We start from the raw sequence: 260,577 nt of genomic DNA on the forward strand, positions 1-260,577 counted from the left end.
TGTGTAATTTTGTGCCTTCTGTAGTTGAGTCATGTCCAAGCCTGAATCTCCATGAGGTAAGTCTTAAGTATTCACGCTCCAAATTTGAGTCTGAGGAACCTGTGTTCTTCATGTGAACCTCGTTCAATGATAACGTCTGCCTTGCTTCTCTATGAAGACCGTACCACTGAGTTAGCAAGTTCTGACCTTACTAAACACAATTTTAATGTTAATGCCGAACATTTTTCAAAGCATAACATGTTGCTTTGGGTTTCTGAATGTGTCTCTCCTGTTGACAAGGAAACCATGTGTTTTCATTCAGTTACAGCTTGAAAGTCCACTTGAACAGCCTTGAAACCTCCTTCAACTTATTCATCACTGAATGTATGTGTTGCCTCATCAGCATGTGGTAATTCATTTTGAATCACTGGCATGTGATTCAAAAATGCTCTGAGAACCCAGGTATGAGGACAGCATTGCATTTGTTTTGAGTAGCTTTCAGCAGCTTGCTCTCCTGTCCTCAGTATGTGTGTGAACGGGTGACTATAATCAAGAGTGTCAGATAATATACATTTTAACCTCACTTTAACTGAAAACATTTGTATGATGACGGGTGGTGTCGATGAAGGAGCTCATCAGACTAAAAGATTGGGAAGGACTAATTTATGCCATCTGCAGTGGCACATTACCTGCATTGCTCTGATATGTGTTCTAGATCATGCAATCAAAATCAGCCCCATAAACTCATCAGTTAGCTTCTGCTGCTCCTCAACAGTTCTCCTGAATGTCTAATGAGCAGCAAACGTGAAGCTGAGAATAGCATGTGTGATCAACTGTCCTGTCAGTAGTCAGAAAAGAGGGCTTTACATTGGCACAATTGGCTCCCCTTACCACTGAAAAATGTGCCTTTACTGCTGTAGCCTTGCAGAAACTCTTCACTGATACAAATTGGAGCTAAATACTCTACCCTGAAATATGACAAAAGACCAAAGATCAAACATTAAGGAAAAACATTTGCCGGCGAGATTATACTCATAAGGTTTTCCATCACCTCCACATTATATTCAATGGTTTTTTTTTTCCTCTTTGTCTAAGGGGAGTCAACTTACATCAAATGAAAGGTAAGGACCTCAGTGGTTTCTTCATTTCCTCCGTCCCATATTTTCCATTTTTCTGTTGTTCTATTTGAAGTTTTGATATCCATGAGAAGATATACTTTTTTAAGTACTGAAAACCATCTCAATGTAGTTTTACATCCCCAGGCCAACAACAGATAACAGATGCAGCCTCCTGTAGCTTGGTAAAACGCGCTGGTGAATGGAAATGCCAATGGCCACTGCTGAGGAAAATATTACATTTGAGCCGGAGCCAACTGAAGGTGGCGACTTTATAGTTGTGACATCAGAACCTCATGGAAATCCTGATGGCTCGTTTAACAGACCCAGTTTCTGAATACAGGCTGTGGATTGAACGTTTTGACACTTCCACAGTAGTTATATAGCACCTACACCTGTTCCGCAATCAAAAAAAGACATGAAAATCTCACTTACTACAGTATGGGACCTTAGATGACATCTCAAAATCTTTCTGTTTTGCTTCTTTGCAAAGTCATGGTGGATAATCTTACAGGGTATGAATGGTGATCTATCTTAGGAACTCCTTGAGGGTTTCTCCTCCTCCTAAGAGGATGAAAGATTATTGTAAGATTCTTGCCGTAGTCAAGAGAGAGCTTATGCAGTCGACATCATTAGTGTAAAGAATGAACAACATCTACGTCAGAATGTCACGTCTGATGAGCCTTTGCTTTCCTCTGCTATCACTGAGGTCTCTAAGCCCTCTCTCCTGCCAAACACTCTGAACAATGCAGCAAAAATGCTGGTCATCCATTTGGCTGTAATCCTTTCAGGGAAGAAACTGAGCTCCTTGGGTTGCATGTGCCCAAACTACTACACACTGTGTTCATTTACCAACATCTGTTGTGCAAATGAGGTGGTTGCAGTTGTGATGCTCTCCCAGGCTGGATTGCGATTAGATCACCTTCTCATTTTCTTTTCCGCATGTCTATTTTATCTAACAAATGAATGTATTTTCATGTCCTAGTACACGTATGTCTTTTACATATACTTTTACAGATACTGAGGTGGATGATGACATTAAAAATGCATTAATTCTGAATGAAAATAAACATTTACCAGCTGCCTGTTCTGAAGCAAAAGCACAACTATATACAGGTTATATCAGCCAAAGAAAGTGGATTCATAGCAGCCTCTCTGCCGCCATTGTAATGTTTACTTCACTGCCGCTAATCTGATTTAACCTGAGGGCCAGGCAGTAAATTACCTGGTGTCTCATGGACTCACTATTATGGAAATGAGTATGTAGTTATAAGTTCAGCTCTTCCACTAGGCCAGCTGAATTTGTGATGGGTATAAATCTTTGTAACCTTGAATTGTAGTTTCATTTGAGGAAGTGTGTGTCCACCATTACTAATTGAGCAGCTGCTAAGAATGTACAGCTGCAGAGTGCTTGACTGCGTCAACATGAATATGTGGGGAGTTTCTTTAGGCAGAGACTTTATGATCAAATATATGAAAATACTAAATCAAAAATGAGCAATAAAGTCTAGCGAGTATGATTTCTGTGCATGCATGGACCAGATGTGTAAAAGCTGCAACCTATCGCTCACTTATTGATGAGACTTGGGTGAACTGTGAGAGTAGCTGCTTAATGTTGCATTTGTAAAACTAGTACATATTGTATCCTCCATTAACACAGCCTAGCTTCTCAGACCTGCAGCCTGTCGAAAGTGCTTCACTATAGACAGACAGCTTCACTGATTGTGCATGAAAGGAATAGCAAAACATATTTTACTCAATGTATCTCTTTCTGTTCCTCCTTCACTCTTCTCCTCTGTCTCCTCTGGCTGAGGTAGTCTTCTCAGTGCACAGGACATGTTTAAAACATTATGGGAGTAAGCTAGTCTGTGCTGACACACTTTGAGACTCAAATTTTCATTGCTCCAGGATTAAATGTTTATGGTTTGCATCCCTGCTGTCATTTTCATTTATGTGACTTACCTATCTTTCATGAACGTGTGTAGCAGCAAGAAATATGAATTTGGAAACGATTATCCTGCCTGATAAAAGTGCCATAAAAATAGTTTTATGCTTGTTTGGGTTAGAGTCCAAACAAACATGTCTTTGTGTAGTTTGTAGCTCAAGCTTTAAGCATTTATAACAAGCATGGGATCTGAGAGGGAAAACGCTTCTTTGAAATTTGATTGTTCAGGTGGCTGAAACCTAAAAATGCTTCACATAGTTCTTTCATCTGAATGTTTAATTTTTGGGAGGCAAAGTAGAGGGTGTGGATTTTAAAGTCATCCATTAAATTTGGCAGCTTTGGGATATATGGTCTCTGAGCTTTTTTTTTTTTTTCCTTTTTTTCTTTTTGGTATAAGAGTGACTCTTCAAAAAGCCTAATAGATTGTGTAGATTGAACAGAAAAACCATAATATTACAACACATGATCAACTACATCAGAACAACACAACCAACTGCAGTGAAGCTTTACCTGAACTTCTGACATGTCATACCTTTTAGAGCTGTGGACACCACTGTCTAGTCTGAAACCAAGCTTTATTTTTTTTTGCATCTAAGCCTCCTTTAGAGTCATTCATGACACTTCATAAGATTTCGACAGCAATCAGTCAGCAGTTGGCCTGAGCACCGGTCACCACCAACATGATCAGCAGCTATTGTCAAAAGAGACGTGTATAATCACAAAAGACCAGAATTTGGCCTTTGTGTGTGTGTGTGTGTGTGTGTGTGTGTGTGTGTGTGTGTGTGTGTGTGTGTGTGTGTGTGTGTGTGTGTGTGTGTGTGTGTGTGTGTGTGTGTGTGTGTGTGTGTGTGTGTGTATGTGTTACAAATTTAGACTGTGGAAAAAAGGGATCGCTTACAACAGATCTGATGTTGAATATAATAAATATATTGGAATGCATGCTGACAGCATCATCTACCTGAATGGGCTCCATCACATGAACACACTGTCAGTATGCAGGGAAAACCTCATACACCTGTGATATTTCTGTGTGTAGATGCATTAATCCCTGTGTACTCTGCATCTTGAGACCAGCGGATAATATTTCAAGTTTCCTCTGCCCAAATCAACTTTTTTTTTCCCCACCAGCCAAAAGTTTAGAGAGATTTCATTGATTACACACCTGATTGGCCATGATGAGCAAGACAGCTGAAAAGTCGTAATGTCTAATCATTTGTTGAATCGTTTTGGTACCGTTCTGATGCTCTCTCTGCATCTTTGATTTAAAGTGTACAATCCTCTTCCTGTGATTCTCTAATCGAGTTATATGGAGAGCGATTCGAGAAGCTTTAAAAGTCTCCTGTGGGTTAAATGTTTAATTATAATCTTCACAACACACATTCCAGTATGAAAATTTCCTGACACATCTTGCAGAAAAAGTGAAAAGCTGAAAAGGTGAAGAAACTGCTTAAGGAGTTGTTAGTTGTTGGTTGGCAGAACAGCACTTGAGAGTTTTACATTCTCCCACAGAACATGCTGTTAAATTGCACCTAACTACACAGTGCACCATTGTTATCTCTGATGCAGTACAAAAAAAAAAAAAGCAGTATTAAATCCTGAGAAAGGTAAGGTTCCTTTTATCATTAGCACTCCTACCAGGATCTACTACCACCTCAAGTCACCAATGGCCTATTTTTCATCAGTGGCGTGTTTCTGAATCCTGTGTTCCTTCAGCATCAATTTTAAATTCCTATTTGTTGATACTGAACTTTCTCAGGATGTAAAAAGATCATCTGAAAGATTAACACCACTGGGTTGCTGAGAGCAGTTCTGTTGTGGGCAAAAAAAAAAAAAATCTGGTATTTTTGAGATTGATGGACTAGATTTCATCCAGCAAATTGGTTAATGTTTCTTGTCTCATATTCGACGCCTCATTCCAGCCAGGGTGGAAATAACAGAGAGAGAAAGGAGGTCACTGCCATCATGATTACTGAACTGTTACAGTTTCTTTTAAATACTGAACATATTTTTAATGGGCAGCTAGGGCAGCTAGCACAGGCAACTAGGGTTCCACAGGCAACTAGGGTTCCCACAAGAACTGTCCAGCAGTTTTTTTTGTTCCTTACATTGGGTTTACTGTCAAGAAGTGATCTCGTCTAATAGCAAATGAAAGAGTGCAGACACTCTTTCACACAATATTACGCACAATATTTTCTGTACAATGTTATCTAACTGAACAAGTTGTACTTCAAAGTACCAAGCCTAAACTAACCACATTTTCTCATTGTGTTTATTAAAAACATAATCCGGGCACGATTACATTTCCTTCAGAACATTGTTACTGTTGCAAATTGATTATATATGAACATATAGAGACAGGATTGTTCCCAGGTGCCTTGAAAAGTCAACTGTCTCTTCCTCTTAAAATGAAATGATAATAAATCAGTAATCATCTTACTCTATTTGTTGTGTTGTAGCTCAGTAACGGTTTTACATCTAAAATTAAGTCATTTAATCACTAGACTGGTCCTTTATCCATCACGAACAATCTCATTTGTTATATCTTGCTGAATGTCTTGTTACAAATTAATTTCTGCTTGCCTTCTTTAAATTGATTACTTTGCCATACTCTGAGAGAAGGAAATCCTAGTATAATGGGACATATACTATACAATACAGTCCGTTAAGTTGCAGGGCAGTGAACCATTATACACTGTTTCTGTTAGCCGGAGCCAAGCACATTTCATTTGAAATAAAATAATGACTATGAGGTCACAGGGACAATTTTTATGCTCAGGCAATTTTCAACTTTAAAGCAGTGTTAATCAATATCTTAAATGAACAATGGATTACATGACTCTCTCCAAAGAGAATCATCACCTGAGCGCTTTGCCTCAGCTCCAAGATTTTTAGCATCTTTAATGTTTATTGTTGGTAAAATGTGGAGTGATTCATGTCGTGATTGTGACCTTTACTTATACCTGTTATTCCTTTGCTGCTCCTTGCCTTATTTGTATGCCTTCTCTGACTGCTGCCTGCTACCAACCCTGCCTAATCTAGGTAAAGAGCTTTGTGACCTGCCCATGAGTGTGCCCAGAACCACATGACAGACAGACAAGATATCAATATGTCATTGTTACGTGTACATGTTGTTTTTGCTGCCCCCCATGCAAACAAACCAAAAAAAAGCAAACCCCCCAAACTCCAAAACAAAAGTTATTTCAAATTTAAGCTCGTTTCAAAACGACAATGTGTTTTATTTGCTAAAGACAGGAAGAAGAATGTCAAAAGGCGGGCACTGATTTCCTCAAGTAAAGCTCTGTTCAATCAAATCAAATCAAACAAGCAGTGCAGTGGCTCCAAATTGATGAATACTGAACATGTCACGTCATTCTCAAATTCCTCAACAACTTTATCTAAAGACACAGCTCTACGGTTGTACCACCAAGAGGCGCTATCTCAGTGCAGCCTTTAATCATTAATACCCATGAGTGGTCACTGGCGTGTGGGAAACCATGCATTCACCTGCAGAGAACTCCAAATAGAGGCAGACGTGTCAGCTCCTTTATATAGGGGATTCTCACTACCAGCTCCTCTTTCATCGTGTCATCCCTCCTGCCCAGATTTCTGCCCTACCTTGGCAGACATTTTCTAAGTCTGGAGGAAATTCTGTGTGAAAAATGACCAGCAAGAGGAAATTAAAGAGAAAAAGAAATGACAGAAAGAGGTGATACAAATGCCTGAGGGGAGCAGATTCATTTGAATTGAAGTTTAAGCTGACCAGAGTTTAAACAAGCAAAGCACACCTGAACTGTGAAGCAGGCATTCTGTTCAAGTACCTATGCACACAGGCACACCACACACCACACACCACACCCACACCCACACCCACACCCACACCCACACCCACACCCACACCCACACCCACACCCACACCCACACCCACACCCACACACACACACACACACACACACACACACCCACACCCCCACCCACACACCACACACCACACACACACCCACACACACACACACCCACACCCACACCCACACCCCCACCCACACCCACACACCCCCACACACACACCCCCACACACACACCCACCCACACCCTCATACCCACACACCCATACCCACACCCACACACCCATACACCCACCCACCAACACCCCCATACCCACCCACCCTCACCCCCATTAACCCCATCCTCACCCACATACCCACCCACCCTCACCCACATACCCACCCTCACCCACATACCCACCCACCCACAACCCCCTTACCCATCCACCCACAACCCCCTTACCCACCCACACCCACATACCCACCCACACACACACACACGCACACACACACACGCACACACACATGCTATTCAACCCCAAGCCTTGCTGTCTTTCGTGACAATTTTCTACTTAAGTACCTTCCTATCTGAACATTTTCTCCTTTTATATCTAAGATGAAAAGATTTTTACATTTCCCTTTGGACATTTTCATAAACCATTCAATCATGCAATGGAATAATTTCTATGAGCACGGTTAAAAGAACAGGGAGCTAATGTTAGAGAAAACACACAAACGGAAAAATGCACAGTCCTAGATTTTTATGGTGTGTCTGTGCAGTGGAGTGTAGTGGAGTGTTCTTCAGCCTTGAATCACCTGTACAGTAAGTATAGCACTCACACTAAAGCCAGAACTCAGCAGAGTTCCTGTGCTGCCCTTCAAGACATTTTCTTTCCGCCGTCCTTCCACAGGTGACTTTCCTCACATCAGCCCCCAGCAGAGTTGACAGGAAGCGGACAATGTCATTAAAAACACACTGCATCTGCCGAGGGGTGGTGGGGAGGAATGTTAAGTGTCCTGAGATCTGCCACTTAATGTGACAAGGGCATTTCAACACCTGACACAGAAAAGAGACTTCTTCCTAAATAGAGATACTGCACTATGGGCCATGCTGTGAGCTTTACCTCTAAATGCTCTTTAGTCTTTTCATTTTTTTCTCAAACCTTTTTTATTGAGGCAGATGAATTAAAAACCACATTTTTAGTACCCTTGCAGATCTTCATTATGCATAATGCCAGTATAACCACAAAATCATGACCTGTATTTGTAAAGAATACAAAAAACCCCCCCCAAAAACATCATTGCCACTTCTTTTAAGGTTACCTGCCTCTTGAAAAATTCTCTAGTGATAAAACAAATTCTCTTGGGCCTCTGTCCTTAAATCTCCTTACACATGCCTGAAAATAGGGTGTCATTTTTTATTTGACAAATTAATTCTGTCCTTAGTAGCTGCCTTTCCCTCATTTGGCCGATATTGAAAGACAAAAGTCTCTATCTTTCGGAGAACTGGAGACCATCTTACATTCTTTTATACCTTCACTTCTTGACCACAGTGACTGCTTTCATGTGGGAGTGAGTCTGTGTTCCCAAGCCTACAACTCAACATGCAGCAACAAGACTCTCTGACCTCTGTTTCCAAGAAGAGAGACCATATCTCCCATCTCTGAAAACTGACCACTTCCAGAGTATGAAGTATTGACAAATGAAAGTGTAAGCAGCATTTTAATGTTGTAGCTGGTCTGCATGCAGATACACATTACTATTGCACATATAGCAATGAAGTTTTATGACAAAATCATTTCTTATGTAAAATGTAATGGAATCAAGCCTACTTTAAATGGTACTTTATGCATCTTTAATCTTAATCATGGATGTAAAGTAGTTAAATGTGTCCACATTTGGAGAGAACTGCTAAAACACACCCACAGAAGCTGCTCCAGCTTTTCTATTTTTCCAGGCATGTCTGCCATGTGGCCTTGCTGCTATTTCAAATGTAAGCCATGCATGGAGGATACAGCAAGGTCACTCTAACATCACATGGAATTTTCTATGTGTGTGCCATCATGTGGCCATTCCCCTGTGTCCATTAAGTGCAACATACTATCTATTTGTGGCCATTCCTCTGATAAGAGGTGTCTTGACGGATACAATATACATGTTTATGTTGCACCGCAGTCCACAGCAGCAGGAAGAAAAGCAAAGCAGATCACCTTTCAAAATGTGAGCGTGAAGGCCTCTTTAATTGACCGCCAAATCACGCTACCTAAGTGAAACATAGCATTGGCAGTCATTTTGCATACCACACATGCTTTGATGCCCTTCTCATCTGAATCGCTGCAGGACAGGAATTGAGTTTCCTCTGGAAAATAGACACATGCTGCTCGCTTTCATGTTTGTCAACAGCTCCTACGGATACCGCGGTGGCAGGATACTGCTAGTTTTAGGCAGAATACTTGGGAAAAGGATTTTGTGCCTGAATACTAAAGACTTCCTTCGAAATTTAATCAGTAACTTACTCCATCACAAAACTCAAAAAAGTAACATATTCAGAACACATTTAGATCATCCTCAACAGGGGTGGATTGATGCATTTGCAAAGAGATTAAAAACTGGCCAAATTTCAATATTTGAACACTTGCGTATGAATAAAAATTCACAAATAGAAAAGATCTGTTAAAAGTATTATGTACATATCATCTTTGTCATACATGTCTACCCTCTTTTGCTTATTCTTTTGACAGTGTTCAAATTATGTTTAAATTTTTAAAATCGTTTCAGTTCACCTCTTGTGTTTTTCACTGAAAGAATTATGAAAAAATGAATGGCCAAGTTTCTCATGTCATGTGTCTCCACAATGACTAAACAGACTTTAAAGCTGTAATTCTGACTCTGTTAACCAGGAATTGATTCTAAGGGAATATCTTTAAAAGTTTCTTTTTTCCCCTGTGTTATCCATTTATTTATTTCAAAGTCTGAGCCAGTAACCAGACAACTTCAAAGACAGCAGAAGGTCTCTTGTGAATTCACTTTATCCAGAACATAAAATGTGAATCTTACTGGGGTGCATTTCCTGCTGCATCATCACTCTGCTAGAATAAAACACACAGCCCTGTTTCTAATTACTGAATGATGTGAATACTCTACATTTGTTTCAGTATTTTTGTTCTTGGGCAAAGCTGCTGTGTAGGAAAAGAAGTTTTCTTCTGCATCTAATCTGATTTCATGTGTGATCTGCACTTCTCAGTTAGAGTTCAGAGAGAAAGCTGGACTGAATCAGTTTTGGGTTTGTGGATAAAACTGGATAAATCTTTGGCTGCATTATTCAAAGTTTTGGTCAAAGTCATCAACTGGGAGTCAGTGGATGGCTGGCAAAAGATCAAGGAGGCCATTCATTTCTGACGTCACCATGTTTGAGCAGAGACAGGGGTCACAGTCTCCACATCACGTCACCTACACCATCTCCATGACAACCGAGCAACTCCATCTGCTGAGGACAGTCACGACATGTGGCTGAAAACTACAGAAACACCATGTATAATTATAGGAATAGTTATGCTAAAAAACATCAAAATGTACTCACTGTAAAATACCAGAAGTACCTATTATGCAGAAATGACCCATTTCTGTACAATGTATATCAAATTGGTGGATTATGATAGTTGGTGCATCATTTTAATATTGCAGCTGGTCAGAGTGGGGCTAATTGTAGTTACTTTTCCTGAGTAGCTTGCAGGTTTCCCCCTGGGGATCAACAAAGTCTTAAGCTTGCCTTAGGTCACAACAGTTATTTATTTATATATCATATTTTGTATTTTTAACCTGAATCTGCAAAGTAACTTGTAACTTAAGTACAATATGTGCCTCTGAACTTGTGGAGTGGAAGTATAAAGTAGCAGGAAATGGAAATACTCAAGTGAAGTACAAGTATGTCAGAACCGTAATTAAGTACATTTCTTGAGTAAATCTACTTAGTTACTTTCCACCACTGGTCATGTGCTTGTCTCTTGATGTGTACCGAATACACTCCCTTTTCTATGGCAATGATAATGACAACTCTAATGCTTGAGCGACATTTTTTTTAATGACAAAGATCCTGTGTGCCATCTCAAAACTTTAAAAACCAATAGGAATTATGAATATGCCACATCTCCTTGAAATTCTCAACCTGTGTTAATATTCCCTTTGATCTCATTTCACATATTCAAAGGGGTTGATTCTTGTCCCATCCTAACATGGGACATTTTTGGGGGAATATGTTAAGATTTGCAGTCAGAATCTCTCTCTGCAGACTCCACACACTGTTCACCCTGAACATCTGTTCATTTGTGCCTGAAGGACTGTCTGTGTTTGAATATTCTCAAGTCTCACTGTTCAGCCAATTGTTTTACATCATTTGTCTTCACTTTGATGCTTTAGCTTGTTCTGTATTGAGATATACAGCAACGTATTCTTCAGAGAGTTCACTGAAGGGAGTCGAGGCATTTACAGACCCATCAGGATGTTGTTCGGCCATATATGTACAGGCTCTGCAGCTCTGCTTGCACATCAGCTCTTACAGGGCTCAGATTGCACTGGTGGCAGAACTTATCAGGTTTCAGCAGAAAAGCAGGATCCCACCTGAGGTGACTGTTGAGGATATGACAGACATGCTGGCGGAGCAGAGAAAAAGCACTCTGAGAGTGCAGCTCTGGGAGTTTGAACTTGAAGACTTTGATGATGGAGATGCCGAGCCTCTTCTCATGCTGGTGTGGGAGGTGAACACCAGCATGAAGATGAGAGATATTGGATTTGAAGCCAAGAGGTTGCGCAACTCACCAGAGGCCAGCCCTCCTTGTTTTCAACATCCAAAGATCATTAATGGGGCTCAGAAATATGACAGGAGCCTGATAGAGCAGCAGCAGGAGGCACCCAGCTACAAGGTACTTGGCCTGCGGGAGGTGATGATGAAGGTGGTTCCCAAAGTCGTGCAGGGCTGCTGGGTGCCTCTTCCAAGCACCACAACAACATGGTCCAGCCCATCAATGCAGAGGTTAGACAGGGTTACAGTGAAGATGAAGAAATTGGAATGCTTTGCAGCAGATGTGCTGACCCACATTGCTGGTGTTGCAGCAGGGGAAATCTGTGTGTGCTGTTTCAGCCCCAGTGTCAGACTCATGCTGCAGTGCCTGCTAATCTAAACACCAGAGAGGTGGAACAAGATGATTACACCCAGCCAACAGATGTGGTAGATGGTGCAGAGACTGAGACCAGCCCACTTGAAAGTTTGAATGAGGTGTCTGGTCTGGAAGAAGACACAGAACCAATCAGAGAACTAGACTCCGCTGTTGTTGTTTCTCTTCCACTGGCTCTGGCCAACACTTCCATCCAATATGGCATGAACTGTAGTCTCTACGAAGCAGAGGAAGAGGTGGAATAGAGGTCAAAAAAAGGAGAAGAATCCAGTTCTCCGGTCTGCAAGGGGAGGACCTCAAATCCAGACTGATATTCCTTTTGATTCTTACTAATCTCTAATTTGTTTATTTCCATCCTTGAAAAAGTAATTAATTCATTGTTGCATTGCAAAAAGATTTGAATTGTGTTGCATGATTGTTCATCTAAAATTAGTAAAGTGAATTTACCAGCATGGTTCACCAGCAAGGGCTGAAGTTCAGAAGTGTTACTAAACTGTTCTTTCCATTTTTTTTTTAATTTTTTGCATCAGTGGTGACTTGTTGCACACTTTAAAAAATAAAGCAACAAAAGAAGGGAGCAAAGAGAGAAGAGACAGGCTTCAAGCAGATTTGCCGTGGCAGTGAAGGTTAAAGGTTGAATAAAACACAGACACAAACGGTACATGTAGATAATAAAATGGAGAGGGCAAAATTACTGGAAAACACTCAAGTATTTAACACTGCCAAATCCATGTGTCTCAGTTACAAAAACTATTTCAGTTTTTTCTTTTAGCACAACTGGAAAATTGAACCACTTTCTGACTGCAGGTAAGACAGTTAAGTTTTTTTCAGATTGTCTTGGAAATTATAAATCACATTAAACGTTCCAAGATCAACTGGGTAATGGGTCTTTAAGCTGCTTGATCTTTGGTTGTGGTTGCAAAGGTTGTGTATGTCATACTATCAACCAAACAAAAGGGCGTGACTTGTGCCGCTGTGTCGCAGGGTGTGAGACTCATTGCACTGTAAACCAGGGGACTCCATGGGAGACAAAGCTGCAGCTTGTATTCCATTGTGCCACTGGATTATATCTGATTGCCCTCACTTCATGCACAGTGGTATCCCCTGTTCCCTCTCCTGGACTGATTGATTTGCCGTGGCAGTGACTTTGTGAGTCTTGGAAAAAAAAAAAAAAAAAAAAAAAAAAGAGAACAGCTCAGGTAGTTCACACAACAGGGTTCGAGTTTGGCTCCAGCTTTATTTATGAAGACAACATCTCCAGCTGGGTACGTGAACATCCTGATTTCTCATCTTCCTCTCATGGGGTCACACTCCATCTGCATTTCACTTTTACCCAAGTGCTTTTTGGCTATTTAAAGACTTGATGGTCCAGATGACACAGTCTTTTAATAAATGAGGGACACAGGCAGTAATTTTTCATGCTCCTTCTGAGTCATACATGTAACGTCACTGTCAACATGGAAAGCCTTTGCTTTTTACATATGCATGTATATTAACTATGGTGCGGGCTGGAGTCCAGGGAATGCAGCAGGCTTTTACATCCATCAATATGACGGCTCACTTAATCACTTCTCCTGATTTCTGTATTCTTCCATTGTACTTTGTAATTATTCTTTCCAGTGGAAGTGATCCTACCATTCATCCTCACTAATATTACCTCCTCTAAAGGAGCAACATCTCATATTGATCCTTCTGAAGAGGATTGAGTGAGAGGCTCATCTGGTGGAGTTCTTTCACAAATAGCTAACAGGAAGGAGTTTTAACGTTGGCATACACTCACAGAACTCATCAAGACAGTTGAAAAGTGGCCCTAAGAACGGAGAGCTCTCAATACTTCTGGAGCCTTTTTCCAAACGGATCCTGCATGATTTTCCTTCTCAGCTTTCTTGGGCCTGGTACAGTAGTGAGACTCAGGTCACTCCGCCAAGCCAAAAGATGACAGAGACAAGTTCTTGCACAAACTCTTTTTTAATTTTTTTTTTTCCTTTTTCAAGTTCCATGTAGTGGGAATGAGACAGTCCCTCTCTAGACCTTTGTCTGACCTACATGAAGCATCATGAGTGTAATCGACCACCGGGCCACATAAAACCCATTTTCAGCCGAGAGCTTATTTTTCTAAAAGTGCTTGAAAATCCAGTCATCACTGCTGAATTCAGTGCAGGATCTTTTTTTTCAGCATAGGCAAAGCCTCATTCAAAAGTGCATTTAGTGTGATAATGGTCTAATGCAATAAACTGTAACACTCCGAAACACTATGTTTTCCTTATTTCTGCGCACTTGTATTTTATCTACATGCAACACATATATAAATGTATATGTGATGTTGCCTTTGAAACAGTATCATATTTATAGAACATTCTAGATGAGTAAGGCAAGGCTGACAGAATTTTTTAATTATTAAATTAAAAAAAAGTCTATCTACACCAGCGACTGATACGATCAAACTATCATTCTTAAAGTTAGCCAAGTTTGATCAGAAGAGGGAGGAGTAACAGCGGCCATTGAAGTCTACCACAGTGTTTTGACAACACTACAAGTTGTCAAAGTCAGAAATGTTCCATGTCCTACACATGCAGGCTTTAAGGTAGATAAGCATGCTAGAAAATTTAAGATTGGTAGGCAGTTGAGGGCAGTGGATGAAAGAGACTGGATAACTAGTCAACTGCAGATGAGAACTGAGGGAAACAGAAGATCTTAACTGGGAATGGGAGAAAACTGGCTGAAAGTAGTGGCAAGATTGGGCACTTGATTGGGGCTAGGTTGCAGGCTGGTTATGAAAAACAGAGCAGGGGAGACTTGCTTGAAAGCCCCCAGTTAGAATGACAGGGAGGCTTGACAAGCTGACAAGAGCAGTGGGAGAGTCTGCCTTAAATAAAGCTCAGCAATTTGGAGCAGCTGGTGGGTAATCAGGACAATGCAGGGCAGGTGAGGTGAAGGTAATCCAGGTAGACTCTGGGTGGAGAACCCAGCTGCGATGCATTGTTAATCAAAGCAAGACTCTTTTATCAGATATAGTGTGCAAACCTCACTAAAATGTTTGATTTAGATAATAATGATGATGATAACTTTATTTGTATTGCACTTTTCAAAACAGAGTTACAAAGTGCAAACATAAAACAGAACAGAGCAATGAAAGCTATGGGGAAAAGAGACAAAGAATCAATTGGCAAGGGAAGTATAACAGGAAAAAATAAAAATATGTACATAAAACAATAAAATCAACAAAACAGACAAAAGAATGTAAGTAAAAACAAAATCAGGCAAGGCTGACTGATTTTTTTAATTAGTAAATAAAAAAAAAGTCTGTCCACACCAGCGACTGATAAGATCAAACTAGATCAGCTGAAGATGACACCATATTTATATTTTAAGTAAGTTCTATTAAGTTTCAAAGTGTGGATAAAACTGCAATGGGACACATGAATGCAATGACCCAGCTTCCCTTCTGTTCAGAACAAAACTTTCAACCAGAGCCATCTGCAGTGTTAGGACCAGAACACAATACTGACAAGGTTTTAAAATGAGAAGACTTAAATCTGTGTGACTGTGATTAATGTAGGATTGTGGATAATTATTTGTCATGTCAAACTGTGGAGATGTTTTATGAATTTTATCATTTTATATGAGGTTAGAGTTAGGGCTAACCCACTAACCCCTAATCCTATTCTCCTATGATTTGTCTCTTTATAGTTTTATATGAGTTTAGGGCGAGGGTTAGAGTTAGAGTTAGAGTTAGGGCTAACCCGCTAAGCCCTAATCCTATTTTCTGTCTCTTTATAGTTTTGCATCCTTTTGTGGTCTTTCCCCCAATCATACTTTTATCACTTTTTGTTTTTTTTGACATTTTACCCATATTTTTGCACATTTTGTGAGTCTTTGTTGTACTTTTGTGTCAAGTCATGCTCTTTAGGTGTGTCTTTGCATCTCTTTGTTGTTTTGTCTCGATTTTTGCTCTTTTGTCTCTTTGTAGTTTTATTGATTTTCCAACAAGATATATTAGGAGCAACTTCATACAGTGGCTCTGGTACAGGGGCCCAGGGGCTTGTGCCCACAGTGACTACACATGCAGGCTTTAAGGTAGATAAGCATGCTAGAAAATTTAAGATTGGTAGGCAGTTGAGGGCGGTGGACTAAAGAGACTGGATAACTGGTTAACTGCAGATGAGAACTGAGGGAAACAGAAGATCTTAACTGGGAATGGGAGAAAACTGGCTGAAAGTAGTGGCAAGATTGGGCTCTTGATAGGGGCTAGGTTGCAGGCTGGTTATGAAAAACAGAGCAGGAGAGACTTGCTTGAAAGCCCCCAGTTAGAATGACAGGGAGACTTGACAAGCTGACAAGAGCAGTGGGAGAGTCTGCCTTAAATAAAGCTCAGCAATTTGGAGCAGCTGGTGGGTAATCAGGACAATGCAGGGCAGGTGAGGTGAAGGTAATCCAGGTAGACTCTGGGTGGAGAACCCAGCTGCGATGCATTGTTAATCAAAGTAAGACTCTTTCATCAGATATAGTGTGCAAAACTCACTAAAATGTTTGATTAAGATAATAATGATGATGATAACTTTATTTGTATTTCACTTTTCAAAACAGAGTTACAAAGTGCAAACATAAAACAGAACAGAGCAATGAAAGCTATGGGGAAAAGAGACAAAGAATCAATTGGCAAGGGAAGTATAACAGGAAAAAATAAAAATATGTACATAAAACAATAAAGTCAACAAAACAGACAAAAGAAAGTAAGTAAAAACAAAAACAACAACAATTGGAATCATTGGAATCAAGAATTAAAAGCAGTTTTACACAAGTATGTTTTGAGCAGTGATTTAAACTAGGTCAGCAATTCAACATGCCTGATCTCCTCCAGCAGGGCTTTCTAGCAGAGATTTTTGGGAGGGACATGTGTACAGGGAGTTGCAGTAGTCAAGACGTGATGAGATGATGTGTGAACAACCTTCCCCAGATCAGTGATTGACACTCATGATTTGATTTTGGTGACATTACATAGCTAATAAAAAGATGATTGGACAATCTTTATTACATGAAGGTTCAGTTTAAAATCAGAGTCAAATATTACACCAAGATTTGTGGCATTCAGGTGGCGTCAAGGTCATCATTTGAAGAAACACCTGTGAGGAGAGGAGATCATCATGCATATCCATAATTTTTAGTATGACAGGTTTAGTGTATTCAAATAAATGTCCTAAAATAAATTATTTAGAGAAAAAAAATAGAAATTTGAAGCAAAATTTCTTTGCTTTTCTCTCATTCGTGATCTGAATTTATCCCACAGTCTCTTTGAACTCAACTGAATACCAAAGTGTGCATCTTGACAGCCTGTGCATAGGGAAGATCCTGTTTATTGCAGAGACTAGAACAGAGTCTGAGGTCAGGACCACAATCTGTCTTGCAGTCTGACTTGGGAGTCCCAGAGGCTCTGGGGGCCTTGGCCTGTGGATGCCCCGGCAATCATAACCACCCTTAAGGTTTATACAGTATGTGTTGTGCGATATTCTTATAAAAACATGCAGCAGCGTGCCTGTCATTCCCACATGTCAGCAGTTTAGGAGAATTTAGAGGATTGTTCTGTGAGGAAAGAAGATTTTGCCTGGACTCCTGAAGGATTTGAGTAGACAGTTTTTTCTTCACCATACAGAAGACTGGTTGTTGGTGTGTTTCACAGAGTGTACTTACTTATGGCAAGCACATGTAGTCTAAACTCAGCTATTATTTTATTCGGAAGATATAAAAGTTTGCACTTTATTTTAAGTATGGCCATAAATACTTATAACCTCTCCTTCTGTGATGATCACCTTGGTGTTTATTGAGACCTTACCTAATAACCACTAGAAATGTGTGGAAAAAAAAGGGTCTCCTATAAATCCTTCAAATCTTATATGTTTAATTTTCCATTTCAGGCAGGAATGGAATGAAATGATGTTTAAATTAACCAAAATACGTTCATTATCCCCATTGTCAAACATCTAAAATGTTGCACACTGGTTCCATCGATGTAACAACACTAATTAGGATCCATTGTATCTTCAAAGTCAGAGCCGACCTACAGATCAAAAGCACATGATCTGAAGTCTTTCTACATTATGCCTCTTTTCCTACACCTTTGACCCCTTTGACCCACTTTGCACCTATTTGTCCACCAACAGACTGTATCAGAATTATTACTCTACAGCAGACAGGGACCTTTTGACATCAATTCTTGCAAGGCACCTGATCCTCATTATACTGTATGTCTTTGGCCTGTTGGGTCAAAGATGACACGTAACTGAATGCCATTAAACTACACAAACTACAGCAATGGCAACATTGTTATTCCACAGAACATGTCAGCGTGGTTGCCCCTTTGACAGTTTTTGACCCTTTACATGTAAACAATCACAGTGATGATCGTGAGAAACCTGCATTAGTTGTATTTTTCATTGACATCAATATAGTGTGTTTCCTTTGCTGTTTTTTCTTTGTTTTTCTTGCTTGGGACAAATTTAGCCACAAGCCAAGCAGTTACATAACTTAAGAACTTTTGAGGTTTTGTGTTTTACTACTGTGCAACCAGGAAATTGGAGCTGTCAACTACAGGGAAGTAGCACTATCCAGCCAAAAAAAAAAAAAAAATTACAGTGTACTTTTGGATGTTTTAATTAGTTCTCCCACGTCCATATGTCTGGGCTGGTCATTAAGTCTGATGTCAAAAATATGGAGATTTGATTCCCAATGGTGTGCTTAATGACCTGAGTATGTTTCAAGATGCATAGGGCTTTTGAGCAGTGGTCTTCAGAAACCTCATGATAAACAGGCCTGCTGGTTCTTTATGGACACTCCAGAGATCATGACAAATTTGAGTCACCACTGGATGCCAATAGTGCTAGTATTAAGCCTGAAGTCATACATTTCTGAGACATGCAGAGCATTTCTGCGTAGATGCCTAATGTTGCAATAACACTGCTCCACTGATAAACTGCATGCTAACGACTGTACATTGTTCTACCAATACATCTAAATGTGAATACAACACTATATATTGTAAGCATTCCAAATGGAAAAAAGGAGAGCATGTCTTATTCACATAGATAACTGACTGTAAGTATGATGGGACGTCACCATGAGATATTTCCAGAACAGCTACATTAGAGTTTAATAAGGAAAAAAAATTAGCTGTCAGAAATATCATTGGTAAATGTCAGGTTTTGTCAGTTTCTCAGACTCACAAAGGAAGGTCTCCTTTTTGCTCTCCATTTTGCACAATTGTTCAAAAGTCACACAAAGAGGAGCCTCTTATGTTAAAAGCATAATCAAAAAAAGACTGGACAATGCAGACATAAAATTGATTAAGTTCTGTCACCCTCCCTTGACCAGCCTGATAGCTGTTTCTATCGTCTGCTCTCACTTACGTAAAAAAATACTAAGACTACTAAAACTCTTACTGACAGGTGGCACAGTGGTGAAGGTTAGTATTGTTGCCTCACACCAAGAGGGTTCCATGATACTGAGATTTGGAGTATATAAGGTACACTTTTCCCACACAATGTGAGATGAAATGAACATGAATAAACATTTAATTTAATCTCATCCATAGTCAAGTTACTATGCAAGCTCAGTATTTTTAGCTAAATGCTAATGTCAGCATGCTCACAATGACAATAATACTGTAGCATGCTGGTGCTTAGTAGGATTCAAAAGTTGCCAAGACACAAAAAACTAAAATGTGAGCCTCATGTTGTTGCTAAAGTCAGGGGCTCACCAAAGTCAGTAAGCTTCATCTTCTGGGGACCATTAACACATTTCAGGACAATCCACACAAGGACTTAAGATATTTCAGTCGAGACCAAATGGGTAGACTGCTGGTCAAATTACACTGCCAGACACATGCCACTAGGATGGATAAAAACATTAAACCCACTGCTTTCATGCATTTAAAATATTTGCATTTTAGATGGCTTTGTGAGAAATAAATGTACGCATATTCAGTACAGTACATTCCCACAGAATTACACTTCTACTCCCACTCTGGACAGTGCAGCTGGTAGAGTTGGTGCAACTTTCTATTTTTGATATATATATATTTTTTTTATTAAAGATGAGGCATATGGCAGACAAGGCAGATGGCAAGAAAAACAAAGTAACAAACTTTATTATTTCTGCCACATTAAACATTCATCTGTGTTACTAAGAACCCACAACAAACTCTGTGTATAGAGTTTTTTTAGTGTGTTTGTTGTGGTCTGGTTGTATAACAGGGGATCCTGCTTGAAGTAACGTGCTGCTGACATTTCTTTCTAAAATCATATTTAATTTCAGGAAAGAAACTTGTATCAACACAGCCACTGGATATGTTAAATATTACCTGATATCCCATGGTAGAGCTTGGTGAGAGATGATAGCAGACATCCACACTGGTAGTGCTGCATTACACATGCCAGCCTGCTGTCCTCATAATCTCCATGCCATCTGGTGGGGAACCTCACCGCCCCCCCTGCACCTCTGGCGCATTAGCATTCCTCTCACACTGAGCGAGGGAGGCCAGTGTGTGTGACACTCCTCAGAAACATAAAAGAGTCAACACCAGTGAGGATTAATCGAATGGCTACAGGGCCCACCCCCAACAAACCTGGCTCATTTTAGGTAATGAGAACACTTACTTTTTAATCGTCCTTCTTGTTGTCCTTGCTTGTGTGCGTTGCAGTCCCCTTCACAAAGTCAGCATCCTCTTGTGCTGTCCACAAAGAGACCCAAGAATTTTGACACATGCTTTTGTAAAAGTGTGGGCTACGATGTTCTATTGACATGGGCGAAAGCGTAATTTCTTTGATGTTCATGAAAAAATGTAATCTTTTGTAAAATGCCTAATCTAATCCCTAATAAAGGCTTCAATGATGTGAAATAATGTGACATCAAAGTCATGACTTTTTTCCATTGAATGAAACTAACAGCTACAGTTCACCAAGTCACGGAGCTTCAGGCGGGTCTTCCCTGGTTCCTTGGCTCATATTTTTTTAGTAGGAGAACCCAGTCAGCAAACAGTGAGATTGGGACTCTTGACTGGTGCTTCAAAGTGTTTCCAGTGTTCAGTGCGAGTCCTGATCAAAGAATCCTTTTCAAATCCGCATGGCCTCTCATTAGTGCCACACCGGGAGGAGACTTCTCTGACAGGAATCGATTGTAGTTTCATTATTTCCAGTTTTAAGTTTGTCTACCATTCTGAGCTTTTTAGGTGTTACACTGTATGGTGTGCTTTCCCATTGTTAGTTATGTGAATTTGGCTATTGAAGTAAGAAGATCAATTAAGAAGACTAGTCAAGGAGAGCAATGACGTAAGGTTTGGATCTTTTAGTTGTCAAGTTGGAGCTGTGCTGGTGTAAAAAACTGCTGTCTTAATAATAAACTACTGGTCATAGACATGATGATGATGATGTTGCATTTGTAGTAGTTGTTACTGTAAAAGTCAGTGTTGATTTCTGAGCCAGCCTCTGCATCTGAATCATGATAAACATGAAACTGTGAATAGACAGTGATGCATAGAGATGGGTGTCTCAGTAAGGTGTTGGGCTACCACGAGTCTCCAGAACAGCGTCAGTGCTCCTTGTAATAGATTCTACATCAGAAACTTTACTGGAGGGATGACAATGATTCTTTCTAAACATATTCCTTTATTGCTGTTTAGTGCTGTTGGTCCAAAATGTCCCATTAGTGTCCAATTAGGTTAAGACCTGGTCATTATGAAGGGTATAGCATTTCCATATTCATAAAACCATTCATTGAGCCCTTGTGCCCTTTATGAAACCATCTACATTCATTATGTTTCTCCACTCATTTATTCAGGTTTTTCTTTTATATTTGCACACCTTCCCTTTGTGTTCTTGCACCGCAGGATAAATAGAGTATGTAAATCCGTAAACATTTGAAAATTCAGTGAAATGTGCGGTGAGATCTGTCTAGCCAACAGTCACTGTATGTATTTAGAATCCTAAATATTTTCTGTTTATGGTAATTTTATCTTTCCTTTGCAGCTGCCTTGGCTCAATTTCCCCTCAGGGGATCAATGAAGTTCATTTTAATCTTCATAAATACCTTCTTATACACTCAAGATAGTTTTATTCTGGAGAGCAGGGATGAAAAAATCTCAATAATACCCATTTGGAGGTCCTGTACAACTTACCTTTCTGGAATCATTGCAAACCTGAAGGGGCAGAGACTCAGATATACTGAATTTGACGTAAATGAGGCATAAATAAAGAATTGTACTTGGCTTGTATCCTACTGTGCTTCATTTCCAGCCTTAAACCTCGTGGCCATTGATGTAATTCAAAACACTGAAGTGGTTCTTCTTTCGTGTTTGTAGCCTATGGGTACGGTATAAAGTGCAGCATGGGAAATAACAAATATAGACTGTGATGCTGCCTCAGTCAGAACATGGAAAATCTCAGAAGCACTCTAATCAATCACAGCATTTGAACCCCCCCCCCCCCTCCTTTTTCCCACATTCCCAGTGTTACTGCTCCACCACTAAACCTTTAACCACCATCCTCTGCTCATTTTGTACTGTCATTTTAAGATGCTTGTTTTTTTTTTTTCTAAACTCGAGAATAACAGAGAGAAGATAATTTCAGGGGAGTACTCGCTCCTTCCTGTTGTACCTTCTTTACCCTCATTAATTCCAGTGGACCTCCTGCCAACATATACACACAAACACAACACACACACATACACCTGAAGATCAGCTACCAAAAGACATCTGGTAAATATCTGAAGCAAAAAATAATGAGCTATACTTAATTAGTGTGGCTGGATTAGGGTTGGGGTACGGGGGATAGCTAACCAGGTGCTTGATTAAATCCACTCTGAAAAAGGAAGTGAATTTTACAGGTGTCTGTTGCCATGGAGATAAAAGGGTAACTCAAATGAAATTTGTCCCAGTACTGGCACATTGGATGTTAGATCTAATCTGACTGTCATTGGTATTTATATTGATTATTTTATACAGTATATTATAGACAACAATTTGTAAACACAAGCACAGGTTTTCTTCTGATCATGTACTGGGAAGAGACTGAGATAAACAAAGCCCTTAATTAACACTGTTATCTTAGTCTTTATTTTGTCACAATTGTATGTCAAATATATATACGTCTATATGACATATATTATATGACATATATAATTTCATTTCTTTACATTAGAGAAACAACATAGAGATGACACTATTTTGGTTTCTAAGTAGAAGCTCCTTTTAAATAGTGGCATTTTTTTTTCAATACACTGTTTAAGTCAAGCTCCCACTCAAGTCACGGTTTGTTTTCCTTATTGAGTCACATTTATTCACAACTTGTGTTTGTTTGTCTCTTTTCCTTAATAATTTGATGTCTTTTGTTGTGTCTGTGTTTTTTTTTCCCTCTGCAGTTCAATCTGCTCATGTTCCTTCAAAATCGACGGCCATCTGTTATTGGTCCATGTGGCCACCCAGATGGTCCCACCTGCCAACCATCCTGTGCCACCAGCAAAGGTATACAGTTATTGGTAACAGTGTCTTTGAAGCTTTACAGAGTTAATCCAATCAGCTTGCAGAGGGCTTGGCATAAGCGTTTCCAGTTCCTCTGCAGCTGGATCCTTTGGTGGCCAAGGAGCAGTTTGCGCCTCCGTGCATGAGGGATGTCTGACCTTGGCACTGTCCCTGGGCTTCTCTTTGGCCTACTGCCTTCAAACCTCTGGTCCCACTGCCTGTGTGCAGAACTCTGGCTGAATATTGGACACTTTTCCGTTCTGACTCCTGCACAGTCCCAGTCTCGAGAGTGTGTGTGCCACCGCGGTGGATCTCGCTGTGAGACTCAAACATTTTCATGGAGCTGGAAAGGCTTTTCTGTTTTAATTCCTGTGCGAGTTCCACTGTAATTTCAATGGAGCAGGGTGTTTGTGTGGAGCTGGGATTCTTCTCCGACCCCAGTGGAGCAGTGGCGGTGGCAGGAGGGCTAACACTGCTGGGCATAACACCAGGCGCCAGCACTACAGTCTCAGAAGGTGGAGAGGGAGAATTGCTAATGGGCTTCGCTGTCTTCCCAGCCAGCACAGGGTGCCATTTGAGGAGCCCCCCTTGGTTCCGCTCATTCATGTCCGCATGCCCGGCTTCGAGGTCACTTGCTTGGAGTGAGGGGATGATGGGCACAGAACGGGTGCGCAGGGAGGGTGGAAGGAAGGTTGTTCCCTTATCCAAGCGGGTGCAGGGGACCTCAGTCCATCCTTTTCTGGCTGCGAAATGAGAGAGTGACGTCCTGCTAAGGAGGGCGCCGACCCTTCCGCTGGCAGACTCACACCTTTAGGCAGAAGAAAGAACAGAAATGGTGGGGTGAGAATGAGAGACCAAGTGATTTATATAGTGACCTTTTCGTCCTAGACACTCATGTCCTAAGAGGAATAAAAGAGAGTGAGTAATATCGCATATGGAGATAAAGCTGCCATTCTCTTGTAATTTTCACCATTTCATTTCAATCCTACAAAAAAAATCATCTCACTCGAAAAAAAATTATTATTATTTAGGTATTGTTCTTTCATAATCTTTGTGTAATTATTTATAATCCTCAGTATGAGCTGCCTGTATTGTTGCTGCTGGAATGTTTAACTAAAAAATCCCTTCTCTCATGACTGCCTTATCAGAGATTTAAGGCTTTAGCTACACAGCTGCTGGATCCCTGACCCTGGCCCGGGCGAGTATGTGGAAAAATTATATATTGCCTCCTTGGACACGTGTAAAACATGTTCTAATTTTGGCTTTTTAAACAAGACTCATTATACAGTCTCACACAGCACATCTTGTCTGGCAGGCTTATGATGTGACATTTGGGGTGAATGTAGGTGTGTTTGTGGGTGTGAGAATCTCAGCATGTATGTTTGCATGATAATGCATCCTGCAATCGTGTATCTCAAAAGGGCGAAGTATCAAGAAACACTGTCGAAAGCTTGAAAAGCATCATGTTCCTTTTGAAAATAATACAGCAGAGTGGGAAACTTATTCAGAGTCAAGCGGTTAAGTTTATATATATATGTTGGATGTGCACAAGAGTTAATATTGTTACTGAAGACTCAATTCACATTTAGAATCACCCCAGCACAGCCTTAGGAGACAGCCAGTGTTATTGTCGGCTTTCAGAGACTGTTTGTAGCATAACCAAGTTTAAATAATTGAATTACTTTCCCACTCCTCCCTCGGTATTAGAAGGGCGAAAGCAAGCTGGAGGTAAATCCGGCAGATCAAAACATATCTAAAAATAACTCCCATAGCAAATTTGCCTTCAATTCTGTCCTTATCTGCGATGGGTAAATATATGTTTTGACACTGGATAATTAAACTGACAATGCTCTGCAGGGATTTGTTGTCACAAAATGGAAAACATGGAAGAGTATTCTTGTATTTGTTTGCTGTCCTCCTTTAAACACTCTACCACACTACACTCTGTGCCTCTATCTTTCCTTCGTTGCACTCTCATCATCTCTGCACAATCTTCCTTCTTTCCTCACTTTCTGTCTCGCGTTCTCTCACTCTCCTTTCCACCTCCCATTTCTCATTTCCAGAGACGAGAGGGTGTATCCATGGCAACAAGGGAAAGGTGGGGGCTTGAAGAGGAGGAGGAGGAGGAGGGAGCTGTAAGCTTGGTAGCTTGGTGTTGCATGGCTGGTAAGTCAAGAAATAGGTCATTTAAACCTCCTGAAGGCCAGCAAAAGCCATATTCGACTGATGGATCTGCAAGGGAATCATCAATGGCTAATAAGATCTACACTGTTTAACTGTACAAATGCAACCTTATCCCCAAGAAGATGAGAAGCCCTCTCATTTCAGCTCTTCTCCTAAACACTTGAAAAAGCTGTGTTAGATTTAATTGCCTATAGTTTACAGATTTTGCCTCTGTGATTTAAAAAAAGAATTCTCATTAGTTTCTTTATTAGTTTGTTTGTTATTCTGCGTGTGTGCTTGTGCACGTGTGTGTGTGTGTGTGTGTGTGTTAAGAGGGAAAGTGTTATGGTCCTGGAGGATCTCGTTGCACAACCATTGGAAAGAACTGCTGAGCTCCATGGAGCTTTGTTCAAAAATGTAAATTATGGAAATAGGTCACATAAAGAGTTTGGCAGCATGCAGTGCATCTTACAAGTCACTGTAACACTCAATCAGGTTGGCATGCTAATAGGAACAGTGCCAGGCACTTTTAAGTGTGTGGAATGCACGAGGGACACTACTGCTTTAATGACAGACGTTTCTGATAACAGTGCCATCGCTCAAGTTGCACACACTGACAGCAAATTAGGCTGTTTCTGAGTCATATGCTAAATAGCAGTGCCTTACTCAGGCTTAAAGACGCTCTCTTCTGCATCTGTAAATAAAACCTAAAATAATTCAGTGTTTTCAGTGTTACTTGTTTAAGAGGAAATGCCAGTGGAGCTGCTTGACATTACGCATTATTCTACTGAGGAAAACAAGCACCTCAATGAACAGTGCAAGATAAATATTTTCCAGCTCTGGTAGCTGTTATGCAACAATCAATCTTATTTATAATCTACAAATCTTTGAGAAAAGTTTTAACTGATGTGAAATAATGGGAAACTTTGTCTCTTCATGGATAATCTTTACCCTACAGAAAAAAACAAACAAAAAAACCCCACATCTCCTCTTTGATAAACATGTCAGAGAGGATTTCTCATCAGGCTACCTTTTTTGAACCCATGCCAGAAGGGATCATCAGACTGTACTTTTAAAATGTAAGTTATTTTAAGCCTCCAGATAGCCAATTTGGTGAGAGGTGGCTCTGCCAAAAGTCCTTCCTGCTTTTAAAGCCTCCTGAAACAGCGCCAGTAGCTGTGCTTCACTTATGATAGCCATGAAAATAGGGCAACTTTGTGTCCTTACTCGACATCGGGATGAGCATGTGGAGAATTTGAGATGTGTGAATGCCTGAAATTAATCCTTTGCAATTTGTCGTCTTGTTCTAGAGTGCTGCAGTCACCCAGTATGGCTCTACATTCAGCTTGTAAATGAAAGAAAATTTAATTATTTCATTGATATGTGGACCATGAAGCTTTCACATAATGCTCGAGCATTTGCCAAAATCAAACCATTCTGGAAATCTTGAAATTCACGCAAACTTGTGTATCATCTAGTAATTAGCTTTGGCACAGTTGTTGTATTTTTAACCACGATAAAATCCACACACATAAAACACATTTTCATTCACAGCAGCAGCCCGGTGGCAAGTGTAGGGAAGATTACACACAGACTCATATCTTGGACTTCCCCAGCACCATGATACTGTTGAGCGGTTGGGATCAAGTGCGTTCTCCAAATTAATTGTGACAGTCCCAGTTGAAGGGGGGCACAGCAGATCTCATTTATTTCCCTGGATCAAATTTCATAAGCTAGTTCACATATTTGAACTGAGAGCATTTCAGTCATAAACTCATTTCTCCCAAAATTATCCTTCTGCCACTCCAACTTAACCTCAGTTAGTCCAGGGGTCTGCATCACTGAACCAGATATTTGACCTCAGTGTGGAGGGAGGCAAAGGAAATTTCCTCTTTGAGGATCCAACAAACATGATGAAACTAACAAAAAGGAAAAAAAAAAAAAAAAAAAAAATGGTTTCACCTTCTTATGGACTCCATGTCTGTTGACTCATCCTCCTGCAAGTGTTTGTAGACATGTCCGGCCACTCTGGATCCATCGATGAGATTTGTTGATAGTTTGTGTTTCCCTCTGGAAATGGGCGGAGTCCTGAAACAGCTAGTCTCCCTCCGTTGTTGGGCAGGACTAAGTGAAAGGGAACTACTTCTGCAATCAGATGGAAAACAGATACAGGGGATAAATGCAACTGATTTAACACACTCTTTCCACAAAAGCAGCATCAATTGAAACAGCGCTCACTAATTCATTTATTGTATCAAATTTATCTCATCTTCTGTGTTCACTGATGTAAAACGGACTAGAATGGACTGACCTTTCTGTTTGATGTTTGAGTGGAAAAAACCCATCACGTTTCACATTCAGTTGGCTGTCAGCCAAAGCATCAGAATGGGGTATCAGATACACGAGTATATGAACAGTAATTTACCACTGAGCCATACCGTTTTTATAAACAATAAATAATTTGTCATGGTTCAATCAAAGAGAGGAGACAGAGAATTGTTGTAGAACGAGACTTGATCTAGAGTCATGCCGGCAGCTCTGTGAGGTTGTCCTGGTGGTAATGCTGGGTTTAAAAAAAAAAATTAAAAAAATTCAGGGGATCAAAACTGTCATATTTTCTTTGGGCACATTCAACTCAGAGCACTAATTCACAGAATCCTCTAAGAGAGAATTAACCATTTTCCGTTTGTTTGTTTGTTTGTTTTTTCGTGTAGCAATCGATCCATTAGATATGGACCAAAGTGGTGGACTGACCAACTAACATTGCCATGTTACCATTGGGCATACAAGTAATTCAATTTAAGTACAGTATGCAAAACATTAAATGTACTAGCTATGTGCTCAACTGTACATATATTTCATATACCTAGATCAAAATGACCAGTATGTATTGAAATCCTGCTGCTGTTAATGATCAAAGAGGCAGTCTGCAGAAACCATGCTTTCCGCCTAGGCAGACTGTTTTTAAATTGTTCTGTGGGCAGTAGGTGGTCGATTTCAAAGCAGATCCCTTCACGTCTGCAGCAATAAAGCAATGACATAAAATGTGAATCAAAGTTATACTGCACTATATTGCAAGCTGTTGTGTGAGTATATCATGCAAGAACAAACAGTTCCCACAGCACGCATGAAATAGAGATCTAAAATATTCTCAGTTTATTCGAAAATATTTTTGAGGCTGAGGCCCTGTTGATCATCTGCTTCTGTTTCTTCTGTGAGCAACAGGTCACTTGATTGTGTTAGTTAAACAGAAACTTATGACATATTATTACTGCCGGGAGAAAAATGTGTTTGTATCGAAGCACAAAACACAAATCAGTGACAAAACATTCTCCCAGCTTGATTTTGGCTCTTGGCTCTGCATATATAAAATGCTGGGCTGTTTGATTCTTTTTGCTGTTTCAGTAGTAATCAAGATGTCCAAACTTTAAGATTGTTTTTAGCTTGTCCTTAAACTGAACTCTGAACTGAACTTATTTATTTAAATTCATGCAGTAAACTCAATAGTCCAGTAGACATCTGGTTATTAATTGATAGCTGACTGGAACACTGTGCAAAAAACATTCAGCTATAATCATTTCCAAATGTCTATGGCTGTGGAACAATAAGCATGGCTAATGCTGGCTCTAGTGTTTGCCAGCATTAGCTTTTGTATCATATGATGATGTAAAATGTTGATATGAATAAAGCTGAATGATTTCACTTTTGTTGCCTATTAGCATGCTGATTTTTTAATTAGGATTAACTGAAAGCTGTGAAAATTAAAATTTGTTTCTGTGGACAAAATCGCCAGGCTATTGTATGAATTGACTGTTAAAGGTCTAAAACTGAATGGCAGCTGCTTATCTCTACAGATCACCATAAACGTACAGCTTCCTGATGTTAAATGGGAAGGCTTGGCCGGGAGAGTAATCCAGCATGTAATCAGTTCCCCTCTTTTGATGCTTTTATTTGTCGTAGTAGAGAGAGACAGAAAAGACTACGAAATTGAGGGGGGTGACATGACAGTTTGTTCTTCTCCCCAGAACAAACAGGATGCACCCACATAAGCACTCCTGACGTTCACATTGGATACCGAGTATGTTTCCTGTTCAGCAAAAAACCCATGCTCACTGACTCGACTCGGCAGTGTGATGATTATACTGTGACTTGGGAGGTGTTATTTCCATCCAGTTTTGTCAGGTGCATGAGTATTTGGACAATGACACAGTTTTTGTAATTTTGCCTCCCTGCTCCACCACAATGGATCTGAAACAAAGCCCTCAAGATGTGATTGTGTGAAGTGTAGACTTTCAGCTTTGAGTCAAGGGGTTTAACAAAAATATCACATTGATCGTTTAACTATTGCAGCCATTTGTACACATAGTCCCTCTATTTTCTGTTTTTTTTTTTAGATGTGCTCTGGCAAAGTCTAATCTGGCCTTTCTGTTCTGGAGTGTTACCAGGGGTTTGCACCATGTGGTAAACCCTCTGTTTTTACATTCATGAAGGTGTCTCTTGATTGTAGACTGATAATGATACGCTTACCTCCTCAGGAGTGCTCTTGAGGTGGCTTGATGTTGTGAAGAGGTTTTTCTTCACCAAGGAAAGACTTCTGCAATCATCCACTTTAGTTGTCTCCCGTGGTCTTTTGGTATTGCTGAGCTCCCCGGTGCATTCCTAAAGTTTCTGCTTTCTGTCTGAGGGGTTTGTTTTGTTCTTTCAGCCAAACAATGGCCTCCTTCACTTGCATCAACACCTATTTAGACCATATTTCGAGAATCCCCATGAACAGCTATCAAATTCAACACTTGGAATGAGCTCCAAACCTTTTTTCTGCTTAATTTGTCGAGATAACGAGGGAACAGGCCACACCTGGCCATGAAACTGATTGTCAGTCAATTGTCCAATTACTTTTTACTCCTGAAAATGGAGGGACCATCTACACCTATCAGCCCCAACATTAAAACTGGTAACTGGTTTTAATGTTGTGGTTGTTGTTAAACCCCTTGAATTAAAGCTGAATCACATCAGTTACATCTTGATGGCTTTGTTTCAAAACCACTGTGGTTTCTAGAGGCAAAATTATGAAAATAGTGTTGCTGTCCAAATACTTATGGACCTGACTGTATGTCGGAGAACAGGCAGAACAGAGTGAGCTGTGCTGGTCAGGATTCAGAATGTATCAGAATTGGAAATGATTGGTTTTAAATTATTGATTTGTTTATTTTCCCACGCAGACGCGTGTACAAGTACTATGAAACAGAGTAGGTGTTAGTTTGACTATTTAAAGTGCAAATTTAATACAATATTTTTAGCGACTCTAGCCACATGGCTCTACTGATGTACACACTGCTAGTGTGGCTGCAGACTGTTGATCTTGCTGGTTAAAGTGCAGGCTACATGGCTGTCAGTCTTGTTATGTCTGTATTTTCAGTGATTTATGTGACGCCTGCACTGTCCTCAAAAATTCCAGTTCAACAGACACAGTCTGCATTCAACAGGTGAATCAATCTGCACATGCTCATTCCCAGTGATGAAGCCTATGATGCACAGGTAACCTTTCTCAGCAATATTGATGGGCCATATTGACATGTTTTTATGGGGCATTTCTCCTGATAGCTCACAATGTGGTCTAGTTTCTCAGGTCAATAGCTGAAAGCATCTCAACATCATCCATCACAGTCTAGTTCTCCCCTGCCTCCCCCTACTCCCAGAACAAGCTGAACAGATGATTGACTGTCAGCTGCCCTCCATGAGGCACCTGCATGACACTGTGGAGAATAAAAAGCTCGGACAAGCTGGCACCATCCCCACAACCACACATGACAACCTTTTGGAAAAACTTTCCTCTGTGTCACAGCACTGGTCCATTAAAACAGAGACCTGCTGCCTCAGTGGGGTTTTCACTGAAGTTGTCATCATAGTCAACCAGACATCTAAAAACTCCCCCTGTCTGTATATACACAACCTCTGAGTTCTCCATTATCTCTCCAAACATAGCTGCCTCCGATCACCACTGTACATCCTGTACCGTATATTTCGCCACATAACGCTGAAAGTTTGTCTAATGCACACAGCAATATAATGAGAGTTTAGATGAATACGTGGAGCCTCATGCAGAGTCTGTTCTCATACATTTAAAACACTCCAGAGTGGCTTCCAGTGCAGCTCAGCACCATCGCATCAGGCAAAATGTCGACATTTACTAGAAATCAAACATTTTTTTTTTTTTTACCAACAACAAATGTAACAGGTGCTAAGGGAAATAAAATTTGGTGAAATTAGTTCTTGCATGTTGTGTGACTGAATGTCATTATTTGTCAAAGTGTGCCTGCACCCGTTTCATCAAAGCAACTGAAGCCTCTCTCTGTAAACATCCCAGACAGAGCCACTGCAGCAGACTTTATACCCACATCCCTATGTTCTTCTGAGGATTAGAAATGGCAGCATTTGATACTGACTGCTGTGATCACAAAGTACAACTGCTTCTGAGATCCCTTGTAGCAAAATGTTGTAAATTTTGTTGAATCTTCAGTCATTTGAAGGATGGAATAAAAACGAATTTGCTTGAATCAATGTTTAACTCTGCACATTAAAATTTGCCGCTCCTCAGAGGATGTCTCTTCTTCCCTGTGTGCTCTTCCCTATCAGTGTGCAAGCAGTCATTTCAGAATCTGCCTGAGTACACATTTAATCACTTTGCACAATTTACTGGACATGCCATGTAAATAAAGACATCTACTTCCCCAACTATTTTGAAAGACTCTAATTTTCATTTCATGAAACTAGATAAACCAATAATCCTCCTATAAAAGGCCTGAATATGACTAAGGATGTGCACACAGGCAAAGCTTATGGTGTTGTCAGTATATCCAAGACATATATTAACATAGCTGCTCCCACTTATAATCACCGTAAATCTTTAAATTTTTTTTTTTTTTTACAAATGATCTGTTTATTATTTGGAGGTCTCTATTTTCTGCCATACTGCAGGATGATTACATTTCTCACTTGACTGCCTCTTATCTCTGAATATAGACTGACTGAGCGAGAGATGCTGTATGAAACGAGGCTTGAAATAAGAGGACATCACATATTCACCTGAAGCGTTTCCCTTTAGACAGCGCTCTGCTGAGAATAGGTGCGGCTACCGTTGAAGCTCCTGGTGCCACGCTGCCACCCTTAAAAGACGATCCTTGAGAACTGCAGCTCTGCAAAAATGAAGAAGAGTGGAGCATTCAGTAAATGGTAAAACACGGCAATTGTAGCTTCAGGATGAATCATCATTCTCCTCATGCTGTGTAAAAGACCCAAAAATTTAGTTTCTTTATTACAGCTTAGCTTGGATTCATCTGTTATAATGATAAAAAAAAAAAAAAAATAAGACGTTCATGCACAAGTGATTATTTAAGTCAAGCCAGGAAATAAACTCAGTGTATAAAGTGTAACGCTGGTGATACTTTATGTGGCTTAGTAGCAAGTTAATAATAAGAATAAGAATAAGAATAAGAATTATAATGATCTGTTTTATCTTTAGAACACTTCTAAAACCTATGGTATAAAGTGCTTGACATGAGGTAACAACTTCAAAACAAGCAGATAATGAAAACAATTTCTGATAAAGTAATAAGCAAACAGTCAGGCTTAGTGTCTCAGGCAGAGTGTCTTTAATTACACTTTTCGTTTTAAACTGCAGATTAGGAGGGGACACTTTGTGAATAAACTCCACACTGGCCCTCACAGCACTCCTGATGCTCTCAAGAATTAATCCCACACAAGATTACATTAATGGTTTCCTGAAGTATTTCCCCCCTCGATTCTTTCTCTTTATTCTTATCAAAATTACCAGCATTATCTTACAACAGGCCCCAGACAGAGCTCTGGCACAGCGACCATGAATGCTCCCGGAACCCCCCCCCCCCCCATGAAACACTAAGTCAGGAGATAATTCTGTTATTCCAGTTACAGTACTTCCTGTGCTGCCCTTTCTCTCTGTCTGATTGTACATCATTAAAGCAATTGCATGTGACTTTGAGCTGGTTCAGGGTTCTCATGCCTGATAAGCCTCTTTTTCTCCCTTACACCCCTGACTCCCAGTGGGAGCTGTTACTGCTGTTCACGAGTTGTGCAAGAAAATTGGATCATTTTGGCCACCCTCTCATACACCCTGCGGGTGGAGAACGCCACACTTTCTGGAACAATTGCTGTGGCAAACTTTCCTGGCGGATGATATCTCTGTCAGCGGATAAAATAAATAGTTTGTGGCAAACAATGGCAGACCTGCATGCCGTAACCCATTTCACTTGTTCCCTCCTATCTCACTTTTGCCTTGTTTTATGCCACTTGTGAAAGCCTTGGATAAACACAAAGCAAAGTAGATTTATTTCAAGGGAAGGCAAAGGGGAAAATACAGGAGCCTGAAAGAACAACAGAAAAATCTATCAATCTGTTGGCTATCAACTACATAATAAGGAGTAAAGCAAACCTATGCATTCAGAGGAGCAGCATTAATCTGCCTTTGATTACCATCAAATCACAGGTCCTGAACTGTGCATAATGGGATATTTGACCATTTTTCAACAAGGACAGTCCTTTGGCCTGAAGCACAAAACACCGCCAGATGCAGTTTACCACTAAAACTGAGCAATGTCTCAACTCTCTGAGTCAAGACGTGACAACTACTGATAGCACACACAATTTTGGCTCTACTTCATATCAAAATGTTAATCAGCTGTTTTAGAATTATGCACTGGCATGCATATTGCCACAGAGTTTGTAACTGTTGACAACATAATTAATTTTCAAACTGCACTGGCCTGTCATTTTATTAATCATGGCGATACCTACAGGAGCTTTAATATCATTCCAACTGCTGTCAGCACTTGCTGAACGAGTGGCTAACATTCTCCCACCACTGGTTATTTCTGCTATTGCATTGTGCCTTCGGTTTTTGTCCTACGCCCCCCCCCATGACTAAAAATCACAATTTCAAGAGACATACAGCACTTTCACACATTCATTTTACATTTTATAGTTTCATTTTACATTTGCAAAAGAATGTATAGTGCTGTTTCCTCTTTCAAGAGTTACATAATGTCACTTTACACCTTTTCAGTAGATGTTTCAGATATTTTAATTCTCACACTCAGAAATGGTCTGCTTTCGGCTTCTGATGCTACTCTTTTTCTTCTCTGACAACATACTTTGAAGATTACTTTGGTATTCCAAAATTGCTGCAGTATTGACTCATAGGAAGAAGACACTGACTTATGACCTCAGACTTTTAGAAAACTGACGGAACACAGTCTTGTGGCACATTAGAGGTTTTCTTGTTTTTTTGGCCTCAATGCGCAGTGTGTGGCCCTACTTATTCTCTATCCCCATGCAGTATTCATACAGTATGCTCACTCATAGCTTTGCGTTGTTCTTGAGGGTGACTCTGTTTCTTCTTAGAAGCTAGAATAAAGCTAAAATAGTTCGTTACCACCGCTCAAGCTTCCGGCCTTTGGGAATTAGTTTTTGTGTCTTGTCTTCCTGGCCTGGGTGCCCCTATTCCTTCATGTCAGTGCATGTCTGTTTCAGTGGAGAGTGTTTTGTGGGTGTATACCCTACTGCTTTTTGTTTGAGACACAGTTTTATTGCCACTGAGGTGTTGATTAAAATCTCAGATGAGGTGGGAGGTGTTTAAATATGCAATTACATTTCCATTTCTGTTTTAATTTCCTTTTGAAAGGAGTCATACTATCATACAGTGTATGAATCAACTGTTTTTTTTTTTACAGTGATGTGTATGAGCATATGCAATTCACATGGATATTTAAATTCAGAATTACAGATGGAGGGAGCATATGTCCAGTAATGTTTCCAGATGTACAAATACGTATATGTATCTGCAACCACAGATGGAATAGAGACAGAAATACCTACAAATGCTGCATGTGCGAGAGCTGATGCACAAAGAAGTCAGATATAGGAGTTCAGGGCTGTACAGTACACATAGAGCTGAGGCAGTGCAGGAGCCCAGGTGCCTATTTTAAAAAGATGCCAAGGGTTTAGTAATCTCATAGCTGGCTCAGACCTGAAGCACTGCTGCAGAAATCACTGTATAACAATGATGTCTGCATATACTTGTATAAGTTTTTGATTTCTAAGCCACACACCTTGAGAAAAATGTCTTGGGAGTTCAGGAAGTTGACATACTGTACTTCTGGGAAGGTTAAAAACACTGCAGAAGTGAATCACTTTATCACAGAGATGGTATGGAAGACACTGAGAAAAATGGACCTCGCCTTCATCCTCCCCTCTGCACCTGCCTCGACAGAGCATTTGTTTCCGGCTCATTGTGCTCATCCTCCACCTCGCTGTCTCAAACGCACACAGAAGAAACCCCTGTGTTCTGAGATGCTGAGTGGTTATGCAGCAAGCAGCAAATGTTTTGAGCCTCCTTCAGAACTCTCACCTCCGTTCTCCCTTCAGGAATATCTCCATTCTCAGTCGGTTTAACTTTAAAGAAAACTCAGAGAACTGCAGGGCTGTAGGACTGCACCACCCACAGCACATATCCTCACCCTAAACGGCTGCAAGCTGAGGGAGTGGGTGGACAGAAGCAGTGGTCTGGGGTCGCTGTGTCAAATATGTGGGAAAAATAGGTTTCACTTGTTAATCTTTCTTTGGTCTGTTCAGCTCATGCCCCCTCCTGGGTGCTTATAGCCAGTGATCTTTCACATCCCACCTTAAGCTTCCCTCACACTGTTCTATTATAGCTTGTGTTTCTGTGTTGTTGTGTTATTACTATCTTTTATTTTTGTCTTTGCCTTGCTCCTTGTTTCCTTCCTGTGTCCAGCTCTAAAAGCATTTTGTGGTGAGATACGAGGCTTCACTCAATGCTGAGACCTCATACAATCCTGTCACCACATTCTCACAGTGATAGTGTTAATATAATAGCCTGCTATTGTGCTATGGGACAATAGGCCCACATCTGACTGAAATACATTAAACTGGGCCCCAGTATGCTGAGAATGGTTTGGTATCAGTGATTTTGGGACTCTTTACAGTTAAAAACAAGGTTTTTCTGCAGAGCATCTGTGCAGTAGTGAAATAACATGCTGTGCTCTGGCTTATTTGAAATTCTTTTTTTTTTTTTTTTTTAATTTCACTTAAACACAGCTACTTAACAGCTACAACATTTACATCAAATGTTGTACCACTTCTCAGCTGTCAACCGCTCAGAGCCATAATTTCGAATGACACCCTCAAAAAGCTTTCAGACAGTGCCAACTGCAGTTCCGTGGGTGGGGCTAGCTTGAGGGGTGTTTGTTTCAGTGGGTGACACTAGACTCTGTTGCATTATTAAAGAGCCTCAGAACAGGCAACATTTGGCAAACACAGAAATGACAGAACAAGGCTGAACCTGAATGAGGAATTTCAGGCAACTACAAATACAGCTGCGCCTTAAACAAATGTGTTGGAAGGTAAATTTTCATGTCATCTCAGGCGCAGCTTGTTTGTAATCAGTAAAGTGCCTACCTTAATACGCACATATTGTGATAAACGCATAAACATTGACATTGAGAGTCATGCAAACTGTAGAGGAAGTGAAAGATTTATGTTCTTGCAGTCTGTGAGGCTCAGTAGCACCAAGAAATTTACACCTTTATAAAGAGCAGGTGCACATTAGCAGAGGTAAATGACAGGTAGTAAGTAGTAAGTAGTGATGGATATAACTTCCTCAAACATTTAAAGAAACCTGCACACTGAAGTTTTGACTGAAGTCAAAAACAAAAAATAAAATCTAGGAAAAAAAGATAAGGGGAAAATAATAAATGAACACAACGTGAACAAACAAAGAAGGTGCATTCAGGGAAGTGCTAATGCGTTATGGCGATTGCGCTCTTGATGAGACCTTTACAAGTGTGCATTAGGCTGCAATTATCTCAGGAGTCAGTGGAGACATCAGTCTCATCAGTGCCAGATACATCCACCTGCTCTGCTATGAATGTCTGGGTCAGATCTCACTCCTGTCATTTTTCTTTACTTAACCAGGAGTTAATTATCTTTTTTTTTTTTAATCTTATTTTGTTATCGTGAGAAATAGCTGCTGCCTGTAATTTTTCTCTTCAAAATGTTGCAAATGTCGTTTCTCATGTGGAATTAATAATTTGATCACATAATTTTCAGGGTTGGGATTTTTTTTTTTGCACAAACGTCTCCATCCTGTTGCATATTTGTTAGCTCTGCTCCAAAAATGCAAAGAGACATTACTAGAAGGCAGTCCGATTTACAAAATCAAAATTTTCATTGCAGCTAGTGAAAGCAGCTGCACAATACAGCCCTGGCATTCTCTGTGAGTAAAATACCACTACCACAAAAAGTGCCATTTAACACTATTTGTCTACTATACAGTATTGTTGCTGTGCTTGCATGCTGAATTCAAGGTCCCTGACACATCACCGATTAGAATTTCCAATCTGCAGTTTGTCACAGGAATCTGTCATTGTGAATATGACAAGCAGATTTTTCCTGTATAACACACGAGGCATTTATTTTAAACTATAATTCCCCACTGTCTCTCAGCTCATGTCAGATATGAGTGTGAACAAAAGGCTTCAGCCAGTAGAGATTATTAAGACATATATCATACATCATCCTGTCAAGCACTCTATAAAAACTGCTTTCTTTGTTTTTACAGAAATACTATACATACATGCATACAAAGATGAAAACGATTTATAATTACGATTAAGATATGAATAGAAATATATTAATGTTGCGTAAAGGCTTACCTTTTGGAGTTGAAGGCTGTATTGAAGCCTGGGAACAGATTTTGACATGAGGCCAGAGGCGTTGACACCGCAGTCCCTCAGGCTGCGACTATCAGGGAAATGAGCTTGGAGTTTTTCCCTTTGTCTCCTGTGGAGGGAAGCAGGTGTGGAGAGAAAGACAGATTGCAATACTGTGACTAAAATAAAGAGTTAATCGAGAACAAGAGAGGGTTTCTTGACAAAGATGACCACAGTGGTACATCTCACTGTAAAATATCCATCTGCTCTTTGGATGTTTACCTTTTATATACACACTTTACTGTGTGTGTGTGTGTGTGCGTGCGTGCGTGCGTCTGTGTGCAAAAACAAACATATATGCATATATTGTACATGAGTCTTGAGATAAGATTCATATCAGATCAACTCAGATTCACATTCACCTGTCCAGGGAAGGATTTCATTTCATAATTATTCATTCTAGACTGGCCTGTATGTTAGAAATGTGACAGTGAATATATATACATTTTCATTACTTCCTTTAAAAAAAAAAAACTTTGACAGTTAAGGACTTTTAAATTGTCTTACAGTGAAACTACACGATCTGACAAACGTCTGTCAAAAGCTATGAATGTATGAGCGCTTTGAAAGGTAAAAGTGACAAAATGAGCACCAGTCAATTTGCAACTCACACGCAGGCATTTTTTCCAGAGCTGTAACTGAAGGTTTGATGGTAGTGAAAGTGCACTCAAAAAGGCTACAAAAATAGCATTAAGAGAGAAGATATCTTGCACAAGTGAAAATTTAATCAAGGCAATGTACCGTGAAACGTCCATTTCATGCCTTTGTGATAATATTCTGGCAACAGAAAGTAAGAAAGACAAAGGCTTTCCAGAAATACCATCAGAGACACCAGAATTTGGATTCTTACATTACAGACCGAGACTATGAGGGAAAATGTCTGGTTGATAACATGTTTTAATGTATGGATAATACAGTATGTAAAATCTCTGATGGTGATGTAAACATGTCACATTCATGGTGCTGGGGACAGTGGATTTTAATTTATTTGTGCATTTGGTGACTTAAGCAGACTTTCTAGTTTTTCTGCACCATAAATGGTTTCTTTTTTTTCACCTACTCAGTATAATTGCCTCCAATCTTTTTCCCATAATCATAAAAAAAAGCACTTATGAACAAACAAAGTGTGTGAAAGAAAAGTGAAATGCCATCTTTTAGCTATGCTAAACATAAAATTTGAGAATGTGCCTTAATTTTGGATTAAACTTTGATTGGATTAAAAATTAATTGATGCTTAAGACTTTTGGATTAAATGTTAATTCACCATTAAATGTTCATTTTAAAATACTAGGTTTTTAAACACTCCCTATGCAGCTGAGGCCTGTTACACGTTTCCAGAGTAAAGGAAGAGGAAAGAAGTTCAGATTTAGGAAGCAAACGTCTGAACTGTTTAAAAAGAACAAGCTAAACTGTGACTAACTGATGGGCTGTGGGAACTCACTCTTAAAAAATAATTAACCAAATCACTACTTAACAGAGACAGTATGTAACAGTGGAAACAGTAAAATGTGTATTCACTGGCTGTTTTAATTCATCCATGCACAATTATTATAGATAAACCTACTATATCATATAGACTAGTATAGTATAATATATTACATAACTTAATGAAGTTCCTTTCATAGCCCATGATAACCAGCGACTGATGGTGGGTATTTGACAAGCATCAGCATTATTGTGATATGAATTCCCACTTCCACGTCCTTTCTAATTACTAAACTTTATAACCACATATAATTAACTTGGCTGTGATTTTAATTTCTTGGGGTCTTTAAAAATGTAGAAGTACCGCTCTTATCTCTAACTCCTCTGTGTAGTCTTCAAACAAAAGCAAGAACGCAACTATGCTAATCTTCTCTGTGAAGTACTGATATACAAACAGAATTTTCAGTCTTCAGCTGAAGAGTAGAATGAACTTAAGTATGAGCGAGAGAGGCTATCTATCTGAGCTGCTGATGTCAAACAACATTTGGGGAAAAGAGATTGAATTTAACAAGGTTTCTGGGTTTGGATGATTTCCGGTACATTAACTCTACCGCTGAGCCAGGGCTCTCTAGTCACGCTGACCAACAGGCGCTGCACTATTTAGAGTGCTACAGTACTGAAAATAAAACCCATTTTTGTTTATCAAGCCCAATTCAATCAGCTCAACCAGCATTAACACCCCCCTTTACTCTCTGTCATTACTTTCCTTTGTCTACATTCAGTTTCTTTCTTTTCCCCTGCAGTGAGTAACTGATTTGGGCGGGCTGCTTTCATGCTGCCTGGCACCCTCTTATCCAGTCACACACATGCACACACACACACTTAGGGTCTAATGTTTTTGAACTTGCTCTAGCACTTGCCTTGTCTGTGTATTTTGTTTTTGTGTGAGGCATTTTGTGACACACCTGCTTGCTAAAACCACTTTACAAATAAATCTTACATGAGTATCTGTCCCAGATGTATCCTACACAATTTAGATTCGATGCCCTGCTAAAACATGCTCTAGCTGACTCACACTTAGAATTTCATTGGGCTCCATGCCATGATAGTAAAGTGCTCTTTCTGCACAGCCGGGGGCATACTCTACTAATGTGGTGCTGGCTGGCATCACTCACTTGTTGCGGCGGTAGAGAGCCATACATGCCACTCCAAGAAGACAGATCCCTGAGGCAATGCTGAAGATGGACAGCACCTGCCTCTGGTAGGTGTCACCGCTCTCTGCAGAGGAGAGAATACAGTTCAGGCCATTGAATTTCCACCGTGACACAGAGGATATGGGCTGTGGCTGTGATTGAGCAAGGAGGAAGTGAAGTACCATAAATTAACATACCAAACACACACCAATGATGGGTGAAGGTGCACACACAGCCACACACAGACATCCACCCACAATCTGCATTAGCATAAAGCAACCAGTGCTGCTGTCAGTAAATGTCAGTGTTTGAGCATGGGATAGGGACATGGCAGACACAGGCAGGGCTCAGTGACATGTGCTAACTGAAGTGTGATAATCATTTCGTTCAGACAAACCCAGCAGGCAACACCGATGGACTCTCTCTCCACAGAGGGGGCCACACCGAGTGTGTGTGCGTGCGTGCATGCAAGTTCTTTGTGTGTCAGCATTTAGGGACTGATGGCGTCAGGGCATTAGCAGCAAATGAATGCTCCTGGAGCTTCATGTCAGACCCCTGCACATCAGTAACACAGGCTTAAGGTCACGAGCAACTGGGACAAGTAACAGTTGATCCCGGCAGATATCTGTCTGACTGAACAGCTGGACTTGGGACCTGTACTACTATCCATAGTGCATGGCGCAGGGGTGAAGGCGGTGAATGCTTATCAAAAAACTCTCACGACAAATTATCTAGCGGTTGAAATGAGCACAGTAAAACTGTCCATCTAAAACCAGCTACTTGGTTTGCACCTAATCCACTCACATCCACTGCTAAGAGTTGGAGAGACTTCTCTGTCCCATTGTCAGACTCGCGACTTGCGACCTTGAACACAACCTCCTGTGGCATCCCTCAGTCACTCAAAGACAATAAATCCCCCTGTGTCTGATTTCACCACCTTGACAACTGCAGGAAAAAGTGCAAGAAAACATCACTGTAACCTGTTCATGACCTTTTAGGGCTTGTCTGTGGCTTTTGATGCTGTCAACAAAGAACTGTCCTGGGAGGTCTTCTTCATCCGAGCTTGTCTGCCCAGGTTTATCAGCTTCCTCTAACTCTTGTTTTAAGAGCATAGTGACTGTCGGAGAGCTTCCTGTGTTCAAAGTTCACACTGGAGTGCAGCTAAGCACTCCCTTTTATTTTTTCAGTTTTCCCCCTCTGCATTACATGAGTGCTGCATCAACATATTTAAGGGGTAGTACAGTGTAACTGAGGTCAAACTGGAGGAAAACCTTTTTTAATATTAGAATGCTTCTGGCAAAAGATAAATATAACATCTGAACACATCCTGGAGTTACAAAACGTGAATATATATTTATATATACATGAGAGGTCCAAACTTCCCACTCAGCTCTTGAGAAAGGAAGTAGGAACGGTTTGAATTAAAATAGAGCCAGAGAGTCCAGAGAAATGCTGCAGGGGTGGCCAGATGTGATACACTATTGCTTATTTAATACTGACAAATTGCTACATGGATAATTTTGGTAGGAATGAAAAAATGGCTGTGATACAATATGAGCATTTGATTATATTTTGGGCTTTGCCCATTTTGCTGGCATAGAATCACAGAACAACAGTATTGATATTTGAGGATAATATAATCTGCATAATATCTAACTATATGCACATACTGTATATGTCTAACTATAATAATCCAAAATGACTCATAATATTAGATCTAACTGTCAGGCTCTATGGTGCATAGTAGTGCACTGTATGGCACTAGTATGATAATAATTCTGAGTGGTGGAGCTGCCAGCAAGTTCATGACTCGCAGATCCTTGACCCATCCTGCAATTTGTCAAGAACACAGCAGTGAATGTCTTCAAGCTACACTTCACAAATGAACAACAGAAGTTGTCTCTGTTCTTTGTTTATAACTGATGTCACTTCTGTGTGATGGTCGCATGTTTGAAATATATGGCAAATGTTTCTCCCCGCCGCCACATCATCAGTGCTCATGTGGAGCACCACCTGAGACAGGCCTCTGCCTCTTTTGGATAGATGAAATAGGCTTCTCCAAAAATCTGAACATAAAAACAGCTGTCTACAAAGCTCTGCTGAATGGCTGCAAGGAAAAACCAACATGCAGTCTGTACATAAAACCATTACAGGCCCTTCATGCCTGATGCCTACAAGGCATTCTTGAAATTAGATGCAAGAGCATGTTGGGAAAAGGGAACAAACTGAACAGCCTCAGCTATCCTGGCTAAGCCATGTCATATTGACACAAGGACAAGACAATCCCATATGGCCAACTATGCCATAGCATCCACTTTATAGAAAAAAATGCTATAATGAAGACCATGCTAAAGTATCCATGACAAAATGAGGTATTCAGCCAGAAATCCATGAGAGCAAACTAGTGAGACACACAGAGCTGCAGCTCCTGGGCAACAAAATGCAAGAAAATAAAAGACAAGATCATATTTAGAGCCTTCAGTCCTACTTCAAACAGAGCTTTGCTGTATTCTGACTGACTGTCTCAATCTCCGACTGTCACATGTTGGACTTATATAATAACTACCAAAAGATTCATTGCCAAAGCAGAAGAGGAAGTCATAATGGAACACAATGAATAAGCAAGTGAGCCTGCACAGTGCTTACCTCAAAGCCTAAAACAAAAAACAAAAACTGTCTGTCATCTGTCCAGCTATCAATCGATCAATTCTGTTCTCATTTTCTCTACTGCATCCGCCCACCTGCAGTAGCATTCTGAACTAATTTAGTCCCAGATTAAAATCACTGAACTGAGGAATGTTGTGTGTAGGGGCAGGCTTCTCTTTCAGAGCGTCTTTTCTTTCCCTCTATTTCCTGGAGCAAATGTGTGATGTGACGGCAGTGTATGAAGCCATGCTAATGGAAAACTTCACAGCATGCAATGTTGGTTTTTATGTATGCACAAAAGGCAGTCAGAGAGCGGGGAAAAGATGGCAAAAGGGAAAATGGAAAACAGTATGAGTGTGGTAGAGCGTGTGTGTGTGAGGGGTGAGATTGTATATTCCCTCTGGATGAAGAGCACTGGCTCATTATTAAAGAAAGAAGGCTAGATAACTTGGTTTTTAAGGATTTGTTAACCACCTGCAAGGTGCAAAAGGTACCTTAAGTAATATCAATGAAATTCCAGAGGGGTTTAAATTGTATCTCTGTTGCCTCTTATTCCAGTGTTTGACTTTTTTTTGTATTTGTCCAGACTTTTAGATGAATTCTTTTGCAAATCAAGATAAAGCACATGTAACTCAAAACACAGGCAAATATTTTTTCACACCATGTATAATGTGACACTTTCAGAAATTGCTGCTAAACTGACTATACATGCATGTAACAGAGAAGCAGACACATTCATACATGAATGTGTCTGCGGCCTGACTTCATTGCTTTATACTCATTACACAACTCCTCTCTAACAGTACTGTTCCTCATGCAGACAGAATACACCTAATTCACCACCACGGTGTTTCCATGGAGACTGGCCCACATTAATTTTCCAAGGTGAGCGGTCTTGTTGTGCTGAATTGTGTGGTTTATATGTGGTATTTCGCAGACATAATGCACATGAAAAACTGAGCACTCCACACAGTCAATGAAAAGTTGTCTTACCCATGAACTCGATCCCAAGTTCATCTGCTGTTCCATTCAAGGCCAGACAGCATGAGAGAGGGGAGGGAAAGGATAAATAGAGAAAGGCAGAGGGGGAGAGAAAGAGAGAAGTATAAAACAATTACAACATGATGTGCCTCTGTCTTACTAAGAAATCACCTTAGAGAGACACATGCTGCAACTAGACCACAAAGTTGGCTTGACAGCTTTCTCTGACATGGCTCTCCCTTGTGCACCAGGTAATGAGCCAGCCAGTTCCCAGATGCTTGGTATGCTTTTCCATGACACACTCTGAATTCACACAGCCTGCAGGAGCTTTGAATGAAGAAGGAAAACAAAGATATGGGGGCTGAGAGGATTAGAGGAAGGATCATGAAAATAAAAGTTGAAAATGACATATCATATAGCTTTATGTCACTGACGTTGCTTTGCACAGGCCTTTTATATTGACTTGAGCCTGAGGCACTGCAGTAATTGTTCTCCTCTGTCTCCCAGCATAGCTTTTCAATATTCACACGCTGGTCGCGTTAAGATGCACCACACTAACGCACACGTTCACATGCATGCACGCCCATAGGCATACACTATATCACACATTTGTCTGTATTTCTTTGTCTCTCGCGCACACACTCTTTGACATACATCCTCTCTCTTACACACACAGTCTTTCTTCATGCAGTTAAGTCTTTCCCCCCAATGCCAGTGCTGGGGAAACAGATAAAAAGGAGCACTCGTGTTCTTTCCATCCTGACAGTGCCCCCTTTTCATGTCACTGTAATGTAATCTCATTTAAATTAAAATGAAACCCTCACTAGTAATTGCTTTTCTGACAGAGGTGGTCTGAGTTTTAAATAGAATGCGGCTTGCCAAGCCCCTGAAAGATTATATGGTGGGCACTCTCCAAAAAAATGTCTAACTATAAAAATAAAATAGAAAAAAACAAAAAAACAAAAAACATCTGTTCCCAGATGCATTTTGATTGTACCATGGGGAAATCTGTCAGTGCGGTGGCTTTCTAAGTCTGAGTGAGGAAAAATAAAAACCAGAGAATTGGAGTGAGATTCAGAAGGGCAAAAGACAAATGAAAATTTGGATGAATGGATTATAATAATTGCACAGGGTTATCTCCCTCCATTAAGGGGTATGATTTTTTTTTATTATTGTGAAATTTGAAATCGTTAGCAAACTTGTGACATTTAGAGAAAGTTTCAGAGAGCATTTAGACCTGCAAATGTTATTATTAAACACAAATCCTAGTTTGTCATTTCCTCTAAGACTGTCTGACAGATTCTTAACGAGGCCAGAGGATTTCCATGATTCCAGTGATGACAGGAGAGAAATGAGAAAAAAAAGCCTGAAAAGCAGAATCTGATTTTCCCAAATTAATCAATCAGTTAACATTTATTTATGTTTGTATATAACAGGAAGCTGGTGTCATCAAGTTTTTACTGAACACAATGCAAGTTCATTATTTTCAGATTTATCTCCTGTAGCCTTGAGGATCGTGCATTTATCATACACTCCTACTGAATCATAGTCAGTCTCATAGCTACTCACTAACTAATGATTAAAATAGTTAAGAGCCAATCAATTCTGGCTGGTGGACATTATGTTATTATGAGGAGCTTTGAGATATAACTGCGATGGTCCACACTTTTGTTACTAGGCGCTTACTGTCACTGTGGCACAAACACTTGGCAAGGCCAGAGAAGTGAATGCAGCATCTTACTGATGTTGCCTGATCTGTATTATCCATTCAAGCCTTTCCCTATGATTGCCCATGGCAACAGCGAACACTTTTCTACTCTAAATCGCCCCGACTGTCACAGCCTGTGCAGATGATGTCATTACAACACTGATACACATCCCTTCCTCTGGCACTGCCTTGTCTGGAAACATTCACCAATCATAATATGTGCAGGCTCCCAATCCTTCACACTGGCAACTCAAAGCACCCCGGGGAATCATTTACGGCGTCTTGTGGGAGCCTTGAGCTAGCTTGGAGAATACCTGAGCATCGTGTCAGGTGCTTTTGGCCCGATTAAGAAGCAGGAATCTGGCAGGTGGGAGAGACAATGGCAGGAGTGAATCAAATCCTTAATCCCCTCCTTCACTTGGGTGTGCAGGGAACTGGGGAGCCAGTGTGAGTGTGTGTGTGTATGTTTGTGTGCCTGGTTGCGTATTATTGAACCCAGTATCCAGTATAGCTACTTACACCAGGCCTAGTATCAACGGGAGATTCAAATCAGCTGGGTAAAACCAAAAGCTGAGTCACCTCGTCTTCAATCTTCCACCAAACATCACCTATGTAGTCTCCAAGGTGCAACTGGCCCAACTGAACATCATTAGTGGTATGCCCTAAACTCTCTCACAGTTGAGGGAGCAACTCATTGCGCTTCTTCATCAGGTACAAACTAAATTGCAGCCTTCCAACAATCCCATGCCTCCAATTAAAGACCCCGCCACTTCCCCACTGTGAACCAATATGTAAGGCCCCACCACCTTCTCCCTTCCTCATTTCCAAAGCTGAGCGCACAGCAGTGTAGCTGGAGTACCTGGCAGGGAGCCTCTTTTTCCTTTTGTCCCTGGGCTTTTGAGATGTGCACGACAGTCTGAGCTACTCTTTCTACCTCTGTAAAGATGTGTGTGTGACGGAGTGGCACTGTGTGCAAGCCAATCCAAACTGCTCTTCTGAATGGCTGTTTTGTGGCCAGTCGATACCAAGACAAGGGATGAGGGACGATGGATGATTTGTGACTGTAAGGTGCACAGAGATTGACTTCAAAAAAGAATAACAAAATGGTGAAAGGAGAAAATGTATGCTGCCAGGTCAATGAATGAAGATGTAAAATTAAACTCCGCATGCAAACATGAATGTGAAAACAAACACAAACTCACTCATACCCACACACATACACACAATAAATCGAATTTCACTCGACCCACTTGTAGCTGTTGTTAGTGTGTGCATGCATGTGTGTATGTTATTACATGACTTGGCTTTTGAAAGCAGGATAATCCGAAAAACCCTTGGTAATCTGGGTAAATTTTAGATTACTCTGTATCAACAGAGATCAAAATAGGCTTCGTTCCTCACTAAAATCTTCCAGGGTATCTCTTTTGCTGTGAAAACACAGCAAAAGAACAAAATGAACTCTTAACACAAGTGAAAAGTGGGTAACTAAATCACCTTCCTCCTGTAGCACCTAAGCAACTTTTCCACCTATAGCAAATAGTCTCTCCCTCAAAATAGTACTGGAATATTGAGTACATGCGTACACTCAGTAATGACTGTGACATGTGGAAATTACTCCTCACAATTATTTTGGACTCTAAATACATCCATATTTTTTATTTTTACCTAGAGAAAATGATTCAGATGAAAAGGATTCCATCTTTTTTTCTTTCATCCTCATTTTCTCTCATTTGATACATAAAATATAAGAAGATAAAAATTGCTCAACATTTTTTTTTTCCAGAACTTGCTCTAATCTTGGGATAATTTTACTTCTACAGGCCTCTAGAAATGATTTGAAATAAATCAATTTGAGAAGCAAAAATTACTCTCTGGCTCATCATTCACGCCTTGTAGAGTCTGTGACAAGGGGCATCTAATAGATGTAACTTTGTTTTAAGGTGTCACAAGAAAAATCCAATGCTTCAATCCTGCTATATTTTGAAATGACATATTCATTGTGATTTCCGGACACTGCAGGAAATCTAATTTTTAAAGTTGTCAATAGCATGCACTGGCAATAACACATGCATATCCAGTGTGTTTTACCGCAAAGCCTTAAAAAAGTATAAAAGTGCAACATAAAATGCATATAACACATTACAAAACCCTCTTTATATTTTGCCATCTGAAGCTTATTGTTTCATACCTTTTTTCTAAATTAAAATGTAGTATAAATATACTGTAAACTGTTTGTTTCTTCACGTGTTCATTTTTGTTTGAAACACAATTCAAGATTCAGTTTATCTCAAAGAACACCTCTCCTGATCTGGACACACGGGAAAACTGATGTCTGCCTATAGATGATAAAATAAATCCTGTTGTGAACACTGGGTGTCACAAGGGAGCGTGAAACATGCTTCATGACACCGGCTTGCGACCCCTTTAATGGACTCTCAGTGGGCCTGGTGGCAACAAACAGAAGGGCAATAGGAGTTAAGTTTTCTCTGTGACTCTTGGTGCAGAGGAGCCAAGTCAGTCCATAAAACCGTTTGAATTTGTAAAGCCACATCCTCATGGGAAAGGCTCGGGGCCTCCAATTTCTCTTCCTTGTACCTCTGACTTTTGCTTTATTTTTTAACTACACTACACAGCTGTCATGGGGATTCAAAGACTTCAGGGGAATTGTTTTTCATGAACAATAGGAAACTGAAGACTTTCCTTACTTTTAGCTTGACTAAAGCAAAGCAAGATTAAAGACCATAATAAAAGATACAGGAGGTTTTATGCACAGGGTTTAATTCTAAAATCTGCACTGTAGCACCGATGGTGTGTAGGCCTATAAAGAACACAGTCTCATGATGCTCATTTTCACTGTGGCTAGTAACTAAATAATCTTTTTTATAGTGTTAATAATTTCTCATATTCAAATAAAAAATCTGCACATTATTACACTACTGCATTAAAGTATGGCCAATTGTTATAAAAAAAAAAGTCTAAAGAGAACACTACAGCTACTGAAAACATCTAAATTCTTATTAATTAAATACTGTAACGTGTATTGTAAAATTACCTCTTGGACTATTTACTGTAGCTATGTAGAGTAGTTCTTTGTACTAATTTTAGAATAGAGAAATCAGTTTATTTTTAACTTCTACGCCAAAGCAAAGGTAGCTGTCTGGGAGTATAGAGGTACTTTTTTGTATTTATTTACTGGATGGAGTTTTAACCAATATGTCTGACTATATAAAGGCTTTTAATATAACATCTCCTCTTGCTTTGCCCAAGAGTGCCAGAATGTTTTCTTTCCAGTGACCATTTTTTGTTTTATCTTCAAGAACACCTTGAGGTTCCTTGGACTTACTTCATGTGAAGCTGACTAAGCACTTGGCTTCTTCGTTATGCTTGTTGTGCTCAAAGAATGAGAAATGCATTGGGATTATACAAAAAAAATTGCCCAATGACGATTCTGATTTCTCTTTCCTAGAAATTAGTTCTTATGCAGTGTTATGTGCTGCAAGAGTTAATTTAAGGCTGATCTTAATTGATTTATATTTATCTTACAGTCAGAGATTCACTCAAGGCCATGTGACAGAATTTGTTTTCATGTTGCAGATCAATACACCAATTCTATAGGATAAAAAAAATAGAAAAGAGGGCGTACTTGGGTCTGACAAGATGGCATCTGTCTTGGGTACAAACTGGTCACAGCGTAATCCATGGTAGCCTTCCTTACACCTGCAAGCGAGAGAGAGAAAAAAAGAGACAAGAAGAAAGGATTGAGATTAGAAGTAAGACAAACCAAGCAAAAAGTACTGAGGTACAACATGAACTATCAGGTGGAGAGGGTTTCTGATAAGGGATGTTGAGAACAGGAAACCTAGACAGAGAAGTGTATGGACGGTAAAAAGCAGAGTGCTCACTGAGGACTGAGGTGGTGGAGGGAGATACACAGAAACTGTCGAGAGGGGTGGGGTGAGAAGAAAGAGAGGAAGGGGAAGATAGTTGGGCAGGCCTAAGCAGTGCCTGCAGTCTCACTGATAGCACATGACTGACAGGAATGCCAGGTCCCAGTGGAAGAAATGGGGTACTGGGATGGAGAGTACTTGGCGTGATGCACACGATGCAAGATCTACAGCGGAAGGGAAGCTGCCATAGCTGGAACACTCATATAAACAAAGTCCTGGCAGAGTCCAGATATTTGCCTTCATCACCAAATAAAAGTCCCTACACTGTTGACGCCTGCAGATCCCTCAGCAACTGTCATGAATATAGCTATTGAAATTCTGACATTTGAAGTCTGGGCTGTATATGTTGCAATATTTCAGAAATATTATTTACCATATAAGAATTCTGCATGGTTGGTGTACATGGTGATGCATTTGTTAATTTTGTTAATGATTAGCTGTATTTTACAGTCCTTTGCTGATAATTTAATAAAAGAAAAAAAAATGAAATGTGTACTTTCAGAATTAAGACAAAAAGTTACAAAAACTTGAAGTCACACAAAATTACAGAAAAGAAAATCCGAGCATTTGGAGCTGTTCCTCGGGACTCAGCTCTATTTTGGCACAATCCGCATTTTTTATTCCTATCTTCAACAGTGGCCATACTGTGAGAGCAGTCAGTAGGCTGATCCATCCCTCTGCTCTTTCACGGCTTAGGGGAGACAATTGGGGGATTTGCTTTGATGTGCCTGTTTCAACATAAACTTGTACATGAGTGAGCGATGTGTCAGAATTGTCTATATTTTCTTTATTCCATCAGTCAATGACTTATTGTTGGTAAACGTGTGGGATTTACACTTACACGTTGTCCATCAATATCTGTCCACCACATTTCCACCTGTGTCACAGATCACACATACAGTTTAATGTATCGGATGAGTGACAGGCAAGAAGTGGACCATTCAGTCTTACTCAGCTCGGCTTGGACCTGATAGCTTGAAGAAAAATGAAGAAAAGAACAACACCGCCAATGACAAGTGGGCTATGTAAAATGAACTGAGCAGCAATGGAGATCACAAGTTGTTGGTTAAGGCTGGGATCAGAGTGAAAACTGTGATAGATTGTCATCTTTCTTTGTTTTTACATCTCAAGCTGCAGTTTCAGCTCCAATTGTTCTGTGTGTCTCAGCTCAATATGAGCAGTTTATCTCTTCTGTTTACTCTGGAACTGCACAATTGATGAAAATATATAGAATACATAGTCCTCTAATTTCATGCCGACTCAAAGCTGATGGTAGTGCTAATGCAGCTGCATCACCATTTTCATCGGTTGTCCGTTTTTTTTTTTTTTTTCAGTTTGCACCTGTTTGGTGATTTGTTTTTAATGCTCCAACAGAACCAGCTCCTACCATGGTGGGTGGAGTAGCATAGGTGAGGTTGTGCCTTGCATATTAGGTGATGCGGAGCAATTTTCAGCACAATACTTTCACAGGTGGGTGTCATGGACAGTGAAAGTGGAGGGCTTTTAAAATCTCAGTGCCATTCATAGCGATCAGCACCCCTGTCAAGCTGCAGGGCGTGATCGTTGAAACGGTCATTTTATGTTATGTATATATATTTCTGTTTTGTTTCAAGGTCTATGTGTTGAATAAATTGACGCCTGATGCCACCGATACTGACTCTCCCTCAGTTCTTTGGTTGCTTGCTGTTACATACCTAAAACCCCTAGCTTCCACCGATTAAGGTTGTAACAGGCAGTAAAAATCTCTCTAACTGCACCTTTAAATAGTGGAACTCATTACTGTTCTACTCATGTGTGAAAAATATCCTTGTATTAAACCCTAAATCTTAAATCTCAAACTCTTTGTGTCATTTCATTTCCAAAGTAATAAGCAAAACACACAAAGCCTCTATAGTTCTCTGTTCAGGCAAACGAGGGGATAAAGAACTTGATTCTCTGTGTGTCATCATCTCTCCTACAGCCAGACTTCTACTTCTTAATCAACCTGAAAAAATGACTAATGCAAATACCCCGGTATTCTCCCAGCTCTCATGCTAGCCCATGATATTTTGGGTAAATGATGACCAAACAGATCACAAAAAGTCACAAAATCTTATGATGTTTGATGCACATGTAAGCCAGGGTGATATAATTAATTATAATGAATAATATCAATCAATAACAGCTTCTGTTCTGAATAGCATCAGTTGTATTCTTATGGTCCTTGTTCATGATTTAAGATGAGTCAACATGATTTAAGGGATCTGAAATAGATGCATTGATGAAAATCTGAAACAGAATATCCATTTAAAAGATTTCATTAATCACCACAGAGATAGACCATTAAATCAGACTGAACATTTTACAGTGAAATGGAATATGCGAGAGAACATGCCATGTGATGCATAAAGCACCAGTCCAAATGACTAATGCAAAGATATCAGATTAATTACCAAATTAAAACTGCTTTTGTATGGGAGAAATTAAGTCGGGGCCACAGCGGGAGAGGGGTGCTGACACACACATTCATCTTACATCCAGTGTTAAAACTGCATGTTTGATCTGACTAATGTTCTTGTTGCAGATGCTGAGACTTTGTGGGTGGTCTAATATAAAGTTTGGGTATCCCTCTGTTCTTCAGCTGAGAAGCCTTGATTAGGTACAAAACACATACACTGTCTCTTTTTTTTGTCAGCGTGCCAATCTCAGTCAAACAGCCAATGATGTACGGCACAATTCAGGGAGTCGCCGTAGGCAGCCAGTCAGATTTCAAGGGTAAATTGTTCCTCCCCTCCCGTCACTTGGCTCTGCCCTACCTCACACCTTCTATCCCTGGGTGTGAGCTGAGACGCCTTGTTAGTATTCTGAATCACAAACCCAAAGGCAGAAAGCCTGTCTGGCTATCTGTTTACGTCTGGGCTTTCTTTCTGTTTGTCTATGTCTCCATCTCTCCCCTCCTACCATCTCTGTAGTACTGTGAAACAAGCTCAGCCGTCCCTCAATGAGATGCAAACAATGCTTTGTAAATGTGTTTGTGTGAACATGGCGTCAAATGCCTGAATGGATGATAAACAATATGAGATAATGACGTGCTTTGAGTATGTGCTGGGGTGTGTATCTCCAGTGAGGGAAAATGGGAGAACAAGAGCTTGTATTTATGTATCTGTGCGTTGGTGTGTTTCAAAAGGGGGAAATATCTCATAGTGAACCCAGATGTGTGCTGTGTGTGTGTGGACTGGGGCACATATGACAGCTTTGTGTGTATATCTTTGTGCGTATAACTAATGTGTGTATGAACAGCAGCTATAGACTCAGAGCATGTTTTCCCCCACTGCTCCAGAGCTGTCTGTGACTCCCCAGCTGCTTTTAACACATGTTCCAGTCACAGAGAAAACACACCTCTAAATCTGGAGGATGACGGAGGGGTGGGGAGCACTGCCTCATGACTAATCACCATCCTGCCTGTTAATTAGCGTGAAGAAAAATAAAGGATAGTCTGAGTGCAAGGGGAGGGAAAAGAGGTTCAAGGAGGAGAGAAGGGATGGGAATGTGATAAAGTCAACCAAACTTTTCATTTAGCCTCGAACGCCCATCCATATTTCCAATCTTTATGCTAAGCTAAGCTAACGCCCATCCATATTTCCAGTCTCTAGCAAGCACAGTCAAGCACAGCTTTACTGTATAAATATGAAAAGCTCTCTCGCAACATGTCTTGATTTATCTGGACAACAGATGTACAGCTAAACTGGCTTCCTCTGAGCTGGAGCACTTTACTGTCACCAGCTTTTACATGTTTGTTGTTTGTGCCAAAATGAAATGAAAACAGCATCTTATACTTGCATAAATGCATGACATAGTAATACTAGTAAACCGAAGAGGAAGAGACACTGCATGCTACTAAAACCTGGAACTTGATCTAATCTCTGCACGATGATGAATGGGAAGTTCACAGAAAGTATCTACAAATAATCTGAAACACAGATCATGTTGGACTGAATCTGTTTTCCCTTAATTACCTGACTTCTTGGAAATGACTTTCTTCTGTCTCACTATCAAAGGCAATCATTATTTGGCAGCAGGGGTTCTGGCCACATTCAATAGACACATTTATCACACTGCACCAAGTCTTTTGACTCACTGCCACATTTCATATGGCACACCAACTGGCGCAGTTGATGTTGTTAAGTATTACTGAATTGGGCGTTACCCCTAATTTCCATAACTTGACCTACAAGTCATGCATAATAAAATGATGATTTGCATATGCATGGAAAGCACAGATGCAATATGGCATTATGTTAATTGCTAAATACTGAAATAAATTATTTAAATTCCATTCACTGTGTGAGGTTGGTGAATACTGTGGTATTTTAATTTGCTCATTTTTGAGATATAGCACCTGCCACGGTCCATGATACATACCTATTTTATCAAGTGTATAAATACAGCATAGGAGGAGGCAGAGGGCACGCGGCTGATTTAAGCTACATTTGCTTTCCTCTGCAGCCTAATTTTTACCACTGGGAAGGTTGAGATGACTGACTAAAATCCATTTTTTATAAGAAGAAAAAAGCAGACCCCCAGTGATCTAATTTCTTTTATAATAAGAAACACACACGTACACATATCACAGCCCATCACACACACACACACACACAGCCATGCCCGCTTCACTCTCAATATCAAAGCCTAATCAGTGACTGACACTTCTCTCATTGTTATTGATGGGCTACGAGGGAAGAATAGGCCATGAGGTGGCTGCAATCTGCCCAGATTTTTCAATGGTTGGAAAAAAAAAAAACACAAATCAAGGCCAAAATGCTTCCAATAAAGACAGTCTTCTTCCTTTATCACATAAGCCATACATATTCCTATCTGTCTCCTGCAGCAGTGCAGCAGGGAATGTAGGTTGGACATGATTTATACCTTGAGCGAATTTGATGGATGTCTATTACTATGTGTGAGCTGTTTACATACAAGAGTGATACACGGCTGCCAGGATGTGACTGTTTCAAAACTCTAATGCCATACCAAGAAGAGGCCAAAATGAGGTAAAGCTAGAAGGACGGCTGTCACAGAGGAACTTTACGTTCTATTACAATAACTGAGAACGTAGATATAAACATTATGCGGTCACAGCGGTTAAATAATTGGCATCGTAAATTTAAGTACACTTAATGACTTTGACAATTACTATGACAAAACAGTGCATTAACAAAGCTGCTTCATTTGCTAAGGACACGAAAAGTATGATGTATGATATAAAGCTATATAATACTGTGATTAAAATCTGGACTGTCAGTCAAACAACTCTAATCTCAGATATTGTGCATGCAAACACAACTAGAGTTAATTCAAGCTTCATTAGGGCTCTTACTAATGAGCCTCTTTACTGTTGTAATAAATGCATGATGAGTAAACTTAAGTAAGGCTATACTGTCCTCATTCCTTTTATCAGGTTTCACTGCTTTTTGGATCTTATTCCCAACACATTTAGAGACCCTGGTAAATAGTGTTTACTGTATATTGCATTTTCTTGAGCTGTACCCTGGGATAATTGCTGCTGCAATGTCCCCATTTTGCTGCAGGGATCATTACATTTTCATCAGCCAAGACAGTAAACAAGGCTGCTGCAGCCATTTCATTCATCAAGATAAACACACACTTACACAATCTCACTATCAAATGTCATCTGAACTAACTAGCAAAATTAGACATTTCAACTGGCGCATGGAACAAAGAGCAACACAGCACATGATGTTCTGGTCTGGTGTGTTCTATCTGCAATGCTCCAAGAAGTCATTAAGCTCGTGGAGGATGGAAACGTCCTGGCTTGTTTGCCTTGCACATCAGCGGGCCTGAACGTGAAACTGGGAGCTGGCACTGTATCACGCAGGAGTGCACACTACATCATGACAGAGCTCCCAAGCTGCGAGTCTGTAACAGGTGCTGTTTCAAAGGACTAGAGATAACAGAGGGGAAGAAAAGGGTGAGGGGAGACGGACACAGTCAGAGAGGGGGGATGCTGCTGAAGGGGATGTATTCCTCTTCATCTTCAGAGATTTCTTTTTCCTTTCTCTCCCTGGGTGTGTGTGTATGTGCATGCACGTATGCATGCACACACAATAGCAGAAACATACTGACAGACTGGGAAACTCTATTCTGTTTTTGAAGAGAATAATACTTTAAGCTCCGCTCTTGAAGAATAAAGATGAATTTTACAAGCAGTCCACACAGGTTAAATATTCATAAGATTTGCACTTCTAACACAGTATAATACCGAATGTATGCGTTGTATACCATTAACCCCTTCACGTAACCTCCTACTGACTTATTTTATTATTTACCCTTTCTAATACTATACATAATTTAGAGCCTTACTGGAAAATCTGCTTGTGTACTTCTATACTGGACTAAAAGAAAACAAACAAAAAGAGCCTCTCGTTGCAGTTGGGAACAAAAGAGCTTTTCTGACGTATATTCTAATGTCTTTTGTCTTCCTAGCTGCACAGAGCAAGCCGAACACAGCACATAGGGGGGAGATAACGTTATCATCCATCAAGTCTATTTAAGATGATCATCTGGTGTGTTTGCAGAAGACTTGCTAAACATCATCAATTAATATAGTCTGTTTAGAGGCGACAAAGCAAAAGAATCAACAGCTCATATTCCATAGAGTAAAAGCCACATAGATAACCAGCTATTGCCATGTTTCACGCCGTGACTAATATGTTAAGTGCTACTGTAGGTTTCAGCCATACTCACTCTAATCGAAGTAATTGACTTAAAAGATGATTTAAGTCTTTTTATTTGCCAACACAGAGGATTTTAACTGTATCTGTCAGAGTGGTAATTTGGGATTTCTAAAATTGTAAGAGAACTAACTGCCTTAATATTTTGACTGAGATCATCCCGATTATTTTAAAGACACTGAAGAGGTTTTGAGAGCCATCAAAACAATATCCTCCTGAATCACCAGAGGCATTTCTGTGACTTTTATTATTCATTAGACTTCCCCTTCTGCAAACGGCTGCCACTGCCAGAAGAGCCACCGCACAAACATAGCTGCCTCCGCTATGATGCAGAACATTACGAATTTAGCAGGGGTGTTTGAACTGTACCTTGAGAGGACATAATGTGATTATTAAACAGTAATAAAGAAAGACGGCGAGAGAGAAGGAAAACCCCACTAGAGCCCCCACACCAACGAGGTGTGTAAAAGCTTAACCTCTTCGGTATCATTTACATTCCCCTTTAGGACTCGTGCCAATGAAAAAGTAATTAAGTTCAAATGTGTTGTTTGGATCTGTGACAACAGATATAGAAAAAACAGGCCTGAGATAACTCATTACTTTTGAGTGATTGAGTTTTGTTTCTATCTGTGAACATCCAGTTTGACTCATCTTTAACAAAGGTGCCAAGAACTGTAGTAGGTGCAGCAGATTACATCACCACAGCGAGAGCAAGCGTGACCTGAATAATTCACCTCGTTCTGGCAATGGGTAAGTGAAGATGTATGTAACATCATAGCCTTGTCTGGACATATTGTATAAAAGGGGGCTTTTGTCTTTGAACTGGTGATCCCCTCAGAATAATGGAGATCACTCGCATGTTCTATAGAGGAAACATGACTTGAGTTGATTTAAATCTTGAATGGAATTAAAACGTGTAATGTCTTACAGAGCTGAAAGGACACTCATGTACATTTTACATGCATTTGCTTTCCAAGCTTTCAAAAATATATGAGGAAAGTCGCAGCTCTAGAAAGTAATGTTAAATCATTTCAGAAAGTATTTTGTAAAAGTAAAATAGACACCTGTTTTTTTTTTTTTTTGCATAAGCACGTAATGGTTCTCATTATACCAGCCTTTATTAATCTCGATTTCCCTGCATTTTCTTTTAATAAGAACAGTAATGGTACCACACACAAATAACTGTCAAGATATGACTATTATCTGAAGAAGTGCTTCGGTTTGTAAATAAGTGCAGCCTTAAATGCAGAGATCTGTCGATTATCATGGGGTGAGAGGGGTGTTTTGCTGTAGACTAGCAATTTAGTCTTAAAGGAGAAGGCATTGCCATTAAAACATGATTATACAGTGATTATAGGATGGGAAGCTGTGGGGTGGGAAACTGAGATCTTTTGACACAAAATATCAACATTTCTTGGAACACGTTTATTATCTGTCTCCTCAGTGCAAAAACATAAACCTCCTGCATTTCACCTCATTCTGGAGTTTACTTTTGCGTTATATGTGACCTGCAGTAACCTACGACTGGTTCATTTATCTCATCCCACTTTATTTTCCACATGTATGAGGAGTGTTGTCTCTCTCTGTGATTCTGTTTCTGTGTAAATTACAGGAAATATCTTTGGGTTTTCCAATGTTGGTTGGACAAAACAAACAGTCTGAAAACATTTCACTGGACTCTGACAAACTGTAGTGGGCATTTGCCACTATTTTCTGACATTTTATAGACAAAAGAACTGTGAACAAATAATCGAGGAGGTTATCAGCAGATTAACTAATACTGGAAACAGCTGCAGCTCGGGCGGAAACAATCATATCAATGATAGCAACAAGAATTTTTCACTATTATTATACACTCACTAAGCAATAACAAACACCATACTAATACTGGGTAGTTCCTCCCTTTGCTCTCATTACACCACCACCACCAGCCTGGACTGTTGAGACAAGGCAGGTTGGGTCCATGGATTCATGCTGTTAACTTCAAATTCTGACCTCACCACCTGCAGCCTGTGCAGAAATCCAGATTCGTCAGACCAGGCCACGTTTTTCCAGTCTTCAGCTGTCCAGTTTTGGGGAGTCTATGCCCACTGCAGCCTCAGATTTCTGTTCTTGGCTGACAGAAGTGGAACCCTAGGTGATATTGTGATATTGTGCTGTTCATCCACCTCAAGGTTTGACAAGTTGTACATCCTGAAATGACTTTCCGCTCACCACGGTTGTAAAGAGTGGTTATCTGAGTTACTGTAGCCTTTCTGTCAGTTCCAACCAGTCTGGCCATTCTCCTCTACCCCCTCTTATCAACAAGGTGTTTTCCATCTGCAGAGCTGCTGCTCACTGAATGTTTTGTTTGTCGCACCATTCTGAGTGAACTCCAGAAACTGTTGCATGTGAAAATCCCAGGAGATCAGCAGTTTCAGACATTGGTGCCATACAGCTTGTCTGGCACCAACAATCACGCCACAGTCAAAGTCACTGAGATCCCATTTTTTTCCCCCATTCTGATATTTGATGTTAATATTTTTAAGGATGCCACTATAATACTATTACAAAAACACACTTGATTGTATTGGGCGGTGAAAAGTACTGGCTGACAGTAAAATCAGATTTCAATCTAGCATTGTCAATATGCCACTTTATAACTTTTCTGTTTGTGGTTAACCACTACATCCCACGAATGTTCACACTAATGTTCACACTTTTAATCAATAAAGACAAGGACTGGCCATCGTAGAGCCCTATTCAATGACTTTTACATCAGAAATGGGTGAAAAACACTGACACTGTGAATGCCCCCAAGAGCTGCGAGTAAATACTGCTATCATGTGCGCAGGATTATGTTGTGGTTTTCTCCACAAACATCAATAATATTAGTTATGCCCATTTCCCTGCTTCTCGTCTTGCCCTACATAGCACAAATACGGCTCTGGATTTTATGTATCTGGGGGATCATTCTGCTCTATGATGCATAACAGAGTGCAAAAGCCACGATGCCACGTGTCTCCAGGTGTTTTCTCTGATCTGCATTCATATCAGGGGCTCATCAAAGAGGTCGAGCTGAGTTAACTTCCTGTCTGCCAATTTCTGAGCTGTTTTTCCTTTTTTTTCCATCCACTGTTGAATGGTGTCACTGCAGTTTTTTTTGTTTGTTTGGGGTTTTTTTTATAGCTTTTTGAAAATTATTTCCTGTAAATAAAGAGGACAGTGCTGTCTTTTGTACCCAGTGTTTTGGATGCTGCTGACATCTGCCTCTACAACCTTAATCCTGTCGGCTACATTCAGCATGATTGAGTTCAAATCGCTGCAAATGCTAATGGGCTCCAAAGAACCTATACATACACACTCCAAAAAAAACAAACAAACACACATAAACACACAATTACAAATACCCAAACACATACAAAAAGTGTACAACACAGTCAAGGCACAGCTTTGTCTGTAGATGAACTGACTTGAAGCCAAACCCTTTGGCTCAGCTACAGTATCAGCTGTAAAAGATGGATTAGGGTCCTCTACAACTACTCTCACACCGAAGCACAATGTAATAAGTTGTGTGTGTGTGTGTCTGTGTGTGGGTGTGTTAGAGAGGAGAGGGTACGTCTTAAAGTGACTGGCTGCACACCCTGCCTCCTGTGCGTCGAATGTGGTATGTTTACTTCTGCAAGCTGCCTACAAGTATGAGAGGTTTAGAGGCGTGTGCTCTGATAGAGACGACTGAAACAGCTTACAATGCTCTCTAACAAAACCCAAACAAGTGTCTGGGGGAAAGAAGAGATTGCTCCCATTGTGATCAATCTGACTGCCTTAGCCAACCAGCCTTGAATAGATGGTCACATTTCTTTACCCTGCAGACAGACACTGCCAAAATACAATACACCGTCACACACAATGAATGACATCTTAGCCCGGCTTAAAATCTGTCATTAAACTTATTGTTCTTGGTGTCTTTATAATTATGTCTATACAATATTTCATAGTATAATACTGGCTGAAAGCATCTCCAGTCATAAATCTGCGGGAATAAAAAACACACTGTTTATAAGACCTGGATTTTGTTAGTTTGTCTGTCACACCTATGGTTACTTAAATAATGTTCATACTGATGCATGCAGATGGATAATACTGTCAACCTCACAGAAGCTCTAGGAGCATCAGCAACAGAAACATTATTGACAGTGTGAAACAGCCACAGGAATGTATCAGACAAACAAGGCAAAGGTGGTACGTTTGTATGTTTTAACCTGTTAGTCATCTGTTGTATGTATTTTACTTTACCATCACCAACAATAATTCTGATTGCAGATTAGATGTCCATAAATTTCTGTATTTTATCATTTAATTTTTGTATCAAACAAAAAGGCAAATATCCAAATGAGCTTACTGTATTCATGGCCACATCACTGGGTAATATCCTTACTCACTGATGATTTTCCAAATTATACCACAGCTCTGTAGATAGATTGATTGCTTTAAAGAAGCTATTTGTCTTATTTCATCCGAGTAAGAACCTGCAATTAAGTCGCATAAATGTCATCATAAATACAACTGTGCACAAGAAAGCAAATAGTTGAAGAAACACGGCAGACTTCCAATGTCCTACTTGAACAATCTGAATGTGCTAATCATGTAATAGACATTAAACATTTAAAAATTGTGCTATGACTTCTTTTAGCATTCTGATCTCCTATTTTTAATACCAGATCCAAGATAAAGAGTTTATAGCTGTAATGTTAATAGTTAAAATTCACTATTCTAAGCAGGTCAATGCTTTGACACAGCACAAATCTGAGCCCTGGGATCCAGCTGGAACACAAAACAAATATAGTCCTTAGGCAGTGCGAAAACAAAATCCCCCCCTAAAAGATTTAAGGAATGGATTTCACATTTAGAAATGAAAAATGAGGCAGCGGGGCAAAGTTATAGCTGCAATGCTAATTGGGAGAGAATTGAGCCGGAGAAATAACCTCACAGTCTCACTGCAGATGTCAACCATATAGATTTTCTGTGTGGACAGTGATCTATATTTACTATACACTCTGTAAATACACCAATATTTTATGATTTACCTATTGGTGAGTTTTTCATGTGAGCAAAGGCTATTTTTTAACTTGTGGACAGCTATGAATTGGTATTGATTAAATTCTTATTCAATTCCCCCCGTTTTGCTGTTATTGCTGGCAGAAGCTGAGATGGACTGCCTGTCTAGGCAAATGTAGCTCGAGCACAGAAATAGATGACCTCTGTTGCTTTAATTACCCTTGATCCCATGCAGCTTGGTACGTGTGATCTTTTTAACTTGCTGGACTATATTAGTTACATTCATTAGTATACAGTAAGGAGAAAAGACATATTCAACAGGAAAATTATCTTCAGAGGAAATACAGATGCCCCATGTGGAAGTTTCACAGCTGATTTGGGGCCAGTTTTCAGTGAGATGACAACAGTTTAAAGGAGTGCAAAATACTGCAAAGAGATCCAGATGATTCTTATGACAATTGCTTCACTGTCCAAAACAAAATAAACCCAAATCATGCATCCGTCTGAGGCAAGCAGAGCTCCAACTGTGCAACTGTCAGCAGATATGCTCCCACTTTGCTTAAATTCAGTACAATTCAGTTCAATACATTTTGCAACTCAATAGCCAGCTGACATACACTGATAGCATTGTCAACAGAGTGAGCTGTTCTGCCTGCTAACATGGTTCGAGAGGAGAATTATGGTTGATATTACAGATGCATATTCTCTTTACATGCATTGACAGGTACTGTGGAGGAGAAAATGAAAAGAATGAAAGAAGAAATGAATGACTGACCTCAAAATAAATGTTAGAAATAATTGCAGAGAAATCCCGAAATAAATAAACACGCCACGATACTGTATTGTATGTAGACAGTTGATTATTTCTCTATTTACGTATTTTTTGTTTTCTCTTAAATCAAACACACACATATAGATGCAGATTAGCTACCAATGTATGAAGGACTTACAGGAATGGTAACAGTCACACTCTTTCCACTGTCTGCTGTTGCTGAGTTATACTGAGTTAACACTAAAGCAAACTGAACATTTCCTACTGTTGCTGTTTCACATAAAAAGCGTTCAACTGGTGAAACATGGGGCGGCTTTTACTGTGACCGCAATCGTGAATCAGATATTCGTCTACAAAAGAGCTCCTTCAACTCCTCAGCATGGTAATAAACTGTGCCCTGTTACGTGAAACCTACTACTGATTTTGTTTGGCTGAACTGTAAACAGACGCACTAGGTGTTGTAAAATCAACAAGAACTAAAAATAGGCCTTTCACATTCAGTAATTTGTTACTTGATTGTTTTATTTGACTGATTGCCAAATTTCTAACAACAAACTTCAAATCCAGCAGAATCACACTGCAAAGCACAACAATGCTTCCCCTGATTACCTGCTTTTCAGTGCAGAGTGTGTGAGCTCCTGGTTTGATTGCTGTGCCTGTGTGAGTGTCAGACACAACACCCACCAAAAAAGAAATTATTTAGCATTTCGTGCAGCAGCAAATACAGATACGTGTGGAAATAAACCATTTAGGGAAACTTTATTTTATCTATCTATCATTTCCAAGTCCTCACTAATGACATCCTTGTTTGATCTTGATGTTGCAGACAGTGTTTTAAATGTTTTAACGAAATTTAGCTAAAAATGAGCTCCAAGCCTTTAATAATCTGTCAAGCTTGATGCCCTACATGCTGTTGCTCAGAGCCTCTCTCACAGTCTTCCAACCAGTCACTAGTGCTGCATTGTGGAGTGGTAAAAATCTTCAATTATAGTCGGCTTGGCATAGACAGAATTCTCAGTTGGAATCCAAGATGCAGCAATTCACAGCAGTTACTTGGCTTGCTCTTTATAGTTACATTAATGAGGACAAATAAAAATAACAAAGACATTGAAATGGTAAAATTCAAACAAGCCAAATGAAGAGGAAATTATGGAAGGATGATATCCTCTATGTACAGCACATTCAAAGAGATATTTGTTTGAAGGCTGATGCTATTTTACAGTATATTACAGTTTGCAAAAACAATGTATTTTTTATTTTCTTAACTTGTATCTGTCAATATTATGCACACATTTTCCCCTCCAACTGGTTCATTTTGCATGTGAGGTGCTGCTGTAGCTACTAATTACTTTCTCATGCACTGTTGATTAGCTTTGCCTGAAGCCCCAGGCGCCTAGTGTGTGCGTGGGTTTGCATGTGTGTACATATGCAAGGATACTAATCACTTCTGTTGCCACTAAAATAACAACACATCTGCAAAATCAATTTCATTGCACCCAGTAAGTAACCATTTTTCATGAAGATGAAGAAAAATCAAGGTTTTTCTGCGGTAAAACCAGCAATCCTCGATGCATGGGCGTGTGTGATTTCGGGATAACTGATCCCACATCTGCTGAATTAGCAAGAGGTTACTCAAGATCCTTCACTCTATCATTTCACTTTGAAATGGCAGTGATGATGAGATTACATCATGGAGAAGGATAACCTTCAGTGTTTTATCTCTACAGATCAACCCGTTCGTCCACATCTCTGGCACTGACATACTCACCTGGAACATGGCACTGCCAGATGTCTAAGCTTATTAGCACTCAAACCATTTCAAGTGAGGAGTCCTCTCTGTTGTTTGGTTTGCGTTAGATGTTTATTTTTCTCAGATATTTCTAGGTAAAGCATGTTCTCTGCCACGATGAGGCTTAAATTTAAGAGAAAAATCAAGCCGATTACGGTGCCCTTGTAGGCTAACATGCTGACTTGGAGGACGGCCAAATAATACTTCTGGTGAAGTAAAATCATTGACATATTTGCTGTAAAATCAAAACCTGATCAAATCACAGAAAGGATAACTTCATTTCAGATCTGCAGAGGTTTGAGTGCCAGCTGCTGCAGTTCTGTCAACTAAATGGGCACAACATGAAGAGACCAGCGTCTCTCCTTTTCATTTGTGCTTTCATATTTATGCTTTCATGTGTACACCTAGATGAAAACAGTGCAACCACTAGGATGTAAACCCTCTGATATGTTGACACTGGCTTTTCTTCCACCACGGCTCCACTTCTTCACTGCTGATCATTGTTATTACACCAAACAGGGGAATATTTAAAGCTGTATTTGTGGTATTGGTGCAATTAGACCTCTTACAAATTATATAATTCCATTATATCTAACCATGATGTACAGCAACTGTTTTCTATAATCATCATAATCATCATGCAATCATGTTTATGAGCAAATCTCATAAGATTAGGGAAAGTCATGAATCAAGCATCGTAAAATAATGTTAAGTATGTTTTTTAGTTAAAGAAAGCTTGGGTCCACAGGGTACCACACAGAAAATTTGATTTGAAGTATCAAAGTATTAGTGTGGAAAGTATTCAAAACAAGGCCTACGAAAATCTCCATCGCTGGAACGCATGATTATCTCTGAGAGTATCCAACCATGTTATTCCTTGCATGACAGCCTCAGTTAAACAGGTAAGCAAAATAACAAAGAATGAGTTTTATCAAGGCAATTATCTGAGTAGAACTGCACCGGTGAATGTATTCCACTCTTGACTTCCCTTTGATGAAAGCAGCAGGAGCCTTCTCACTCCCTCCTTCTTATCGCACTGTCAAGCCAGCTTGCCTGCTCCCACACTGCGCTTGCCAGCAGAAAGGGCACTGCTCGTTAATGCCACTGAGCTGGAAATGAGTCACAGCACCTTGTCACGTGACTGATCTTTACCCCGACGGCGCCCTCTGCTCAGGAACTAAAGAACATGGTTTTCCCCACTCGTTGACATTCAGTGCTGCTATCATGACTGCTGTTCTCATCAAATTGAGGGAAAAGAGCAAATGCGCAGATTGAGTAAGATGTGGCGAATTGAACTGCAGGCCTTGCCTTGTGGATACTAGCTCCTCTGCTGGTTGTGGGGTTTGATGTTTATTTTACATATTATATTCTCCTCTGTGGATGTACAGAACTTTAAGCTCATGGCAGATTTCAAATGACTATAATTAACAATAGAGCCATGAAAACTAGAATTACCGCCTCGCAGTTGTATGTTTCTGCCAACCAGTCAAGATGCAGGAAATATATTCACATTCTCCCCTTCTGTTCTTCAGTTATGGTGTTGAATAATGGCCAGAAAAAAAAAGTTTTTGCAGAACATTATGATGTCAAAGTGCAGTTAACCTTTGACCTTTTGGATAAAAAATATTAGCACTCAATCATTTTATCCTATCAGACATTTGGGTGAAATTTGGTCTCAATTAGAGTATGACCACCAAAATCTAATCACTTTATTCTTGAGTCCAAATGAATGTTTGTGCCAAATTTGAAGAAATTCCCTCAAGGCGTTCCTGAGTTATAGCGTTAACGCAAATGGGATGGCCAGATGGACAGACGGACGGATATACAGACGTATGAACGGATGGACGAACACCCTGACAACATAACGCCTCCAGGCCACGGCTGTTAGTGGCATGGAGGCGTAATAAAAAGAATATTTTGTTGTATTCTGTTGTGAAATGATCTTTAGCAACTGTGGTCTTCAAAGATACAGTAAGCCCTATAAGATGATAAAAAAATGATTTCTCCTCCATTGCAAACATATCTACTATGAATTGCTATTGTTTAAGTTACACTGTTTTACAATGTGTGACAATCGTGTGCTAAAGATGCAAAAAACAAAATAGTTTTTCTAGTACATCCACGCTTGTGCACACACCTGGGAGTGATGCAACACAACTTTGGTTGTGGTGCGTTGGTGTGCTGAGATTATATAAACAAGCATTCTCTCACATGCATCTCATTCTCTCTGTTTTCATGTGGGGAATTGGGAAATATTTGATATAATGAGGTTAGATTCCACAGTTTTCCACTGATCTGTGTGGAAGATTAAGATAGTTTTCTAAGTGACTTCAAACTGTCACATTAGCATTACAGAAAGGTCAGACCCTGAGAAAAACTAGAATTACTGCCTCATGGTTGTATGCCTCCGCCAACCAGTAAAGTTGTAATTTAAATGTCTGTCCAAACTCTTTTAACATATGTAGTGAAGACTTTTAAGGACTTTAATAAAAGGCATTAAGTGCATTTTGTTATTATTAGCACACAAATTCTTGACTTATGTTTTCTGACCAAAATCTAATCAGTTCATCCCTGACTCCTAGTGAACATTTGCGCTAAATTTAAAGAAATTCCCGCAAGGTGTTCCAGAGATATCGCATTCATGAGAATAGGACGGATGAATGGACAACCCAAAAACATAAAGCCTATGGCCATGGCTCTCGCTGGCACAGAGGCATAAAAGTGCCTGGATTCTCTTGGATACTGCGAGATAATTAGTTGGATAATAGATGCTAATTAATAAATGGCTACTTACACTGTTATACACTGTATCACCACTTTGTGTTCACTGTTTAGTGATTTAGGCTTTTGGTGAACCCACTTGCCATCAGTCTGATCTCTGTCTACTTCATTAGGTTTGTATTCAGAACTGAGATAAGCACTTAACTTCAGCTGAGTCAATACACCAAAGCTGTTAAGAACTGACTCGAGAAGATATGTATATGGGTGGAGATTACCCAAAGGAGCTGACGCCATTGAGGTTCAGACCTCAACCAAATGTCTTTTCTGCTGTGCAGTATCTGCTTTAGGGACTAGGTGGCCTAAATATAAAATGACAGTGCCATATGCAGCTGAGTAGAAAGTCTTTTTGTTAATCTGATATTATTATGTAATTATTAAGAGAACATAAGCATAGCCAGAGCAATCTGGTGAGTGATCTGTGGTCAGTCCTGCCAGCAGGATCATGGAAGATTTATAAGACTAGCACACTGATATTATATTTGTTTAACATGTAGTACTACAGTATTTACATATTTTCTCTGTTAGAGTTTCACTCATATGCCGGAAGATAAAATACACATATACACATATACAATAATCAAATGTATGCTGTATGTGTTAGAATTTAGATCCAATAAATCATGTTCGAGTGTGTTGATGCAAACAAATGCATGCCTGCTCCATCAGCGGTGGAAGACTAAGTAATGTGGGAAAAGACCATTAGATCTGATATTCGCAAGAGGGACAGTGGAGGGTCAGCTGAATGCTTCATTGTACAGAGGAAGGCACTCCAACACAGGAAATGTGAGATACATGGTTACACCATAAAATGCATCTATGTAGCAGTCATTTACCACCAGATGTCCCTGATTGTCTAGTGTAATGAGGTTAGCAGCGGATGCCTCTCTTTATGCTGCTTACATGAATGAACTGTATATACGGGAAGACACTCCCAATCCAAAGGCCGTCCTCGGAGGACAACTAAGATTGCTGTTGCATCCATCTGTCCATGCTGCCTGAATCAAAACGGAGATGATCCATCGCACCATGTTTTCGATTCTTCAGATAAGCCAGCAACTCCAAAACACACGAGAAGAATTTCCACAACAATCACCAATCACCTGAGACCTCAAAACCTCTAAACAGGATGAGTGAAAGGTTTGACTGTCGGTTGACTGTAGAGCAAAAGTCACAGGCTCACCAACATCATTAGGATTCATCCTCTTGGGGCCATGAATGTTTGTACAAAATTTCATCTTAAACCATTAAGTAGTTGATAAGTGTTGGACTGACCAACTGACATCAGCTCACTGATGACACCTGTGTGAAGGCGCAAGTCTATATAAGTGGCTTCCTACTCTGCCTGCTCTCTCTCTCTCTCTCTTTGGCATAAGACCCAGCTTTTTCTTCTTTTTTTCTTGTTCACCGCCTCCATCTTACGACTCCTCTTCTATAACCACTGCATCAACTGCTTTGCTTTTCTCCACCTCTGTGAGGCTCCCATCATCAACAGTACACTTATTGTTTTCAGGCGTAGACACTCATCCTTTCTTGTGTTTCCTCTCCTTCTTTATGTGATTTTCCTCACTCTCACCTGCCTCCATCATCTTCATTTTCTCTGGCTTGTCAAGGGTTTGACTTGCTGCCTGGGCAGGGACTCACAATCAATATCTCTTTGCAGGGCTAGTCGCTTCGCCTGGTCAACACTAATCCCTTGGGACTTTGGTGCAGACTTTTCGGAAACAAAGATCACATTCTCCGAATCTGTTTTGTACACTTCGATAATCAAGTGGATACTAAGCAGGAGATGCATCATTTTCTTGGCTCAGCTGGTTACTACTGAGGGTTTTGCCATAACTCTACTTCCTTTGACACACCCATTAGCCCCATTAAGAGTTTGGTTTGGGGAGCAAGGTGTGAGTGTGAAAACTCATCTCTGTAGCTCCCCAGTGCTGTCAGCTCCAGACTTTGCAGTACCATTCAAGGTAGAGGCTGACACGAGTGGTACTAGAGCTGGGGCTGTATTGCTACAGGAACATTCCTTCTGCATTGATCACCTGGTGTGTTACTTCTCTAAGAATGTCTCTGCAGCTCAGTAAGTTTAGCACAATCAGAAAAGAAGCCCTAGCAATTCTCCACACTCTCCTACATTTCAAGGTTTACGTCGCCTAAACGCCAATAGTTTTTACATATCACTAACCCCTCTTGTGTTTCTGACTCGGGTGTATAACAGCGATCTACAGCTCATGTGTTGGGCCATTATGGCCCCAGAATTTCAATGTAGAAATCCATCACAAAAAGGGGTGTGACAAAGCTGTGGCGAGTGCTCTCTCACGTGTACCTCAGGATGACACCAGTATGGCTGTCATCTTAAGGAAGGGGGTGTTACATGTCACTCTGTGTCCTGTTATTGTCTCACTGATGACTGACTGATGACACCCGTGTGAAGGTGTGAGCTGGGTCTGTGTAAGTGGCTTCTTTCTCTGCCTGTGTGCTCTCTCTCTCTCTCTCTCACTTCCTGGCACAAGACCCAATCTTTTTCATTTGTTTTCTTATTTCAACCTTTTGTCTTTTTGTAAATAAATGTCCTAATCTTTTGCATACTGCCCGGGGACATGTCCCCCGTTAGGCTGCCACTATCAATCCTGTCGTAATTAATTATTTGTCTAGGTCAGGAAATATCATTTAAAAAAAAAATACAGAGTAATCCTCTGGTAATGAACAATTTGAGATATTCATGTTAATATAATTTTAACCTGTGTGAATGTAAAAATTCACACCATGAACTGCATGATCCTCTAAGACATTACATACTGGAGCTGAATCATAATCAATCTGGAAGCTCTTCTGAAATCTTTAATCTGTTTTCTTTATGTCCAGTTCAAATAACACCAAGCATTGTTTAAAGGATAAGCCAAAAAGGGGTCATTTGGAATGCCTTGTCTTCCAGATTGATTTTACGTGGTGGCATTACTCAAAGTAGCAGCCCTAATGAAGTTGTGTGTCCTCAACTGGGTCTAATGGAATGACTGAAGGAGGAAGACTTTGAAATCTGAAAGGGCTGTTTGTTGGAAACAAATTCACGGTCAAAGTGAGATACTTGGCTAAATTCATTAGCACTTAAAAAACATACCAGTGTCGGAATACTGGCATGCACTACAAGCTCAGGAAGTGTTCTGTGATTGGTTGCATTCAAACTCACAGGCAGTGACAACTATTATGTTCAATCCCACGGCTTTCAGGAAAATTAAAGCTATCCCATTTGCAGTAGTGCCTGGTAGTCTGAGCCTTTTCAGTGATTCATTCATTTTACGTCAGAACCTCTAAGTGAGTCAACCTTTTCCTGTTTTTGAGTTTTGCCTTCAAATGAGATCTCTGTGTGCTGTCCTTGTATGCTTTAGCCATTCTTTCTTATAAAGCACTGTACACCTTTGAAGTGGCTACTTTTTTATTTTATATGCTATATGTCTATTATATGACTTGAAATGTGGGTAGTATGCTTTGATCCATTTGGATTTTAACCTGCATACAAGCAGTAATACACGTATGTGTGAACAGCACAACCACATCCACAGTCTTCCACTGATACCGCTGACCAGTCTACAGTGACTGCAGCAGATGCGGCTAAATGCTTTACTCGTGCTGGTTTTTGAGGCACAAAAGAAACCTCACATATTCACTTCTCCCACCTACAGTACATTTTCCAACCTGTATAGCTGGAGCCTGCTGCTTCATAGCTTCTTTAATCATTGTGTTTCCAGCCAAGAGGTCAGGAAACTGAGAAGGGAGAGGAAAGCTGAAATACAGGAACATGTAATCACATTGTTATTGCAAAGCAAACAGAAGAACACTCAGTATGCACGTCTATCTTTCACTGCTCACTGCGACCATAGTATACTAACCAAACAAACGAGAAAACTGAGTTAACTCACTTAACATGTACTGTACATGCTCCTCCGCATGAAAATTACGCTCTGGGTTATACTGAAATTATTTATTGAACACTGAAATAACTAACATGGACATGTCTCACCTTGCTGCTTTGGTGTAATCCAACAAAGTTACCAACAATGCACACACGCCACACACATCATTAACACTGCTACGCTGCTAACAGATAGCCTGCTACACTGTTTACACAGCTAATACGTAAATCCCTCAGGCAGCTAAACCTACCTTCACTGTGAAACTGTTTCAAAGCCTAATTGCTCATTGAACAAAAATAGATCAGTGCTGACTAATGAAAGCTGGTAACCTTTTACTGCACCACTGGAGTAAATATAGACAGGTTAATTAATACAGTTTTAGCCTTTACGTTGTAGGAAAAAAAAAGATGAACTGCAATGACAATCTAAAGATGCAATAGCATAACTAATAATGGATGGTAATTAAATGGGTCAGTGGTAATTGCATGGTGATTACTGATGATTAAATTAATCAATGATTCAATTTCATTCTGTTTTCCTTGACTTAATTATACGATTTATTCAACAATTAGCTAAACTTATTGTAAAAAAGGATTCAGCATCACCATGTATTTCCAGTTGCCAATGGAACGGTATTTCAAATGTGTATTTACAAGCCTGTAGGGCCATGTTTGATATGAACAATGCCCTAGAAAGACCATATTTTTTGTGCTAATATTCGTTACGGATTATTTTGCTCTTGTAACATGTCAACAATGTATATCTAGATGCTGAAAGTCAACTTGAAATGCACAGTAATTATATCAGATTTATATCAGAGACACATCAGAGATTATGAGCAGGTTAGCCATGGGAAAGAGTTAAGTGCTTGATCAACATCACATGTCAGTAAATGGAAATGAGCTTTGTGCAAATTAGCGATGTTAAGTTTTCGGAGCTGCTAATGATCAGATTAATAGATGCAAACTGGGGATCCCTCTGGCATGGTTTGAAACCTCGGGATTGGCGACGTGAAAGTAGATTAAACCTCATTTAAGCAGTGAGGTGATTATTCATGGGTTAACTTAGCTTAATGTAATCCAAACAAATAATGTTTATACTTTCAGTGAAACCAGGCGACCCAAAATATCCTCCCATACACAGGAGAATAACATAGTTCAGACACACTGGGTTAACACTACACTGCCAAAAAAGAAAGAAGAAACAAGATGTCACTACAGCTGCCTTTTATTGTGTGTATCAAGGCTACACACAAACTTTCACAGAAACATAGCTAGTCTTTTATCTTGGCACTTCATTTGTATTAGTTGGAGAACTTATTTAGGTCTGCATATTTATTACAGGAAAGTGTTTCACTCAGAACCTCAGGAATCTCACTCTAACTCCATCAAAAACCTGAATAAAGTGCAGGTTAATTTTGTTGATATTCATCACTGATTTTAATTATGAAAGAAAATGAGAATTTGGAGATATAAGCAGTACAAATTTTGCCATCTAAACTTCACATAGGTTATTTCAAATGGAATAATCAGCCTGCAGACTTAATTTTTGTTATATTGGATGAGACTGCAGTGAGAAGTAGTCTGATTGATGACATTCCTCCTGTGTTTAATGAACCTGTAAGGCAACACAGACATCGCCTATGAATCAGTTACTAAGAATACTGGGCAGCCTAGTGTATTAGGTGTGTGTGTGCTGACTGAAAATAGCAGAACGCACCTTACTCAGTCCCTTTACAGAAATTCTCAAATCACCATTCAACCAACTGGATTGACTTTTTGGGTAATTTCTTTTCTTGTTTTTTGTTTTTTTTATTTTTTAGCTATACTAATTACTGAGTGTAATGTGAAAGGGGTTGCTTTCACATTACACTTTCACAGAGAAATATCACCTAACTCTATGGAGAGTTTTAGCATCTTTTTAGCAACTTTTTGTTTTGATTTACTCTGAGAGTTCTTATTAACCCCATAATGCCAAATGCAGCAGTTTTTAGTGAGAAATCTGATCTGATAAACCCACTGTATGCTACCAGCTCAAAAGGCAGGCAGATTAAGTTAGACACTAGCTCGTGAACATAGTGAAGCATACCAAGCATGTTCGCTGGGTCATAAGAAATGTCTGCCAGATGTGTACATGCAACAGTTTATATATGTATGCAAAGTCAACTATATATGGCCATTATATGAGCAAAGCATTTTTAGCTTGTTGTGGAGTTCTGCCAAAAAGTGAAAAAAACAAAAAACAGATTAATGCAGCTTTTCTGAATACATTAGCTTTGATTCCTAATGTCTCTCCCAGTGTTTGTCACATCCTTTGAAACACAACATGCCTTTAAAGAAAATATCCATGTCTCTTGCCCGAATGAGTCTGTGGTAGAGTTTTAATTATTATTATTATTTTTTTTAATGTTTGAAGTGCAAAACCAAAAAACGGCTTCCTTGTGCTTGAGACATGACCATTATGTTGATGACAAGGAAGGGATTCATAAAACACAACTATAACAGCGTCCCATCTTGCAAAATCTGTGACCTATTAATTAGTACTGATGTCTCAAGTTGCCATGGCAACTCTGTGAGCCACATCAGGTATCTCTATTCAGGGGCACAACACAGGTGATAGCCTATGAAATAATTATGCAAATTCAGAGCTGCATATTTAACACCCAGTCAACTGATTGCCGATGCACCTGACTAAGTCAAGCGAACTGCATTCTGGCCCCTGAGAGACCAGTAGAGAAAAAAAAAAAGAACAGGTGCTAGAAAATGGCATGGCAATTGAAATGAGCATAACCGGCTGTATTGCTCCAATGCAAAAAAAAAAAACAACTACAACTAAAATACGAATTGAAACACAAAAACAAATAGTTGACCAGTGTCCGTTTTGGCAGGCAGACGAAGAAAGCAGAGAAAAAAGCTTCCAACTACAATCAGGACTTCCTCCACATATAAGCTGGAGGATGTGAAGGGGAATTAATGAGATAAGAAGAAACCTTATTAAGTGCAACACCAGTGGACAGTGTCAAGGGATTGCATGATATCTTTGCAAAATATTTGTTCCATGTCTTCAGGTCAAAGCTTGTTTAATTTTATCCTGACAGAGTTATAACACTAATAGTATGTCCATAATTTGGAACACCAGTTTATCTTACTAATTTTGTCCTGCTGTGAAAGCACAAGCAAGCCCAGAGATAACTTCTCTTATCCTGCAGGCAACACAGATGCCCCCTCCATCAACTCAGTGTGCAGAGGGTGTCCCAGGTAGCTCTTATCAGCACTCTAACACATCCTCTAGCCAGCTTGCACTATGGATGCAACCCCCTCAGTCACTTCAACTCATGGCACACTGCCTACAGTGTCAGCGAGCAACCTGAGGAGCATTCAGCCCAGAGAGTAAACCAACAGGGAGATGCCAAGGAACAATCATTTGCCCAACTGACTGACTAAAAGATGGAAAGATTTCAGATTGTAAAATGAACAATTTGTGGACAAACTGTGATAATCCTTTGCAACATATGCACCGCTGGCAGCTGAAAACAGACAGAATAGTGCATAGCTCAAACAAGAAGTGAGAGAAGTTTGTTGTTGTTTGTTTTTGAAGCCACTAATTATTTGTTGGAGTAAACAATGCTGAATAAACCATAAATGTGGGACTTACTGAAAAATCAAAAACACAGTGCAACATCAAGCTTGTCCTTTAAGCCTCGATATTATAAAAATGAAATTAATAAATCATATTGACATGAGAAGAATGATTATAATAAACTGCATTAAGCAAATTAGTTATTCATAGCACAAGCAGCAAAAAAATAAATAATTCTTAAGCCCATGATTGACTGATAGATTGATTTATAATTCATTAATCCCAACATGTTCAAGCAAACCACATGAAATACACACATCAAAAATCATCCAAACATTTCTGGCCAGATAATTACACCATGCGATTTATGTTGCATCTCTGAATTCTAGATTTGACGTTGACCTGGTTCTGCTTGCCTTAAATTGTATGCATACAAGTTACTTTCTGCATGTTTATTACTATGAGCTAATGTGCTCATGCCCATCATGACTGATCTCTTCCTTTTTCACAACCTCCCTTTCACTGGCAGACAACCTGCTAATGAATAATTTAGGCTGCTGCTAACGTCCTCAGATTAGACAGAGAAAATTGTTTCGGGAACACATGAATGTTTAAAGACGAGTCACTGAACCTCTGTGGCGTCTGAAGGGGCCTCACTGGTGTCATTAATTTGTGCCCAAACTGCTATCAGAGGTTTGAAGCAACAGCATGAGGCTCCATGCAAATTCAGCAGAAAAAAAAAAGAAAAAAACCCCTGTGATTTGTTGGGGGGGAATCATTTGTTTCTGTGCTGATACCTTTCCAGACTCATACAAATGAGTGAGAAGCTTTACATTTCAGTGCAAAATGCCAGGCTGCTGTCATCATTAGGGGGGTTGGGGGGTGGGTAGGCGGGTGAATTTTAAGCCACCTCTTAGCATTGTTGGCAGTGTATCTGCATGTTTTGGCAATACTCCCTGTAAGCTCTGCATACAAGGATTCACTGTGCATGTCCACACACTGTGCAAGTGCACACCAAACACAAACTCTTATCTCTGTCCCAGTCCTGTGCAGGGTATTTGTGTCAAAATTAAATGAAATGAGAAATGAAATTAGAAAATAACTGTCTCTCGGAATGTTTTCATCCCTCGTGTGCTGACATACTGCATGAGATTCCCACAAGATGAATCACAACATTTTTCACGCTTGATGCATTTTGTCTGTTTTCATACAAAGGGTTGGTTGCCTTTTATAGCAAAATGAAGTTCTGTACAAATCAGATGTTTCATTTTAGATGGGAAACTTTTAGTTGTGTATTTCTCAGAAGAGACGAACAGCCATTTAAATGCTTAACTATTGCTCTTACAGCTCCATCAAACACCACCACTGAATCATTTTACACTTACGCTAGGTCTGTATTTCTCTAACAACATGTGTAAACATGCTATTTAAAATCCATGAAAATCATTTAATAGGAGTACTTTGGTGTAGTGTAGCAAAGCAGTTATCCAAATGGGGCCATGGGGTTTTAAGTAACATGTTTCAATCTCTGGAAAAGCTTTAGTCTCATTCGCCTTCTTCTTTCCAAATATTTGAATTCAGAATTTCAGAGGAATTTTATGCAATTTTCAAAAAGTACACCACAGTTGCATTTCTTGAAAGCATCTTAAAGCTAAGATGATTGTAAATCTGTGCACATCTTCTTAGATTTAAGAAGAAGGGTGTTTCATCTCAAAACTTTGTGTTATTTTCATTGCATATTTTAGCCTATACTATATAGATGACCAATGGCTTTCTCTGTCAATAAAACTGGTGTTTGAGGGAATTTTAGTCATGATGCCAAAGTAATAAGATATGTCTTACATAACGCAACCCCCCCCCCCCAAAAAACAACAAAACAAATAGTCCTGGAGAAGCAAAAACAGGGAGAAGACAAACACACAAAATAAAAAGATTATGATTCCTAGAAAAAAAAAAAAATCTGTCACCATCCTGTTTTTCCTCTTCTCTATCATGTGAAGGTGCTACAGGAAGTAATGATGTGCAGCAGAGCCATCACAGAAATGACAGCACAGCACTTTGATGGAAAGAGCAATAAGATACTGGATTTTTGGCAAAGTTGTACACTTTCATTTTATATTTATAAATGTAGCCTTTAATTAAAGGCTTTCTATCTATACCTCAAATATTGAGTCCCCTGGCTCCTGAAATACTGCATCTCCTGATCTTTTGTTTGTGATTTTGCATCTTCTTCATTTTATTCTTGTGTCTGTTAGGCACTGGTTTTCCCACTAAATATAATCCTAACCCAGCTAAAGAGCGTTCATAGAAAAGCTCTTAGGAAACATTCTTGCTATCTAAACATTCTTAACCTCACAGATCAACCTTTGTTGGTCTCATATAAATGTTACAGGCCACTGCTGCCCAGGTGGGTTTCTCCGTCCTCATCATCTCATCCACACAGTGTTTTTCCTTTGAGTGAGTGCAAATGAAACTCTGGTGGAAATTCATTTCAAATGCACGACTACTGGCATGCCTACTGAGCAGCATTAATTGTACGGTTTCTCTCTGAGCTCCTGTATTTTCACACCATGTCAAGAAGCCTCTACTGAGAGAAACTCTATGACCTTACAGTCATGTGTGACTGTGGGTCAGAGGAAGAAGAGGCGAGACGAGAGATGAGTGCGACTGAGTTCATTTAAGCTCATTTTCAAGTAATTCGCATTCATACTGGTATTATTTAATATCATACAATATTGCAAGATGCAAGAGGAAATGTAAAATGAGTGCTTGAATAACATTACGAGAATCCGTGGACTATATTCATTATGATTATAAATATCTATGTAATATCCATGTACCAGAAATTTCAGATACAGTCTAATGGATACACCTCCACTTTTCTGTTTATTTATATTTTAAAAGTAAATATATAGACGATGATTTAGTTGTGCAGTTATTATTCCAAAGACAGAGTTTTTCCCTTTTTGTACAAAAGATTATTAAATTCTCGGCTGTAACGTTGTGTGCTGTGTTGTTGTCTAGTCCAGACAATAATGGAAAGTAATTCCATCTGACCATGGTCGCCTTCTAACAACTAATTTATTCTTGATATTCCATTTGGTTTCAGTTAAAATATTCATCATGAGTGAACATTCCAATAATATTTTTCAGGCTTTGATTTTGCAGTGACAGTCAACTGTAATAAATCAATGAAATAGCGGCATTGTCCGTAAAATGCAGAATTATTTGGTACGCTATGCATACATATGAAATCATTGTTGTTGTTGATTACATTTCAGCCTCATGTGTAAGATATTTAATGAGTCAATATGACCTTTGAGGTAGCTTTTCAAAGCATGGCTAGCAGAACTAGTATGGACACAGATGGGGGACTCATTGATGATATGGTGTTAGTATACTGTAAGATAAGGAAGAAAATATTCTCACTAGCAACCATTCTTGCTTCTTGGTGCTAAAGCCAGGTCAAGGATAATGATTTGGGCCGTCTATTCAGGTACTTTCAATCAGAAACACTTTCAATTTAGATAAACTAGATAGGGGTAAAAGCCTTTGAGCAAACTACTTAGAGCAAACTGATATATGATTACAGTACCTACTACTTTTAAAGGCTGGATTCAGAAAAATCCAAAATAGCACATAAGTAAAGTGATTCATCTGAGTGGGTCACAATTCAGGACCCCATTATTCAAAAAGCATGGGGATTTGTAAAACTGAGAATTTATTTTCAAGAAAATCTGTATTTAACTGATTAGTTTCTGGAAAAGGCTTTTATACAATAGGAGCTTTGATGTTTAGTATAATAGGACCTCTATAAATCTACCATTTACACAAACTCAGTGATTTCACATTTAAAAGCCATTCAGAAAATAAACAGATGAGCCTAACGCTTAAAGTGATACTTGTATCTGCAACTATCATATCAGTACAGTTAGTTTACTCATGTGTGGTGTGGTCAAAAGTTATTTAAGCTTTTTTGTTCTTAATCTCCATCATTCTGGTCTTGGTTGCATTCAACTATTGCACTGCAGATGACTTTGAAGAAGGCGGTTAGCTACAGTAAAAAACAGAAGTTTCCAGCTTTCAAAAAATTAGCTTTGCAAATCTTTTCTGAGAAATGAAGAGTATTTAACATATTTGTTAGGTTTTCTTAATACACCTTTGAATTAAAATTAAGTATAAATCAGCCTCCATTCAACAGGGTATATCTCATCTCACGCATATTTAGTAGGCTGTATAGTGAAGAGGTGACCATCTGCTTTCCACTAGATAGTCCATAAACAGATTTGGTGGTCTCAGAGAAGGCCAACAAACTGTCAACTGGAGGGGGTAAGTATAATTAGAAGCACTATTTACTTGTGTCATTTTGAAAAACTGGCGACTCTGGTTTCTACAGAAAGTGGGTCAAAGAAAAACTCATGAAGGGACATTTTGAAAGATGAGACATTTCATAAAATCCTAACAGTCATTAGGTGGATGTGGCTTGTGGCCTCTAGTTAGACAAAAAAAAGAAAAAGAAAAGGACAAATTACACAGTACTACCACTAAATTAAGGTCTATATTGTCCCCATTTTGAAGATAGACTTACAACGCTAATTAAACAAACAGAGCACAATCAAATTTCACTGAATTATTTCAAATGAATCATTGTAGTGCCAAGCTGACAGCAATAATTAGCCTATTGTGTGATAATATTTCCAAGAGATACTCCCTCTGAAAGAAAAACAGAGGAATAAGATACCTCACTGAAACTTGACAAATCTTTCAGGTGACACATACAGAAGACTCTTCCACCTGAATATAGCACTTCCAGCTGCAGTCTGAACTCCATGGTACATTAACAGCAGAGTGTCCTGTCAGTCCCATTCCCAGGCAGAGGCTCAGAGAGGCAGACTACAGGACAAGGATAAGTGGGTTCCGAGAGGTGGGTAGGCTCCTGCCCGATTACATAACAACGGAGGATGAACTCTGGCAAGGATGTCATGTAAGGAATATTTTCTCCTACACGTGTGGAAGAGTCCTTGTCTTTTTAAGTTCACCCTCAAGCACAACTTGGTGGTGTCTTAGTCCCTGTGAACCATCTCCCGTCATTACCAGTCATGGGAAATAAGCAGAGCATCACTGTTGCACTGATGTGTCACGGAGTAATTCTGCTCAGTTTTACTACAAAGGGATCCTGTCACAAATGTGACTTTGGAGCTATAGATTTTTGGGTCAATTTCCAATGCACTAAGAAACTCTGCTCTACTTTAATATTTCCTGAGAGCAGATTAAGATAAGCATCTCCCTTCCTGTCCTAAATTCAATGAAATGACAACCCCTAGTGTGCCCCTGATTCTGACAAGAAAAAAAGGAGGGCGGGGGTGGGGGGGCTAGGAGTTGTGATATGTCTTGCTTAACCGAACTGGCACTGAATTTTCAATAAGTTTGACCTGGGTCAGACTTAGCTGAGCCTAAACTCAATCCCAGACTTTCCAGCACATAGATGAAAACTCGGCTGAATAACCTCACAAAGGGTGAGGATAATTAGGATGACTGGAAGTGTTTTCAAAAGGCTGTGGTTACCCTGCGGTTCTCTTCAATATGACTTTTCTCTCACGGTCGGGCCAAGATACGTTCACTTACAAATCAAGACACATGAAAATCTGATTTTGCTTGCAGTTTTACCGCACTGTCAATACCAGAAATGAATGTGGCCAAGCTGGCTTTGTGATCGGGATTCTGTATTGTCTGCTTCAGTCCAGGAAAGAATACAGATTTATGTATGATATGTGTCAAGATATTGATATGTCGAGATACTATGAGGGACAGCAGGAAAATAAAATAATACAGGCATAGATCTAAAGTCACGCAGCCAATTGCAGATGTAATGTACAATGTGAATTCACAGTATCTCATTTCCAGGATCAGTTATCCAAAATCACAAATGAATGAGAAGATTAATAGTAGCCTGAATGGCATTCAGTAGGAAAAAAAAATAGTCTCATGTGATCCAAATTATATATATTTTTTTTACAACATCTATTGTGAGCACAAATGGTCAGCAGGTACCCCACTGAGATTACTGCTTGGTTGCTCATTTTGAGGTGGCCTCAGTGAACAGTGTCAACCTCTCCACGTCACACAAATTTTATAGCAAGAATCAAGGAGCTATCTGTGGCCAATTCAAACTCCCCCTGCATCGTATTGATCTGTCACTGACATGGCTGTAATGCAGGACACTGCTGCTAATGGAGGGCGATAAAGCAACTATAAACCTGCTGGAACTCGCTAGTGCATCACTATAAAGACTGATAGCAGCAAACAAGAGCTGCAGTGGCAAGAAGACTAACAAATAAGATTCAAAAATGATTTTTTTTTTATATTCCCTCCATAAACACAAAGACACTTTTTATGGATTCTTTGTGAGGATGACAATAAGAAAGCATTTCACCATAGAGAGCAACAAATGTAAAGTGTACAATTTGGGGGTCTTTTACGGCCTTCTGAGACTGTAAGCTCAATGCAGTGGTTGCTTTCCACTTGAGCCTTAAATATGCATGTGCTGAGAGCTTGGTGGGGAAAAATAGTTGGCCTTTTTGTTTGTTTACCATGTCTCAGGGGAATTTTTGTAAAATGGCTGAAGAAAGCTAATTGCCTTTTTTGTTACTCCTAACCTTTCACATTTGGATGCATGTAACTTCCTGCAATTACACTGTGTGCCACAGGATATGTGATTTTCCCATTAGATTTCAGTAATCTGTTCCCTTTGGAGTTAACCAATAGTTATGTGCGGTACACAGGCTCAGCAGTTTTAAACAACCCTCTAATCTGAAAAGTTATTACCAAATTTTAGGGCTCTCTCAGGGCTCGGTTCTGTCACCCATCAAACATGTCACCTGCAAAATAGTAGTGTGATAATTACTGATTGCCAGGGAGGAGATCACATTTACTCTCTTGCTGCAGAATCACACTGAATGATGCCTCAGCTCAGGTTTGTCCAGTTGAACAATCAACTTTCTAACCCTCTGGCTATCCTGTATAAATGTAACCCGTATATTTACTGCTTATAATTATGACAGTAGGAAAGAGCATGTGAGAAGAAAAACAACACAAAATAACTATTGGGATTAAGAGAGGAATAGTCAAATTTGCAGCAGCAGTGACGAAAATATGCTGAGTTTTAGTCCTGGGTATGGGCCAAGCTCCAAAAACATTGGATCCTACATTTCCCATTAAGTAACCTGACAGCAGCTTTCATCAGACCCTCTCTGCCCGGCTTTTTGCTAAATATTTCACGTCTCCAGTCTAAGCCATAACCCTGATAACATCATTAGCATTATGTTTTATTAACTTTTGAAAGCACCCTTTAGAGTAAAAGAAGACATTGTTAAACGGTTTTCACAGGCTAAATAGTACTCCTCATGATGAATTACCTGAACTTCATGTGTTCAATTGGTGGAATTCCTCTTAAAACCTAAAAAAAATGTATTGAAAGATGGTCCTTACAGAGCTACACAACCCAAAAAAGGGTTATTTCTCAAGCATAATTATACCACATCAGCAGGTACACATTATGTGTTAGGAGACTCATTACAAAAAGTCTAATCACAGCTACAGATTTTTTTTTAGAAAGACTAGAAAGTGATCTTTTTGGGAGGGGTGAAAATGCATCAGCTCTTTCAGTGATGCAGAGTAAGCTCTGAATATAACAGATATTTCTGGAGAAAGAGCAAATGCATAATCAAGTAATTATTCCAAACAGAAAGTAGTGAGTATCATCAGTATGCATCAAAAGAAGCTGAAATTGAAGGAAATTACTAGATTTCTAAACTGCTTTTTACCCTTGAGGTGAGCAGAATTTCCCTTTACAAGAGCTTTGATTTGTTTGAAGTTACGTCAAATTATTCAAAGGTTATAGCCATACATATCATATTTATGCAACAAAAACCAATGATGTCCTTGAAATTTAGCTCTTAACAGAAAGGGTCCTGTGTAACAAGCATTTCATCATATTGAGTGACAGCTGAGTTTGAATTAGTGCTGTCATTGGTTGGATAGAGTCACAGTGGATGCTACAGAGCCTTGAAAACAAGTCTCATACATTTGCAGCAGCTCACAGTGAGAAGACAACAGCTGATTGAAACATATGTTCGGGATGCATAATGCACATATGTTATAAATAAACAGTGCATGGGTGTGTAAAGTAAGCCTGTCCACGAAGCACTGGAGTGAAAAAGAAAGATTTGATTGATGAACATTTTTAAATCAATTGAAATTCAAACCATCAAGGAAATCAAAAGTAATTTATAGTTTTATTTAAACCCCAAATCATTGGTCAGATTTTACTGTAATCACAAATCTGTTTAACAATGGACAATCAACTGTTAAAGAGAAATATATTTACAGTTCCAGGGCAAACAATCTCCATATTTAACCACATTTTTTGCACAAGTAAATCCCAGTTTCCTCAGTTTCAGGATCTATTAACACGGCAGATATTGTGGCCTGAAAAGGCTTTTGAAACTCAAACATTAATTGAGCTGTGCTTGAGCATAAAAGTAACATACAAATCCTTAAATTGACTGCCACTGCCCCCTTTTCTGAAGTGCTATCGATAGCTCTCATTTCTCATAGACTTTCAGCAGTGTTAAATGGATGGCTGATATAGATTTCTATTAAGATGGTGAAGCAAATTTTATTTTTCCTCTAAACTGTTCTGTCAGACTCTTTCACAGCACAGTAACATTCGATATAGTGTCTATTTTTTTGCTCCATTTAACTCCCAAGATGCCTAGGTTCAATATACATCATGCTTCACACTATCACCACCTGGCAAAATAGCCAGTGGCATCTTTCTATCCTTCTTGTACACCCTAATCTCACTTCCTCCACTTGACACCCTGTCTCTGTGAACTGACTTCACTAAACCCATATTTCTATCAGCCCGTCCACCTCCTTTGACCTTCTCTGTTCACTTTCTTCTAGACTCCCCTGTCAATCCGACTGCCTCTTTGCTGTCTAAAGCCTTGCAAATTGAGCGAACACGAGTTCAGGTTGCTGAAAGAAAGTGGCTCAAATCTGGCTTGTCTGATGACCTCTCTCACTTTCAGTTGCTACTCACCTTCTTATCGACATTTATTTCAGCTGCTACCTCAACCCTCTTCGTCTAATTCCAATCCTGTGCGTCTAACCTCAGCAAATAATTCTCTGTATATCTCTCTTCACTCCCATCGTCTCATGCCTGCCTACCCTCCTCCCTCTGAGGGTTCTGTTACCTTCCTTGACGTGAAGTTAGACGATGTTCGAAGCTCTTTCTCTTAACTACCCAATGGCCCTGTCCTCAATTCCCCCCACTGCTTCCTCTGCTGACCTTACTGACTTTGGTTTAAATTATCTATCTCCTTTCTCCACAGATGAGGTCCTGAAACTGATCCACAGTCTTGCCACTTTTCCTGATTGCTATCATCAGCACCTATCTGTCGGCAGAGCGATTACAATCTGTCTTCAAGTCAGGCGAAGTGCCACTATGGGAACACTTCACAATGATGGAACTTTACAAGCTTTAAGAAAGTTACTCAGTACCAATAATATGACACTTATAACACTGTAACATTTGTAGTAGGGCATAATCAATATGCATTATCAAATTGACAGTTTATATGTGTCATAAAAGAGGAAAACCATCAACTGTACATCATTTACTATACTGTATATATACTGTATGGAATCTACTACTCATGTTATGAAATTAGGCCTATATTCTTTTCTTTAGGAACACAGCCAGTTTGAAATATCTTACCAGTATTTCAGGCTCAGAAATCAACACAGAGATCACAACTTTTGAACATCTTAATCTTCGTATAAGTGGTATTGCATAGCTGTTGCATTAGATTGCATTATACAGCATGTTTTAGGTGTTTATGTTCTTCTGTCCACCGTGTCATTCAATGTTAATGGACTCCCTTTGTGAAAGACTCATGAAAGAAATAATTCATCACCTTAGATCAAATTTATCAGACATGATTTTAGTGTTTGAAAAGGGCAGGATAATAATAACCGTTTGTACAATCATTTCTATGATCATAACAAAGGATGAAATATTTAGAAAACAATCTTGTAAATGCAACTTCATTTTCAAAACGACACAGCGCTCTAGAAATTGACTTGATTTTGCAGAGCAGCTTAAAAAGATATCAGGAAACACACACAGGGACCAAAGGCAGATTAAGGTGGAATGTTCCCATCAGTTCTTCTCAAAAATAAACAGCCAATTTCGGTGGATCACAACTTTAACAGGGCATCTTCTGATTTTTCTCAGGAAACCAAATATCAGTTCAAACACCCCTCTAGATCACAGCCTGTATTATGTATGTACTACCCGGTGCTCAAAATCTGTGCCTTTGGTCTAGCAGTGAATGCACTGAAACAAAAAGTATGTAAATCCTTTCATGCAATTAGAAATAAAATTATCTGACCGTCCACTCAGTCATCAGGACTTCACTAGATGGCATAAGAATCCCATAGAGGCCCTGAATTCAGAATTCTGTAGGTCCATATTAAACAGCCAAAGAAAAACATAAATTTATGCATGAAGGCCAGAATTAGGTCATTACTCGATCAAAAAAAGAACACTTAAATTTTGGCTTACATCTCAAATTGGACCCCCAAGACACATAGATTTCAGGCACTACAAACCCAAGAACCGAACCCCCAGAAGAGTCCCTTCTGTCAGCTGGTTGTGAGACTTCCCGATCAAATAACACCCAGTACTGTTTAACGTCAGACCAGCACTGCTTTCCAACCACTAATCAGAGTAAACTAAATTATTAAATTAACAAAAGATGCCTATCTGGAACACTGGACGAATTGAACCAAAATTCAAAACAAACTTAATTGCTATCTGGCCCTAAACCATGAATATAAATTGTCAGAGTGTCTCTTTACTATAGGAGACACAAAGCAGAGACAGATTATGACCAAACACAGACTTAGTGACTACAGTCTAACCATAGAGAAAGGACAACATGAGAAGCCCTGGCTACCAACAGAAAAAAGTCTGCAACCACTGCACGACAGGTGAGGTAGAGACAGAGCTGTACTTCCTCTTACAATGTGACAAATATGACAATATCAGAGTGGAACACTTTGAGAAATTTGATTTGTTAATCCCAAACTTCACAGAGCCAGAGGACAGCAAAAAACAACTGTTTCTATTAGGGGAGGGACATGCAGCAAACTCAGCTGCACAATATGTGTAAGTCACAAACTGAGGGAGAAATAATTAAAACAACACTGACAAATAATTATCTTTACATTGTCATTATAAATATGGAAAACACATATATACACAGACACACACACACAAAACATTTGCTTACTGTTTTCTGCCATTTTATTGTTCTTTTTTTATCTATTTATTTTATTTTACTAAATTAATTGTATTTTTTTTCCCCTGATCTCATTATTGAACTGTATTATCCCTGACACTTTGGCAATATTGTTCACCTGACATTCCTGCAATAAAGCTTACTGAAATTGAAAATTGGAAGGCCTTGGAGAGAACGGGGAGAGAGAGAAACACTGCTTATATAAGACATGGTAAGCAAATCATACACCCATCCAAGCAGAAGTCTACAGGGAATGTCAGTGGCCTACGGTTGCCATGAACCAAACCATAACCAACCAGCTCTAACAGTGAATAACAGAAGCAACTGGTACCAGCTTGTCTGGCTCGGGGGGAACCCAAGCCTGTATCCACACCGCACAAAAAAACACCATATTCTCCATCTTTAAGACAAGAATAAATACCTAAACACAAAGTTTTAAAAACCATCCAGCCCATTGAACAAATGCCTCTGAGCTGTGTTCAGCTTCACAGATCTTACAAATCATTTAGATATACTTGCACATTCACGCAACTGGCTATAGACCCACTCACACAACAATACAAAACAGTTGCAGAGTGCACATGACTAAGTTCAATACAACAAATCTTTTTCATAACACTAGGGGGTTTTATAAGGTGAAATACCAAATAACAGTTAAACTATAAATATATAAGATGCTCTACTCTGAAAGGATTCCCATACACTCCAATGTACTGTTTGATGAAATTAAAAGTGAAAGCCTTTTTTGCTGATACAGGTAACAAATCTGACTCAGTCCTGTCTCATACAAATGACATTTATATGCAACTAATTTTCAGGTGTATATATGTTTTGTAGGAAACATAACTGCGACTGGATTTTGTTTTATAGTAATGTAATGCAGAAAGGCTGCTAATTTATGTATTTGGCAAGTTGCAATTATGTTGAGGCCGAGTGTATCAGTAAAATGTTCAAAGGCAACATATTTATTTTCTGCAAAAATTGTACAGTATCAACTTATGCACTCACAGCAGTTGGTCTGGTTTAATGCAGGCAAAGTTAATAGTGACTTCATGTTTATTTACATTTCACCAGAACCACTGTGAACTCTGATCTCTAGTGTCACAGTTGTGCCCTATATATGCCCATGTTCCACCCCAAAATGTAGTGCTTGATTGATTAAAAAACAGAAGTTGTCTCTGAACATAATCCAGCCAGCTATTACATTGCCACTACAACATAATCGGGACAGCAGTTTAGATGTATTTGTAGGAGACAGGGATATTATTACTTGTGCGACTTATTTTATCCTAGAGGAAAATATACAGTAATTATATCACACTGTATCACTTCTCTTACATGGTGTTCAACACTTGTCATGTGAAACTGATATTTTGGCTTTGTGAATAGGCATTATATTCAAATTAAACAGAAACATCACTTTGTCAGAGTTTTCTGAAGCTTTCTAGCCAACGAAAAGTACTGCACAGCCTAAAGTGGACTGTAGAGTCACTTCACCTCACCCTGAGATAAACAGCATTAAGTAATTTTTCACTTTATTCTTGTTTCCCTCTTCTACCTCCTTCCTGCCTCATCTCCTCTCAGACAGACTACGCTTTCCCAAGAGGCATAACTGCTGTCAGTTTAATGTCTTGAATGCCTCCTTTGTTGGTGATATTAATTTCCCGTGGCCATTTACAGATATGAAACATACTCCACATAGCTTACACACATTCCCACATGCATGCAAATTCATGCTCATTACCACACCCTCTTCACTTGAGTAGACACTTTTTTTTTCAGTCATTAACACAGTCTGTCATGTTGCTATTCTTATTTTATGCATGTTGTTCCACACATTACCAGCATTTTAATTCCATTCACAGTACCAATCACATGCTATTATCAAACTAACTGTATTTTCTTGTAGTTAGATTTAAAAGAGTGAGATGCTTTTAGACGACATCTGGGTTTTTCTTGTCTCACCTGCGGTTAGTGTTAATTTGTTTCCCATTTCTGTCTCATCACTGTATTTTAAGACACAGATTCTGATTGTATTTTCATCACTTTAGTTCATTTGCACATTTATTAGATGCTAAACTATATGTGACTAAAATGTCAAAGAACAGGCAATTATTTATTTCTCATTTCCCAAACTCTTAAGCGAGAATTATTCTTTGTCTCATAACACACATAACTGTCACGTGTTCATTAAAAAAAAAAAAAAAGAGATATCATAAATGTAAAACAAGCTCAAACAAATCGGGCCAGAGCAAATGTCTTTGCACATAACCATGGTAACTGTATGTGTGCACTGTAATACTGGGACCATCTGTAGAGGGAAGTGAAAGATACACTGCATGGCAGTAGATAAAAGAGACTGGCTGACAAGGTGGGAGTTAAGGTGGGTTGTATGCTGTGCCAAATAAATGGAGTCTGGACTTAAATACTGAGACGGCGTCTGGTTCCCTAACAATGGTGGGAAGCTTGTCCACATAGAGGGGTTCCAATTGTCAAAGGTTTTTGTTCACAAGCTGTTTTCTTCTTTTGAATGCAGGCATGAGCAATCCTGCAAGGACATAATCGATATGTGCATTTGCAGAAAGTCAGTGAAGAGACTAAGAGAGACTGGATTATGTTTGCATTTTCTGGTTTGTGTATGTGTGTGTGGAGTTGAGGTGGCCTTTACATTGCAGGGGTTGGTTTTCTGTTCTGAAAATCTTTTTTTCTCAGCTGCTAAAGAAAAAGAATAAGTAGTTCACACATAATTTAACATGTAAATAGACTTTTTTGGGAAATGCTTCATTGCAGTTGGCAAACATTAAAGCCTTAACCCTGTGAGCCCGTACGTATCATATATGATACCCACATTTCTGGGACTCATTGCATCACCATCAAGCATAAACTTTGCATTTAACCCTTTTAGATGAACTCTTATGCTCGTATACTGACTCCTGGTAGACACTCCTCACTTTTCTAAATGTTTTGACATGTGTGATACAAACAAAAAATATACTTAGAATTTTTTTTTTTTAATTTTTTTTTTTTACATTTTGTCAAAGGGACAAATAAAGAGTTCATATTTGAAAAATTAGAATTTTCTGACCATTCTTTCATAGTTCAGGTCTCACAGGGTTAATGTCGTTACGAGGAGTGTTGCACCATCTTTTAGTGTGATGCTACATGCCATCCTCAGTAGAGTGAAAAAAATATATACTGTAACCATGTAGTGTATGTATCTGAGAGAGGATATCTTACAAAAAGAATAAAGCAATAGTGTTGAAAAGAATCTGAATTTTAATTTGGAGACATTGTTTAAATGTGATTTATTTTAGTCAGGTATTGGCAAAACGAGTTGAGAATGGGAGGGGGAGATGCCAACAAGCCGAAGGATACGGAGCTTCAAAAGCTACACTTGAGTCAAAGAAAACAAGGACTAATGCAAAGGCCTGGTCAAAATAGCAGGTCATTTGTTACTTTCATGAGAGCTGTCTCAGTGCACTACTGTGCTCTGCCTTCTGAGGCAGATCCACAGAGGTGATAGATACTGAGAAAAGATTGGAAACTGGTCTGTCATTTTTCAGACTTCAGTGTTACTGATAAGCAGTTTTTAATTGTGGCATGAAAACGGTACAAATAAGGACCAAAAAATACAGAAAACAGACAAATATTTAGAACGCTAATCGAGAGTTTTTGCCTAGTGAATAATGGTAGACCACTTTTGCACTTTATGGGAAGCTCTTAATTCAGCAACACAACACAAGCAAAAGACCGACAACATAATAACAGTATTATTTTTCTAATTTGCTGCTGTCCCTCATTTGTTGTTTACTTGAATTTATATTTTTATGGCAATTAGTGAGCAAAAGAGCTCATCCAGTCCAGTACATGAAGCAGCCAAGTGTATTTTATTTTGGATTAAAAAAAAAAAAATCAGTTTATACCATTAATCGGATCAAAGGAGAGACATTTATTTTATTCTGACATATCAAATTATTAACAAGAACAAAAATCAAACTCAATCAAACTCTACTCTAATCTGGGAGCCCACTTAAATTCAATAACTGACCTTTACGATGGACAGACAGCATTACTGGACCACTTTCAGGTCTCCTATGGTCTTCCAGAATTGGTTTATTGGTATCTTTAACTAGCATGTCAAGCTGAGAGCAGGTTACAATTTCTTTTCACAATTTCTTTTCCTTTCCAGAAATGTTCGAGGGGCACATTTAATACATCAGTATAAAAATGATAATCTGAAAGATTTCATTTGTAGTTGACTTTTAATTTAACCGGAAACGAAGAAAGTCAGCTAAACTGAAGCACAAGCATGAGGTGACATTTAGAATATTTCTTGGAAACAATGACAGAGAAATAACAACAGACTGCCACTAAGAATTGTTCTTCTGGGCTTTGATGATAATTTATAAAACATTAAATAGATTTAATATCAAGAAAATTTTTTCCTATTGATACTGAAATGAGCAAAAGGTAAAAACGAATGTATTTATTTACCAAAGCACAAGTTACATATCTAATATTTACTTTGAGTCAAATGTAAAAAGGTTTCTCCGACTCCCACTTTGAGATGAAGTTTCAGCTCATTGTTTTCACTGATTCCCAGCAGTTCCCATTAACAACCTCATATATTCTGCGCATAGCATGTCATATAACACTGTGGCCAACTGCTCCTTGTACACAAAGTCATGGTATGCTACTTGCATAGATTGAAATGGCAGAAAGCCAAAGCCAAAACGTGAAGTTGAGGATCTAGAAAGTTAGAGCCAGATAACTTCCCAAGAGCTTAATGCCAGCGAATGGAGGACTCCAACGCAAGATCTAAACTGCAGATAGTTTACTGAGGTTTATTTTGAAGTGTATTGTTTTTCACAACAATAGAACAACAGCAAGAATTATAAAAAAAAACCATCCACACCCTTTCAAAGAATAAATAAAGAGAGTAATGAAAGAGTATCACCACTTTCGCCAACATGTATTGTATAACTGTTGAACTGAAGAAACACTTTTTTGAGTTTATTTCACAGACTAGCTTGTTACATTGCAAGCATCTCCTTGCAGCTCCGTGTTACTGCCAAGGAAATCCACACTGCAAAGCCTGCTGCTTTTGTCTCCCGAGTCCTAAGGCTATATTTCAGCAGTAGAGGTAATGTTACACTGCCATCTAATTGCAAACTACAGTCGGGCACTCACCAAAGCTTTACTTTGCCAACTTCCACCAGATACATCCATCCCTACAGTCAAATGTGAAATCCTCATTAGAGGCTTGGTTGGGAATGACGGTTAGGACAGATTATCTGGTAGTGTGAAGGCTTTACAGATTTATCCATCCATCTTGATCACTCTAATTCACTTGTGGACAGTTCTGAGCCATACTGATATTATGGAAGCTGTTGCACATCAGTAAATCCGTGAGTCCTCAAAAGGGAATCAATGTTTCTCACCTGCCACAGTAAATTCCATTTTGTTTTATGTTTTTTTTCCTTTTAATCACTGTATATTCATGTTGCATCAATATGCATAATGCATATGAGATCACACAGGATGCTGTGAGATTAGAGGTCTTGACGTCATACCATACCAGTCAGGAGGATTATCTCGGCTACATCGTTGTGTGTGATGCTGTTTCGACTTATCGTCTAGCATGTAAAGGAGTGAGCCAAAAAAAAAAAAATCTGTGAAGTTTCTGGTGTGAATCATTTCGAAAATGTCAGAGGAGTTTGAAAGTTTTCTCATGTGGCCCCAGTATCTGAAAAGCAACTGCTGTTCTCAATCTACCGTGACGTTATGCACTCTCTCTGTGCTTCCACTCTGCCACTTTTTGTCTGGAGCCATCATTCGTCTTATCTCTCATTGTGCCACACAGTTGCTAATTGTTTTGTTTTACAAGCAAACTTTTATTAAAGTTGTTAACTGCTGTGAAATGGATTAGTTTGCCATCTTTCTCCACACTGTCTATGGATTTGGGTGTCAGCTAAGGTAATTGGATCATTGATCTGTTCCTTCATCCCTATATTTGTCTTGTCATATGTAGTAAAACTGGTCTCTCTTGAAGGTTTAGCTGCATTATACAGTTGGTGTTTTGCATAATTATGTTCAGCCTCATCAAGTTCAAACTCAAGTCCACCCCCCCATATATAGACACGATGTCAGTATAACTCAGTGCGACTTTATTACTTGCATGAAGTTTCTATTAATTTGATTCATAAATGTATTTTTACTTTACTTATTAGATTTTTCACTGGGACATTTATATTGATCCCACAAGCATTTTCTACTGTACAATTATTCTAGAAAGAGAGAATTATTTGTTGACAAATGAGTAAAGATGAACCATGCCAAACGTGTTCTTACAGGGACCTGTACAGTCCTGTTTGGTGTCTAGTGATCTCGACTGCTGCTAATGAAGTTATAAACACTCCAACTTCCCCAAACTTTCACTATTTATAGACAAACACCAGCCCAGAATTTCACTCAGCTTCAAGTGTTCGGCGAGAGTTTTAGGGGGCGGGTGCACACTCATTTGCACACATTTGCATGTCATTAGCACTTCAAACCTACAAACTTGAAAGGCTTTCCTTGTCAAGACACTCTAATCTTCCTCTCTCCCTCTCTCTCTCTCTCTCTGTCTCCCTCCCTCTCTGTCTCTCTCTCTTTGTCGTACTCTTTCCCAGGTCTCTGCTCTCTCACACAAGCAGTGATTAAGGAAGCTTGGGACATCAATTAGAAAGCTTAACCTTCTGTTCAGACTTATGACAGCTTCCCGAGGATTGAAATCTGTGATGTGCTTGTGTTCTGTGTGTGAGTTTATTTGAGTTTACGAATTGTGCCACACATAAGCATGACAGAACATTCCTCGATACACTCACACACACACACACACACACACACAGAACAAAAAAAGAGAAGGAAAACCTCAATCTGAATCTTGAAATTTGAATTTCAAAACATGTCAGTTTGGGGCTATCTGGCAATTTAAGCAATACATGGCAGAGGAATAAAGTAGAGGAAAGGTGATTAAATGTAGTGGTTTGCATGTGACTTCAATTTTTTTGTTTTTATTTTATTTATAAAGTTGTCTTACTGTATCCCTAAACCAAAAAAATCCCCCATCCCATACAGACCAGTGTTCTAGCAGCAGTGTCTGTCTCTGTATGTGTATCTGTGTGTCTTGCTATGTGAAACCTCATTCTTGCTTTACTAGTGTTAATGACTTAACAGGCAAATTAACTCAACAGACACTCCAGTATTACTTTACAATCAAGCATTCAAGGCGACCTAATTACTTTTAATTTGTTGTATCCAGCAGGCCCATGCAACTCTGATTAATTCCTTCAACAAAGTTAATACAACACTAATTCAATTAAAACATTCCTGTATTCAAAAACATAAAAAAAAAAGATCAGCTTTTTAAAATGAAAAGCAGCAACTCTGGACCCTGTCCAAGATGAAATCAGGGCAGACATACAGTACAGTACTGATTAATTATACAACACAACTATATGAGTTTGATACTGGCTGTGAAAATAAGTACGAGTAAGTCAGGACATGTAGAAGCCCCGCTGAGCTGCTACGTCCTTTTTTGAAATATCAAAATATTGTACGTGCTTTGTACAATGACAACATCTAATTAGAGATGGCAGGACCTTTCACAAACTGAGCTCTACTGAGATGAACAGAAACAGCGGTGACATGCAGGAGATTGGCACACTTGCAAAAATATCAACAAAGCTTCAGCGACATCAACATCCAAAAAACCCAAAAGCATTTCAAAACATGTAATCAGTGTCATGATTTCCTGTAAAATGTTCATATCCACTGAACTGTTTGGGAAAGTTTAGACAACTTCCTCAACTGAAAAGAACTTGCAGACAGAAAGAGAATACAGTAGTGCCTGGTTACATCTATCAAGGACTTTCTGTGGCATCAGCTAAAAGAGCACAAGCATGTTTATCTATTTTGGGATTTATATGATATAATTTGCCTTTTGTACACATTAAATACACTGAAGTATTTTATTGAGTTTTTATTAAACTTTTATTAACTTCTCTGCTGCAAACTTGATGCACTTTGTAGAGTAAAAAGAGCCAGAGACATTTTTTTTATTTGTGCTGAGATGACATGACACGAGAGCCACTGACAAGAAGTTCAGTGTCCTTATGCATTTAGCTCAAGGAAATTTGGGAGATACTCACTAAACAGACACTGCAGTGTTTTCCATAGCAATGAAAGAAACCTTGTGGCTTACCACACATACTAAATTAAGCAGAAGTAATACAATCACCAATAAAAACCAAAAACATACTGACAGATATACAGCCCTGAGTAGTCCCAGAGATGTCAAGTCAATTCTTCAGTTCATTATTTACTATGCTAAAGGTTGTGCAGAGGTCAAGCAGAGCATAGAGTATTAGCTAGAATGTCCATTCATCAGAGATCATCTGAAACAGGCCTGGATTAAATCCCAGTTTCTTTATATTGATGAGGTCAGACTCAGAATTTATTTCACACTCTCAACAAGTGAAACTAAAATAAAACATGACTTTAAGTTGAAGTGCCATCTCAGAAGGTGGGTTTTCTCGATTCCCAGCCTGCCCTCACAGTCAATGCTAACTTTGTTTCCCTGCATGTCATTGCTTTCAAATTAACCACAGTACAAATTGTTTCACAATAAATATATTCAAATATATTCAAGATATTCAATCTAAAAATGTTATAAGCACTTATGGAGGATGCTGCCCATTTCTGTCCAACCCAATGCTTTGTCTAGCTCTGTATCTATGGGGTGTTGCATTACTACTCTGTAGTGGTGTTTTTATTATATTACTTGTAATTTATTATAAATATATTGGATAGCGGGTAAAAAAAAAAATGGTTTAAGGAACAATGCCAGTGTATCAACAGGTAGTGATTTTTTTTAAACCATTTTTCCAAGTAAAAATAAATCCATTTGGAAACACCATTATTTCTTGTTTAAAGAGGTATTCAGATTAGCTTTAATGTTTGTAACTGCTTTGACTGCCTCTGCAGTGAGAGCATCCTCCTTCCAGTCTAGCTCTGTTAGTCAACATCTATCTGTATTGACAAATGAATATTTATCCCCAGTTTGCTTGTTGTTTTCCCGAGAACATGGATTAAACTAGTCTGTTGCTTGATAATTGATCTCAGCCTGAGACAGGTTGAGGTGGAACAATGGGATTTCTTTGTGCTTCTGTCTGTCTCTTTTCATTTGCAACTTTACTTAATTAAATTCAAATTCGATTCAAGAGCATTCTGTCAATAAACATGGACAGTTCTCCCTGTGCAATACCAAAGCAAACGCTCATGTGAAAACACACCAAGTAGCACAAAGATATCAGGAAAAATAAAGAATCACGTAAGATTATTTGATGATGAAATATCGCCTTGGTCAAGCACCAACAACTGCACCTATTTCTTCTACTTTTTCTCTCTTACGGTTTCTACTACTTGTTCAAGTGGAATCTTCTTCACTGATTTTGCTCAATCCCCTGCCTCGTGTTTCCCACCTAACCGATCTGTTTATCTTATTTGACACCCTTTTGTGGATAAAATGTACAAGCTGCAGCTCAGGTAAAGCCAGTAAAGATGCTGCAAAGAAGGTCTGAGTCTTCCTCTACAGACTCTTGCAATGGATGGAAAAAAACGAGGAAGACAAGGCAGAACGCGGGGAAAACAGAGGTTTGGTGGATGTGAACATGATCACTTATAATTATAAAGGCTAATTAGTTATTTTTTGATTCCACAGCAATTCTGTGAAAAAAAAACTTCTTTCAGCAAGTTCTATTTACTGTGCATGGTACACTGCAAACAGACACATGAAAATATTAATGCCTAAGAATTAGGAACCTCTCACTAGAAACCAAAAAGCTCCTAAGCAGAATATAGATGAGCTGAATTTTAAAATCTCTCTTTTCTCATGAACTTTCTACCTGTAATGATGAAATCTGTAGGGCTCCCTCTGGTGGAGCACAGATAACAATCCTTAGCTGAGGAGTATACTTCAAAGTCTAAATTGCACCTGATCTCCTGATTTGATACCCCTGAGATGAGAAGAGGCTACATTCTTCTCCTCCGTTGTATCCCTATTAACAAAAAATTACATGTAATTATCACACACCACCTAGCACCTGTCCCTCTTCTGTCTGGTCCTCTCGTCCTAATGACAGAGTAACAGACATAGTAGGCAGTCCTTGACAAAACCCTCCAGAGATTCCATCTGCACGTGGTGGCCACAGAGTTATCAAAATCCGCTGTCAAAGTGTTTTCTCTGCTCAAACATGATGATGTAGCTATATGGTCTCTATTCTGTGTCCACTGCTGAAAATCACTCAGTCTAAACATCAGTAATGAGAAGCAGCTGTTATCCTTCACCAGCTGAGCTCACAACGAAATGACAAGCAAAGTGCTGCAGGCAACTAACAGGCTGTGCTGCTGCCTTCAAATCCAATGCAGTCTCTTTGAGGTGGCTACATTCAAATGCTCTGTCATTACTTTATCGGAAGTCTTAGTGTGCATTTGATGAGGGGAAGAGAGAGCAGAGAGAGGCGCTGTGTTGATGCACGTGTCGGTTTGTCTGCCATCTCATTTGTGATCTTCTGAAGGTTTTGAAATGTATTTGAGCACAGTTGTCAGACTGTGACTTGCACATTTGGTAGCATACAGCGATAAAATGATTTACACTCTGTGGTGGATGTCGGGGGTTGGGGGGGGGTTTTGGGGGCGGGGGGCGCGGTCAAGTTTCATCCGTTTATTATGTGGGTGATGTGAATTGAAAGAAACATTTTTCCATTTTTTGGTCTGATTTCACATTCACAGGAAACATGGCTGCGACAAAGGCGCATGTATTTGTGCTCAGTCCTTGGGTAAGATGTATGAAAGTCCAAATGAGTCCAACTCACTTTTTTCAGAAGGAAATATTGATTCTGCAGCTTTTCAGCTTTTCAAAAGAGACCACAACCATTTTTTTTTACATGTTTGTAGAAACAGCTTGTAGCTTCAGGCCTCTGGGTGGGTGTTTCCCATTGCAGAGTTACATCTGAGCTATGCTAGGAGACCACGGATGAATTAAGCTGGATGTGGCACCACCACTCAGCCTTGCTGCCAATTTTGTCACAGTGGTCATTTGCAGTACTACAAAGAAAAATATTTCCTGTGGCTCAAAAAGCATTTTCCCTATAGACCACCATTATAAAAGACAAGTCTATAAAACCATTGACAGGACACCTGGAACTGTAAACGAGGTCAATAATATCCATAGTTACACCGTGGCCTTCTTAGCAACAGTTAATTAAATTTCAGTTAGACTTTAAATAAGGTTTTATCATTTACAGGGAGCTGACATTCCAGTAGCTTGTTATAAGGTATTAAATGAGGATGCATTGATTGCCTGTGAAATCAAAAAAGCAATTTAATGTAGTTCTTTTTTTATTTTTTAACTAAGCTAAATATGTTAAACAGTAAATGATAGAACAACCTTTTGAACACTTTAATTGTCTGCAGGCATGGTGGATTTCTTGACAGCATGTCTGTCCCATGCTCATTAAGCCTTGTAGCTTGAAAAACAAGGCAGCCTTTGTTAGCTGAATATGGACACGTGAGTCTTTCATCTGCAGTGTTTGTGACGGGCCTACGGAATGTAAAATATAATGCTGAAAGAACCGAGATGGAAGCACGGATGGAGAAATTCATGTGTATATATTTCTATGCATGTGCAAGTAAGATAGATATAGGAGGAGTAATAATGTTTGACTTGCAGATGCACATTACAGGAAAGTGTTTTGGAATAAATCACTAATATACTGAGAAATACTGAAAAACATAAACTGTCTTCTTGTTGGCAGTCAGGAAAGGAGGAGATAACGTACTACAATTTAACATTTGGGGCACCAACATTTTTTTTAAATTAATTAACTTAATCTGCCAACTGCACTCAGTTCCAAGGCAAGATGATGGGCCTGTCATGGTATGTTGCCAACAGGTAAGTCAGCTCCCACATTTATAATTGTGTTGCTTTCATACAGCAGCTGGGTGGGGTAGTGGGGGACATGGCCCATTGGCTTTTAGCCTGGAGAACGTCCTCCCTAGCAGGATGGATCAGCAGAGAAGCGACAGCATTGTGGATTAGTGCAGCCTGTCAAGGTCTGACGGTGCAGTAACAATTTAATCGCTGAACTGGCTCCCCGTAGAAAAAGGAAGATGAGAGGAAGAAAAACAGAAAGGGAAAGTTAAGAGGCTGTGTCTTCATTTATGTGATTCATTTTGTCATATCAGATTCTGTTAATATTGCTGTCAACGTCTCCTGGGTCCTGACAAAAAAACAAAAAAAACAAACCCATAAACAGGCTAACAGAAACACAGACAAACACACACGCACTCGCAGCCTATCCTTAAGCTTAACCCTACAGCAAACCACCAATAGAAATAGCTCTTTAACTCATGGGGACTAGATAATAGCAAAGGGTTTTTTTTATTCCTTTTGTGAGATTTCTCTTCCTCATCAGGATAGATGAACATGTCCCCTAAGGCATTCGGATGCACACACACATAGACCGAAAGAGCTTATGAAATACTGGTTTTAATAGTTATCCATCTGCGACAGATGGATTTGGAAGGAAAGGACATAAAACAAATCAATGTTCATTTAAATATGAGCTAATTTCTTATGTCAGCATAGCTTTGGTAGAAGCAATCAAATGTGCAAATTGTGTCATGAATTATTCACAGCAGCAGTCATTCATGCCATAAGCTGACAATTGTTCTAATGTCTGATCAATCAGAATCGATGTGCAAAATATAATGCAAAAGATAAGAACATTTGAATGTACCTGCCTTAGCAGGCGCTATAAGTGAGTCAACAACTATTTTTTTCTGCTTCTGGCCTCATACTAATGAGGGAAGAAGTTACCATGGCAATAGAAGACACGAGCTACCTTGAGCTTTGCCAGGCGTTTAATGCACACATGCACAAAGACACACACACACACACACACACACAGAGGATAGTGATTTCATCCCCCATGCTGAGGTGAATAAAAGTGAAACCATATTTAAAGACACGGTATTTAAAGGCACGGTAAAAGAAACAAGTCAGGCAGGTCTGACTGTGTCTTCTATGATCATCATTATTAAAAGGAACACAGCTCCTTTGCCTGTTCAGTGTCTGTCAAGCAATTACATTTGCTTTGACTTTTGCTAAACCTATACCTGATGCCAATATTTCACTGATAACATTTTTCATTTGATCATAAGTAAACACCCATTATTGCAGGATCAGTAAATCTGTATTTAAACCTTTCTGTACTAATTGAATGTTTTAGACATTCTTCTTTTAAAATGGCACAAATTACATGTACAGGCCACTGAGTCACTGATACTAGAAATATCACCACCTTAGAACAAAGGTGTTCGAATACACAAATAGTGAAAAATGTAACCCTGTTCTCAACTTTGGTTTGGAACAGTAATTTTGCATTTTTATAATATAATACAGTGCATATTAATTCAAATAAAAACTATTCAAAACCCACAATAATGGTTTACTGGGTATAAAAAACAGTACCCATACACAAACTGTATTTCCTCTTCATGTTCATCTTTGGCAAGGTGGCAGCATCAAGCTGTTTCAACTATAAAGCTAACTTGCAGCGGTTTTGCATCATCTGTGCAACACAACTGAGCCTCTGAATCATGTGTTGTTGATACAATGCTCACACAAGTTAGGAAACATTATGTTTAAAGTGGGTAAGTATTTTCGGTGAAAGGAGACAATTTTCCTACTGATTTTTGCAGGGGAGACCTTTTCCATTTCAGTCAAGAAAAAAAGACTTTGCAGCATGGGACAATGTTACTGCAGAAAGAATACAGGTTTGATAAAGCTGATACACAGCATGTATGGTGTTATGTGTGCATTGGATAAAGATCCATTCTGCTTTTTGAACAATCAAGAATTCACTTCTTTGCTATGTTGCAGACACTACGCAGAGCATGCACAGCTTTGCAATGCCTGAATGATATGACCATTGCTGTGTGTCACCAAAACACAACACAATGCTGAGGGTGGCAGCCAGAGCTGCATTGCACCCTCATTCCAACTAATATATTCTACAACGCTGTCCAACCGTGGCTAACTGCATGCTTTTGGTTTGCTGAGCACATGTCTGACTGGTATTGCTAAGCCTTCACATCAAAGTAAAAAACCTGCATCATTGAACAGGTCCAGTATTTTTTAACTAGAAGCTGCTCGAAATGATTGTGTTGAAAAATGCAGAAAGAATGTTACTTGGGTTGGGGTGTATCGTCAGTAAGAGCTAAAATGAATGATGGGCATCCATGCAGAATGATCAATTACAACACACTTATTTCCATAAGATATTATCAGAGGCCATAAGGTCCTATTTTGTCTCGTGCTCTTGGAGGACTTTAAGTGGCTCTGGCAAGCTCCGCTTCACTGAATTACACACATGCCTTCCTGTAATTCACAGACCTCACATACGGGGCAAACCAATGCATTACTCTTAGCGCCACCAATTAACCTCCCAATAACTCTAGATGGAACTGTTGTGATTTTTTTTAAAGCATGCTGATTCAAAATGAAACACACCCATTTGATAGCTTGGTGAATTACCATGAACGTGGCTGTGCTTCAGTGAAAGAAATGAAACAACATTGTGTAGCGGTTATGCAGCCCTGAAATTCTGGTGATAATAATTACCATAACTGCCCTTGTACCACCCGCCTATAAAGATCATAGTAGAAGTGCATATTTATATTCTATATTTCTGTAAAAATTTACATGAGCAAATCCTCTTCAAACCCTTTGTGGATGATATGCTGAGCAATTTTAACTTAGATCCTTCACCTGAAGAAAAAAAAAAAAAATCATTTTAGTCATAACTACATACACTTGTGTCTGTGTGCTATGATTGTTATTCAACCCAGAGCTGTCAGCATACAACATTATGCATGGAGTGACAATTGTGGAGGTAGCTGTATACTCTATGGCGCTGTCAGGCACTGGCAGGTCCACGCTGCTCTGGTACAGCCAAAGTGTCCCAGCAGTCTGCTGCAGGTTTGTCTCTTCACGTACTGACACTGAATTCTTACACTGGGCAACAGCTCTCACAGGAGAACGGGAATATATGTTATCTCTTCCAATCTTAATTTAATTTAAGGTGCTGTATATTTGCCCGTGATGATTCTCTACCTCTGGTATGAGGACATTCTTTCCCTTTGGGGAAGAGCTTTAGTGGCGCTTTTATTCCAACTCGCCATCAAAAAAAACCCCAAAAAAAACCTGTGAGTGCTGAACACAAGAACAGGAAAACAGGTGACATGATTGGGTATGATGGCCAGCTCTACTACACCTGCTGATAATGTATTCCTCCACCTTTGGCTTTTTTTATATTTTCATACAATATATGCATTCTCCCTTTGCGCCCTCAGTGAGTCTGACATCTCAGGGCCCAAAAAAAAGTGTGTCATCATCTTATAGTCTTTGCTTTGCTATCAGAAGTGCACTTCAAAATCATGTTTCTCCTCCTCCTGAAGGCAGAGTTGATGCAATGGATCTGTAAAGGACAATACTGAGGTTTTCAATCCTTCTTTTATTTGTGCTGTGTGTGACAACTGATGCTTAATATTTCAAAGAACACCAATTCTTTATTTTTAGATTTCTATGAAGTAAACAGACTCTGCATTGACACAGCACTGCAAATTGCAAATGGAGAATGAATACTATATTAATTAAATCACATTTTATTAATGTTATGAATTCTTATACTGTTCAGAAATAAGTTTAACTTAAACTAAAAAGTCGATTGTGTTTGGAATTTGCCTGTGCCACTGCACAAGTTTAACTTAAAAAGGTCCAAACAGAAAAATATACTGTTGGTTTGACCTTGATTTTTCTGCCATTTTCTACTTTTTCTAAAATTTGGGGGGATTTGGCAGGTTGCTGAAGTAATGGCTCAGGTTTTTACTGAGAATAGTGTCATTTCTAGTTATCTTTACAGTGATAATTTGCATGTGCCTTGGCGATCATCTGTCGAACCCCAAATATCACAAGGTCTATAAATTATTGTACATTTATTGTACTTAGTGTATGAGACGCCACAGCACTGGTGTGGAAGTAGGTCTTAAACTCACATTTGCATGTTTATTTTGGGCTCCTTATTAGCATTGGCAAACATGAACATCCGGCGGAGGGGGGGCTTAGAGAGGGAGGAGAGCGAGGGAAATGTTTCATAACAAACTAAATTGATTCCCAAGTTCAAAACTGTGTTCCCATCCAATGATTCAAGTGTTTCAAGATTGTTCTGTCATCTTTACTCGTCTCATGTTGGAAAACATCCAGCCATCTATTATGGTCTTTGCACTGTGGCTTGGAGGAGAAGATGACGTAAAAGGAGGCAGCAATCGTTAAACCTTTTCTCTACTTGAGAGACTGAAGAGATGAGCAGTTGCTGTTATGCGGACGCTGATCCAGCCTTGCTTGGAGGGATAACTGATCGACAGCAGTATCTCCAGCAAACTAAACCTGAGTATAAACCATTTGCCTTCTACTGCTTCAAGTAACAACTTACTCTGTTTTAATTGTATCCAGGAAAATGAATGGACAATATCTCCACACACAGTATCTCTGACAGGAAGAGGAACAGAGGATAAGACTGTGCACAGTGCAGAATGAATATGTGCCACAGCAGAAACTCCAGAGCTATTTGCAGCTTTCAGCTCATTGTTTTGGTTTGTCAGTCCATATGGTTAAAGCCCCAAAAAATAAAACCGTGGGCAGCCATTTCCAGCAAACACGTTGACTATTCGTTACCTGCTCAGCATGAAATGGCGAAGATCCGAAGTAAACAAAAGGCTTGAAGAAGCAAGTCACAAGCCAAAAAGAAACAGATAGTTCTCCTCAGGAGTTGGTGGACCAAACAAGAGAAAAAAAGATGATAATCCTTCAGTGCAATTTTAATATACACAGTAGGTTCAGTTTTCTTATTACTAGTTGCAATTTTTTTACGTCAAAATAATTCAGCTTAGTGACTACTGTCCTGCAAAATCGCTTCGTACAAATCACAATCAGCTGCAGCTGCACTAAGTGTCGATGACATTATCATGGCAGAGATTTTTCTGACTTACTGCGTGGACCTCTCTCAGGCAAAAGAAACAACCTTTCAATACAAGAACTTACAAACCTGTAATCATTCTTTCACACAACAGGCACTCAGCTGAAGAGAAATCGGCTGACAGTGTCTCTGTCCTGAGTCCTATATGCAGTCATTCAACTATTGCTAATTATAGCCCAGAAGGACGATGCTATGAGTCTTTAGGGTTTCTTGATGCTGCTGTTGCACAGGTGGCACATTCCAAATTGCTGTGCCGGGCACCGTAATTTGACAGGAAACACACACTGACTCTCCCTCCTATCATTTAATTATTCTCTTAGCTCTCTTGAAGAGAAATTATATATCATTATATTATCAAAAATACAAGTGTTGAGAATATAAATAGTAGAATCAGTATTGTATTTGTGTCGATCAAATAATAATGATTTTACTTTTTCATTTTTTTTTTTAGCAAGTTACTACTAAAACATTCTCTGTTTCTTCTTTTATCAAACACAGTGCTCGGTCAGTTTTAACTAAATGCACAATTTCCTGACTATTTTTTTTTTTTTAACTTTCTTTAGCTCAACATTTACTTTTCAGAGAAACTTCACTCGCACTCATGTGTCATTTATAATGCACTTTTTTTTTTTTTTGAAAGATGAAGATTTAGACCCTTTAATTCCAGGTAGGTGTACTAATGAGCTGTTTTTTAATTCAGCACCATTCAGCACAACTCTTCCCTCAGAGAACATTTCTTATCATGTATTTTTAAAGTGATGCATTTTTAAAGTGATATATCAGAGTAATTGCAGAGTTGAGGTGGCTAGTGCATCGGGCCGTGAGGAGGGAGCTAGCATGAGGGAACACATCAAGACAAGAGAAGCTGAAGGTCTAAGCAAGGACTTGCATCTGCAAATTAATGGCACATACATGTGCATAAATCTGCCACATATATACAATTACATATGAATAAGTTATAAGAAGCAAAAGAAGCTCTCTAGAATACTTTTCATGTGGTTTTTGTCAGTGCAATAAAAAAAAAAAACTTGTTGGCTAGCACATGACAGCTAATTGAACAGAATGAACTGAATGTAAGCTGATGATTATTTTATATAATTTACTCCTCATTTTTCCTTTAAAAAACTTCTGTATCTTCTGTTTTGTTTTTGCTATGCAAACAAAGTGTGCTTGCTCTCTATCACAGATATGAAGACGCATAACTGGGTGGCATGACAGATAAACACTACTGACTTGCTAACATAGACAAATTGTCAAAGGCACTAAAAATTGTTTGATTTGCTCCTTTTTAGGCATTTCATTTGTGCCTGCCACATTATACAACGTGTCAAAGTATGTCAGGGGTACATTAACAGGAGTTAACTGTATTTATTCTCCTGGGCAGTCAGGGTTTGAATGACTGCCTGAGGGAAAAAAACACAGAAAAGAATGCCGCAAAAAAGGGGAAAAAAAGTCAGCTGCTTTTAAGTAAGATCAAAGAGGGATCTCGCAAGAGCCCCTTCTTTACACCTATCATTAAAATGCACCTCATACCAAGAGGTCATTTCAAACAACATTCATGCCAAGGTTAATACACAAGGGAAAAGTCTTTTTATAAGATTGCTTTCACTACTGAAACTTTTGTCAGACCAAACTGAAAACAGAGGTTTGATCACATTTGCTCCACATGTACATCCTGGCTGAATCTGCATGGAAACATTTCTTTCCATTGAGTTTGATCAGTTTGAGATCAGAGAAAAGGCTGCATCTGATCCCTGGCTTAGTTGTTTGGGTGATTATAGATCTTCAGTGCATTTTAGGTGCATTTCCACAACAATTTTCCTGAGTTTCATCAATCTAAGAACACGGTCTTTCAGGCTGGAGACAAAAAAAAAAGCGACTTGAATGAAAACGACCCCAAGGTTAGTGATTGGAAGGGAAGGGCAAAGAGAAAACGTCAATGCTGAGAAAGAAACCAAATGCCTCACTCACACACACACACACACACACACACACACTCACACACACACATACACACACATGCGCCATCAGGCTCACCTGCAGTGTCTGTGAACGCCAGCCACAGTTTCAATGATGGAGCACTCTCCTTCATTTAGACAAAAGGCCAGGTCCTTGTCTTCCACACATGGCTTGAAGACCTCTGAACGTAGACTAGGAAGTGTGGGGGCCACTGCTGGAGACAGAGACAAAGGGAGATTTAGTTACAGTTGGACAGAAAAAGTAAAAAAAAAAAAATTTAAGTAATTTCACCTCATTCTTTCTATCTTTAATCTCTCTGATGTGCTACTGTACATAGCCGTCATGGTTGTAGTTTTTCTTCCACAGTGATTTTTTTTTTGGAAGAATATGACCACTCTCCTCAGACTGAAAGAGAAGACTTAATTCCTTGCTGACTTCTGAAACTGAGAGGCCTAAAGGCAAGATAGCCCGAGGGACAGGTATGGATTGAGTAAAATTAGCACTTTCTGCCTCAGGATCTGTGACTTTGACCTGATGCATGTTATTGACTGCAATAACATGGTTTAGTATTATTACTGTTATCAGTATCATAATGCTATTGGTGTATAGGCTGTATTTGTTGCTTTTATTTAACATATGTACTGCATCCCTGGTGTTTGTTTCAAATGAAGTTATTTAACCACAACTCCTCACTGAATTTCCTGGTCTACTGCTTTAGTAAACACAACTGGAAAACAGAGAAATAAATTAGAAGGGTAAGAAAGTGAGACGATAATAACGTTACTCTACACAGAGGCAGAAGGGAGAGAGAGATGGGCCAGGCGATGCAGCTTTAATTCTCTTCTTCTAGTCTGACCCTGAGCTGCTCTCACATCAAGAGCATGGCTGCCATGTACAAGTACTGCAATGCAGGGTTCTCCACCCTGTGAAATACGCACAGCTGTCAGACATGTGGCCACAGCAACATATAAATAATGTGTGCTAGCATGTGCAGCCACACGCTAATGTATGCAGATATTCTATCAAAATCATTCATGCACAAGTACACACATGCACGCACACGCACACATGCATGCATACACACACACATATACAGCAACAGAGAAATTACCACTCAGGAGCTCTTTCACTCCATCATGTAGTCAAGCATTGAAAATTGGATTGACTGGTATTACGCTCAATACCTTGCCAATACAATTGGATTACACATCTGATTCTGCTTTCATCCATTTATTTTGTGCAGACAGACACACCATTTAAATGCAGACACACGCACTCACACACCATATTCTTCTAATTGTCATTCTGGGCCTATTTCTATCATCTTTTTGTGTGAGTCTGCCAAATCTTTGTCGCCCAATCTGCTTAATGTGCCGCACTTCTGCTGGCCAATGGCCTTTTTCAGCGGAGGCCCTAGCGACCAATCGCGTGCGGCAGAATAAAAACTCGGTAATCCGTTTGTTGTGCCCCAGTGCCCAGTTCAATCTGTGTTTTGTTTATGGCCATTGATCGATAAATCTGGGGCTCTTGATGTAAGGCCCAAGAGATGATGAGAGATCAGAGGGAGCACAAAAAGAGATATGTGGTGCTCCTGGGGCCAACCGAGACTCTACCCTGTCAAAGTAAAAACTTTGGAAGATATCATTTAAACAACTTCCTGTAGCAGCTCAGATCATATCTTCAGATGCATTTGTGGTCTCTGTTTTTGAAAACTTATATAAGAGTTAACAAGTAAGAAAGGTAATGCTTTCATTTTCATTTAATCTGTTGCACGTCTTGCCGTTTGATTGCTGCTTAGAATAATTTTTGGATCAGTTCTTATGTATCAGCCCCCAGGGTGTGATGCATATGAAAGTAGGCCTCGAACCCAAGCCGACTTTTTCACTCTCTAGGCTTTAAAGAGACCGTATTACATCTTGTAATATTAATTCCACAAATTCCCAGAGTGCACTGTTCAAAAGGTTATCTATTCCAAGATGCAACTTTAATAATAGAAAATAGAACACAACGTCCCCATGTGGTACATACGTCCATGGCAATAATTGTCATGGCGTTTAAAGTCCCTCATAGCTTTTATTCAGACAGCAGCAGTGACCACATGTGAGAAATAACATGTTTGATATATAAAGACAGCGCCTGTTCTGTTAGGTCAGTGGTTCAAGTTTAAGCACACGAGGCAGAGCTTTTCTGACAAAAGAGAAAACGCTTTAAGCCTAACCATTGATATATTTACATTAGAAAAGCAAAGGTCATGCAGATACCAAACACCCTTTTAGTACCTGTATCACAAGTAATCTTTATCTGTGCTCAAGCGTTTCAAAAAACATATTTTTTAAACTTGTCATCTTATCTTTTTTTCTTTTTTCACCCAAAAAAGAGCCAGCGTGGAAAGCTTTTGCTGATCTGCCACTGCTCTGTTCTTTCTGTATGGAAAATGGTTCAAGTGCACCATCATTTAATATGTCATATGTTGTTGACAGAACAGAGGGGTAGGGTGTGAACTCCACAAGGTCATTCGGGTACCAATGACACAGCACTTTGGGAATCGATGATGATGTATGACGTCTCCATATATTCTTTTCACGAGGTACAAAGCTCCCACAAAACTCCAAGGCACATTATAGCTGCACCTTTTGTATATTGGTTCTCTTTCTCAGAGAGTGAATGTGCCAGTTTCATAGCCAGAAGGAGGGAGGCTGACATGTCTTAAATTTAACATATTATGGTATACTTTGAGTGTGCAAAGGGCTTCCAGAAGAGCTGATTTTTGAAATTTCCTGTGGTTTTTAATATTGCCCCTTTATCACAACCCATTGATTCACTTCACCTATAAAACAAGGGGAAGTAAATGCACACATTTCAGCATGCTCTCCTCCTTAAAAATGGAATAAAAAGTCTCTCACTTGCCATTCTGCAAAATAAAGGCTCTGCTATTCTTCACCAGGTGGCGAATTCTACAAACAAACAACAAGCTGTACTGATTACCTCTCCAAAATCTGCAAAATAAAACCCTCTTAAGTCTTACAGAATTACCTCCACCTTATTTAGCCCTGCTGGCCACATCAAGGAACAAGTCATCTTCAGATATGTTTGGCCTCGAGCAATACAGGCTGTCAATTTCTTATGGGCTCCCTTTTCATCACTGTGACAGGCGAGAAATGGCATAAAATCTGCAGCGTAGCAAGCACTACTTGGGCACTTTTGAACGAGCACCTGTCAGACAGGATCCTGTTGAAACACTGCGTTCTTCTTAAATATTCCCCAGCCCAGAAATAAAGCAAATTAAGAAAGCAATTAATGAGTTTCTTGAATTTGTTTGTAATGTGGGCTTGTATGTTTTGATGTTGTATTTTCTGTGTTGTCAGTGGTTGATTATCAAGGGAATCACCCTGTAATAGATTCAAGCAGTCACAGCGATTAAAATAAATTTTTATTCAAGACAGATTTTTGCACTTTTTGATATCAAACCAATGGTGAAAGCTCATCACACTTTTTTCAATTAATCTTCATCTTCATTATTGAGGTAATCACTGATAAATGATGTGTCCCTTGCTTTTAGTTATTATTAAGATGTAGTGTCAAGACTAATTATGACAAACTTACAAATAGGCATTAGGTCCATTTATCAACACTTAGAATGAAGCTTTTTTGAAAAATGAAACCCTCGCAATGCCAGCTTCTAGGCAACTCTATGAAACTTATAGTCTTAGGTAGTTGCAAAAAAAAAAAAAAAAAAAACCCACAATGGTGGAAAATGTGCTAATAAATGGCAGCTGCAGTGGGAGCACGATTCATCCTGGACTCTTTGAAATCATTTTCACGTCTCTCACTCTCCCCATTGCACAAAGGCAATCCAGATTGCCAGTTCCCCCGGTAACTTTCAAGGAATCTATTGGGTGGGGATCACAGATTTAGATGATGCTTGAGAGATCAGAGTTATCTGAGATGAATACCGAGGCTAGTACTTCTTCTCAATCGTTACTATTGAATCACTTTCAATCAATATCTTCAAAAAGTCTACAACTTAAACTAGATATAGGATTTTTTCAATCTAATATGTACCATTATTTGTGATGGGGGTGTGGTATCATTACATGCAGATCTGTAACATAAAGATTACAATAACTTCACAACAAAAGCAAAGACCCATGAGTTAAAACTGCAACTACTGAATCAAAATAGACGTGAATGTAAAGCTGAATGCATGCTAACATTACAGATGATACTTATTGTTGAAAAAACACACATGGGACTCAGACATATTGTATTTTTTATAAGCTAAAATGGAGGGAAGTCACAGTACTACACATTCTTCTCTATGAATGCATACAGCCAATCAAAGTGCACTGAAAGTGGGCCAGCGTCTGCAGATATTATTCTGCACACTGCAGAGTTTTTGTGGTAACCACCGAGACATTTTCAATGTTTGCCTACAGCCATAAACTTTGATCATTTGGTAGTACGGTATGTAACAAACTCATATCACTTTACCAAGGCACCATAAAACAAGCATTGTCTTTAACTGAAACACACGCCTTGACATAGCCACGAAAAGTTTGGGTAAAATCGTTATGCATCGTGTCTTCATGCCCTGTGATTATCTTAAATGGAATAAATGGCGAACGCTCCGTTCATAATGCTTCGCTACTGTTATTGTCTGTGGCACATGTCACCTCTGTTTCACATTCTCACTTTCACTTTTTAGCTGCAATGTTTGATTACCTTCAGCTGCTAATTATAGTGTGTCTGAAAGCCGTGGTTATATTACGTTTTTTTGTAGCCCCAATTCAAACACAATTTTAAAATCTTGTCTCATGCTTTCATGAAGTTAGAGAAGAACTGTCACACAAAAAAAAGCTTTCTGTATATGCTCTGCACACACAAACAATATACTGTATGGATGCAGTGAAATGCATACAGACACACACACACACACACACACACTCTTACTGTAGACGGAGCATCCTTGGTACAGACAACACAAAAGACAATTCCATTTACAACTGTAGAATTTTCCCTCTATGGCTTCCTTCTAATGTGCTCATTAGTGTTCTTGTGCTGAGCTGTATCCCTCAGGAGACTGTGGTCGGAAGAGAACTGCCTGTGTTTACTGCAGAACACATCAAAGAGTGCCTTACTATGTAAAGGGAGAGTCCTAAGAGAGCCTGCTGATTGCTTACCCATCATGCACTGCTTTTTGGACAGAACCATATTCACTATATAACTATATAATGCAGTGGATGTGGATAAAACTGACAAAAACCCAAACCATATGCACATGCACTTACACCTGTTGATATAGTTTTGCAGCACTTTCACACCATGTGAAAAAAAACGTGCCAAACATGCAGTTTTAATGCGCTAACTCACAAAGGGAAATGATTGGATCATAATGATCTCACATCAGAGAACTGATGTTCTCACAAAGCTTGCTCTGACCACTAAACAGTAACATTTTTAATAGGCCACCACTTTTTAGTGTATAGCTGTACTCAGAAAAACTTTAGGTCTATACACAAGTAATAGACTACAGGAGTTGATTGATTCCTCTTTCAAAGGTCAGAAGTACATCCGTTATATGAGGTTGTTTTTACACCACCTAATGGCAGCTTAAATCTGCTATATCACATATGACCTCACTAGGTGACATTAAGCTAGCATTTTAGGCTGATGGTTAACTCTCATGAAAGTCATTTATTAAAAGTATGGCACAACACATCGCAAAATCTGCTGTATACTATTTGTTACATGGAGCCAGTGAGCATGAATACAGGACCTTGAAAGATAAAGCTGTGAGCAAAATATACAACAGAGGGAAGAAGAAGAAGAAGAATTATAAAGACTTCTTTTAGTCATGAATATCCAATACTTACCCACACACATAGTCTATACATATAAACCTACAGTTCAGTAGACACACAGGGCATAGCCTTGTGAAGTCTGTCAGATGCCTCGCACATGTGCATGCACATAAACACACACACATACACAGAAACATGCACATACATTGTGTACTGTATGTCTTGCATGTTTATCAAGACGAGAAGCCTTGGGAGACCTTCTGTCCCTGACATGACACAAACAAATAGTAGTTGACCCACGGGACACTCGGTTAAAGGTGGCAGCCGTTGCCTGTAAGCAGGGTTACAGAGCACATGGCCTTGGTAGCAGTGACAGCCCAGTGATAGGCATTCGATGGGACATTTGTCACAGTTACTCTGTTTGTCCCTCACTTCATTCCCAGAGGTGGTGGCTTTAAAGCCCCAAGCTGTGACATATTGCATATTAATAGTCTAATTATTTTGCGCAAGTTTTTCCATCTGTGGGTGAGCAGTTGTGAAAGATTCACAAAAAAATAGCATGTATGCAGTTTAATTCCAGTTTCCAATGCAGGGTGTTTGCAGGAGTTCAAAGTACAGTTTTGTTTTTTTTGTTTTTTTTTTGGTCACTGCAACACCTTTGAGTCAAGTTATTATCTAATAGCATCATTATTAGATAAATTTAAAAAAAAAAGGTTTTGAATGTCTTCACAGTGGCAGGCCCAAAGCAGCAGGTTAATAAAGTAGATCCCAGAAGACGTCAAACATGCATTAAACCTTAAGGGAACAATTCACCCTCTAATGAAAAGTTTTAATTATCTACACCATCTCCTGACCCCGTGTCAGCTGAATCTTGATTAAAGTTTGGATGATCAGCGTACACACAACAACTAAGCCCCTGCAGTTCCAAACCTCACCCTCTCCCAAACCAGCTTCAAAACACATCATAAAGTGACCATGAAATTTCTCTCCACAACCCACGCAACATAGTGCAAGTGTTTTTCAGCCAGGACTCCACTGTAAGTCTGTACTGTGCTCTATCAGAAGGCTCAGCTTGCTTGTTGTCTGATGTTCGCTACGCCTCTGTTGGAGGTGCAGTGTGTCTGCACTGTCAGACACAACCTGCATCTCCAGCAGATGAGGCTGTACAAATATCAGGGGAGCTGGGGCTGACATAGGAGGGAGTATGTAATTTTGAGTAGAGCTGTTACTTGAGAAAAGCACAGAAATTCAGGTCTCCAGTTTTGTGACTGGAGATCTGAAAGTTTTTGTTTTCTCCTCACCATAGCTTGAAAAACACGGAACAGTGGAACTGAACATCATATACTCAAAAACATCCTTTAGTACAAAGCCTGTTATTGTACAGATGTGAACAATGCTATGCTGTTTGATACACCTTGGACCTACAACTGTTACAGTCATAGATGAGGTATAATGAAAGCACATTTGGGAAAATACAAAGAACACTGAGAGGTGCATGAGATTGATTAAATTTCTCTGAAATTAACATGAACATTAACTATATTGTCAGATTATTTTCAGTACGCGATATGTGTCTCTCTGAAACCACCTTCAGGGCTTTCAAAGATAATTTGCCACCTCAGTTGCCCATTTCTCTGACTCAGTGGTGGTGACAAAGCCACAATGCCAACCGACTTCAAATGAGGATCATAACAGCAGCGCTGTTACAAGAGGCAGCAGCAACTCTTTTTTCTTTCAACCTGCAGATCCTCCTGTAGCTGTTTTTCAGCAATCAAGGTCAAAATGTAATCTGTCCAATGTTACAGACTTCCCGCTTAAGACCAGAATCAGTAATTAGGTTTATAAGAATGCTCAAACACAGAACAATATTATTAGATGCAATTTCTCCTGTGCTAATTTGTCTTCACAACCCATTTGCAGTAATATGGAACTAGACAGATAATTTATCCTGATTCATTGATTGTAATTTGTGGTGTAATTATCATAATATACCACCAGGAGGGACAAATTATCTTACAGCTTATGATCTCAGAAATGAAACAAACATGTAATTTGCTGTACTGTATCTGGTGCTTATTATTTTTGTTAAAGTTTTTTGCATTATTTTTTGCATTATTTTGTGACAGATTTGTTTGTTTTTGGATGGCTTTGTTAGTGGAGATTATCTATGTTACAGGAATGTGTGCTGCACATCACGCTCGCTAAACCACAGTGCTGTAGATGCCAGTGCGGCCACGAACATGCATCCATTCACTCCAGGGGATTCTCATAGAAGCCGTTAAGAATGGGATGAGTGGCTCTACCTCATTTCTAATAATGGGGGATGTACTTTAATGCCATTATCTCCATTACTTACAGAGCAAATAACAGAGAATAACTAGCAACGGGAGAAATAAATTTGAATCTATGAAATGTATATTTAATGAGCACTTTTGCCATAGCAATGGCATTAAATTTAGATTTGGATTCCAGGACAGCACACGTAAGAAACGAGAACTAAATTAAAGCTTGCTGGAGTTTTGCTGAAATATACATACCTGTGGTGTTGCTTGAGGAAAGACTAAGTAATTAATAATTCATCACTATTTACAAATGGGACACCATGAAAGAGGCTGAGAAACTAATGAAAAACACACAACACGCACACACAAATGTGCAAGGAGGCATGAAAGCCGTGACGAGCACCCATGGACAGACAGGCTTACAAATTAAATGTGGTGTGTGTGTATGTGTGTGAGGTTTGCTGCATTGCCAGAACACACAACTTCCACTTATATCCAAAATCTGCTTGGATATTAACTGGTTGTGAATAATCATTGCAAAAATTAGGAGGACACAGCCCTAAAAATTAAGTTTAGTCTAGACTAGAAGATAGAAATTCATAATCAACTTCATAACCTATTAAATAACACCAATATAATTTTCACAAAACACTCATTTGCAGATATAACTGCAATCTGTAATTGATGTGTGTGTGGCCGTGTGTATGCACACAGCATGTGTCCATCAATTTATTTTATTAATTTCCATGAAAAGCCTTTTGTTCTTCATTACAATTTATTAACAATGCTAACAAACCATTTATCAAATGTGGCATATTTGGCTTGCCTGTTAATGTGCATCTAACTGTTACCACACTGCTGATACCACACTTGGTCTTGTCTTGGCAGTGCTTGTCTCCATCTGCCTTTTTTTTTATTTAAGACTATATTTAAAAAGATGGCATAAAAATTTAATCCTGGGGGTTCTAGAGGATTATGCCTTGCCAGCAGAATCTGGCAGAGAGACTGAGAGGTGCAGCTGAACGAGTACCTAATTGTGTCTTCATTTACTTACTGTAACATCTTCGCAGACATGACGGTTGAGGCTAAAAAATGTTGATTTCTACATGCTGATGTGCCGAGATGCAGTGTTATCGGTGTTATGATCACCGCACAGTTGTGTTAAAATACCTCCCTGTGAAAAACCAGCATTTTTATTTTCCCTCCATGGGTATTCACCATGCTCCCTCTTTATGCCTGACAAAAACATTTGAATTGGAAATGACTCAAAATACTGTTTTATGCAGCACTCATCTTTAGACGCGGTTTTACACATGCAAACAGATCAAATAGTCATGAAAAGAGAGGAAGAAAAGCAGAAAAGGAAAAGTTGTAGAGCCTGATTTGCCTCGACCACATTGTGTAAACCAATAAAGACTGAGAAGTCCTTTTGATCACCTGTTACTGATGCTGTTTCCCTCTCTTTATTTCTGTCTGTTTCTCTCATTTTGGTTAATCCAACAGCATGCAGGCAATTATTCACACCTGAGAGGACAACAGGAGAAGAGGGGGGGTATGCAAACTGTGAGAACTTGACAATAAAGACAACTAAACAACACTGGAGATATTCGTATTTTTAAGGCACAGTGGTCTTTTTTCTCTTCTGCCTCATTGCCACATTCCACTCTTTCTCTGCCACTCTCCATCTTCCTCAAGGGAACTCCGAGATGTTGCAGAAATGCAACATCAACATGCATCCCCATCTCAGCAGCAAGAGCTGGAGTAAGAGGACAGGAGCTGAATGATTCACCGACGTGGACCAGAGAGTAGCTTCCTGTCAGGGCAGTTGATTAAAATTCCAGGGACCAAGAATGCAGGGTGTGATGTACGACGAGCAGGTGGTGTGAGTTTAATATGCATGAGCGGACGGCTCCTACATCTGCAGATTGGCAGTCACTGAGCTTGCCTGTCCGCTGCCTTGGCATATGGAGTTACTGAGGGCATACATGAGCATAGCAGGGGGGCTGGTCTTAGCACCCACTGATACAATTTGCTCTTTTTGTGACTCCTGAGATCAGTAGAATGGCAGCTAGTTCCTTTTGGTGGCTTTGGTCTGTTCAAAGAAGCCAAGATGAAGGTAGAGGGGAGCACATTTTTTGCAGTTTATTTTATTGATTTTATACAAACAGCAGGAAGCATCAAAAGGGAGAAGGATTAGAGGAGCCGGTGTAAAAATTGACTAAGATGGGGTTTGGGACTTACAAGGCTTACTGGAGGGAAGATGTGACTAGCCCCTACACCATCTCTACTTGTGATTCCATTGATATGAAAAAGCAAGCGCGGTCGCATACTCTAGATTTTGAATTGTGGGCTTATCTAGCGCTGTCTTGCACTGTATTTGACACATAAACGGTGCCTTGAAAAGGTTTAGCTGAGTATTTCAGGCAGCAGTTGTATAGAGATTATATGTTCATGTGGGTGCATTGGAAAGTGATACATACACAAACACACACACACACACACACACACACACACACACACACACACACACACACACACACACACACACACACACACACACACACACACACACACACACACAACACACACACACACACACACTTTTTTTTTGCCTGGGTCTATTTGTTATTTTGGTGATTCAGTGTGTGCTGAAGTGGGAGGAGAGGTGCAGTAGGGGGTGTGTCACTGGCAATCCAGCTGTGCACTGTAATTTTGATGTCAAGTTTGTCCAAGTTTGTGTTATCTGCTGCCCACCTGCAGGTCAAGAGAGCACTAGACCTATCACACACACTCTTACAGACCTCTCCTAAATCGCACAAATGCCTTTTTTCGTGTCTGCTTGTGTGCTACACTTTTTTTTTTTGCACACTTTTCTACCAGCAGGTACGTCTAATGGTGTGGATAAGTTAAATAAGTTACATTACAACTACACCAGTAATACCGGGAAAGATCAATACCTACTAGCGTCTCTCATTAGTGTTTAAGCCAGGATTGCCTGGAAGGAGATCAAATAGGCTCAGTAGCACTTTTCTAGGGGATCACTGTTCCAATTCAAGGATGACAATAAACAATAGTGTACAAGCTGTACACCTGAAAAGAGCTACAACATTATATTTCAAGAATTAAGAACTTTAAATTCAAATTATAATTATTTTATACATATAACTTTTTAAATATTCTCATTATTATTTTCAAAAGTGGTATTGTACTTTAAGGTTTTTTTTGTGAGAACTATGTAGTTGTCTATTTAGGGCAATAATGACAGACTCCTGGCATGTTGTGTCTGGCAGTTAATGCTGAGGATATCGTCTAAAGTCACTGAGATCTACAGTTAATGTTGTGGTTTAGCTAACTCGTGACATAAATGTTGACGCAGCTTAAAGTCTAAAAATGAGAAGCTTGCTAAAAGCTGTGATTCTGCCCATGATTTTATTGGAACAGTTGAGCACAATGAGGTTATGGTGATGTTTTACATGACATTTTATATTTTAAGGGGTACACTGTCGCAATGGCAAACACTGTCTCACCCATAACATCTAGCAAACAGGGTGTGTGGGCCTTTCTATTCAGCTGATTGACTCTTTTCAGCCATCTGTATGAAGTAAGTTTGTTTCATCTGCACTCTCTAATTTCAGTGATGTGCGTGATTGCACACGCCAAATCCCACTGTGGTTATTGCGGGAAGGTCAGTGCAATCAGCTCCAGTGTTTTTCCAGTATAGCCACATAAACCTGTGTGTGTCTATATTGCAAAATGTTTGGTTGTCCTCCAAAGAAAAATGATCGATTGTTTCAGTAAATCCTCGAAAACAAAATTTGTTTAAGTTCAAGTGACAAAGCCCTCAAAGTCTCCAGAGGGAGGAGGTCACATGGATGGATGGGTCAACGAAACAATGGTTTAAATGTTGATTTATGAACTCAAATTCACATTGCTATGTGCATTTACTGCACTGGAGCTTATGAGTAATCACAGAAAGATTTTAGAAGAACTATAAACAAAAATAAATGATTATTACACTAACCTGAGCCAGGAATATGGAACAAACTATATCAAGTGAATCTTTTTACTGTAGGTTCATAATTGAGTCTACATTAAGTACACCTGCGATGAGTCATTTAGAGACAAATCTGTAAACACACTGAATGTACTAATTGGATTACATTAATGATGACTAGCTTGGAAAAACTCACCAGGGGACAACAGTTAATCCCAATTATAAACCCCACTAACTGTGCATATCATGGACAAAGCAAAGCCCTGATGAGTTCTGCTTTCCTTTAAAACAAGGCAGATTTCCCTTGTCACCCCAATGAGCTCAATATAGCATACGTCCATATCTTAGAGGTGGCTCCCTCCCTCTCTCTCTCTCACACACACACACACATAAAAAGTTACAAAAAATTCACCCTGGCATTCTCACCCCAAAGCTCCACAAAAATAAACACAGGTAGAGACACACAGCTACATGCACCCGCAAACGCCTGCTGCTCTCAATGGAGCAGCGGGAGCAGGATTACATGCCTTTCAGACTGCTCACTCCCAGCAGAAAGACACAGCTCTGATCCAATCATGGTGACACATGCAGAAACAAGGAAAAGGTTGTGGCTCGGCATCCCTCGGGAACAAGCTTGTCATCAGCACTACTTGACAAGTAGGAGACAACACTGACAGAACAGTGATAATGTGACAATTTTAGCAAATAACAATAAGTGGGAGGGGACTATGACAACAAGTCTGTGAGAAGTATTAAGGTAATGTTGTAAGCTTTATTAGTACATATGTACCTGCAGACTTTGCCCTGAAACAATGCTGCCAAAAACATTTTGTGGTGTATCTCCAATTGCATAGAAATGCTAGAGTGGAACTCGTAATGCTTTGGAATTGGCAGCATTGGCCCCGATGCTCGATCAGTGAAATCCTGTTTAGCCCCCCCACCCTGCCTCGTTTCCAGGGAGTGTCTGGTGTCTGATTCTAGCCAAATCATGGCCTGTTTAACACCTCACCACCTGCTGTGTTTATGTGCATGTGCGTGTGGGAGAGAAAGAGAGAAACAGTGTGTGTATGTGTTCAGTGCTAAACCGAGAAAAGTGTGGTGACTGTGCAGGAGTGACCTCGTTCTCTGAGATGAAGCACGACTGCAGGAACACACACACACACACACACACACACACACACACACACACACACACACACACACACACACACACACACACACACACACACACACACACACTTTACTTTTTCCATAATTTGACCATACATACATATATATATATATATATATATATATATATATATATATATATATATATATATATATATATACAGAGAGAGAGCGCGCAGTGGTAACTATACAGTCTGTTAATTAGGTGGCTTCAGAATGGCCAGCATGGTCAATGGGATTTGATTTTAATGCAAGTCATCCAGCATGAGTGCATGAAGTGATTAATGGTGATGATTTCCTCTGTCACATAGGAGCTGTTAAACTCCCTGTAAAACATATTGCTTCCTCAAAATATTCTTCTCTGTTCTCCCCCATGGCCTCCATCAAAGGACGTACGAAAACATTAAACCTGACGGACAAAAATGTTATGTGTGAGTGATGGTTGTGTTTTCAGAAAGTGGTTCTCTGCGGTGCATAGCATTCCCTAACAGACATATTAATCAAAGAAGTTTCGCTTAGAGCCATTTGGGGATGAATACAATACAGTCCCCTCATTCCTCCACACAACAATGTTGCCTCTGCTTGATACGTCACACTCAATGAATGCCACAGGCAAATCTATTTTACAGACTGGATGTCTGTCTCCAAATTACAGCAAAAGACTTTCACTTGAGGAAACAAAGGTAGAGAATTCTGGCTTCATGGACAAAGTGTGAAATGCTGGTATTTCTGCTTTGTTTTTTTTTTTTCTGTTGAATTTGGCACATTAGGAGCAGAAGATACTGCAGGTTGCTCAAAGCCGAGAAAACTCTCAAGCTGAAGCGCAAGATAAAAAGTGCTTTGAATAGCAAACAAACAGAGCTTTAGAGGAGAGTGGCTGAGGATGAATCAGTGCAGGAAATGACAGCAAATTGCAGAGACAATTGCTGCTGACATTCATGGTCACCTTAAACTATGACCACGTAAAAGAAAAATGCTTAATTAGCAAAGTGAAAAACAAATGATACACCAATGTGTCGCCATAATTTATGATTGTCATTATGTGATTCAAGCATTTATCCTCACACAAGAAAAATATGATGCTATTAATAAAAGCATTTTCACATTAGATTTTAACATCCTCTATTAATGAAAGTACCATGGCATCAGCAAAGCGAGTTACCTGCATTGTCACATTATCTTAATTGTGCCCATAACAGCCATACCAACTACTAAATTACTGTCCAGGCACTAGTATCCTATAGAATAAATGTAACCAACTCAAAGTCTCAATAAGTTTAGTAGTTTGCATCTATGGCTTCTGCCATACTGTTATAAGAAGAAACAAGAACAAAGTGATTATGATACAGATAGCATAATGATAAAGGAATGAAAAATACAATACAATTTGGAATATTTCAAATCCAACTTTTGGCAATAAAAATAATGAGGCCAAACCACATTATGTTTTAATATAATTATTACTGTAACAGTAATACGAAAGCTACATTATTCAGGCAAACGCTCAGGGTGAAAATGGCAATCTTACATCGTCACCACTGACAAACAGGTAGGCAGCAGAGCTTAAGAAATGACAAATTGTGCAGCATACCTTAATCCAGTTATACCACAACAGTGGCTGACATTACCGCCCTCACTGCAATATGAAGAGGCAGCTCACTGATCTATACTTTGTGCCTCCAGACCAAAAACAACAATTGTCATGGAAAGAGCTCTTGTAAATAAGCTGTCAAAACTGATGTTGATTTTAGTTAATGGTTAATGCGGCCTTTTTGACTTGACAGGACGGCTGCTCTGCAGTGACACGCCAACCAGCCTGCAGTCTTTATTCCTGTCAGACGGGTGGGTGTTTTAACAAAAATTGGAAACTTCTGCCAGAACCTCAGCTTGTCATGTTTACTGTTTCATTCCAGAGGAGGGAAAGGTCAAGTACAACTGTGCCATGTTCCGATTATGGGTATGGGTGCACACTGGCTGGGATCAACAATCTGCAATCGCTTTCAGAGATGACACTGATGTTTTATTTACTGGGATCTCTACTGGTGACGGATGTGAAGGATAAATTCCAACCTAAAAAAACCCGCAAGCTTGGCATCATCCAGAAAAATCTACTAGTATTAATATCTTTTGCAAGAAAAGGAGAACTATACCTGTACCTTGTAAAGTACAGAGATTCATTTGTAAACGGATCCATTTAACAGAAGAGAAACCAACACAATTCAGCAGTATGCCTTCTCCAACATTGGGATTGGGCAGTTTTCAGTGGCATCAGAGAACTTGACATTTGTAGCATGAACGTTTAGTGAGCAGGCATGGGATTAGTGCCTTGCTTTGATAGGACAAACGTCTGCTGATGGACACACTGGCTGTTACACTGCTGGAATTGGTAATCCTGTGGGACAGACAGGACCACCAGCAAAGAGTGGTTCAGATCCTTTAGTTTCTCCTTCATTATTATCAATGTTCAAGTGAATCTGTTGTGATCACATGTAGAACTTATATATTTGATGCAGATTAGGTCATCAAGGTTTAAAATGAAAGAAAGAAGAAAAAAAGAACAAAAAAAATCCTATAAGTTCCCATACTTCAGCTCTCATATGCATATGGCAATGAAAGGCATAGCAAAGCCCTTTGACATATACTAATATGTAAAATCCATTTGCCTCTTTTCCGTGAAAAACATCGCAAAAACTCCATGTGCACTCTCTTGAAGCTCTCCATGTCATGCTAAAAGACATAGCTCTTAGTGCCAACCATTGCTGCCATCTATGACAGCCATCCACAGCTAGAACATAAGTAAGACAGAGGAGCTAGCAGAGGATTTCTAACAAAGCCACTGACACCTGTCACCACAAAGCATGAGAAAGGGGTGATGGTACACATAAATAACAAACTGGTCAGACTGACTGGACTGATAACATGGAAGTATTAAAAGACAGAGGGCAGAGAAGAATGTTCTGCTTGGGAAGCTCAGGCCTGTTTGTCAGTCACTGGCAGCCTGTGCCCCGTTCTCTGCAGTTGTGTACTATGGATGCAGCATGAAATTTGAGGCCATAGGAGCGGTTTGCAAACTGTGGGGAAATGTTCGACATACTGCAGGTAGAATTACTGAACTGTAAAAAAAAAAAAAACAAAACAACAACAAACAACAGGGCATAAGCAAGCTTACTGTTCTGAAAAAGAGTTTGAATATGTTGTGGGGACTCGACAGTGTCTGACTGACCATTCACCATAGAACACAGAGCATACTGCTCGTTTGTGTTGACAGCAATCAGACTGTGCAATGGCTCCAATCCGCCTCAGCCTCAGACTCAGCCAATTAAAAGGGTGCTGAGGCAGGATGCTTTCACTGCCCTTATGAAGTGTTCGAAATAGATTTTTAGTTCATATTCCCACAAATGATCTGTATCTGTGCAAAACTCTTGTCTGGTTCTCAAAAACACATATTTCTTTAAAATTCTGATATTTTTCTTCTTTTTCTAACTGCAGAAGATCAGAAGATATATCATGTAGTCTGTCCTCCAATCTGTACATAGCTATTCTCACTATGATTAATATCATAATCTGTGTTACCATTAATTGTAGAGAAGAATTAGACATTATTTCAGATAAAGGGATGGTTTCCTGAATTTAGCTTAGCTTAGCTGCTTGAAATGCAGGATGTAAAAGAAAAGTGTTTGCAGAGGATGTCAGCAAAACGTTTATGTCCTATATGTATGAGAGTATGAGATATCATCACATACCCAGCTTTTTTTTTTTTTCTTTTTTGGCCCCTGTGAGTGAGCTAATAAAAGACTGTGAGGGTGCTACATGATAAGCCCTGCAGCAGACCCTGTAAATGGCATATCATATTAGATTTATAAAGCAGGTGGCTGACCAATCAGTGCAAGCAAAAAGTGCCACCATGCATAAATGTCATTACATCAGCTTCACTACATAATTGAAGATGTTACCATAAAACCTCTGCCTAACAGGATTTCTGCACATACTGTTGCAGAAATGTCACAAAAGAACGAGAGGTGAAAGCACCTGTCAGCATCTGGAGCTAAACATAACCTCAATACGTATAGGTATAGGCATAGGCTTACCTTTACCATTTCTTCTGCATGTTTATATGATAGATTCTGTTGCTAGGTGCCTCTGTGATGAAAAAAAAATCCACCATGGTCTTGGTTTCATCCTTTCTAAAGCCTATCTATTACCTTTAGCCCTTACTTAGCATTTCTGATCAAATGTTCTCCAAGTAATAGCCACTACCGTTACTTGTCTACACTTAAAATGATCTTATATCTATCTAGTTAGCTGTCTTCAGAGAGTAAATGCTATAGTAACAAGCTTACAACCTGCACTTTATGCCTGAAAGCGTCACACTGAGGCAACATTCACAGCATGTTTTCAGATGATATGCATTACTTTTTTTTTTTTTAAATAAACAGGGCTAATGAATGTACACTGTTCAGCAAGAAAAATCAGCCCATGCACACCGGAACGAGCAGGAATGGCAGTGAATCAACAGAATGTCGTTTACATCTTACTTATGGCTGTTGTTATAATTCAACACATATCTGTCAGAGCTACACGTAGTTTCTAAATCACAAAAATATACCCTACAGTAAAACTGTGTGTAGCTTTAAGTGAACCAGAACCCTGTGTGCACGCACACACACACACACACACACACACACACACACACACACACACAGCAGCCCAGCCCTCTGCAGCCATCAATTCACAGCAGTGAAGCTGACTGCAGCCTGCCCCTCTCTCTCTCTTCCCCTGTACCAGAATTAATTTCTCCCCAGAGCTGATAGGCTACGCTCTACTGCAGCCAATCCATATAATTAGGCCGTCAGCAATGTAAACCCCTGGCTCAGACTTCAAGTCCATTTCAATATTAGGTGCAGACATGACAATGGCTTCATCAAATGTGAGTTTCTCCTGTATTAATTTGATAAATTGTTCTTTCTTAGCCTTCTACGTGGATTATCACTAAACACAACCGGCTAATGTTTCCGTTCTGTTACACTAGCTCCACTTTTGGGGCTAAGGGGAATTATTCTGTTCTTCTACAGATGTGTCTTGTCTTCCTTTGGGTTTTATGATGCATTTAGTTTCTCACTACTAATGAATCATTTGCACGTGTTTTAATGAGCATTTAAAATTGGCGGCTGCAGAGACCGAGGTGTCCGCCCTCACCAGTTTTCCCCTCCCCTTTCTCAGCCTTGTTACCTAAGCATTTTTCCTCCCTGAGCCAATTATGTGGGGCTTTGACGACTGATCTCACTCCATATGGTGACAGCTCTGTTAATCGCCACCTCCCATAGAACTGCTGCATGACAGCCTGCGTGTCAAAATCACTATCAAAATGGTGAGGCGTGCAAAGGGGAGGCTGGGGGATGAATGGAGGAATGCATGTGTGTTTTTTGGGGGGCGAGGGGGGGCGGGCACTGAGGAGAAAGGAAAAATTAGCCAGAGAAAACAAAGTCAATGAGGCATGAAGGAGGCTTCCCTCTCCTGTGTTTGGTAGAGGTAGTCGTGACTCCTCATTCACTGTTACCAGCACTCCAGAGGGAAAGGGCGAAAACGACAGCCTCAAGGGGTGGGAGAATGGGGGGTGGGGGTCTGCTGGAGAACAGTGAGGTGGTAGCAGGATTTGTGTTTACTTGGTCTGGTTGTGGTTGTTGACTGAGGCATCACTTGACAGCAAAAACCTATCCTATCCCCTGCCTGCATGTTTGAGCAGATATTAACTTGTAGAATGCATCTGCATTTCCCTCTGTCGAACTGGATCTCCTTGGATTGAAAAAGACCTTTGGGATGAGGTGTCAAGAGGGCATGTTGTACACAATACTGCAATATCAAGGTTCAAAGCTATTACAATCGCAATGACTTGCTTTGTGCATTGACTGATTACTACTGGGGGAGAGGGAAATAGCCTGCATGAGCCTGAATCCCCTTGTTGCACATATTTACTTGTAGAAATTTATGATAATAGCTATGTTATCCTTAGCAGACAAAAGACACACAGACACATCCATTTGCTGTAAGAGAGATACGATATCTTCACATTAAAAGCAAAACAAAGCTTAATCAAAAATTATGGTGACAACTGGCAGCAGATGGACAGAAAATAATTTCTAGTCAACTGTAGCCTACAGCCTGTAGTCATCTAAAGGAGAGCTGTTTTTTTTTTTTTTTAATCGTGAAGTAAGATCGGTTAATCTTCTTTTTTGGCTACTTCCTTTTCCTCAAGAAACAGTCTAATAGATATTTCTAGCGATTACAAAATCAATACTTTCCTGCGGTTGCATTCCTCCCTAGTCCCCAATAAACTTGCTCAATCATGACATCATTTTCCATATCACAGAGGTATCGCCTTATTATCATTAAACAGGAATAAACAAACATATGCATAATTAGCTCAACAGGAAGTCAATTGGTTGGTTGTTGCTTCCTTTACGAGTTATGTGTCACAGGCTGAGCTGCTGATTTGGACCCCACATATGCAAAAGTATGATGGTAATTTATCTTCCTTCTAATCATCATTACTGTTTTGATAAGTCTAACCTTTAGAGGCAGGTGGGAAAAGACAAGCTTAATTATATCTTCTGGCACAGCAGGGTAAAGCAATTCCACCTTTAAATTTTGCAGGTTATTTTAGGAAGAAATTATTTGCAAATAATGCAGGTTTTTTTGTGGTTTTTTTCTCTTACTGTGTGCAAATATTGGCAGGTATGTATGCATGTGAGACACTGAATATGTATGTAAACAGTTCAAATGATAAAATTAGTTAAATTTAAGTAGAAATTGCATCATATTACACAATTTCTATTTTTATAAAGCTTTTTACAGTAGCAGTGAAGAAGTACACTACAAGCATACTGTACACATCTTTACAGTTGCTTCATTTGCTTCGTACCTTGCCAACTGCTTGAGGCGTTTTCCATCTTTAGGTTGTCTGAACATGAATAATCATGAAATTCTCTCAACCATGTCCAGCATAACCTTTCCGATTCAGTAAGTATAGCTTACTGAAAAAAAAAAAAAAAGCTGCTCAGTGATGTGAACATTTTGAATGCTTGGTAAGCAAAAAAGTACATGATATAGTTTAGTCAGTGTGTACTGAGGGTTAAAGCCTAACTGAGTCACTATGGCTCATGTCAGAAGGCCTTAGACTTTGCCACCTCACACGACACACATGCCTAAGGTCAGCGTCACGGTCCTGCCAAGTGTTGACCTTTGATCAGTTAGAGGAGTGCAAAAAACTGCCCAAAGGTCTCTCAGAGCTGGAGGAATGAAAGGACAACGACAACAGTCTTTAACTATCCCAGCAAGACTCTCCTTGCTCTTAAAAAACATTAACATGCTTTGTCAACATACAGTAGCACCCTGAAGAAAAGCACAACATGAGCCTAATGTCAAATCTTTGGAGGTAGTGCAGATATCTGATTGCAGAAACACTCTTAACAATGAAATAACAGTGGGATCTTTTCATTCAGTAACCTTTGTGTGGAAAATACTAAAATTCAGCAAGCTGTAATTTTGAACACAGTCATTTCAGAGCCCTATCAAACTTTACGTATAGAAAAAACATTTTCTTTGATGCCTCTGAGCTACTATGAATTTTACAAAGGAAAAATGACGCATGGTGCCAAGATTATGGCAGCTATAGTGATGATAAGAGTTTTATTTTTTCTGGAATTGAATTTCCTTTAAAACAGATATGTTTTACTCCCTGGGCCCCAACACTGTCGTGCTTAAACTACTTTGTTAAAAATACACTGGCCCCTACAAAGGGACTGCTGGCAGGAAACAGAGAGGTATCTATTTCACATCAGATGCTGTTTGAATTCCCACTGCACATAATCAGGCCAGCTGATATGCACTGCTCAGCAACAAGCAGGAAGGTAAAATACTGCTCCCCCGCCTGCAGCTAAAAAGGATATTCACCCAAATATTAAAGTTGTTTTTGTTTTGTTTTTTTGCACTGATGTCTCTCCTGGACTTCTTAGCTTTGTGAGCTTCATGGTATCTTAAAAGATTTCCCTGGATTATCTCACTACAAAAAGCTGCAAAATCATGCACCCCTGATTCTAATGAACATTAGACTATTTGGCAAAGGGTATAATCTCATGAACTGATTTATCTCAGGGGAAAAAAGGTCAACAACAATTAACAGGAATAAAGCATCATCTAAATTCTATTTGAAAGAGCCCGGCTTATATTAAGTATTACAGTTCACTGTGCCAAGTAGTAAATACAATTACCCGATCTCCCTCATCTCTCATGCTAATTATTGTTTGCAGCTTCAAAGTGTTCTGTGTTGTGCTTTTGCTGTTTACTGCTGCTGACTAGACACCAATCAAGCTCAACTCTCCTGTGCTGCTATCAGAAGCCTGTCTTGACCAATCAAAATGTCTTGTTGTTTACACTAAAGTGGTGTGGGAAGGAAAAGTCAGCATTTCCTGCTGTGAGAGTTATTTTTAGAGTCCACTGGAGGGGGGGAAAAAAAAGACCAGAAAAATGCATGTGATATTACATTTCCGACTCGCACCGAGAGAGAAGGGGGTGGGTGGAGGAGGTAGGGGAGGAAGGGGGTGATGAAAAAAGGACAAGGAGGAGAGATATTGATGTGCAGGAGAGGCATGAGGAGAAAGGCAGGGAAAATGGAGAGAAAAAAGAAGATATGAGAGAGAAAGAAACCGAAAAGGGAGAGACAGTCACACTTGGTTTGCCTCATCTCTGGGCGTATCATCTGGCTTGCGGGGGAAAATTACTGTACCAGTCCCCCAAGGGCCAGAGTGACTTCCTTAACCACTTTAATAAACTGAAAGAGTGTGATTGCCCAGACAGTGCTGCTGTCAGCGTGTTAATTAGACACAGTGCTTTATCAGAGCTGGCCACTCATGAACCGACCAAGCATATTACCATAAATGGTTTACTATCAGCGTGCACGGGAAAGCAAACTTAAAGCATATAATCTAAATCCATTGTCACTTGGCTAAATTATATGTTACTTGCTGTATGAAAGAGTGTTAAAATCATACAGCCTATTCTTGCTCAGCTTGGTTGTCAACTTATTAAACAATAAATAAATATGCAAGATCAAAACTGCATTTGTTTTGAAGAATGAATTCAAATTAAATGTAGTCTTTGAACTATTCCATATTTTACAATCCTCATTTCCAAACCAGCCCTCTTCCTCATTATCCAGGGTATCCCAATTACATGTTCACAAACTCTGTTTACTGCTGTCTGCTGCTGCTTTTTCACCTACAGTGTTTTTTTCATATCTGCTTATCAGAAAATGTTTAAACCTCAAATTATCACCTTTCTAATTAAAATCTGTAGTTCAGAATTTTATAAGTAGTAAACTACATGGAGAGTGTTTACTTAGTTCCTGTTTAGTTCTATTTAGGTGTGGAACGTGTGAGGCAACATACAGAACATGGAAACACGCGGAAGACTTACGTGAACATTTGTTCACAATCAGAATTAAATGTGACAGACAGCTAATTAAGAGGTGTAAACCTGTATACAGTTAAAATATTCAAAACCAGAATGTACTGCCGGAAGCGCCTGAAAGATTTAATTGAAGCCTCAATGCATAATGTTTACATTAAGTTCTGATCTGTAAGATCGTATTTTATAGCCTTTACATAACATAGGTCTTCAGTTTGCGAATAGGGAGAAAAGCGCTTAGGATAATAACAAATTAAATAAGATCAGACAAATAAGTGAATACAGTCAACCAGGTTTGTATGTTCACGTGTGATAAACAATCCAAAGGTTGGCAAGCAGAGAAAAACAAACAAAAACAAAAAAAAAATAAAAACATAAATTCAAGGTTGCATGGTCATTTCTTCAGTTTTACACATTTGAAATCACACCATGCAGTATGTAGGCACAGCTTGCAGCTACTTCATATTATAGCTGATGTATTCATCCTCTTCACGCCTAAGAATATACAATGGGGGGACGGGGGGGGGGTGAGCAAAAGCAACAGTGTTTATTCACCCTGAAGACAGTAGATGTAATAATCACCTCCAGCCTAAGTTTTTCACAAAAATGAAACTAGGCTATTGAATAATTCATGAGCTCTGAGTGTGTGTCACCAACTCAGCATTTAGCTTGAGGAAACCATGGGCAAACTCTGAGAGGGACACCATTGTTCCCCTTTCATCTCTTGTGTATAACTCTGTACTTGGTATATTTAAAATTCACATCATCATAATGAGAGGAAAAAAAGCTGCATCCATCCCAAAGGATATGTGTTTCACTTGGAAACTGTATGTCACTGACATAACAACAAATTTAAAAAAAACCCTCTAGTTTATATATTTCTTTCAAATATATTCAAGAGAAATGAGAACTACTTCATGTTCAGAAGATGTCTGATACAGCGATCACACCCCAGAGCTTAAAGAAACCATGCTAACACTGAAGTTATAATCCTTAAGGTTTTCATGAAATGAAATCCCCATTATGATGCTATTTATGGTTGCCATTTTCTTCTGCAGTAGGCATTTGATGTATTTATAATCTGAAATAATCTCTCTAGATGGTAGTTTTCATTGTTGGTGACAAAGAGTGTTTGCTGCCCCAGAATTCTGGGGCCTGTAGTATTAAACTGCACCTGCTTAAATTAAATTGTAAGAGATGTCACTAAGGTAACCAGGACAGAAATCTGAAAAGGATTACAATTTTAACAATACATGTGCGACAAACATTAATAAGACGTGACACTTTTGTTGCTTTTTTCTACAGTCATAAAGCTGTTTTTCTGCATACAGAGATGTTGGTGATGATGACGACCTAGGGCAAGTATTTTATCTTAGGATGAAAACTGTAAGAACTGCTGAATTTTAGCAAGTTTCACAGAGTTTGGAAAGTAGGCGTCTGGTTTTCTATGCACATTACGTGATCCCCTGATCCAATACAAACACAAGACAGTGCATGTATTTGTGGAAGATATTCTGAGGCTTAGAGATGGCAAACTTGTCCAGAATGGAGGACACATCTCACAGTTTGAGAGGAGCTACGTGCTTGAGGTTGTGGAGTCACCTAAGGCACACCACACATCTGTTTATTTTCTTAGCAGATTCAATAGACTTAAGTTGTGTTTGGAAATTATTCTCACAATGAAAACTGGGGCTTCCTGTTTGTTCACATCTGCCAAGTCGCAGAAAATGGATTCTTGAAGGGCTGGCAAACTTTAAGAGATCTTTATCCATCCTCTCTGCTTGGTGTTCTTTTGTCCTGAAATCAAATGTTTGCTGTTATTGTCTAAGACGCTTCACAAACAACACAAGAGTGCCCACAAATGCTAAATGTGTGTCTTTCCAACAAGCATTGGTTGAGAGGTGGAGAACCAGTAGAGGACTAGTGGGTCACAAAGGTACATGCACTCAATTAACCCCTCTTTAAACCTGGCCCAGTCTCAGTAGGTGCTGGCTAGCAAATGAGCTATGGAGGTACAAAGTGATTTGATTAAGTGTGAAGCAGCCAGAAAAGAATGTGGAGGAAAACTTATTGTATAGCTCCAGATTAGAGTGAGTGCTTGAGTTTTTCCTTTAAGCGGTGTGATTTATTTTATTGATGCTGAATAAAAGACAGAAGACAGAACAAGAAGCAAATCTCCTGTGTCCTTGGTTCTGTGAAGACTGAGCAGCTTTCACAGAGCTGCAGTTAATAACAGATGGCTTCTGAACTCTATAAAATGCTGCTTCTGCACTGGCAACATGAAGGTGAACTTACTTAGTTACTTCGGAACTTACTGTATTATGCTCAATCTGTTTTGAAAGACTGGATGTTATTCTGGTGTGTGAGGAAATGCGTAATGGCACTGCCAGCAGAGAACTGAAAGAAAAAAGTCCCGACAATAGCATCTATGGAGGTTAAATGTTGAATAAAATAACTTGAACCTACAAACACAATGACATGCTTTATCCAAGAGATGAAAACAGAACAAGATAATCTAATTTGACATCGTGCACAAAGAGGTTGAACCAATTTTGAAGCCATGTTTGGGACCTGGCTGCTTTTCCTGTACTTGCCTGCCTGACTGACAGCTTCACTTGGCAAACTGTTCAGTGCTAAGCAAACTCAGTCTCTAGCTGATGGATGTCTCCTCTGGTTTCTGGTTCCCCCCACTTTGGAGACTGAAACACGGTTTTGCAGAAAACTGCACTTTTGGAAACCAGAATACTCGCAGTCGTTCTGGAGCCTGTGCTAAGGATGGTGAGCCTGATGGAGCCTGAGTCAACGCAACGCAGCAAGCTAAGCTAGTGGTGAATAACACCATAGACTTCCCAAAACTTAATAGCGTGGTGTCAGAGCCCTTTAAGCAAATTGGATCAAATAGCAGCACCAGTTGGTGGAAAAAGCTCAGGGCTAAACCCAAATCTAACCATGCAACTGGTTCTTCAAATACAGGACGGTTTGCTGATGCAACAAGGTCTGCTAGACAGTGCCAGCTAGCCAAAGATGCAAGCAGTGCTACAAGTGCACAGCAAGTTAGAGATGCTAACCCCAGGGGAGCTAACCATGCCAATCGGCCACAGCCCATGCCTTTATCAAACAGATCTGAGCCACTAATGTTAGATGAAACTTCAAACGCCAGGGAGTTTAGACCAGAATGGTGCTGAATAATGTACACAAATATGACAAAGACCAGCGTAAAGCAAGCTCCGGGCCTAACATGGCCTGTAGCGGTGAAAGGTTGACCAGGCAGCGGCATTCAGCCAGGAACACCGCTGAGCCCAGTGCTCTGCTCATTGGCAACTCCACCATCAGATATGCAGCTGGACAGGATGTATTAACACACTGTCTCCCCTGTGCAACTCTGAGGTTAATTCCTCAGATCCTGTCACAGCACAAGACAGCCACTCAGATTATTGTGCATGCTTGCAAGAATGAATGAAGAAGAAGCAATCGGAGTTCCTGAAGAATGATTTCACTCTACATCTCAACACACTCAGCAAATTCAAAGGACAGATATTCATTAGTGGCCCAGTCACAGCCAGGGGGAGCAGTATGCTCTCTTGTTCACTTAAATTGAATGCATGGCTCCAGAAAACATGTTTTCAATTAAATCTAAATTCTATTGACAACTTAAATCTATTCTGGGTTGCACAGAGTGCCTTTTAGATCAAATGGCCTGCTCTAAAACAGAACTGGAGAAAAAACTCTGTCAGGACATCTTATGTATTCTCTTGGTCACCCATGTTTTACACCATGTCCCAGGGCACGGGCCACTGCTGAACTACAGGAGGACTTTGCACCTCTGCCCAACCAAGAATAGGACAACACACTATCGCCAGCACACTGCCCAAGGACAACATCCTCACTATGCCACAGCCTCATGGTGCCATCAGTGATAATACGGCTGTGTTTGAGGAACGCAGTGATGAACAGCAGCCGCTATAGTGTCTGTTCAATGACATGAGTCAGGCTGGATTCCCCCCTCAGGATGAGAGCTGTGATGTACCCCCAGTCACCTGGAACACCCCAGCTACGATCTCTCCCTCTCTCTCTCCCCCACATTCCCGCACCTGGGGTTTTCAGAGAGAATGGAGGAAATGGTGTCTGCAGGAGCTAGGCTCTCTCGCCAGCCCACAGGTTTCACCCACATTACAACCTTTCCAGGCTCTACAAAAAGAATGATCTTTATGTCTGAATTCACTGCAATTAATAACAAAATCCTTGAAGAAACTGTGCAGCATCTTAAAACATCCATGTGCTCACAAGACATTCTGCCTACAAGCTTTTTAAAAAGGGTTTTTAGCTCCTTGGCAGTGGATTTGTTGCATATTGTAAATGGCTCACTACTCTCAGGCACCTTTCCAGCATCACTAAAAATTGCAGTTGTCAGGCCCCTACTGACAACGAGAAACCGGGATGCTTACATATTAAACAACTACGGGCCCATGTCAAATCTTCACTACCCTTTAGCAAGGATATTGAGAAATTGGTTTTATACAGATCAATAATTTCTTGCAGAGGAATGACATCCTTCACAGCTTTCAATCAGGTTTCCTCCCACATCATAGCACAGCAAACTGGTCTCACAAAGATTTTAAATGACGTTCACCTGAATAATGATTCGAGGAATCTAACAGTTCTGGTGTTATTGGATCTTAGTGCAGCATTTGACACTGTGGATCATAAAATACTTCTAGATAGACTGGAAAATTGGGTTGGACTCTCAGGAACAATTCTCAGGTGGCTCAGATCATATTTAGAAGGCAAGGGATATACAGTCAGTAGCTGTAAGTATGAACCTGTAAGAACAGCCATGACGCATTGAGTCTCACAGGCATCAGTTTTTGGGACCCTTCTATTCAACCTTTGCTTCCTCTCAGTAAAATTCTCCACAACTATAAGGTTGCTTATCATAGCTATGCACATGGCACCCAGATCTATTAACATTAATCAGTTTTTATGGTATTTGTAAACCTATCTGTACTTTATCTTCTTATACTTTTATTTTTTTTTTATTTTTTTTATCTTTTGACTTTAAAGCACTTTGAATATCCTCTATAAGGTGCTACACAAATAAACTTGCCTTGCCAGTGGTAAGGACAAGTGCAATTTCATTTGTTTGTAGAATAAACTACATACAATGTACTACAAACAATAAATTTGTCTGCAAGACACTCATTCAAGCAAGACATTCATTTCGGTAAATCTCACTTTCTATTACAGCCTCTGAAGAGACAAAAGGCATTATCATCAGTGCGCAGGCATAAAAATGTATTGCAGGGTCCCGGGCTGTGATGAATTTCGCTAATTAATGGAGTGTGATGGAACCAATATTCACAAATATGGTATCTTAAGAGTGAATGTGACAGCCTGCTTTAATCAATGGCCTTATATAATTTAAAGACACTTAGAATCAAGATACGTAGGGCAAACAAACAGTCAGGTGGAAGACTCTTTCTTTAGTTCACATGACATTTTCTCCATCTATGTATAAATGTCCTTAATGACATAATCAAACAATCAAGTAGTAATTAAAATGTGTGACAATGGCAAGACAATGCTTTGTCTTTACAGCCCTTAAGCAAACATCAAGCTCAATGCCCCATGAAACAATAACCCACACTTCAATACTTAATCAGTCATAAACATTAATTGTGGCATCTTTCATTTGACATAAACTGTAATTGAGCATAGAAATTAGTTTATGCTAAGAGGCCTGGAGAGAAGGTTATGAATCTTTTATTTTCTGATGGGCTGTTTTCAAGTTTGTGCTCTCACCACCACGAAGATGTAAGGATCAAGAAAACACGGTGCCCCTTCTGGTTTCAGATCAGCATCACTGTTTTCTCTGATTAACTGAGTGACAGAATCTGCAGTGGCTCGTCACATCAGCCAGGCCGGATGCCCTGCGTGCAAGCCGCTGTCTCTGCCCTTTCAAATCTGAAAGTGTCTCTCCCCAGCACTCCCACACTCCTCTCAAGTGAGATTGCTGCTTGCGGGGTGGGTGGATGAGACATGATCTCACTCTGGTATGTGATGACATTGACAGGAGCAGCCAGTCACTCAGATTTGTTTAAAGAGAGTTGAAGCGCAGGCTATCTGTGGCTGGAGGTGGGGGCTGAGGGCGAGAGGTTGATGATCCTCTGGACTAGTCAGGACAAACATGTCCACTTATGGGAAGATGATGCGATGTGATGTCTCCCCTGGCCATGTGGACAGAACATGTAGAGTCATGACCTGGATTCATTTCCCTTGGCGACAGAAACCTCTGCAGTGTTTATCATGAACTTCCATTGTTTGCACAGTCGGCCAACATTTAAATTGACTTGTAGTTTGAATAGATTTTAATTTCAGATTTTTGCCGGAAGGCATAAAAAATGAACAGTCCGTTGATAACTTACTCCAAAAAAAGGAATGATACCTTTTCTCATTCAGTTTCAATTAATTTTTCTATATGAGTAGAAGTAACATATTTAAAATCTAATCTAAGTAATAGGGCTTAGTGAGAACAAAGTCTTGGTTGATGACTGCAGGCGCACCAGAAATATCCTGAAGAGAAAACGAAAGGTCCAGTATTTCTTTCTTCAAATGATTAAAAAAACATATTTCGTTGGACATGACTATATAAGTGCTTCATTAACCTTCTACCTGCTAATATTCATTCAAAGCAGTGCTATGCAGACAAATGCAGTGCTCATGAAATGCATTCCCTAGTGTACCACAAATAATCTGCTGTAGGTGGGAGAAAATTACAGGGTCTCACTTTTTAGTGATGCATCATGTTTGTGTTTTTTTTTTCTTCTTTGTGTGGCTAAAAACCAACAGTTGAAAGAAAACAAGTACCTGTGACAACATTGCTCAGCGACTATATGATTTCTGTCGGTCTTAGCAACTTACTGTGCAAAGGTTTGTTTCTGCCTCAAGGATCAGATGGAAACACCGCTGGGGTTGGTTTGGCACAGTTTTGAAATCAGAGAGTAATCATAATCCTGAGGGCTAATAAAAGAAGGACAAATTTGAGGAGCAGAGACTGAATATGAAATATATTTGGACCGACGAGACAGTGTGTTCTTTCACAGAGGAGCTATTTTTAAACCATGACGTCTAATGGTGAGCAGGGGGTAGCTTTCTTTTCTGACGGTGCTCAGGCTTTTTTGACTAGAGTCAGCACCTCTGTTTCAGATCACATGGATTAGAGGCCAAGAATGAACAATGTGCGCCGGGCTCTGGCACAGACAAGCGTCAGCACTGCCAGCACACTTCATCCATCCATGCTGGCAGCCCGTCTATCATTCATACTCTGCAGTAAGCCCACACCTTCCAAACACATCACCAAAGCAAAGATTACTTTTGGAAACACGATACTACAACCAATGCCATACAACACCCGACCACACGAAGCATATACATAAACACGCTGATGTGGCTTCTCACTTCAGCACCCCAGTCAGCTCTCTGCTTTTCTGGTCACTCACACTGTTCTGTAAACAGGTCTGCTGGCGCCATAATTCCCAGTAGTGGCAAAATTTTGACAGCACACCAGCCAGCTAGCCAATGTGCTCTTACCAGTAGCCACGTCAGACCTCACTGTTCTAAGCTGAAGAGTCATTTAACTGGTTTGCGCATCTACTGTTGATTTTTTCCCTCTCTCTCATTTGCTTTTGCTGCAGTTTTTAATGGAATCAACATAAAGGTTGGCATACATGCAAGCCAAATTAGTGCACAATCTCTGCAACCTTATTTGACCATTACCAACTCCTTCATATCAGTGCTACATAATGTGGTGCCTACATTTCTTGTGTTCCCTTGTGTTCTCATTATCTGCCTTTTTATAGGATGCAATTCTGCTGCTCAGCACCAAACAAATTCACTGAGCGTGTAGTAAATACAGGCGACTTTGGTACAAAAGAGGGACGTCTTCGGTGGTTTTGGCATTTTTACATTTTTCTGACAACTATGTCACAATTTACAAGGTTTTCGCTCTCAAAATGTCTGAGCCTGTCTGTTTACCAATTAGCAAAAAGCCTTTAATACTGCACACTGTAATTATCTGTCTACTGTAAATATTTAGTGCATTCATAGCAGGTGAGACACACACAAAATTGTTACCAGTGTCACAACAGAGTGACAGCATGTAATTCTTATATTTCCAGTGATATTTCCTGTATAATAATGCTTCAGCTTGGGTTTGTGTTGACTCTAGGCAGAAAGTTTCTGGTTATGGCAAGTGCGTTTACAGCATGTGCATATGACATATCACTGTTTCTATTTCTAATAGATGGTCACCCCCAAAATATCCAGATTTCTGTAAAGGAGCTGATTGAAAGAAGATGCTGATCACTGTAGTTTATCCCCCGTCAACTCAGGGGCACAGAAAATCTTCAGGTATAAAAAATGAATAGAAAGAATGGAGACAAAAATGTAAATGATCTGTTGATTATGCGCTAGAGTTCCTTTAAGTGAGCAAAAAATAAATTTAATTCTAAATCAGAAATTTAAGCAGTTTTCACATTTTTTAAACATTCCAAATAAACACCAGTTGCCAGACTTAACCTTAAACTTAAACTCAAAATATTGAGTCCTATCTACTGCATTTTTGGCAAGCAGTTACTCATACGGCACATGGCCGTATGTTTCGTGTTCTCTTGTAAATTTATTAGTCAATGCCCAATATTCTGCACCTGAGTAAATCTAAAAGAGGCAAGTGAGTAAATCCAGAGTGTTTCCTATTGTATCAGTCATGTTCTACTTGACACTTTGTTCCCTGTCCAGGAACTGCACTCAAGAAATCTTCACATCCTTTTCTCTTCATCACCACCGCCTGCCCACTGCTTGCGACACCTCGTTTCTTGCACCAGCTCATCTGCCCTCTTAGAGCACTGACTCCTACATATCATATGAGATGAAAAGATCAGCGGAGGAGCAGAACACCCGTGTAAGTTGCAAAAAAAATTAAAAAAGAGAGAAATAACTGGAATCATAACCAAGTTTTTTTATTTTTCTCTTATCTTTCTCTTTTTACTCTTAGGTCTTTCACAGTTCAGGAACTGATCTTTGATGATAGATGATTATTATTTACTCTAGAAAACCTGACATTTATCTTATGTGCCTTCATCTCATGTGTTCACTCCCATTATTCACTTGATGCACATTCATTTACGCAGTGACACTGTGAATTGAGTGTGTTATTGTTATGGGTTACATGCAAGACTGTGCACATATATGAATGTAGATCTGAGGTTTAGCAGCACCCATTACAAATAGCCGAGGGGACAGCCATTAAAGAAGGAACCAGTGTGTTTCTTGATTTAAGAAGACAGAAGTCTTATAAAATATACATTCTAACAGCCTGCTGTATGTGTAGGGGGATATACATTATATACTAGGCATGGCAAGAAAAAGTCGTTAACCTTACTCTGGAGTATGGGCGCCTATCCTAAATTTAAATCTTGAATAAATCACTGGGCAACTCACATTCTGTGTTGTTGTACTGTGTAGTTAAATCTTAGAAATACATAGTGAATATTTCAGGAAGACTTTAACTCTGTTTTGTTTTTACAAGCAGAATTACTCACAATAAAATCCATTTTTTGTGGATGCTTCATGAGCAAAAGAATATTGATACTGGGCTGCATTGGACTGAGGCTTCAAATACTTGTTCACGCATGAGAAAAAAAGTTAGTTTTGAAATATTCAGTAATGATTTTATTCAGCCATCCTTTTGTGAAATGCTGCTGTGCTTTCATCCAGACTTGAGTATTTCCTATCAAGGTTTGGTGAATAATGCTGAGCAAATATGGCTCTGTCAATAGCATGAAGGTTTTTTTCCCCACCCTTGAGAGCATGCAGGGATATGTCTAAGCACTCTCTGAAGCCTTCACTGAGGGCTGTGATTAATTGACAAAGTGACTGACAACTCAAACACCAGAGACTGTCATTACATTCAGCATTCACCTACAAGCTGGGAGACATCTCTCCTTGCCTTTCAGTGGACAGAAATACACTTGACAGAGGGGTTTTGCCTCACTGTTTTAGATCATCATATCACTCACTCGTCCTCAAAAGAGTTCAAATTCAATCAAATTTGCTGCAACAAATTAACAATTCTGTCAGAAACACATAATTAAAGTGTTGTGTCTCTGAGGAATTCATGAAGTTAGCCAGCCAAAATCTGTAATGTTATTTCAAAGGAAGACTGTAGCTTGATGTTTTGGGAAATATACTTATTTGCTTTCATGCCAAGAGTTAGCAAAGGAGATGGATGCTACTCTCATGACTGTACTGTAAATACATAACTAGAGACAGCAGCCGGTTAGCTTAGCCACCTCGAAAGCCCACAAATTAACAAATTATATCTCATTTATTCAATCTATGTGGTGTCCAAGCAGTTTACAATTTTAACCCTCTACAGAGAAGTAGAGGTAAGCTCAGGTTAGTGCATTGAGTTTCTCAATCTTGCTTCAGAATTGTAAAGAAATAACCTGACAATAAAACATAAAATCCATGCCATTCGTGATTGCAAATAGCATAAGATGAGCTGCAGGGGCACACCAATGCCTGTCAGAAATATTATGAGAATCCACATTCTTACAGAGAAGCAGATACACATACACATAATTTTAGATTTTCCTGAAATAGACATGACAAGCATTTTAAGATCACTTCCTGCTTGCTTTCTAGAGGAGCATCAGTGGGGAGGCGAGGCTCAGACAGTAATGCTTTTACCCTGCAGGCCAGATTTCAGATGTCATTTTCAAAAGCTATGATTGTCCAATTGATGTTTGTTTTGTTTCAACATTGACATAAAAAAGTCTAAGTAAATATACCGATGAGTGTGTGTCATGAGCCGGCAATGAAAGCAGACGTATTGCTCGATGCTACATTTGTGAGTATCACTTCAAAGTCACTGAACATGCATTCTTACACTGGGTCACTGACATAAGATAGAAAAGGACTGCTTCTCATAAGCAGGGAAACACAAAGGCTCGTTTTAAAGTATACCATGGGACCCTCAGTCGGCGACTGCCATCTAGACCTGGAAGTGCCCATTCTGCACAGAATTCTGATTGCAGCTGCATTTCTTAAAGATCCTCATCAAACTCTGTGACCCCTGTGTTGACCAGAGTAGAAAGCCAGCATGATTGAAAGACTGAGTGAGAGTGATAGATGACTAAGAACAGGACACAAAACAGACAGCAGAGAGGCAGATTAAAACAGGGGAGAAAGAGAGCCAGGGGCTTATTCTTTTTTAATAAGCGGATTCAGGTTTAATTTTTGAATTTGAACATTGCTGCACTCCCTGCCATCCCCCCATCCCCATCCTCATGTGGAATGTTTATTATTTAGTTTTAGTTTTTTTTTTTTATTTGTCATGTTTGTTCATCGGTGAATTGCTCACATGGAGCCATGCTGAAGAAATGTCCCCCACATGAGTCACCAAAGGCACAGTTTTTGTTGGTTAAGAGCTTTTGACTGATATCAACTTGTGCTACGACAGTGCACTGCTGTCCCATTAGTCGAGGGCAGGTTGGCACAACATCCAACTACGGAGATGGTGTACAAATCCATCCGTGTTCTCCAGACAGTGATAATCCCCACTGATCTCCTCTCTGCCCCCCCCCCCCCCCCCCCCCCGCCCATCAGACAATGGGAAGGGAGAGACAGAAAGAGACTGACAGGAGAAATACAGAGTAAGGAAAATAGTGTTAGAGAGTAAGAGAGGAGGAGAGAGGTTAGAGAGACAGAGGGAAATATGGACTAAACAGCCCCACATCAGCCTTCCCCGTGACGTTATAAAGGCTCACCGTGCTGCCATGATGCACATGATATGCTGGAGAGGATTAAGCAGTAATCACAGGGGTTTGGCTGTCCTCACAAGGGAGTATCTAAATCCCTCCTCTCCCACCAGCAGTTGAGCCCTCTGCTGGCTTCTCTGACGAATGTACCTGGGCAAACAGTCAGTGGTGTTGGGGAGGATTTAGAAACACTTCTAGGAAGAATCTGAAGGCCCCTTAATCGCAAACAACATAAGTGGTTTGTCCTCAAAAGAGAAACACCTACAATGCATGTAAAAAGAGAGTTTTTTTTTTTTTTTTCTTTGGTTACCGTTATCGAAGGTTATTTACAGCTAAAATGTCTGTTAAAATTGTATAACAAATCTAACCTAACTGGGGAAGCTGCTCTACAATTTTTTTTTTTGTGCATCACTTTAACCTCATCACACACCACATTATCTAAACCACTTTTTTGGAAGTGGAAATGATGGCGAGGGTTAAAAAGGCACTTGTTTAAAACCTGTCTGATCGCTCTTATTGCTTGACATAATGGAGCCCATTGTACAGCGGTGTTGAGTGGTGTCACTGTGTCCTCATACCTCTACAATTACTGGATGAAATGCCGGTGAGTCAGTTATCATGATCAATACAGTGGGAACAATTGCCAAAACTAAGAAAAGACCACACCACCACTTGCAATAAAAGGTTAAACACGAAAATGTGCCAATGTTGCAAAGCACTATTATATTTGTATGTATGATCATTAAAATTAATGATGTTTCAGAACAGAAAGATTTTACAGAAATGCCCAAGCTGTTTCTCTCTGTGTTGTTTATATGGAGCCCATACCAATTATTCTGTTAACTACTGTTACATAATACTTTAAGGTTTTGCATCATCATCCGTAAAATTGTTTTATCTCATTGTTCACATGCACAAGGGTGTGCGCATTCTACAGTATGTCTGCCAAGGTTTAGAAAGTTTTACGTGTTATGTATTACGTTATGTACGCAGCTGGTTATCCATAGGTGCCCAGACAGTATAATAATCCACCATTACGATCAAACAACAATCTTTTGCTAACATTAACTCAAGAGTTAATGAGTTGTCCAAGTTACTTTAATATCCTATTCTGTAGCTGCCATTCACATATGATGTATGAATAATGAGTTAAAAAACATCATGACTGAACAAAATCCAGGCTTTTGCCCAAAATCGATGTTCTCTCTTTTGGCAAGTGGGCTGAAGCTGCTGCAATGGCCGTCACAGCTGCCCAGTCATTACCAACTGCATTTCTTTGTTTTTGTCTTTTAACAGCATGAAATGTCACCAATCAGGGCTTGAACCGAACACCATCTATCCCACCATATTTGGGCTCAATTTGACTGTTGAGAGCAACTATGTCTGTTCTATCTGACACTTGGGTGAGAGGAGTTTTCTTCAGCATCTCCAGCACAGGGAGTTTTATTAGTGTAACCTGTCCTCCATAGATTCCCTCTCCTTTGTTTGGCCTCTCTCTGTAAACCAACCACTTCCACTGTATATTATTCACCTCGGGAACTGGTAAGGTCTCCATTCTTCCCAGTTGTGCAGTATGATACAGTGCAGAATAGTGAGACTCAGACAGCCCAATCTGTTCATTTTTGTATGTCATCTTGCCAAAGCACACAGCAGCACAGAGAGCGCTGCAAAAGATGGAGAGGAGAGATTGCAAATATAACTACATTTTTATAAAACAGTCTTGTTTTTCCTATTTCTCACTATGGTGCATGGAACATATGAGATATATGGAAGCTCCCATTCTCTGGAGAACTAGACCAAACATACACTACTGAGCAATGATCCTCCAGGTCTCAACTGCCACATCACATCCTTACCTCACAGTTATTCCTGCAAACAGTGCACATTCGTGAAATGTGTGTGCAATACAGATTGTAACATGAATAAAAAAGAAAGCACGGTACATCTTTCTCATGAATGCCATAGGACATAATAAACTGGAGTCCTAAATATAGTGGCCTACACAAACATTGGAAGTACATTATTGCGCAGCTGATTGAACAAATTCCTGTTTTATTTTTCTGGCTTTTCTTGAAATTTGCTAGACTTTTATGAGAGTCAGAGGCCACCCGTCCTAAGCCACAGAGTAAGTTGTCTGGGGCGGGACAGCTGGCGGGACCCACCCCTATGACACTGGCTTAATCTCTGATCCCCGGTAGCTGACAAGCCCTCCTCACATCCCATCCCCCATCCCTCAACTTTCAATCCTGCACTGTCTGTCTCCTCTCTAAACCCCTGCTCTCTCTTTCTTTCTAACCCTCCTTCTGTTGACTTTTTTTTTTCTTCATGCCAGTGCCTGCTTTTTATGAGCTCTGTCTTCTTTGTCATTCTCCTTGAACTCCACAGAGCCTCTTATAACCTTATTGCTGCCTTTTACCTACTGGGCAACCTCTAAGCCTTGCAATATAGTTATCAAACTTCACTATTTACAGTAATTTCAGTAGTATTGTCTGTTTGCTGAACCGTGAAAAATATGTTTCAATATACTGCAAAAAAGAAGACATGAACTGATCACAGAGGCACAGAGCAGACAGGAGAAATAATGGTAGTAAAAAGATAAAGATATTGAAACAAGTGTAAATGGGAAACACAAAAGGGTAAAGATATTATATGTAAATGAAGCACACTGTTTTTCAAACCAGTGAAACAGAAGCAATCAGTACAAAAGGCAACGAGTTGTTCCCAGATGGAAATCTGTAAGGATGGTCCCCCTTTGGTACACCATGAATATTTTTGATTTTGATGTAATTTCTGATTTCTGATCACATTAGCATTGCCTTTAAAACAGAGCTGATACCTTTCATTTGCTTTTTTACTATGTTACAGAGATGAATTATTGTCAGTGTGAATCAGACTACGCTTTGTTTAATTTCCTTAATGAGACGACTAGTAAAAAACACACCTTATTAACTGGCTCGAAGGCATTTCTGCCATATATAATTAGCATTACATGCTGTATATTTGAACGCAGTACAAAAAAAAAATGATACGCATTAGCACAGATCTCAGAATTTATTCTCATATACAACTTGACTCCCGTAGGTTTGACTGTGGTGATCATTTCGTAGCTGCATTTACTGAGCAGTCACACTTAAACAAACTTCTTTCAGTATTAAGAGCCTCCCTTAAGTCAGTCTCAGAAAGTAGAACTAAAAAAATTCCCTTATGCATCCTTTGCCACTTCCCTGTTAAAATGATTCTGATTTAAAATGTATTTTTAATACCACATCATTCCAACCAGAACTCACATTTAAAATGGAAGCAAGTGAGAGTCCATCCTGCATAATGAGATCAGGCAGATGACTTAGGTCCTTAGTTCATGCATCCTCCCATCACATCGAGTGTTACAGACGCCTGTGAGTGGATTTTGATAACTTGGGGCATTGATGCTTTTTACAACAGCACTGTGCCATTTTCAAAATTGCACTACAATAACAGGCAAAAGAAAGGTCTGAGTGGCTGTGAAAGGTACTGCAGCCTTTGTGGAGGAAAAGTTTGCTTTTACCATTCTGTATTCTTCTTTCACCCTTGACATGGTCGTTGTAAAGGTGCAGGAAAGAACCAAACCCAAAATCGGTGCACAAAACAACATTTGGGAGCCGAGCAGCCCAAAAGTAAACAGCGGATCTGACAATGGAGGCACAGCACAGATAGGCATCTAGTGTAAGTCACAAGATCAAAACGTCAGTCTTTTTTTATTTTTGAATATATTTTCTTCTTATCTGGCCTTGAGAAAGCGTTGTGTCTCGTTTTATCACATCATTAAAGGTGCAGGACAGACAAACACAGAGAGGTTAAGGTGAGAGACGAAGGAAGAAGACTCAACTTTTATCTTCCACCTATTATTATGAGAGAAATAGGAACTCTGCTGAAATAGAAGGGTGAGCTCTCTGTCCTTTTTGGTCCGTACTCAGAGGAAATAATGAGTGAGACTAGGGAAGAACAGTGAGGCTTAATGTGCCTCACCGAGATATGGCTACACAGAAATACATCAGACTCTGCAGCTCATGGAAGCCCTCCAGAGCTGTTGCAGAGTGCAGGCTGACAGAAAGAATGAGACTGGCAAGTGAAAAGCAATGTGGTCTTGCCTTTTCTGACAACAACAGATGTTGTAATCCTGGCTGTATAACAGGGAAGGCACATATCTGTGGCTGGGATGTTGAACCGCTGGCCAGGGGTTTAAAGCAACACTACTTTCACAAGCCATTGCTTTCATTGTTACCCTTCTGCTGTCAGCACATGCAGATGCTCTGTGTAATGTCATGCACTCCGTAATCGCAGGATTACAACTACTGTAACCAGGCAGCACCATCATGGCTTCAATCATGCCTCCCACTGTACCATTCTCACAACTTTCATAGACACATTTGTGTGTATGACTTTTGCCTGTACATGTCACGACAACAAAAGACACATATGCCATTGCTCTCCAAATATAAAGCTCATAGTACACATTTGTCATTTTTACCTTTTTCCAGCTCCTTTCAAGTGGTGTAAAATCAGTAAATTATTATATTTATGACATCTGCTCTATTTTTTTTTTTTTGCCCTATTTTTCTGCTGCAGTGACTACATTTCCCTGCTGGAATCGCTCAAGCTCACCCTAATTTTAATCTTGCTAAATTCCCCACATTTTTATAAACTATGGCGTTAAATAAGGAGCAGCAGACATGAATGAGGAAAGAGAGGTACACCAAAGAGACGGCATGACATAGAGTCAGAGAGAGCAAGAGAAACACAAAACATTATTTTTGGCAGTCTGTTTGGCAGTCTCTCCAAGCTTCCCCGTCAGTCACTCTCATTACCATCCAATTGTGAGAGGAAGGCTACTCCATCCGACATGGTGGAACACAAGCTGGCAGCCGTAGCACTGTAGCACAAGCCAGGACTCCTCCACTGAGCCAGGTCTGCACTTTTGGCCCTCTCCGTTCTTCAACCTATGCAACTGTATCACCTAAAAATGTCATTTCACGGTGATCTCTGTTCACAGGTTTCATCATCTGTTACTTAATTTGCATCAAATCACAGCTGCCCTTTTGCTTCTCCAGTTCAGCTCCATCATCTGATGTGATATACTCTATGTTATCAATGTCTGCAACTTACAACTCATCCAATTCAGTTTATACTTATCCAACTGCAGGAAAACATTTACCTAAAGAAATGAACTGATTTTCAGACCCTTTCTGACCTATACTGAGCATGTGTGGGTTGACATATATGGCAAACTACAGAAGCTTTTAAATTCACCAGCTATTGATTTCAAGATTTTTCTTCTCAAAGAAGCAGTAATGGCTAAAATATCATTTATTTCAATTCTATCTATTCAGTCATTATTTGAAAGTGCCCACCTGTGACTGATTGACCATAAGAAATGTACAAAGTACAGTATTTTGCTCTTATTTGAATACTGTGACCATCAGATAACAAATTAACACTAGAAAATAATGTGATGTGACTCTGGAACAGATTCAGAATAGATGAATTGTAGTTTCAAAAAAATCTATAGTTCAGAGTTCGACAATGCCGACTGAGAAAAGTGAATCAGTTATACTCTCACACGTCTTAACAATATTAAGAAGTCCCTGAGTGAGCCTCTAGCAGAGGGTTCCCATTTATGGGCAGCCTTGGACGCTTCCATTCATGTACAAAAGAAAATAAAATCCTTTATCAGGTTGCATGTGATCAGCAGAAAGAAGTTCAAGATCACCAGCGTGGCTCTAGCCGAAAGTCAAGTAAATAAAAAGCTTGAGAAAGAAATGATTCACAAAAGGTAATGTGACCACAGCACTGCGTGAGTCAAAAGCTTACTTTCCCTCTGTTATTTAGAGCATCATTATACATCGATTCTTGTCCTTGTGTTCTGAGCCTAAGAGATACTGTTCTGCTTTGGCTTTTCATCGTCCTGGCATTACTAATGCCCAACACGACATCAGCTGTCTGCACTTGTTACATCTTCACTGGTAATAGCAGTGAGAGGCAGATGCAAACATGAATAGTGGAGATGACATGTACATGAGAGAGAGGCCCATAAATGTGTGCTTTGCTTCGGCGTGCGAAGTGCTACAAATAACCTTGGACCCATGCACGCTCAATTGCCGGTGATGCCACCTGCTGTCAACAGGATCGTTCAGGCCATTGCGAAGATGGCAAAAAAAAATTACAACCAACATCAATATGCTGTTCCATTACATTGACTTACACGTAATAAACCGCAACCTCACATGCCATCTGAGCTAAAAATGTGGATGTGATAAGACATTTGCTGCCAGGCACTCGTTCACCACCACAGCTTATATTTTTTAATTCTCAGAATGAGCGCAAAACCTACCCCGTGCTTACGCACACGAAATTTGAGGAATACGCCCTCATTTTCACAACTTATCTTTTCTCATCCCATCCCTATGTCAACTTATCTCAATGAGACAAGTGAGAAGAGAATGTGGCCAATACTGCTTTCGCTATGATGTTTAACAGAGCTTATTTTAACTTCCACTGCCTTTTGAATTCTCGCCTACATGCATTACGGAATAAAAAAACATACCAACCACTTTTTATCAAAGGTCTCTAATTGATGTTTTCTGAAAGAACACATTTCTATCTCTATATGAAAGGCTCCTGCTAAGGCGAGTGGTGCAAGGAATGAACTAATTTGAGGATTACTGAAATATTAATAGTTTTTAACTATATACATTTTCTCTAAAATTACATCTCTCTTCTGTGTCTGGGTGATTTGGACCAGAGTCTCAAAAAGAAAACATTTTTTTTTCTTCCCACAGCCCAAAAGCAATCCCAATTTTGAGCTGTTCATTTATTCCTTGCACTAACAGGATTAGTGCCCTGCAACAGAACTACAGAAATCAAGGCAAGGAAATGGTATCCAAGGATCTCTGACTATGTCTGAACTGATTAGAGCTGAAGTAGAAGCCTGTTAACGAAGCAGTATTCTGCTCCAGAGGCTCGTAACCTGATAAATAAAGAAACTAGTATGTGTGCCAGTCATTGTGTGGGTGTGCACATTTTTTTATTTGCTTTGTCTTTGTACGTGGTGCTCATCCCTTCCCTCAGTTCTTTCTTTCTATCTGTTCTGTATATCTGTGCAAAGGTCCTTCAACTAAAAGGATTAAACCTGTATCTAAAATTGAATTTTTTTGTATTATGTACATTTCCATACAATGTTTAACAACAATCTGAAACCCTATATTTGAAAAGAAATAACAAAGGTGCTTAAAAACACAATCTATGCAGGTGCCAGAAATAAAACAGAAACTCAATAGACCACTTACTGATAGTTTCCAAGAAATCACAAAGCATTAAATCAGGTCTAACTACTGCATTGCCCATAGAACCAAAACACAGAGTGAAATTTTGTAGTTAAACATAGTACTGCTGATTTCACAACACGCTTTAGATGTGGATCTGCACACCTAAGCAACACTTTTCAATTCACAGAGACTCCCTTCCCTAAAATTAACCCTGGATACTTTCTTTTCTCAAGCACAGTCTTGTTCCACACAGTCTACAATTGAGATTAAGTTAAAAGCACAAGGGTGAATTTGCAAATGCTGGAACTGAATGAAGTGAAATGTAATCATTGTCAGCAAATCCTCCCTTATCTCCATTGTTGGAATGTTTTTCTAAACCGTCCGTGTATTGTTGTGCTCTGTTCGAGGCATGACTGAGAACCAAAGATTGGGAAAAAAAAAAAGAAAGAAGAAAAAAAAAGGCTCAACACTTTTGGAATGCAGCAGCAGGACACAAAGATGCAGAGAGGTGGATTTTACAATCCATTTCACAAACTATATGAGAATTCTCTAGGCTACATTGTTTCTGCAATTGCTGGGTATATGAGGTGCCAAAACATCCTATCATTCATCCTGCAACTGCGGATGACCTTGGTTAGGAAAAAAATATATATATTTTGCACTTGCCACAGGGTAATGTTCAAAACAGTGAAACTGTCTGGCCAGTCCTTCTGTGATCATCTGAATATCATTTTCTGATATTCTCCTAAGCATACACTATAACTGACCGCAGAAGCCTCCCCTGCTTGCCATCTAAAAAGGATAGAGATTTCACCCTCAACAATCAAATTAGAACAAAGGATGGCCATTGACATCCCGCTGTGCACTGTAAAATAGTCACTATGATGTGTTTTATGTCTAACAGCCGGAGATGTACGCCAATACTCTCTGTAACAAAGCATAGCTAATCCTGAATTAGTTATGCTAGGTGACTGACCAGGTCACAGTGGATTCTGATGAATAAGGTAATAACCTGTCTTTAAATCAATGACTGCTGTAATTAAAGTGGACCGATTTAATCAGATGAAGGAGGGAGCGTGCATGCGGCCAAGCATGCACAGTCATTATTCAGCTAGTTAAACTGTACAGCAACATGAATTTTACATCAAGTCTCACTGTCCAGTAAGGTGTTCAACTTTAGCCTTTTTTTCTTTTCTTTTTACACACAAATAAACAAACCTGATGTGGCACATAAACCTACTGTTATAGACCCTCCTCAGTCCACTCAGTTTCCAAAATACATGGTTCTCCAGCTGGATTCAACTGGATTTACTGTTCTGTTCTGCATGCCAAGTGTGTTAACGGTGTGGTAGAGCCTATGAGACAGGTAAAGAGATCTTGTAATGGTAATACTGTGCATGCTCTGCATTTAAACAAGCACAGACAAGGCTCTCTCCAGCCATATATTATCTTGTGTGGTGCATAATAATATTGCATTTACATCGACCCTTTTGACAGCCTTCAAAATTGCACATAGGCCCAGAAACATCTCACATTACGCACAGGTGGCATGGAATAGACATAAATGTTTTAAAGGTCCCCATTATAGACATTTACACTGTGAACGTAGCATATATACATACACACATAGATGACTAAGACACACAGTGATTAACATTTAAATGAAAAATTAGTTTAAAAAAATAGTAAATGTCCAGGTTCAGCAGTTTTTTTTTCTGGATTACCTCCAGTCATCACATCACATTTTAAATACATCTGTGGGAGTTCTTCCTTGTTCCTCAGAGTGAGGTTGAAATCTGTAATTTTCTTTTCTTTCTTTTTCCTTGCACAATGTGGGTGAAACTTTTTGAGAGGTAATGGGGACTAAGGGCTACGCAAAGAGAGAGAAAAAAAAAAGCTTCTGTCTGAATTTGGTCTTGATTGTCCTTTCAGGAAACTTACAAAAGTTCTTCTATAGCAAATATTCAGCATTTGGATGCACTCAGCCGGTTTAAACTGTATATTTGTGTTGAATAAAAGATCATCTGTTTATCAGATCAGTATCAGTTAGTGTTTGCCATGAGAAGTCTTACTTTAACCTACTGCTTAATTTCAACAGTTCAGTATTTTAGGAAATAGACTTATTCACCAAAAAGTTCTGCTTATTCCTTTAAGATAATTATTCTTTTCCTGAGACACTGCACTGTGTGTTTATAAAGAAACTAATATTACCTGAGCAATACCAGACCTTAAATGGTTGTAAAAGAAACTTGAGAATCACGTCCTACAAAGATTTTATGAACGAGGCTGACTGGGGAAAGGGGAATGCAATAAAGAAAGATAGCATGAAGGCAGCATGGAAATCATGAGACAGGACTGAGAGAGAGTTGGAACAGAGTGCAGAAGTACACTGCAGTGTTGTGGTAATGGTGTGTTTACGGCTCCTGCTCCAGGCACTGTCTAGGCTACTCTACAAAGCAGGTAATGAGTCTACTCCCTAATTTACTCACCTCGAGCCATCTTAACAATTTATGAGATGGCCTCGATGTTTGCCTACAGAGTGTGGACAAAATTCACCTTGTATTTACAGGAGAGGTTGTGCTTCGTGGTTTGTTTTTCGCCTTCACAGGGTTTAGGTTTGCAGTTATTGTGAGCGAGCTGTGCAGAGTGCATGCACACGAAAAAACATTGAGGTAAGTGTGTGTGTGTGAGTGTGTTCTGTCTGTGTGTTCTTTAAACTTTAAAAAGTGCCTGCTGGATAGGTTACGTGCAGGGAAGGAAAGATGTGGAGTGAAAATCTGAGAGTCTTCTGGCATACATAAAGACGCAAAAACATTTTGGTTTACAAACAGAAAAAAGTGTCTTTACCAGGCAAAACACTGTTATATACAAAAACCATACACCGTAACACCCTGATACAATATCTATCACTGTCTGTCTTTGTCTTGCAACAAAAGACAAATGTTCTGCATTTAAATATGTATTTCACTTTATTATAAATCTATAATGTTCTTTTTCTTCTCTGTGAGTCATTAATTCTTCATATACTGTGAAATTCATCAGCCCATTGCCTCCTCTCTTCCTTTTTTTTTTTTTTTTTACAGTTAGAGGAAGTCATATGAGTACCAGCGTAGCATTTTCAAGGCTAGCAACACCAAAGTACAAACATGAAGGAGATGCTTTTTGTAAACTGCTGTTGGACATTTTGGTAATAAGCTTTAGCTGTACACCCAGGGGCAAAGTGGGACTGAGTTTCAACTTGGGAGTTAAATGATGTAGAGTGGCCTACTGATGTATGGTGGGGAGGTGTGGGCGGGCCAGCCTGCGGCTTTGGTGACAGTTATTTCGGAAGCTCTAAGTAACTGACTAGCTCCGTTTAGTTAAGTCACCCAGCTTCACTCATAAAAATTATTCCTCAGATTTTGAGATGATGTGTTTAGCTCACAGGTAGTGAAACCTCCGAGCTCTCCAGAACGTGGATTGAACCTAATATCTGACTAAGAGAGGAGGGCCCGTGTACCTAGCAGACCCAATTATCATCAGTATATAAGGATCTCGACTCACGAAATAAACGTCTGCGGAGCAGAGGTGCTGGAGTTGAGATTCAAAGTAAAAAAACTAGGGAAAGCATTCACCATTCAGCCTGTGCAATGCTTGTTAAGGCAAGCTTTTGGTCAGAGACCATCTTCAAGCATTAACGGGAAAAAAAAGATCCATGCCACATAGCCTTATTACTATGCCAACTGTACAGTAGCTATTACCTGCTAAGCCAGCAGTGTTCACCCAAGCATGTCTGGACTGGCTGTGATGTAATTAAGACCTACTGGTTGGGGCTTTCACCTGCCTCCTCAATGATACTGCTGTATATGTTCATTATCACGCCACAGGGAATTTAGTCTGAGGACTCACGTGTCCTGTTCCTTTTCCCCACATGTACGTACAGTACACTCACGGTGTGCATGTACACACCAACACAAACAAAGCCACAAACGTATGATCTCAGACCTGCGGTTGCACCCACGCAAAATAATTTTCAATAACACACCCAGACAAAACACAAATGTGCAAATACGACCACAGAGCCATCAGCCTACACACACAGTGCTGCAGCCGCAGGCTTCATACACCCAGGGAATGCAGCTGCGTTCAGAAGATTCCTCCCTCCCTCTCGATCATGCCACACTGAATTTAAGGACCTGCCGCTTGGCAGCTTTTTATATCATGCAATTACGTCTGAAAGCCTTGCTTATTTTTGCTAAGCTGGAGTCACAACCGTGTAAAAAATTTGCTCCTGCTGCATGATGATCATCATATGCTGCATGAAGTCATATGACTGTGGCATGTACTGTACATAAATCATACACGATGAACAGAGAACACTTTACAGGACATGTATTGTTACTCTGAATGCTCAAGCATTAACAGATACATGACTGCAGAGTTAAATTCCAACTACGATGGTGGTTCACTCCTGATTGAACAAGAGTCTCCTAGGTCTATGTAATTCTCAATGTGTCATTTAATCCAAAGTATGATTATAGCAATTACCCTGTGATGGTACCCTTAGCTGCAAAATTAAAGAATGTCCTGTTACATGAAAACTGATTGGGACGGACCAATGAACTTTAACTATGACCCACACAGACCAGAGGGTGCAAGCATTTAAAGTCTTTGCTAAAATAATATTAAAAGGTGCAAGCCTAACACACATTTGCTGCTAACACAACATTAAAAGTTGGAGGAAACACAACTTTCAACACGTGAATGAAAATATTATTTGGCCCAGCAGCTTCTGTCATCGCCCAGAGCTTGGACATGTTATTTGCCAATGTCAGCCCACATGGCAAAAACCTTGGGGTGATATTTGGTTTGACAAACAGATCAATGAAGTTGTGAAATGTTTCCAATTAAGGATTATCTGCAGCCCCCATCCGTTATTTATGGCACCTTTATACTCCTGGCTATTGCGATTCTCACTATTTTCACATGACTTCACATGGTTGATTGTTGTTCAAATGTAAAAAAAAAAAAAAAAAAAACCCACAACATTACACCAATACTAGCCTCTTTACACGTGTTCCAAAGACAAATTTGACAGTTTGTCTTTACACCTCTGCATGGTCTCCAAAAACTTCCCCAGCAGCAAACTACAATCCCCCGCAGCACCGCTAGGCCCCTCAGATCCTCCCACCATGGATTGCTGGCTATCCTGTCTCAGAAGAAAAAGTCTGCTGATAGTGCTTTCACCAGAACAGCACAGAGAATGAAACAGTCTCCCAGAATACATTACACTGGTTCTCTTGTGTATTTAAAAAATCATCTTTACGCCTGTTTTGGACTCCCTTGCAGTTCGTACAGTTCGATCTGATTGTTCCAGCCCTTTTCCACACAGAAAAAGAAAGAGACATGATAACTAACACAAAACAGCTACAGTTCATATTTTACTTAAAAACAAGCAGCAGTTGTAGATAGGAAATAAAGTACAAATTCTGGATTCCAGTCGCCTCCTGTTTATCCCTAACCTGCAATCCTCCCTCTGCTCTTCCTCCATGTGTAACTTTGAAAACAGGATGTTTGGATTTCCATGGCTGGATTGCAACTGCTGTGATGTGTGTCCAATACACAAAACACCACATCGCCAGCCTGTCAACACACATAGTCGTCTCACTTGACCTTTTAGCCGTCTCAGGAAAACACTTTCTTCTTGCACTTTTTTTTAAACCTCCTTCTACAGCTACAGCTGATGGCACAGGTAAGCTGGTATCTGATATGTAGATACAGCACAGTATCTCTGGCTGAAGGAAACTGGTTTTTCAGAACCTTTTAGAAGGAGACGGCAGTCAGCTCGCTGAAAAGTTATGTCTATACAACCTCATTTGACATTTGGGTGAGTTTTACTATTTCTGGACTTGTCTGCTCCCAAACTTAACCTTGGGCCAGTCTGATTTCCTGCTTTTTAAGCTAACTTATGAGGCATCACGGGATTGACGCTTGGAGAGAGTGAAATACACATTTTCTTCCCACTCCCACTGTCCTTAAGTTTTCCTTTCCAGCCATGAATGCAAAAATATGCAATTCTACCTTAAACCATCTAAAATTTTTATTCGTATAAGAATTTATTCATACCAAGGAGATTACAGCTGAGGCTTTAAGGAGAACTCAAATGAAATGTTAGCCACATGATCCCAATGGATTCCATTGAAAGTACTGTCTTTCTAAATGTATTTTAATATTTTAACTTGTTTGAACTGTCTGCTCTTTTCTCTTTTTTGGAATTTGTAAAGCACTTTGAGCTACATTGTGCATATGAAAGGTGTTATATAAATAAAGTTTAAGCTAGTTATTAGAACATTGGCTTTACAACTGTCTTTTTTTTTTCAAACAACAGATGCTGCAATTAAAAAATAAATTAATAACCGAAACAATATTTTTAGAAATAACCTCAGCACATAATAACCTCGATGTAATACACTGTAGCTTGGCTCATCTTAATCAGGGTTATTTGTGTCAATAATTCCGTAAGGCACTGTAAAATCTATTTTTGGCCCACAGTATTAAACATTTGAGGCTGCATCAATTCTGTCCCTCTGCTCACCACTGGATAAAGATCCCAATTTTGAACTGTTATAATTTTCCTGTATTACAACCACCCAACAGAAAATAAAGTGGTGAGGAAAATCAAAGTCATAATGTTTAGTACATTATCTCTCTTAGTCACAGGTCAAAAAGCTGCATTTTTGTCCTCTTTCTTGTCCTTTTTGTGCTTCATAAAGTCTCTCAGCAGCTTATTACAACACCATAACCAATCCATAAAAACCACAGGCAGTTATTTAGTAAAGCCTTTACAGTCTCTTCTCTTATTAAGAAGAATGAGAAGCAAGAAGCAAACTTTATGTGTAGATGTTGCTTTGTCATTACAACAAAAAAGGAGGGGGGGGGGGTGTAACACCAAGTGTAATAGCTCATTTTGATTGTTAGAGCCAGGGCTAATTATATGTTGACTGACAGCAAGATTCTCGTCGTGTAATCGGTTTGTGTACAAGCCTTGCTTAAACAGTGGGTGGAACACTGGCTTCCACTGGGACTGATAGGGTAAAGGTGGATCAGGACTCATTACCATACAGATACCGAGAACTGAGCTGCAGTCTTCTTGTATTAACAGATATGGACAGCATAATGCAGACTCTGTGATACATTTGGGCTTACAGACAATGTGCTTCACAATCATTCAGCAACACTGCAACACAATTTCATTATACATATTCCTACAATTGGTGGAGACCTGAGTGACCAGTTCCTTTGATATACAGGTCAAAGATATTAAAGGACAGAGTAAGAAGGTTGAATCTTGCGGTGCGTACAGTGAAGTATGATGTCTATAAGGCATTTTTTTTACATAAAGCCAAGTGGCACAAACAGTTTAATTTGGTTGGTGCCACAGTGATTCATGTGGCATGGTGTTTGGTCACACTGATACATCAACAGGATAAGCTCTTTGATTACAAACTAGTCAATGACCCTTTAGAAAAGCCTCAGATATGCTGCCCCCTCAGTGCTTCAGTGACAAACGATGCATCCACCAACCAAGGCCAGCTGGGCTCAACATTCATTTAGGCTTGTCCACAGGCAAATGGAGGACATGACACTTTCTGATTACTTTATATTGACTATTCTTTCTTAGCCTGGAGAGATGGAGTCCAGCAAGGCCACGCTAACAAAAAGCTACACTCCAGGGATTGCTGCTAAACACAACATTTATAGCAGAAATTGTTAGTTGACCCACATGAAAGGTAAATCTCTCTAAATGCTTTTCATCTCTACCTCGATGGGACTGGTGAAGTCTAGCCAAAGTCTAGCCAGTTAGTTCACCACAAAGTAGTGGCACCATCACAAGGTAAATGTCCACTATGGCTATAATTTAATACATTACTGAGGCTGTAACATGACAGGCAACTTTTGAGACATCTAGCACCTATTTGAAAATGTAGAGTTTGCAAAGGAGTACATTTTTTACCTTGTTTACCACAATCAGTCCATTCTTTAGTCAGTCAATAATTTACAATGTAAAAATGTCACAAAACATGGAAAAACAAATTATTAATCTTCTAAAATAAAAGGATAGATCTTTAGATGAGTACACTGTAACTCTGTATTTGTGAGACAAAAGAATGAGCTCAGCAAATATATTTTCTAAAAGTTACACTGAAAATGTTTCATACCCAAAAGAGTCCTGGGGATTTGTGGTAGCAGGTTGTTCTTGGTATTCCTCCATATATTGTGTGAAACATTTTAGTCTCAGGTTTCACAGCCTGCTAGTTCTCACAGCTGACACTTACCAGTGCGCCATAATAAAAACATTCAAAATCTATATCCACTCAACCAGTCTTAATACACTGTAGTAGGTTTGAGCAGGTCTATGACCGTGAGCTCTGAATACGTCATTCAGAGCTAGATTCTAGATACCTTCTCCTAACAACACCTTTGATTACTGCGTATCTAACCCTCTGACCTGATGACTCTTTGACCAGGCCAGGCTCTAAGATGCTGGATGTGTGCAGCCACTTCTGCTGCCTACACATTCCCTTCATCACACTCTCTGACATTAAATTATAGATTATGTTGTGCGTGTGTGTGCGACTGCCTGTTGAAGAGCGGGGTTAGGAGTTCTTTCAGTAGTGGTTAAAGCTGTGAGGGGACATGCTCAAAGAACATTTTCTCTGCTCTGCATAGTAATTACCCTCCACCTCAGAACCTACTGGAGTTCATGTGCATGCTGGCAGGAGATTTTCTATTAAACGGTGTGATCAGCATATGCTTTTACATTTTGTAAGCTTTACACTGTATGTGGATTTTACATCTCTTGCCCACTAAAAAGTAGTCATGCTATTTTGTTTATCCCTGCATACATTTCATAGCAGCTCTGCCAGCTCGTAAACTGTGAAGGACACATTATAGACGGACGTGCCAGCTGTAAGATGCACCTCTCATCAGCTCTGTAAACCCTGCAAATGGCTGGCGAAGTCCCACCCAAATTTCAGATAGCATTCACAAGATTTCAATGAGAATTTTATGGCTGCACACTGAAATAAACACAAATTAATAATCAAGAGGTCTTGAAAGATACATCTATGTGAGATAGACGTTATATATCCACAGTTGGTTATAGAAAAACTGGCATAAACAAGCCTGTGTAAACAAACACACATAAACATGCACTCCTGCGGTCTGTCACTTGGTAGTTAATGTCAAAGAAGCACACAAAGAGCAAAGGAAAAAAATGTTACATGCTTAGGAGAGATATTTTGGTGCAGTTAACAGAAAAGGGACAACACAGAGAGCAGCAGAACATCTTCTAACATCTGGCTTACGTAACGCTGCAAGTTAATCTTACCTCAGGCAGCCTTTTGCCATACACTGTACAAATGGTAGCAGTAATCCTTGAGTGACTGCAGCATTGCTACATTTAAAACTTTACTTAAAGGCCTTTCTTTCTCTTTTTGGGGGGATTCTAATTAATCATGAGCCGGGATTCCCTTTGGTTCATGTTAAAAGCTCTCGTCTTCAGCTTTTAGTATGAATGTTAAGACTTAGGTAACAATACTAGTGAAAATCAGTGAGTCTGAGAAGAATTTGTGTACAGAAATCATTGTTCTACAGCCTAAAAACAATGGTGTTTAAGACAGACTGATCTAGTAAACAACCTATTTGATAAAAGTCCAGAGTTCAATGACCTTTGGGCCAAGATCCAGATTTAAAATGAAAGACTACTGCAGGAACATTCGTTCCAGGGTTTGAGAGATTCATTATCTTATCAGATGAATATATTATGTTGCGCTGGCTCTATGAGTCATGAAGCCAATGTGTGGGCAGTTAAGCTGAAAAATAAAGGGATAACACGATTCCTATATGAAGCAGCAGAATTATTCACAGTGGTCTGCCCTAAAGCTCAGTTTGACTGAAGTACAGCAATAAAACAAATTGAAAATGTATTTATTGTACTGTTTACAGGGAGACACGCTTGGAACACGAGATAAAAGCTACCGCAGAAACACTAACTAAAGCATATATATTCATCTCAAAAACACTGACATCTCATTAGCTCATGTTTTTGTGATTTGCACCTTTTGAAAAGCACTAGTTGTTAACTAGAATGAAATCAATTAAACAGTTAGTCAGCAGAAAAATATTTGGCAATAATTTTGATAACTGATTGTCCATTTAAGCCATATTTAAAGAAAAAATACCAAATGTTCTCTAGTTCCAGCTTCTGAATTATAAGAAATAGCTGCTTAATAATAAAAGGAATGCCTTTAGGCTTTGGATGGACAAAATAAGCAAATTCATTATATCCTCTTGGGCTTTAGGAAGGTGTAATGAGCATTTTTCACTCGCTTATTTGATTAATTTAGAAAACAATCAGCAGATCAATGAAGAAGTTTAACCAATTTCAACCTTTTTCGGCTCTTGTTCCTGACAAAAATCCATTATAATTATTTTACATTTTTTACTATTGCACTGCTCTAGAGTAGTTCTCACCTTACAAGGTTAATTATTTGTATTGCAAAATGTTTTTTTCTGTATTTCACTGAGGTTTTAACTGTTGCACATGCATTATGCAATATCCTTGTTTGGCAACGCTAACTGCTCTCTGCTTTGTTCAAATATTGCTCTGCATCCAGCTTACTGTACATTATAGGGCATTACAGGCTTGTTTTTCAATGTGACAACTCTCCTCCTATTCTCCCAACAAATGCACATTTTATTAGATTTTATCATATGAATAGTAACTGTGAACAGTGAGTTTATCTGACAAATAAAATGGAAATACAACCACAGTTTATTGTAAAGGAATTCCAATAAGAGGGCCTTTATATTGTTAGTCAGTGGAGCTTTATATTTCCAGTCACTGTAGCTTTGTTATTTGGAGTTGTAAATAAAAACACAGATGGTAAAGGAGAAACACATACACAAGATTTGCTCTTAACTCCAAGGGTATAATCTTTTTCGTTTGTGTACAAATGCATGGCCTATAGTTTTTTTTTTATCTCTTACATATAAAACATGGATGAAAATTTGTTTACCAATGAACATAAACCGAAAAACATAAACTTAACCAAATTCCATTATAAATTCTGACATTTAAGTGTAATCAAAATATACAAATTCAAGACAGTGATTTGACCCTCTTGTTAATCCTATATACATATTGTGTCATTTGCTGTTGTATAATCAACGCACTGTAATATGTAATATGTGTAAGGAAGATGGAAGCATATGTTAGCCTTTGTCGTTTATTTTAACTGTGACAAAAGCGGAGGGAGATGTGCTACCCTTTCAGCGTTGAAAAAGACCTTATGAATAATTAATTCTGGATCATGCAGATGAGGGGCTGACTGCTTGATGACTGCTAGCAAAGTGAACAGATTATTCTCTGAGTCACCCACCATGAATTCAACACTCTAAGCTCCCTCTCTCACTCAAGGTCACTGTGGGCTCAAAACAGCCAGCATCTAAAATTCCTTAGATGTCTTCAAAGTATTGACCCTTGCCTCTGTCTACTACATCCAGAATGTTGTCCTAAACAGGTCCAATAAATTATTATTTTTTTTTAATAATGCCTGACCTGATTTTGTTAGATTTATATGTTTTGTGTCCTCAGATCCTTGGAGAAATATGAACTTGTTAAGTGTTAAAAAATCCATATGTATACATGTATATACCTTGAAATTACAAGTATTTTTACCCTATTCAAGTTATGTAAGATAGCAAGCAGCATATGTTTAAAAATATTCAAAATAATTCATTGCTTGTCTGAACACAGTTTTCATTTCTGTGTAATCCCTCCTTAATAGTGCTGTGCCTAGCCCTGTAATCTAGTATCATTGTCAATCATTGCTGTAACAGTGTTGCGGGTGCATGGCAGCCATTTTGAGTGAAGGCCAGGCATCTGTTGCGCAGAGATTAAGGAAGATCAGAAGATCACAAATGCTTTCAATCTAGGTTTCATGGTGTGGGGGGGGGGGGGGGGTGAAATGACCTCCCTCCATGGAACTTTTAGCTCAGTCACACATGAAGTCATTATACTCGTTGCCCCATTCATCGCATCCCTTCCCCTCTGCTCTCCCTCTCTATCTCTCTCTCTCCTCCCTGGAGCTCATTTGTTTTAGCGCAGGTAGAGCACTTAACAGCCTCTCCAAAAAGGAAAATATGAGTACGACAAGTTCAGCTCTACCCTCCCCACACATGAGTGCTTACACCTACGAATTCTTGTTTTTCTCCCCTGAGAAGCTGCGAAAGTGGCAAAGGTGTTTTTTCCATGGAAAACACACACGGGCCACATTCTTAGCACTTGTTGTATGCAGTATATTTTTCCACTTTACCTGCAGTACATATTATACTTGAACAAAGGTAACTGTAGTCATTTCATCAAAAAGCTGAACACTACAGCCAGTACAAACAGCACTCCTTGGAACCTGGCATTTGTTCTACACCGCCTTCAACTGATATGGAAATAAAATCTAGTTGTTGGCTTCCTCCTAAAACAGACAACAGCAAAGTGGTGCACCTGGCATAAATTCTGTCTTTACTGTTGGCATTTTGGCTGCTATTTTTATACAAATATATCCATGCAAAAAAGTTAAAAGAAGTTAAGGTGATCAATTTTAATTGGATAATAATAATAAAATAATGTAATTTATCCACAAAAGCAAACTGCCTTTGCTGCTCTCCACCCTGCACGAGAAGGTCAGCTACAAAGCAGCCACTATAAAGCTGGCAGGGATCAATGTCTTGCTCAAGGATGCTTAAGCAGGGCGAATGCTTACCAAAACAGAAGCTTAAACCCGGATCCTCCAGTTGAAGGATGGTGTCCTTTTCACTATGGCTTCCTGCCACTTCTAAACACCATGCATCAGGGCTGGCAACAGTGGCTTCAGTCTTACAGATAATTCTGCTGGTGAATTTGAATGGGAAATTTCAGTTTTTGGCAGTGGGTCTGCAGTGAGGTTTCTTTGTGTAAAGCGGAAAGGTCTAAGTTCAGACAAAAACAGAGAGCTTCACAACAAATCAAACACTTTACTTTTTGCATAGTCCAATACAATACTAATTCCATACACTAATTCCAATACAAATGAGAAATTTAACAAAAAATGTGCTTTAAAATGAACTGAAAAGATTAGGATTCTGGCCAGAATCTCTTCTTTTACTCCTGCACTCTTGAAACCCCTATAGCTTACACACAGTATGGTATATAGTAGTGAGATAGTGTAAGGTGAGCTGGATAGTAAGATGACCTACCTGCACTTTCTCTGACATTAAAACCACAAACTCACTACTTATAGATTTAATTAATCACTGGATTAAGTAAGCCTGTGTTAAAGCTCCTTTGTGTTGGACAAGAACCTCAAAATACAGTATATGCAGTATATTATCTAATTAATAGAATTGTACAGGGGCTATAAAAACCGAGACAATCTGTATACTGGCACGTTCTTTGTGACTGTGTCTGATTTGTGTAGAATAACATGCAGCCCAACTAAGAACTCCGCCAATGTATTGAGTTGGACAGCTATTACTTTGGGAGACTCCTTGTGGGGTTTTTTTGGTCTCTTTCTTTCTTTCTTCTTTTTGGTAATTATTTCTTTACCTTTTAAACCTGTGGGAGCAGCCAAAAATTAACTTTTGTGTCTTTCTTTTGACAAGATTTCCACTGTATACCCCTCCCAAAAAAAAGCAGAATAACGAGGTACTAATTAGCCTGTGGTTGGCAGATTTTATCACTACTTGTGTAAACTAAGGGACAGGAATGAGCTAAAAAAGTGTGAAAATTAATACTGTTGTGTTGCTAATCTTTTGGCTTCTGTTGGAGTTCTGTGGGGCTGAACAGACAGCTCCTTTAAAGTGCACTTTACATACATCTCCCCACTTTGCTTCATCATTATTGTTGAAGTGATTTTATTATCACAGTATTATAGCTATTACTTAAATGTTGAATGTGAGAAAGGCCAAAGTTGCCTAATCTACTGTCTCTTTAGAATCAGTACTCATTACCTGCTCACTCTTTACTGCGGTCAAACAGCATTCATTGTGCTATCGTTGATGTTGGTGTATCTGTGGCACAGCCATGGCACTGTATGGATGTTTGGCAGTGACAGAAAGTTATGGGTAGGGGTATAATCTCTCTCTGTGTGTCTCTGCATCTCTGAGTTATGTACGAAACATAGTACAATCCGTACCTCTGTTGTTAAAACAGCCCTTCATTTCTGACAGTCTACAGGACTTATATCACATCCCATGTCCCACTACAAGCAAGAATTTAAACAAAACTCTGCTACTTTTGCTTCAGGTGGTGCAGTTTCTGTGGTGTCATTTATTCTAAGGAGGTTCCACTTGACACATTTGTCTAAAGCTCTGGCTGAACACAAGCTGTTTTTCACCGACTGCCTGATTAGACTAAAGCACTTTTATCCTGTTTAGCGGGATTTCAGCATTTGATTTCCTTCCTAGAAACACTTTGCAGGAGATTTCTTATTCACATTGCAGACTTCTTGCCATCCTGAACTCTGTGTTAACATTATTAAAATGTACTTTTTGTTGATAAATATACTTCCTTTCTTGAAAACTCATACCATTATGGGGGCGTAGTTTGGCACCTACTGTTCATACAAATGAGGCACAGGATGCCCTTGACGTTAGTGAGGTCATCACCCAACAGGAGGGTGAGCTTAGTGCCCGAGAAAGCGAATTTAAACAAGAAAGGAAGAGGTCACACAGGGGGTTTCTTACCAATTAGCTAGTTCAGCCAGTAACATTCTCATCATACTGTAGTTAATATTTTGGCAAATGCAATTCAAGTGGGTACAATGGCTGCACAAAAACATACTGCTGTTGAAAACAGAGTGAATGTAACCAAAGCATGACACTATTGTGCAGTATGCACACATGACAACATGCTATATGAGTAATTATACAATAGAGACAGCATTAAATCTAACATGTTCTGTCTTGCAACCAGGACATTTAAGGAGCTGTACATCAACACAGGTGCCATCGGTTATTCTGGATGATTAGACCTCTGCTCAGGCTGAGGTCGACTGAAGCTATGTTGGGAATAGACATTTTAGCTTGTACTAGAGGAAAAACACAGGTGTATCTAATGCCATTAATGCTGGCTCAGTGTAATTTAAGTGTTGCTATAAGCCCTACCAACGAGCCAGCATGCACAGTAGCAGGGCTCTCATTCTGGTAAAAGGACAGTGAGCAAGATTTTCAATCAAACACAGTCAGCACACTCACTCACACACAGTGCTATGTAGACATCTAATGAGGCAAATTACACCTTTATGGGTGCACCATAGGTGTGTTAGATTACAGAGGTAAATGTCTGTGTGGGTGTAAAGATGGCATTTAGGGAGATCGGCCGATGCTCAGCGGATGTAGATGGCGTCAATGACTGTGTTCCTGACTGAACCTACGCTATGAGCTCCATTTGTGCTTCCTCATCTGCTCTCTCCTCCTTTGCTCTCCACTCTGTGACCTATGAATCAATCAAGGTCCACCATTACTGAGGATGTTCCAATCAGTTAAATGCAGGTCAGAGGAGATGAGGAGCAAAGGGAGAAGAAGCTTTAAGAAGAGAAGGAAGAAACACAGTTGTGTCTTGTGCAGAATATATATACTGTATATCCGAGAGTAACATCACTTCACTCAAAATGTACTTATTGATTGGTCACTACAGCTCATCGGATTGGACTGTAAAAGGAGTGTGAAAGGCTGGTGAAAGACTGTGACTGCACAAAGCTACCCATGGGGACAGGACAAACAACAAGCACCGACCGTGGGTGTTGCATTACTCCCACTTCTCCTTTACGAAGTCAAAAGTACTGGATGCGTGTTACTCTGAATCACAAATGAATCATGAACACACTTTTCCACCTTCTCTACCTTTTCTTAATTAATCACTCTTCATTAGTCCCATAACATCAAAGCTTAAAATCATACTTACTGCACCTGTTGCCTTTTGTAAACCAAACAAGCCACAGACTTCTTTTAGAGCTTTCATAGCTGCTCTGAATTCTGCCTCACATCGCTTTTCTTTCAGCAATGAAAAGATTTTTATTTTCTGTTGGTCTTATTTTCATTTAGTCACAGTCCGTGACACCTGCAATCGATCTATCATCAGTATTGGAGCAGAAAGCGTAATCAGTCACTGTCAGACTGGAACTCTTAACTTTTGATACCATTTCCCTATCCCATATTTGTTTTTCTGTCAACTGTAAATCATTCCTGCATTTATGGAACATCAAACTCAGGATTAATAAAAACTTGAGATGCAAAGAGCATCCTCAAAGTCTAATGTGGGTTTCTACATTCTATATGGAAAGTAAATGGCTTTCTGATCTGATAATGTAACCTGCAGAATTCCTGTAAGTCATGGCAGCTGAAAGTCGGTTTAAAAAATGTACAGATGGATGGGCAGAAGATGGAATCCTCTATTACACAAGGTGAAATACAAAAGCTTGATATGACTGATTTCATTTACTTCCTCTTATGGCGATATATTGTGCATGTATGGATCTATGGGGCAATTCTAATGTAAATTAGGAATAATATCTCACACCCTAGTTTCATATCTGCCTCTTTGTTGGGGGAAATGACTAAAAGAATAAGAGAGTGGCAACGGCATGATGGAGAAACACATCAGTCAACGCAACAGCAGCCCTACCTCACATTAGTTCAGCAAAAGCAAGCTCTGGGACAACAAAAGAGGTGACAGGTGATACAGCTGTGCACCATGAGTAATTTATGTCTCCTGAAACGATGCTAGAGAGAGCGAGCATGTCCCACTTGGTCAATAAGATTCATCCGCACATCTTTGTATTTCTCCCTCAGTTCGTAAATAGGAGGAGCTGTGGTGCATGGAAGTGAAAAATATGGGAATATGGGAAGAATATACCACAAAGGGTGAATTTCTATCAGTCAAAATAAAGAATGGGCACAAGAAAAGGTAATCTTTTAAGGCGCATATAACATTCATGACATAACAGTCTGCTATTTTATAGACTTTTTAATCATCTAGTTCCAGTTTAAAGATGAATTCTAATTGTGAATTTAAATGTAAAGATATAGCTGTTTGTTGGCTTGTGGAAAAATACAAGATGTTGACAGCCTCTCAGGAGTAAAGACCATGGGCGATTAAGACCTTGCCTGAAGAAATGGTGTGCCCAAATCTGATCACTTTCAGTCTCTCTCTGAGCAGACCATTATGGATCGCCTTCTAAAGGTCAAGCCATCACTAGTATAAGAACAAACATTCAGCACCAAGTCATAGCTTTATGCAGCGTTATTGTGCTCTCAAATCCCTGTCTCTTTGACAAATCAGATGTATTTATTTGTTTCCCAATTTGCAGTAGACAAAAAAATAAGAGAAAAACATTGCTGTGTGAGTTCTCTCTTCTCAAAAGAATAGTCAGACATGGCTGCTGCTAATATACCTAATTAATGAAGGTGACATAAGACCAATATGGCTTCCAGCAACATTATGGCTGGTCTGGCAGGGGCAGAAGCAGAGATTCCTGGGTCTTTTTTCCACATTAGTCTGGACTCTGACAACAGCAATAGATCTGGAAACTCTGTAGCTGCCCTCCACAGATGTGTTTCAAGCAGTTCTTCATTTTAGCCCGGTGAAGCACTGCTGGTTTGTATTCTTACCATCTAATCCACTGGGAATAGGAACAGATTACACCTGGGATGCCAGGTGAGAGCAATTAACTAGCTGGTAGGATAATAACTTGACACAGTGTATTTGAATTTCAGTCATTAGTGAATCTTTCAATGGATACAGTCTTATAGTGAGTGTTTTCAGCCATGCTAGCCATGGTAGCGGCTAAGGGCTTTACCAATGGCAATATGTGTCGGCCTTTCGCTTTAGTGCTAATTAGTAAATGTTAGCAGGTTTACCAGGTTTACTTAGGATGGCAACAGTGGTAAAAATGGTATTTTCATGTATATTTTACTTAAATCAAAATGTTGGCATTGTCATTGTGGGCATGTTAGCTCATGTTAGCCTTACAGAACCACTAATATGTCTGATTTTTTTTTGATAATTAGAATAACATAAAACAACATAAAATGTCCTCCAAACTTTTATAAAGAGAAGTCCCTGCTTGGTCAAGAGGAATTCAGTACATAGCTCAGCATTGTCAAATAGCAAATGGTTAAATGATGACCAAGCCAAACAGAGGTTACACAATTGCTTAAACACAGAGGCGACAAAATTGCTGAAAAAAGTGACGGTAGTGTTCAAGAGCTTCTACAGATAATCAAACATCAACACAACCTACAGAACTGTATCGTAAGTATTATGTTAAAACCAGGCAGGCAAAACACAATTTACATCAGCCACATTCACATGAAGCTTCTCTTTTATCATCGTAATACAATCCTAATATGTAGTAAAAGTATATGTCTGGAGGACTGTATAAATTAGCTCCATTACAATGTGTCTTCAGCTGCAGGTGCAGTATAAAACGGTAATGTGGAGCAGTTCCATCAGCACCATCATCCCAGACAGTCATGCATTAAAAACAAAACCACTCTTTCAAAGCGGTGATAGATTAATCCTTCACATTTCTACCCCAAGCTTTGAAGTCAATAAGACAATCCAGCTCCTTAAGTCATCAAGTATTATCCATAAAAAAAAAAAGCAAGAAAAGACAGTGAGCACACATGCAGACATTTTTTCAATAGATGCGATTTTAAACGAACCGCCCCTCTCACAGATTAGATGTGCTGGGTTTATTTTTTTTTCACAAGCGCACAATATCTTTCTGACAAATGTATTGAAGGAGGACTGTGCAGAGCATGATTTGCTTTCAATAAAGCTACACAATATCCTGACTGTAAAATGCTACACACTATTGTATTATATTGTCTGGAACTGTAATATATATGATCTAATACTCATTAGACTTGACTTGTACTTTCCTTCTTGTTTTCATTAAGGAGAATTGATATGAAAGTGCTTTGGAGTATGTCATTTAAAACATGGTCTTCATTTAGTGCTCTGCCTATATTCTAATATTGAGAAATGGAGCAAAATGAACAGTGACAGAGGGACAATTACCACTGCTGTGCCAAATGGCCATATTAAAATGATAACTAGTTATAATCGAGACATCGGGAAAACTATGACTGCATGACAGAAATGCATTGATCATTTCCCACATCTCTGTGTTAATAAGATCAAAGATATTGACACTGTCCTCAAGAGCCTCAGATATCCTCACCACCCAGAATCTGTCCGCGAAGACAGCAGCAATTTGTCTTTGGATTCACACCACAGCCATGGCAAGAAAACTCGGATGGAAAAGCACATGTGTGCACTGTCCCTGGAGGTGTGAGAGGATAAATGACCACGTGTGCTCTCAAATTAAGATGTGCCGGCCTACTTCAGAATGGAAATGAGGAGTTGCTGATATGATTTGTAGGGCCACTCCCCATCTGCAGGCCAAGCACAGAGCACATCACACAGACACAGCAATCAAAGGGGAGCTGAAAAACGAATTCTTAAAAATATCCATTATAGGCGCCCACCCCCATCATAAACCTCATAAAGATATTGTTAAGATGTTTGCAATGGACGTGAGACAAAATCTAATCAGAGGTACACTGAATTACTAGCTGTGGTATATGAAAATTAATGCTCTAAGACAAGGCTACAACTGATTTAAAATGGCAGGGCTGAGTGGCAACAAGTTATATAAAGTGTCAGCTGGCATTACAGCTTGTCTTTAGGTAGAAAAAATCCTAAGAAAGAAGTGTGGAGAGACTTTCTCAAGTTTTTACTCTGTTCATATGCTATCACTTTAATGCATGCTCAACAGTGTGCTAATTATAAGCTAATTATTGATTATTGATGTAAACTTTTCAATGCCACTCGTTTGGAACCAGAAAATCTCACATCCATTGAGACTCAATGGATGTGAGGCCCTCCTTTAAGGTACAATCAGAAATAATGATAATGAAAACTCATCAAAAAACTCTCGAATCACAAGTCCCTTGTATAACAGCTGTGTTATCAACACAAACAAACAATGTCATTTGGCCCACAGTGGCATATGACTTATTCATCAGAGGCAAATTTTCACATCTTGAAGTTTTTATTTTGAATATTATGCACATTTTATAAATAATTTACAGTAGATTCAAGGAAGTTAATGAAGTATGATGAGTAAATCAATTTATTTTTTACTCTTTTTCATGATTTTTCTTGATGCAGTAACTGACAAACGTGACTGAAATGCACATTCATTAAAGCAGCTTACTGCCTGCACCTTGAAAACACCCTGAAGTTACGAACTTAGCAGCTGTGTCCCCAGATGTGGAGACCTTTAATTTACAAAAGAGCCTAGGGAACAATCTTGCAAAGTTTTGGGCAGATATTAGCTATGGCTCAGCTGTGTTCAGTGAACAGGAAAGAGTTCCATATTTAATCAGAAAATATATGCTCTGGTTCTGTTTGTTTATTTATCGATATCATATTCATCATAATATCATATAGAAAAACGTACTATTTGTAGCTCAACAGTGGGTTTCTGTTATCTTTCCCATAATTTTTGTTTTGTTTCGTTTTTATTACAGGGACTATTTAAATTGCAGTGGAGCATATCCTGCAAGATTTTATTGCAGTTTGTTTTGCCAAGTCTGTGCATCCTGTCCACAGGTGGAACACTAATAACACACCCACATCTGGAACACCACATCCAAAGGAGCTGTCAGTCATGTACAAGAGAACTCCCTCGCTACCAGCGTGATCGCCTGATGCCAGGGTGTTATCGGCCTGTTGGATCTGAACTAAAAGACCTTCGTGTTTTGACATGTATCCCTGAGTACTTCTGCACATGAACAGTTTTTCTTTCTGTTCATTTCATCAGCTGTGCACGTAGTTTGAGTTTAGAGGTGTGTAATGGCATCATTTGAAAAGGTTTGGGCTAACCTGATGGATATAAACACATTTACACCAATGCACAGCTTTTCTTGTAAGTCCATACGGCTAAGGAAAAAAAAACAAAGCCATTAGGAGATTCTGCCAGCTTTTCAAATGGGCTGATGTAATTTCCTGGGTATAGGCTGTCTTATAGCTGACACTATGTGCTGTCAAGCTGGGTTGTGTTGTGTCTTGCAGTGTCTATTCCAAACCTCCATCTGTAATATGCCACTGGTTAAAACACTGTCCAGAATGATGAGCCTGGTTGCCGTGGAGCATGGCTAATATTTTTTCAGCCACATCCCTCTGGGATATTAGTCCCATCCAAATGGGGCAGCTCAGAGCATATGAATACAATGGGATCCTGGGGATTTAAGACCCTCAGGAATGGGCAAGCACAGGCGTTCAAAGGAACACAACAGACTGAAATAAGAAAAACCTATTTAAGACATTAACAATGCAAAAATCAGCTTTTTCACATAAGTCTTGAGGTTTAAATTCCATCGATCACTGAGAAAGGAGAAATATTAGGAAGCAGCTCACTGTCAGTAACAGCACAGATCAATAGTGGCCCTCGAATTAAAAGAAGCGAATACTGCAGACGACAACACATGAAGCATGCATGTGTTAAATTGCCTCACATTCAGATTCAAGTGAATCCTCTTTCAGTTCTTAACTGCTCTGTAGTGATGAGGCCTGAATGGGCTCATAACCTCTGTAAGCACCTGCTGCAATCGCTGGACTATTACCATTACCACATCACAGCCCTAATGGCTGCCACTCTACATCATTACCAAATTGCCCCCAAATGCACCAATGAATGCAGCTAATGTGGTCACAACTTCCTCATACAAAGTCTATAGTCCACTGTCATTGTGGCGAGCCAATGAGGGGTTTAGTGGACAGAGATAATTATGGTCCTGCTCATCATGTCTACTGCAAGACTGTGTCTGCTGTGTATGTAGAATAACAGCCTATAGGACAACGAAGTGCCTTTTGTTTCTTAGGTAGCCCATTGCTCTTTGTCTTCCCATCTTGTTAGAGACTTATCACTATGTTCCCCAGACAGTTGGCCCAGACGTATCGGGTGGCATATGCTCACTGAAGAGCAATTTAACAGTTAACTCACTCCACGCAGGCCCAATTACAGGTGAATCTAATCCTGAATAAGACAATATGCAACTAGTCTTTGTTTACAAGCCTCAGGCAAAAAGTGATGCCTGATCTGGAAAGATTCAATTTAAAGGCCCCAGCCAGGGCTGCCCTGACTCACTGCTCCGATCGACATCATTCGTTTTGCATTTACTTTGAGAAATTGGAATATTATTGACTTGCTGGAAAGTGGCAGAAACAGAGAAATAGGTGCAATGCATTTTTTCTACTTCACTGCCCCCAGGCTTGGCAATAAGGACATGTAACTGATGCATTAAAGCAGCTTGATTTGACTTGTGAAATGTAGTTGGTCCACTGCACTGATCTGTTTTGGCAATTTCTGCATTCGCAGCACCAAATGTCACATTATGACAGCGACAAAGACAGCGACAAAAGGTATTAACTGTTTTCCTCACATCTGGACATAAACTCTAGGGACTGAGCGTCTGCTTGTCTGCTGTGTGCATCACTCTCACTCTGTGCATCCTAGACACAATACAATGGCCAGTATCCAGTAACAATAACATTGCTGTCAGTATATTTTGCTAGAAAATTCCAAATTTTAATAAGAGAAAAAGAAACGTGTCAAATTTGGTAATTTTGATATTTGTAACTGTCAATACTGTTCACATCACAGGAATTAAAAATTTAAATGTTTGTGCAAGATAACTGAGAGAAATGAATCTATTATCGTTTTTCATTTAATTATCTAAAATCATAAACTGGACTGAGCTTTCAGAGGTAGAGAGCCTTAATTTCCAGACCAACCAAATCCCAGACATCCCCACTCCCTGAGTGATAACTGTCAGTTAATTGTACCCTGCATTATTTATTTATTTTAAACAGGACATGTGACTGTTCCTGGTATTTCATGTGTTATGCTTCTGTGTGTCGTCTGTCTGAATATTCTCCCCAGTGCCTCTGTTGTTGTGCCTGTGCGCTAAAATTTCTTGTCAACTTGTCAGTCCAGTGAAACACAACATCAGTATATTACAACCACTCCAGTGCACTCGCAATCCAGTCCACATCCACAAACATCCTTTTAACATATGCACGTGTGTTTACACAATGCACATATGCAGACAGAACTGCCCACATACAGCAGGTCAATGAAAAAAAAAACATCACTGTGGCAGAGAAGGGATGTTCAGGAATGCAGTGTATCAGCAGAACAATAGTGTTTGTACATTAAAATAAGACAAAAATATGTGTGGCCATTGCACAGGGCAAGGACATGTATGTGCACACCTTCTCCCTCACACAAAGTGCCTGACCTTTTCTTATATTTGTATAAACCTGAGTGTTTTGGGAGGAGTCCATTTTGGCAGCATTAACCTCTCTGTCTTGGACTAGAAGCCATCCCGCTGTATCTCTCCACATGCAATGCATTTGTATCATTTTAAATCACAATCTTGGCAGGTCATTGGGTGTGAAAACAGCTTCTCCTCCACCTCCATCATACCTCTCTCTACACTCCTCTTGTCAGTACACATGCATACACACAACACACACACAAAGTACTAATGCGGCAGTGTCATCTGGTCCTTTCAGCATGACTTCACTCAAGGATCTTTAGTTGAGGCCAGTAAAGGCCACAGGGGATGGAATGGGTGCTGTCACGCACATCTAAAAATCTTTGATCCAGTCCATATGTGTTTAAACATTCATATGCAACCATTAGCTTGTGGTAAGTCGGCTTTTAAAGGAAACCACAGAGGAGGAACCATTAAAGTCAGTCTGGGAGGTCAGGGAATTCTTTGTCTTGTGCTTTGAGCATATTTTCCAGCAACAATCAAATTAGATTAGATGATGACAGTTTTGATATTTGAAAATCTTGCCTGTCAAGAAACTCAAAAACTAAGCAGCGTATGTTTAAATATACTGCAGAGTGCTGCTTCATCCTGACAGATGTTGGTCTATTGTGGTAAACATCAGCATAATCTATAAAATAGTAATTATTTTTTTTACCCAGATAACCAGCAGCTACTAAAGGTTAGTCTGACTGTTAATAAATCAGTTCAAACACCCCCCACCCCCAAACCTGTCTCCTGATTGGCTGTGCTAAACCTGAGGCTATTCTTAGATCTTCTGTGATACTCAAAATCTTTTGATTCCAAATTGCTTGGGACTTGAGTGACAGGCTGTCAGATTGCTCACTTGACTCAAGAGCGTAAGTACAGGTTAAGTTCACAACACCTTCCTGATTAGATCCATCATTTCTTCTTCAAGATTTGAAAAATCATTTCACACTGACGTGAGTGACGGTTTGTCACAAACTGATATATATATTTTTCAACTGCTATAATCTATTGATCCTAAAAATACACTAATAAGAAGTCAGTAAGTCTTTGTGACAACTGTCAACTTTTTTTATGAATGGATGAAGGACATTTTGCATTATTTTCTCATGCATAGTCATTCATCCATTTATTCATATGTTCTATCACTAATGATTTCATTAGAATTCCTCTGTCTTTTCTAAACACCTGCTGGCCCCATTCTAGTAACTATAACATTTGTCATCTATTTGCCTATCTAGAACATACATACTGAAACCAAAGTAGCTCCTGTAAGTAGCAACAAGTAATCATCACACTGAGGAATGTCTTATTTTTCAGCGATGTCAGCTTTTCTCCTCCCCTGATTGGCTGCTTTTGGTCATTAATATATAAGGATTCTGAAACCACGTTCAGATGTATGACAGTGAATAAGACTAAAGCTCCTCTTTCAATTAATGATACAATTGATAGTGCAGGACGTGGACAGTAGTAGCTGCCATGTTATGTAGCTATAATCTGTTCATTGTCAGGATTGGTTACTGCTGTTGTGTATAGCATCTAAATCCTCTCAGTATCATCCATTTATACTTTAGGAAAACCTGATGTTCTTATCCGAAGTGATATGAGTGCAGCACTGAAACAAGCTTAAGTCCCTACATCGCCAAAATTAAAAGCAACTAATTAGTATGGAATACTGTGTGTGTTAAGCCCACAGTGCCACCGTGTTGGATAAGCATGACAGCGGGAACACAAAAGGGGGCTGGAAAAAATTAAATAAATAAGAGGTACAAAGAGAAATGAAAGGGATTTTAATGTGGGCACAGGTGAGTATGATTCAGTGGAGGAAAGATGAGTACCGCCATTTATCATGGCTGTCAATTACTGGATGTTAATCTTTTTTTTTTTTTTAATGAATTCACTTTCAGTCGTATCAGTTTAATAAAGAAACTAAAACTGCACCAAATATAGACAAAATAAAATTCCAATTCAATTTGTTGGATTTAAAAGTGAATTCAGCCTAGCCTCTGGTACTGTCTCACAGTTCACTGTATTGAACTATATCAGAAAGGTACACATAATTTATCCCTGGTGAGGGTTATTTCATTCGCTGGCTTGTAAGCGCACGCATGCACAACATTTCAGTCCAACCGAAGAACGCTTGAAGGTCACATTCAATAATGAATTCAGCGGAATAGTGACAATTATACACACAAACTGTTCAGGAACACCTACACACACATTCACAAAGCGCGTGCACTCGTATATGTGTGTGTCCCTTGACTCCCTTCACTCCAGTGCAATGATGATTGGGTCTCTCCACTGGACTGACTCCACTCCAGCTCTGCCATTCCACTCAGCACAGTGAGAAATCACCTAGTCAGTCTAGGACTATTACAGAGTAATTGGCCTTTTAAAGAGGGGCTCCACCATGTGAAACAGTGTAACTGAGAATGATACTCTCGTTGCTCCATTCCCCATTTTGTCCTCCATTCCACTACCCTTACATTTCTCTCCCTTTTCTGGCTTCACCTCTTGCTCTCCCCCTCTTTCCCAGCCAGCTGGTCTCAGTGTGTCTCTGCCTCTCAACATCGTGTTCCTCATGTTCCTGTTGCTGTCTGTCTTCTGCTGACTCGTGCTGACCTCTAAAAGCTCGGCGCCGTAGCTGCCTGTGTTACAGCTTTCAGCACCGGACAGCTCCTTGACCGGACAGGCCAACTTTATTTTCAAGAAGAGTGCGAGATAAGACTGTGGAGCACTGATTCTGTTCCCTGTAATGCTGTGTCAGAGGGAGCAGCTGTGGCAGCAGTATTAAAGATGGTAACAGTACACACAACAATACAACACCAAACAACACAACAGCAAGAACATGGATGGCAGAAATGTGTAGAAATTTAAAGAGTAAGAGCAATGGTTGCAAAAGCAAGACACCCTCAGTGTCTGATAATAATATATCCCTTTCTGTCTGTGCTGACCAAGATTAATCTCTGACATTCTCAATGTTTGATTCCCATTTCCACATTTTTATTGTTTTTCATTAGTGGTGTTGAGGACTACCAATAAACCAAGAAAAAACACAAGCTTCATTTATTTGTTTATTTATTTTTTCAACTGTGACTTATTGCGGATTTGAAAGCACTGACGAATGACTGATACGCCTGTCCTGTCAGCGGGGGTATCAGATCAGGAAAACGCTTTCTGTTGTTCAAAAGGTCAGTTACAAATGACAGATTTTGCTTGTTTGCTTGACTTGTTGTGATATTAGTTTTTTTTTGACATTTGTTGGAAAACTCCTTGTGCATTTGTAACTGTTGGAAGGCTTTTTGATGATTTTTCATGCATACAAAGTTTAACTACTTTGCAAAATGCAATTAACTGGGGCTGCAACTAACAATCTTTTAAATATTTTTTTCAATTAACTGACTAATCTCTCATTGTAGTCTATAAATGATGTGAAAATGGGAAAAATGTTGAAAGATAACGATCACATTCCAAGTTCGTTTGGTTTCAAATTGCTCATTTTGTATATATAAAATGGACAAATTGGAATCAAAGAATTACTAGTAATATAAAGAATTAACTGAATATCTGAGTTTCTTAATATTTTCAGTCAGGATGTGTGCATTTCCAGCTGGCTGTAGCCACACCTGTGGGTGAGACTATTTCTTTAGTAAAATTTGGGCTTTTTTTAATGTAATAAAGGGGAAAAAAGAACAGTAGTGTTTTGAGAAGACTGGGTGTTATATAACCTTAACATTTTCACAAAGCTGAAATTTACATTGGACTTTATGTGGTTGTCTGTCTAGAAGGGTAGATACCATAAAGCTAAATCTACATAAATAAACCACTATTTGTGCCAATAATAAACATTAAAGTTTTACTACCTTCACATCTAAAACACTATGAAGACAAAGCACCTCATAGCAGAGCATCTAATATCTCCTTATCAGTCTGAGTCCATTTTACAGACACTCTACATCTTGAATTCAATGAAATCACTGGCAATTAAGATTGCACCTTGCAGGTTCCAGTGGCTGGTGAAAGTATCTTCATTACTTTTTTCATTATGTTCATTACTTCAGTTGCTGTGGCCAACATTTAATTACAGAAAATATCAGCATAAGAGCTCTGCTTTGGCATTAGTGAGTGGGCGTGGTTGTGTGTGCATGCGTCTTTCAGCTCATAGAGATGGGATGGATCAGGGGACAGAGCTGTGAAAAAAAAGTGATAAGGGGGGAAGAAGAAGGAGAGGGAGAAGAAATGGGGGAAACGAGGGGGAGGGTGTGTGTCAAACACGTCAGCACATTAGCACACTGTTTGGCTTGGAGAGAGGCAAGAGGCCTCTGGGGAGATGAATTGCAGAGGTGTGTGTGTGTGTGTGTGTTGTGTGTGTGTAAAGGGAGAGAGAGAGAGAAATTGAGAGATTGAGGGAGACAAAGAACAGAAAACCTAGGATTTTTATGCATGTGTGAGAGAGAGTGTGTGTAACGAGAGTGTGAGCATGTGTCTTCCCGTGTGCCTAGGTGGGCGCATGTGAGCTTTTGTGCATGTGACATGTGCAGCGGCTCTGGAAGTGAGGAGGAAGCAAGAGGACTTCATTCTCCGACGAACAGCCTCAGGCCCCGGAGAGAAAAGGTAGATGAAGAATGGCATCTTAAGTAGTATGTGCCAACAGAAAACCATGAGAAGAAACAAAAAAAGGAATTAAAAATGAATTTTTAAAAATACTGAATGAACCTGCCAGCATAAAGTCGTAATTGAAAAAAATATGCAGCAGTAGTAGGGGTGGCCTGGGCACCTAGGGAAGGAGGAGACCAGGGAGGAGACTCAGGGTTTGATCTTAGATACACTGAAGGGAATACATTTCCCAGCAGGACCCAGGCTACACAACCCCCCCAGGTATTCGCTGAGGTACAGCACGTCAGGGCTTCTCTGCTTGCCATGTTGTCACGGTGACCCTGACCCACACATGTAGAAACATAATGGGTGGGTGTTAAATGGGATACGTGAGAGATCGCACTTCAAATAACACAAACTGGGTTCCAACCTGTGTGTCAGTAAGCACCCTGCCTGCAAATGTGTTCTTCTGCAATAGCTCAACATGGCTGAATCAGAGCAACATCAATTCAGGAGCAGTGCTGTGCTCTACGGTAATTTTGGCTGAGTGGTCATGGGTGGAATTGCAGGTCATGTGAGTTACAGAAGGTTTGTTTCCCTTACAAGCATTATTTTTTTGTCATTTTGCCATATTGTTACTATTTTGTCACATTTCATGGATTAACTGATAAAATAAGGAAATACTCAGCAGATCAGTTGAAGCCATATTTGCTATAACCACCATCTTGCCCTGAACTTATTCATACCATAGCTACCATGCCCAGAGAGTGTTGAAAGAAAACATTTTTAAACATGTCAGCATTGGCCATTAAAAAAAAAAAAGAAAAAGAAAGAAAGAATAGAAAACTTTGTCAATAGACATGGCCTCCTCTGACACAGAGGGTCTCTAATGCATGCACTTTGGGTCCAAAATGTTGAAGCCTGAAGAAAATTTACGTGAAAAATATCTTGTTCTTTTAATACATCCATGAATCAATATTTCCTTTTAGCTTTTGTTTTGTAACAGCTATAACTGTTACTTACTGCATCATTAGAAAAAGAAAGGAGTATCTACGAACATTGCTGTCATTAAATTAGGCAATAAGACGCTATGGATTTTTCTCATCACTCTCTAAAAGCTTGGTGCATGAATCCCCTAGGAGGTGCCTTGTGACATACCCTGTAAGCCTACGTTCATGGAGCTCCTTTATTTGGCCTGATCACACATGTGGTGAGGGTTTGGATGTCCTAATCTTCTTAGGCTGGATTTACTTGCCACCAGACATGCTGGGAACCTTTGCATGCTGTAATATATGATATGTTGAATCTTTAGTCTTAAGCCAGGATAAATGTCACCAGGTCAGATGACGATCACAATGGATTCTTCTGACGCTTGAAGACGGCTGGTGTCTGGTCAGTGAAGGGGTTCTGGATGTGGTGTCTCTCAGAGAGGTTTTCATGGCAAAGACATGAGTGGACAGACCTACAGTATATCTAATCCAAGGTGACATTTAGACATAACATGTTACCACAGATAGACAGCGAAGGTTTGGTTGCAAGGTCAAGAGCTTTCAGTGCAATTGCACCAGCAGACAGACAGACAGACAGACAGACAGACAGACAGACAGACGAGGCCCATCACACACAGAGACAGACACTCCACTATTCATTTAGATTTGTCTCTTGTTGATCAACCACTTCTTGTCACAATGGGTAGATGGAGACGCTTTGGGCAGGGGAATCTGCCCCTCAGCACAACACATTCATGCTTCTAGCCAGAGAGGAAGACATAAGAAGAGAGCAGGAGAGAGTGAGCAAATTCAGGCCCACTTCTCTGAGCCAGGGAGAGAAAGAGAGAAGGAAGAGCAAGAGAGCAGTAATACGTTTTCATCTGAAATATTAAAGCCTCTGCATTAATCTGTCTTCCCTATCCCTGGGGTGCTGGTAAAGGCTCTGGCTGTCCTAGAGATCCCTGGAAAAGGACAGAGACTGGCTACCTCGCCTCCTCCTTCTCTTCGGGCCAGCACCAGCTCTCCACCTCTCCTTTCATAATGGCCATTTAAGTGTTTGTGTGGGAGTGGGCTGCGCGCTGAGGTTTTTCTGAAATGGCTGCTACGGGCTGCACGCACTGGCTGGTCAAAATTTGAAACTTACAAACAGTCAGGACATGTTTAGTTGATTAATGGATTACATGGCAGATAGAAAATTAACTGACCATAACTGTGATGACTGATTAATTTATAGTCATTTACTAATCCATCATTTGCTGATTTAATCCGTTTTATATTGTTCGGAGCTGAAACAATTAGTCAATTAATTGATTAGCTGAACACAAGAAAAATAACTTTTCTGACAACTGACTTTCAGCTTCAGCTGAAAAATGGTGAGAAAAATTCTACACATTCTCTGGTTTCAGTTTCCCCCCTTGCTGCATTGCTGCTGACAGGACACCTGAAAACATATTACATACATGGAAGCCGTAATGGTAATTTTAACTTGGACTCAGATGCTGCAGTCAGCTGGTCCATTTTTATCATTCTTCATAAAGAAGAAGCTCCTAATGAGCGCTCTCTCTGCTGGATGTTTGGGCCTATCAAAGCCTTCAAGCTTTTAACACCTACTCTAAATGTTCTGCTGGCACCTCATGAAGGTGGCGGCACCCATCTAGCCTTTATCTAGGCCACCAGATCCACAGCTGGACCCATCTGGCCCTGCTATCTCCTCTCTCTGTCTCCGCAGATACACACATGCACATGCGGACACACATGATATCCATCATGTACACACACACGCCAGCTGTTGTGGATTACCAAAGAACAAATGCGGGTCTATTTTCTTACTTTAGTATGCCCAGTGTTTGATGGCCTTGCCCTAGATGTGACCCATCACAAAAGCACAGGCCTGCTTATTATTACATACTATAATACTGCATGATTTGCTTTAGATGTGCACAAGTGAGTACTAATGGAAAGAAAATGCTCTTAGAGTGAATTGTGATAAATTACAGGTAATAGTTTGTTGTAGTCAACATCTTTTATGCTTAACTGAACACAGAGTATTTGGCCACAAGTAAAAAGCATAGCATTGTGACTGTATAGAGAAATGCTGCTGTTTGTGGTCCAAAATCTTAAAAATTAAAACGCTCCCAAAGCCTCCGCCAAAAAGAAAACTATGAATTATGCCCTGTGCTTTACTTTCCTATCTGATCGAGGCTTGATGTGGCCACTCAGAGAAATGTGGGTTCTTTTAATCAAGACGGTTTCCACTTCTGAGAAACAGGAAATCTGTCTGCCCTCACCTTCATCTATCTCAACTTCCTTCCATACATTGATCCTACACACTGACCCTCCAATCTTCCCACTGCCCGATCTCAGCTTAATCTTCATTATACTCTGTAATGCCACAGACTTTTTCCGGCTGGACTGTCAACCTCATCTTTGCTAAACCTTCCAGCCCCCCTGCCAGTCCCATACCACCCTTATTTAACACACACACACACGCACACAGTCCGCAAATTCAGAGGGAACGCAGACCTTTTGTAAAACAGACGGTTTAGGAGTAACAACATGCAAAATAGTCACTTGGGTACCCAGCTGAGGCTTTAAAGCTTAAGTTACTTTGAGGGGGAGAGGGTGAAACCGTCGGACTGAAGCAACCCCACCAACTGCTTTCCCACAACTGCAATAAAATATTCTATCATATCCCTGAAGCATCCCTGACTCCAGCTGGGATCAAAGAGTACACTTGATGACTGAGAGAGGAGGGCATATTAGAGCCTACAACGGCAGTGTCTCACTTGCACTGAGCCCTTCATTCCGTTCCATTAATAGCCGTCATGGAAAAATACATGATAGGGTTTGGTGTTTCCATTTCCTCGGTAAGTATAGATACATGACAGGAGAAGATGCACTGGAGCACAGCAGGAGTATGTCACTCACATACTGGAAGTCTTTCATGAAATCATGGTGATGAGAATTTGTGTTGCTATTTTTTGTTGGTTAATGGACAAAAACTCAACTCCAATCCATTAACAGCTGCCAGAACTGAATTATCATTTTAAAGTGTCATATCGGGTAGTGCTGTAAACAGTACAAACTCACCATTATTTCTCTACAAGGCCCAATATGCATCATTTTGCCGCATAGTCACTCTTCAAAAGATCAAAACAGATTCCACATCTTGCTCTGCTTATATTCCTTTCAGGCTGTCTGTGACAGGTGTTTTATAGGGAGGAGCACTGTTGTTGTGGATGTCCTATCAATGATTCAATGCAGCACATCAGATGGAAGGGAGAGACAGAGAGAAAGAAGTCTCTGCCTGAAAGTTCGGGGTGGGGGGGTGGCTTTCAATATATAATTCACTGAGTTGTCTGACAGGTTGGGTGTGAATGTGACAGATGCTCTTTCAGTCTAGTGAAGATTCAGTGTTCTTAAGCCTTGGATCTCTTAGGCCACGTTGAGCGTGAACTACAGTGCCAAATGTCCTTTTATGATCTTATGATCCTCACACCGTGCTGCTGAAGAACTACAGTACTTCACACACTCACAAAGACACACACCAAAAAGTCACACTCTCACACTTTCACACAAAGATAATTGACAACTTGCTCCTCCATTTAACTTTGAAGCACAGCAGGCTATTTACAGTAACTCAACTTAAGCCTCCTCAATCAACTTGCCATGAGTAATCCATGAGTGCCATGACTAATAAAAACATCTGGTACACTTAAATCCAAGGCTAAAATAATATTTATTAATGGCGAACACTAAGGCTGATAAATGTGTTTACTCTCCATTGATTGCCCCCTATTGATGATGAACTGTACAATAACAGCTGTAGCTCCACTGACTATGCACAGCCTTTGTGCTTCAACAGAAAAGGGCACTTAATGTAATGAAATTAAATATATGTCATTTGTGTCCACCATCTTCTTTAGTAAAAGCAACTGGCAAAGCTATGTGGTCCAAAGTGTGTGTGCATGTGTATATATATGTTTGTGTTAATCGGCAAGCTAGGGCAACAAATCCATAGAACAGAGCCATGTAAGATGGTAGATTAGGGGAATATGAAACACACTCTGGAGTGAGCGCTAGGCAAAGGCTTTTGTCTTGTTATCTTCGGGAGAGAGTTGACATTATCCCCATGGATAAGGTTTTACCATGCATGGATTACCACATGAGACAGGCTGTGCACGCCCCCAGGAAAATAACATGAGAGGACCTTAGTCGATCCCCGTCTCCATCTTCCTCTCCACTCGGGCTCCCTCTCGCACTATTCATCAGTGCCATGATTGGCACACCTGAGGCTTCTGACACACTGTCTGGAAATAATGGCATGTGCTGGAACTTCACAGGGGACATTAGGCCATTTTTCAGTTCATATTGAATAATCAGGTGTCACATAAATACTTCAAAAACCCAAATAAGATGTTGATTAATCTTTGAAGCTGGTTAAATCAATATTTCTATATAGATGTTTTATTGGTAGCAATATTCTGTATTTACACATAGCACTTTGCATTCAAATAATATAGTCTTAAGTGTTTATAGTATGAAAAACATGCAAGTAGTTGAGCTATAAGGTGCCACAATCTAGCATCAGTTAAAATAATATAATACTTAAAAGAGGTACTGAAAACAGACACCTTTACGCTGTCTTACTTTAGTTGCCTTCCTAACATGCTCTGGGATATTATTCAACAGTCTGGGAGCAGAGTTCTGAATCTCCAATATTCTTCTCCTGGTTCTCAAGATCTAACAAATCCACAGAGGAGGATCTGACTGGTAGTGGACACATATTAAACAACTCTAGAGTCTGCCATGTTGGCTGAACCTCAGCCACTTAAAGCTTTATGTCCAATCAAAAGTACTTTAAAGTTAGGTCCTGATGATACATGGAGCCAGTGTTCTACGAAAACACGCTGCGCTGTGTTAAAATAGCTTATCACTCCACTTCAGCTGGTATGATGGGCTCTCTCTCTTTTCAGTTTTGGTTCAGGGGTCTGGTAGCAGAATGTTAAATATGCTGTAGCTACTGTAGTTAGGCTTTCTTAACAACTGCAGCATTGAAAGAGTCGGATACAAGCCCATTCTCAAGGGACGTATTTTTAATTTTCAGGACATTATCTGAGACTGTTCAAGTCACGCTTAAAAAAAATCTAGTGGGAAGACAGTGTCTGGATGTTGAAGTGGTGCAAGATTACCAGCTCAAACAGTTGTAGAGTTGGAATTTATTGCTTATTGATTGATTTAGCTAATTCCCCCACTTGTGGATTTGAGACGTTACGTATTACCATTATGTAATGATTAACAAAATAACAGATGTGACAATCTATTTGTAAGCCCCTTTGACATCAGTACAGTAAGGTGCAAAAAGATGTGAATGGAAATGATTATGTAAGGCACTGAGCTGTCAGTAGTGACTAAGCATGTTACACCTTTGCAGCTTGCAAGGTTCAGTGTAATAGGAAAGACTGAAGAATTTTAGAAGCTTATATGAAAAAGCAGCACAACTGATAATAATTATGAAATAGTGTTGGTTCCCTTGCCATAATTTCCTTGGGAATTCTTTGCAGGAAGTGGTGACAGTAGCTAATATGAAATGATGAATGATACTCTTATCTCTTCCGGTACATTTGTGAGATAAGGGCTCTCATTGGCTGGTTTTCATTTTGTCAGTGATGTGAGGTGAATGAAGGAACCCCACAAAGAAGAAATGAGAGCAAAGCGAGAGGCAAGGGGGTGACTTAAAATAGAGGACAGGAGGATGAGAATAAAATAGGAGAAACTAAGTATAGAGGCATGAATGATAGTGGGAGGGAGGCGAGAGAAAGAGAGAGACAGAGGTGACCTCCATCTCCACCTCCACCTCCACACACCACAACAAGCCTCTCTATCTCAACCAGGGCACCATGGCACATTTCCCGTCACTGGGGGTGGCAGCAGGCCACACATTGCAGTGAATCAATCCAACTGCTGCAACCTCCGCAATCCACACTTTCCTGCAGGCTCGTCATGTACCCAGATGCTATGTGCGAAGCAGGGCTAGTGAGAAATCATGTGCCACATGCCGCGTATACCTCAGTTTGAAGTCGTGACTTAAATACCCATCCATGCTGCAATAATCGAGGTTTAGATACAGAAAAGTATAGGGGAATTAATGCAGCACTGTGTAAATTACTCTTCACAACTGGAGGCTTATTTTCATGCCAACAAGATAAGTGCAAGTTTTAAATTAAAAATGTGGAATACGGTATGAGATTATTTTTGTATGAACTGCTCCTTTAGAATCTATTAAAGCTGAAATGCATTTTAACATTAATAAAATTCAAAAACATCATATATCATATGTGCCTTAAAACTTACGCACGTTCCCCTCCGTTTTATAACCCCTCATACAGCTTTTAAAATGTTGCTGTAAAGGATTTGTGGGCCATAAATATGTTTTTAGAATGGTTAATGAAGGCTTTATGCAGCCACGACAGCTGTAATCTCTCCAAAATGGGACCATATATCCAACCGAATAGGGAAGAATGCAAGCCCCATACTACCTAAATCACATGTGGCACTGTAGTTGCGTTGCCACTTGGGAGTCCCTTGGACAAAAAAAAAATTGGCTGTTATTAGATTCATCGCATCCCACTAAAACCTGCCTCAAAGCCACATGCCCCCACCCCCCACCCACCTCCAGCCCCCATCCTCTTCCTTTCCACGTTATTCGTTTGCAAATTGATAACGGAACCAGAGACCCCGCAGGGTCCGTAATTCAATATTGGGATCTAACAGTCTCAGATCAGATATGATGGACTGTAATCCTCTCTGCACTGCCACAGCCACATGCACAACTACATCTCAGTGCCCCTTCAACTATCAGCAAGTCACTATGCTCTCTGCACATGAATGAATGAATGAATGAATGAACAAGTGAATGAGTGAACGAATGCATGACTGGGATTTTGTGGATTAGAACCAGGCCAATACTGAGTACCCAATTCCTGAGAAGCAAAAAAAAAAAGAAGAAAAAAAAATGCACTGTGGAAGACTTGTGGGTAAGTAGGCATGACAGCATGTGATTAAAATGAATGAGTTGGTGAGTACTCCCCCAGCGCACGCACGCACGCATGCACGCACACACACACACACACACACGCACATCACAACCACCAGCACCACTAAACCCAGTCTTTAAAATTGTTCTCTACTCTCCATTTCTTCCAATTTGAAAAGATATAAAGTGGGGGAGTCATGTTCAGAGACAATAACGATCCCACTGTTTACTTTCAATTAGGATTATTTCTTTCCTTAGGCTAAGAACACCTTTATTTCTCTGTGGAAACATTAGTAACCATTAACTCTGTAGGGGGACCTTTTGCCACATTTATAAAAAGAGATTAGGGAAAAAAAAAAAAAAAAAAGCCTAATGTGAATCCAAAAGTTTGACTTGTTTTTTGTCCAGGGACTTTTAATAAAATGAAAGGTCAGGTATGACTATTGGTACTTTTGCCTTTGAAAGACAGCCTGTGGAGACCAAATACAGTACAGTTAAATCCTATACCATGTTTCTGCCATTAGTCCACCGAGCATGGGACATCTCAAGCACTTTATAAAAGGGAAGCTTCATCAATTATTCACACTTCCGGAAACACACATTCCACATGTTTCTCTTGCCATATATTAATATTTCAGCCAGTACCACCCCACCCTACCTCTTCCTCTCTCTGCCACCTCCCGGTGGACATTTTGTCTACATAAATCACACAGTGACATTACGAAGCCTTAAGATGGACTCAGTCAGTACTTACAGTGGGCAACCTTCTCCTCTGACAATTTTCGAGTGACCTGACTGCTGCCTGAGAGTCAGATGTCATTCAAAAGCATCAGATAAATCTCACAAGATATCCATTACAGCAACAAGGATATGTTAGTTTTACCGGTAGGCCTGTATATGCATACATTACATGGAATGAAATGGACACCAAATTTGTAATTTTAGACATAAGTGGTTGGACAGTGAATCATGTTTCAACCTGAGCACTTGAGGACAGCAGCTGAATTACAATGAAAGAGTTCAGAGAATTTTTCTGGTGTTGTTCTTCTCATGTGATGAGTTTTTTGTGTGTATTGCACAGTAAACACTGAAGAGCATGAAGAAACACAGAGAGAGGGAAGCCAGGGACTTTTAGTTTCTTGAGTCAAACTCCCTAAGGAAGCACTTGGTCCCAGACCTTTTAGCACAAGCTCTGCATGCTTTAAGTTATAAAAGGTTATGGTTAGGGGCAGGGATAGAGCCACGGTTGCGGTTAGGGTCAGCCAATTTAACTGAAGGAGGTGGGATATGTACTCACCCTGAGAGGAAATGTTGCCTTAGAGGCTCAACTCAAGGATCAAATATCCCTTGTGTGAGGGAGGATGGCATGCAACAACCGTGGAAGGCTCCAATCTTGGATGTTTCACAGTGGGCTCTGTACTGGACTGCGAGGCCAACATGACACATTTCGGTAGCAGTTTCACCTTTGTGTGTCCAAACCATTCACACATTGCTCATGTTCACCTATCAATGTCGGATCTGTTCTCAAGCGTGCTCTCACCAGTGTTATGCAGTGAGATAATAAATACTGGGAAAACAGCAGAGATCACTGTAACTGCTGAAATTAACATTATTTTCATTCTCCATTAATCTGGACTTTATTTTCTCAGGTAATCAATATATTATATATTTAATTTACTATCCAATATGACAAATAAAAACTACAAATTCTCCCATTTGAAACTGTGGAACCTGAGAATGGTTGCCATTTTTGCTCGAAAATGTTTGAAATGACTGAATAGTTGCAGATTAATTTCCTGCTGAGAGACTAATCAATTCAGCTCTACAAAGGTAGAAAAGTTTTCATAATGCAGGCTTTCTTCATTATCTTTATGCCTAAAACATAACATTTTTTGTGCCTAAAACACAATATTCCACACACACACACACCAATGCTACCACAAAATGTATAATATGATATAGCACACTGATAACCTCCCCTGATTTACACAACCTGCTGATTCAGTTCTGTATTGGATTCATCATTCAGACATTGTGGTGACAGGACTGGAGCGAAATACTTAAAAAATTCAAATATGGATAATACCTTGGGGGCAATCTGCATAAAAATGAGAGATAATAATAGAACGAGTAGAATGGTGTGATGTCTATATGCCTTTACCTTGCAGCTGGATCCTTACTTCTGGAGCACGCTCTCACGGTTTTTGACAGTCTTTGCCCCAATAAATTCATTTTTTCTTTTGTATCCAACACACCCCATTTCTTTCCTTCTGCTCTCTCTGTCTCTCACACTCTCTCTCTGTCTGTCTCTCCCTCTCTCTCCCTCTCACACACACAGCCCTCCTTACTCGAGGCTCTCTCCCTCCCTCTTCCTTATTGATTCTGTGAGGTTCAGTGGGTAGTGCACGGCACTAGCAATAGAAAGGGCATGGGATCAATTCCCACAAAATTTCAAGCATTCGCTGGGCTGTCACTCTAGGATAATTTGTCTGCAGGCTTACCCCACTGAATACACTGATGTATTCTGCTTTGTAATTGGTGCCCATCAGTGTCAAGTGTCTCTGCTGGCTAGATGTTCAGGGTCAACACTGCAGAATACTGCACAGTTACATTAATTTGCATGTGCAAAGGATATCCACACATCTTTTACCGTCTGATGAATCTCAGCTATGCCAATATAAGAAGGACCATCATGTGTTTTTGTTTTTTTTCCCTAAAGTCTACTTAATTAGTTGGGAAAAGAACCAAATCCTTTTGTTTTGAGATTTTATATGTACATTTTGTTGCACAACAGGAACACTAATGTAAGCCAGCTGGCACTCTGTCAGAAAAATTGCATGTAATGTAGCATGTCTGAAGGCATGGATTTTTTTCCATGGCTAATGTCTCCTCCAGCAATGCTAAAATGAATAATTTCCAACATTTGACATTAATTAACATCCAAACATTCACACAAGCACTTTATGGACACTGAAATAACCCCCCATTTAATATAAAAATAATTAAGCTTCTTTAAACCATTTAAATGAGAACTTGATACCATGGATAGAAAAGCAGTTTCATATCAGGTTTATCCCAAGAGCAAAATAGTATTCATTGTGACCAAAATCACAGAGGGAAAAAGCAAAAAAAGTTGTTGAAAGTATTACTCAGTATGTTAACTGAACCAACTTGCTACTCCTCTGAGGCTTACAACAATGACAACAACAACAAGTGTGTGTCACTACTGTAGATTTTTAAGTCACATGCTGAGACCAAGAAAAAAAAAGTCAGTCTGGGCTTAAATATTTCTTAATAGCTTTAAGTCTAAAATGACAGACACTGAGGTCTAAGCGCTCGCCTCCCAACTAGGAAGACATTTGTAAATCAGTGCAGCTGCACACTCACACTGTGCAGGAGCAGCCCTGCTTGGGCCAGCCTCAACGAACAAGCAGAGCATGTCTCAGGAGAGACAGAGGGGCCTCAGAGGCAGCCTGGCAAATCTGAGCCTGACCTCCCTGGAGAGAGGGAGAGAGAGAGAGGCAAACTGGATTTATATCTTTGTTTTTAATCCCCCTTACACGCTCCACTGGTCCTACAGTAGTACTTTGTGCAGGCTTCATGTATAGTCAGGAAAAAAAAACAACCAAAAAAAAATAAAAAATAAAATACAGGGCCTTGCGTGTCAGGAAAAACATCAATTTCTGTTCTTTTTTGCCAGTGACATCAGAGACATTGTCGATGTCACTCTCCTGTGTTTTCCTGTCTGGGAAAAAAAAAATCAGCTGTGGCACAATATCTGACTAGGCTTTTGAATTCATAACTGTATGATGCCAGCTTGTTATTCAGACTGAAATGCCATTTCGTTACCACCCCAGTATTCAGCTTGACACTCTTAAGCTGTTTTCTGTTTGGGAGGGAGTTTATTTTGCCCGAACCAATCACAGTGACTATTTATCCATCTGCCGACATAATTTTCAGGCAACACAGAATCTGCATTAGCAGTTGCTAAGAAAAGTCAGCTTGTCATTTATCATGCTAATCACAGTTGTTTATGCAACATTTTTTATAGGATAAAAAAAGTGATGACAAACTCCAGAATTCTGTTCACTGTAGACTGTGAAGAAAAGCCTCTGAAGAGCCAGTTCCAAGATCTAAATGTAGACTAACTATAAGCACTGCATCCTCTCGATGAATTTCCTCAAGTGCCAAAGGAGTCAGCTGATAAATCAAACCCATAGGGAGAACAGCAACGACACTTTTTCATCTTTTCTTCAATGTATTTAGTGCACAGCTGCTCCGATTTAATAGCTGTTGTTTCAGCCATTTGATTTACAGCAGCCTTGATAGCTGTGTCACTTTGCTTGTATTCTGTTAGATGACATTCCCAAAATGAGTCCCACCCATAAAGACACTGACTTACTCAGTTGTTCCCCCAACTGGAGAAACAGCCATTCAGTGGGTTGAAGAACAACACCAGACCATTGAATCGCTTGACAAAAATTTAAATGTGGCTGGCGATTCGCAAGTCTGGAATCAGGCTAGTGAGATGTGCAGGGAATTACAACGATGCTTTACTAAGGAAGAATTCTCACAACCGAGAAGAGAGTGGAATAGGCCCTGAGCCAACACAACGTCCCATGGTTTCCCAACAGGCGTTCATTGTGCGCTGCTTCATTCGTCTGTTATTTTCCCCTACTTTTGAGCCAATGGGGCTTGTATGTAGAGAGTGGAGTCAGATACATAAGAGCCTCAAATACAGAAAACCAGACGATGGATTCATGAGTATGGACACACACACACACGCATGCTACACGCTTGTCTTTGTGTTCAGTGTGCCAGTTTTTCTGCGTTTGCCCATATGCTCATGAATCTGAGCTGAGGAGCTAATGCATGAAAGAAGACAGAAAGCACAAAAGCAAAGCAAAAATAGATGGAGGAATACAATGACACCGAGAGGAGACACAATAACCACGGGGAAAGAGGGAGAGAGGGGGAGAGAGCCAAAAGAAGACAAAAGGAGGAGGTAAAATAAGTCATTATCCCCAACGGACAGAGCTTGTCTTTCTTCCAGGACACAGAGATTCATATAGTTCTTCACCAAGAAGCAGGAGCAATAGCAATGAGTCAAGTGGGAAAAAAAAAATCATATTAATGCCTCCTATGTGCAGTCCAGATTATATGCAGCCCAGGACCGCACCTGAAGCCATGTTTTACAGAGCGTTTCATCATCAGCCAAGACGTTTTCTGTGTATCATTACACTTTAAATACTCTGTATTGCTCAACTCTACATTCTATTACAGTAAGCTCAATACAGCCAGGCTTTAGAAAAGGCAGCATTCCCGAAACTCCGGGGTTAGCTTCATAAAAGGCTGAGTGTTGCCCTCAAGAATACGGTGTTAGTGTTGTGCATATAATATAGTGCACGAAAGCTGTACACAAGGGTTATGTGAATAAATATTAACAGAACAGGGGTGGTGAGAATTCGAGTAATATCCAGTAAAGAGAATGCTTCAATATTTAAATCCATAGCAACAGTGTCAACAGGGCACAGGGTAAAAAAACATAGCAACATGAAGCCATTTAACACACAGCGCAGCCTTGACTTGACAGAATAAGCACTAACAGTGGTAAAGGTCCACAGAGAACATGAAGCATTCATTTCTAGTCATATGCTCCTAAGTTCACTGTTGCTTGAATGGACCTGAAGTGAAAATACATGACTGATTAATACTCTGCTTCAAAAACGGATGGATTTACAGCTGTGTCTTCGCACAAGAAGAACTGTCCTGAGCACATTAAAAAATAAAACATTTATACAAACAGCAATGACTTTTGTTGGCATGGTGAGACCCATGCTATTTCTGTGGTATCATGCGTCTTTCTTCAAATGCCACATGTACAAACTGAAGTATGCAGTTTGTCTTTGATATGCAAAGATTTCCTGTACTTCTTCGATGGGCAAAAAGTAACTGTTTTTGACTAATTTCTCCCACAGATGTCTATAAATACATAGAACAGTTAACTTACAGTCTTCAATGAACATACCGCATTCATGCACAGATACTGGACCATAAGAACAGACTGTATTTGAATACGACTCTCAGCTAAATAACAAACTACACAGAAAGACTTCACTAAAACATCAAATTAGTGAAATGTCAACTGAAAAAGCCACATCCTGGCAACTCACTGTACCATTATACACCTTGGATAGTAAAAATATTACAACATAATGTCAATGACATAAATCACGTACACTGTTTTAATATAGGAAGGGAGTACTGCAGTGTCAGAGCTGACATTCCTTGCAAAAGGGGAACCTTTCTTCCTTAAAAATCCTTAAGCATCTTACAACAAAATCCACTTTCTGCTAGTTATCAACATCTTAATGTACAGTTAACAATAGGTGTGAGACTGCTATAACTTTCTAGTAATGTATCTGGTAATTAGCAATTATATTACTTGTTGCTTTGAAGATGTCAAAGCTTTGAAGAATCCCAGAGTCTTTTTCTACAAATATCTCTATTTCTGCCAGAAGGTTTTTATCACTAACACTGACGTCATCAATTATGGCCAGTGCTTACCAATGAGCTTCAATAAAGCTAGCTGCCATGGTGATGTTTTTGGCAAACACAAAAGGGCCTGAGAGTTTACAGCTTTCATTAGTTTTTTTTTTTTTTTTTTTTTTATTCTTGGTTCAAAGGCTTTTTGTAAGGATTTTATTTACATTTGGCAACATGGAGTCTGAAATGAATATTATGTGTATATCTTAAAGCTTCTGTTAACTGACAGCAGCTTTACTAAGCTTGCTTTAGCTTTTAAAGGCAGTGCCCTTTTATAGGATACAGTACAAACAGATGCTTCCTGATGTTCACACAAGGGGGCTGCCCAGTTTGGCAGCTTTCAGCTGTTTAGCAGCGCTGTGTCGAGTGACGTAAAATGACTCTGGAGCAGTGGATTATGCAGCGGGAGGAGTCTGAGGACTGTCTATGGGCATTTCTGTGCTTCTGTCACCACTGAAATCTATTGTTGCTGGCTGAATTCAAGCTGACCACAGCCAATGTTCTCCCTCAGTACCTTCCCTCAGAAAACTAGAAAGTCAAAGTTATTTTCTCCACAGCCGTGCAACTGCCAACAGAGTACATATGCTTTAATATCCAATGTCCAACCAGCTATGCTGAAAATATTTTTGCCCTGAGGAAAAGGAGAAGAAAATTATGTCACTTGATCACTGTTTCCTTGTGAAATCGATGCCATTGACGCATCCAGCAGATAAATGAGAGGATAATACCATGTCATGAACCGGAACCGCTGTCCAAACATTTGATCTACACCAGAAATGTGGAGAAATTGTCTCACTTTTCATATTAGTGTTTTGTCACTGCCCTCTTGAGCACTTTGCTGAAAAATGTACAGGAAACTGACTGTTTCATAATTCGCTCCTATGGTAAATCCATTTAGTGCACATTTTTGCTCTGATGTGTTCATCACAGTGCTTGTTTTTCACTGGATCTTTTGCACTGTTACAACTACAGGAAGCTGAGGTGAATATGCATCATAATTGACATGGTCAGAAGCCTAAAGGGAGTATTAAATCAGTGCTGCAATTGAAATCTTATTTCCAACAGAACTTGTTTAAAAATAAATAAATTAAAAATAGGGCACCTTGAGCTTGAGAAAAATTCAATTCTACATGGTCATATCCAGTTAGTTCTCATGATTACACTTGCATCCTGCCCCGCCCTCATCTGAAAAAAATACCTTGTGATGTTAAAAACATGTCCCTTGTGGAATGAATAATCAGGAAGCCTTCCTTCTTTACACAATGCTAAATATGCAAAATTTACAGCTCCCCTACTTTATACCCTCTATCTCCCTCAAGCCCTTCCCTCACTTAGCCCACTCCATCTGCCATCTCTCTCTACTCGCAGCTTCTACTCTTCATTTTCTTGCTTTGTTATGCTTCCCGCATTCTCTTCCTTCCTTCGCCATCCTCTTAAGCTTTATGTTGTTGTTCCAAAGCATTTTTCCTCTTTTTTACTATTTCCTACCTCGTCAATTTCCACTTGTCCTCTGCAACCTCATTCTCATCCCTGTATCCATTCTCCACTCTGAGCCTTCTCGTTTTCTCTCTCTGCCTCTTTGTATCTCCCTGCAGTGTGAAAGCAGTACCTGCGACACTCTGCTCCCAGTATCCTCTCATCTAAATGGGATGTGTGGCCTTGCTATATCTGATTCCTCTAGACAGGAGGTGAGAGCTAACCTTTCTCCCACTTCGACACCTCACCGGCTCCTGTTATTTGTTTTCATAACACAAATATCCTGTCCTTGGTCACAGCAGACATCACAAAGCTTTAACATCCCAACTCTAGCACACAAAACAGAATAAATTCTACGAGATGGAGCGCTGCCCTTAATGGTAGTTAAAGAAGTGTGTGGAAAAAAAAACTCCTCGGGAGGTAAGATTCATATCGGATTAATGCACAAGTAAAAGATAAAGACGAGAGGGGTGAAAATGCTGAGAATATCCCCTGATATCTGCCTGTGCTAATGAGTACGATTAATGTTAAGCTGCTGGAGTATCCACTTTCCATGTAGATATAAAGAGAAATAATTTATATTCTCAGACCATGAGTCATATCAAAGCATATTTTTTTACCCAGGCATACAGTTATGCGTGATAACTGGTAGCTATAGTGACATTCTATTATTACTGCTGTAAAGGCCCAGAAAAGAGCTCTTGTGAAACACTCATCTCAAGTTCCACAGATAACCTCACACAACTGCACTCACTCATGCAACTCCATAAGCCCAAAAAGTGAACTTACGCGTTCGGAAACGGTGATGTGGGCGTGTGGCTGGGCCCTTGCCTGGGCGCCCGTGATTCCAGCGTGACGTAGGTTTGACCGGGGCTGCCGGCTGGGAGGTGGTCGGCTGTGCCTTGGCGGTGGTCTTCACAGTAGCAGTGGTTGAAGTGGATGCTGTGGTGGTGATGGTACCAGATGTCTGTCCAGGCTTTGAGTTGGCGGCTCCGTTATGTCCATTACCAGCACTGCTTCCTTTTCTAACGGTGCTGCGAGGGGTGACCTCCTTACCACTGGGTGGTGGAGTGAGTCGGGTGGCGCGAGTGGTGGAGGTGGTAACCACAGTGCCGCTAATGCGGGTGCCAACACGATTGTGAAGGTGTGGGGCGCGGTTGCCATCTCCATTGGCAGTGCTGCCATTGGCTGAGTGGTTTGCTGGTGGCCCTGATCGAGTTCTTGGCGCTGGGGCGGTACCATCCGCAGCTAGCGGCGTGGTAGTCGACACCATTGCTGTGGTAGAGGCGGCTGAAGTAGTGGTGGAGGTGGAAATGTCAGGCCCCTTGGGCATGGCACTGGGTTTGGAGAGGAATATAGGGTCCTGCCCAATGCTTCCTTTAGGATCCACCAGATCAGTGGGGACATAGTCTTGGACAGATCCCACCACAATCCATTTCAGCAGCATGAGACTGAGTCCCAGTCCCACAAAGCCCATTACCAGGGGCACGGCACACAGCCAGGTCTGCTGGCGAGGCCACACAGCACAAGGGCCACAGCGAAGAGGGCCTGGGGCTCGGGGAGATGCCTGTTCAGCCCCTGGCTCCTCCAGCGTCATGGCTGCTAGAGTGCTTGCACCAGAGCGCTCACTCATCGTGCTGGAGCTTTACGTCTCTTAGGGTGTGTAGGAGGTCAAACAGGTGGCCAAATGACACAAGGGCATGTACTAGGAAGGGGATGTGGTGCAAAAGAAATGCTGGGCATCTTAAGTAGGTCCCCACACAATGCCTAGACTATATGTGTACATGCACAAATGTAAAACATGAACTGACGCACAAGCACAAGCAGACACAATCTCTCACAGTCACGTACTACTAATTAAAAACTGGCACAGCACTCTAATGCATACACAAGCAATATAACCTACACTCCCTCTGGCGGACAACGAACCAAGCATCCACATGCACACGCGCGCACATACACGCACGCACACACACACACACTAACTGCACAAGAATATACACACTTCCACAGAGAGCACACAGGTTATGGACAGGTGAGAGAGCGGAGCGAGGGGGCGCCTCACTGTAGTTCAGCGCAAACGAAGCGATGATAAATCCCAGGATGCTTCACTCCCTTGTTTAAAAAAAAAAAAAAAAAAAAGCCGACGCAAAAAAAAAAAGAACGGAGAAGGATATCGATCCGTTGCGTGGTGAGCTTCAGACTGGAGCTGTAAATCCATGTGCGTGTGTGCGTGCGTACATCAACAACCCAGGCTACGGCAGCACCCTTCTCCACTCTCAATTGGTTGATTATCGGCCGCATACGGTCCTTAAAATACAAACCAGTGGTTGTTCATTTATTCCTTTATTCTCTTAGGTTTCATTTGAGTTCATTTTTTACCTTTCATACATACGTTAGAGGGCTTCCTTTCTCTCTTGCAGGTGTCTTTGTCGGCTACTTCAAGTTTGCCTCTAACAGCCCTCAGTTCTCCATGCCCGGCCAACCTTTTTCGGTCGCTCCAGCTGTCGCTAATCCTGTGGGGGAGAAACCCGGCGAAAGCCACCGAAACTGAGACGAGGCAGGGGCAGAGCCGATCTGATTTGCTCTGCCAGTGAGATGGGGTGGTGTTAATGTCCGGAGTAGCGGGCTAAATCCAACAGATCCCGGTCCGACCACCCGACTCTGATTTCCCGGAGTGACAGTCGTGTGTCTCCCGAGCTGTCTGCCCGCAGTCCGTCACTGTGATGATAGATCCGGTATTGGTGGGAGGAAAACGAGCCACTACGATTCGTTTTACCTTCGCTGCATTCCCACAGTGGTGCAAGCAGCAGAAAGGGAGCCGGAGAGAAGAGAGAGAGTGAGAGAGGATGGAGGGAGGAGGGGTAGGGAGGGGGCTGCTGCTCTGAAAAAATGATGCGGCGGCTGTTCTTGGAGGCTGCAGACTAGGGAGAGACAGAGAGAGAGAGAGAGAGAGAGAGAGAGAGAGAGAGGAGGGGGGGCGGGGGGGCTTGCTCAATCCGCGGTGAGTGATGTGGGTTTCACGGCTCCTATCCCATCCGGCGCTCTCCTCCGGTTCACCGCCGTCCTCAATACTCCAAAGTGACGACTAGTGACTGCCCCATCTCTTCCCCCCACCCAGACTCCAGGGCTGTAGGTGTGCGCCGACTCCCTCCCATCAGCGGGAATTAAAAAAAGAAAGAAAAGAAATACAGAACATTTTTTTTCTAGTGAGAAGAAATAGGAAGGTAGTAGGGAAAGAAGAGAGAGCATAGATGCGTGTAGGCTAAGCTCTGCAGCAGATGCAGATAGGAGGCACGGGGAGGAGGCGGCAGCAACAGCAACACACGCCACACACACACAAACACTCATACACACGGCGTGGAGAGGAGAGGCGCTGCCATAGACACACCCCAGGGAGCAGTGAGATGGAGGGAGGGAGGGAGGGAGAGGAGGAGGAGTGAGGCGCCACCCCGATGTCTTCCACCAGCGGCACACAAGAGCAAACAAACCAAACACCAGCCTCATAATTTATGGGTGAGTTAGAGCACTACTTCAACTTGATACCTCCGTGGGCAGTAGATGAATCCCTTATTTTACAGTTCGCAAGGGACAGCAGTGCTTTAGGCACACAGCCAACCAGGTTTTATGGGTAGCACCACTTACTGATATCAGAATATGAGTGAAAAACACTCAAGGTATATTATAAGCAGCTCATTTTCCAGATTTAGCATTTGCTTTGTATTTATTAAAAGAAAAAAAAAAGCCTGCAACATAGCAACCAGGCATGGATAGGGTCACAATATGAGGCAAACCAGGGTTAAAGCCCTCATCGCTTATTAGTTTCCATTTTAAATGAACATTCATTACAAATTAGATTTGAAGTGTGCAAAATATGGTACAATTCAATATCACTCAGAGTTCCTCATATTATTCAGGGATCACTGCTACAGTTTTTATCATGCAGCAAAAAATGCAATAGTTGTAACAAATTGATGTAGCAACACCAATTTCCTACTTGCAGCAACATTTTTGCACAGGTATTGTGAGGATGGGAGACACATCATTGCTGTTAGGGAGACTTTCCAGTTTTCTGTGATTAAATTCTTTGTTGTAATTCTACTAATTGGGAAAATGGCTGTTTTTAAACATGCCCTAGTTATTAAAGGGCAAATCACACATTTAGATGTCTCTAGATCAAAAAAGTGTCTCCAATTTTCTCAAAGTGGCACTGAATTCAGCCCCTTTTCTTGCGTGCAGAAAGATAAGTAGGGTTGTGGCATTATTTAAGGCTGCCATCTGCTTCTTTAGAACATGATTGATTCTTTTTAACGGTGAAACTGGAGTCGTCGACAAGTTCAAGAAAATCATTTCTCACTGAAATTTGTGGGTGGATATATAACTGTAATAATAATCCCAGAGATTTGATGTGTGCTTTATGTGTGCGCCGCGGTGTGTGGATGAAAGAAAGTGAGGGGTGGGGAGGGGGGTGAAAAAGGAAGGGAGGCGAGGCAGAGGGGAAAAATACAGGTAGGAAAGAGCAGAACGAGGAAAATGTCTGCTGCTTTTTTCACGACTTATATAAGCATCTGCAACGCACAGTTCAAGATCCCAGAGCCCCACAATCACTCCTGCAAAATCACAAACAACATCATTCATTACTGTCTAAACTGCTTACGGCTCATGGCAAAAATTTAGATCCATTTCAAACTCCTCATATTCCCCTAATGACTCCAGAATTATGCCATTTTGAATGCATTGTTTTGTTTTCACAATGACAATCTGCATTACCCTGAGGTTGGTTTCTCAATTGATTTTCATAAATAATAGAAAATGACTGACACAACTGCAGCGCTGTGATATCTCTATGCTTATTCATATTTCTGTATAGATCACATCTTTCATTATCGCCTTTGCTAAAACGCATGATGAGTCTGACTACATTGTTTACTGCTTTAGGAATAGAGGTAATGTCCCGCTCTGAAGATCCCTTTGAATTTGACAGGCTGTCGACAGTCATTCCCTCCCAGGAATTCGCTGTGCTCCTTTTGCCCCTTTCACAAGCATTTGAAGATTCTCAAGAAAAAAAAAAAAGATATCTGAGGACTTCCAGCAGAGGAATTTCTTCAAATCAGTGAAATATTGGTTTCACTTGTGTAACTTTGTTTTTGTGAATAAAGGGGCTAGGATGGAAAGTTTTTATGAGATTTGAACTAGATTATAAATGTTTCCCAAATAATAAGCTAAACAGGCAATGGATTTTTTTTTTAACATTCTACAAGGGGAAATATTTTAGTTTCCTGTTCACAGTTTTTGTTGTATGTTTCTCAACCACATGTAAAACGGCCATAACACAGTACCTATGTATCACATAGTAGCATGCAGTAGATGTTTGCAAAACAATCATATTAAATTTACACATACAGTATAACCTGATATTAAAACCTAATGTAGATTAAGATAATGGTTTTCTGAGTTTTTTGCTGGTGGGGCAGGCTGATGATAATATACTGTATAATGTTTTATTCACTTAGTAGTAAGTTGGTGTGATTCAAACCCCCTTAATACTGTGGTCTGTGACTGGGTCAGATGCCCATAATATCCCATAGCCCTGAGTGGGGAGTGGGGAATTCACTTCTGCTGTCTGGTGGGAGCCATTAAGGTCACTGCCATTGATGAATGTCCACTGGTGTCAGTTAAAGTTCATCTCATTGCTATCTCACTTAGCCTGGTCCTGGAGGGTTGTCCCCAAAAGGAGATATCATTTCATCTGGTCCATTCCCCTGGGTGTCTCCTGGTCCGAGGATATTTATGGCTTTATGGACTATTGGGCAGCTGCAGAATTGGCCACTGTGTAAGTGTTTTTGTCTAAAACCTCTCCAGGAGGCATCCCCTGGTTGGTTTTCCAACCCAAGGCTGTCAGCTATACCAGTGTGACTCCAAAGCATGAAGAAGTGCATGAGGTCTTTGGTAAGTAGTGAGTGACTTCTCGCCCTTCACATCCTCCCTGTGACTCCACTATCATCCTGTCTCTACCCTGAAGACAGCCAAAATTGAAGAACATATAAAAAAAAAAAGCAGCTGGCGTGCAGTTCTTTTGCTCACTTCCTCACTTTGTAGGCATAACCGATAGCAGCCTCCATCACTGTATTGATTATTACCGCCTGCATAATATTAAAAATCAATGTCTTCTCCCACTGCTGGTGTCTGCATTTGAGCATCTCCAGAGAGCCACTATTTACCAAGACAGAGCAGCACAACTGCCCTGGATGTGTAACCTTGTGCACATCCAGGGAGAGACACATCACTCCTGTTGTCACGGTGAATACTTGGTCCTTTTTTCCAGCATGGCAAATGGGAGTATTTGTGTTCTTGGTCTCTATCCAGGCACATTCCCAGAACAAGCACAAGTATGTTCAGCATCTGTCCTGAGCTCAAAAGACTATTGGACAACAACTATCCCTCAAGTCAAAATAGAGGAAATTATTTTACACTGCTGGTGATCTTCCTGCAATGCATCCTCGTGGCTTTCTGTTTGTGTGTGGAGCTAGAAAAGGTAAACGCAGTCTTCGAATGGCCCCAATTCAACTCTGTAAAATAGGATTAGAACGTAATGGGGTTCTCCAGTTTCTACCAGAGGTTCAGTGGGAAGCTTATTACTATTGCTGCCCCTATAGGTGCACTTGCTGAGATCCCTAGCTGCCACTGCCGAACTCTAGACTCACACAATGTTTCCAAAGAGCAAGTGGATTTTTACTTAGGGAATGTTTAGTAGGTTCCACATTATTTCTGGTATTGCTTTGATGGAAAATGTTGTGCTGCTAATTGTGGAAAACTTCTCCAGAGTTGCCAGTTCCTGTGTCTTCATGATCCACTATTGCATGAAGTTCCACAGGATTATCATCTCTGTGCTGATCTCATTCCTGGAAGGCTTTCTGTTCTCTAGGTGCCACTACATTTTTCCCCTTGGCCCTCAGCTCTCAGTTAAATGAGCAGATGGAGAGGGTTAATCAGGAGAAACCATGTTGCACTGCCTGGCTGCACCCAATCCATCCACTTGGAAATCCAAACGCTTGTGGGATCAATGCACTTGCAAATACCCTGCAGGTCTTGTTCACAAGGAAGCCTCCATTTGAATGTCAGATGGGATACCTGAGAGAGCAGAACCTAGAAGTGGGGGCATCAGCTGCACAGGGGAGCAGAGGATCTTGTTAGGAAATGTCTACATCTGAAGAAGCGCCAGAGCTGCCCTGTTGAATGCCAGGTCGACGCATTCTTGACAGACTAACCAGTGAGGCAGACCAGGAATTTATTATAATTTACCTCACATATGTGTCAGTGTAACAAAAACCAGGACTGAATCCTCTCTCTAGACTTTTGGTTTTTCAATGAGGTGCTGGTGCAACCTTAAGAACATCAGGTAAATTACCTTTTTCAGTAAGTGTAAGACAGCATAGTATATATTTAGTGCGAGTAGTATATAGTTTATAGTACGTATTAACAGTGTAAAATTTACCCTCGGCAGGTGTTAAACATTCTGATCTTGTGTTTTCATACTACATGCTCAGAAAGAGTGCTCAGCCTTGGCAAGAAAAAAAAAACCCACAAGCACCTGGACCCTGTTTCACTGCAGAACTATAATATGACACACAGCGCTGTCCATGGTGCTGAGTCTAATTCTGCAGAAGCTTCCCAAGCCACTCAATAGACTATACACCCATTATAACTGGCTGGTTTTTGATCAGAACTCTTAACCACAGGACCAATGCCATTTTATAAGTAGCGAGTGATCGAATGTCAAATGAAGCAAATGTCATTCCTAATGAATACCTCCATAAGGTAATGCGCGCTGTCAAGTACTGTATTTCTCAATTAGACTAATTATGTTACATATAAACGATGCATGGATGTTTTCATATAGTGATTAAAACCAACATTAGCATCATCATGCTACCATAATAACAATGGTATTGGTTTAGGCATTTAAATTCTTTACAAAGGCATCTTAGAAAGTTAGTCTGGAGCCATCTTATCATTGGGGTGCAGCAGGCGGACAATATTACAGATGTAGCAGTAATTAAATCATCAGTCCCCAACTAGAAACATAACAGAAATTAGCCATGTCTATTCCATATTGTTGAGGCAGCCAAGTCATAAGCTTACAAATGGGATCAGCTGTTCTCAGCAGTTGTTGCCAAAAGCAGTGGACTTCCAACATGGCCGCCAGAGGGCACATTGCATCATTCAGTTATTAGGCTTTCTTCTCCACTCCTAAGCCAGGGAGGGCGGGGGCATCATTTGGTTACCCCAGCTGGGGACAGTGTCGCACATGCAGTACAACCTATGCTTTCAATTTGCCTGTGTCAACTGTGATATGTTCTGCTCGTATTGAAATTCTACTCCATCTACAGAGCAGCTATTTGGCTTTTGGCAGAGAGGATGGATCTTTATTTAAGCTGGGCATGTCTGTATTACCAGCATAGCAATGACTGAATAGACTGACAATGGGACTTAACAGTGGTTCTCCATTGTGGTTGGTATTTGTCTGAACATGCATCAAGAATAACATAGTTTTAGCAAGGTTAAAAAAAACAACAACAAACTTCTGCTCTGACTGAGTTGTACCATCATTAATGTGATTTCTCATTGTTGTAGCATTGACCACACACACTCACAAACATTACAAAGAAAACAATATCACTCATGTTTCATTCATACAGAATCAGGATTTTTAAAAAAATTCATGCTGTATGTCCTTCAAAAACCACATGCTTTTTCAGGTTCATGCTTGGTTTTGCCTGAATAAACTGTCAATGTCAAGCAAAAAGAATTAAATTACAGTTGAGTGAACAACTGCCTGTGAATTTTTAACGCCGATTTAAGTACAAGTACATGTGTGTTCCTTCTCACGTCTGTGATGTTCATCACAGTGTCCTTCACACATCATTTGTTTGCCTTAACGCCTTAAACAGCCAATACTTTGACTCTCTTTACTTGATTAGCCAACAGTTTCCCTCCCACAAACACTAAGCTGACCTCCAATGACTTATTGATGAAAGCTCTATCTGCTACCATTTTGTGTCTTACTCAGAAGGGTGGTCCTGTCTCTGGGGAGCATAATCATTGGACAGTAAATCTCTGTTAAACTGTGAAAACAACTATATTTCCTAGAGATAGTATTAGCCTCTGTCCTCTGCTGTTTTCCTACTGTTTTTATCTTACCCCTTGGTTAATGGAAAGAGCAATTTCAAACACAATATTTTACTCTGACACCAAAGGGCTTTAAATCAAATGTTTCCAAATCTCCTGAGTCACAGCTACAAATAAATACCAATGTTAAAAAATGACTTCTTGATATAAGAACCAAAAACTGTAGCAGATCATTAGGGATGTCATGAAAACTGTAAACTGAAAACTGTGTCAAATTTGGTATTCAGAATCGTAGAATTTCAATGGTATTGGGACATCTGGACAGATGTCCATTAAAAAAAACCTGGTTTTCTGTTAAAAGCACAACATTAAACCCTAAGTCCCATTAATTCAAGCTGCAGGACAGCACCATACAAATATGTTCACATTTTTTCCCTTTTCCTGCGAGAATAATTTGGGAAACACTAACCTTTATGTTTTATTCAAACCCCTGCTTAATAATGCATGGTATACCGCGTGATTAGATAATGTGTTTGGTGTGTGTGTGTGTTTCATGGATTTTTTTTTAATTGGCTTGAGGAAGTAGCCCCCTGACCAGTGTCACATCCTGAGGACATAATGAGAGAAACACATGAAATGAAGGGGGGGGGGGGGGACAGAGAGGTGCTGCATATAACTACTCTAATAAAATGTTTCAAATGTTAGGTTTGACCCAGTTAGATCAAACTGTGTGAATGCTGGACAACATGCCACCAGACACTCAAACACCTGAACATCAGCACGAAGAAAATATGTGCCCTACCTGCCTTGCCAATTAGAATGCAGTGCTGGCTGCTCTGCAGGCCTTGGTCCCAATCAATCACTAACTCTGACATAATCAAAAGTACATTGTTGAACACTCACTCAAACTATTTCAAACCAGGAAGGGAAAGTGTTTGACTGACTAAGGAAGTTAGTTGCTTAAACCAAACAACATGGAAATCTGATCTGTACCATCCACACTCTTACCAGTGACCAGATCTGATTTGTGTGTTAAAGCCACACCTGATACAGTCTACCTGCAAAGGTCCTAACAGAAGTACAACAGATGTCCTTATGCAGAAGACTGATGGGGGTAAACGATGAATGTCTGTACAAACTTTCAGCCACGCTGTTAACATTTCCAAAAATATACAGGCAGCAGTAGTTTATGGAGTATCAAGTCAATGATTAAACAAAGCAGATTATAAAACACACTATGCATATTTCTGTAAGTTACAGTCTTTGATTCCTCACAGACACATCAGAGGGAAATTTTGTGATATTAAAAACTAAATTCCCACTGTCCTAGATAAAATTCAGTGACCACTGATTTCAAACTTTCTCAAACTTTCTGAAGTAAAATCACTTTGAGTGATTCAGTGCAAATTAAACTGGTACAGTTATTTCACATCTTCAATAAATTCCTTTGTGAAAGTAACAATTAGCACTTAAAGTAAGGTGTGACACAAGCATGTAATTGTACTAAGTCACATTCTGGCATCTTTTTTTTCTTTTTTTTTCAGACATTACACTGCCTTAACCTAATAGGCAAATGTGAAAAAAATTATTGTGACTGAAAAGTGGTTCCATTTAAAAATTCAAAATCCACTGTAAGGCTGGTGCTGTGAGTAAATAAGCTTTCTCTTTTGAATCCAAACTATTTTGAAACATTTTTTATACAAGCAGTATTATAGCAGTGCATGTTACTAACTTTTCGACACCTCAGACTGTCAAGCACACCTCTCCCACGGTGACACACAGACAAAGAATTTGTCCTTGTAATCCTTCTGTGCATATTTCCACACACTGAAGCTACGTTATGCTTCTTCTGAAGGTCTACAGATTTGCTGATTCAAAGTGACATTTCACACATACAATCTCCAACCTGGTTCACAGTGTGTCTCAAGGGATGCCTTCCCCCAGTGTGCGTCACCTGTCCTCCTACATTAGAGCATGTCATGTCACTTATGCTGCAGGAGCAATGCACACCGTGGCAATAACCAGGAGAGATATGGACTTGCGCTTACATTTTGCTATGTGGGAGCGAAGTTCTCTTTAGGTAGCACTGCACAGCAAAAGTTAAGTATTACAGAAGCAACTTCCCTTCACGGAAATTCTACAGATGAGTGTATAAATATGTCTGACACTGAAAAAAACTACTACAATTTTTGCAAAAATTTTCTTTCTGAAATTATTAATCGATTAGCAAAACAATTACTGGTTCGTTTTTAGTGACTGACTAATCAAGTCAATCAATCCTTTTAGCTCTGCAGATTTGAAACTTGAACCAAACATTTAATCCATGTAATACAGTTTATACCATCTGAGCCCTCAGTGCTGTGATGCTCATCATTAGCTGACTGGCACGTCTTCAGTATTACAGCTACAGCACATTGACAGTATTAGTTTAATATGTAGCCAGTGTGGATTCTGTCGTGAGGGTAATAACGTGTGATTACGCATGCTGCGATTCTCCTACATGTCTTGACAAGCATCAGTTTGACATAAAAGCGCACACACAGAGAGACACAAGTGAGACCAGTGAGAGTCATTTTTCTGCAGTTACAGTAAATCTGAAATAGTTTGTATTAGCAACATTGCTTGCTGACGGAACAGTGAAATTGTCACGGCTGGTGGCAGGAGACCACACGCGGGCAGGATGGTGCAACGAAGGAAATTTAACAGACTAAGTGATGAGGACCAAGCTCACAGGCAGAAGGATGGACAGGCAGGTGGGCAAGTACAGACAACAGGAAACTACATACAGGTAGCAGGAACGGGAGTCCACAGCATGGGCGGCAAAAAAGGGAAACACACAGACATTAGCAAATGATAAAGAAAGCAGAACTGGTATAAATACCGGTAAGCAGATGAGGGAAATGATGAACAGGTGTGTGGGTAGGAGGGGAAGTTCCAGTGATTGGAAATGGAAAACTGGTGAGCAGGAAGAAATTCCAGGGACATCTGGTGGGTGAGTGGAGTACGCCAATAAATGGCTGAGACAGAAACCCTGATAGAAATATTCAACTGGCAGATTTGTACTGAATAAAAATCGTAGATGTATTTTAATATGGTATGTGCTCTCAAAAAATTAAAGGTGTGTAAGTAACATTACACAACCTGAAAGTTCATTCTTAAGCCTGAAAACGGGAGTTGACAAAAATCCACTAGCTTTTTCTCCCTTCACTTTCAACTATCTGTCATGCTCCTTCTCAGCAGGAATCTGCTCACTTGTCATGGAAAAGCTTAATAACAACTGAGAGCCTTGGAAAAAGCCAATAAGAGGACACTGGGTTGTAAAATTAAAAATTTAAACAAGTATGTAACCCTCCAAGTGCCAATGACTAATTCATCTGAAACAGTAACATTATTAACAAATTAACCAGGTTCAGTGGACATCAGAGCAATGTAATTTCCAACTGAAGATCCTTTTACCTCCCTTTTGCCTTATTGCACTCAAGTGGAAACATAATCAATGCAAAGTACATGATGCTTGTCGTGAGAAGAACGTTATCCAAAGAAGCTAGAGGATAATAGCACAGATGGAAAGAAAACTGGCATCTTGGTAATAGCCTTTTCAGCTGTCAAACTGTCACACACAACAGTACTGACACAAGGCCTGCCTACCTACCTGCTATCGTGTTCTGATAGTTGGGATGACAGGCAGCAAGCTAATTTGTTCAACACTGTGTATCTGAAAAGTCTGGAATTGCAGGGAAAATGGCCAAGTGGATAACATTTCAAAGATCTGGATCTGAACATTACAGCACCTCCATTCAAAGACCAGAAACTCTCAGATCAGTCAGCCATCGTGATGTGTGCAGGGAAACAAAAGATGCACCAGAAAGAAAAATAATGATATATTACGCATCCTTATGATGCTAGGAAATCCAGGCTCCTTGCCGTCGATAGCCCCCCCCCCCACCCACACGTACACACATATTTTCAATATGACTTTTTTTTTCTTTTTTAAGTAATGATCAAACAGCTTCCAGTAGCAACTTCTCACGTAGACAGGAATTCAAAGTTGACCTGTCAGGTAGACTTGCTTTTGTTAAGGTGCATAGTAATTCCACAAATCTCAGGCTGGCCTTGATGTTCACTGTTGGTCAGTGTAAGAGGCTTTCCTGCTCAAGGGTAATCTTGTCAGTTTCACCTCTGATGGTACGCAGAAAGTCAATGTCTGGTCAGATCAGTGCCTGATCTATGACATGAGAAACTGTTGAGTCATTTCATCATGGTGACATACTGTGGGTAATAATTTGAGAAAAGTCAAGGTATCAATTTTCTGACACACACACACATACTGTACGGAGGTCCTTCAAGGTACCCATCAGTGATAGCATGAGTGAGATTTAGCTTAACTTACTCTGATGTCGGGGCTAAACACTGACAGCCTGTGTTTGTATTTTGCAACAGTTTGTGGTGGAATAACTTTCCTTTTTCCAGTTCAGGGAACTGAGGGGCCTTTTGATAGATGGTGCGTGTGTGTAGGCAAAAAGAAAAGGCGCGCATGTGTGCACACACTTGCTTGCATGCACGTGCCCACACACACGCAGAGCGGCAGACAGAGACGGGAGCTTTTAGTGACTGAGGCACTCTGCTTTTCCAGGAATGTGTGGATGAAAACAGCACTTTAGTGTTAACCTTGAAGCATTGAGCACTGCTGCCTTTAGAGTACGTGAGAACCCAGAAGGACCACAAAACAAATTATTGAACCTGCAGGCTGCAAGTAAAATTACCTCCCTTTCTGCCTCTTTATTTCCATGAGTAACCCTTCATAGTTTATGTTGACAGAATATTAAAGAGGAGGGTGAGAGAGGATAGAAAAAGGGTACATTCATCAGTCCATCTCCTAGTCAGAATTTATTTTCCTTTCTCTGTGGACCACTGCCTTTATGAATGACATCCAAGTAAACAGACTCACATTTCTGCATGAATTCCCTCTTAACACAGTATACATACTGAGCATGAGGTGTCTTGCCATCAAAACTATGATCTTCCACGGAGAACATTTTTTTCCTCTATCAGGTTTATCAGGGGAAAAACACACTGGTGTTTTTCATTGTTGCTGCAATCGCTTCACCATTTCATTCAATCTAATTTTCTGGGTTACAGATACTCCACTTTATACCGTTAGATAAAAACATCTCCCTGGCATCCAGCAAAAATCACGACCACACTTAAGCAACGAAACAGCATGAGCTCTGATGTCCCTCAATATAAAATTCCATCTAACATTAATATGGTTTTTATTGCAGAGATAAGAACATGATGTGGTCTTGAGGTAAAGTATTACCAGCTAGTTGGAAAAGTTGAGAAGACAGCTGGTGCAGGAAATGCAGACGAGAAATGAGATATTTGGCTAATTTCAATTAACATGATCCAAATTAAGCAGCTGCTGGTATTTATGTCACAGAATATGCCGTGAATCTGCTAGACTGAATTTAATAAGAATACCTAAAATTAAACAATTCAGCTCCTTGATGCACTGAATGAGGAAAGAGACACGAGCAAATATCTTAGTGGTGAAAGTAATCACAGTCTAAATTATTCTGTATAGGCATTTCTACTTCTGATGTATTGTCTGATATTCCTCTGATTTGTCCTCTCTTCATTCTTGGCTCAGATTTATTACAGCGCAGTTTAGAATTGGTTTCATTTTCTTTTCAACCTGTGGCGTCAGATAGGGGCGTAAAACCTTAAAATCCCAGCTTATCATATTCTCTCAAAACTCAACCTATCAAAAACCCAGACTTATCTTGTAAGTCTCCCACATCTCCTTGGTACGAGTTGTCATTCTTGGCCAGGTAGTTGACCCCGGGTTTCCCCTCACTGCTCTGCTCCTCAGCCCTCCCTGAGGTGTCTCTTGTTTGTGATTCACGTTCTTATCTCCTCGGTGCATACAGTGAGGTAGACCGCACAGACACAGGTCACAGGACCAATCGCAGCCACACATCTGAGTGAATTATTCAAATTGCCAAGAGCCAAGAGATGCATACAACCTTTTCCTCTTTCGAGAAAGGATGGCTGGTCAGGCAGCAGTCGCTGCAGATCAGACAGTCATTTAGATTGGACAAAAATGTAATTTGTTCTCATATCTGATTTTATTGTAATGGCTGTAATAGTGACTTGGTAATGACCTGATGTCCATCTTGTGCCGTGCGCGGCTTAAGTTAATGAAATCACAATGAGCAGCGGCTCATGTGTCCTAAATGGATTACATAGATCATATTTTTTCCTGTGATTGTAATAAAGTGCATGTACGTGTGGAGGTGTTGACACAAGGTAGCAGAAAAAGACAGGCAACAGTGGCGTTGTCTGAACATCGCAAATACCGGAGCTAAAGGTAACAGGGTGGAAATCAATTACATGGTTGGCTCACCTAATTGATATCCACCTCAGCATGAAGATAGATAGCACCCCCAGTAATATTAAGGCGGAAGCTTTAGCTGACTAGAGCGAACTATTGTACAGAGTACTACAAAATGGAATTAAATTATGTGTGAAAATGTAAAAAAAAAACAACATTCCAATTTGAATACATTATAAACAACACCGTATGTTTTGATTTAAGTTGAACCTGTCTGGAGAGGCAAATGTTAACAAGCTCAAAAATACTTTATTTCAGTGTGTTATTTTTCAAAATATTTAATAGTTTCCCGCAGACCATTCATCCTCAGTTGATGAACTGTGCTGCTGCTGCAGTTACGATAAATGGTAAAAGGTTGTCACTCTGCCAAGTCTAGCAGAGAATAATGCAAACACTGCACAGTCGCACAAACCATAAGTTTGCCTTAAATGAGGTAGATGTTTCCTCAGATTGGACAAGCAGCGCTTTGACGCCAGTAGCATTTTTTTTTTTTACAGCTGAGAGACAAGCCCCACATTGAGCCACACAAAACATTATTTTCTGAGGACATAATTATCTTAGTTACAACAACTCGGCATGAAGTCTTACCAACCTGCTTTTGTGTTTCGCTGCTCGCTGCCTGCACTATCCAAAAATGCCATTTACAGTAATCATGCTGTACATGCCCAACTGCTAGTTTTTGAGAGTGATACTTTTGTTCAGTTAATTTCCATTTTGTATTGTAAGTTAATATTTTAAAGATGCATTAAATGATGCAGTAAATTGCATCTTGCACACTTTAGGCCATTCAGTTTACTGTTTTGTAAGTGCTGTCAAAGATACATCATTCACAGAGTGAAATCAGGGGAGCAGTTTGTGAAATCATGCATGACTAACAAATGATCAAAACACTTCCACAGCTCATCTTACATACTTACACTCCACCCACTAGTTTATCCATAGAAGAGCATAACCCCTTACTACGATTCAGGTATAAAGGTATAATTTTGTTATTTTCCTCATGCTGAGAATTCAAAAGTGCAATCCTCAAGGTGAGATTCTAAAGGCAAAACCTCATTCAACCTCAAATTATGTAAGTGCCCAGACTTGACAGAAAAAATAAAAAAGACAGTGAGAGGGTATCTGCAGCGTTTCTCACAGATAAGCATTTTCACTGCTGTAAAGCTAAAAGTTGTATTAAAACCTCTACCTACTGTAGGCGAGTGGGTGATACTGTCTCATTAGTTTTTAAATGACACTTTACAGCCAGTGACAGAAAGACACAATAGGGGAGAGAAGTATATTTGCTGTTAGAGACTCTGAACCAAGACTTTCATTAATACATGCTAATGTAGGTTTGTGCTTTTAAAACGGAGCTGAGTTCCAGACTCACTGCTAATGAAATACCATGCACGCCCAAAGATATTTCTATTCAAGCTGACTGGTTTTTAAAAAGATAACCATGTGTAAGGGTGTTAAATGTGTATTTGATGGCTACGAACATGATATTGTGCATTTAAATGTAGCACTAGTTAGCCACAGTATCACAAACAATTACGTTACAGCAGATAAACGCACAAGTTCACCCTTTCCTTCTCTTGCTGACCTAGTAGTTTATGCTTATGTAACACATGCCAAATACAGAATTTATTATTGATGCACATGATCTATAATCTTTAGAATGCCAGAAGAATATTTTCTTTTAGCCCTTTGTTATTATAAGCATTGCACTGATATTAGATGCTGTCTCAACTGAGGTTTTGGCAGAGCACCTTCCCCCTCGGGCATTTAAATGACTCAACAGAAATCAATTCTCATTTCCTTCATGGTCACATTGTTAAAGTCAGTGTTTTTGTTGGAACATCACATTTTTGTCATCAAAACTTCACTCTGGTTTGTTCTCCGTGGTAGAGTGACTCATCAGCCATCTGGGTCCAGGTGGACTGATACCTGTACCTCTGGCCTGTTTCTATCCTGGGCTAATTGATGATACATAAAGATGACTTGGGGCATGCCTGTACTTGAGCACAGGTTTATTCAAAACTTTGACTGCTGTGGCCTATTAGCACAGTGAAAAAGTACACCATGGACTTTTGACATCTTCCTGCTGATGCAACTCCTGAGTGTTGTGGTTTGTTAGGACAGTGAAGCACCGAAACTGAACTGGCGACAGGCGACATCTATATATTTATTCATCCACTGATTCTAACTAGTATGTACTATTCTAATTAATATTTACTGTACTTAATATGGAATTATGGACTCGTATTGTGTCTTTTGATAAAAACAGAACCTGCATGAATGAAACATGTAATTTTTAATTTGTAATGTATTTGCTAACTAAGTCCCCTTCCATCTGAAATGTGTTTTGCTTGTTACTTCACTTGGAAGACATATTGTTCAGCGGTTAAACTTTTGAAATGAGAAATATTTGCACATTCATAGATTCTGGATTTTTCCCTCAGGGGTGAGGTGCACAATAGATGTAATTTTAAGAATTTTCAACCACCCAATTGAACTTTTTTTTTGAGGGGGATTGTGTGTGCCACTGTGTATTAAGTGTTTTATATAAATAACCTTCGGCAGTCTGTCTCTGGGCTAACACATGCTAAATCAAGCAAACACACATGATTCAAATTCTGAATTCTGATTTCAGTTAAATTAAACACAAAGATGCACAACGGCAATTTATCGAGTTTGCATGATGCCCACAAACATGCAGATAAATAAAACAAATGTGGGACTCTAACTACCGTAAGTTGGAATAAGGCTAATTAACAAGGCACAATACCACCTAGCTGGTAGATAGGGTTAGTGAAGAGTGTTAGTCCACTTTTGGCTCCTTATACTTAAAACTCAGGGAATAAAAGTACCTTCAGGCAGCTGAAACTTAGATGGCTGTGAAAAGTAGGTTAGATATTGCACACTGTATGGCATCCCACACTTAGTATCTGCTAAAATGTCTGAGTCATAAATAGTGCAGAAAAGGTTCACCATAGTGAGGTGTCATATGGTCTAGGTGTACAATTATCCAAGGCAGAGGAAGAGGACACCCAGTAAGTAAGTAAGTAAAGTGTATTCGTACAGCACCTTTCACAGATAGAAAATCAAAAAAGCTTTACATCATTAAAAAATACACAATTAAAAAGAATATTAAAAATAGCCATTATAATAAACAGCACAAGGCTGACAGAACCACAGCAACGACAAACAAAAGAGGACAGAGACACAAAAAACAAGTACAAGCCTGCATGATCCATAATTAACCCACAGACATAAGGTCTCATTTAAACTTAAAATGATGAACACCCCAAGGATTCGTTCTGCTCTACAGATGGCCTCCCAATATTTAAAAGTATCTGAACCAGCATCCCCATTCTGCTCAAGTCCAATAAAACAAGCCTTTAATTTGTGGAGGGCATTCTGCAGGACCACAGGCTAATCCCCTGCTTCCTGGCTTTAATGTGGGGATATCCTATAATGCAGCAATAATAATATTCACAGTGATATTAGTTATTTCAGGTGTGAATGAAGTGAAACAGTGAAAAACTGATTTGTGTTAAGCCAGGCCATTTCAGGATTTACTTTGAGATTTTTGAAATAATGAAATATTCAGTGATTAAATCCCTTTCAATTTACTATTCATGATTAATTTAAATTAATAATTTGTGAGCTAAAAAAACAAACAAAAAAACAAGCTTGTTATTTCAAGATTACTAGGAAACAAAATTGAAAACATATCTTTCTTTATGTCATCTCAATCATACCTGGTATTTATCTGACAACAAACACACAAAAAAAGCAAAATATATCAATCTTTTAAGTTGCAGTTTAAACCAGTAATTCCTTTAAGGCAGATAACTGTCTTCTCAGCTAAGGGACACCCACACACAAAGCAGACTGCAAGTCAGACAAGTCTCAGAAGCACCATTGTCATCATGCATACTCTGCAGCAACCATACTTTAAGATTTAATTGAGAGCTCTGGATACCCAGAAAAATCCTGGACCTCATGGACTGCAGGCTCATCACGGTGGCCTAGCAGCAACGAGCGTCTACAGGGATTTGTGGTTTGGGATTACAGCAGAACACAGACATTCTTCTGAAGCAGCCAAGAAGAGTGACTTATTGAAAAGAAAAGACACCAGCTGGAGTGTAAAATATGGAAATCTATCTCATGACTATTCCAGGAACCATATGATGGCTTACCTAAGGTAGCACGATCTCATTGTCATGTGCTTTATAAAAACGCTGTGTAAATATTCCTATTCTGCTAATACAACTTGATTTCTTAAGGCTAAATTCCGATAGCAAAATTCATTCTGGGTCTTATTTTTCTGTAAGTTGATGTTTTGAAAGCAGGTTCTTCAGCTTCTTAAATAACATGAATAAGTTTGTCAGTCAGCTGGGTAAACAACTTATGAATTCAAAGTTATGTAAACATGTTACTGCACTGCACCTCTACCACGTGTTTTAGTTGCCTAACTATAAAAATACCTTATTCATAGTGCATTTGCCATAACCATGATCCATGCCTAACCTTAATTATACTGTAATTGCCAAGAAAGATATTGTCACGTTAAATTGTCACGCTAACATGCTCACAGTGACTGTCCTAACAAGATGATGCTAATGTTTACCATGCTCACCAAGTTTGTTATACATGTTAGAATGGTAACATTTGCTAATTAGCCATAAACACAAAGGGATTTGGTCTGAAACCAAAGTATTAGACAAAGTGAAAATTTGTCCTGATGGTGGTTTTAAATGAAAAGTCAGGGGGTCACCAAAGTTATTGTAATTCATCATCATCATGCCAATCCATCCGTTAGTCACCGAGACATTTCACTCAAAACCTTCTGGTGACGCTAGAGGAAAAGTTGGGGAATCAGAGAGGTAATTGTGGTCAGGGAACCATGGATATCTATACCAGACTGAATGACATCTATCTAATAGTTGTCGAGACATTTCACAAAAATGACCCCAAAAATGTCAACCTCATTGCGGTGCCAGAGGAAAAGTCAGGGCAATCCATCCAATTGTTGTGGAGATATTTCAGCCTGGACCAAAGTGGTGGACTGACCGACCCCCTGACAGTGGCACCCCCAGAGCCACACTGCTAACGTGGCTTAAGACAACGTCATTCAGCATCATTTGTTTTGCATGACTGATCGAAATCAAAGTTTCTGTCCGGTGGCAGGGTTGAAAAGTAAAGGCTGAATAGTTTTCCTGAAATAATGCTTTAACTGCTGTGATGAGGTCCGAGAAGAAAGAACTACTGCAGGTCAAGCTAGGTAGATCATACTTACAGAGAACCACAGGAAGGTTTGAAGAAAGCAATGAAAAACCTGACAAAATCAAAAGATACAAAATAAGATATAGGACAAATGCAACTGCAGTAAAGACAGGCAGAGCTAATTTGCATGAGAGGGAGACAGAGGGAGAGTGTGTGTAATTGTGATTGCGCATGTGTACAATATATCACTGCCTGTGTGTGTGGGCACACACAACAGCATATCCACTAATCACATCCAGTCAGACAACAATACCAGCACAGTCTGCAGGAGAAAGTGAAGCACAGGACGCAGGCTGCAAGCTGTGCTGAATTTCAGGTCTGGAGTGAGGATTTGAAAACTGTCGAGTCTGAATCATTGACAAGGACAAGACGCTTGTTCCTGAGGTAGGAGGCCCTACAGGAAAAGACTCTGCCCCCTACCTGTTTTCTTTCTGATATATAGATTTCCTTGCAGTCCTGCAACTGGAGAGTGAACAGTGCAGTTGGGCTTACAGGGACTGAATCAATAAGTCGTACAGTATATTGAGGAGCAGGGACGGGTAATATCTTGAAAACACACAGACAGAGACAGAAGGCGTGGGTTTTATTTTCTGGTTTGCATACATACTGTGGCTGCTGAGATTTGATTATGTTGGATATGTGTGGAGTTGGGGTGGGTGTATGCATAAGAAGAGCCAACTCTGAGGCAGACAGGTCAATTTTTCTAGATTGATAAATTACATAGCATACAGTGCCTTCTCACTCAGATGACACTGTTGCATATTACTTACTTTAACATCTTGAGTCTCCCATGCAAGTATTGTTATGTGTTTTCTATCTGTATTTTCGCTATAAAATGTGAGAATATCACAGCTGATTTGCACGGTGCTAAAGAAGTGGTAAAATGCTATTTGGCAAGATTCGTAATGGTACTGATAAGGAAAATAGAGTTGTTTATGTTTCCCACAATCACATTAGTATGGTAGGCATTATATTCTGAAATAGTGATATTTAGATATTGAATTGTCATTTGTTTATTTCACACTTAATCGTTCACTCTTGAAGTACAGTCCGACCAACTAAATCAGAGGCACTGCTGCAGACCCTGAAAGACTGTGTCTTAGGGGACTGATGCTGACATTGTTGGGTAACACTAAATGATTTGAGATGGCAGCTACAGCAGAAAACTAAATTTACTATAAAGTATGATGACTAATTTAGAAGCGGTTATAATTTTGGATCCCAACATGTTCTCCCACGTTTCAATAGCAGCACAAACAACCAGATCCTTTGCTCACACACACACACACAGTACTTGAAGGGCCGCTTAGAGTAAATTTTTCTGAATCTTGTAGGAAGATGGCCAAAAAAGTCTATAAGACTTTCAGTGCACAAGGTTGTTACCTTTTCAAGGCCGCTACCTCAGTTTGTTTAAAACTTTCATCTCACATTTGCCATCTCTTACTGCATATTCTAATGCACTGATACTCTGAACAAGGACAGATTCCACTGTTCTTGTGATTTGTTTTGTAATGAACACTTAGTGCCCCGAAAGGCATCCTCGTCACTGAAACGACCAACACAGGAAGCAGGTCTAGACACACAAATTAAAATTAATTCCTGGATTGTCAATAGTGATTCAAGGGCTGCATCCAGGTGAGGCTTTAGCTAAAGTTTTTCTGCATTTGGGAAAGGTTGGCCTTCCAGGTGGATGACTAGCTTAGCGTGAACAGCCTTTATTGTACGCTTAGCAACGGCTTAATGGCTCGAGTCTCCGTGATATCATGTGGTGGCGTATAAATAGCCACGGCACTTTGCAGGACATTTCGCGCGTAATGTCTACGTATTTCAAGCTTTTCGCGTGTCATTTAACGCTGCTCAGTCCTGCGTGTCGTTTAAAGTTGTTTTAGTTAAGGTTAGGCTTTAGCAGAGAAATGACATGGTGTGAAATGGCACGTGAAAAGCAAAAAGCGCATAGTGATAACACGAGAGACGCCATTTGTTGATACCAGCCTGCTTAAGTGTCTGCATTTGACTCCAATTACCAACACCACCATTTGTGCTCACATTTTAGGAAGGGGAATAAAATTGAGGGCAGTTCAGAGAATGAAGTGATGCTTATCTTTTAAACAATTTCCTCAATCAAGAGCATCGGACAGTTATGCAGCAAATGGAGTCAAGGAGAACAGGAGCATATGAGCATTACTGCAAATGACTGAACCGAAGTGACAAGGGGTGTCACACTGAGATATAAATGGTAAAGTCACATACTCGTGGACTGCACATCATTAGACTGTTAACACCTTCACAGCGGACTAATTCTTGAGTGTGATGTAAATAATGAGCCAGAACAACACTGTGAAACTTACTTAGTCTACTAATGATACAAATGCCTCCTGAAATAGGTTGTCAGAATCACTGACATGTAATAACTCCCAAAGCAGCGGTCTGATATCAGAACTGGTCACCAAATCTGCCAGAAAGTAGCACATTCTTGACAAAAATAGATGTATGGGCACGGGTTAATAATTGATGAATGTCAACGCTCTCTTATTTAATCAGGTTTGGACACAGTGTGTATGTCACAGGCAAAACAATTCATCTTGCTTTTTGATTCCATATATTTCTGATTAATTTTATCTTTTGTGTTGCATTAGCATAAAAATCCACAGAACAGCAGGAAGGCAATCACTGTATCCTTACACAACCGGCTCAGCTGAGTCATAGACTACAGTCGTACTCTCCGTATTTGGGACTGAAAACAATAATTACTGTGAGAGTGAATCTGAATTTGTTGTTGAAGTAAATAGAGTATATATTTCCTTTGGTGGCTCCGCATAGCCTTGAACATTGCCTGTAACCATAGCAATATTAAAGTGCAGAGCAAAGACGGTGACTTCAGAAAGTATTTAGAGGAGGGTGAATTTATCCATCAGGGTGTGATAATACAGACAGCAACTTCAAATGCTTTTCCTCTTCATACACATGCAGGTTTGTGTCTCCTCCACACCAAACATGGACAACATGGAGGACAAACATAAATAGGGTTGAAACTAGAGCTGTACTCATGCATTAGTTAAACAATTAATTGCCAAATATGCATTGTGCATTGAACATTTTTCTGTTTCTACTTAAACGTGAAGTTTTCCTACTTTTCCCTTTGTTATGTCTTTGTAAGTTAAATATTTTTGGGTTTCAGACAGATGGTTGGTCATAATAAGCATTAAGAAGACATCACCTTGAACTGAATTTGAAATTTAAGATTTTTAATTAAATTTTTTAATAATAATACTAATAGTAACTCATTTTGACAAAGCACTTTTCAAAGTACTCATGCGTTATAGAATTTTAAAAAATTTAGCGGCAACTGTAGGCCTATTAGTTGCAAAAGTGCATTTTTTTCATTTATTAAATGACAATAACAAATAACTGATAGATTAATCAATCATGAAAACAATCGTGAGTTGCACCGGTGATTAAAAAGTTTCTTATCTCTGTCTCTATGCTACTGGCACCCAGCCTAAAAACAAACAAGCTTTTGTGACATTGCTAACGACTGGCCACACAAACCTATTAGTTACCCATACTCCTGGGCATGGGCAACTAATCGGATGCACATTCATCAGCAGAAATCTGATGAATCTGCTTTTGAATATTTCAAGATGTCCTCCAGGTCAAAAACCAAATTTAGGTAGTTACTTTAGTCATAGAATGTTCACTTAAAACCAAACTTTGTGAATTTGACATGATTTAGCACTTCCAGACGTCTATATCTGCACAGAGTGAAGCAGGCACATTCTCACTGCGCACCCTTTCCAACTTTATCAGTGTGGAAAGCAGAAAGAGCCTTCAGGATGTGTGATGGACCTAATTCACTACAACATCTAATTGAAAGTGCTTTCTTGATAAGAGTAAAAATGGTGAACGACTTTTTTAAAGAATAAGGAATAAGTGTTCATTAATGTGATTAATGTAACTTATGTGATCTATTTTCCGAACTTTTTTTTTTTTCCCAGAGTTTAAAATCCTGTTCATGTGCACCCAGTTCATGATTTATTTTAATGGTAAACTATTTCATGTCATGTTTAAAGAACTTCACAAAGGTACTTAGTGCCATGGGGTGCAGAATACCCACTGTGTAAACAAAGCAAACGGCCACCCCTCAAAAGAAAATTTTTGTGAAGCAGGAGGAAGGCCTTTGAGATGATTACATGCCTTTATTTCCTCCTTCCAGCAACAAATTGGAATGAAATGATCTCTCATGGTGATAGATGAGAAAATCATTGCTCAGTGCCTGCTGGGTGATTTCCTTATTTTATCTCTCATTTCAAACACCATAGCTAGTAACTGAGCTGGGTACAAAAGACAACATTCAATTTCACTCTAAATCCCACAACAGTCTTTTGTTTTCACATAGCAGGAAACTCCGGGACAATGCCCTGTGGCTGCCGGAGACGAAGGCCTAACGGTATGCAGCCATCACGGTCACACCTGAATGGAACTGTGGCCACATTTAAAACCGAGAGGGCCTTCCTCTAATCTCTGGTTCTTTGTGAGGAGCAAGGTGCTGAGCTTTCTGTGTCCCCCATCTGTTTCCATTCATCCATCCATCATGAAATCCCTCCTTTGTATAATTTATGATGCACAGTTTTCAATGTTGCAGCAATTTTACATTTTTCCCATGTAAATCACCTTCTATTCTTTGTTTATTACATTGTCTCCTATGTTTCTACATACTGTACAATACCATCTCTTAGTTGTATCTCTATTCAGAAACTCTCATCAGCATCTGTCATGTAAAATGCCTTAGCAGATTCACTATTTTCTGTTATTGTTCTCCTCCAGCCTTAGTGATCTCTGCCACTAAGGCTTTTACACTGGGAAGAAGGTGCACATTTTCTCTGGTATATTTATTCCTTTTTAAAAATTTTAACATATCTACTATCTTTTTTGTTGTCTACTGCAGTGCATTTATGTTCATTAAGTCCTGTTTTTAAAGGGAAAACAGGTGCACAAAATGGATGTGGGGCACTCAAGGCACCCTGCTAAAGATGTTAATGTGTTGCTGTGTTTATTTCATAATAATAATAAGAGATTTAGCTTTATGCCTTTGTTTATGATGTTTTTTTCTAGACAGAAGCAAGTCATTCGGAATGTAATCTCTCTTGACAAGCCCTTAATTTAAAATTAAGATCATACCCTGTGCACTTTCAAATGCATAAAGACAATCAAGCCTCTATCTAATCACCGGCGGTGATGCATATTGGTTAGCTGTGACCTCATAAACATAATGCAGCTCGCAGAAGGACCAGAGGGAAAGCATTCAGAAACATCGCTACAAATACCCTAAATGGGGGCATCGGATGAAGTTTAAACAAAACTTGGATGTAACTTAGAAAGTCGCAGTAGAGTTTGTTCAAAGGTTAGTCATGTTTACCTCTCTGCGCCTGTTGCTTATCGGTATCATCTTCTTTAGGATAAAACAGCTCTCTTTAGTTATTACGTAACATGGGAAACTTTTTTTTGAAAAGCAAATTAACAGCTTATCTACATAATACATGCTATAGATGGAAAACGGACACTTGGTTATGCTACTGTATGTTTGTGTGTATAACTTGATTTAACAACAATACTTTTCTCAAATTTATAGTAGAAAGCAGTCCAGATAAAATATACTTTTTTTTTTAGACTACTTTTCAAAGATGAACACGACTTTATTCAGACTACAGTACAATACAAAACCCCATCCATTGTTTTGCATGCTAAAAGCAATCATTCACACCACCTCAAGACCAACATTCCCAAAGGGCAGCTCACACATCTATGCTAAAATCGTTCCTCCCTCAATGAGTTTCAAAATAAAGCAGAAAAGAAGCGCGCTCACTTCATCGATAGGGGCTAACATGAAAAACAACACTGTTTTGCAAGACAAAAAAACAAACCTCTAGGGATAAATTACAGCTTAAAAAAAAAATAAATAAAGATCAAAAGCCTCTCCCTTATGTTTCATCATAGACTTCAACCATTGCTCTGATAACACTGGTATACACTGAAGACAGAAAACAATGCTTGAGAAAGTAACAAAGTTCTCACCACTATTTTCTTTGAGATGTGGTCCAAACATAAGAGACGCACTTGCACTTTCTTTTGAAAGTCCACACCAAATTAAATTATAAAAGAGTAATTCAATCAGAATATTTCACAAGCATTTTAAAAGAGGATTTTGTCAGGCAGCGTTGGGATGCCCTCAGTGTTACAGTTTTTGTGTCTCTTTAATTAAAATGCCCCCTTATATCAAGTAATTTAATTGGAAAGTATCATTATTTCAAGATTTTCTCACTATTACTTTTGATTTTTTTTTTCTTTTCGTTTTTTTTTTGGTCGTCTCAAGTTAAGCAGAGCATCATCCTGCCAAACTGTCAAGTAGATACTTGGGAGTTTTTAACTGAAAACGCACCAGTGGTTCAAGAATGTCAAAAACCTTAGACAGCAGAATTCTCTAAAAGATTTAAATCATATTCAGAGCACATTTATAGTACATTAATATTCACATCCATATGTCATGTTATTCAAATCAGCTCCTCCCACCCGTTATCCCTGGAATCACAGGCAAAGCAGGATGTGTGAATTAAAAATGGTGCTGAAAATATCAACGTGATAGAAAATGTCATACAAGAAGCGGCTTTATAAAAGAGTAAAACTGATTTTAACATGAAAATGATCTCAGCGGGGAGTGAAAACTGAGCAGAGCAGATAAATCTCATGGTTTGCATGTAAACATGTATGTACACATGCAAGTAGACATACTACCCTGGTTTGTACATTTCATAAAATTCAGGAATATTTTAGTAATATATAGTCAGAGAAAGTCATGAGCACCATGAATAAAAGAGCAGCTATTTATGCATCCTTGTCCATCCAGCTGTCTGTCCAACCATCTATCTCTTACCTAGCTGCAAAACTATCTATTTATCATTCTGTTTTCACACCACGAGTGTATTGACTAATGGCTATTCAGTAGAATAAGGAGCAGAAATAGCACACTCTGACTCAGAGCTTCTTATTTGCTCATGGCAATTCTCTCTAGTCTTTTGGCCCTCTCCAACAAGCCCACCATACTTTTAACTCAGCCTTTCACACACACACCGTGAAGTGTGATGTGTCCACGTGCCAAAGTAAAGCGCAGACCTTTCGCTCGCCAAATTTTTTTTTTTTTCTTTCTCGAGCCCCCTCGGGGGACCTGTTGGGCTCCAGTGGAGCTGCAACAGTCAGTACTCCTCACGAGGATCTGATCAGGGTTTTTAAAATGCAAGGCCTCACATGAACCCACATGAATGAGACACTGCATTGCAGAGCTGAGTTTACAACACAGAGCGCGTTTGTCATTCTGGTGCATGCCTGAGTTGAGAAATGACATAATCAAGGATCTTCACAGTTAAATGGAACAACTGTTGCCTGTTATGAGTTTGAACTGTGAAACTATACATGTGCAGACTGTCAATTCTGGCATGTTACAAAACTGAACATAAAATAAATAACTCGTTTTACAGTTAAGGTCAATAGTTAATTGTACCAGCTTGTAAGACTTGACATCAGTTGCATCAGCACTTTTTCTGTTTCTCTCAAAAAAAAAAAAAAAAAAAAAAAAAAAAACGGTAAAAACCGAAAACACAAAAGAGAAAGCATGAAAGTTTGCCGGGTGAGGTGGGCAGATGTGAGGGACTTTTAACTCTCAAATAAAAACAGAGAAATGAGGGCGGGTGGAGTGTGATTTGAATTTCATTTCAGTGCTAAGACTGAGAGTTCTCTCTTCCTGAGTTCCTGACCTTAGACTTGTCCTCAGGCTTTGTGCTAGAAGTATTCAAGTAGAAGGCCAGAGGAGGGCTGAGCAATGCTTCAAACCCCAAGCAGGAAAAGAGGCCAGGCTTGAGGATGGCTACGGGTGAGATGGACAGCTGCGGGGGACATCTAAAGCTCCTGGGAGGGAGACACTGGCTAGAAATGTGGCAAAGTTGATGGTAGAGTCAGAAAAAGAGGCATCTGCCCAAGGCAGCTCAGAAGGGGCCAGAGGCTCAACTATTCTATTTCCATAATGTCATATGTAGGAGGATGCTGAGGTACCGAGTAATTTTAAAAAATAAACAAAAATGAAGCAGCAGAGAACAAGACTTTAAGTTGAGTTCCTAACCCTCTGAAGATGGGTTTTCTCTATTCCCAGTTAATCATGCAATGTCAAACGTACACATCTGCCCTCACGGTCAGTGCTAAATTAATTACAACACAAATTTGCCAAATATTGTTGATTAATGCTGTGTAATGAAAAGTTTCTGGTTGTCATAAGCTGCCAAAATAAACAACTGATCATTTGCTAAAACAAGGTCAATAATGACTCCATAGTAACACTGTGGTTTCCTTTGCTTGGGTTGGATTCAGCAGCATAATTACATCCCAGATGACCAACACTTAATTTGATGTAATATTCAAATACCTGCCCTATAATGCTGGAAAATACATTTTGAGGTTTTTAGCAGTTGCTAAGCGCCTACTGAAGTTAGTTTTGCTCGAAGTCTCCATTTTGGGAGGTTTTCAATACATAAGAATCTGGTGATAACTATGAAATGACTTTGATTCGGGCATTAGTCACATTCCCCAGTGTTACCAGGGGAACATGAAGAGATGACAAAGTTTTAACCTTGAATACCAAAAGTGTGAAAATTTGAAGGAGTCTTTCTAAAATAGGATAATAAATAATGCCACTGGATTCAGAGGAGAACACGTGCCTCCAGTTTAAGTAAAATTCAGGGAAAAATATATATTAACTAAATAATATAATAATATTACAAGTTATATAGTTACATATATGACTTCACATATGGCTTAAGTATAAAATAAAGTCTTCAGGTCAGCGGGGATGGTTTTATGTATTCCAAATAGTCTCAGGAGGACTGTGTGAGCAGAAAGCTTAACATGGTTTTGAGTGAAATGGTTTTTGATTATAACCAACTTTTAATCAAAAACCATTTCACTCAAAACCATGTTAATGATCAACTGATCTTGGCATCATGTTAAAATTAAGTTTCAAAGGCATGGTTCTCCCCCTAATTTGACAAGTTCTACATGTCAGTCAGTGAAATCCACTGAAGAATTGGCCAAATCCAAACCCAAGATTTAGTCATTCAAATTGGCAATGGAGACATATAAGCCAGGTGCCTGAGCTACAGCTGTCAGGAGCTCTCATGCTCTGATTTATTTAGACAGTTTCTAGAACTGAAACAGGTAGACCAGGAATTAAAATAAGCACTGGGTATGGATTAATTCTGTTGCAGGAGGAGGTTGTGTTTTCTGCCTTTTTTAGTTAAGTTTTGTCAATTACCTGTTTAAAAAATGTTAACAGGTTTCATTGAACTGTGGTGGAAAGTTAGTGGGTCAGTGGGTTCAAGAACAAGGGATTGGGTTTTGCTGAATATCAAAATCCAGGTGCAGGTGGAGATCCAGGGATATTTTAAAGGCTGTCTTAACACAGTTTTTAAGGTATTCTTCCCCCAGTGTTCTACCGTCAATGCCCGTACAGTAGGTAGTCAGACTTCCTTTGAAAATTTTGTTATCTCTTGGACTAACAGTTGGGAGCATTAAGCACTGACAGGTGGGTATATGCTCTCAGGCCAGCTGTGCTTTATTGTATTTAGCACCAACTGTTGTGGTAGAAAAAAGCAGCTATCTGCATCCACTTTGAAGCAGTTTCAACGAAAACTGAACATTACGCCTGTCGTGAGGGTAGGATTTATTGGAGGACTGTCGTACTATACTGCTTTAGTTTTAGCTAGGTTGACCTAATAAACTGGCAACTGAGAGTGCATACCAACACACCCAGCACACATAAGCCATTTTCACTGACAGTGTCCGATACCCCCAAACAGCTATTGTGCTATTTTCACAAGTGACAAAACAACAGTGATTATGAAAGACGTCAGATCATTGGAGTCCATTAGACCTCATAGTGTTTGTCTCCTGCCAGTGTCTCAATACAAATCATAAGCAATATTATCTGAGAAAAAGTACCTTGACAACTACAAACAAACAGGGTCAATTGTGTACTTGAATGTATGTCTAAGCTGCCACCACCAGCATTTAGTGTTGTTTGCAGCGTAACTTTCCCTCCAACTGAAATGCTCAAGCTGCTCAAGCCCATCTCCAAACCGCCGCTTTCCCTTTTTATTTAAGTTTCATCTCAATATCAATTGAAACAACTAATAAAAAAGTTTTTGGCTGACTTTTTATGGATTGTGTCACTTTTCTTCCCTCTCAAAACTTGTTTCTGCCCTCTCAGTTTTTTTCTGGGAGCCTGTTCTGTCATCTGCTTTTTATGAATTTATTGCTCTGTGACTGAACCTGAGGTTGCTGCCTTGTTCGAGTCTCTTCTAGAGGATATCTGAATTTTTTGATCTTAATTGGTTTAACTGGGATAAGAATAGGTGACCTAAAACAATAAAAAATAAATAAATACTGCTACCTGTGCTCTCAGTTGTCAACATTTAGGAGGCAGCAAAGCTTTCTTCCTCATTATCTCGTTGCAAAAGGTTCATCCAAGGTCCACAAGTGGCAATAATACTTTCTGAAAGCTAAAAGGATTTTAATATAAAGCATGTAATTTCTAAGCCATTCTACTCCTCTTATCAGCTGTCTCCACCTTTCCTGTGCTCTTTAAAGGAAACGGAAAGCTTCGCTGGTTGACCGATGCACTGTTAACTTTGATACGCTTACTTATATTGAAATTAAAAGGGGGTGGTAGTGTCACGAGGCTACATTTTGTTAATCATTCAATTCAAGGTTACTGAATCTATATTTAGCATTTTGCTCAGTGGACCTGTTGTGGTCAGATCTATGGTTATAGGGCTGGAAAGTCAGCACTCATGTCCATGTCTGCTTGAAAACTTGGCTCTCATATTTCTAGTCTTGTGCTGTACAAGAGCAAAACACACATCGTGAAACGCTTCAGCACATTAACTCTAACATAAAACAATTACTATGAGAACAAACTGTTGACTTGCAGCTTTAATTTGAGGATGTTTACATCCACATCAGGTGAAGAGTGTAGGAACACTGGGTCTTTCATACACAGCCTCCCAACAGACAGAAAGTAATTGGACAAGGTGGCAAACTTGTCATCATATTGAAATTTTCGGTTCACAATCTACAGCCTACAGACCTCAGCAGACACCGTTATCTTGCCTGGTGATGGTCTGCCAGGTTTGCACCACTGCCATCTTCATTTCTTTCTTGCTCCAGGGGTTTTTTGCTTTCAGTCCAATCTACAGCAAATGAAACGCATGATCAGTTGGACTGAGATCGAATGACTGATTTGACCAGTCGAACCATTCAGTTGTTTGGCCATTAAAATGCTTTGTTTGCCGTGTCCATATGTCTGTCCCGCTGCTCTGCTCCCTCACATACTCCTAAAGCTGAAAGTCCACACCACAACAGTGTTACCTTAGCTATTAAACTGCTGAATCATATGCTAAATGACAATCAAAGGCAGTGCTGTGTTCTCTGTCAGTCATTGCCCTGCTCTGTGAGACTGCAGCCAACTTTAAACACTTAGCTTCAGACTATCTAGTCTACATGTGCAACTTTGAAAAATGTAAAAAAAAAAAGAAACAAAATCACCAGCAATACTTACTGTTACACCACATGCACAAGCGAACTTGTGGACAAGAGACACAGAACTATATGGAGGACTATGCAAGATGCTTTTAGTGATTAGCCCCTTTGACGGGGGTAATCTTACTAATCAGTATCATCATCAGGTGTAGAAACTACTTGTGCCTTGAAAACGTGCAGGGTTTAGGGCCATGAGGCCACAACGAGGATGGTTGAGAACCACTGATGAGAGATGTGCAGCTCACCCACTGAGACCATTTCAATATCCAATCTCAATATACAAACAATTGTATAATAAAAGCAATTGAATGCATCTAGATACATTTATAAATGAATAGCCGGCAGATCAATATGACATACACGTTCAGGGCTCTCAAGTTTTGAATGCAGTCAAGAGTAACACCCCCTGCACGTTTCATCTGTATTTTCACTAATATACTAACATTATTGTTTAGTAACTTGCAAGAAAAATTCAAAAACAGTGAAGCAATGGGGAAAGGACGGAATCATTTAGAATAATTTCTTTTTCTTTCTTTTAGGAGACTGAATGTTTGAACATCTTTAAAAAGAAAGCATTGCAACCAGTTGAAATACAGTGGTAATTATCACAAAAGCCAGAACCTAGCACTCTCCATCATTTCTTTAAAAAAGAAAAAAAAAATCTAGTGGTAATAATGTATTGAGAGCAGGAGGACAGACTGATAGTCAAAAGGCGCTCCTGTTAAATTGTTATCAAGGGGCTTAATAAGCTTAGCCTTGGGCCCAGGAGATTAACAGAAGAACAGCAAGAGTAATCAAAGATTTGATGCCACGAGGCTAGAAACAACAGGAGCAAGTTTCTCGAGTGGGTCCCTGATGCTAAGTAAAAACCTGGAATTATGCAGAGTAACAGTTGTACGTTCAGAAAATGTTTACATTCAGTATATTTAAATCTTTTTATGTGGCAGGGTTATAGGTTTTCATACTGAAAGTCTGATGGATGGCATCCACATTTGATTCTAACATTTCATACAGGCGTTTTGATTCTTTCAGGGGGATAATTTAGCTGTGCAAATGCACATTGTTTTAAGAGGGGCAATTGCATGAAATGTCGATGAGCAAACTGGCATGAAAACGTCTATTACTTTGTTGTGTTGTCCTTGAAGAGGTAGTGCTTTTCAATTATGCTTTTAATGTTTTTGTGATAAGAGTTTTTGGATGACAGTGTTATTATTTGTTGAAGCATTTTATGTTGAAGCTCAAATCCATGATCAGTGTACAGTGCCCTATTAGCCACCTGTCACATCATGGCTCCCCATAGCTCTCATTATACTGTAGGCAATAGAGTTAGGTCTAGATTGAAATTCAATCAACATAGCCTGCTTTTTTGAGTCTACACGCATTGAACTACACAGTTACGGGGACAGAGAGGCAGGGCTTCCATCTAAGATCCCAGGACCATTTAGTGGCACACACCTCAGCTAACTAAGCCACCTTGAAGCCCCTTTGATAATAATAAAACAGCTTTATGAATACAAGGCAGCTGGAAAAGACACCATTACAGACACCAGGAAACACAGAATCCCCAAGGTCAAAGAAATCTAAGCGGGGGCACAGAGATGAGGCAGAGAGCAACCATGCAAACAAAAACAGCAGATGTCGTCCAAGTCTGATCAATGACTGTGGCTGTTTGCTCTGCCCACCAGCCAATAACACTGCTGTGAGGAACATTTATTATTCACTGCAATGTGCGATTAATGAAGTCTGAAAAATGGCTACCACTCATTAGCATCCACTGACCCCTGCAGATTGCAATGATTGGTCATGCTTCCTATTTGTCACCCTTGGTCAAAACGAGCTTCTCAACAAATCCAGCAAAATGATCTGCAAATCTTCTACCAGCTCACACTTAGTAAACCTTGTGTGTGGGGCGATGTATTGTATGTGGGGGTTTCTGGTGATACTGGTGCGATTTTATGTAGCAGTTTAATTAGTTCCTAATTAATTGGATTGGAAAATATTGTATTCTTTAATGTACACTAATTTATATTCACACTGTTTATATCAAAATGCAGGAAGATTGTTGCCATTGATATTATATTTGGTAGCCACAGAAGTTGATGCTTGTATTAGATAACCAGCCACTTCAATCTTATCAAAATGGCTACATAAATAGCAAACCATTACACTTAAGATTAAAGAAGTGGCAGAGCAGGGCTGTTTAATCAAGTAATTTACAAATGCTAATATTTCTGTAGTAGTCTTGTTGTAGTAGTGGTGGTAGTGGTTGTAGTGAGACACTACTAATTACATAGCTTTTATTTTATAGCTCCAAGTTTATAGAAAACAGAAAACACAATCGAAACCCATTTTTACAATCTGGGATCTTTAAAGTTAATATGGGTTCAGTCCTGGTTTGTTGGTGCTTTGTTTTTGTGGCTCCAATTGTTAGAGATAGAAAACAGTAACTGCAGTTTAATACTACAGGTCCCGGAATTCTAGGGGCAACAAACACTCCTTGAGCAGTTACACTGCTAGAAATACAACTGGAGGTGTATGTATTTACAGCACGTCTTCACCATGACCATGTCTTTTTTTTATAGACATACTATATTTTCCATGAACAGTGGCTTTCAGCACTAACCTCATTGACAGGTACATTGACTTTTCTGTGACTGCTTCATAATAAAAGCCATCTCATGTTCCACCAGTTGAATGTTTTAAATGTGAAGCAGCAGCAGTAAAAAAAATGCAAAAAACAATAGATTATACACGTGCACCATTTCCTATGAAACATTCATGCACAGGTAAGAAATCTGAGTCCTAAGAAGAATGCCAGCCTCCACCAGAATCTCAAATGATAAAATGATAATCTTAAAGTGTTTTACTATCTTAATATGCCATACTACAGTGTCAAACATGTTCTAAGTGGATTCCAGTTTAGAGACAGAAGTTTAATTGCTCTCTAATTGCTCAGTGTAGCCCTTTCAGAAGCAGAGTTTGACAATCCTGACCTACATTGTTTGACAGATAGGGAGGAAAAACACAATTTCAAATTACATTCAGCCGGTATGCATGTAGATTTTACTCTAAATGTCATCTGACTGTCTGTTCAAAGCTTTTGTCCGACGTCTAAACTCCTGAAACTTGGCCATGCAGATTTGGCACATCAAAGCCAACATTTCCATGATAATTCCATATTGATCTAGATGAGAGAGAAGCCACAACACCAGCAGATCAAGCGCACACACTATAACAATAACAATCTGAGCCCGTCAGTGACAAAAACAAGGACTTTTAGTGGAGGTACTTTGACACGGACAAACACCCCTTTTGATTACACAGCAATCGTTTTGTGGTTGCCGGTTACGGGCTTCTCGCTCAACACTGGACTGATTCCAAACATTTTTGTCCCTATTAATCATTTATACCGAGAAAAGATGGGGAAACTAGGGCCCACATTTAAAAAATATTGGAATTATCCTTTAAGCTTTAACCTGTTGTATTAATTAGCAATTCTTCCACTTGGCCTGCTGCCAAAATGAAAGAGTTCCTCTGCAATCAGGCATGAGTAGTTAAATTGTCAGCAACTGAATGGTGCAGTTAAGAAAAAAAAAAAGATAAGTCGGCAAGATTCCAAGTAATTACGAAATAAAAATACCTTAGAGTTGAGTGAGTTTTTTAAATAATAAATGCCACACAAACCAAACCCTTTCCACTTAATTGTGAACTGTTGCTGAAACAATTTTCCATAATGTCTCTTTCTCAAACACTAGTGTATTTTTGCTACCACAGTCTCCTAACCTCCACTTCTGCTTTCTGTTTCCATTTATCATCTATTTGACATGCCATCTGTTTATGGAGATTTCACAGTTTAACCCTCCTGCAGCTCCATCCTCCCGAATACACACAAATACACGGAGAAACTCATTGCTGATGGATCGACTAACCCGGTACCCGGTACTCTTCTTTCTGCTCATACAGTACATGGCAGGAATGGATAATGCTTCTGATATCATCAACATCGAAGTGAAACGTGGTGTGAAATGAGCTTGGTATTTATTAGCGCCACTGTGAATGACATGATTGCACCCTGGAGACTCAGCGTGATGAGGGACTAATCCACAAATCTGTATCCCAGTGTAGATGATTCATGCCTATTTTAAGCATTTGCACATGAACATTTGGTGAGGCGATATAATTGAAGGTTGTGTAGGTGAGTGGTGGATGGATGACTGCGTGGAAAAGTGCAAGGACTGACTTGCAGGCGAGAGTGCAGAAATGTGGCGGGAAAAAGAGACAACTCAGCTGTCCCCTCACCTAAGAATTCCATCTAGTCCGTCCATGCCAGCCTTTGTAAATGAAAAGCTGTGACATACAGAGAGAAAACAGAGATCCCACTTGATTTTGATTTTTAAATTATGTAAAAGCCCAACTTCGACAGATGTTTGAAGTGACTTAAAAGAACAGAAAATTGCATCTGAACATTGCTAATGTGATTCTTTCATAATTCAAACTACAAAAGCATTTATCTTAGTTGATGTTCAATGACATTTTTTGAAACTGATAAGTGAATATATTATATGCTCCATAAAAGTGTCCCACTGAAGCAAGGCCTCAATATTTCAGTCTGAATGTGTCTAACAGTGATCTGATTTTCATGCGCATGCATACTTTTTCTTTCATATAAATGCATGAGGTAGTTCTGTATGCAGTTGATGGTGTTTATACATCATGTGTTAGATTCAACCCCATATGTAGCACACACATCACATAGCTCTATATTTCATACTATTATTATATGTGATACATAGCTGTAGTTAGGTACCAACTGTGAATGCTCAAGATCTCCATTTTTTAGTAACTAAGAAGAAACCTAGACAAGGCTGAAAACCAGGTTTTTCCGCATTTTTTCAACTTATCCAACTGGTTAGAAAAAGGTTTCATACCCAACAGTAGAATTTGATGAATTGCAAAATTGTCTGAACTAACACAAGGGTGGAAAAAATTAAAATATGAAAATCTCTTTCAATGTTTCAATGGACAGTGACAAAACACATTATTCAAATGAGATGCAATTCTGCAACATTGTGCTGTCTTCCTCCAAAAATATTAATATATTCTTCTCAGATTTACACCATCAATTTTCAATCGGTGCCTGTTTTAAGTCATGGTATGTTATGTAAGCCCCAGCACGCACTGAGAGAACAGTGGGGAAAAAATTTAAAAATTCATGGACAACACATTTACACTTATGGACTATTTAGAGATTTGTGTTGACCTGAGTTGCATGTGTTTGGATGGTAGGAGGAAACCACAGCAGTAGGAGGAAACCCACACAAACAGGAGGTGAACCTGCCTCCCAAAGAGAAGGAGCAGGGCCACGATTCAAACCCACAAACATCTTGCTGTGAGGCTACAGTGCTAACTGCTGAGCCAGCATACCACCCTCGTTAGAGCGCATATAGCCCAAGTGTGTCTCCGGTCTGCATACAGGTAGGTGGTAGCACTGTGCAGGAAAGGCATACCAATTTATGAAATGACCATGCATTGTTTCTCATTGATCATCGGTTAAATGAATACATGCAAGATCTGAATGCCTAGACTGACATGTCTCTCTGTGTTTGAGCCATGTGTAGGACAGCTGAGTTGTCTCTTTTTCCCGCCACATGTGAATGCGAGACAAAAAAAAAGGCAAGTGCAGCCAACTGTTAAAATTCAAGCTGCGAGTTCAGTGGTTATAATTCTGCAATTATTATAATTATTAGGCTCCACCCTCTGAATTCAGTAGCTAAATGTAACCAGCAGGTCTTGGATATGTCCACTTATTCCCAAGTGTTCATTCACCCAGCTAGACAAGGGTTTTGATTGGTTGCCATTTCTGAATGACAGAGCGTTTTTCACCCTACAGTCAATTTGCGGGGATGTACCCCCACAGAGATAGGGAACAAAAAAAACACATGGCTAACATTAGCCAGATATCAGGATACATTTCAGTATGGAGTTTCCTGATATCAAAATGCATGGTTCAACAATACGGTTATTTGCTTTCTTTCCCAGAGGTGGACAAGGGGATCAATATCAATCTCATGTCTGTACATTAAGTGTGGAGCTGAGGCCAGAAGGATATTAGCTTAGTTTATCATAAACCCTGGAAACAGGGAAACAGCTGGCCAGGGTCTCTTCAAAGTTCAACACATCTAAAGTTTAGTAATTAACACATTATTTTCTGTATACACAAACAGTTATATAAAAATGACAATTTGTGATAATTTTTTTTTTTAAATTTATGTGCTGTAACTAACAACAGCCAGGCTTGGCGGAGTGTCATACTCACAGATGTGCTGAAAGCTCCGGAGGAAGTCAAGTGCATGGTGTGTTGGTAGAGGTGTTGGTCGGCATATTTCCACCTGCACCTAGACTTCATGTTTTGTCTCCAGCTCCATATTTTATGCACAGTCAGGAGAGTGGTATCTATCATTTCATCTAAATCTCAGAAAGACAGGGAGAAACATTTGCTAATGAAGTAGAAACGGGAAGAGCACATGCATGTATAAAAGAGAATAGATGAACCGCACTTGTTCTGCACTGGTTTCCTGAAGCAACTGCCTACTATGTATTTGCTAGATTCAAAATAAGGACATCCAATCAGTGCAGAACATCACCTTAAGATCTAGGGGCACAGACTCATTATCTGCGCTATATACCAACAGGATGAAACAAGATTTATAAGGCATCCCCTCCTCTCCGCTACCACCTCTACCTGCTCATTTGCACACAAAACATCCTGGCTGGCCTGCTTCCTTTCACACTGTTAAGATGTTTGCAGCTCCTCATTAATTACTTGCATCTTTTGATTCTTCAACTCATTTGTATGTGGTTAGAAAAGTGAAGAAACAAAACATTGGTCATATAAGTGAAAAAAAAAGCTATTCATGTTGCTGTGCCAACTGTGCACAGGGTTTAGGGTAGAGGGGAAAAAAACTACTTAGCCAATCAGATCATAGAGTGGAAACAGGTAGCAGTTGCTATGGCAGCAACACTGCCTCACACAAAAGAGCTATTATGCTTTGACTTCCTTTTTTCTCTCTGCAGATCTATATTACTTCTAAATTGGTTATTAATGTGCCTGTTCCATTATGACAGGATGAACTGCAATACCACTCGTACAGTTATATTAAACTAAGTATAAATGGCAGGAGTGTTTCTTTTGATTGGGGGCACCAAATTATACACACTACAAAGCGAAGCTTACCTTAACTATTTGTTGAAGAACCATTTCAACACTTCTTACTAATTTAGGCCAGGCAAAAAGTCACTCCACCTGAGTCACTGAGCCGTTTTCTCTTCTGATTTGTCTCCATACCTCAGCACTGTGCAGTCTCTCTCCAGTCACCATTCAATCTCTGCTTTCTCCCAGAGAATGCTTGATTGTTTTCAGAGAGAAGAAAGGGTAAAAAAAAATAATAAAAAAAGATGTGTTGACTGCCACATTGGTTGCATGTGGCAGTCGAGTGGGAAGTCAGCCAACATCTAAAACTTTAAAAAGAAAAAAAAAAAAAAAGAGTACTCATGTTTGCCTGGAAGAGGAGCAAATGAAACCACTAACACCACTGGTGGGAAATCATTTTAGCAGAGGGATTTGTTAAGGTGACATTTCCAACAGTGGAACCAAAATAATGGACATTTCAGGCATGTGGTTATTATGGGGAGCACAGAATACATAAATCCCAAGGTGTAGATGTGGACGGATTTGTGTTCACGCCGTGCTTGTGTGTGTAAGCATCAGTGTCGCCGCAGAACAGCAAATATTTACCAGGGTATCCATTTAGACCATTTTTAATTTGAGAGAGACCCAGCTGCTTCTCTCCAGCGTCCTTCCATCTGTCCTTCCATCATCTCTACCTCAATCCTTCCTTTGTGACTCAGAAACTGATGTTTACCTACCATCATGCTGCCTGTCCCAATATTTTGACATCCGTCATAGCAGTTTTGTCAGAGGAAACATGGGAGTAACTTTTCAGTAAAAACCGTATCTTCAAATGCAACGCCCCCCGCCAAATGCCACCACATACAAGCTCCTTGACCTACATACAGTACACTGTGTTTTAATGGGACATGAGTGTAACAGTAACATTCACAGCTGCCAGACAATTTCTGCTTGAAAATATTATATAAATATTTTTGAATTTCACATTTTGAGGACACATCTGTCCTAGAAAACATTTAAGTAGGAGAATGTATAGGCTTAATCCTAAACTCCATGAAATGTCTGAAGCCTACTTACAGTACAGCTGTACCTCGCACAAAATGCCAAGTCAAACCGGATTTAATGACATACTGTTTAAAAAAAAATCTGTTGCCTTCTGCAATTTAAATCAGCTGGGCATGATTAAACATGATTAAGCCTAGCAACTGGCTCACCACTTGATATGTAATCGACATTGATATTCATGATGATAAAAATAAAAAAAATTGTCTCATCGTAGTTCTGCACACATCCCCTCCATCTGTAATATATTTTCCTCTCCTCATTAAAGCTATGCTTCCCGATATGAGATGAGAGGTTGTGTGGGAGGAGAGGAATGGAGTTGTACTAAAGACAAACTGGATTCATGTATGCTCTGCAGTGAACGGCGTCACGGCCTATAGGCAGTATCCTAAAGCGACCTTTCGCTTCAGGTAGAATGAAGTGTTCTCAAATAAGCTCCTGTGACCTGTGCTCAGGGTTCCCTAACCTTATATTCAACAAGAGGCTCATAAAGCCACTTATAGTTAGCTGGTTTGTTTAGAGACCTTTCAGTAAAACTGCCTCACCTCCCTGTCCTCCTGTTCCATACATTTCGCAGAAATAATCTCATTCGTTGAACGAAATCACATTGGATGAAGCAAAAGAACCATTGTTGTGGCTGAGTTCTGTTTGGGCATATAGCAGCCTTGGATGGGGATCATAAGTCTTTAATGCCATTATCTCTCTACAAAAGGTAATGACATCCAAATGATTATTTTGCCGCCACATTGCACACACACAAGATGCAACCACTGAGAGGATCCTCATGAAATCATTCAAATTGTATTACAACAATAGCACAGACAACTGGGCAGCAAGGAATTCTGTAAGAAAATGACTCTATATGTCAAGGCACAGCCACTTGATGAAGTATATTCAGCTTCTGCAACCATGAACAGGAGCAAATACGCTAGTGAAGTCTTTATACCTGCTTAGCTAACAGATGGGCTTACTCCTGCCAATGACAAATATCTTTGAGGTCACTCATTGGTATTCCTTGTACTGCTCTCAGCCATGTTATCAAGCTTTATTATTTTTTTCTCCAGACCCTGTATCATCGGGTTCACCTTTCAGAAGGCCCCGCAGCAGTGTGTGTTCTTTCTTTTACACTGCACATTTTGCAGCAGGTGAGTCTTACATGAAGTTTGTCCAAGATTTAAAAAAAAAAATGGTGCTGAACATGAAACTTTAAATCCACTTCTTTTAAACCCACAGATCTTAGCCAATATCCAGTTTCTCCCAGCACTATGAAAGAGCCAGTGTTTGACATATTTTGTGTGTTGCTGCTCAGTGGGTTGTGAATTTGCAAGAGACATATCCGTTTGAATTGTTCTGGTGTTCCACATCTATCAGGCCTCATTCATCTGGATAAGAGCCATACTGTTTAATGAATTGGGCCACACAGTAACTTGGGTGTCAATAGTCCCATTTACACTTGTTATTGCAACTGTCTCACATTCAGATAAGATCCACATGGAAGTCAATACGGTTTTGCCTACTTTTAGCCACATAAATGTAACTCAGTTGCAAATCTGATTGCAATCCATCTTGGTCTTTTCCAGGGTTTCATGCAAATCATGTGTCCTGTAGGGAGTTTAATTAAAATAATACCAGTTCAGCTAGATAGCTAAACTGGAGCTAAACTGCCTCTCACAGATTAGGCAAAGAATGAAAGAAAAATTTGAACTATTTCACTTCTTCTTCACTTCTTCTTCACTGGCATCATTCACACCACTCTCTCACCCATGCAGATCATTTACTGCTTACAGCAGCGCAGTGAACCTGTATAATCATACAATTTGCAATCGCCTGTGCCACTTTTTCCTTCTTTTTCCTCCCTTTAGTCAAAATAGGTAAAATGACGTCTAATTTCAGTGTAATTTCAGGGTAACCTTAGTTGCCGTTATCACAGGGCACAGGCCTGACAGAGGCTGCTTTCACAGCTCGCTCATTGACATAGTTATACTTTGGGTGAGCAAAGCTAATATATGTGCATTCACACCTTTTCTGGCTCAAAACATCTCAAAAGGCAGTTTGAGCAATCAGATTTCAATCAGTCTCAAATGCCTCTTGGATACCTTTACTCTTGTTTTCTCTCTGTGCTTATCCAAGCCACCAAAGACACATGAAGTGACCAAGTGTAACTGGGCTCAAATTGTCAAAAAGGGATCAATCCCATTTTACAGTAATAATATTATTGATGCTGACCAGAAAATTATCACCTTTCAGCTTCCTGGCAGACAATCTAATGAACAGTACTGCTATGCTGCCATCACCGAATGAAAGGGAATTCAAGGAAAGATACAAATTTACTATAGCAGTGTTGAGGACGGAGAAGATCAGAGCACAAACACTAAACCTGTAGCATAAACTACATTTTAAACACAAAAACAACACAGAGAGATTGTACTGCTATTGTATACTTTCAGTTATAGATGGAGAGTGGCTGAAATGTGTTTTCCTTCACAGGGTGGCTCATGAAAATTGTGCAGACAATTGTTTATTCAAAGGTGTCACCATTACCTTTGGCCAGGGGCATGTTTCCTGTCAACTGAGGCCAAACAAGCCTTTGAGCTGAAAAAAAAAAGCTTTAATTCACAGGATATTTTTCAGAGAATCGTGCTTTTAATTTAAATTTTTATTATTTGAAATTCTAAATCATATCCTCAGGCCTCGTTTCAAATACATCTACTGCAGATCAAGTATAAAAGGGCAACAGATTTCATTTATTGCACATCACTTGGTGTCAGTAAACTAAGCTGTTTAACTTTCCTGTTGTGTTAGATTTCCAGCTTAAACCTCTTTTGTATCTTTTTATTTATTTTTTTGGTATATACTTATTGATTATCACTCAAAATGTTTCTTCATCTATACAGTTTATAGAAAATTCTAAACCGTATAGGCAGAAACTATAGTTTCTTTGAAGGGTAAGAAAAATTTTAGTCCTTTTATTTTGCCAGAGGCTGTCAACATGTTTCCAGCCTAACAGGGGAGTTGCAGTAAGCCACTGCACACACAGCAATGTATTTCTTGACCTAAACCTCTTTTCCACTATTCTTTTCAGGTCAGGAAATTGTGTTAAACAGAATCTAAGGTCAATTCCTGGAACTGCGGGAAAGAAAAAAAGAAAAAAAGAAAAAAAAAAAAAAAAAAAGCTGGGGGGGCTGTACCAGAACAACATTAGAAAAATGCTGCAGAGGAACAGGAAGAATCTGCCTCTCCTCTGTGACACCCTCAAGGCCAAACTGAGGCTGGCCACTCTTCTGAGAGTGGAAGTACCTGCTGCTGTTTGGATGTCAGATTCTTATGTAGGATACTTACGAGCTAGCTGGCAAATAAGAAGATGGGGGAATGGAGAAAACACAATCTGGCTCAACTTTTATAGAGGGAAATTTAGGTGTTTAGTATGCATGGAAGTAAAGAGTCTGCTGCCTGTTAATTTAGGACAGGGAATACTCCTGATGAAGGAATGCATTAATGGGGATGTGTGTAGTCCAGCAAGGAGGGCTGAAAGATCTACACAGTCAGTTTAAATATTGAACCAGTGTGCATGTGTTAGTTTGTTCTTTACTGGGGTTTTGACAGCTCTGCAGTGAATCGCCCTGTAGATATCCTGTTTATTAAAATACCAATTTCACGCAAACATGAGATTCATGCATTTACAGTATGCACAAGTTCCCTGAAATCAAAAAAGAATTTATAGTATACATCAATTTACTGATGTTCCAATATGAAAAATCTTCTGTTTCAAGTTATCACTAATTTTTTTTTTTTTTTTAATTTCACAGTGAAATACGTACAGACTACCTTGTGAACACTCTGCAGAGTGAAGCTGGCCAGCAGGCCAACTTGAATCGCTACTCAAGCTAGAGATTCATGCCAGACCCACCGGCTGATCAAAGCACATTGTAGACTTTGAGCCCATAAGGCAACTGGCTGTGGTCATGTCTTCTGAAAATAAAAATCTTCAACCTGTTCTAGATTTTGCCTGCACTACACTCAGTGTAAGAATACAGGTTTACCAAATCTATATTTCTTTTCCCCTCATACACTACATGACTCACACCTGTTTAAATCTGATATTTTCAGGCAATATGACCCATTCATTCAACTTTTGTAATGGAGGAGTTCAGTGGAAGGACAGTGAGGTCACTGATTTGCCACAATGCAAATCAAACCTGAAGTGACACATCTGGTACAAATAAAGCAGTCACACCTCCTACAGTAAATATTTCTGCATGAGCATCTTGAGTGTTTTATTCTTTGGAAAATGGGAGCATTAAATCAGAATTGAACATTACAATTTGCAATATGAATGTGGCCATTATTGCCTGGATCCTCTTGCCAAACAATTTACTTTAAGATGGTATTTCATCAAGTTTGCCGTTTTAGTGTCTGTCTCATTAAGGAAATTAAATGCAGAGGGAAGGAACACGAAGAGGAGAGGCAAAGAAAAAGACAGATGATATTCTTGGTTCATTTCCAAGTGCACGCTGTAAAATGGATCATCTTCCACCTTTCCATCCACTGGGCTGCTTATCCCCTCTCTGAGTTTCATGGCTGGCATGATTTTACAGAAATCCACAGGTGCCCGAATAAGAAACCCACATTTCTTCATCATTCATTGTGATATCCTCCAACTGTCTATGAGTCCGGCACAAATAGTTAAAGAACTAATCACTGTTCTGAACAGACATGTTGTGCCGTGGCTGGCAGCATGGCTGCCAACGGCCACACCTGACAATGCACATGCCACCAAGGGTTAACACATCTCCGAGACACCATTACCGAGAGAAGACAGAGGGGCACACAGCTCACACGCAGCTAGGTGCTGCAGGGTCCACATACCTGTCACTGATCACATCTGCTCCTCATGAGCCGAACCCTGATGGTTGCACACTTGATGGCTTGTTTCTGTGCCTGTGGGCTGCTGCACTGTGCACGCTGGCCAGAACAGCTTTTCAAGAATCGCGCTACCGCTGATATCAACAGATAGTGATAAGCATGAATGTGAGAGCGTTGGAGCAACAACAAAACCCATGAGAAGGGTCAGGAGAATATCTTTCATTCGGGTGTGTTCTGACTGTTAACTCGATGGTGTTCGAACTATGGTTGCTTAGGGTAACTATCTATTAAATGTCCAGCAGCATCCAGCAGCCATAATAATCACTAGAAATACACTCAGTGCAATGTAAAACATGAGCATTAAAAGGCTCTGACCAATTAGAAGTGACTAGAGGTTAAGAAGACTGGTCAGGAAATTATGCTAATATCATGACTTGGATTAAATGTCACACAATAACAATAACCTTCAGCAAATGACTTGTTACATTTTGACAAGAGGGGCTTATCCTCTGGAGGGAGGACATAGACTCTGGCCTATTAATTTGATAGAGAGTGATGGTGGGGTATGGGAGCAGGCCAGAGCGCAGGTGATTTTTTTTTTTTAAACCACCTGCACTGGACTCAGAGGTGCCCCTGTCATGGTCGCCCAAATTAATGTCAAGTTGATTTCGCAACAATTATAACCCAGCAGCTCTGGCCCCTTTTACCACAGGCACTGGATGACAAAAAAAATGATGTTTCAAATTTGTTTTTTGTTTTTTTCGAGTGAAAGGGGAATGGCAGTCGAAGCATCTTGAGATTTCCTCACAGAAATGTGTTCAGTTTTCTGTTACTTGCTTATATTTGAAGTGTAGAGTTCGAGTGCCAGACTATTTTCCAACAGTGTGATCAAGCTGCAGTTTCTTTGCCTCTACTTCTACCTCATTTTTGTTGCAAGCTCTTAGACCATACTAATACAAGATACATTTGCAAACTGCTTCCAGCTTGTCACATATTTATGTGCACACGTCTGGCAAGAGCATCACCTAGCACTCGATGTCACTGGTCACTTCAGCAGATGCTCAAAACAGTTTAATAATACAATAACATGGAGTCCGGCCAGTATTTCTCTGCATCAAAGCATAGCCTAGTTTAGTTATTCTCTCCTGTCATGTAGGTCAGGCCTCATGCAAAAATCATTCTTTCTCATTTCCTGTCCATCTGAAATCAGGGCTAATACAAGAGGAATAAAGAAGGCATGGTGAAAATTAATGGGACCTCATAAATAGGTAGCTTGCCTTGAACTGTTAATGAGAACAAAGTCAGTTTTACTAACCAGATCGCAGTAACCCAAAATCTATGAGGACTTTCCTTTGACAACTAACCAGCCTATTTTACATTATTCATCCCTTCAGAGGGCATGTGTACACCCAATAACCTATTTTAACTCCCACTGTTTGAGTCCTGGATGTCTTGTTTCTTGTTTTTCCATTCAGTATTCATATCAAAACCCTTTACCCTCCCGGTGGACGCTGCAGTGTAAGTGAAAAGCCATTTGTGCCTTGTGTCTGACTCGGAAACTGGTGACACAAATTCAGATGTCCAGATGGAGTGGGATGTCTTTGCTTTCCTCTCCATTATTCTACTGCAGGTTAAACAATATGCCCTCCATTGTGGCACACGTGTAAGATGTGCAGCTGAACAAATCACCATATATGTATTTGTCTGCTTAAGTATGTTTGACTGCAGTGCAGCTGCACAGTTTGTATCTGGGAATATTGGATAAGGAATCATAAAGCATAAAATGCATTACAACCCTCATTTTTACCTTCTTTGTTTCCATAGAGATTCTTGTTTTTGCATTAAGATCCTGCATGTTTTCAGGAATTTAATCATATTTAATGTCTTCCCTTTTCAACGGTCATGTTTACCGTTGGCGAAAGGGATGCAAGGGGTAATTTGTTTTCATTTGTTTTGCAGTGACTAAGTAAAGCATTTTTGAGACTCTGGGTAATTTATACTTTAAAAAGGATTTTACCTCAACTCAAGTTGATGTTTCCTGTGTATCATCTCATACATATTCCCAAAACTGTGGTTTAAAGTTATTTGGAAGTTTTGAGTGTAAAATATTCCACTTGAAATGGGTCGTGGACATAAAAGTACTCATTCTGAGAGGTAGGAGTATATTCTGCCTATAATACAGATCCAGTAAACTGCTGTTTGAGTCCATAAAGCACAGTAAAATTGTCATGATGACAGCTACTGCACCCTGTGTTTTTCTTCTCTAGCCATTTCTCACTCTTCTTCACGTGATCAATCCTGCACTGCACATACGAACCCCTCCTGTCAGTCTTTCCACACCTGTCCACCAGCCAACAGTATCAAGCTTCCCTTCATCACCTGACCCTCGCAGCCAGCCTCGGAATAAAGACAACAGCTGTCTGTCTCTTGTAAAAGATGGTATATACTGCTATCACTTTGCTTTACACCCTTTTTATTCTGATCTGCCTGCCTCTTCACTGCTGACTCCCTGTGTCCTTTTTCTTTGCTTCCTCAGCCTGCTTTCGAGTACAAGATCTGTGATCCAGCGTCATAAAAACAGATAAAACCAGTCCACGCAAAAAACAAAAACCAAAAACCTTAGCTGGCTTGGTTCTATGTGTTTTAGAGGTTTCTAACAACAACAATCAGAACAAAACATCATACCTGTAGCTAAACATGACCTGCATTAGTAATTTGGAAAACCAAGCAGCGGGTGCCCTCTCGACAGCGTGTACCAACCCTCTGTGTCATTGGTGGTAAAACACAACCTTTCACTGCAGTTTCTTTTTCTTGCAACTCCTTGTTATTTCTGGGTCTGTGATATACATTAGTATTCCTGCATGTTGATGGCCTATTGTGCTCAATTGCTGAGCAAATTGCTCAATCAGTTGGCTGCAGATTGGATTTGCTCATGACAGTGTGCGGTGTAAATATCCTGCTGGTACATTTCCCACAGAGTGATAAGTGGGAAGCGTATAATGTACATATACTAAAAATCAAAGTATGGAGACAACAGAGTCACGACGAGAAATATCAGCAAAAGATGATTTAAATAGGTAAAGTTTCAACAAGCTGTAAAATACTCGTGTATGTGACAAAGCTGAACAAACTGGTGTCCTATGACGTCTTAAGGTCAGTGATTTGATCACAGTCTTTTGCCATACTATAATTCTTTGCATTTGTCTTTATTTTTAGTGCAAGTCCACAAGTAGTGATTTCAGCTTACAGCTTTAAACCAGCCTTAAATCTGTCAACCACTATTGTCCCTACTCCTCTGACTCCCTTTGCTACTGTGAACTGAACACATCGGAAGCACACAACCACAGGCATCTCATTCGCTGACGCGTGCTCAAAGAGATGAAGCCTGTATCTCTGGCATAAAACACCAGAGACAATCACAGACGTGACATTTCTGAGCAGAGCTTCTTACTCCCCCACACCAGCGAAACCCCCATCAACACCCAAGAAGGCCTCCTATGGTTCTTTGTTGTCTAACACTCAGTGGGTACAGATGCCTCCGCGCAGACAAAAGATGGCCTCTTCTCCACTCGTTCAATGGTTATTTCATTTAAAGTGTCAATCCCAGACTAGAAATACTGGCAGTTGGTCAGAGGGGGGTTTGTCACGGTGCTCTTTGAAGCATCAGAGAGTGTAATTTACAGGACGGAGGTTGTCAGGAGCCAGGAGCAGAAGGGAATGCTGATGACAAAGTGACCTCACAAGCTGAGATCCTGTAGTTTGATCTACAAAGAAAGTAAATACAAATGATCAAACAGTCTCTTAATTGTGTCACGGCTACAATAGGCCATAAGAGGTTGTGCTTTACAGTTTTTGTCATTTTAAAATGCCATGAAGCAAACTGTTATACTTGATATAATTTCAAAATAATATCTTTAAGCTCCATGTGTTTGCTGCTAGCGGTGGCAAGCAGGTTTAGGACTGAGTGTTGGTTGGAAATCAGTGACTGTCGGTTAACCCACTCTCTTTGTATCCAGAGTATACGTTTCAATCACTGCTACCGGATAAGATACTGTACTAATCCTCAGCAGGAATCACAACAACAGCTAAAAAGTTGAGTGCCAGCGTGATAAAGGCGTTTATCAATTTACCGACTGCAGGACTTATCTCGGGAATATTTGAGCACCTTTGGTCCACATTATTTTATAAGCTCTGTAGCATTAAAAGTACAGAGCCAGAGGCCCATCTCCTACAGGATGTCCTACCCGCTGTGCAGAGATAGGTTAGATACCACTCAATGAGAAATCATTTTTTATCTTTTTTTTGTTGAATATATTGCCACTAATCTGGATTTCCTGCTTTTTATTGAGGAGCACATACTGTACAGCACAGTGAACTCCCACTGAGAAATGTTATTAACTACTGTTTTTGTTGAGAGGATTGATGGTGTTAGATATAATATCTCTTCCCCTGTTTCTCTTGGCAGAATACTTTGCTGCACTCTATGTATTAAACCCACTTTCTACCAGTTTCACTACAGCACAAGATGTTCATATAGTAATGTACAGCGCCACACCCTTTTGCATACAGGGGTCTACAGGCTGTAATCCATGACTTGGCTCTGGTTTAACTCCAGACTTTCATATGTTAGGTCACAAACTTTAGCCATAAATCACTGAGAAGGAAAAAAACACATTTTAAAAAGTGACAAATTCAGTTTTTCATTGTAAAATATGTGTAGCTAATGTCACACAACTCACATGGAACAGATTATTATGTGGATGTTGACTACACAGTGCTGATATTTGTCATCTAAGCTCTGACCTTGTCACTCCCCACTAGGCAGCAGCAAAGCTCAGCACAGCGGGGTGTGGGGAGTGACGGCAATAACTTTCCCTCCAGAAGAATGTAGACTCAGAGCCTACAGGTGGATGCGGGGGTGGAAGTGGCGCTTTTGAAATCTTGTATGAACAGCAACAGCAACAGCAGCAGCAGCAAGCGATAGCATCGATTTCAGGTGAGCGCTGTGGCAGAAGGCATGCAGCAACAGAGTGAGCGGAGCGCTGACGGCTTAAGTACACGACAATGAAAAGAGTATGTATGGACGTTGAGGAATATGTTATGTGAGTATATAACTGAAACTGCATAAAAGCAAATCCACTTCAACTTTCTATAATCTTTCAGAGATACAGAAACGCTAATGCACTCCCTGATGTAATTAACAACTTTCTAAGATTTAGTTGAGTAGCTGCTTGGCAGACGCCCCTTCCTTTGTCTCCACTGGCTGTCCTGAAGTATCTGTGTGGGTCACTCTCAGTCTGCGTTGCTTGTTCTTAGTTTGTCAGTTTGTCTGCACATGTCCATCCCCATTAGTCTCCTTCTGTGAGCATCTTTCACTGCTCTCCTGCCTGTGCTCATTGTTATCTGTCTCTGTCTGTGAATGTGTGTCAGCGTTATCTTGAGTCGGTTCGGGGTCCTTTTTTGTCTGAACTGTCTGGACATCAAAGCAACACACAGCTTGTTGAAGGTCACGAGGCCAAAACCTGGATGTACACAACAACATAAATCTTTGAAAATTGTTATTCTTGTGTTGTACCCTTATTTTTGTTGCACTTTTATTCAATTAAATTGTAAATACATCTATCATTCTATAATAAAATGCATTGTTTTGAAAATTCCATATAATATATCCTGGTCACTTTACACTATAGTCTATTCAACTTTTGTGTATTTCACCGTGACAATGTCAAATTAAGTAAAATAATGCTTCCTAATGCTAGAAGACGACCCAGCAGTGCAAAATTTTAACTTCTGATCATTCGGAGGGCTCATCATTTCCAACAAGATATGATTAGAATGCACGTATCAGATCCCAGGATAAACACTATTTGAATCTTAAGCAGTCGGCTCATTGTTGAGAACAGTGTTTGATGTGCGGCAGGCATAGCTGCAGGATTGTAGCAGTTGTCAAAAACTCCGAACAATTTGACAAACAGGCTGGAGTTACAGAGGGTGAAGATAAATGGAATGTCTTATCTCCAGCCTTTGAAAAATGCTAACTTTCAACTTAAAAATGCAGAGTTTTTCGTTTTAATTTTCTACATTTCGGGTCTCCATCAGATTGGGAGTTTTTTGAAATTCGGTCCATGTGATGCACAGGAAGTTTTTGCTAGCGCGGTGATATGAAAACACACCTGAAAGTGCCACTGTTGAAAGCAGGGATCACTTTTTGGCTTGAAGTTAATCTTTATGATCAAAAGATGAGCAGTCTCTTGGTGTTGCTGGGAACAACTGCTTGCTGTAAAGTGAAAAGTCTCGAAATGCAAAACGTGGGCTCATTTTAATAGTGGGATTATTTCACAGGTTCTCTGCACACATGCAAAGCAGGTTATTCAATCTGCAAGAATGTGACTTTAATACCAAGGGACAAAAGAAGCTGTTTTACAAACTCAGTTCCACATTATAATAGAAATGTTATGTTCTCTTGAGCAAACCGATTAATAATTACATTCATAATTAAATAAATAAAAAGTTTAAGAAAGACTTACTGCTGCAAAAATACGTAAACAGCTATACATTTCTGAGGTAATTCTCACATCAAGGCAATAAAACAATTGCTGGTGTGACTGTGTTTTCAGACCTCACCAATGAAATTAGTGAGCAAAATGTGTAATAACAGTGTTAGAGTGAGTGAGTGATGGCCAAAACAACAAAAACAAGAGCCGGGTTATTAAAAAAAAAAAAAAAATTCCTCCAAAGAAAAGCAAAACATTTAATTAGATACAGTTTGTCCTAAGGCGATCAATTACTTTCAATTATTTTGAGCTATTAATGTCTTTCAATCTCAAGGTTTCAGTTTCTGCAACATTATAATTATATCAAAAATCTAATTAGGAGACGCAGCATTGCAGCCAGTGTGGAGATGGCATGTTTTCTTCCTGCGTGAGTTGCTTCCTCCATTGTGCCAAGCAAGTCACTGGAGAATCTAAACTGCCTTTCCATGTTCCTGCTCTTTGTTTGTCGCCCCTCTGACCAGTGTATTTTGGGATACACGATAACCCAGCAGAGGAACGTGCAACAAAATGCATCAAGTATTAATGTAAGAACGGGGGTTAATTAGCTGGGAGATTGCATGAAATCTTAAACATAGCTGGGATTATTGCTGCTAAGTTTTCCACTCATTTTCGAAAGCTAAGCTACAGTATCTGCTGCACTACTGTTGCAGAAGAGAATCCCACTGTTAAAAGATGATGGATGTAATGGGTGGTGACACATTCAGCCACATATTATCAGCACCTTCACTTAAGGCATTCCTCTATGAATATACTGCGGAGGAGATTCTGCAAAGGAGGCAAGAAGGATCTGCTGCTTTGAGTCAAGCAGCCTCCCTGGGGAAAGATATTGCCGGGGCGGATGGAGAGACAATGATTGGTGAAGCATGTGCAAATACTGCACAGCCACGCTCACGGAGATTGAAATTACAGTACATGCTGCAACAAATCAGACCATACTTGCTTGAATCTACAGCTGACGTGGGAGAAATGCTCAACAGGCCACTCAGACGTTGTCCATAGGAGAAACGAACGGGGCTCTTACCCCGGCTGAACTCTGGCTGTCTGATGTAAGCCAATGTGCTACTCAACCATGACTTTGATCTGAGGGCGCGTCTCATGTTCAGTGTGCTGGGAAACAGAACAGCTAACATTTTCATTTTGCTGGTTTTTCGCCATCTTCTCAGGAAACACTGACACAAATGCAGGCTATCATGAGATAAACACTTTAGATCTGTTCATGTCTATTAACTGTGTTTATGTCATCTTCTTTAAATGTGAGCAAGCTCAATTAAAGCTGTGATGAATTATAATGATAAAAGCGTTAAAGCAGTTCCTTGTTGCAGTTTTTTTTTCTCTCATTTGTAATTAATCGCAAATGCTGTCATGACGCATGTTCCTACATTACTCAGCCTCTCTTGCCCTGGGTCAGCAAACACTGGCCCATATTATCACTGAACTGGAACAAATACAATGTACAGTAAAGTCTTACATTCGTCACGACTTATAATATCAGTTGTCCTCATCTTTAAGAGTCTGCTTTGGTATTGCTGCTGTTAAAAATGCTGGAAAATTAACATAAAATGGTACAAAAGAGCAGCTTATGCTGTGGAATACAGAAAAATGCCATTGACAGAAATGTCTGCGAAGCCAAATTGCTTCAAAATTAACCAAACCTCCCATCCAAACTGAACAGGTGTGTGGGAACCATTGAGCTTTGCTTGGCAATGGTCTTTGTTTAATTTAATTAGCATAATTTAAACATAATGCCAATGCTTTGAAGCAGCTTAATATCCTCTAGATGTGAGAGCCAAATTTTTTAGTCCCCACACTTTTTGGTTGGAGCTCAATGTGTATACTATGTAAGAGCGTGTGCAAATAGTCCACATGTCACCTTTTAACAATATTGTATCTGATGTAGTGCAGTCTAAGTAAGTAGCAAGTGTCATCTGCTGAACTGGCAAGGTCTCATATCGTTTATCTGTCTTTTGATTTATGTACCCATTACACTGCTGTACCGTGGTTCTTATCTTTTATCAAAGGCACATCACAGACTTTCCACAGGCTGAACATCTGCAGCTGTTCAAACCTTCACAAGCCACTCATCTACAAACTTTTACAGGGATCATATACTGTACGCTGCCGTTCTCTTGTACATTTTACAGAATGCCTCACCTGACTTTCATTCCAATATGTCACTTTGCTTTATTCCATTAGTCAGTCTGGAAGTGTTGAAATGTTGTCCCTGTTGCTTTCAATGACACCAAAACAAAAGAGATTGTTCCTATAGAATTAATCAGGAGTTGTGAATTCCTCTGAGATTACCGAATGTGTGTGTGTGTGGGGGGGGGGGGGGGGGGGGGTTGTGGTGCCAGAAACGACAACAAAAGACAACAAATGATATAATTAAAGAATTACTGTTATATCTTTATAACATCATCAAGATACCTATTATTATTCTTCATTACTGAGAACTCTCTGTAATGTTAAACCAGAGGTGATCTGAAGGGGGGGTTGGTTCTTGTTTTAGCCAGCAGCTAAGTTCCAAATTTGCAATTTTTAGCTTTTATGCAGGAAATGCATTGTTAGTCCTGCCAAAGGTAACTAGGTGATGAACAAGGGAAAGTACTTCACATGCTGTTATTCTAGCCTGCAGGAAACCTTGTCAGGAAAAACGGAAATGTGTAGAAGCAGGGGATCCCTCTTGCAATACTGTAGAGTCAACAACTGTCTCTTGCTGCAAACAAAAGTGTGAGATACTATCACTGACTCTCAGCCAAAAACGAGAGGCACTCTGATCTACCCAGTGGTATCTCAGTGAAGAGAGAAGTGGTTTGAAGTTGCTACATATGCTACACCTGTCTGGTCTCAGCTTCTTCGTCCTCAGCAGGTAAAGTTCCTCCTCAACACTTGTCAGTCATCTTGATGAGCTCTCTATTTTGAGATAGTGCGTCGCCGGAGGCTGAACTAACTGCCATCTGTAAAGCCAACATAGGCATATGCATAGGCAGTATGCAAGACAAGCAAAAAGCAGCACTGAGGTTTCACCTGCAGTCTCGGTCCTGATCTGCTGCACACTCACGCCTCACTGTTCTTCTGCTTCTTACTGCTGTTCACTGGCTAAAATGTCCCCGCAATTCACGGTTACAACTCTGTTTTATGCTTACTATCAGCAAAAAGAAAATGCCCAAAAGCTTTATAAAAATCAGTGAAAAGCTGATTGCATGCAAATGAATGATTTAAGTACATTTAGGGCCGTAGATATATGCATGTGCATAAATGCTGCATGTTGCTTGACTTTTAAAACTTTCTGCATGAGAAATAAACCGTTTTTAGCAACATTATAGTGGTTGGCTGTTAGTGTAGAAGTCATTTTAATATTTCAATTAACATTTTTTTTTCATCACGGGACCACTCAAATTTGCAAGCATAGGGCAGCCCTAAAAGGCCCTTATACAGTAGCTCTACTCTGAAGATGATTATTATAAAATTAAGAACAGCATATTTAGAACTATTCTTAATTCAGGGTATTTGATTTTTATTATTTTATTTTCTTAATCACAAGCTGTGATAGCAGCTCTAGTGTTACTTATTAACACTGCCAAATGTAACCATAAAATTGCACGGAGTAGTAAGATATGAATACTGATTCATAAGAGGCGAAAGAACAATTTTTACAACATTCTGTGCAATGAAAATGAGAAAATCTGGGTAAAAGTCAATAACACCCACATCTGCTATAGCTCTATGCAGCTAAAATGTCTGTTGACAACTATGGATGCAAATGAATGACATGGTGATGTATGGCAAACACATTATTGGAGATGCTTTAACTGATTATAATTACAGAGGCACACAGATGTGTGCAGTGTCATTGTATATGCACAGCAGATAGACAGTATACAACACATAAATCACTAATCTGTTTACATAACACAAACAGATGTAGATTAAGACAAAAAGAATTAATTGTTATATCACATTATATCTGTATAGGGAATCTTTGGGGTATTCTCTGCTATTGAGGATTCATGCAGAGGGGAGCTTCTAAGAGATGAGATTATAGTTAGAGAGACGGTATTTGAATGTTGAATAATGAATCTGTTAAGTCGCCCTGAGCATTTTCACTGTGTAATCAGAGTATTATATCACGTCAACTGAAATGGGTTCAGCTATTGTGTGGTAGTAGCTTGATTGATGAGTATTGTATTATTTGTGAAAAGACATCAGTTTAGCCAGACAGAGTCTCATGTCTGTGGCGAGACTGTTTGTGACTGACACCTTGTCACAGCGTGGGTCTTCTGATTAAAAAAATAAATTAAAAAATAAACCCACGCTAAATGAATTCAGGCGATCATATCCCTAAGATTTCTTGTTGACTTTATATCCATGCTCTACTACAAAGTCAAAATGTGGTAACTACATATTTGGTCAGAACTGAGTTATGATGAAAATGTTGTCACACTGTTTCCCAATATAAAAAATGTTTAATTGTGTTGGGGAAAAAAGGATTTAAAAGCAAGAACTAAAAAACACAGGTAAAAAAACAAAAAAACTACAGTGACAGCACTCCATCTATTCAAGGCTCAATTCAGTTGGCCTTACAGACTTCAACCTCTTTTTTTCCACAACTTGTTCCTGCAGTTGTTGTTCTCTACCTTTGTAAAGCAGCAGAGATTCTTATCTATGAAAAATATATGAAAAAAAAACTTAAATCTGTGACGTGTAACCCAAATACAGCTCCATCAGTTAAATCCGAGATTAAACTAAGACGTTGTTAAAAGCAGCAGGGAGTGTGGTAATGGAAAATATTGGCTGTTACATATTTTTTTTTCGAGCCATCTTAAATTATGCACGTGCCTATACCCCTCAACCAAATACACACAAGTTGTACACAGGCACTGACATAACTGTTGAATAAAAGATAATGTTGTGTAAACTCATGTCAGTTCAGAGTATATAAGCCAGTTTTAATGTATAATGTAAACCTGAAGAGAAGACCGTGTGGACAAGAGCGATAAGACATGACAATCTAAGATGCATCGTTCCGAACCCCATGCACAATCTGTCACATTTGTAAGATACTGAGATGGGCTTTACAGCTGCACCACAGCATAATATGCAAACAGCATTCATGGCAGGGAGCATGATTACCCCATTTAGCCTTCACTATGGCAATTGAGCTTATCATAGGGCATCAAAGTGTATGAACAGGAGGGAGAAAGGCTACAGGGAGGGCTATTCGTCATATCCACCAGTGGCATTTGTGGACAGTATGAACACTTTAATAACTGGAGTACTAATTATTACCAACTGGTAGTACTGGCTGTACAAAAATGATGACAAATATATGTCTGAATCACTGAACTACAGGATGACTAATGACACCTGATTAAATCAATAAAAAAAAAACAAGAACAACTAACGTCATATTCATTTACAAAGGAAGAAAGAATATGTCAAGGTAAGAAGCTTCTCCTCGACTTATTCACCAGAAGAAATAGTGTCGCTGAAAATGATCACAGTTACCAGTGAATAGGAGGTTGGCAGGATTTTTCACAATAATAATTATAACAATAACTGCAGCAGCAATGGCAACAACAACAACACCATAATTATGTCAATTATTATGTCTTAATTTGTTCCAGAGGGGCACCTCACCCATACAGGGCAAAATGGCAGTGGTTTGAGCTACTATAGCAACTAAACTCTGCATGTCCCTGGTTAAAGGCACTGAAGACAGAGAGCTTAGGCCTTCCAGGCAAGTGACAATTGCAGTAAATGTGATGTGCTCTGTTGTCTCGATTAATTTAGCACTTGATAGTGTGAACTATCTGCTGCATAGCAAAATGGTTAACTCATAGGAAATGGCTTAGAGTACCACATTTATTCTCTTTCAGTATGTCTTTGTATACTGTGAGAGACTGTGGCCCACAAGCTGTGTCCCAGTTTCTCACTATATTCCAATAGGATCAAGGTGTTGGACTAAAAAAGACACTACATTTACTCGAATTTTGAGAACACCAGTGTCCCATAATGTAATGCACAAACAAAATGGAGCAGCTACACACAGCTTAAAATAATAATAACAAAACTAATAGTATAAGGTTCCAAGAAAGTCTCTCAAAACATAAAATGAAGTGTTAAATCTTGCAATTTCTTGCATTTACTCTTATCCAAAATGGTGAAAAACCTTCATTTCTTATACACTAACTGTACCAGCAATGCAAAGATTAACATATACTGTATGGAAGTGGTACATAGTCATGGTCTAGCCCACCACAGGGGGTGTTCAAGTACACAAATGTTAGATTAAAAACAAATTTAAAGACAAAAGACAATGCCCTTCTGTGAAATATCAAAAAAAACTAAAAAAAAAACAAAAACAGTTTAGAGACGAGCATGGCAGAGGGCTCTCTGGTTTGTAATTTCATTACTACATGTTTGTAGAAACACAAACAAGGTGAATCAGTTGTTTACGCATCCTTTGAGCAGTGATAAAGAAGGTGGAGAGACCCTGAGGACAGAGACAAGTGGATGAAAGAGGCCTTTTTGGAAGTCTCACCCCGTGAATAAGTAGCAGAACAGCTGAAGCAGCAACACAAGCAGCACAATCGAGTCCACACACACATTCAGCAAGTCAGACCGTTCACTGAAAAAAAGGAGAGAGGGAAAAAAAAAAAAAAGACTGCTCATGGCTACACACCCAGATTCAGGTCAACATTATAAGGTCAGTTCCACTGTAAGATTACTTTCTGCTGATTTTTCACTTTCCTCTTGCTGGAGTCAATTGTGACATAATTACATGCACGCGCCATGACGGAGAGCACTGTAAAATCTGTTTTGTCATACCTCTTTGGCTCATTCAGCTCCTGAAGCTGAGGAAAACAACTCAGGAGACATCTAATTCAGTCGGTCAAAGTAATCCATCACAGTGAACCGGAGGCCACCAATCACATTTTTCAAAGTTTCATCAGAGCAGAAATAGGAAATAAACTTCGGCTTCACTCAGAGTTTCGTATTAACAAACAGGAACACGACTATAATGGAGGCGAGATAGGAGGGGAGTGCCTTTGTTCGATTTTTTTTTTTTTTGCTTCCGTGTTTTCCTCTTGGATTATTATTAATTGTTGGTTTATAATCTCATAATCCTAGGTTCTCCACAACAAAATGTGGTTATGCTAGGAGTCTTCTCATGTCAATCACAACAAAGTCTGTGGATATAATTGCAGTTGAAGCTTAATTTTAGACCTTGTGATATTTACACAGGATTTATTTTGAAATATTTACTTTGAAAAACATCTAAGAAAGAAAACAAGCTAAATACTGCATCTCACAATGTGAAAAGCTGTACAGGAAAGCCGGAAATAAACAGAACCTTCATTGACACTAGAATATAAAAAGGTGCATTACTCTGAGTAATAACATGATATACACATTACAATTCAAGGTTGATAGGAGTCCACACTCCTTTCCTCAGATAATCCCTGGACACCTCAGTGGAAGAACCAGCTCGACTTCTATGTTAGACCATGTTCTGTTTGCTTTGTTAAATTTCTCCTTTGCAGCTGCTGATCCAGATTCAGTCTGCAGCGTAGCCGGTGATGAAAATTTGCTCCCAATTGGTGACATTTCATGGTGGACATGATGACATTTTATTTGGTGCTGAAAGTGATGTGACGATGAAAATGCTGCATTTTCCAGACTGTAATTCATAAGACGGGCAGGTAGTGAAATGAATAAACCACTTTTAAAAGAGCTGTGAGTCACAGTCTGGAGTCACACATGAGCTGACCACCTGCCAAAAGGTGTCAATAGCTGTCTAATGTGTGATACAACTTTGCTGATTGTGCACATGGCTCCAATGAGCTGCAGTTTAAAACCCTGAACAATTTCAAAACATCATCTCTGTCTATGAAAGTAACATATATAATTTATTAACAGTAAAATTTAAATGCAAGGATCCATTGTAAGGAGCAGCTTTTGGCTTATGTGCTGCTCTTTATACTTGCTGAAGCTGCACTGCTGAAAACACTACATAAGCATATAGCAGGGAGTCTGTTCTGCTCAGCTGGCGAGATCACAGCATTATCCCCATTAAGGTTCAGAGTTCACTGCCTATAATGTGTTAGTAAATTAAATACCCAATTAAAGTCCATTAAGTAGTGGAAAACTAGGACAATTAAGACATAATATATAATTGTCCTTTGCTTTGCTCATTGTTGTAAAGTTACTAGGCAAATCCTTATGTAAACACACCTTCAACAAACAGTAAATATAACCTCAAATATGAAATTTTGAGACTAAATCAGTGATTACAGGGGGTGTGGTGTGGCGTGTGTGAAGTTCTTTCACGTTATTGGTTCTGGTTAGCATAAAAAAAATTGTCATAGGTAGTGAATAGAATCCAACTCTGTCTGCAGGAAAGTGTGATTTCGGTGTACTCTGCACACCAAACATAATAATAATAAAATAAAAAAAAGCTCTGACATATTTCAACTTTAAGTGCCCCTACAATTACCACTTTCTGTTTTAAAATAAATAAATAAATAAAAATATTTCATGTGGACACTGGTAAACTGTCAGTTTCAGGCAATTTTGCAGGATTTAAACTGACATTCCCCACAAAGCCTTGTCTGCTCAGGTTTACCTCATTTTAATTGGAGAAGCGGCTTCTGCTGTTTAATCAAGGTCGAGTATTGTTACTGTTCTGAAGGATCAAATGAATAAAATTTTTATTCAACTTAACCAAACTGGGTTTTTTTTTTTTTTTTTTTTTCTACAGGATCAATGTGGAAATACAGATGAAAAAGGTTCTCGAAATATTCCCAACCAAGTCTGGGGCAGCAGGGGTAGAGTAGAGCTGTTAGAGAATGGTCAATGGATGCCGAGATGGGTAGCACAGCCAACTTTAACTCCACCAGGTAAATCAATGTGTTTGTTCATTTGTGGACAGAGCTTAAAGCAAGCAGTAACGGTTTGTCCAGCAGTTAGAACAGCGAGTACCTGCTTTTGCTTGCAGCATGGTGGCAGATACAGGGACAGACTGTCATTGATATAAAGGATGTTATTTGTATATTAACTGGCATATTTGCTGGAACATTTTTACAGAATTAATTATAAAAGGTTGCATGTATAATCTATCTGTAGTATATTGGTGGTGTAACTGTAAGCTTAGAGCACTGATTGTTGCCTCGGACAAGCAGCGATTTGCTGTTTTCTTGCAGCACAGAACAGTTACTGATAAATGGGTTTAGTTAGTATGCATGTGGGGTGGTTCACTTCACTTTTCTGCCTTTAAATGGCATCAAATAGTCTGTGATAGGTTATTATCAGGACTGCAAAGTAGTCTTTTTCTTGCTGTCCTGCAAAATACTTAATGAATGGTATTTCAGTACCATGGTGTGTTGTCTGTAGACCAGTGTTACTCAAACTGGGGGGTGGGACCCTCTGAGGCAGCATAGAGCCACTGCGGGAGGGGGGAAATCTGGAGTGAAACTAAATTGAAAGAATATGAATATGACTGAGTATTTCACTAAAATTCTACTGAAGAAAATCGTGGGGTTAGGGGGCACGAACCTTTTTAGGCTTCCGAAGTGGGGGCATTCTGGACGAAGTCTGAGAACCACAGCTGTAGATAATGATGCAAATGTTGTAAGCGCTCTTGCTTAATGACAACTTGGTGAGACTTTTCAAGACAGTTTCTTTTACCAATATGCAGAGGCAAAAGTTGGTCTGGGGGGAGATCTGTTTCTCGACAGAGTAGCCGTTTGCCCTTGTGTGTCACATTATAGTGTGTTATCACGTCAAGGATAATTGGAAGTGTGGGAGGGAATACCAAGCGGGGATACTGAGGACAAAACCATGGTGAAGGAAAACAGTGTAAGCCAAGAACAATATTCAAGCTCCCTCCATAGAAATGGCACAACATGTTACATGATCACAATTATAAGCGCAGTATTATCCCACTACATGATGTGATGTGTGGTTTTTATGAATGCTGGAGAGTGTATTAAGATTGATTTCATCATGTCAGTACAAAGCTACATTAGAAAAAAGTGTATGCACATGTCATATAAAGGTTTTAGGCTTTAATCTCTCATATCTCTTAACATTTTTGCTACACTACCATTTGGTTTATAGTTTTTAGCTATTTTAATACCCTGCAACCAAACAGTAAGAAACATCAGGGATCAGTTATTTTCTGTCACTTTATTCTTGGTATTTTTATATTTACTATTATTTTATATTTCTCAAGTGAGCTGCAACTGGCAAAAAGGTTTGAATAAATTGGACAATTATGAATGTCAACATGAAAGGACGATGTGCTCCTAGGCTCATGTTACTGTCAGGATAAACTTAAGAAAGTGCTGACAGGGAGTTTAAAATTTAAAACCTGCACTTTTCACTGTTTTTATTCCTCCCCCCTAACACTTATCTGTGTCCTTAATCAGTCTCCATGAATACAATTAATGTATTCTCACGTGAACTTACTACAGTAGGTCCTACCTGTGCTTTAGGTAGCCATATAGCATGGTTACACAAAGATTATTATTTAAATGATGTGAACAGGCTCCTTAAATTTTGCACTAACCCTGTGAAATTGTACGCAATCCCCAGAAAATACCATCTTATATAACCGCTTTGGAAACATCCCAAATGGGAGCAACTGCTAGCAGCTTGTTATAATTGCTCAACAAGAACGGAGCAAGTTTATAATGAGCCTAAATATGTCTTGCTACTTAAAACCTACTGGAGGCCAAAACATCCAAGGCATCAGAAAGGGAGGTAAAGCAATGTTGGAGGGCCCCTGTCCAAAGCCTTCCTTTGTAAATACAGGCTCTCGCTCCACCAGGCTAACACTGCAGGATATTTGTGGAGACTTAAAACAATAGCAGCACTGCTAAGGCGCAGGAGCCACCTGGAACTGGATCATCTAAAATTAACATATACAGTGTGACAAAACTGTGAAATACCAGCGAAGCCCTGTTCTATCATCATGAAGCTTGGTAGTGGTGTTCCTCCAGGACTGTGACTCTGCCCACACACTGTCTCTGTGCATATGTGCAGAGTTTAAAAGGAACCCATAAAATACACAATATGTTGGGGGGGAATCAACCATTCCAAGAGACTGGCTCTGACACCTCGACGGTCAATTTAGTTCAGTGTAACTGGGGACGAGAAAATGCAGCACCAAAAATTTAACTTGCAAGATCCTGGCATGATGGCTAAATTCTCCCAGAGCATTTGAGGCAATGAAACAAAGGCAGTGCAACGCTCAGCACTATTTTTAAGATTATCTTCATTGTGGTGTTATGAAATGCTTCGAATCTTTGCATTGCTCCCAGCGGTGTAACAACACTGCCCCCTGCTGGTTATGTTTGTGCACAGCAGATCACCTGAAGCATCTGCATAATGTACATGTGTGTATGCATGGTATGCTCACTGAGTGATTGGATCCTTTTGCCATATGAAAGCAATAAATAACAGAATGCACTTTACTACCAGCTGACAAGAGGAATTGCCAGAGGAGAACAGCTGTTCCATGAAGCAATTTATTCATCATCTTTGCCTGTTGGATCTCCAAAATCCCAGCATACTTTTGGGCGTGTATGCGTTGACTGGTCATATGGTAATTTGCAGTAAATCACACACAATACTGCAACACTTTTCAAATAAAAAACAAAACAGCCCAACAACCAGATGCTGCAAATTTGCATGTAATCAATGTCACATGGTTTGACAAGTTATTTAAATGCTAGCACATTTTTTTTAAATATTTCAAACTGATAAAATACTGCTTAAATATCTATAAAGTGATGTGTAACCTGAAAATCTCAGTTAGGCTACACGGGGAATGTTATTTTTGTTGTGATCAATGTGTTACTGATTTTATATAAAGAATTTTGGAATCTGGATTTTGATCACATCTTCTCTGGACGTGCTAAACAGTAATAGTTATGCTTTCCAACTTTCACCATAAGAGGAACAATGAACTTAAATCTCCCAGTTTAGCAGAACAAACCAGATCTTGGCTGCATCCAGAACATTTTTCATGACTTTTCTTTTGCTGCCTTCCTTAAAAGCCACTTCTCTCCAACCAGAAAGGAACAAATGCAAGAAAGGAGGCAAGTAGAAAGGAAAGGGAAAGTGGGGACTGATTCTGGTAGTTTATTCACCGCTTCATCAAAAATGGATGTCTGCTACTGAGGAGATGGGCTTGTACGAACTGACACAACCCCAAAATATGCTTTATAGGAGATCTAAATTTGGATTAAGGTCAGAATCAACACACATTAACCTGAAACTGTAACATTAACAATACATTTTCACTTACGCTTACAGGCTGGCAGTTCCCCTGCCGTCTTTTTCATGTTTTATCACTGATGTCATATTCTCCTTTTAGTCAGAGGTAACTGAGACAAGTGCACCTTCTCCCATATCCTCCATTACCGGCACAGCAAGAAACGTGGCAGCACAAACATCTTTTTTTTTTCTGGGTCACAGAGGAAGTGAGAGATGGGTTTTCGAGCCCTCACCTCGCCTTGTTTGGTCCAGACAGACGCTCTCACTGTTGCCAAACACCAAACCCAGTGCAAGTCTAGTCTGTTGTACCCATTACTTTAGCCTAATCAAAGCAACCTTTTCCAGATGCTTATCACAACTAAAATGACCTTGTTCTTGCCTCAGGGAAGCTGTGAGTTAAACATGAGGCATTTGAGCTGCTTAATGACCTGACTTTTTTTCCTGTGTGCATCCCTGATATGCAAATTAATGCAGCAAGGTGCTCCCAAAATCTAATCAGATCATCAGTTCTCCAGGGGAAACCTGTGGTGAAGGTATGGAGTTTCTATTCTGAATTACTCTGAGTTGTTATTGTGTTCAGAAGAATGTGTCTACAGACAGGAGGCACAAGGAGAGCATACGTCGAATATCAAACCAGTCCTTGGTGATTTTATTGTCCGATTTCTGTATTATACATACTCTGTATTATTCTTTTTTCATTTAGATCTGAAAAAGTACACTGAAAATACTGCAACTTATTATAAAGGTAAAGGTAAGGTGACGTGGGAAGACAAGAGAGAAGGAAGGGTTGGTGGGTCCTGTGGGATCACTGCACAGCAAGTGACCCACCACAGACAGATGTAGTAGGTCACAGAAATGCCCAGTGACACAGACAATATATAACAAAGCAGGAACAAATAAAAAAAGAAGATGACTGTGACAACAAATAGTGAGTGTGTGAAAAGAGGCTGGTTTCACATTCTGTGAGGAGTTTGTATGCTGAACATGAGCCAGCAAAGGGCAGGACTGAAGGCAGTTAAACTAGAGCGACATCTCCCTGTGACACATTTAGAAAGTACAATAATAGAAAATTGATTTTCTCATTGTTTGATTTCACGTAAGTTACACAGCAATTTCTGTAGCCAGGTCTTTTGTTTATTTGTCTCTTACCAGATGTCTCAAACATTAAAATCTAGTGGCTTTATTTTGGGCTCAAAGAGGTGATTAATCTCAGGAGTAATCGAAATACAGAATGTCTGCCGTGGCAAAAAAAAAAGAACAGACCATGATTCAGCAAGTCAAATAAGCCTGTGCAGGGTTGTGTTTTCCACTAGATGGCAATGTAGTATCTTTATTTCACCAGGAGCTGCAAGATACACCACCTGCCCTGTCCCTCCAATGTGATCAGGTAAGCTTATAATAGAATCTCTGCCTCACAAATAGATTGCTTTATCCAATAAAACCACATAAAAACTACATTTTCAGAAGACAAACACATTTTATGTATTCCCACTCACCCTGTGGTTCTTGCACCAGGAGCTGCAAGATGCCCAGTCACCCAGTGGTTCTAAACCCTGAACCGAGAAAAGACTAAAACAACTAAAACACTGAATGCATTGGCCTATACTGTTATTGCTCTGTTGGGGTTGTAGGATAAATCTGAAGGGTTGCAAGATGTTTCCCAAAAAACAAACAAACCAAAAAAAACCACACACACATACACACATTCTGTCATTCTGCTGTGGTGAGATTTGGTTTTGCTTTAACAAAGCCATTAAGTTTGGAAACCACGGGCTACAGAGAGGAATAAAAGTGGATGAGAGGAGTATTGTTAAATTACTCACAGGGTACTGAAAATACTTATTATTAATACTGCAACCTAAAAGAATTCTCTTCCAACCTTTTCATTTGCCATATTTTGGCAAAAATGAATGAACACACATATTGTTCAACCATATGCTCAGTATGTTCTCAACACACTGTGGTGGGGATTTGGCAAAAGTATGACTGTGTGGACCATTCGGAGCCAGAACACAGCTAAATACACAGCTTCCACGCTTCTGTTTTCATGTTCCTCATGCACATCCATGTCATTCACGTTTTTGGCATGGATGTGAGCTGCGTATTTAGCCATATTTTGGCACACCCGTGGGTGTTTGGAACATAGTGAGCGTACAGATGGATGGTGGAGAGGTGCATTATGCTGCAGAAGTCTCTTGAGAAGTTTATACTGAGGTTTTTCCATACTTCTCTGTCAAGAAATCTTGTTGTAACCAAAGTGACTTACAGGTGGCCAAAACTGCTGCTCTCTACAAAGAAGCCAATACTACTTAACTACTTCACACTTACAATAGACATGTTGTAAGTTGTAATTGATACTATGAAGATAGATTTTGTTTATAAAAGGTTGCCTGATGCTGTAAAAGGTGTTTACGGGTCTGATTTTCCGCCCCCCCCCCCAATTATGCTCAACTGAGAGACACACCAAAATGCTTACTTTTTATCTACCGTATAAGTCTATTATATAAATGGATTATAAACATGAAGTGAGTTATACCATCCTGTCAGATGTGCAGAGACTACCCTACGGACCCAGTAATTGGTTAGTGTTGATCTGGTGATATACACAGAACAATGATATCGATTACCCCCTAATAAATTTCATCCTGCAAGTGTTCTTGCGCAGCGAAGGCTTCAGTGTTCTTGGGGGACACATCAAATGAATGATCACCATAAAGGGTCGGAGATGGATTATGCTGAGAGCGAGCTTTTGCGAGGTAATAAAGAGTCCCGGTCTGGGTATGAGTGAGGTGCCTCGGAGCTTGAGTCTCTTCCTGTTCCTGATTCTGTATAGATTTTCCATTTGTTTAAGTAGGACGTATCATATGCAGGAAATACAACATTAGCTGCTGTCACGGGAAACTTAACAACTGATGGCTTCCTCACCTCCACTGGGGCTTTAATCAACGGTAATCAATCACATCCTAAAGCCATATTACTATTTCATGATATGGCTATTTAGATCTTTAATGAAACAGATACGCTTTAACTGAGTGCTGGAGGCCTGGGGTGGTGATATTGCAAGTTACCATTTAATGAAAATACCCATTATTTGCTTCATGTAATTATATCTGCTTTGCCAACTCAGTGATAAATCCTTTAAATGTGAACAAAGATTTCATTGACATCTGATAGCCGCTTAAACAAGCACCATACTGTATGTGGCAAACACATATTTATTAATTAGCACTGTCTTTGAGCTGAAGCACTCACACAGTTGGGGATCTACAGAGAGATATTGACTTATTGGTCTAATAACCCAGTGCATTTACAAGCGCCATTCGATAATCTCCAGACACTTCATTAGAGATGGCAAATTACCATGTGGTTAACAATACAACTGAAAATAAACTGCATAATAGAAGTCTATTGGAACAGTATTAGAGCTGGTCAATGTACAGTTCTGAAGATTTCGTGAGACTAAGCCTGAAGCTGCACAGAAGCCTTCTCATCTTTGCATAACTTTTTACACAATAGACAAATCAATGCCTTTAATGCCCGCCTTTTACTTAGGATGCAAAATGTGACATGAATTACATCTAGTTGGATGAATTTTTATTATGATACTAATGTAATCCACTGGGCACTCACAGTTGATTAATCAGTCATGCTCCAATCGATTCAATTTGCTGGCAAACTCTCTGTCACAGCCTCTTTTTCTTTATACAGGCTATTCATATCCAGTAATGGATGTTTAAAATTTCCCTAAACCTGACAGGGAAAAGGAAAAATATAATAATAATAGCACTTACAACAGCAACAATAATAACTTTTTTCAACTATTTCACATTACAAAAGAAATAATACAATACAATAGATGAATAAAACAATTACTGTCACAATAGATATTATTTCAGACGCAACCGGCCAATTAATTATTCCAAAACACACAATATCAATTTGGTAAATGGGAAGTTTCAGCAGGCCAAATCAAAACAATCAGTCTTATAAAATCAAAGTTTGTCTCTGTTGCCTTTTCCCCAGCAACATTATCCAGCCTGTTTTATTTGTCTGTTTTTTCTTCTTTCAAAGATGCTGCTGTTCCTCCTTTTTACACAATATAAAAAAATGAACCTGTGCTTGAACTTGATAATCAGTTACTGCACTAGGTTTGCCCTAGGAAATTGTTTAGCAGAGGTGGTAAACAACCCAGATCCTGATGCGTCTCAAATTTTGATCAAATTGGTTTGTAGATTACAGCCACAATCGTTAAAACCAGTACACGACTTTTGCCGTGTGAAGTGAGTCTCTGTTTTTTTTCTGTTTTGTTTTTTTCAGAATCTGTGAACTGCCAAACAAGCTGCAGGATCCAAAAATTCTCTACCCCATATTTATATATAATTATATTATAATATTTTTTATATTATATATAATTCTTGACTGCTACCACCTCATTTTTGACTCATTCTCCTAATCTAATGGGGGTTTTTTTCCCCGGTGCAGAAAAACAAACTTGTTGATAGAAAAAGCTCTGTCAACAGTTATCACAGTTTATATGGTAACTGCAATTTCAGATAAAGAAGCAATATGATTTTTTTTCCCCACCTCCCCAATTCTACTTACCATTTGTGCTATTCACTTTCAGGGATTGAAATACAGTGAAACTTTTAAACATCTTACAAAAATAAATAAATAAATAAATAAAACCGTTGTAGACTACCCACTACTTGGGGGTTGCTGTAGGCTGTAATAGCTCATACTGAGGGGCTGAGAGTACAATTAAAGACTAATACGGTCCTGAGTGAGATACTGGGACACTTAAAAAAATCGTTGCAATTTCGCTGTT

General features: G+C 39.7%; 1 protein-coding gene across 1 annotated transcript; it reads right to left on the reverse strand.

Annotated features, from left to right (window-relative positions):
* Positions 1-23,458: 23,458 nt before the first annotated feature.
* nrg3b (neuregulin 3b) lies at positions 23,459-193,070 on the reverse strand. Its single transcript, XM_041029199.1, is given in 9 exon segments — positions 23,459-24,345; positions 27,663-27,845; positions 32,784-32,893; positions 38,465-38,591; positions 41,122-41,224; positions 44,779-44,805; positions 50,118-50,191; positions 105,563-105,698; positions 192,158-193,070. Coding segments are annotated over 9 exon segments (2,427 nt in total). The 3' UTR covers positions 23,459-23,591.
* Between the last annotated feature and the right edge of the window lie 67,507 nt (positions 193,071-260,577).

This window comes from Toxotes jaculatrix, chromosome 21, assembly GCF_017976425.1.
Source record: "Toxotes jaculatrix isolate fToxJac2 chromosome 21, fToxJac2.pri, whole genome shotgun sequence".
In the NCBI taxonomy this organism is placed as follows: Eukaryota; Metazoa; Chordata; class Actinopteri; family Toxotidae; genus Toxotes; species Toxotes jaculatrix.